Source organism: Chrysemys picta, chromosome 23 (assembly GCF_011386835.1).
Source record: "Chrysemys picta bellii isolate R12L10 chromosome 23, ASM1138683v2, whole genome shotgun sequence".
NCBI classification, from domain to species: Eukaryota; Metazoa; Chordata; order Testudines; family Emydidae; genus Chrysemys; species Chrysemys picta.
Window position 1 is genome coordinate 14,420,723 of NC_088813.1, and position 259,325 is coordinate 14,680,047.

General features: G+C 57.4%; 3 protein-coding genes, 1 long non-coding RNA gene and 1 pseudogene across 13 annotated transcripts; 2 read left to right on the forward strand and 3 right to left on the reverse strand.

Moving 5' to 3' along the window:
* Positions 1–5,775: 5,775 nt before the first annotated feature.
* On the forward strand, positions 5,776–169,528 carry COL16A1 (collagen type XVI alpha 1 chain). 9 transcript variants are annotated; one of them, XM_065577009.1, is made up of 72 exons: positions 5,776–5,836; positions 82,386–82,508; positions 91,195–91,269; positions 91,401–91,518; positions 102,030–102,153; positions 102,888–103,163; positions 103,975–104,055; positions 104,743–104,868; positions 111,027–111,077; positions 112,820–112,864; positions 118,965–119,000; positions 120,867–120,893; positions 121,176–121,238; positions 121,877–121,918; positions 122,051–122,095; positions 123,083–123,118; positions 123,534–123,596; positions 124,519–124,563; positions 124,661–124,756; positions 125,079–125,117; positions 127,259–127,303; positions 128,260–128,295; positions 128,861–128,977; positions 129,670–129,705; positions 130,720–130,755; positions 130,955–131,083; positions 132,066–132,110; positions 132,603–132,638; positions 133,075–133,128; positions 134,174–134,305; positions 134,768–134,803; positions 135,164–135,271; positions 135,963–136,085; positions 136,199–136,252; positions 136,340–136,381; positions 137,234–137,269; positions 138,628–138,681; positions 140,204–140,272; positions 141,116–141,169; positions 143,731–143,757; positions 144,339–144,404; positions 144,613–144,666; positions 144,785–144,838; positions 146,209–146,262; positions 146,514–146,558; positions 146,939–147,055; positions 147,807–147,842; positions 148,227–148,313; positions 148,889–148,933; positions 149,603–149,647; positions 151,985–152,038; positions 152,510–152,563; positions 154,309–154,362; positions 155,033–155,077; positions 155,304–155,357; positions 155,965–156,000; positions 156,937–156,999; positions 158,368–158,439; positions 159,833–159,886; positions 160,210–160,254; positions 160,848–160,892; positions 161,998–162,051; positions 162,610–162,663; positions 163,261–163,311; positions 163,907–163,996; positions 164,558–164,593; positions 165,801–165,845; positions 166,113–166,301; positions 166,530–166,596; positions 167,036–167,212; positions 167,531–167,608; positions 168,285–169,528. In XM_065577009.1, exons 1-72 carry the CDS (start codon positions 5,791–5,793, stop codon positions 168,485–168,487), a joined length of 5,049 nt encoding a protein of 1,682 aa, XP_065433081.1. In that variant the 5' UTR covers positions 5,776–5,790; the 3' UTR covers positions 168,488–169,528. The 9 variants fall into 9 exon arrangements, with proteins under 9 accessions (XP_065433081.1, XP_065433082.1, XP_065433083.1 ...); XM_024104257.3 differs by lacking the exon at positions 5,776–5,836 and adding an exon at positions 79,099–79,473; XM_065577010.1 differs by lacking the exon at positions 149,603–149,647.
* On the reverse strand, positions 21,270–33,777 carry LOC135977257 (uncharacterized). The gene is made up of 3 exons (XR_010594661.1): positions 33,475–33,777; positions 22,881–22,978; positions 21,270–22,350 (listed from the first exon to the last, which is right to left on the reverse strand). It is a non-coding gene; the product is annotated as an uncharacterized LOC135977257 (long non-coding RNA).
* Positions 92,051–92,329, reverse strand: LOC101941577 (small ribosomal subunit protein eS27-like; annotated as a pseudogene).
* Positions 169,529–171,863: 2,335 nt separating the features above from the next.
* On the forward strand, positions 171,864–180,740 carry PEF1 (penta-EF-hand domain containing 1). Its single transcript, XM_005298414.4, has 5 exons — positions 171,864–172,174; positions 175,427–175,727; positions 176,942–177,097; positions 178,345–178,488; positions 179,355–180,740. The coding sequence occupies exons 1-5, from the start codon at positions 172,151–172,153 to the stop codon at positions 179,582–179,584; spliced, it is 855 nt and encodes a 284-aa protein (XP_005298471.2). The 5' UTR covers positions 171,864–172,150; the 3' UTR covers positions 179,585–180,740.
* Positions 180,741–212,388: 31,648 nt separating this feature from the next.
* On the reverse strand, positions 212,389–243,353 carry TINAGL1 (tubulointerstitial nephritis antigen like 1). 2 transcript variants are annotated; one of them, XM_005298413.4, is made up of 12 exons: positions 243,142–243,353; positions 237,601–237,926; positions 234,649–234,712; positions 229,123–229,215; positions 227,984–228,098; positions 224,806–224,929; positions 224,344–224,494; positions 223,620–223,809; positions 223,342–223,387; positions 220,948–221,071; positions 216,468–216,513; positions 212,389–215,836 (listed from the first exon to the last, which is right to left on the reverse strand). In XM_005298413.4, the coding sequence occupies exons 2-12, from the start codon at positions 237,902–237,904 to the stop codon at positions 215,693–215,695; spliced, it is 1,401 nt and encodes a 466-aa protein (XP_005298470.1). In that variant the 5' UTR covers positions 237,905–237,926; positions 243,142–243,353; the 3' UTR covers positions 212,389–215,692. The 2 variants fall into 2 exon arrangements, with proteins under 2 accessions (XP_005298470.1, XP_042709968.1); XM_042854034.2 differs by having other exon boundaries at positions 243,153–243,282.
* Between the last annotated feature and the right edge of the window lie 15,972 nt (positions 243,354–259,325).

Below are 259,325 nucleotides of genomic sequence, written 5' to 3' on the forward strand. Positions count from 1 at the left end.
CGAGGAGATGCCCCCTGGTGCTCGTGTGAGAGGGCGGGGATGCTTTCTACAGCCCTAGGCTGGCAGGAAACAGCCCATGCCACGTGTCCCCTTGCCTCCATTCCCAGCGGCCTCTGCTGGGCCCAGTTCCAGGCTGCCCAGCAGCAGGTGGGCCCGGGCGCATCCAGCTCCACCCACGACTGGTGAGGGTGGGTGCAGGTATCGCGCTGGACACACCCCACCTGCCAGCGGAGCCGGACGGCATCTTGCCGAAGAGGCGAGCGAGGGAACCCCCAGCTTCTTGGGGCGTGGCGCTGTGATGGGTGGGAGACGGGGGAGATTGCGGCTGAGGCACGGGGGTGGGGGTGGAGGAAAGGGATGCTGTCAGCCCCCACCTAGTGGTGCTGCCACCCTGATAGTGCCCCACCTGAGCCCGATTGTGGCGACGGCACTAGTGAGCTGCCGGGCGTTCCACCAAAGCACTCAACGGGCGCTTTGCTTCCTTCGGAGACGTAGGCCATGCCCTTAGGACAGCCATGAGCGGGCAGGGCCTCCCGGGAAAGACGGCTCTTCTGGCAGGGTGGCATGTCCGATGCTATGCTGGGGCAGTGGGTCTGGTACCGACTTGGGGGAAGGCACCTCCTGCTGAATCATCAGTCACACCTGCGTCACAGTGCCAGCTAGCACTGCACTGGGGAATTGGGGTCAGCACTGACTGAGGGGAGAGCCCCTCCCCAGCACTGCACTGGGGAATTGGGGTCAGCACTGACTGAGGGGAGAGCCCCCCCCAGCACTGCACTGGGGAAATGGGGTCAGCACTGACTGAGGGGAGAGCCCCCCCCCACTCCAGCACTGCACTGGGGAATGGGGGTCAGCACTGACTGAGGGGAGAGGGCCCCCCCCAAGCACTCCAGCGCTGCACTGGGGAATTGGGGTCAGCACTGACTGAGGGGAGAGCCCCCCTCAGCACTCCAGCACTGCACTGCGGAATTAGGGTCAGTCCTGACCGTATGGGGGAAGAGCCCCCTGCACTGAGCCCCACCCTGCTCCACTCCCTGCAGCTCCGAGCCCTTGGGTTCAAGCCTGGGCAAAGGTACCTTGTCCCATGTCCGCACCACCTGCTCTGCACACTGCAGATGTGCATGTTGCGGGTGAATGCGCCCCCCCCCATCTGCTGCCGGCTCTCAGTGGGTCTGCAGGGGGGTGCAGCCCAGAGAAGATGTTCAAAGGCTGGAGGGCTGGCGTGTCGGGATTCTCATACGAGCAACGTCGCCATGCAGCGCTGGTGCCATGCGGGGACGGGATCAGGGGGCTGCACCTCCCCTACCCCGCTCCCTCCATCCCTCTGGTACCAGGAGGCTATGCACCATCCATACTCCCCTTTGCTGGTTTCCGGGTGGGGCGCAGCAGCTGAAGCGGGCAGGGCCGCTGGCAGAGGGAGTTGAGCCGGTGCCAATGGTGTATATGGTACAGGGGCAGGCAACATTCAGCACAGGCCCCTGGGCATCCCAAAAACTGTTCCTAAAACCCCACTGAGCTGCCTGTTTCTCTCCCTCCTGCTGTGAAGTGCCCCTGTGCATTGTGGGGGAGAGACAGAACATCATACAGCGGCTGAAAGCGGGGACCCATGGTCTGTCCTCGATCTAGGGCTGCAGATCCTCCCTGCCCCTGGGAGCTGGGGAATCAAGCCGGAGCACCTCACTGGTGTATTTCAGCTTCAAAGCCCCCTGGTCACGCGGGGAGCCAAGCTGCCGTTTTATAGGTGGGGAAACTGAGGCAGAGAGCGGTGACTTGCCTGGGGTCACATGGGGCCCTGCACCCTGACCTGTGCCTTAACCACGGGATTCCTCTTGGACTCCTGCTCCCTGGAGCTGGCGTGTGGGTTCCTCCGCCAGGGCCCAGCTCTGCTGCAAAGCCTCTGCTGTCCCCGGGCAGAGGAACGTGGCTGGAGGCGGCAGCGGCATCTCATTCATTTGCTTGCCTCAAGCCGCCGTCCCAGCCCAGAATGAGCCCTCTGTCACCGGGGCCGTGCGGCTCGCTGACCCGCTACCCACCCTGCGCTGCCTCTGCTGGTGGCACGTTCACCCCGCCGGGTGCATGCGTGTGCATCTGGTGACAGGGGCTGGGGGGGGGGTGTGAAATGGAAGGGGATGGGCTCAGGGCGAGGGATTTAGGGCGAAGGCCGAGGGGCTCAGCACTGCAGTGTAGGTACAGGTGAGGGGCACAAGCAGAGGAACACATAATTTGAGAGCAAGGGGAGGGTCATGGCCCGGGGTACATGTGGGCTGGCAGGGCTGGGTCATGGCCGGGGTACCTATGGGCTGGCAGGGCTGGGTCATGGCTGGGGTACCTAGGTCCTGGCAGGGTTGTGGCTGGGTCATGGCCCGGGGTACCTATGGGCTGGCAGGGCTGGGTCATGGCCGGGGTACCTAGGTCCTGGCAGGGTTGTGGCTGGGTCATGGCCCGGGGTACCTATGGGCTGGCAGGGCTGGGTCATGGCTGGGGTACCTAGGTCCTGGCAGGGTTGTGGCTGGGTCATGGCCCGGGGTACATGTGGGCTGGCAGGGCTGAGGCTGGGTGGTGGTACCTAGGTCCTGGCAGGGCTCGTTTGTGGCCAGCAGCAAGCCCCAAGCTGGGAGTTGATCACTTTGCTGCACGCCTCCAGCACCACCGCTGTCAGAAAGGGGCAAATCTGCAAGCCAAGCCCCGGACGACCCCTTAAAACAACTTGGTCCTCTCCGTGGTTCCCTGCAGCTGGTGGAATAGTTGCACTAGGACCCAGGAATTTATGTTCCTTGTGGTTCCACGTGTGATTGCTCCATTGCTACGCCCAGCCAGCACCCCCAGCTGGTGTCGCTGGGGGCACATGAGCAATGGCAAAGCAACGCACAACTCCGGGTGTGGGGTGAGCACAGGCCCGGGCACCAGGGATGTCTGGCACCAATTCCCTCGGTGGCCTCGGGCGAGTCCCGCCCCTCCTGCTGTGCCTCTCCCCACCAGTGCGATGGGGTAACGCCACTGCCCTGGCTCATCGGGGCCCTGTCTCGCCCCGTGCTATAAATCGCTGTGGGGAGGGAGCTTGGTAACGCACAGGCCTGTCCTGTGGACGTCAGACTGGAATGAGAGTTTGTGGCCACAGACGACTGCCCCTCCCTGCCCCTGCTCCACAGCTGGTTACAGGCCCAGTCACCGGTTTGAACAGGTGCCCGTTCGGCAGGCAATGCGAAGCCAGGCACTGCCCGTGTGACTGGGAATGCGCTGCCCTGACTCAACTTGTCCTCCTACCGCTAGCCCATAATGGACAGACAGGTAGCCTTGACAAATCTCCCCGAATGCACTGGAACAATACAACTTGTCCTCCCACTGCTGTCCTATAATGCACTGGTAGCCTTGCCGACTCTCCCAGAATGCACTGGAACAATTCAACTTGTCCTCCCACTGCTGTCCCATAATGCACTGATAGCCTTGACAAATCTCCCAGAATGCACTGGAACAATTCAACTTGTCCTCCCACTGCTGTCCCATAATGCAGTGGTAGCCTTGCAGACTCTCCCAGAATGCACTGCTCCCGGGAGCTGAGCTCGGAAGGGTGCGCTAGGTACCCCACGGGCAGTGCAGCTGGACTGGTTCAGGACAGTGTTGGTGTGGACGTGGGGTCACATGGAAATGATTCCCTCGGGCTCGTGGGGGTGGCACAAAAGCGACTGAGCTTTAACCGGCCCTGTTACAGCTGAGTCAGTTCACCAGGCTGCCCCCATCCAGCCCCAGTTTGGCGCAGCCGAGTTCAGTGCAAAGACCTTGCAGCTGGGCGGGAGACACTTTGAGATGTTTGTTCCCTGGCTGGGGCTCCCGCTACACCCCCCCTGCACCCCCACATACCCGCTTTTGTTGGGCAGCAGTGCTCCCTCCCCCCACCCTCTGCTGAGCATGCCAAGAGCCGGGCTTATGCACTGAGGACGTGGCGGGCTCAGAACTGGGGCGCCAGCAGCCCCACGCCATGGGCGCTATTTGGCAAGTGCTTCCCCAGCCGAGCACTTTGCAACCAAAGCCTCGTGTCGCCCGCCCCAATCCCTAGCAGAGCCGGGGGGTCTGCCAGCTCGCCGGGCACTCTGACCCCAAGGGGACTATCCCGTGCGTGCTCGCCAAACCCAGCCCATCCTTAGCTAGTGGTGGGGAGCTCTGCCCCGCTGAACACGGGGGTGGGGGGCCGATTCCAGCAGGGCCAAGCCCCCATATCCCCAACCGAAGGCAGCAGCACAGTGCTTGTGCCCGTGCTGGGTAGCCATGTTCTGTGGGTACAGCAGAGTACGGCATATGGGGCCCTGCAGACCTGCCAGTAGAGCCCCACAGGACGGAGAAATGGCTGGTTTGTGCACCCCGGTGAGGCAGCGCCGTCATGGAGCCGAGAGCTGCTCGGCAAGGGGCCGTGCTGCCCCCCGTTAAGCCGCAGCTTGTCTCAGCATTGCAGCCTGCAGGGCCGAGACAGCTGGGGGTCCCTGGCCCATCTGCTTGGAGACCCAGCGGGAGAGGCGGGGCTGAGGGAGGGGGGCTCCCTGCCCAGCCAGGCAGCCCCGTGTCTTATTTCTTCCCATTTAACTTGTTAAGGAGTCCGGCTCCTCTCCCACCCCACCCCATATCAGCTGAGAAGCTGCATGTGCCTTTTCCGATTTAACCAGCGTTCTGGCGCCGGTTCTGGCTTTGCTGCAGTGGGGCAGGGGGACGGGGTAGGAAGAGGCTGCTCGACATGGGGGGAGGAATGCAAATGCAAGAGCACTCAGCAAAGGGCTGGGGGCTAGCGTAAAAAATACATCCCTAGTTTGCCATCCGGGCCCCCCCGCCCCCAACGCAGAGTTTGAGTGGAGGAAGACTGGCCCAGTGGTTAGGGCTCTGGTTCAAGTCCCTACGCTGCCCCACATGTCCTGTGTGACCTTGGGCAAATCACGTCCCTGCTCCGTGCCTCGGTTTCCCCATCTGTACAGTGTGGCTAACAGCACTGCCCTGCCTCCCAGGGGCGCGGTGAGGGTACACGTGAGACGCTCAGAGCATGAAGGCTGTATACGCATCTCAGGCAGACAGATGCCTAAGTAATCAGCTCAAGTCAACGATATTCAATTGGCCTGACAAACTATACAGGCCTTGGGCTCATACCAGAGTGATGGGCACGCTACCACTACCTAGGCTGGACAGACAGACGCCTAGCAGTGGCACAGGGCAGAACAATAGTTTCAGGGGGGGAAATGGGAAACCCACTCCCTAAATGGAGATGAGACACCCCAAAATAGAACAGAGACCCCTAAATAACTAACTCCCCACCCTGGTCCCAGCAGTATTGATACTCCGCTGTCCCTTTAATGACTGTGGTCCTGATTCTGATCTTATTGGCACTGGTGTAAATCAGAACTAACTGCCTCAAAGCCAGCTGGGACACACGAGAGGAGACACAGGCCTTGGTGGGCAAGTGCTCTACGCAGCTGGGAACCTTGGGCCTAATTTTTCCAGCCATGCCGGCCTCCCACTGGCTTCCTATGACATCGCAGCTGGTCAATACCCCAGTCTCTCCCCACCTGTGTCTTTTAAATATGGTGGGTAGCCGTCCCTGCCTCTTCTAGCCAATAGGATCAAAGAATCCACCTGGTTTCGTTTTCTATTGGATGGACTGCTCCAAGCTCCACCCTAATAGGCGGAGCTTTTGCTAGGCAGCCTGTATAAAAGGAGAGAGGTTAAGACACCCCCTGTCTCCTTCAGAGTCCTGTCTGTGCTAATGTGCAGATTGTCTCTTGAAAGTGCCTTGACCTCCAAACTGTGGGAGAAATGCAGATGGTCCCGCAGAGCAGACAGCCCTGGGTGGAAGCTGCAGGTAAGCGAGAGGCTGGGCTGGAAAAGCAGGTGAACTGTCCCATGTGAGGTGTTACAAGGAGAGTAACTCCTGCCGTGGAGTGAGGCTTGAGGGCTGCAGGCTTTGTAGCTTCTGTTGTTCTGAGCTGGTTGAAGGTGCCTGGGCTCCTTGCACCCCTCTGTTCCTCAAATGAGCTCCCTGGGTACTACCCTCCTGGTTCCCTCTATTGTGGGGGCTCCCTGCAGCTCCCCCAGTCCCCCACATTGTCCTTTTCCACCATTTCTCCTGCTTTGGGGTTCTGTGTGCTGTGCCCCCATTCCAGGGTCCCCCCTGGCTGGGGCTTTGCTGCACCCCCATGCCTTGCTAGCCTCACACCTGTGTCCCCAAATCCCCCCACACCAGAGGTTCTATGTGCCCCCCCACCATAGCCCCCCTTCCTCTGTGATACCAAGGGCTCTGTGCACCTCCTTCCCCCTGCCAGAGGTTTTGAGTCCCCTCCATTCCCCCTTCTCCCCCCCATAGTAGGGTCCCCTTTTGCCAGCCCCACCCCAGTGCCTGTTTCCCCCCATGGTTATTTTTGCCTGGGAAATAAGTCATTCAGGGTGTCCACTCTTGAGACTAGCAGGGCTATTGTTATGTGTTCATGGGGCCACCAAGCGGTTTTTGGCTCTATAAACTGTTGCAGAGGTGCATGAAGCACCGGCTGTGCTAATCCGATGGCAGGGGACCTCGTGGCCTCCCCTTTGGTTTTCTGATTGCCCCCCAAATTAACATTGTTCGGCTCATCGATGCCCAGAGGGGCCCCTGGAATTTAGGAATTGGTCACATGCAGGGCTTCAAAGTGATCACATGCTAGACAAACCAAGAAACGCCGTCGAGTACAAGCTCTGGGAGCCAGGAACCCTCTGAGGGCTACTCCCTGGTCTGGTGTCGCCGTCTTCTGTGCCCTCGGGCAAGTCCCTGCCCCCTGCCTCGGTTTCCCCATCGGCAAAAAGTGAGCCAGGCTTCCCCAGCTCGTGAACAGGGGTGCGTGTCTGCGGAGAACCGATCCGTCAAGCTCCTCACAGATGGAAGGTTCTAGAAGAGCGCTGTGTTGCTGTCGGCAGCTGCAGCCGCCAGCCGATCTGATGGGAAATGGAGCGTTCGTAACAAGCCATTTGTTGTTCCCGTCTTGCCTTAACGTGGGAGGGAACAAGCTGCAGGGTACGCGTGACCTGCTGGAAGGGTGGGACAGAAACATGGCTCTGGCTGAGGGGTTGGACCCTCCCTTCCATCAACCTTCCCCCGTCCCCCGCACCTCCTGCGGCGCGTTCTTTACGCACAATTCCCTGAGGGCAGGGGGAGCGCCAGGGATTGCAGTACCTCTGTCCCAGAGAAACGCCTCGGTGCTAGCTCAGGATGGGTAGAGCAGGGGACTGGGAGTCAGGGCTCCTGGGTTCTATCCCAGTTCTCTGTGACCTCCTGGGTGACCCCGGCCAAGTCACTTCACCGGTCTGTGCCTCAGTTTCCCCATCATTAGTTGAAAGGTCGGTGTTTAAATAACCTTCCTTTGTCTCTAGTGCTTTGTATCCAAGGATCTCAATGCACCTGTCATAACTTAATTAGCATCATTTCCCTTCTCTGAATCCACTCATCCCCAACCGTGCCCTTGATCCCTAGCTCCCTGGCACAACAGCCAGCCCCAGCGAAATGAAGGCTCCCAAGAGGGCCAGCTTGGTGTCTCCACTCTGCTGTCCCGTGAAGCAGATGGCCACGGGAGCTCAAGGGTTAACCAAGCTGCAGATGACAGTACGAATGGCTCCTTGGCGCTCGCCCTTTGGACCCCGGCTAGGCCAAAGCCCCACAGTCTGTTTTCCTCTGGCTGGCTAGATCAGGAGGCGGCCGATGCCTGCAGCCCTGCTAAGCCATCCCTCGTGGGCCTGGCTGACAAACTGCAGGTCTTCCATCTGTCCACAGGTGGCTGCCTCCAGATGAGATGGTGTTTGGGGCCAGGGCCTCCTTACAAACGCTCCCCCGGCGCGATGAATTGCAGGTGCTCCTCTGCAGCAACATGCCACCAACTGCTGTAAGGTTCTCTCTTTGCACATGGGGAAACTGAGGCACAGAGGGCGGGTTTGGTGGCCCAACCAAGGCAAGTCAACTGGAAAGCTGGTGAGAGAACTCGAACTAGAGGAGATTCCCCCTCAGCTGCTAGCCATACTAACGCTTTTATCCTCCCCTATAGGGTGCCGTCATGCACACGTTGCAAGGTGACCCCCTGAAAGCACTGGCTGGTGCATGAAGTTACTTTCCGGGTGCAAGGGGGAGGGGAGCCTGGTTGCCAGGCACGATGTGAGCTGGTGGCCTGCTAAAGCCATGGGGTCCATGTGCTACCCACGCAGCCCTGGTGCAGCAGGGAAGGGTACAGAGATGGCGTTGCCTGCCACAGACCCACATCTCGGGGGCCCCAATTGCGCACACAGAACAGTCCCACTCCAGCCAGAGCCTGAGCCGAGTCTCTCTCTCCAGCAACCGCCGCAGGAGCAGGGGGTGCGGGCGGCTCGGCCCAGGCCTGGATGTGGATGGAGACGGGGTGATGGCAGCCCTGCCTACGCCCAGCCCAAGTGAACGCTCGCTCCTGAGTCTTGGGGACTCCAGCTGCTCACTGACTTCACCCCGGCTTCCCTTCTCTTCCCAAAACAGCTCTTGGTCACATAGGTGCAAAGGCCCCGTGGGGCTGCCTGGCTGTGCTGGGGAGCTGACCTGCCACCGGCCAGGGACTCTGGAAAGGTGGCTGTTGGGGTGGGGCTAGGATCTCGGTGATGGAGCAGGAGTGGATTATTTTTCCAAGGCTGTCTGTTTGCAGGGGGAGGGCGGGGGCCCTTTCGTGAGCTCTCCGGGCTCCGCTCTGGTGGCCCCGGTGTAAATCTGGTGCTTGATTCTGCTCGAGCTCAGAGCTCTGTGCGTGCGGCACAACCCCCTCGCCAATTCCCGGTGTCGCCAGCCAAATCGCGCTGCTTCTGAATGCAGGAGCTTCCCGCTGCCTCGCCGGCCCTGCCGCTACTCCTCTTTTCGGCTCATTTGCCCCCCCCCCAGTTCAACAGGAGCCTAATGAATATCCCTACCCCCACACAGGCAAAAATAGCATGACATGAAGAGCGGGGCCAGGGGTGGGCATGACTCCAACCCCAGTGCTGACAAGTTAATAAGCCTCGGTTTGCTAAACAGTGCCTTAAAGTGTTGACAAAAGCCTTTTTTTAGTTCCTGGCTGCCTGGAGCACCGGGAGATGTAACCCAGGCAGAGGAAGAACCGAGGAAGTGCTAATTGCCAAGGAAACACTAGGGCTTGTCAGAGGACATCATGTTTGCTACCAGCCTCGGTGCGCCTCCAACCAGCTCTTCCTCCAGCTACTCAGCAGAGGAGACGAGCTCAGCGGGCAGCTGGGTGAAGTTCAGGGGGTGACAAAACGCTTGGGGCTGCGTGCTGGAGCCAGCGGGCCGAGAGGGAGAGGTCCCAGCTCGGTAGGATGGCTCTGCATTAGTGACAGGGCCGTTAGCTGCCCCCGTTGCTTTCATACTAAGCTGGTCCTCGCTCGGTCCAGTTCCTGATAGATGATTTTCCCGCCGCTTGCCCCTGGATGGCAGTCCGAGCAGAGAAGTGAAAGACAGACCAGGCCAGATGCCCGCGAGACCCGAGCCTGGATTGCCTGGTTTCCTCTGCTCTGTGATGCTTTTTGAGAGCCCCGCTCCACAGAAAACAAGAACCCCCCCCACTTGGTCACACCTGCACGTATCCCCATGGGAGCGGAGAGCTTCAAAGCAGATGGCGCGCTCTCCCTCCACCACGCAGGGCTGACGTGGGCCATAAGCAGTGCCAAGGGCGATTTCCCCTTTGTTCGTATGGTGCTGTCCCTTGCTCCTCCCTGCGTGCTCAGTTACTTTCTCTTTTAACGCTGTACCCAAGGGGGGCTCTGTAGGGGACGGGATATGGAGCCCTGCCTCGTCCCTCTTCAGGTGGTCAGGGAGGCACTTTCAGTGGGTACACGGGTGCCAATCTGAGCACTGCAATGCAGAGCTGGTGTCTTCCCTTGTGCCCAGATTTCTGTCCCTGCTGTACAAGACCATCTACACACCAGGGAGGAGGGGGATGCGCATTGGCATCTGGACTTCGCATGACAGTGCCCATCCCCATTTGCCAGCTTGCACTGGGATCTACCCTGATCTGTGACTAGCCATTGCTGGATGTTTGATTTCACACACAGCAAATCTTTGCAGCGGCTTATGTTTGTCCAAACCCTTCAGTTCCATGAGCGAGCCAGGGTCCGGAGGAGTACGCCCTGGTACGGAGCACGGCATCCCACTGCAGTTACAGATGGGCCCCAAGTTCTGGCGCATTCCCAGCTGGGGTTTGGGCTTTGCTCATTCTAGAGAAAGCGCCCAGCACTTATTGCCCATTAGTGTCTGTCTTACTAGCTGTAGCTGCAGGGACAGGGATCAAGCTGCATCCCATCAAAGCCCAGCAGCTCCTCCTCCAAACCAGAGAGCCCACGCTCCTAATCCGATGGCACGCTCACCCCTGACTGTCGCACTGCTGTGTCAGTGGTGGGTGAAATTAAGGCAGGGGAGACATCAAGGTGTTTGAAACTCCCGGACCCAAAAGGTCCCAGTGCAGGTTCCAATTCAGCCATTACAATTCCCCAGCCTCTGTTGGGATGTCATCCTGCCCTGTTAGCCTTCCTTAGCTTGCAGGTGTTCAGGGAGGCTGCATGTCTCCAGCTGCCCTATTGCACCCATGGATCAGTGAGCTGTGAGAACAGAAGATCGGCCAGACTGAGTCAGACCAAAGGTCCATCTAGCCCAGTATCCTGTCTGCCGACAGTGGCCAATGCCAGGTGCTCCAGAGGGAATGAACAGAGCAGGTAATCGTCAAGTGATCCATCCCCATCACCCATTCCCAGTTTCTGGCAAACAGAGGTAGGGACACCATCCCTGCCTATCCTGGCTAATAGCCATTGATGGGCCTATCGTCCAGGAACATATCTAGTTCTTTTTTGAACCCTGTTATAGTCTTGGCCTTCGCAACATCCTCTGGCAAGGAGTTCCACAAGTTGACTGTGCATTGTATGGAAAAATACCTCCTTTTTGTTTTAAACCTGCCTATTAATTTCATGTGGTGACCCCTAGTTTTTGGGTTATGAGAAGGAGTGAATAACACTTCCTTATTTATTTTTTCTCCACACCAGTCATGATTTTATAGACTTCTATCATGTCCCCTGTTAGTCGTCTCTTTTCCAAGCTGAAAAGTCCTAGTCTTAATCTCTCCTCATACGGCAGCCGTTCTATCCCCCTAATAATTTTTGTTGCCCTTTTTCTGAACCTTTTCCAAGTCCAAAATATATTTTCTGAGATGGGGCGACCACATCTGCACGCAGTATTCAAGATGTGGGCGTACCATGGATTTATAGAGAGGCAGTATATTTTCTCTTATCTCTCCCTTTTCTAAGGATTTCTAGCATTCTGTTTGCATTTTTGACTGCCGCTGTACATTGAGTGGATGTTTTCAGAGAACTATCCACAATGACTCCAAGATCTCCTTCTTGAGTGGTAATGGCTAATTTTGACCCCATCATTTTATATGTATAGTGGGGATTGTTTTCCAATGTGCATTACTTTGCATTTATCAACATTGAATCTCATCTGCCATTTTGTTGCCCAGTCACCCAGTTTTGCGAGATTCTTTTGTAGCTCTTCGCAGTCTGCCTGGGACTTAACTATCTTGAGTAATTTTGTATCATCCCCAAATTTTGCCACCGCTTATCCAGGTGCAAAGCTCTCAGGAGGGTCCCCAGATCAATTGCAGTAGCTCCTATGCGGATTGGGCCAGCGACCTGCCCAGGGCGTAGCCCGGAGACAGTAGCAGAGACTGGGAAGGAGATCAAGCCAGCGTGCTCTGTGGTCGCAATACCTGTTGCACAGAGTCAGGCTAACATCTCCGCAGGGTCAGCCCCTCAGCAAGTTCCTCATGCCCCCCTCCATTTCTTTTCTCCTCCCCAGCACTTTAACGTTCCATCCCTGGCCCCCCGTCTCCCCTCGCCCCGGGGGCCCTTGCAGGGCTGGCGGGTCCCTGTCCAACCGCAGAGCCAGGCCGAGCGCTTGGCTGGGAAATGCAGTTGTGGGTCATTGCCCAGAGAAGGCGCTGACCCCTCTCAAATGGCAGAGGAGCGAGCAGCTCCATCTCGGCCGTAATGGATGGGTCGGCTCCGGGGGGGCTTGGCCTGGCTCTTTATCTAAAGAAACGTAAGTGCATTTTGCGCCTTGAGATACAATTTGCTTGGTGAATATTTCAGAGGGTTCCGGAATAGAAAGGGGTGAGCGGCCTGGAGCCGCGTTGCTTTTGTTGGGCTGTTTCTTTTAAAGAAAGGGAAGGGATTTTACTTCAGAGCTGGGGGGGGGAGGGAGCTGCCTACTGTAAGGCCCGCTCCAGCCTGGATAATGGCTGCATCTTGGGATGCTGGGCTAGGTGCAAGCCTCCTGGAGCTGCCTGCTCCTGGTGACGGCAGTGGGGCTTGGGCCAGGTGCAGGACAATGCCACGCTGAGTACCCGTCCGAGGGCCGCCTCACAAACTCACGCTATGGCAGCTGCCACTACTGCAGAGATGTCAGTAGCCAGCCCCCATCACACTAGTGTCTGAGCACCTCACCATGGGAATGGAGGCTAAGTGACTTGCCCAAGGTCACACAGGAAGTGGCGGAGCAAGGAATTGAACCCCTGTCTCCCAAGTCATAAACGGGTGCCCTTCCCTTGGAGCATGTCCTGACCTGCATGGAGCTGGCATACAGAATCCACAGCCTGCACGCACACACCTCCCACACACTTCTGGGCGGCTTATAGCTGTCACCTAACTGTACGCGACAGGCTGAAGATTTACGTGAGTACCTTGTGGGGACAGAGCTGCACCTCCCTGTATGGGTACAAAGCTGCTGCCCTGTTACGTGCTCTGTCCCGGCCTAGACTCAAATTGCTGTGGGAAATACCGAGCATTTCCAAAGCGCCCACGGTGGTTAGTGGGCAGTACAAGGCTGTGCACCAAGTTATTCCACACGGGTATCAGAGCTCCGAAACCAGCGAGGCCCGAGCTCTGTCTGGTCAGCTCCAGGCCCTTCCCTCCAGTCTGTTCTAGGGCTTTGTCCCATGCGGTGACGGAAGGTCCCTGGGATGGCCCCACAGGCCCGGCCGGTTCTCCCCTTTAAGGGCTGTCCCACAAGTCGCCCCAGTGCACTCTGCTTAGCTGCGGCCTGCAGGGGCGTGCAAATTCCACAACGTGAGCGCCCTCGCTACGCCGCTCCCAACCCCCGTGTCGAGGCAGCTGAATGCCTGTCACCGTGGCTACCGTCCTTGGAGAAGTGAAGTTCCTACAGGAAGGGGGACCCCCCCCTTCCATTCCCGTGCTGTAGGAAGCGTCTCTGCTCCAGCACAGCTGTGGCAACGGGGTGCCGAGAGTTTAGATGTGGCCTGAGGGCCCCCATCATGGGATTTCCCTTGACACTGAAGTGTAGGGGAAGAGCCTAGTTTAGTTTAATTAGGGCAGAGGTTCCCAACCCCCCGCCGCAGTCCCTAGTTACAAACTCCCTTGTATGTTGGGGTGCTAGGTGTGTGTATTGCAGTCATGGCTGGAGGCCCCAGCCAGAGAGGCCGCTCCCCCCCCCCCCCCCCCGCAAAGCGGTTACAGTCTAAAGCTGAAGGAAGGATCGTCCCAAGCTCACTGATGGGGAGCTGAGGCCCAGAGCCTCAGGAAATCCGTGGCCAAGCTGGCCCCAGAGCCTAGGTTGGCCTGAGTTCCTTCCAGTGCTTTGATCCCAAGTCCATCTTCTCACCCCCCCCCCACTAGATGTGTGGCCCCTGCAGACAGGAGTGAAGGTGGGTTGGTGCCCCCTGCGAATAGCTGCCCCTCACTGTCCCCGCAAGATGTGCTCAGACTTGGCCAATGGACGCTCTGCTGCAGCGGCCAGTTATTTCCCTTCCCCTCCCGTGGATCCCCCCCACACACTGCACGCTGCTCATCTGGCCTCTGCAGAGCTCTCTGCAAGTGGGGGCGGCTCAGAGCCCCAGACATTTCAGGACCCCCCCCCCCCCCCCCCCAAACGCACAGACTTGCCTCTGGCTTGCGGGAGCGACTGTCTCGCTCTTCCCTCCTGTACAGAGCAGAGCTGGAGCTCTCAGAAGACATGAACCCACCCCCAGCTCCCTTCTCCTGCATTCAAAACTCATCCCCGTTGCATTAAAGTTTCTTTGCCGAAGAGCAATTAGATTAGCATCGAGACTGAAAAAAAGGAGCCAATTTGCAGTCAGGTGGTGCAGCCGCGCTGGCTTTCAGCTCCGTAATGGGGCTGCAATGAATAAGCTGGCACTGAAGGAGAATAATGGGAAAAGCAGGGGGAGAGGATGCTGAGGCCAGAGCTGATGAGAGGGGAAGGCGGGTGGAACAGGGAGACTCAGGAGACAGGATCAAGGAGCTGTGGGGGCGGCTGGAACCGGATCCTCCCCCAGATGTTGGAGGGAGCGGAGGCTCGGCTGGGGGCAGGGTTCCTGGTGATGAGGGGGAGTTTGGGGTCCTGAGTTAGTGAGGGGAAGGGCGCAGGTCATTGATCTCTTGATGACATGGGAGGGGGGGAACAGCCCATTAGAGAACCTGGTCTGTCCCTCCAGGGCGTGACGGGTGGATTCCCAATGGGTCCTGGCTCCTGAGTTCTCCTGGCCTTGGAAGTCTTTGGAGACTCCCATTGGATTTGCGGGATGGGAAATCCCTGAGCTGGGTTGGGGTTTGGCTCTGGGTCCGACTGGAGTTCAGATAAGTCACAGGATCCACATCCATGCGCCATTATCCTTCTGCAGCCCAGGGTAATAACCCGGGAGCCTGCGACTTCCTGCTGGTGGAATGGGCACAGCTCCGCTGACTTCAACAGAGCAGTGCAAAGTGACCCCAGCAGGGAGTCTGGCCCCATCACTGTCTCAGCTGCATTTCAATTAACGCTGGCTGGGGTCTCAGCCCTCTCTGCAGGGCTCCCCTTCACGTCCCAGGCTGGGGCCAAGGGTCCCGGGGCCAAGGCTGTGCAAATGGCAAGGAGACACTGGTTGTTTCTGCCTTGTCACAGGAGCTAAACGCTGCAAATGGTAATTAATCTGAGCAAATTAGTGACATCAGATGCAGTTGCCGTATAATCTGCAGACACATGCAGGAGTACGGTGCCTGGCTTGGCAGCCCCTGGGGTATCTCTAGCTGCTGGCTGGGACACAGGCCGGCGATTCTTTCCTCTCCTCCCAGGGAATCGCAGGTCGTTTGGGGGGCAGCCAATGCCCCCTGCTCTTGGAGACCTGAGACCTGCCCATGGAAATATTCAGCCGTAGGGATCAGAAATTGAGTCGCAAGCGAGGTAAGGAAGAGGGGGCTTTGGAATGGGGCCGTTCCAGACGGCAGGAATTGCAGGGGAGAAGGTGCTCTCGCCACCAGGGGTCAGAGACACGAGCTGGGTCTGTGTGGTTGCCCGGAGCGAGTCCACAGAGGGTTGTTCAAACCATGGAGCATTTTGAAGGGATGTCGCCAGCTGAGACCAAGCCCTCTGTGCCCAGAGTTTGCACTAGCGAGGAGACGCCTGAGGAAAGCAGGCTGTGCCAGCGCTAGCCAGAGGCCTGAAGTCCTTGTGTGTCTGAGCCAGCCTGGCGGGCGCTCGAGGTCTGGGCCCAGTGGCTGCTGCAGAAACAGAACCTCCCACTTGCAGGGTGTTCTTTAATCCTCCGTGGGGCTGGGGATGGAGAAGCCTGATGGCTTGGGGGAGGAGGGAGGACAGAAATGGGCCAGGGGAAGCCAGGCCTTGCCACTGCCTGGCACTAAGGGAGCTCTGCCCCCTCCAATTCTGCCTTGATCCAGGGGCTGGCCGCAGCCTCCCTTCCATGATCTCCAGATGGCTCTGGCATCCTCCCCCCCCCCCCCCATGCTGCCAGCATCCTAGCTGTAGCTGTGGGATTCGCTTCCCCCAGCGTGTTCCTGTGGCTTCATGCTCCACCTGCCGTCGCTGTCCCATCCCAGAGCTGGGGAGAGTGACTGGAGCCCGTGGGGCACTCTGAATGCTCAGGGAGGGGCTGTGGGGATGGAATGAGGAGCAGGCAGGTCTCTGATGCAAGGACATTGTCATCTGGTGAGGACATAGCGCTGCAGGGGGAGTTTTTAGGGGGCTGGGAAACATGGCCTGCCCCTGCCCTCCAGGAGCCTCCCCTCCAGGGTGTGTGAGAACTTCCTGGGCTGTGATAAAGGGAGGGGAGTGAGGTCAAGCGGTCAGAGCAGGGGACTGAGAGTCAGGACTCTGGGGACCTATTCTTTGGGTACTGTAGGACCCATGGTGCAAGCCTCTCACTGTCTGTGCCTCAGTTTCCCCTTTTTGGTGATGGGGATTAGTGCCTCCCTCTCTCACAGCGGGGCAGGGAGGGCTTGTGCTCTCGGTTGGGCACTGAGACCCCGTACGAGAGGCATGCTAGGCTGCAGAGCGTGGCGCGATGCTCCATGTGCAGGGAGGGACGCGGCAGAATTGGGGACTGTGTGCGGCACAGGGAGAGTGTGACAGACACGTGCGTGAGGGCCCCTCCGTCTTCCGCAGGCTCATTACCCTCCTATTACCGCTTCTTCACATACCTCATTGGGCTGGCAGCCTGCCCGCTCCCCGAACACAATTGCTTCGATTGCAAGCTGGCCCAGGGCCCCTGCTCCCCCCCCCCCCCTCACCCTGCTGCCCCTCCCTCCCCTGCTGCTGGTCTGTGTAGCCAGGCTTCCACTCGGAGTGCCTGGGGGGTGGGACTTGTGCGAAGGCCCCTTGAGTTCTCTGGCTGCGGCAGATGCTCATCACAGCCCAACACCTGGCCCTTAGCACAAGCAACTCACATGCAAAGACCCTAAACCACCTGCGGCTCCCAATCCAGTGGGAGTTGGGCGCCTCCCTCCTGGATGCACCTCTGCCAGATCCCAGCCTCTGCCCTCACTTATCCGGGTGTAAACCTGGAGCCCCCTCACCGAAATAATGGGGTAGCTCTGGCTTTACACCCTCAGATCCAGCCCTGGCCTGGTGGGAGAATGATGCCTTCCCCCCCCCCCCGACATGCAGCCACTTCTGGGGTGGAGCTGGGAAGTCAATCCACACCTGCAGCTCCGTGCAGTGCTCTGGGAAGGGGTGGAGGCTGTGGGATGGGGAGGCAGAAGGCAGGGCCAGCTCCAGGCACCAGGTTGACAAGCAGGTGCTTGGGGCGGCCAAGGGAGAGGGGCGGCAATTCAGGGGCGGCAGGTCCCTCACTCCCTCTAGGAGTAAAGGACCTGCCGCTGAACTGCCACCGCCGATCGCAGCTTTTTTTTTTTTTTTTTTTTTGCTTGGGGCAGCAGAAATGCTGGAGCTGCCCCTGGCAGAAGGCAATGACCTGAGCTGGAGTTAGGCCAGGCCACGGGAGCTGTTCCCCGTCTTATGAAAAGGACCCCAGGATCTTTAATGATTGCGCTGAGGCCAGGGCCCCACAGGGTGTTAATTCTCTCCTGCCCAACGGTTCTTTGAAGCAGGGCCCACCCTGGGGGCGAGGAGCAGGGCAGCCCCATGTAGCCTGGTGATGGGGTGTATAACCCACGCTAGCTCCCCAAGGGTTAATGAGCTGCTCTGGGCTTGAGCAGGGGAGTCAGGCCTGGAGGGAAGATGTAAAAGGGAGAGCCCCAGCTCAGTTGGGGGCAGGCCTGGGAGAAAAGCAAACCTCAGTTCTCAACGGCTGAAGGCAGCAGTTGCCTGGGTGATCACTGCCTGCCGAGGCCCCTCTGAGAGAAAGGGGGGCCCAACACCAGACCATTGCTTTGGGGCTACTACCAGAGATGTGCCTGTGGGCACCACGCCGGGCTACAGCCCACCAGTGGCTCTCTGATGGAAGAGAACCCTGCCCCGATCAGTGTTGGTTCTCGGTTTGGTTTTGCTTTTGATGGCTGGTGGCCCCGGAAGGGGTGGATGCGCTGGGGAGGCCCCTATGAATCTTGTGTCTGTGGGGCACAGGGGGAAATGGATCTGCTGGAAGGCAGGGGGTGAGTCTCGAAGGGGATGCCAGCTCCCCCTGCTGGGAGAGGACCCTGGGGGTTCCCGGTGAGCCCGGACAAAGCCCAGGTGGGGGGCTGTATCCAGGGGGGATGGAAAGCCGCCGTACAGGGCAGTGCTTTAAAGCTAAATGTGGGCCCGTCTGTGCAGAGCCAGGACTGGGGACTTGTTTCATTGACACAGGTTGCAAGCAGCACGACCTCGTTGGCGGGGGGGGGGGGGGGTGACGCTTTTTTAATTCCTCAGGGGCCCTGTGTTCCCCTCAGCGTGGCCTCCAGCACCAGTGCGGAGCTGCAACGGCTCCAAGGCGCAGCCCGAAAGTGCTTTTTGGTGGAGCTTCCGGCTGGTGCCAGGACCCCCTGCCCAAGCGTTCTGCTCTCCAGAGGCCTCCCCAAAAGCGGGGGCAGATAAGGCATTCAGCCCAGGCTTGGAAGGACGGTGGGGGGGAGTTTTGGGGGCTTAAAGGGGAGACAGCCTGAAGGACGGATCTGTCAGCCTGGCTCACAGCAGCAATTCCAGTGGTTCAAAGGAATCTGTGCTGGACCCGCGAGGCTCTGCGGGAGGAGGAGAGCACAGCCTGGCCTGGCGCAGGCTGGGGAGCTCTGAAAAGCGAGGCGGTGCTGTTTCACAGGGGCAGGAAAGAGGATGCCACCCGTTCAAAACAGAGCAGGTAGTGCCTGGCTGGGCCTGCAGCTGGTCCCTTAGGGAACCAGTGGGGCAGGCTGGCTCCTTGGGCAGCTCGTGGGGTCAACGTGGAGGCTGCGCTGAAGAATGGGACGTTTTGTGGGTGGAAGGAGATTCCTAGATTCCAAGGCCAGAAGGGACCATTGTGATCATCTCGTCTGAGCTCCTGTATTACAGGCCAGAGAAACCCCTTGCCCCCAAATCCAAATGTACACCTTCTTTCCAGTCTGAATTTGTCTGGCTTCAACATCCAGCCACTAGATCGTGTTAGACCTTTATTGCATATCTGGTCTCCATGTGGCTATTTATAGACTGATCAAATGTCAGCCCTGACGCTTCTCTTTGCTGAGCCAAATATACGGCGACTGGAGGAGCTCCGTCTAAGGCCTATTTTCTAATCGTTCTTGTGGCTCTTCTCTGCCCCCCCTCCAGTGAACCGACGTCCTTGAATCACGGCACCAGGCCTAAACCCAGGATTCCTGCAGCGGTCGCACCCGTGCCAAACGCAGAGGTAAAATAACCTCTCTGCTCCGCCTGGAGATTCCCTGGCTCCGTATCCCTGCATCGCATTAGCTCTTTTGGCCACAGCGTGGCACCGGGAGCGCATGTTCCGCTGATTATCCACCATGGCCCCCAAATCTTTTCCAGCTACAACGCAGCAGCTTTTGGCCAAGTCCAGGCCTGAGCCCGCCCAGTGCCGGGCTGGGACTCCTGGAGGTTGGTGGCTTCCCTCCCTTTGCCTGGCTCAGCGAGGCGCTGAACAAGGACGTCCAGCTGGAAGCAGAATCCTCCTTAATCTTGGCCGCTCGCTGGCAAGCGCTGCCGAGACTGCTGCAAAAGTGGAAGCAGGAAAAGGGGGGGTCCCCGGAGGCTTTTAAAAGCATCCAAAAATAGCCCAAGGGCGAAGCCGGAGTTAACCCTTCCATTGCTGGTACACTCCTCGTCCGCCCCACCCCCCCTTTCCATGCTCCTAGCAAAAATGAATGGGGCAGCACTCTGGGGCCAGAGGGTTATGGCAGGCTGAATTGGCATGGTGGGAGGGGGAGGGTTTAATGAGTCTGCTTGTTAACTCCTTTTTAATTAGTACCTCGGTGGTCCCTAGGGAGCAGGATTGTGGGACAGGAAGGGAGGCCGGGCTGCTGGCTCCGGAGGGGTGACGTGGGCAGTCGGTCTCCTGTCCCCTGTAGTGCCTGGTTAACTTCAGTGTCCGTCTTAGGTCTGCGCTACTTGCTGTGCTGAGCGGAAGGGACAGAGCCTGGACTGGCACCTGGGGGAGGGATCAGATGGTCTGACAGGCCTTGCTTGACTTTCCTCTGAGCCCCAGTGGCTGCTTCTCTCCCCCTGGCTTCACACACACCCATAGGCCCTGACCCAGGGGAGAGGGCACCATCTCTATCCTGTCTGACACCGGCAGGCAGCTGAATCCCCTTGCTGCTTGCATCCCACTTGGAATGCTTTGTTATTAGGTGTATTACGGTAGCAGCTAGGGGACCCAGCTGAGATTATAGCCCCATGGTGCTGGGCACTGCACAGCCAGCTAGTGAGAGCTTATAAGCCCTCCTTCTCCCATCCCCTGCAGCCTTAAAGCAAGCTCCATCTCATGTGCTGGGACTGAGGCTCTCCTTTGTTACCACAGCCAGTTTCCTGGACTCCATCCAGCTCGGCCTTCTACTTTGGGGGGGACCATGCCCATGCCATCAGTGGGGCTGCGGGAGTTGCCATTGCAGATGGCTTCAGCGTGGAAAGGACTAAACAGGTGGCAAGGCCTGGGAATGAGGAGACCTGGGCAAGGCATGTCCCTGCTCTGTGCCTCAGTTTCCCCCCTCAGTCCAGTGGGCATGCTGCGACCGAGTGCCCTCGGTGACGCGCTTTGCTATCTCTGTGTAGAAGAAAGCTCTGTAAATGCTGCTATTACAGTTCCCGGGGTTAATCCTCTGTTTCTCCCTGTGGCTCTTTTTCTTTGTCCCATCTCCCAGCCTGTTCCCTTCTTGGCTCCTCCCTCCCCCTTCAGTGCCAGTCAGCGGAAGTGAAGAGAGTCGCTTCTAAGAAGTGAGGCTTGGAGAAGTGTAATCCCCTCTTCCCCCCCCCCCCCCCCCCCGCTCTTGTCCCCCGTCCTCTCTCGTCCCTCTGGCTCTCACATTGCCAGGTTTTCTCCTGATCCTGAAACAAATTCCCCACTTGGAAGAAGCAATGATCACGCTGACCTCGTTCCGCCATCGCTGTCACCTCTGCGCCATCAGCTGGCATTTCTGGAGCCGTGTGCTGGGGCACAGATGCCACTGTGATGGGTTGGATCACAGAAACGCCCTTGGGGCTGCCAACTGATGTGCCAAGACTACTTCTTCCCCTGCTTTCCCTGTGAATTTGGGACTTCAGCTCCCTTCCTGGTTTGAGCCAGACCCGCTAGCCTGCTGCAAACCCAGACCCGGGTCTGAACCATGTCCCTTAACAGGGGTAGGCTTAATTGAAAGCAGCTTAAGAAGTGGTCCTGTCTTTAACACTCAGATGCCCAATTCCCAATGAGGTCCAAACCCCAAATAAATCCGTTTTACCCTGTAGAAAGCTTATACAGGGTAAACTCCCAAATTGTTCACCTTCTAGAACACTGATAGAGACAGATGCACGGCTGTTTGCCCCCCCCCCCCAGGTATTAATACATAGTTGGGGTTAATTAATAAGTACAAAGTGATTTTATTAAATACAGAAAGTAGGATTTAAGTGGTTCCAAGTAGTAACAAACAGAACAAAGTGAATTACCAAGCAAAATAAAATAAAACATGCAAATCTTAACCTAATACAGTAAGAAAGGGATTACAGATAAAATCTCACCCTCAGAGATGTTTCAATAAGCTTCTATCACAGACTGGACACCTTCCTAGTCTGGGCACAATCCTTTTCCCTGGTACAGCCCTTGTTCCAGCTCAGGTGGTAGCTAGGGGATTTCTCATGACTGCAACCCCCTTTGTTCTGTTCCACCCCCTTTTATAGCTTTGGCACAAGGTGGGAATCTTTTGTCTCTCTGGGTTCCTCCTCCCCTCCTTCTAAATGGAAAAGCACCAGGTTAAAGGTGGATTCCCGTTCAGGTGACATGATCACATGTCACTGTAAGACTTCATTACTCACTTGCTAGCACACACCTATACAGGAAGACTCACAGGTAAAACAGAGCCATCTACAGACAATTGTCCATCAAGATTCCAAACCACCATTAGTGGCCCACACTTTGCATAATTATAATAGGCTCTCAGAGTTATACTTCATATTTCTAGTTTCAGATACAAGAGTGATACATTTATACAAACCGGATGATCACACTCAGTAGATTATAAGCTTTGTAATGATACTTTACAAGAGACCTTTTGCATGAAGCATATTCCAGTTGCATTATATTCACACTCATTAGCATATTTTCATAAAATCATATAGAGCCACCTGCCAGGAGTGCAGTGGATGATGGGTGGCAAGACGGCTACACTTTTCCTTAGAGATTATGGGTGCCTGCATTTTTGGGCACCCAACTGGAGATGCCTTAAAAGCAGCCTGCATCTCAGAGGCTGGGTATGCAGCCATCACCAGTAGCCAGGTCCCTTTAAGGTGTCTTAAATCAGATTCCCACAGTCACAAAGGACTCAAGAGTCCAGCTGGGCAGTTGGCCATCAGAATTCAGGAAGACCTGGCAAGTCTTGGTGGTGGATTTCCTGGGTCAGCGCCACGGAGCAACCTGTCTCTCACCAACGTGTGTTTAGAATTTCCTTGGGCTCTCCCTATGGAAAGAAGAAACTTAGAAAGAAAAGGGAAAAGCAACAATGCTTCTTTTTTCTCTCTGGCCCCTAAACTAGTCAAGGTGCATAAATATGTTTAATAAACAAGCACTTAGAGCTTAATGGAAAATTTCCTTTCTGTTCTGATTAATTCTGGGTCAGTAAAGTACCATTCACAGCTCCCAGGGACTGATTGGTCTTGACATAGTGGGGATTTTTGGGTTGAAGTTTGATTTATAAATAAGACTGGGAGGTAGAGCCCGGGGGATTGGGGAGCAGTTTGTGCGGAGCAGAAGAAGCTATTTACTAATGGAACAGAAAGTTTCCTAGCTCTGAGGGACGGCACGCTGGGGGGCTGTTTGTGATCCCAGGGCCCTGCCGTGTTGGGTTGTGTTAGCAGCACCTCTGCCCTTGCATGGCCCAGCGAGCCAGGACTCTGTTAGGGCTGACCCCAGCCTTCCCCCGAAATTCTGATTGACCCTTTTGAGGTACATGAGTCTGAGTGGACAGCTCGGTGTGTCTAAAGGAAATACCTTTTCTGCACAACGCCGAATGAGCCCGTGGGAATCCGCCTCTGTGGTATATTGTAGCAATCAGAGCTTTGCAGGGTTCCAAAGACGAATAGACATTTCTATGGATAAAAAGAATCTAGACAGTAAATATTGAGGGGGGAAAAATAACCAAGTGTTCGGGAAGAGATCAAAACCCTCCTGCTTCAGGGTTTGAGCCAACTTCCGGCAAATAAGGGGTCAGGAGCAAATGTAGCTCCCAAATGTAGCCAACTGGCTGGAGAATTTTCTGGGATTCTGTTGTTTCCAGACTCTCTGCGGGGGGGAACCGCTGTCGATGGAAATTGAATGGAACTGGGGAAGATGGGGATCTGTGTACTCGGCAGCAGGACTCGGTCCTGCCCTGGGAGAAGCGGCTGTGCTGCAAGGCGTCTCTCCATGAATGAGCCGTGGTGTTCCCGTGTGTCTGGGAGCTCATTTGTGTTGTGCAAATGAGCCCATTACAGGAAAGGAGCGGGTGTGATTTAACGTTGTGGGCCATTTATAACCAGGGAGCCAGGTGGCACACAGCCCCTGTCTTCATTACCCAGGTTTCGATGGGTTGTTTAAATAAATACATGTTAATGAAGACAGATGCCACCTGGGTGCCGACATACTGCAGAACCCTCTCTGCAGTACGTGCGGGGATGGGAGCTGAGCTGAGCCTTTCCAGTCTAAGCCAGGGAAGGGGAGCCCCTCTGCGCTCACCTCTGAAAGGCATCTCTCTCCAAGAGGATGCAGAGCTGTACATGGTTTAATTAATCTGGATGTGCCTGGTTCAGCAGCGGCTGCTATAGTGCGTCTGAGCAGCTCGTTATCTTCATTGTCTGGAAAGGCCTGATCCAGAGCCGGGGCCTTGAACCCCCACGTGGCTGGCTGGCTGCCGAGGCGCTAGCCGAAGGGTGATTCTTTAGCTGGGTTGGAGAGGCTGGGCCATTGCTGCTAGAGAGGAGGGTGCCTCTGAATGGTACATAGGGGTAGCACTGGGGAAATGCACGCACCTTTGAGTCTCTGCGCGGGATGGAAGCTTGCTCGGGAGGGCGGGGCTGGGTGCTTACCCAGGCCTCAGCCTGGGAAGCCGGGATGTACGTCTCTTCAGAAATGGGCTGGCCTGACATTGTCTTGTTCCTGATCCAGCTCAGAGCATCACGAGGACATCCCCGCTTGCGGTACATCCCCACCTGCATTGCCAGGCCTGCTCTGCGCCTTCTGACCAGCGGCCACAGCAGCAAAGATGGGGAAGGGATTTGGGTTGGCGGATTTATCCCTACCCAGCCTGGGCTGGGATGCAGTAATGGCTCTGTGGCATTGGCCATGGGGCTGTGCCCAGGACCCCGGCCAGTCCCTGCTGTCACTGTCCATGGTGCTGAATGCCCTGACATTCCCCAGGGCTAGTTACCCATCTCTGCCTATGGTGCTGAGCCTTTACCTACTAAATATCTCAACATCCGAGCTCTCCCCCAAACACTTGGCATTTGGGGTTAGGTCTCCCTGACCCAGTGCCCTCTGAATAGTGCCATCCTAGCTGAATTCCCTCAGCCAGTCTGCAGGGCTCCCTGGGACCCGGACTCCCTGGGACTCGTTCCTTAAACGTTCCTTGCAGCTCATGGGGCAGCGGCATGCTTGCAACGTGTTGATTAGCAGTACCCTGCTGCTGATGTCAGGATAACCCCCGGCCGCTTGGCTCTATCTGCTCCGTTACTGGATTCCTGCCAAGCAGCACAAAGTTCCCGTTATCCCCTAGCTAAGTCACCACCCGTCCTGGGTGGGAAGTGGCCTGGCCCCTGCCACGGTAATGGATCCAGCGCCTCTGAGGGGACCTGTTACGTACTAAGGAAGAGAGAAGCCCTGGAGAGGGAAAAGCTGCAGCTCCCTGTTAGCTAAGACGGGTTCTACCCCATCAGCTCTTCCCTTCACAACCTCTGGCAGGCAGCCGAAGCTATTCAGAAGGGGCTACCGAGTAACAGCACCCTACCCAGGAAGAGACGTCTCGGCAGGAAATGACTCTCCATCGCCCGCTTGCTCTGAGGCAAGGTGGGGTAGCAGCAAACGCCGAGGCCTGGACATCAGGACGCTCGGGTTCCAAGCCTCTGACCGAGGCTTCCTTTGTGGCTTTGGGCACGTCCAAGCTTTCCAGAAGGGATTTTGGGTGCCCCAGGCCTAAGCAACTTGAAATGGGATTAATGCCCCCAATGTGGGCACTTGGCACTTCCCGAAGATTGGGCTCGTTCACAGCTCAGGAGGGCCCCCTGAAATCGAGGCATCTAACAACACTCGTGACTAGGAACCTTAACCTCTCTGGGCCTTCATTTCCCCTTTTGAAAATGGCCTTGCGGCTGCTCCGCCAGTGTTGGGAGTGAGCTGGTGGGAATGGTGCACCACAGCCGCTGCCTCATCGCAGGGGCCGCACGGGGGGGAGTCCCATTCTCAGAGGACCATGCGGCTCAGCCGTCTACAAGGCGGCACATGAGGCTTTCAGAGGCCGTGGGGGTCAGCCTGGCACTCCTGCCCTGCCTGCCTCAGAGGGCTAGTGAAGTAACAGGCCCAGGCTTCTTCCCTTTCTGCCCAGCGCACACACAACTTGACGCACTATGGCCGGGCCATCCCAATGCAATGCCGGGACATCGCGCCAGTGTTGCCCGCTGGCTTGCCCCCCATCTGTTTGCTGACTGTTGTGCTCCAGCTCACTTTGTGCAAATGGAGGTGTGTACGTGCACACACGGAACTGAAATCTGTGCCCAGCCCGTGGGAGGTTTACGGTAATCTATTTTGCTCCTTGATCCTAGCATCCTTCTGGGGTGGATTGCCAGGTTTCCGCGCACACCGCCGGTAGCCTTCCTTTCCCATGTGGCTTTCTTCTAGTGGAACCCCCTTCTTTAACCTGGATTTGATGGCATAATGTGTTCCCATTGCCTGGCGTTTAACATCGAGATTGCTGCTAGAGGCAAGAAAGATGATGTCTGACAAGGTGCTGTGTGCTTGATAACACTTCCCTAAGGATTCAGGTGCAGTGAATTCAGAGAATTTCATTTCTTCACGGCTGCTGGAATATTACTTACCAAAATAACACTTGTGACACTTTTCTCTGATGGAACCTCCCAAACCCAGGGGAGGAGAGAAATGGAGCAGACTTTCCCCCTCCCCACAGCCATAATATTTTCAGGACTTAAACACCAAGGATTTCACCCCAGGGATGAGATCACACCTGTGCCATAGGGCAGTGCCTCGTGACCTCCACAGCCCCTTCTTCAAGGCCACAAATATTCCTGGCCCCCTTATATTTACTATAGCCGCTAGAGTCAGCAGTGGAGAGACGAGCGCACTGCTAAGTGGCTAGCATGTATTTGCGTGTGAGAGGTTGAAGGGCATTGTTGGAGCCTGCAGTGGAGGGGTGGGTGTGCGGGGAGGCGGGGGACTGAGATTTTCTTTGCTTTAGATTGTAATAACGTTCCCAATGCCTCAGGATCCCCTCACGCACCCAACCCAATCAATTAAGCGACTCTGTCCTAGCGAAAAGTCATGGGCCTGGTCTTAGCATCCGTCCTCGCTCGCGTTTCCCTTATGGGAGCTCAGCAGCCAACCCCGATGGCTCATCTGTGTCAAGCCCAGTCCCTTAACAAAGCGCAGAGAGAAGCCTTAACTTTGCTAGGATTCCTCACGTGCTTAAAGTGAGCTCCGTGCTTAAGTGCCTGGCTGAATGAACGGAGCACAGCGGTGAACCCAAGTGCATCCTTTCCCAGCTCCAGTCCCTTAATGGCTGCTGCGTATCAGCCCACATTAGCTAATTGAATCTATTCCCGCTCGTCCTCACCCTCATGCTGATCTGAGTCCGTCAGCATTTTCAAAAGTACTTCGCTATTCCCTCCCCGCTGTAACCTTTCCTCCGGGCCCTGTCGGAGTTTCCTTGAATGTTCTCAGGCAGGTGGCGAGATGCTCAGCCTTCCCCTCCCAGAACCACAACTCTCTAGAGCGCCTGCTGTTTGGCTCTCCCGAGAGCCTTATTAAATACATATTTAACAGTCAGCAAAACTGCTGCTTTCTTTGGGTATGCCAGGTCAGTTACAGGGTGTTAAATAAACGCTGTCGCTCTGGTATCTTGTGCGGAGGCATTCGGATCCAATCGGTATTAAAGTATGGGACGGCTACAAGCCAGGCCCTGTTCACGTTTTCTTCTCTTGTTCCGTTCTCCTTCCACCCGAGTGGAATATGGCCCCCCACTCCCGTCGCCGCCTCCAGGAAGCAGGGGGCCTCGTGCTTCTGTTTAGCAATTGCGCCTGCAGCATAAATGGATGAACAGTGTGCGTGTGATGTGAGGAGCAGGGGGGTCTCTCTCTAAATAGTGAGCCCTCTAGCGGCACTCCCTGTGCTCTGAGGAGCCATGTCTCTAGCCAGCCCTGGCATCTTTATGCAGAGTTTGGAAAGATGGTCATTTGGGACCTAACTGAGCCTGTGTTGGTTCTGCACAAAAGACGCACACGCAGAATGTGCTGCCGTTTCGTTTGTCTCCGTGTCGCGCTCTCACCTACTGTCACGGAGTATTGGGGGACTCAGGGCCCTGCATCCCCGGCTTCCTGCGATTCACCATGACTCTCAGCCAGCCAGTAAAGCAGAAGGTTTATTTGGATGACAGGAATACAGTCCAAGACAGGTCTTGCAGGCACAGACAGCAGGACCCCCTCAGTTAAGTCCAGCTTGGGGTCCCAGGGCATCCCAGCCCACCCCCCTTTGGGGGGGTCAGAGCCATCTCTGCCTCCCAGCCATCTCTCCAGCTCGCTTCCAGCACTCTGCCTTCAGCGACCCCTCCCACAGCCTTTTTTCAGTTTCCCGGGCTAAGGAGTCACCTGGCCTTCAACCCCTTCCTGGGTTCTCATGTTACACACTGAGGTATGCGCCCTCGGGCAGACTCCCATCCCCCAATGCAGACTATCCCAGCCACACTCCCCTGTCAGCATTCACAGACCACAGTGAGAACAGGCCCAGTTCGTCACATCTCCCCCCTTCGAGACCGAACTGAGCAGGGTCACTTTAGCCAGTGACCCGGGGAAGTTCGAACCTACCCCCGTTCCCATGGATGCCCCCGCATCCCTCCCATTCCTTGGTGAGAATTACACCAGGCCCCTCCAGTTTCACGCCCCCCCTTAGGTTGGGGGTGCTTGATGGCACTCGCAGTTCGCATGTGGGAAGGTTTATGCGGCCTGTGCCCTTTTCCCACCCCCATACCTCTGGGGCTCCAACTGGGCTGTGGTCTTCTCCCAGCGCTCCAGTCTGGAGGTCTGTGCTTTGGGCTCTCTTGGTTTAGAGCCGCCCTTTTAACCTTGGCCACCCTCCGGAAAGGCTCCTCTATGCTGGGCAAGGGTCCTAAAGCTGTTTTCCCCTTGTCCCAGGCCTTCCTCCCCCTCTGACAGGGGTCACAGGATCTGCAGTACTGTCGGACAGTAACAAAGACCCCAGGCCAGTAAAAGCTCCGTAGCAGCCTCTGCTGGGTACGCCAGGTTCCCTGGTGCCCTGCGAGGGGAATGTCATGGGCCCGGCACAGCAGCTGGCGGCGATACTTCTGGGGTACCACCAGCTGCCTCCTGATCCCCCCTGACTCCATTTTCCCTGGGGGAGCCCATTCTCGGTACAGGAACCCCTTCTCCCACAGGAACCTTTTCCGGCCACCTCGTCCCATGGTCTGTACCGCATTGAGGTCGGCCAGGTCCCTTATCTTCCGCAAGGAGGGATCTCTCTGTAACTCGGCCTGGAACTCAGCAGCTGGGACAGGGATGGCCACCTGCTCTTTCTCGCCCGCTGGGTCCGAAGCTGCAGCCTCCCTGAGCCGTGTCCCTGGGCGTTCCCTCCCCACCAGGTTAGGGTCCTGCGCCTCAGGCAAGGCACCCCCCCCAAGGCCAGGGCGCAGTGCCCCTCGCCGGCTCTGACTGCGGGTCACAACTAAGGCGGTCTGGGGGCTGCTTGGCCAGTCCTCTAGGTCCCCCCCCCATCAACACCTCAGTGGGCAAATGGTGGTGCACTCCCACGTCCTTGGGGCCCTCCTTGGCCCCCCATTTCAGGTGTACCCTCGCTACGGGAACCTTGAATGGGGTCCCGCCCACCCCGGTCAGGGTCAGGAAGGTGTTGGGCACCACCCGATCTGGGGCCACCACCTCGGGCCGGGCCAGTGTCACCTCTGCGCCCGTGTCCCAGTATCCATAAACTTTCTTCCCATCCACCTCCAGGGGAACGAGGCACTCGCTCCGCAGGGACAGCCCCGCGCCAACCCTGTAAACGGCGAACTTTGAGTCCGGAGCATCTGGCCCCCCAGAGAAGCTGGCCTGGGGCCCTTCTCTCTCTTGAGCCGTTGATAAGCTGCCAGCCCCTCTTGCGTGAGAAGCCTGCCCCTCGTCCGTCTGGGCCTCTACCAAGTTAACCCGGTGCGGGTTCGGTCTGCTCAGTCTGTCCTTGAGCTTGGGGCACTGGGCCCAAACGTGGCCTCTTCGGCCGCAGTAATAGCAGCTCATGTCCCGTGGGTCCCCTTGAGCCGGTCGGTTGTCCCTGACGCTGGGCATTCCCCGTGGGAGGGGATTCCCCATATTCCCCCTTTGGGAGGTCCCAGGGTGACTCTCTCTCTGCATCGCGGCGGGCCTGTTCCTTTGGGGCTCCTCCCTGCCACCCCCTGACTGGCTCTTTACAAACTCATCAGCCAGCTGCCCTGCGTGTCGCGGGTTCTCTGGCTTTCTGTCCACTAACCACAGCCTCAGGTCGGATGGGCACCGCTCATACAGTTGCTCCAGTACCAGTAGTTTAATCAGGTCCTCCTTCGTCTGGGCCTCACCAGCCCACTTGCTGGCGTATCTTTCCATGCGGACGGCTAGTTGCAGATATGAGATCTCAGGGGTTTTATCTTGACTCCGGAACCTTTCCCGGTACATCTCAGGAGTCAGCCCAAACTCCCGTAGCAGGGCCTTTTTGAATAGTTCGTAGTCCCCTTTCTCTGCCTCTCCCAGTTGGCGGTACAATGCCACGGCTTTGGGGTCCAGTAAGGGGGTAAGGACCCGGAGTCTGTCCGCGAGATCAACCCGGTGCAGCTCGCAGGCCGTCTCAAAGGCCTCCAGGAAGTCATCCATGTCCTCCCCCTCCTTGCGTGGGGCCAGGATGCACTTATCAAAGCTCTGTGCAGTCCTGGGTCCCCCCTCACTCGCCGCAGCCGGGGGTTCGCTGCCCTTCAGTCTCGCCAGTTCCAGTTCATGCTGATGCTGTCTCTCATTCTCCTCCCGTTCATGCTGATGCTGTCTCTCTTTCTCCTCCCGTTCACGCTGATGCTGTCTCTCTTTCTCCTCCCGTTCATGCTGACGCTGTCTCTCTTCATGCTGTCTCTGTCGTTCACGATCCTCCAGCTCTCTCAGTTTTAGCTCTTTCTCCCATTCCAGCCAATTCCGCTCCACGGATGCCGAACGTCGCCGGGAGGATCCTCTGCTGGCCGGCGAGCTTCGCCGGGAGGATCCCTTGCTGGCCGGGGGGGTCACGGCGCCTTCGGTATTTGCTGGGCTCCTCCCCACCCTTCCCCTAGGCATAGGAAGGAGGGGTCTCGGGAAGCCCTCAGCAGCCGGCTGACCACTCCCAGCTGGGACAGACACTGGTGCCTGCGCTGCATTTGCCAGGCTGCTTCCCTGAGACACAGGGATCAGTTCATTCGCGCGATCTTCCGCCTCCAGCCGGGCAATGAGCTGTTCTTTGGTGAGCCTCCCAATGCGCAGCCCCCTCTGCTTGCACAGATCCACCAGGTCGCTCTTAAGCCGCTTGGCATACATCTTCCTGCTGGCCACTCACCGGCCTGTGTGCTCACAGCTCCCCACAGTTCCCAGGGGGACCCCTAGTGTGCCAGCCCTTCTCGAGGTCACTACCTCTCTGCCAGGGTCGAGCTGCAGACTCCTCCGCCCCTGGGACCACTCGCTGCGATCCCCCCGGGGGACCCTGTTACTGCAAAAGTCCTTCTCGCTGGTCACACACTCCCAGGGGTAATAACCGTCTCTCTCTCACTCTTCAGCACGCCTGGTCCCCGTCAATCCCCCTTCGTTTTACTGCTCCCCAGTCACTTACTGCAGGAAGCGCCGTCCACGGGGTGCAGTAGATCCCGCCGCTGCCACCAGTTGTCACGGAGTATTGGGGGACTCAGGGCCCTGCACCCCCGGCTTCCTGCGATTCACCATGACTCTCAGCCAGCCAGTAAAGCAGAAGGTTTATTTGGATGACAGGAATACAGTCCAAGACAGGTCTTGCAGGCACAGACAGCAGGACCCCCTCAGTTAAGTCCAGCTTGGGGTCCCAGGGCATCCCAGCCCACCCCCCTTTGGGGGGGTCAGAGCCATCTCTGCCTCCCAGCCATCTCTCCAGCTCGCTTCCAGCACTCTGCCTTCAGCAACCCCTCCCACAGCCTTTTTTCAGTTTCCCGGGCTAAGGAGTCACCTGGCCTTCAACCCCTTCCTGGGTTCTCATGTTACACACTGAGGTATGCGCCCTCGGGCAGACTCCCATCCCCCAATGCAGACTATCCCAGCCACACTCCCCTGTCAGCATTCACAGACCACAGTGAGAACAGGCCCAGTTCGTCACACCTACGTCCTGAGAGAGACCCGCAGAGTCCACAAGATGGTGCTGTGATTCCTCTCTCCCCCCCCACACCCACCGAATCCAACCCCCTTTGCGCAAAACGAGCCCTAGACCTATGGGGAGCTGAGTCCATGGGCATTGCTGCCCCTTGCCTGCAGCTGCCCCCGGGTTGTGGTGCCTTTTAGTTATCACGGGGAGGCGCCTGTGGTGAGCTGTCTTGTCACCATAGCAACTGCATCCCAGTCCAGCCCGGCCTGGACTTGAGGGTGATGCTACAAACTGTCTGGTTCAGGCACCCCGGCCCTTCGGCCGTGCACGACTCTGCCGCTGGGCCGGCTCTGGGGAGTCTCTGGAACTTTAAATCCTGACTAGAGGATTTGGGGAACTTCTGCCAGCCCCAAAGCTTATCCCCTGGGAAGTAGCTAACAAGGCGCAGGCACAACATGGAGCCCAATGCCCTTGGGCCAGCCCGCCCTGGGACAGATGGCAATCCCCGGAGTGAGGCGGACACAGGGCGCCGTGCTCTTTCTCTCTGTCCTGACCTCACGGTGTGAGCACTAGGCGTGCCGATCAGGGCAGCACCCATGCTGACTCCCCCACCATGGGGTTCATCTTGGCATGCCCCATGCAACGGGAGCTGGTTAATGGTCCTGAAATCCCTGCCTGCAGTGGCGCTAGAGTCAGATACAGCCTGCCAGGGTGACCAAAGTCCTCCATCCATGCCCAGAGAGCTCTGGTCCTGCCAGGGGTGAAGCACCTCGATTTCCTATTGACTGCAGGATCCAGGTGAGAACAGACCCAGCTCTGACAGCAGCAGGGGCAGCTGCCCCGGCCCCCACAGGTGGCTCATCTCTGACCAGCAGGGATGAGTAAGCCTGAGCCCACCGGGCCCTCAGTGCCACTTCATGGATTCTCCTGGGACCCTTGGCTCATTCCTTATAAACCTCACAGCGGCCACTGTCCTGTTGATCCAGGCTAGATTCAAACAGGTGCCCTCCCCGCCAGGAAACTGTCTCCTCTTCCAGCATTGTCCCCTGTTATCCCTGGGGCAATGCCAGGAATTGGAGATTCCCTCCCCCCCCCCCATTCCCTCCCTTCCACCCTAGTGAAAACCTCCTGTCCTGCTTTCCTGGCGTCTTCTGGAGACCATCAATGCTTCTCACACACTGAGGGGGGCAATACCAATGGGGCCAGAGAGATTGCGTGCCCTGCTGCCTTAGCATCTGGGGCCGAAGAGAAGCCCCTGGCTTCCATCAGGAGCTGGGCGCCTGTTGTGAGGGAGAGGCCCTGGCACAAACTTTTCCCGCTTGTGTTAAAAATCTAGCCAAGAACTTAAAATGCTCTCCAGGCTCTGAGCTTCCCCACCGCGCAGGATTCGAACCCTTGAGGTGGTGTGAGCAGCCATGGAACATGGCAGTGTGTCTGAGCTGGTCAATATCCTTCAACATGTGCCTTTCAACACAAGTTTGTATTATTATTATTCATAATCATGTTTATTATGGTGCTGCTCAGGGACCTTCTGAGAACAGGGCCCTGTGGGGCTAGGTGGTGTACAAACCCGGAGTAGTAGATGGTCCCTGCCCTGAGAGTTTACAATCGAAATGCACGGGGAGGGGGAGGGAATATAACACACCCACAGAGTGAACAATGGGATGGTGGCCAATGCCAGTTTCATGGGGGAGGGGATTAGCTAAGTAACTGTGTCGATCAATAGCCTTTAATATGTGCCTCGCCGCATAAGCTTGTTTCTGTGCCAGTCAATATCCTTTAATATATGCCTGGCAGCATAGAGATGTGTCTGGCCACGTGGTCTGCACAGAATTCGACTTCCCTATAATTAACATCAAGAGCAACAACAATAACAGAGTGGCAGATTTAATTGACTCCTGGCAACTCTAAACCAGCAGAACACTAAAAAAAAATTGCAGTCATGATTCATTGGCCCGGCAAGTTGGCTCGATGGCCGCTCTCCGGATCCCTCCAGTAAACTAACCTTCATCTTCCTTCCCCTCCCGTGCGTCTGTGCATCTCTGCCGTTCGGTAGGGCACACGTGGTCCCGGCTCGAGCGCGGTTCCGCTCGAGGCAGTTCAGGTCTAGCCAAGCTGTGCCTGTGTGAACAGACCACCCCCCTTCTTCCTCTGAAAGCAGCGTTCTACTGATGCTACAGGGCTAGGATCTGCTGAATACTTGGAAATAAAACTAGCTCTCTGGAAGTGCCTGGCGGGAATAGTTATTCAGCTGGGAAGCGTGTAAGTGCGTTGTAAATGAAAGTCCAGCCCCGGTGACGTTAGCGGAGTTCAGGATTTCAATTTTCTGAGTGTCTCTTGTACAAATATTGACCAGTGCCTAGAATAATAGCACTGAGACACGCCTGTCAGTCAAACAGCTCCTTCCATTGTTTCATTGACTCCTCCTGGCAATGGTGCACAGCGTCAAACCGTTTTAACCTTCAGGCAATATTTTACTGGTGCTGCTCTCTGACGGTGTGACGTTCTTGACATAAACTGGGACCATATAGATCATTGTTGCAACCAAGGTCCTGTAGTGGCACCCAAATCTTGTATAAAGGGGGTCAAATGGGGTGTCTGTTATGACAAGGTTATGGTTTACTGGTTATGATTATGCTGTCTATATGTGTGTATCAGTTTTGTAGTTGAAGTTATGAAGTTGGCTCTATACTGTCTGTATGGCAAACTTATACTATGCTGCTGGGTTACATCCCAGACAAGCTGGGATTAGCTCTGCCTAGCCTGCTTGATGGCCCATTAAGGACCATCAACTATACAATGGACCCATTGAGAGAAGGCCAATATGCCTTCAGACTCAGCAAAGTATGCAGGAACTGCCCCATGTGACTCCAGGCTCCATTTTGCTGTAATTTTCCACAGTAAGAACAAGGAGGTGTTCTTACACCTGGAAAAGACTATATAAGGCTGATGCCTCATCTCCATTTTGTCTTCAATCCTGCTTCACACCTCTGGAGGAATTTTGCTACAAGCTGAAGCTCTGAACAAAGGACTGAGGACCCATCCCAGCGGGGGATGTACTCCAGAGACTTGATTCGAACCTGCAGTTTATTCCATCGCTGCTGCAAGCCTGAACCAAGAACTTTGCCATTACTGTATGTAATTGATTCCATTTAACCAATTCTAACTCTCATCTCTATCTTTTTCCTTTTATGAATAAACCTTTAGATTTTAGATTCTAAAGGATTGGCAACAGTGTGATTTGTGGGTAAGATCTGATTTGTATATTGACCTGGGTCTGGGGCTTGGTCCTTTGGGATCAGGAGAACCTTTTTCTTTTACTTGGGTATTGGTTTTCATAACCATTTGTCCCCATAACGAGTGGCACTGATGGTGATACTGGGAAACTGGAGTGTCTAGGAGATTGCTTGTGAGACTTGCAGTTAGCCAGTGGGGTGAGACCGAAGTCCTCTTAGTCTGGCTGTTTTGGTTTGCCTTAGAGGTGGAAAAACCCCGGCCTTGGGCTGTAACTGCCCTGTTTGAGCAATTTGTCCTGAGTTGGCACTCTCAGTTGGGTCCCGCCAGAACCGCATTGTCACAGACGGCCCGGGCAAAGTTTGGGTTGAGGATTGTTTGGTTTTCATGGCAGCTGGCTGAGTGCTTGAGAAATGCTGGGGCAGCTGTGGTGAAAGCCGGAGGCCTGAGCGTGGGACGTGGATTCTTTTAATATGAATAATAATGAGAACCGCTTTTAAAGATGGGGCCTGAGTGGGGCCGGATCTAACCTTGGAACTTAGCCTCATACCAACAGCAGAAAACCGTAAACAATCGTCCTTAACATTCAAACAAGTAAAACTAACCAATGGGGCAACAGCTCTCACCGCCTCCACTCCCCCCGCCCCCCAGCTGGATAATCTGTCACTAAACAGTAAACAGAACTGGGACATTACGGTGCTCCTGATTCACCATCTGTAAAATGGGGATAATTATATTGACCTGCCATGGGACAGTGTTTTGTGAGCTATGAACGAAAAGCTCTGAGGGTGAGAGGCATCATGAGAGCCTCAGAAAGAGGCTTACTAGAAGTGCAAAGCATTATTAAAAGCAACATTTAAAATCCACCCTTCTTAAAGCAGTAAAGGCCAGACTTTTAATATCTTTGATTAAAGTCTAGTCTTGTTTCCCACCTCCCACCCCCTCCTTATGTCAGTATAAATATTTATACTGTGTCTCTGTAGAGGAAGAGATCTCAAGATTCCCTGTCTCTGATAACTTTATCTGCAGGAGTCAAGAGTGAAAACGTGCAAAAAACCCCAGTTCTTAGACAGCTGCCCGGTGTCTCCTAGCAGCTGAAGCTAAAAGTCGCATCTCGCCTGGCCAATCAGGGGTTAGGGTCAAGCTCCTTGGCTGTACTTTTTCTTGCACTATTTCCTTTTGACTTTTTTTTTAAATTCACTTAATAGGAAATTAATTTTTTTCTCCTTTATTCTGTGTTACCCTCAGGCTGTTACTTCAGGGCCTGATCCCAAGTGCCCTGAAGCCAATAGACAGAATCCTGCTGACATAGGTGCCAACTTCCTCAGTTCCCGGGGGGGTTCGACCCCCACTCCGCCCCAAGACCCGCCCTCACTCCACCCCTTCCCCCAAGCCGCCCCCCTGTCCCCCGCCCTTCCCTCCAGCACCTCCTGCACATCGTTGAACAGCTGATCATGGTGGCTGGGAGGCGCTGATCGGCGGGGCTGCCGGTGGGTGCTGAGCACCCACTATTTTTTTTCAGTGGGTGCTCCAGCCCCTATGTCCGCTCATGTCAATAGGCAATGGGATTGTCAGAAGCACCTAACACCTATAGATTTCTAGGTTGCTTTCAGTATCCCATGAGGTGCCTATCTGCCTCTTGAGACCCCAAATGTCTTTGAAAACCTGGGTCTTGCTTCTGCCTGTGGGGGGCAGGAGAGTGAAATTGACGAGTCTGATATGCTTCTGCAGTGGAAGGAGTTGTTTCAGTGACCGCTTGATTTGATGGGTGGATTTCAGAAGTGGATGTGGCTTGCATCAATTGCAGGGGGTCCACTGTATAGGGAGCAGATAACCCCCCACACACACATAAGATGAGGGGAGAACCAGGCAGGTGGAAGCTCCCTGTGAATGGGGGGTGGAAGGAAGCAGCCGGCTCCAGGCTAGGAAGGAGGGTCGCAGGAATTCCAGCCTGTTCTCTGGCCCAGGGCCACCACAGCCGCTCCAGCCTTTCTGGCTCCCAACCTTGCCTCGGTTCCACTCCTCCACGAGCAGTGCTGGTGTAGGACACGTACACACAATGACGCTTGTTCATCTCCAAGCTCCACTCCAGTCTACCCGGTCACTGCGTTCACCTCTGAAATGCAGCCACCTCTGTTCAGCGGCACTGAGCAACTCTGCCAAACCCCTTGGGGCAGGGAGTGAGGAACCGTGTAATCCTCTGAGAGGAGAGTCATTTGTATCACTGTGGCACCTAGGACCAGGCCTCCATCGTGCTAGGTGCTGTACAGACACTGAACAAATAAGACTTTGCCGGCTGGTCTGACATGCAGGACGAAGAGGGGACAAATGGGATAAGAGCCCAAAGAACTCCTCTTCCGTGATACCTTCAGTACCGACCCACAAGGAGCATCCCAGCTGGGGGCTGTTTCTGAAAGCAAACGCTCGGTTTGCAGCAGTCGAAAGACCCATGGTGAGAGAAGAAAGGGGTGTGGGGAGAGGGGTAAGGGAAAGTCTTTCCTTTCCTACACTGACCAGCCCCGCTCCCCCTATCACAGAGGTCAGCCTAGCAAGGCTGCAGTGGGTGCTGAATTCTTGGGCTGTCATCCACACTAATCCTCCATTGGTCATAGATCGCTCATCGGACTGGTGCTAGGGCCCCTGGGCTCTAGTCTGGACTCTGGGAAGGAATGTGATCTCGTGGTTAGAGCAAGGTGCTGGGAGTCTGGATTCCTGGGTTCTGTTTCAGGGTCTGCTCAACCACATGTGAGTTATTTACCCTCCGTGAAACCAGCTCAAAGTCTGACAGAAAAGGGGCACCTATGGACCTGTCTAGATCCCACAGGTGTCCCCTGGGGGACAGAGGGTAGATAACTCATTTTAGTTGAACAAATCCTCGAGGAGAACACAGGAGTCAGGACTCCCAGCCCCCTGCTCAAACCAGTGGGCATTACTCTTCTTCTAGAGTCGAGAATAGAACCCAGGTGTCCTGTGTCATGGAGTTTGGGGGAGACAAGGCCCTGCACCCCCGGCTTCCTGCGATTCACCGTGACTCTCAGCCAGCCAGTAAAACAGAAGGTTTATTTAGACAACAGGAACACAGCCCAAGACAGGTCTTGTAGGTACAGACAACAGGACCCCCTCAGTTAGGTCCATCTTGGGGGGGCCCCAGGGAGGCCAGAGCCCTGTCTGGGCTCCCCTCCATTTTCCCAGCCAGCTCCAAACTGAGCCTTTCCAGCCCCTCCTCTCTGGCCTTTGATCTCTTTGTTCTCCAACACCTTCAGTTGGCGTCTTTTCAGGGGAGGGGCCCAGGCCATTAGTTGCCAGGAGACAGAGTGTCGGCCATTCTCTGTGCAGACAGTAACACAGGGGCCTTTTTAGGCTCTGCAACAATCTCACATCCTGATTTCCCTTCACCTAGATACCTAAGAAATGCATAGGGGAAACTGAGGCACCCACACAGTATTCAGAGAAAACATTAAGAACATTCCCACTTCCTCACATCCCGACACCCTATCTCCCTGCTCCAAGAACTGGACAAAACTCCCCTTCCAGAGCTGGGAACAGAACCCAGAGGACCGGATTTGTTCCCTGCCTCTTCCGCTTGACCCCTCTGCTCCTAGCAGTTTTCAGGGCCCGTCCCCACTCCTCCACCTTCCTGCAAAGGGAGGATTTTTCATGCCGGAGGTATAATTCCGCCTCGCCCGCCTTGCTGCTCTGTGACGGTGGGTGTTAAGAATGGCGGGGTCTCTGTGCATTTGCTTGCCTCTCTAATGAGCATGCCAGTAGCCTGCGTGACCCAGCCAGCTGCAACTCCTCCTGCCTTGGCGTTAATTAGTCCTACTCGGTGGGGAGCTGGCGCTGGGCCTGGGGACACGTACAAGGATTACAAGAATAGGCATGGAATGAGAAATGATAACGGAGCATTATTAACTTCCAGCTTCCCTAAGAGGGAGGGAGAGGCAGCCACTAAGGACGTTGGAGAGAAAAGCTCAGTGGGGCGGGGCTGGGGGATGTGCCTGGGGCCGTAGAGACAATGGAGTCGCCGGGATGAATGGGGTCTACCGTCTTTGCTTGGTTCCCGGGACATACTCTCGGGATGGGCTGGGGGTCTCTGACCTGTGGGTGCCCGGGGCGGAGCGGTGCCAGGCGCCCTGCAGGGCTCTGTGAGGGAAGGGGGATTGTAATGCAGAGGACACACATGGAAAAGCCCCTGCTGGGGCTGGTGGTGGGCTTTGAGCGCAGGCCCGTACAGAGCTAAAAGCCGGTGGGACGTGGCGAAGCCCATTAGCTGGCAGCAGTAGTAGACTGTGAATCAGCTCCTAGGAGCAGGGCGAAACCCCCACCCTGCAATACAGAGGGACAACAGGCTGCCTCTCGGGGGCCCTGGGCTGGGCAGAGTCGCCCTTCACAGCCAATGCAGCAGCATCTCAGCATGGCAGGGAACCCCCTTGCCCATCCCTCTGGGGAAGGCTCTGAAGCCGCCTGGTGGCAGGACAGGGCCAAGGCGCCCAGCATCGCAGCCTCCCTCAGGGCGTTGCAATATTCACTGCCATACACATTACAAGTCGTCCTACGCGCCCTCTGCATTGCAATCTCCCTAGGGTGACCAGACAGCAAGTGTGAAAAATCAGGACGGGGGTGGGGGGTAATAGGCGCCTATATAAGAAAAAGACCCAAAAATCAGGACTGTCCCTATAAAATCGGAACATCTGGTCACCCTAAATCTCTCTCCACTGCCAGAGCCTGCGGCTGAAGGCAGGGGGGAGCCACCCAGCCTGGGTCCTTCCTGCACTGCAGGAGCAGAGAAGCCAGGCGCTCTGTGGTCGCTGCAGGCAGGGGGTGGGAGTGGAAGGACGAGACTGGGGGGAGATGACGGAGCCCTAGTTGCTGTCAGTTTCCTTTAGCCCTGTGTGGGTCTTGCTACAGGCTGCAGGGCAGCTGCCCCTAGGCAGAGCTATGGCTGGCTTCATTCCACACCTGCCCCATGGCAGCCCTCTGCCGTATGTCTCTACCGGTGCCTGGCCTGCGGGCTGGTGATCGTTTGTGTCGTGGTCATGCCCAAAGCCCCAGTCAGCCGCCACATGCAGAGGGAGACGTGATCCCGCCCCCCAAGACACTCAGTGACTTGGCCCAGCTCACACAAGGAGGCAGGACTGAGTCTTGACCAGCTCCAGGGCCTGAGCCCAGAGCAGCAGCGCTGCCTGCCAGGGCCTCCGTCTTTCTCTGCTGCCAGTGGGTGGGGATGGGGGAGGCTGGGACTCAGGCCACCGTCTGGATCTCCGCGCCTCTTTTCACGCGCTGCTTTGCTGGCCGGGTGCTCTCGGGCCCTGTGATTCCTTCAAGGGTGCACCCAGCAACCTCCGCCCCTCTCGGCCCCCGCAGGCCTGAGTGGTTGCTATGGGGATCGATCTGCAAACCGTGAAACCCTTCCCCAACTAACCCAGACATGAACATCCCCTGGTAATTAGGGCCAGACTCGTGCCTGGCTAATTGGCGTTTCCTGCCTTAGTTGGAATGGGAACAAGAAATCCCAGTGGGCCACTCGTGCACCAGCCAAGTGGGCTCAGAAGGCGGCAGATTAACTCAGGCGGAGGTCAAGAGCGCTGGGCCGAGGGGTGTGATGATCTCGACAGGGGATGCGGGAGAGCCCTGCCCGCGGGACACAGCGTAGGCGGAGGAGCTAATCGCACATGCGAACGTTGCTCTGTGAAAGGCCACGGGAGATCACAGAGCCGAGCCGCGGCGTCGCACGCAGACCGTGTGGGGCCGAGATCAAGGGGTGACTCAGGCAGGAGGAGACAGCGTCGGCGGCGTCTGTTTGCACGCAGAGCAGCAGCCGCCTCCCTGGCCTGGCGCAGACGGGCCTTTGAAGATGAGACGCGCCCCCCCAGCTGACGTGCCCCCCGTTGCTCGTGTGGTTTTGCAGGGAGAAGCCAGCGGGAGCTGGGATGCCGATCCTGCCCTGTAACCCCCGCTGGGCCTCATTCTGCCAGCACCGTGCGGTTAACGCCCTCTCCTTCCCTCCGCCCCCGGCCCGTGTGGAGCTCGCTCTGGCTGAGAGGGGTGTGGGCCGTTCTCCCAGGCAGGCAGGAATCGCGGCTGGCTTGGTCCGATGAGCCGGGCCATGAGAGTTGTACAGAAAGGCAGGAAAAATTCGGGTGGGCAGGGGTGAAATTGTGCCAGCAGATGGAACATTAAACGCGATTAGATTGTACTGTGCAAAGGTGGAGTGGAGGAAGTGGAGCGTACAGACCTATGAAAGGTCTGCGGGGGCGGGGGAGGCAACTGCCTCCGGTACCCCATAGCAAATTCCCTCCTGTAGAAAGGGGGTAGAATGCAGCACTGGGTCCCCAGTCTTTGGGGTTATAGAGAAGGCCCCCCCCATGCCCATGCACCCCAATAGTCGCTTTCTCCATTGAGATCTGCTGGCCGGTGTGTAATAAACTCATCAGCCTCGTGCCAGTGCAGGCAAGGGGATGGCAGGCCAGGCCCTTAACACTTGTCCTTTCCAACTGGTAACAGCTGCCTTTTAGCAGCCCTGCCACTTCCAATCACGTCAGCGCGCTGCAGCTCCAGCTGCCTGGGTTGGGAGGCGTGGCGGGGCTCCTCGCCCGAGCCCTGCTGACGTTTCCTGCTGACTTGCGACCGGAGGGATGGGTTTGTGGAGGCAGCAAACAGCTCTGCCCTGAACCCCGATGGCTCGGTGTTCGCTCTGCCAACTCCAGAGCTGAGAGCCAGTCCCTTCTCTCTGCTCTGGGATCGTGCTTTCTCCTCCCCCCTGCCTCCACTCTTGTGATATTCGGCCGTTAGTGTAAGTCCCAGCTCCTGGAGTCATGGGATTATGGGAGACTCTCAGATTCCTTTGTTGTTTTTTTTAGGTAAGTTTCTTGATCTCACAGGTGCCGAGACAAGCTGGTAAATGTGACCCAAGATTCCCCCTCCCCATTGGGTCAAAAGCCAGCTGGAAAGAACAAGCCCCAAATCTCACCTTTTTTTTTTTAAAGTGACTCTCCTGATTGCGTGGGCCTGACTCATCCTTTGAAATGCCTGAATGTGGCAATCCTGGAGCAGCGATGGGCCCAGCCCAGGGAAGGGGGATCCAGAGGTCAAGCGCCCCATAGCCCAGCTCCTCGGCGGGCTGGGTTGAGCCTCAGCAATGGGGTCTGAGCCCAAGGAGGGTGTTTGCTCTGCTGACCCCTTGTCAGCTCTTCCAAGCTAAGCAGCCTCAGACCTGTTTGGTACTTTCATGGGAGACCGGTATGGCGCCTACTTGCTGGCGGAAGTGGTCCTGTGATGCAGCTGGTGCCACAAATCAAGGGAGGTGCCCAAAGTCTGGGGCCCTGCTGGTCTGGTCTACATCCTGGGCTCTTGTTGTAAGAGGCAATTGCCCCATTATTCTGGTGCAATCCCCTTTCCTTTCCAGTCTTGTTTGCGGCTGGCGATGGCTGAGGGGCTTGGTAAGGGGGTCGCGGGTCCCTTCAGCGCCAGTTAAAATCCAACTCAAGGTAACTGCAGCTAGAACAAATGGCTACTGGCTGGTCAATGGCCTATGTGAAATGAGCTGCTCCGGCCACTCTCCCACCTGCCATCATGCAGCCCTCGCTGGCTGTCCAGGCGGGCACGTCGGGGCGCTCTGAGCTGCTGGACTCGCCCTCGGTCGAACCAGAGCATGTTGCAGTCGCTGAGACACCCACGGCGCTTTCTGCAAGTCAGGTGTTGGGGGGGGAGGAGGGATGTTGACACATCCTGACCCATCTCCATCTGAGTGGTTACATTCAACCCTCCTAAAGTCCACCGCTTCCACTGGAGGCCCTGATCCTCTGCGGCTGCTGTGTTGCTGCAAGCTGGTAAATGGCTGCCGGGCTCCTCCCCAGAGCCAACCGGGTGAAGAGATCCCCATAGAAACCCAGCAGTTTATGAACAGAGCTGGAGGGCGGGGGGATTTTTTTAGGCTCAATGTTAGGTTGTTTTCTCAGGTGCAGGGTGGAATTTCTGGTCAAAACCAGACAGCGACTCCCCCAAAATAACTAACAGCCCCCTGGTTAGGGACACACCTGGCTGAACAGGTAGAGCAGGGCCTTGCACCTGCGTCTCCCACATCCCAGGTGAATGCCCTAACTCCGACAGGCTATTCTGGGGTGCTCCTCCATCTTCTAGTTTTTCATGAAAAATTCGGACCGGTCTCAGTTTTGTCCCACTGTGGAAAATACCCTGAGAAATGTTTGCAGGATGGGAAAACCATCTCCCCCCTCCAGCTCTCGTGCTGAGTCCGGGTGTCGGCATGCCAGGGGCAACACGCTGGTTCGTGGTCACTCATTATCCTGAGTGTGGGCAAGTCTCAGGGGAATTGTCACTGCCCCTCCTGTGTGCTCAGCACCGTGAGGCTGAGCCGGGAAGGTGGATACTGGGGGCGAGAGGCACGTGGTGTATTGAGACGCTAAGGTGCAGGTCAGCATGTCTGATCGGGGGGGGGGTGCAGTCTGAAGAAAGGGGTGCACCATGCAAATGGCCTGAGACATCTAGGTTTGGAGAGGAGACATGGGCAGGATGGGGAAGCAAGGATGGACCAAGGGCGCATGGGCAGGGATGGGCCAGGGCCTGTCTGCGTTTTCCTTTCCTAGAGGGGGCCCGAGCGGTGCAGCATGTCTTCCCTCCCACCCCAAGTTAGCGTGGGGCTCCTCCGTGGGCAGCCGGTGCTCCGCTCCCTGCAGACGCCGCCGGCGAGGGAAGCAGAGCTCCACGGCAGATCAATGCAAAGTTCAGCCCCAGCCCAACACAAAGCAAGTCAATATTTAATTTCTGCCAGCGCATTAAATAGCATCGATCCTGCCCGGCTCTGGCTGGCGTGTGATCTGACAGCGGGCAGGGACGTGGCGTTTGCTGGTGGAAGGATGGAGGGTGGGGGGCTGCGGGGGGTGGGGGGCGAGCAGAGGACACAGTGGTGGAGTTGTGTGCCCAGTGTGGGGTGGAGGGGGAGTCATCTTTGTGACACTAGGCTGTGCTTGCTAGTTCTCAGCTTGCCCTGCTCCCCTCCTGCCGAGGAAACCTTGAGGCATGAAAGGGTTAACCCGTCCGCACAGCGGGCTGCTAAAAGAAGAGGGGGTTCATGCAGCTAATGAGCTGGAGAGATGTAGCCGGGTCAGTGCAATCCTCAAGCAGCCGCTGTCAGAGCAGGCCACTGATCTCTCTGGAGCGCCTTTGTGCTGCTAATGATGGAGATGTCCTTCTGAAGGCAAGTTGGATTTACAGGCCCTTGCTGTTGGGCACAACCAGACGGGCTGGGGCCTGTCTAAAGAGGAGAGTGTCTGCCCGCCGCAGTGCCGGGGGGGGGCTACCCAGCCCGCCCTGACTGGGATTGGGGAGATGTACAGCTGGGAGATTTCAGTGCCAATCTCCAGATGTCAGGCTTGGGCTGGGGCCTTTCCCCCTTGCAGGATCTCCGAGCCCAGGCTCCAGTCTGAGCCTTTACGCTGCAATGGGAGAGCCCCGTGAGCCGGAGTCAGCTGACCCGAGCCAGCCATGGGTGTCTTACTGCAGTGCTAGACGTCCCCAGAACGTGCCAGACTCTGTCGGCGCTTAACAAGCCTCTGTTCCTGAGAGGGACCCCTGTGCAAAACCACAGCCATCACCATGGGCAACAGCTCCCCTTTTCTGTTCGCAAGCAGCAGTTTGCAGGCACACCAATGGCATGCCACCCGGGAACACGCCGGCCCAGCATCCTGCCTTCCCCGCACCTGCTGAGCGATATTTCCACACCGTTTTCACCCCCTCGGCCTGGGCTTGTTTCTTTTCCCACCTGTGGGGGAAAAAATCCCCTTTTTGTGGAAGGAGCCAAAACACAAGGGGAAACTCTGGGATACGTTCCATTTTTCTTGAAACTGTCAAACTGTGATTTCTTCCTCCGTGCCCTGCCTCCCCCAGCTGGCTTTGCTGGGGACACCAATATTTCACACAGCTCCCAGGAGGTGGCAGAGGAAAGCACAGATTCCTCTGCCGTTCTGGAGTGGGTTTTCTCCAACTAGCCTGGAGGGTGTTCTACAAATACAAATGAATGAAGATTTATTGGGGAGCAAATGGGAATGGACTGCTAAAATTCCCCAGTGGTAGCTGCAGCCGCTTCTCTTCTTAGCAGCCACCCAGGTCGTGCCTCATGCTAATCATGCGCCCGCTAGAGACATCAAGGCATGCTTAGCTGCAAGTCAGGGCTTTCTAGGACTCCCTAGCTGACCTTAGGAACCTTCCATATGCAGCTGCTGGGGGGAAGGTTCCAACCCAGAGACAGGTCCCAGCCCCTTTATGGTTCTGACCTTGACCCAGACACTGCAGGGATGGGAGAATGGCACAAATGTCAATGGCTCCATTGTGGCTCAGGCCTATCTCCAGATCTGCAGACTCTCACGGCCTGATCCCCAGTCCACTCCTGTCAAGGGGAGACTTTCCATTGGCCTCCCCCGGGCTTTGGATTGGAACCTGTGCTCAGAAAAGCGCGGCCGTGGCTGGGATCGGTATGTTCTGAGATGGATATAGACAGTCTCCAATGTCAGAAGAGTGCGCCGGGAGCGAGGAACCCTGCAGAAAGGGCCGAGGTGGCCAAGCTGCAGAGTGCGCAGCGTAGCCTCGCTGAGGATGTTGCCGCGGGAAGCGAGCCCACGTTGGGGCTGGGGGGCTCAAGCCCACCCGACCCCCTAGGCTTGATCACCTGAGCTGCAGTGGCCACGCTGGTTTTGGTGCACTAGGTTGAGCCCTGCTCGAGCGAGTCTGTCTTCACTGGCTGGGAGGCTCAGGCCCAGCTGCCATGCAAACATACCCTTAGGTTGCCCATGTGTCTGCTACCTGCTGTGGTGTTTAACTAGTGTTTGGAGCCAACGCAGAAGGGACCCCCCCCTCCCCGCCGTAAATTCCTGGGTTCTCCTCCGACTGGGCCACTAATACTCTGAGATTAGACAAGTCATTTTCCCCTCTCTGGGCCTCATTTCACAGCTGCTGATGGTTTTATTATTGCTCCATTTTAATGCTTAAAGTTTCCTGGCTTAAAGCTTCCTTGCCTTGTGGACCCCCTGCCTCCCCAGAATCCTGCCTCACCAGCCAAATAAACGAGCGCTCTGTGGCCACGAGAAACTGCCTCTCCCTTTGTTGTGCTGATTGGAGCTGGGCAAACAGAACCCAACTGGGGTTGTTTCCATCCTAGCTTTCTCAGCTGTCAGCCGTTCCTCTCATTAATTAGGCTCCTGTCAGCTTTAGTGAGAGGCTGTTGTGTTCTCCCATCCCAGTTTGATGTGCTTAAGAAAGGTGATGTGTCAAATCCGATCAATCCTCCTTTGGCCGCCGACAGCTCTTCCCTGGCGTGGTTGTCGGAGTGGAAAGGATGACTCCATCATGCTGCCGCCATGTTGGCACCCCAGGGCTCTGGAGGTGCCTGTTTTACCAGCAGCATCCTGTGGAGACCATAGAATCCGGTCTTCAACCCCCCATTGGGGCTGGTAGTTTGCAAACACCTGGAGCTCAGGAAAGTCCGGCTGATGAAGTTCTGGAAGATGCTGCACTTTGGGACATCGACACAACATGTTGCTCCACTCTGACCCTTCCAGTTGGGTGTCAGTAGGATCTGCCACGGGGACTAGATCATTGTGCCGGTGGCACTTCAAGCAGCTCTTGGGCAGGTCAGACCAAGATGTGTTCGTTAGTGCACCAGGCAGTCCCCCCGTTTGAATGAATCCCTTTGGACTCTCCCTTCTTCTAGGCAATTTCCCCCCTCCTGAGTAGGGTAAGGAGCTTGTCTTATGCTGCTCTGATGCCCCACAAGATGCCATGTTTTCATAAGTCTCTCCCAACAAAAGCAGCTCCCCGGAGAACTGCGAAATGCATGCTGGATTGTGACACCATGGCTCCAGGCATGGGCAGCAGGTGAACCCCCCATTCAGGGAGGCTAGCCCCACCCCTTCTGCCTGAAGCCCCACCTCTGACAGGTGGGGCTTCGGGATGGAGTGTGGGTGGGGCCACACCTGGCTTAACCTCCCCTTGCCTTCGCTACCTGCCGCCCATGGCTCCAGGTCAAGGTGCGAGGGCCTGAGATCTCGGCCCTTAAAATTCCAGCTCGGCAAAGTTCATTGAATCATGTGGAGATTTGAATGGGCCAGCGCGACTTTCCCCTATGGCTCAGCATTTAAACCAATCCCCTTTGGGATTATCGGGGAGCCGGAGGGAGGGTTGTGCCGTTCTCGGCTTCATCAAGGGCTTGACAAATGATGGAAGTGAATTAAAGCTACTAATGCTCGGGGACGTGTGTCCCTGGAGGTGACATGCTCGCTGGCTCTTTGCTCATTAGCTGCGCAGGCTCTGGTGCAAACATCCCTCGTCTCATCTCCTCCGCTCACCGACGAGCGCGGGGGAATCTTGAATGCCAACAAGTGGCATTTGCACTTGCCGCTCTCCGGCCCCTCCTTTTGCATTTGGCTGCAATTAGTGCAGCGTTCGCAGGCGCGCTGCCTTTCGCGTGACAGCTGGACCTTTCCTTCGGTGGTTTTTTTTTTTTTTTTTAATTACTTCTTGCCCCTTGGTGGGTGGCAGGAGTGGGCCTTGTCTCCCCCCCGCCGAACGGCTCCGAGCCAGGCGTGTCTTTGGTTAATGGTGGAAGCTCCCGGTTCTCCTTGCGCAGTAGGAGATGAAGGACGTTTTGCTGATAGATGTTGCTTTGGCCCATTTCTCTCCAGCCATGCAGGCCAGTAGCTGCTTTCTGCAGCAGGTGCATGGGGGTGAATTTGGTGGCTCGCGTTTCCCAGCGGAGAGAGCTGCCCATACCGTGGGCAAGTCCTGCAGAGATTTTTTTGTGTGCCCAGCTCGGCCGATGCACCTCAGTTCCAGCCTGCAGCCCCTCTGCTATCCCTGTCCTAGCCTGACGCGTGCACAGCTCTGAGGAGACCACTCAGTCCTCCCCCACAGCCCATCTGGGCTCCCTTCTCTGTATGCCTCTGGCCTCATCTGCAGCACCCTCTGCGACTCCAATGCACCACATCCAAACCAGCAGCTCCGGCTATACCAGCCCTGCCTTCCCATTCAGCTCCGGATCTGACTCCTTCCCCGTGGGCTCTCAGCCAGCACTGGAGCCCAGTGAGAAACGCCAGCGCCCTTGGCCTTAAACCTCTCCCGAGCTCCGCTTTCGCCCTCGGGCCTCTCTTGCGGGGCCAGGGGAGCGCGTGTGGGTGTGGGGGGGAGTCGATGGGATGCCTTTCAGCCTCCCCAGCTCCTTGCGTCTCATCCCCCGTTCTTCTTGTGCATGAGCTGCAGCCTGGAGGTGGCTGGTCTGACAGACCTGCACAGACCTGCACAGCCAGGAAGAGACTGCGCTGCCCTTGGGGCCTTAGCCTCCCGAGCCCAGTGCTTCCAGCAGGGGAATTACTCCCCACATCCTAGCTGGCATAAACTCTTTCCCGCTAGAGAGCAACAGACTGACACAGAGCAGCAAGGGGAGGGAGGGGTGGCGTCTGGGATCCAGCCGGGAGACCCGGAGGCCCTTCGGGGTTTGGCCCAGCCCAGGGTCAGCAGCAGGGTCACCTGGGGCCCAGCCCTTCACAGGATCAGGCCCTTGCAGTGAAAACGTGCCCGCTCCTCCATCCCTGCTCTCACGAGAGAGAGTCGCGTTGGGGTCCAGGGGCCAGATCCCCAGCTGCTCAAAACGGGGGTGGTTCTGTTCATGTCCCTGGAGCTGTATGGGTTTATGCCAGCTGGGATCTGTGCCGCTGGCTCCAATGAGCTACCCCAATTTACACCTGCTATGGCTCTGTCTCCCAGGGCTCTGGTGGAGCGACGCTGCGGGACACCAGCTGGGGATCTGGTCCAGCGGTCTTGGGCTGCTGCAGGGCTCCCGGTGGCCAGCCTGGATCTTTGTGGGGATCCCAAGCTCCCAAGGGGGGGAAGGACATTGGGGGTGATTTGCCTTTTCTCACAACTCCTGTCCTGGTGAGAGAAATCGAGCATTGCTGGCCTGGTAGGAGACGTGGGGCTCCCAAAAGAGCATGGCCTGGAGTAGCAGGGGGCGGGGGCAGTTAGGAGCAAGGGGCATCAGAAGGGATGTGAGTGAGGCCAGGACCTGGAATAAGTTTGGGGATAGGGAGGGAGGACTGCAGGTCAGGAGTAAGGGGCACCAGCAGAGCTGTGCGTGGAGAGTCTGTGCTGGAACTGGAGGGGGGCTGTGGGGCAGGAGCGAGGTGAGCTGGCAGAGCTGTGTGTGGAGAGTCTAGGGCGGGAACCGGAGGGCAGCTGTGGGGCAGGAGCGAGGTGAGCTGGCAGAGCTGTGTGCAGGGAAAGACGCCCAGCACTTGTCTGCGTTGCTCTTGGCTCTGGACCAGTGTAATTAGTCCATTACTTTCATGAACACTCAATCCATGAACAAACTGCATTAATAAACCAAGAATCAAACTAAAAGCCAGGATCCAGGTATGGGACGTAAAGGGCAACCGGGCAAAGGCAAGACATCGCCCATGGGGGCACCTGTCTCACTGATCACCTGAATGCCCAGTACTAGTTGCAGTCCAGGAGGTACTAAGCAGAAATCTCCAGTCATGCCCCTTCTCTTTTATACGGGGGTGTGGCGAGTGCAGACTACCTGCCTCCTCCCAGCATGCATTGTGGCAGTACCTCCAGCGTGCATTCTGGGAAACGCAGTCTCCACTGGCCGTGCTCTTGAGTTGAAGATGAGCGGAGCCAAAACTAGTTGGCTGCAATTAGGACAAAGGCTGGACACTGCTTCTGAGGTCTGATATTTAGGGACCCGCCCTTGTAGCCCGGCCTGGGCCCCTTTGAGATCAGTCCTTGTGGGGCAGAGGAGAGAGAGAGGGCATGGATTTGGTGGCGACGCTAGACATGGCAGCTCCACTGACGAATGCTTTATTAATATTTAAGGAATGATTATGAAATGCAGCCACTTTCTCTAATAACTTATTATAGTGCATCTTATAAAATGCATTGGCTGTAAATTATTCCCTGATGAGGCCTTGGCAGGCTGTTACAAAGCATATAATCAGATATTGACACTGTTTTAATAATTTATGGGGCGCGTGTGCTTAATAAGGGACGGCACATTCTTACGAGCAATGGCAGCCGACCTTCCCCCTCACCAGCACAGGGAGATGGAGAATCCAGCGGCTGGGTCAGTGAGTTATTGCCTCTGGGGATCTGGTTATTACAAAGCCCTCTCAGGTCAGACGAGCAATAGAGACTTGGTGGCCTTACTTTGAACCCTTCATTTGTGCGCAGTTTGGAGCTACGGCACGTGGCTGAGGGTGGCTGCTCGTGCTTAAGAGAGGATCAGGCTGGAAATGACGAATGGGTGTTGGAGGAGGAGTGGGTGGAGGTGCATTGGTAGAGTGGTAGGGGGAGCGCCGGCCTGGAGTAATGGAGGGCTGTGGGTCAGGCCTGAGGTGCATGGGCAGAGCCGTGGGCCCAGGGCTGTTGGCAGAGTGGAGGTTAGCTGGGAAGCGAGCTGCCTCCCCATGCTGCGACTCTCCCCAGCGCCAGTTGCTGCCTGAGCATGAAATTCGCTTACCCATGTAATGAGATGAGAGCCAAGCGTAGCACTTGCCATGTGCAAAGCCCTGCGCGGACACTGACGAGAGCTCAAGGAGGCTTATCCCAGCTTCCGGGGGAGCGGGGAGTCCTGTGCTTGGGGACGGCCCTGGCTGCGGGCAGCATGAATCCAGAGCTCTGGGGCAAACCCAGGCAGCACCTGCCTGATGCTGTTTAAAGGCTGGAGGTCCAGGGTCCCTCCGCGCCAGCCATCTCCTCTGCCAGGCAGAAGCCAGGGCATAACAGACCGTGCCCATTTCTGTTAACACTGTGCACCTGTAGCACTTTCCATCGGAGACTCTCGAGGGACTTTATAAACCAAGGATAAGGCTTGTTCTCTCCGTTTTATGGGGGAAACTGAGGCACACTGCAGGATCCTGTGTAGTCTCTCCCTTCCCTGCTCCCCGCAGCGTGTAACACTGGCCTCGTCCCGGTGCCTTCGCACCAGCTCGCTGCTTCACCACAGCTGTTTGAAGCCACCCTACACGGCTGCCCAGCTCCATTAAAACCTCCCCTGAAGGCCTCTTCTCTCGCTTGGCTCCACCGCCTTGTCCCTCTCCCCCTCGGCTCCTAGCCAGTCGCCGGCTCGCTGGACTTGCCCCCCAGGGCCTTTCGCTGGCCAGTCTGGCAGAGACACTGGGGGCCTGATGTGCATTCGGGCACCAACAGACGTGGCCCCAGTTTCAAAAGAGGCTCAGGCCCAGATACACAAAGGAATGTAGGTGTCTCAACCCCTGAGTTTGGTGCCTCTGTCCCCGACTTAGGCACAAGTGTGATCCACAAAACACTCGGCTGGTGCCGAACTCAGGTGTTCAGTTTGCACGTTGGGGTCTGAGCCCTTGGTTACCCTGCCCCAAGACCTACTAAAAATCTGGCCCCACACCAACCACTTGCATTACCATGTGTGCGCGTGTCTCTCTCTCTCGCATGCACCCCGTCAAACTGTTTTCCCTTGTCAAAAATATTTTTGCTTTGAGCTCTGAAAATACTTTTTGGGGTGACAATTTCTGCAGTTCCTGGTGCTGGAGAGGTGGGGACCCTCACGGAGCATCATCAACGCACCCCACAGGACCTGTTTTAGCTCATCCGTTTGACGGGCTTCTCCCGGCCCCCTCCCAACTAATTGTCGGTGGTTTACCTCTGCAGTAGTGGAGCATGCAACCCAGCGAACGGGGCTAGAACTAGTTCTGCTCCTGCCCAGACAGCAGGCTGAAACCGAATCAGTGCTTTCTGCTCTTTCAAATTTCCTCCTGTTTGCTTTGTTCCCTCGCTGCGCCATGTTGATGGGCTTTGGAGTGAATTTGCAGTCGGTCCCTCTGGGTCACACTCAGCAGCCCAGAAACAGCATCGTAGGGATTCGAGTTGGTGGGTGGATGCAGGACATGAGATGAACGGAAAACCTAGGTGACTGCAGCTTTGAATGAGGAGGACGTCTTAGTCTAACCCACTGCTCTGTGCTCCCTAGGGGATGGGAGCCCGTGACAGCCCCCGCTGCAGCGTCTACCGCTTGACCTGCAGACCCAGCTCGGTCCCGGGGGTTGGGGAAGAGGCCACGTCAGCAGGGTAAGATACAGTCTGGGAGATTTGGTGATGTGTCCTTCATGTAAGCTTCACTCCTTGCTCAGGTAAGAACCTTCTCATGAGGGGTCCCAGGGTGGCCCCCACCATCTAAATCTAGCTAGCTGGCCTGCCACGCCCATCCTGTTCACTCAGTGGGCATCACTCAGAGCTCGCCTTTAAAGCCTGCCCATCCAGTCTGGGGGGGTTAGTAGCCCCCCATTGTGCTGGGTGTTGTGAGATGGGCCCTGCGCCCAGGGGCTTACAATGGAAACGGGCGAGGCAGATGCAGGAAGGGGGGTCACTACGCTCCCCATTGCGCACGTGGGAACCGAGGCACAGAGGGACATGACCAGGGATGTGTGGGGCATCTGTGGCAGAACTGGGACGTGAGTCTGCTGAGGCCCAGCCCAGCCCTGTAACTGCTGGGCCACCCTTCCTCTCCGAAGGGAGGAGCCAGGGGCAGCGTCTCAGGTGCCTCCTCCCCATAATGAGAGCAGCCGTGCTGTCTCCATCCCTCAGCCCGGTGTGGTGCTCCTGCAAATAGGGTGGGGCTTGCTGGTGCCCTGAGGCCAGTTCTCTCCCCCATCCCTGCATGTGCCATCCTGCCTCTCCTCAAACCTGCTGCTCCTGGGAACGGGACACTGTGTGTGTGTGTGGGGGTGACGGACATCTCTTAACTCCCGTACTGTCTTCCTCTTGGTCTCTCTCCCACCGCCACTCTCCAGCAGTGGGTCCTGGCTTGTCAGTGCCCCCCCGCCCCATCCCATCCCTTCCCCCTCTTCTCCCCCCCCACCAGGATAGCAACAGCAAGCAACTAGGGCCCCCTAGTGGCTAATCGGGTGGGACGAGTCAGAACATCACAACCCCCCCCAGCCGTGTTTCCAAGGGAGGGTGATTTTTTTTCACGGGGTTCACGCGCATGGGGGCAGTGAGCGAAGGCCAGGCTCGGAGCTGGCGTCGGGGTGTTCTCTGTTTGGGCAGAGGCCTATCGTCAAGGCCATCGGTCACCCAAGCAGGGAGGACGCAGCCCCAGGAGACGGGGCCTGGCTGTGATGAACGTACAGGGGGTTCTCTGGGGAGGCTGCTGGACACACCCACCCGCCCTGGAGTTCTCCCTGGGCTCTAGGCCCCAGACTGACTGGCTCAGCCTGTGCTGCCTTGTGCATCCTCCCGGCTCACACCCTGATGGACGGGCTCGGCGCAGCTGGTGCGCTAATCCCTGGCTAATGGGGGTTTGCAGCAGCTCCGCGCCGAGTGCTTACGTGGGTGAAAATCCCCATCTGTTCGAGGGTGGGGTCACTAAAGAACGAGGGCTACATCTGCCCAGCAGACGCACAGCCCCCTGCCTGGCCCCAGGTGTAGGGGGCGGGGCACAGCTGCAGCCTGGCACGGTGGGCACTAGCCCTCCCTGGTGCCAACACAGGGATACTCATGCAATGGCTCAGTGAAGATCCTAGCTCAGATTTTGGGTGAACGTGCTGTGATGGGCAGGTCCCGGCTGGGGGCACGGGCTCCATCCAACCCCGCCGGACAGCAGGTGCAGCCTGCAGAGTGACAGTCACAACATGGGGCCTGTGTTAGACGTGAGCTAGGACAGGATGCCCGGGAACAGCAAGGAGGAGAGGGAGGCTGACTGGCTGAAGCAGCGGGGGCAGGTTTGGGGGCATCTGTCTCTGTCCCACTGGCTGGCAGGGGCTGTAGGGATCCCAGCCTGGTCCTGCATTTTACCCTTCAGCGCTTCCCCTTCTGGTGCAGCGACCGCCAACCCGAAGACAAGAGCCAAGGCTGTGGCGCTGCATGGTATACGTGGGCGTCGCTCCATTGAGCTGACACTGAAGCAAATGGAGCTGCCCCCGTTTACATCCGGAGGGGAACTGCCCCTTTTGGCCGTGGTGCCCCCCGGAAGATGAGAAGGGACAGCCGGGCCTTTCCTCCGAACCCGTGGTCACTGCCTCTCCGCCATGCTCTGTGGGCGCCGGAGAGGCAGGGTCTCCGCAGCCTGTGCCCAGGTGGCTCGGGGATATACACAGCCCCTTTGCATCTGATTTGTGGCTTGGAAGCAGGTTTGCACAGCCTGGCTTTGCTTCGTCCTTCTGCTGCGCGTGGGGTTTTTCCTGCAGCTTCCCCGCCCTGCAAGCAAGGAAGGGAGCGAAAGGGGCTGGATTTGGGCAGGGGCAGCTCCCAGGATGTTCCCCGTCATCCAGGCCCCAGCTGCGATGGGGTGCATGCAGCTTATGCGATGGAGGATTGGGGGGGGACAGAAACCCGTGCATTCCACCTGCAACCCAGGCAGCTACTTGGCCCCTTCTTGATGCACAGGAGACCCCTGTATTTGCCCAGGCGGGCACAGCCTGTCCTCTGGCTGAACTCACTGGGGTTACTGGGTAGGGAGGCGCAGGCCAGACTCAGCCCTGGGGCAAACAGCTGTCACCCCCCTGACATCAACGGAGCTGCACCCGCTGGCAGCCAGGGCTGTGCTTGGACCCCGCTCTGTCCTGCCTTCTGCCCGTGGGGCCTGTGACGTGGGTTGCAGATCTCCACTAGATGGTGCCACAAGAACTGGCTGCGTTAGATGAGCTCCAAAGCTCGCTGGCGGGTCTGTCCCGTGCCTTCTGGATAGCAAGGCGGGCGGCTCAGGCTAACAGCCCAGGCAGGCTGATGCGAGGACTGGAGGAATCAGCCCTTCGCGGAGGTTGAATTTACTCCCCCTTTGCCGGTGCTTGTGGCTTCCTGTCTGTGTTAGCAGCCCGGTAACATGTACCAGCAACGCACACAGGTGCAAACACGCCTGCCAGCCTCTGGCCGGTGCTGTCTCTCTCGCTGGGGAAGAGACCTGGCTTCCTGGCCATCTCCTGTTCCCACTTCCGCCATGAGGTGTTGGCAAGATGTGTCCTCCGAATGGCCCTCTCCCTGGGGGACACACTGTCCCGGACCAGCAGCTGTGTTACCCTCGCTGGAGCTCTGTTTGCGTCCGCCCTCCACGGGAGAGAACAGGGGACAAAGACTGCGCTGTCCTTGGAGGATCTCCGGAGTTCAGACCCTAATGAATTAAGTGCCCTCCTGCCTGAGGCCAGCAAGGATTTACTGTCACAGCTGGGGAAACTGAGGCACGCGGCAGTTGCCTAGTGAGCCAGTGGCAGAGCCAGGAGTGGAACCCAGGAGTCCTGACTCTGTTGTTTCTCTGCTTCTCTCCCGGCAGGCAGCTCTTGTGTGCGCAAGGTGGGCTATTTGGGGTGATATGGGAGGACACACTATTGGTGTGACGGGCCCGGGGGTCGGCCTGGGCTGGCTTTGATTTAAGACGGTCTCATTCGTGAGGTATTTGGCCTCACCGCTGGCGGCGCTGCTCCGTCCCTGCCCCCAGTTCTTCATGTTCCATGTTGTCACTTGCTTCACTTGTCTGCAGCTCATGCAGGGCTGGCGCCTTGTTCTCTCCTCTCGGAAGGCCCCACTCTTTGGGAGAGAGCGGTGACCCCCGTTGTCCCCCGTGCTGGGTTTCCCTAGTCAATCCTAGAGCTGGGAGGAGGTTGCTGCCTGCAGGGGGCGTTCTGGGGCGGGGGCAGCCCCACAAGCCAGCCAGGTGTGATTAGTTGGTTTCGTGCATAAGATTTTGTCTCCCTCTAGTGGCCAGTCCTGGTGACGATAACAACCTGCTACTCAGTCAAAGGGAGTCGCTCCCCAGCTTCAGACTGTGATGTCTGTGGGTGTATGAGCTGCTGTGGGGACCCTGGGTGTACGGGCGGCTGTGGCCTGCTGTGCGGGCGGGACACAGTGCACGACAGTTACCAGAGCGACTGGAAATTGCTCTCCTCCCACATCCCAGCCCCCAGGAGTGCTCGGTTGAGAACATGCCCCCATCACAACAGACAGTCCCGGCCGGTGTCCCAGAGTCCAGGGGTGACTGGCAGAGAATCCAGTTCTGCTGCTGCAGCCCCCAAAGCCTGTCATGCTAAGGAGGAGGCGGGGAGCTACTCCTAGGTACCGGGTGGCTAGGTGAAGCCAGGATGTCTGGCTACCGAGTCCCCCTCCTTCCTGTCCCTAGGCAGCTTTCTCCCCCTCCTCCACCGCCGTAGGGCTAGCAGCACTAGGCCGTCTCCATTTCCTTTCTCCCAGACAGGGTCCCCCACTGTACCCAGCAGCAGCGAACGGAGGCTGCCGGGATCAGCAGGGCTGCAAATAAGTTCTGGTGTGTGTTGCTTTTTTGGCCTCATTTTGTGGGCAACTCGGCCCTGTCCGTCAAGCTCTGGGGAAGGCAATGGGCGAGTCAGGGCAGCGCTGCCGGCCGGGGCACCAGAAAGCGGGAGAAGGGAAGTTTGCTTTAGCAGCCCGTGATTCGCCTTCTGGTCCAGGCGTGGGGCTGGGATGCAGGAGGCCAGGGTTCAAACCCCTACTCTGCCTAACCCTAACCCTAAGCCTGGGCCAATCACGTGCTCTCTCTCAGCCTCCTTTCTCCATTGCCTAATTGGCCATTGAAAGTCCTTGTTTTCCCCCTGTGACCGAGCAGGGGAGTTACATTGGGGAGGGGGGACTGCCCTTGCAGGAAGATACCTGAGCCAGGAGGGGGGTTGGGAGAAGTGACACTTTCTGGCCAGAGACTGGACAAAGGAGGGGAGGAGCTGGGGGGAGGGGAGAGAGCAGCTGGAGGAGGTTTTTAGTTTTAGTTTGGTGCTGGGTGGTGGAACGCAGGGAACCCCAAGTCTCTGGGGTCTAAGCTCCCTGCCCCACCCCACCCCCGCCCCGAAGGACTTGACTGAGGGGTCCTGGTTGTACCTACAAGCTCTGCTGTAGACTGCGTTCCTATTGTCCAATAAACCTTCCGTTTTACTGGCTAGCTGAGAGTCACGGTGAATCCCAGGAAGAGGGGTGCAGGGCCCTGACTCCCCCACACTCTGTGACCCACCCCACACACACACCTTGAACAGGGAGCAGCATTACGTTGATGAGCTGCCTGTGAGTTGATCAGCTGGGTGCTAATTTCTGCAGTGGGTCCTTGTTGTTTTCTGCCCCTCTCAGGCTGGGCTGGTTTTGGTCCCAGAAAGACGCTGCCACGGTGAGTGGAACGGGGCGTTTTGTGCATGAGAGAGAACGAGCCACGCGGTGTGGAGACGCTGCCTTGGAGAGCCGGCGGGATCTCAGCAGGGTGACCCAGCCGGGTGACGGGGAGCTGGGAACAAGGTGAACTGCACCTGGTGCTGATGTCAGCCGTCTTGTTGGGAGACTGGCTGGTTTGGCTTTTGTTTCTAGAAGTTGCCCCCATGCTCCTTGGCTGGTTGGGTTCATGGCTGGCTGGCCCCCTCCTGAAACCCCTGAGGGCTTTGGGACCCGGAGAGCCCCCGTGTTCGCCACAAAGCAGCATGACGCTGGAGCTTGGCACGGCTAAGGCTGGCCAGAGGATGCTTCAACTCCCAAAGAAGGGTGAGCGCTGCGGCAGCACCAGCCCATGCAGCTCCCCTGGAGGTTTGGGGTGCTCCTCAGGTGGGGAGACAAAATGGGTCTCTGGCCTCTCTCCCTAGATCACTGGTGAGGCGGGATGCAGCCTGAGGCCTGGCTGTCCCATCTCCCTTTGACCTGCATCTCTCTCGTGTGCCCCTAGCTGACGCTGCCTCCTCTGTGACCCCCCAGCAATTGGGGTTTGAGCACCCACTCTCGGCTCAGCCCCGGGCCCTTCTTGCTGCTTTGCTGCAATCAGTTGGGCTGTTTAGAGCCAGGGCTTTGGATGCTTGCGCCCCCTCCTCGGCGTCGATTTCCCTGGCTCCCCAGATCTGCTGTCCGGGGGCCGAGTGCCTGCACCCGCGTTGCATCCTGGCGTAGCCAGAGTGAGAGACAGACAGGGGGCAGATGCTGGGGATTCTCCCCTCTGCTCCCACAGGCTCAAGCCTTTCCAGGCAAAGCGAGCAGAGTGGTTTTCTCCGATTCCTTCCTGCTCATGTCTCTAGCGCCAAACCACCCGGCCACCGCTGGCACCGCCGACCACGGCTGACTGAGGAGCTGAATGATTCATGGAGGATTCAGCTCCCCCATCTCCTGATGGAAAGGACGCCTGGCAGAGTGGCTAGCGTGCCCTGTCCATGCAGTCCCGGTCTTGTGGGACTGGGCATATCTGAGCCGGGGGGCAGGGCCGGATTAGCAGATGTGCTCGCCCTGCAGTGAGGATAGGAGCAGGATTAAGGGGGCCTGATCTTGCAGTCCAGCCGATCCCCACCCATGGAGATGGGCAGGGTCAGTACGGAGGAGGAGGATGGGGCCTCACGGCTGGCAATGCATCCAGGCTGAAGTTACTCCTGAGTCGTCTCTTGCCCCTCTACGCTGCCCCTTTAAGACCCAAGTGCTAATTACATAATCCAACCGTTCCCAGCATCATCTGGTTTGGGTTTAGAGCAACTCCTGCAGCCGCTTGGCGAAGATAAATGGCTGGAACGGAGGCTTCAGTCCTCATAGTGGGATCATCCTGTGAGGAGGGTGGCTGGGTTGGACAAGGCCCTACGGAGCTGGTGGTGGGGAGGGACACTTACTCCTCTTCTTCAGCCAAAAGGAGGTTGGAGTTCAGTCCCTCTGCCCTCGACGCCAGCTCCAAGTGAAACCTGCTCGCCCGCGTGGGCTCCCCTGATCCCCGCACAAGGAGAGGAAAGGGGGAAGCCCCTGCCAGGAGAAGAACCCCATCCACGGAGCGGCTCCTCAGACAGCGCAGCTCTGGTGCCTTCCAGGCTGGGCTGAGCAGGGTCAGGAGTGGGCCTTGTCTCCACTCCAGCCAGCACGCGGGCAGCAGGACTATCGCTGGCCTCTTTGTCCCAGTCCCTGCCCCAGAATGGACCAGCATCTCACTGCCCCTTTTCCTGCGCTCCCCCTAGTGGCCTCAAGGGCATGGCACCTGCACCGTCCCCGGTGCCCTGTTCCACCACCTTCAGACACGTGCTCTGCCTGGCGCAGTCCCATCCTCTGCTGCTGGCCGGGGCCAGTACCCACCCAGCGCCGGCTCGGTTTGCGAGGAATCCCGCCAGCCCAGCGGGAAAGGAAAAGACAAGGGGAGAGAGGAAGCCAAGAACCGGGGCGGGGGGAGTCCTGGGAGCAGCCGTGCGTCAGTTCCCCTCGCCGCTGCTCGGTGGGGCTGGATGGGCTTTGCAGACCTGTCGCCTCCTCCCCCATCCCCGCCCACGCAGCCCGCGTCCTTCCCTCCCAGCCGACCGCGGCGTGGAGCCCTCCCGGCAGGCGGCTCGGCGGTTGGGGCCGCTGACAGCGCCCCACTGAAGCCTTGGCCACCCCCTTCTCTCTCTTCCCCCGCTAGCCGGGGCACCAGCGCAGGGAGTCCCCCTGCCCCCTGGCTCCGGCCGCGCCGCAAGTTTTTTGTTTTGCTTGGGGCGGCAAAAAAGCCAGAGCCGGCCCTGCCTATAACTTCCCACAGGGAGAGCGCCCCCTGCTGGTGGGTGCAACGCGGGGACCTTGCCGAGGGTCCTGCTGTCTGCTCCACATTCTCCTCTCCTCCTCCCCGGCTCGGGGCTATGGTTGCCACGTTTAGCTGCTTGCTGGGCAGGACAGACGTGTCAGAGCACCAGGGCAGTGAGGGCAGCGACCAGAAGCTGGAGGGGGCAGGGGAGCGAGGTGGAGCCTGCCCCTTTGGCTCAGCGCTGGGCCCAGACTGCAGGAAAGGGCAGACACCGCCGGGGGAAAAGGACGGTTCTCACAGTTGCGGGGGAGGCTTGACAGCGGTAGGGACCAGCTCAGTGCCAGCGGCTGAGTTAGGGCCTGCCGCAAATCAAGGCGAGTGTAAATAACCGGCTTGTTAAATGTCAAGCCTCGGAGCAGCGGGAGAATCGACTCATTCCTGACGCGAGTCTCCGGGGGCCTGCGGGGAGCCCAGACCCCCTCTGGGTTGGGATCTCGGCGCTGCCGGGGGCTGCAGCCAGAGCCGTTGGAGCGGTGCCGGTTTGGGCCAGCGGAGCGTCCGGCGCTGGCTCAGCAGTTGATACCTGCCGGCCTGGGGCCCCGGGTCCTGCTCACACGCTCAGGGTCAAAGTGACGGCCAGATTTGGGGCTTGTACCCCCTTCCTCTGCAGCATGGGGCAGGGATCGCCTGCTGGGACCCCCTGGGCGTGTTGCCCCCAGTCAGGTCCCTGCCATTGCAGGAAGCTCGGGCACTGGGGGCCCGTCAGCCCTGGGGCCCACAACAGGTTAGGCTCCTGAGGGCTGAAACACGCTGGTCTAACCCCACTCTTTGGGCTCAGTAGAGGGGTAACGGGGTGACCCTGTGACATGAACTCTGTGGGGAGCAGCACGCTGGGGATACAAACGCTGGGGCCCGAGCGCCGTCCCTAAGGGACCGAACCCGCTGGCGTACGTGGCATGGGCGGGGGAAAACCAGGCAGCAGCCATTAAAAGAATCTCACCCCCCGGCGCGTTCGTGGGTGAAGGGAGCACTGGGACATTGCGGGGTCTGGGCTGGGGGTGCCGAGAGCCCAGTTGGGGATCCCACATTCTGACAGAAGCAGGCACAGAGGTGGCTTTGGGGGGGGTGGGGGAAGGTGTCTGAGATGGGAGGGAGGCGGCTGAGAGGCGTCAGTGCAGGTGGGTGGGTGGCAGGGATGGTGGTATATATTCAGGGGGGTCTGGCAGGAGGCTTAGTGGGGACTGTGTGCATGTGGGTCCAGAGGGAGGCGGCAAAGCACTGTGGGGGCCAGAGGGACATGTGGGTGTTGAGGGTGGGGGGAAGCACTGTGGGGGCCAGAGGGAGGTGTGGGGCTCTCTGGGGGTGTTGGAGGTAGGGTGGTGCATGCTGGTTTCTGTATTGCAAAGTGAGGTGCGTGCAATGCTTAATTTGGGCCACCCCTGGGCCTGGCCGTTCAGGGCCCCAGCGCCCCTGGGTTTGCCATGTCAGTTGTGCTTGAGCCCGGCACCTCTTTCACTACAGAAATGAAGCCCTGGATGCGTGGGGCAGTCGCAGCAGCGCCCCATCCCAGTGCCGCGGCAAGCGGAGGCCGTCCGTGTCCCTGGCCAAGTGCTGCCTGTCTCGGGGAGCCCGCTGGAGCCCGGCTGCCGACGAGAGCGGCACTTGTCTGACAGGTCAGACCCCGGCCCAGCGTGGAGCCGGTCTTTCCCCAGCCCAAAAAGAAGCAGCCTTGGCCGGACCTGGCTATTCTGGGCCTGTTGCTGATTTTTCTAAGAACAGTCACTGCATTGTCTCGCTCCAGTTCGCGTCTCCTCTCTTTGATGTCCTGCGCGGGGGGCCGTGGCTTTGCCTTTCTGTCTGTCTGGCTGGCCTCTCTTGGCCCAGCCCGCGTTCCAGGGCTGCAGCCCCATTAGGATGGCCCCGTTTGGTTGGATGCATTCCTGGAGGTTTCACCACCTGACGTCATCTTTAATTGAAGATGGATTTTTAATTCCTGGAGACTCCAGTACGATCCTGGAGAGTTGGCAACCCTCACCCAGTACTGCCGGCAACACAGGGTGCTGGGGGGGGGAGTTCCCCGTCGTCTGGCCAGTGCCCTTCCCCTGCTCACACAGGCAGGTGGATCCTGTCGAGGTTAGTGGAGAGCAGTGGGGCCACTGGCTACTTACACCCCCTGAGGCCACCCCTTAATCGTGCTGCGTTTGGGGCCGGGGGCTTCCAGCTGTAGCTGAGAACAGGGAAGCCCCTTGCTGCCCTTCCCTGCCAGGCAGTCCTTGGCCATCATGTGTCCCCCCCCAGTCACCACCCCCAAGGCAGTGCCCCTGAACTTCCAGCCATTGAGCGCTGGGGGTCCCCTGGGACTCTGTGTCCCGGGGTGGCCATCGGCAGGCTGGGGTTCGCTGTCCCTGGGCCTCCACGCACACCCGGTCCCCTCGCTGCAGGCTCAGTGGAAAAGGAAGCCGCGGCTCGGAGATTTCCCAGGGCATCTGTTGGTAATTAACAGCCTTTATTCCCTCCCAGTGACTCCATATGTGGCGAGGCCGTGGCGCCCGCGGGGAGGAGGGATCCGGGGATTGATAGCGATTTCCCCAGGGCCGGAGAGGGGATGGAAACGCGGCGGGCGGTTTGGTGAGCCGCAGCGGGCCGGCGCCTGGCTGGGGGCTTGGGCTCGGTGGCTCCTAGCCTGGTTAGGGAAGAGAGATGGAGGCTGTTCTTGGACCGGGTGATAGGAGTGTGTGTGGGCGGGGGAGGACAATAACAGTGCCCCCGGGGGGTGAACAGAAGAGCTTTGTCCATCTACACAGGTTCTTCTACAGGCCCCTCCAGGCCCCAGCTACTCTGTGTTGCTTGGAACACCTTGGCCCATACAGCACCCCGTGTCCATCCCCCGCAGTCAGGCCAGGCGTCTGAGCAGCACTGGGGCTGGTGGTTGGTTGTGACGCCTGGGACAGGGCCTTTAGACCAGGCCTAGCTGAAATGGAGTAACCCAGGAGAGTTCTCCCCAGCAGGGATGTGAAGCAACCAGCTCCGCTGAGCTCTTCCATGTCCCACAGCGCAGTGGGGCAAGGATCCCAAATCCCTCGCTGCTGCCAGGAGGACCCGGCGGGCCAGCTGCACCGGTGCTGGGGAGGTGCGAGCCGTGTGCCTGGCACAAAGCGTTGTCATGCGGGCCCAGGGGGCTCTCCAGGACAGCCAGGCACCTGCCCGTGTCCTGCTGCTCCGGAGTCCTGTAGTGCTCCTCCCCAGTGCTACAGCAAAGGTTGGAGCAAACCCCGTATCAGATGGGACCTGGTGGCCGGCCAGTCAGCGCAAGATGCCTCTGCTCTGGGGCCCGACAGAAAGAAAGGCGGCTTGGCCAGGAGCTGAGCTCCACAGGCAGCCGGCAGAGCGAGCCTGGGCGTGAGCGGGTCTCTGGCACTGCGGTGGCACCATGTCCTGGAGGATCCCGAAGTACTTCGCGTGGGTGGGTGAATTCGTGAGCATAGGACAGGCCGTGGCTTCCTACATGGAGGGGATCAGTGAGCTGCGTGTGGATGGGGCTGTTTGCTGATGAGAAGGGGGGCGGGGTCTTGGTGTTTTAGCACACACGTGTGTCAGCGTTGGTGTGTGAGGGGCATGGGTGTGTGAGGGATCGTAGAGGGTGTGGCAGGGTGGCTGCTGACTGAGCGCCCCCTGGTGGCCAGAGGTTACTTTGGTGCCCCGCTACCAATTTCTCACCTCTTCTGGGCCCTTCGTAACTCACGCTCCCAGGTAATTAAAACATTCCCCGGCTGGGGTCCCACTTACTGAGGCCTCCCCTGCTGGCCCTCCACACCCCAGCCCCTCATTCACTCGCTACCTTTAGGGAGGGAGCCCACAACTGAGTCCCCATTCAAAGTCTCAGAGGGCTTGTCTACACTTAAAACGATCGCTCGTGCGGGTCAGTGTGGACGCTGTACGCCCGCGGGAGGGATGCGCCTCGCGGCGTAGGTAAGCTAGTTCCCGCAGAGGGGGTAGCTAGGTCAATGGAAGAATTCTGCCGCTGACCTCGCGCTGTCTACATGGGGACTTAAGTTGGCTTCACTGTGCCGCTCGGGAGTGGATGTTTCACCCCCGTGAGTGACGCCTCGGCCTGGACCTGCCTGGAGCTCAGCTCTCTGGCTTCCAGGCCCCCAAGCCCTTCTCCAAGTCGGGGTCTCTAGCAGGAGACTCCTCCTCTCTGTCATGCCTCCCTGGGGCTCGGGGGGTCCCTGCAGCCTGTCCCGCTCTCTGCAGTGTCCCCCCTTCATCGCAGCCTCCTGGTGCTCTTTCTAGGGCAGTCACCCTGATCTCGCCCAGGTGTGGCTCATCCTGTCACCCCAGTCCTCCGACCCCTAAGGGACAAGCAGCCGCTGGGTTAGAGTGTGTGAGAGCAAGTCAGGAAAGCTTTGATGGGCCCATTTTCCATGGGAAAATGCGGGTCTGTCAAAGCCTAAATGCTTCAGGAAACCACATTGCTTTTGCTGAAATTTTGTTTGGGAGAAGAAATGGGAAGGGGGAGGATGGGTTCTGGCAACGTTGAAGTGTGAACGTTTCGATTTTGAAAGGACTTTTCGTTTTTAAATTTGCGATTGTGTCGTATCATCCTAGATTTCTGAAAGGTGAAACTGACGGTTCAGTTTTGTCAAAACCATGCGTTGTGATGGGCCCCAAACGAGTGTCTTTTTCTGGAATTGTCTTACGCAGAGAACTTTGAAAAGCTTCGGTCTTGTTCCAAATTGGAACGAAGACCAACATCAAAATCTCAAAATCCTTCAGGAGATGGAATTTCTGTCCTCCCCACAGCTGCAGTATGTGGGCCTCAATTCATTTGAGGGTGTGTGCCAGTGGGGAGGGGTGTGTGTGTGTGTGTGTGTGTGTGTGTGTGTGTAGGCGTGTGCATGCAGGGGACAGTGATCATGGCATGTGTGTGTATGCATAAGTGTTTGTGTGCCTGTGAGGGATCTGTGTATGTGTGTGTGTGTGTGTGTGTAGGCAAGAGTGTGGGGGAGGGGAGTAAGGGTGTGTGTGTGTAGGCAAGGGGCTCTGTGTGTGTGTGGGTGGGTAAGGGGATCTGTCTGTGAGTATGTGGGGGAGTGTAAGGGTGTGTGTGTGTGTGTAGGCAAGAGTGTGGGGGAGGGGAGTAAGGGTGTGTGTGTGTGTGTGTAGGCAAGGGGCTCGGTGGGTGGGTGGGTAAGGGGATCTGTGTGTGAGTATGTGGGGGAGTGTAAGAGTGTGTGTGTAGGCAAGGGGCTCTGTGTGGGTGGGTGGGTGGGTAAGGGGATCTGTGTGTGAGTATGTTTGGGGGGTAAGGGTGTGTGTGTGTGGAGGGGTAAGTGTGTGTGTAGGCAAGGGGCTCTGTGTGTGTGTGTGGGTGGGTGGGTAAGGGGATCTGTGTGTGAGTATGTTTGGGGGGTAAGGGTGTGTGTGTGTGTGTGTGTGGAGGGGTAAGTGTGTGTGTGGGTAAGGGGATCTGTGTGTGAGTATGTGGGGGAATGTAAGGGGGTGTGTGTGTAGGCAGGGGGCTGTGTGTGTGTGGAGGGGTAAGTGTGTGTGTGTAAAAGCAGCTGGATGGAAGCAACAGGGTGCTCTCAGCCTCTAACCTGGGTTGTGCTTGTCTTTCTGGGCCTTGCTTTTGCTGCTCTCCATGACACCCTAGTTCTCTAACTCTCCTTGTGTCTTCTCTCCATCAGCATCTAATTATGTGTAAGCAAACGCAGTCTATTGGGAGCCCTTCCAGCAGGCACCAGATGGAACATTAACCCCCAAACCAGGCCTCTGCCTCTGTTCCAGTGAAATGAATTTAATTCTCTGCACAGAGCTTTTTGCGGGGGAAGCCGGGAGATAAATATCCCACCGCAAACTGCCTTTCAACGACATTTTGTCTCAGAACCTGAACGTCACAAGCCCAGCAATTGAAAGGCTCGGTTTTGATTTGTGGTTCTTGGCTGCTGGAGCTTCGGTTTCTTGGAAGATGAGCTTGCCTCTTAATTTCCATGTTAAATTGTTAGGTGCGGGGCAGGAGGGGTCATTTTCCTGTCCTTTTAATGTTCTGTTCTTTATTATTTGTATCACAGTTGTGCCTAGGCTTTTGTGAGGCGCTGTACAGCACAAAGTTGAAAGCCGTTCCTCCCCCAGAGAGCTTACACACTCAACAAGACAGGCAATGAGTGGGAGAAATCACCTAGAATTCCCATTTTACAGCTGGGGGGACTGAGGCCCAAAGAAATGAAGTAATTTGCCCAAGGTCACACAGGAAGCCTGTGCCAGAGCTGGGAATACAACTCCAGTCACCGGGGTCCCAATCCAGCACCCCAGTGGGATTAGAGGCTATCTCTGGCTCTCTGAGCCCAGGGGTTCCTGTTCCACGGTGCGTTTTGAGGGACCCGCGTCTCTTACCCACTCCCCCTGCTCCTGTCCCCACTCCACTCCCTCACATGCCAATGTTCATTCACACGCACTAATCCTGTGCATTTGAGCATCTCCCAGAGACTCACCACCCCTCCCTTGCCAGGGAAGCCGCTGCTGTTGTGCTCAGGCATGGAGGGAGGATGTGACTTCCCCGAGGGGTCCTAGCAAGCATTAGAACCCAGCTCTCCTGGCTGCTCGTCTTGTGCTTTAACCACAAGGCTGGTCTTGCCCATAGAACCCAACGTCCCAAAAGTTGGGGGGCCCCTCAGTGGCGTGGATGTGGGCTACCTTGTTTGGGCCGCAACCTCCAGGTTTCCATGAGTTTGGGAAAGCCCCAACGCTCGGCAGAAGCACCTTATCAAATCTTAGCTTCACATGGCCTGACGTAAGGGAAAACCAGCCACCACTACAACCAACCCAAACATACCTATGAGGAGCCGTCACTTTTCTGTGGGTCAGGGATGGTCTCTTTGTTCTGGACAGCACCTGGTCCATGACGGGGGGGCTCCTAGGTACTAGCACAATACAAATGATAGTAAATAAGAACCCATCTGTCAGCCCATGTTCACCTGAAACAAACCAGGCCCAAACCAGAACAGCCCAGCTCCCCTCTGATGTTCGGACAACCCCAATCCTGCATTTAACCTATCCCTGGTTTGGGGATTTGCACAGCTCCGCAATGTTCCAAGCCACTTCCATTTGAATCTGTCTTTACCCCCTGCGGGGTCCTCCCCGAAGTCTGCTTCGTGAGGCGTTTGTGGCAGTCCCGCATTGTGTCAATGGGAAAAACTTCATGCCTGTGTGCCCCTTCTCTGGCACGGAGAGAGGAGCATGTTGGAGCTTTCTGAACGCTTACCAATAATAATCCACCATCTCCCCAGCTTCGCTGCTCTAGCCCTGTGTTCAGTGGGTCCTGCTGGAATTAGCATGTGTAGAACACTGCGGGTGAGATCCTGGCCCCACTGAAAGGGTAAAATTTCCCCAGGGCCAGGATTTTTACCCCGGTGAGATGACAAGTGCTATCATTCAAATCTCGACATTAACCATTTCCTGCCATTGAAGCGACTCCGATCTGGCGTTCGCGTTGTCCCCCACGCTAGGTGTCGATGCAGCCCCCGGGATAAAGGGAAATGCCACAGGACAGCGAGAGTTTTACTGGCTCCCACTGTCCCTGCACGTTATTGGCACGTAGCACGTGTATATGCTTTGCTGCTGCGTCTGGTGGTATTTGCCCACTAGGACGTGGCCGTTCACCAGACAGCTGGAGACCCTCCAAAGCCACTGCATTGGAGCGTGTGACATCCACAACGAGAGGTGTGTTCGAAGCTGGGCGTCTCTCCCGGCTGGATCCCCCCACGGGTGCTTTCTTCCCCATCTGTAGGCTTTGAACTAACCCCGCTCGAAACATGTCTCTTACCGTGCGTGCAGCAGAACCCAGTGGTGCTGTTGGCTCCATGATTTGGCTGGGCTTCGTCCCGCCTCTCAAAGGAATAAAGGCTCTGGGGTTGTCGGAGCAAGGAATCGCTCGCCAGATCGTGGGTTGTTTCATTCAGAGCCTTTTGGGGTGGGTTACAGAGGTACCCAAAGAGCATCTTGGTCCGGCGGAGGGCCATGTACACGAAATCAGAGGGTTTTTTCTGTCTCTGATAATACAGGATTCTTTCCAGGGTGACAGCTGGGCTGTTCTACGTTTCCTCCTGAGAAATGTGAAGCTGATTATGGGCCTGCCACAAAGGGAGATTTATAATGGAAACGATTGCCAGCCCAGAGCCAGCGCGCTGTGAAGGTGCCCCTGGCAGGGAAGATAGAAGGGTTTTGTGCCCAGAACTGGCAGTGCCTGAACGTACATGTGAGGGCGCAGGAGGGCTCTGGGGGTGTTTGTGAGCAGGGCACTATAGTGAGCAGTATGGCCTATCGGCGAGAGCAACAGACTGGGACTCTGGAGGCCTGGGTTCTGTTTCTGCTACTGGGTTACCGTGGGCAAGTCACTGGCGCTCTGTGCCTCAGTTTCCCCATCTGCGAAAGGGGGAGAATGCTATTGACCCTCGTTTGTAAAGCGCTTTGAGCTCTATGGATGAAACGTGCTAGATATGAGCGAGGTAGTGTGGTCTAGTGAGTTGATGCTGCAGTGGTGGGCGGGTGCTTTGGGCTGGGAGTCATGAGACCTGGCTTCTCGTCCTGGCTTGGCCAATGCCCTGCTGTGTGCCTTGGTCATGTCCCTGCCCCACTCTGGGCCTGATTCCCCTACCAACATTGGTCTATATAGATTGTAAGTGGGCAGGGGGGAGGGGCGGACTGTCTCTCACGCTCTGGCACTGATCTCAGCTGGGCACTACTGTAGTACAAATAACCGTGCACTTGGGTGCAGCTGTCTGTGTGTGCTGGTGGCTGGAAGGAGCGTGCGTGGTGCCAGTGCCAAGCGTGTTGGTACGTGTGTCGGTGAGCCAGCGTGTGTGGAAAATTAGAAAGGGTGCTAAGCATCTCCCTACCCTGCCTCCGGGTGTTCAATGAAGCAGTGGAGCTGGATGAAGATCACCCTCTACTAGCCTTGCCCAAGGAAATGCTCCAGGATTCTTCACCAGCAGCCCCGTGCACGGCACTGCTAGCGTGTCAGGCCAGCGCTGTAGAATCCTGCGGTTCTATTTGCATTTTAACAAAGTCTTATGAACTCCTCCCGCTGCTGTGACACTCTCCGTAACCACGCCCTGCTTTGCCCCTGTGACAATGCGGTTCTGGCGGAACCCAACTGAGAGTGCCAACTCAGGACAAATTGCTCAAATAGGGCCGTTACAGCCCAAGGCTGGGGGTTTTTCCACCTCTAAGGCAAACCAAACCAGCCAGACTAAGAGGACTTCAGTCTCACCCCACTGGCTAACCGCAAGTCTCACAAGCAATCTCCTTAGACACTCCAGTTTCCCAGTATTACCACCAGTACCACTCGTTATGGGGACAAATGGTTATGAAAACCAATCCCCAGTAAAAGAAAAAGGTTCTCCTGATCCCAAAGGACCAAGCCCCAGACCCAGGTCAATATACAAATCAGATCTTACCCACAAATCACGCTGTTGCCAATCCTTTAGAATCTAAAATCTAAAGGTTTATTCATAAAAGGAAAAAGATAGAGATGAGAGTTAGAATTGGTTAAATGGAATCAATTACATACAGTAATGGCAAAGTTCTTGGTTCAGGCTTGCAGCAGCGATGGAATAAACTGCAGGTTCAAATCAAGTCTCTGGAATACATCCCCCGCTGGGATGGGTCCTCAGTCCTTTGTTCAAAGCTTCAGCTTGTAGCAAAGTTCCTCCAGAGGTAAGAAGCAGGATTGAAGACAAGATGGAGATGAGGCATCAGCCTTATATATCTTTTCCAGGTGTAAGAACACCTCTTTGTTCTTACCGTGGAAAATTACAGCAAAATGGAGTCTGGAGTCACATGGGCCAGTCCCTGCATACTTTGCTCAGTTACAAGGCGTATCTGCCTTCTCTCAATGGGTCCATTGTATAGCTGATGGTCCTTAATGGGCCATCAAGCAGGCTAGGCAGAGCTAACACCAGTTTGTCTGGGATGTCACCCAGCAGCATAGCATAAGTTTGAAATACAGACAGTATAGAGCCAATATTCATAACTTCAACTACAAAAGTGATACACACATATAGACAGCATAATCATAACCAGTAAACCATAACCTTGTCTTAGACACCCCATTTGACCCCCTTTATACAAGATTTGCGTGCCACTACAGGACCTTGGTTGCAACAATGATCTATATGGTCCCAGATTATATCAATAACGTCACAGCCCCGCCAAGCGCCAGGGATGGATGTTTGGGGCCTGATCTCCCTGCACCTCTGGGCAGTGGGTGTTGAACCGGCGTGCTGGAGCCAGGATTCTCCATTGCCTGGTGTATGCGACGGCCCAAGGAGCGAGACAGGAGAGAATCAATGTCTGAGTGACGGGTTTCCAGGGACCCTTTTTATCGGCGCTGGGGATTTGCGCTGATGTCATCCCTTGGTGGCCAGGCCCTTGGGTAACTGCAGGGGCGTAAACGGCCTAGGAAAGGTGTCCTAGTGGGTAGGGTGGTGCTAAGCAGGTTCAAACACTTGCTCTGCCACAGACTCTCTGTGTGACCTTGAGGAAGATACTCTCTGTGCCTCAGTTCCCCACCTGTACAAGAGGTGAATGCCTCACCGGGGTGTTCTAAGGCTGAATTTACAGAGGGTGAGTGCTGAGATTGATACAGAACGTGTCTCAGTCTAGAGAGGCTCGACGGGCACAGCTGCGATAAGTCACAGTTTGTCCTGGGGATATCCTGCCCGTCCACAGCGGGGGTGTGACGAAGTGGGACTGTTCTTAATGTTTCCTCTGAATACTGTGTGTGTGCCTCAGTTTCCCCTATGCATTTCTTAAGTCTCCAGTGTGCATAAATGGCCGACACTTTGTATCCTGGCAACAAATGGCCAGGGCCCTTCCCCCCTGCCAGGGAATAGCTAAAAGTGAACAAAGAGATCAGGTGACCTCCTGGCCCGGGAACGATACAAAGCCCAGAGAGGAGAGGCTGGAGGGGGTTTCAGTTTGGAGCTGGCTGGGGACGAGTAGTGAGTGCAGACGGGGTTGTCTGCCTCGCTGGGCCCCAGAATGGACCTGGCTGAGGGGTCCGGTTCTCTGTACCTACAAGCTCTGTTTTGGATCGTGTTCTTGTCATCTAATAAACCTGTTTCATTGGCTGGCTAAGAGTCACGGCGGACTGCGAAGCGAAGTGGGGGTGCGTGCAGGACCCTCTGGCTTCCCCAGGACCCCGCCTGGGCGGACTCGCTGTGGGAAGCGCACGGAGGGGCAGATGCTGAATGCTCCAAGGTCAGACCCAGGAAGGTGAAGCCGTGTGAGCTTCTTGTCCTGAAGACAGTCTGCTCCAAGGGAGAGGAGGCTCCCCAAAGTCCAGGCTTTGTGGGGAGCAGTTCCAAAGCATCGCCCGGGGACTCTGTGACAGGGGGCGACATCGGTGCAGCCCTACTGATGGCCGAGCCAGGGGCAAGTCCTCAGCACCAACAAGGCCTGAATTTCCACGTGCAGATGCTGAGCTTGTGGTTCTCCTAAATGCCAATAGCTGCACCTGGACAGACCATGTATCATTAGTTGCCCTTGCAGAAACGGCGCATTATCGGCCTTGTCCATTTGCTTTTCCTGAGGAGACGCCTCGAGCAAGCTCTCCCGGAAGTCATGTTGAATGGCCGATCAGTCGTCTTTCGGGCCCGGAGCGGCGACTGACAACGCTGCTCACGTGTGCCGGGGCCTTGTCACTTGCGTGCGGTGCTTTCTGTTTAATAATTCTGTGCAGGCGCGGACCAGCGGCCTTCTGGGAACTGCAAAGTGCTCTACGAACCCTGGGGGTTTATATATCTAGTATTCGTGTGTGGGCAAGACAAGCAAGAGTTCAGAAAGCAAACCCAAACTCAGCTAACTGGGCCGGAGCCAGCCAATGGCCTTGGAGCTAGCAGTGTACAGACCTCTGCGGAGCCCAATACTTCAGCAGCAACCATCCAGCATGTGGGCAGCATTGTGCACCGCACTGCAGATGCGTCGTGGGCTGTCCTGGATACCCCAGGCCTGGTGGATCGGGGGGCAGCAAACCACACCACACCTGAACCAGTCCAGCTGGCGCCAGAGATGGCGTGTGAGCCCACAATACGCATCAGGGAGGATGATGGAAGGGGAGCTCCTAGTTGTGGCCGAATCTCTCCCCCAGGGGGTGATGTTGTCAGCTGGATGGAGAGCGTGCGGTGCTGTCCAGACAGGATTTCTGCTGTGCAGTCAGTGGCCGGGTGCATCCCCAAATCTCTGAACAGGGGCACGTGTGGCATTTGCTGTACCTTGGTGACCCGTTTGTTAGCTGCTTGCTGACACCGGCTGTTAGGTGAAGGCGTATCGGCTTGGACTAGTAACCCTACACGTTTTGCTGGCTTTAATGTGCCTGTGATCATTCCCCTGGTAGGATTAAGCTGTGTGGTCACTCGTCTAGCGTGGACAGAGTTTAACCAAACTGGGGCACCGTATTTGCAAAGTGAGTAGCAGCGAGCGAGCCCTGAATGACGGAGTATTTGCACATTGGCTTGCCACGTGGATCCTGCCCAGTTTGTTCACGAGACAGTTTCTGCTCTTGATCTTTTGAGCTGCTTTACTGAGATGGTATTTGTACGGGAATGCGACCGTAGATACGCTGGCTTTGGCTTGCGTGCCAGCTGCTGACCGTTCAAAGTGATGTGACGCTCAGGCTGGGGAGCGGAGCACGGTGTCAGTGGAAGTACGTTGACTCGGCTTTTGATACGTTTGGTTTCAGGCTCCAGTTCTTGCAATAGTCACTTTTGGCAGCTGTGTCTGCAGGTTCTTTTCAGTCTTTCGGAAGTGCCAGTCCCTTTAGGCCAAGCAGACGTCGCTGGTGTACGTGAGCTGCCTGGCGATGGTGTTTGGCAGGTCATTGGTGAATACATTAAATAAAGTGGGTGCCAGGCTAATTAATTACCTTTGGCAAACCCAGTGATGGAAATACGTGGTGTTCCTGTTTTCTTGGTGGGGAAGTCAAGGCGGCCAGAGGCACAAGTGATCTGCCCCATTCCTCACAGCAAGTAGTGGCAGAGCTGGGTGATGAAAATGTTGAATTCATTAAGATGGACTATATGGGCCCAAAGAGTTAAAGATGTTTCCATCACTCCATCACCGTCCAACATTAAACCAGGCTCGGGGGTTGGTATACAGACCTCTGCCTGCTTAGTAAACACCCCATACAATTCCTGCCAAAGGGTAGAAACGTATTGAGTGACACACACAAAAGGAGAAGCATCCAAACAATATAAGCAGCACTGAAATGGAAATTGACGGGTTGTGCAAGACCAACTTAACCAAAAATCTATCAAAGTCCCTTTTTTTGGAGACAGTGAATATTGTTAAAGTCTCTTATTCAGTCAAACAGTCCTCTTGGCCGGCGCGGGGGGAGAAAGGGATTAGTTCTGTTCAATTCTGAGTTGGGAATGACTGTCATGTGCCTGCGTTAGCCCAACAGTCAGATGCGGGAGGGAGAGAAGAGATGTGGCAGGGAAGAAGGAGAAAATACGGCTCTTGGTGGTGGTCTCAGGATACAGGGTGGCTGGTCAGTCATGGACAGGTTCTTTGGGTTGACAGGTCATCCGCAACAGCTGTTGTTCTAGCCCCAGCTCATCTCCTTAGCCAGGGATATCAGGTCCCTCCCTACTGGCCCTTCTCAAGCCGGGCAGAGCTGGATGGGCCACCTCATCTCACTGTGCTTGTGCTCTGCAGTGCAGCGGATTTCCGGATCAGGTGAAAAGCCACGAGAGAGGGGAGAGGAGGAAGATGGGTGGGAGAAGGGCTGAATGGAGCACATGAGCGGGGAAGACAGAGCAGGATCTCACATGTATCGGGTTGGGATCCTCGCCAGTGCAGCAGTGACGGTCAGGTGTCCCCACCCAGGGCCGGCGCAACCCATTAGGCGACCTAGGCGGTCACCTAGGGTGCTAACATTTGGGGGCTGGCGACCGCGGCGGCTGGATCTTCGGCTGCCCCAGTCGTCGTCGGTATTTTGGGGGTGGGACCTTCCGCCGCCTCTGTCGGGGGCGGCATTTCGGGGGCGGGACCTTCTGCCGACTAGGGCGGCAAAAAAGCTGGCGGCGCTCCTGTCCCCACCAGAGCATCAAGGTCTGGGGTCACGGCAACCAATCCTCCTCTGCGGTTGTTTTCTTCCCCCCCCCTCCCCTAAAGTCTTTTTTAAGAGCCCCAAAACGGAGCTGGGTGGAACCATCCATCCACATAGTTCTGCCCACCAGTTAGGCCTAATTTCTGACACACCAATTTTCGTTCATTGATGTCCAGTCCTCTGCTCCTCTTGTTTACCAGTCGTCCTCTTAACTCAGCCTTTGAGTGGTACCAGTGGACCCTGTCTGTCTAAATTACATCAGCCTTTGTCTCCTCTCATCTTTCCTTAAACAGTTTTATATAACTGATCACGTGTAACAATTCATGAACTTTACCAGTGAGGCTAACCAGACCTGCTAGGGCTCAAATAACACCACAGAACCCAGGAGTCCTGGCTCCCAATTCCCACCTCTGCCCTGCGTTAACCACCGGATCCTAGTACAAGACAGCAAAATATACCTAAGTGGTTGGTGCGATGGCTTTCTATTTCCCTGGGTGTTGGTTACCTCTGTAACAAACCAGTTCAGCGGAGATCAGTACGCTAGCTGGGACCATCTCCCTCCTGCGCGTTTTTTACGTGGTAGACATTTGTGACGTTATCGTTCAGGCTCTTTAAAAAAAAACTCCTCAGCTCACGTAAACCTGTCTCCCCTCTGGTGACTTCAGCTCAGGAACTGGCTCTTAAACCCATCTAAGCAGAAAGTCCTCCACCTCTGCTTCAGCGTTACGTTGCTTTGTGCCTTGAATTAGGGCTGGCCATGCCAGTCCACCAGAGGGAGGGAGTGGCAGGGCTCCCACGCTTAGTGGTCCACACACCTGATGGTTGTCCAGATGGGATATTCTGTGACTAGAGCTCCAGGTGGCGTTTCCCTCTATGGTTCGACGTCCACCTCAGATGCTCCCTATTGGTGACCAGTGGGGGTTTAGGGAGGACCCCACAGGTCTTCTGGGTGCAGAGGCTGCATCCTGCCAGTTTGGCCCATCTCCACTGGGACGTGGGCAGGGCTACTGCATGTTTCCCCTGTGAGAAGGATGTTTGTGTGGTTCACAGCGGGGACTTTGCTGATGGTTGTTAGAGCAGGGAACTGGGAATCAGGACTCCTGGGTTCTATTCCTGATGGTGTCTGGGCCTTGCAGCTCCACGTGGAGGGAAAATCAGTGAGATCTGGGTACTTTCTTAGCGTAGCTTGTTTATTCTCCCTCAGGGCACCAGCCCAGGGACAGAGGTGGTCTCCAAGCAAACTCCACTTTCAGGAATCTCAGCCCAAGGCCGAGCCCTAGTTTTCAAGGAGCAACTCCGCTCCTCCCCAAGAATTGACCCCCCCTTAGCCAGATGGGCGCAGAGTCTTGCTGCTTGCAACAGCTCCCCCAGCAAGACACGGCCGCGTCAAACGAACAACAACACGGCAAGTCTTCAAAGACCGAACAGCGCTCACCCGCTCAGAAAAAGAACTTGTAAGACTAAGTGTAACAGCGCCCCCTGTTTGCACCTGCCATAACTGTATCTCCCACTGCACACAGGTGCCGTGGGGCTCAATTAATGCAAGTCAGAGGGAGCAGTGGGGCTAGCTAATAAGCACAGTTTATTATCTAATCCGTTCGTGCCTTATGTCTCACTTTGATGCGATACCAGATCAGTCTCTGCTGCTGCTGTTTCCCCGCTGCTGCGATAGAAGCCATTATGTTAGATGCACAAATCACCGTCATTTTTACACATTTATTCCTAAACTCAGTTATTTAATAGCCTTTGCTTGGTTTAAACAAAGAGCAGCTTTGGGAAAATAATTGTCCAATAAAAAGGAATGATAGAAGTTTGGTTATGTTTCATACCCAGTTGCTTTAATTACCCCTTAATTATCCCTGTGTGTAACTAGCTAAGGAATAAATACCCTGTCTTGGGGACTGTCGCCAGAATAAATGGGGAGGATTTGAACCGAGCGCTGATTGCACCGTTTGGTTCACTCATGACGGCTTATTTACTGTGGGCTGAATAAATACCAGTTGTTAACGAGGAGCATGTTTATTGAGATGCTTGCATCTCTAATGCTCATTTGTAAAGCCTCGGTGTAAATAGATTTGTCATCGTTAGGGAAGAAACCAGTTGAATGCAGTCAGTCCTCGCTATCCTCTCCTAGGGGAGGGGAGAGCCAGGTGGGGGGAAAGATGGAAAAGCGAGGGATGGGCTCAGCTAGGAGCTGAATTTCTCAGTCCCCAAAGTTTGTGGGCATCAGAGACCGGCACATCCGTACTTATTGGGTAGAATAAATACAAGGAAATTATTATTTGTATTTTGGTCGTGCTTGGAGATCCCAGCTGAGAGCAGGGCCCCACTGCGCCAAGCACTGTACGGACACAATGAGAGACAGCGCCTGCCCCCCAAAAGCCCGTGATCTAATAGATGAGAGGTGGAAGAAAAGGAAGAATTATTACTCCCATTTTACTGACGGGATAACTGAGGCACGGATTTTTTCGTATTGTAATAAACCCAAGGTCACACAGAGAATTGAATACAGATCTCCAGAATCCCATGTCAGTTCCCTAGCCACAAGACTATCCTTCCTTATAGACCAAGCTTTGCCTGGTGGAGGTCATTGCCACAGGAGATCAAAGAGTTAAGTACCATGGTGGGATTTTAAGAGGTTTGAACAAGTGTAGGACTGCTTATCGTTGCAGAGGTCATGAAACATCATTTTTTTTTCTTTTTATTAATGGAGATATCCCATCTCCTAGAACTGGAAGGGACCTTGAAAGGTCATCAAGTCCAGCCCCCTGCCTTCACTAGGCAGGACCAAGTACTGATTTTGCCCCAGATCCCCAAGTGGCCCCCTCAAGGATTGAACTCACAACCCTAGGTTTAGCAGGCCAATGCTCAAACCACTGAGCTATCCCTCATGCTTCAGAGCTGATCGCTGCAGGGGTCAGGAAGGGTTATTCCCACCTCCCCTGCAGCCTTGCACAGTTGGCAATGATAGAGTTTTCTGTCACCTTCTGAAGGTTCAGCTACCGGCTGTAGCAGGAGGCAGGACCGGCTCAGGCAATGGTCTGATCTGATGTGGCCCCTGTGGGCTGGATTCCCAATGACACTGGCTGAGGTTGAAAAGTGCTGCAGGCGAACAGACGCAGGGGACGCAAGCAGCTTTGTGGACTCCCCAGCCCCACATCTCAAAGGAGCAGCCTGATGTATCTGTCCGGTCAGTTTCCCATCTTGGGAAATTCCCTTTTAAGTGTTAATCCTCAATCAGGTATTTCTAGCAACCGTTTTCCACTGCCCAGGTGCGATGGCTGGGTACCCTCCTGCGGATGCCGCGTGCAGCTCCCCTCTCCGTAGCAGCTCCAAGCACCAATGGGGCGACCTGGGAGCGGAATCCTGCCGTCGCTGGTTCGGCGCGTGGAAAAGGTAGCGGGTGTGAACACGCGCCTGTGTGACACAACTGCCTCTACTACGCTGACGGCTCCCTTCCCTGTCTTGGCTCAGTGATTTCCCGTTCAGCCCAGCCAGGCATAATAGCGGCTGCTGGTGGAAAATCAATTCCTGCAAGTTCTAAGTGGCGGCCTTTGTTTCAAACGGGAATCCTTGTGGTTGGACGGAGGCTGCGATTTTTGCCTGACTCAGCGGGTCTTGCAGAACGTGGCGGGGGCTTGCTAAGCGCTTGCTGTCTGTGGTTTTGTCATTACCGTGGGGCTGGAGGCCTCTCTCTGCGCCTCGCACTTCTTTTCCATCCTTGGCGGGAAGCCCTGGGGGAGGCAGAGGGGGCGAGTGGCGGAGAGAGCTGGCTCTATCAGCGATGGGCGCTCAGTGTGGGGGAGGCAGCCCGTGGCAATGGGCAGCGAGAGGCGATCCAGAGGAGGATCTAGCGCCCGGGTCAGTGGTTGGGGAAGAACAGATGGAGGCTGAACTCTGCTGACCTCCGTGCCAGCCCCCTGCAGTGTGTGAGCTGTTTGCATTTCGCCATATTTACCCCCATCCCCCCACAACTGTTTTCTGCTTGTCGGCAGCTTCTTGTGTCCTTCAGGGGCCCGACGCTGGCCCGGATCCTGCAGGGGAGGGCTGGCTCATTCCATGTTCCTATTGCAGGGCTCTGCAGGGGCCTGCTTGGAACGTGGTGTCAGATAGAGCGGCCACAAGGCTGTTGTAACTCACACACTCACCTCCATGGACCCGTCTGGGCCAAGGGGGGCAGAGAATAGCTGTAATCCAGGGTGCTCCAGCCAAACCCCCAATCCACCCTCTGCACCGGGGACTGGGCGCAAGCATATACCTGAGCTGAGGGTCTGTTTCCTGCAGGGGACGTAATGTAACTCAGAATCAGGCCCCATGGATGCAGCTGTCCTGATTAGAACTACATTGCCAAGCGTCGTTTTACTCTGGCAATTGGAGCGTGAGGTTCTGTGTTTGTTCCCTTCCCAGCGCAGATGTCGGAGCTGCGCAATCCTGTTGGTGCCGGCACCGCAAAGCCCACCTGGGCCCTGGGAACCGAGCCGTGATCTTCCTGGCTGATGCATCCCGCCCCCTCGGAGTAGCGGCTGCATCTGGAAGCCATGCTGCTGATGTGTGAACCAGAATCAAACCAGGCTCCCTCTCCGGAGCCGTGTTGGCTCGGCGGGGCTGGCCGCACCAAGGAGTTTTAGAAAAGCTATTTTAGTCCTATTTTAGCAGCTCGGCCTCGCGGCACATGGAGAAGCGAATGCCAGGCTTGGACACAATTGCTCCGATGGGAGAAAAACTTCCAGCCATATAAACCCACAATGCTCTGCTCCGAGGGTCGACACGGTGCTGTGAACTCTGGCCCCGTGCACAGGCCCCATCCCCCCGCAGCCAAGCAAGGTGCCCCCCTCCGCCTCCACGTGGGCTGTCTAGAGAGGAGCAAAGGTAGCATTATGGTGCTGAAAGGAAGGCAGCCGTGTTCTGAATGTCACACCCCACACTGCAGCCGTCATGGCAGGCCGGTCACTGTGCCGGGGGAAATAGCCCAAGGAAACATCCCCTCTGGCCATTGTAGAAGAGACAGCGTGGTTCTGTGACTAAAGTCTGGGTGGCTAGTACTTATCTGCCCCCCCCTTTAGTGTAATATCTGAGGGGACCTCACAGTCTGTAATGTATCTGTCCTCACCATGCCTCTGGGAGGCAGGGCAGAGCCCTTATCCCCATTGTACAGATGGGAAAGTGAGGCACAGCGGGGCTAAGTGACTTGCCCAAGTCACAGCGAGTTTGTGGCAGAGCAGGGACTTCACTAGCCTGGGACTCAGACCTGAGTTCCCTGCCCGTTGGGCCATCCTTCCTCTGAGCTGTGGCCCTGACTCTGCCTCAGTTTCCCCTCTCTGTAAAACGGGGAGTCACACGTGTAAAGCACTGTGAGATGTGCCAGGTATTATTACAGTGCCCAGCATTTCAGATGCCCTGGGCTGGCTCCTGTGTCCAAGTGGGGGGGAACAGGGTGGAGCAAGGGGGCTAGGTGGGGAGAAGGCTAGAGCATATCTGTCCCACCCACGACTCTTAAAAGGGCCTGGCGATTTGTCCCCACCCATCAGCAAGGAGCCTCCAGGTGTCCCATTAAGCACACCAGGGCAGGATTGTTCTGATCCTCAGTCGCCGGGAGGTGGGGGTGTTGTTCTAGGGGATAACGGGAACGAGTAGCGTGTTCGAGTCCCGCCTCGGGGCAATGTGTCAGACGCTAGCTCCCGTGCGCTGCGAGAGGCTTTCCCTGCCTTGCGGCGCCGTGCCTGTCCCAGCTGGGCTTGATTAAGCTGCTCCAGCATTCCAACACGTTGAATGGCTTGTCGTTTCCAGCTCGGGGGCCTGGCAGAGCAGCAAGTTCTCTGCGCACAGTCAGCGCTCGCTCTCGGGAGGGAAAGGCAGAGCAGGAGAGAGGGCTGAGAGGAGGCCAGGGCCAGAAGATGTCAGTGGTGCTCTGAGGAGATCTGCTTCGTTCCCTCCGCCGCAAGGATTCGAAAGCTCCCCCCCCTCCGGAATAAATCTTCCCCGACCATCGAGAAGTTGGAGCGACCGACTGCCAGGAACAGCTCTGTGGGACCGCCGGCGTGTCCTGCTGACGCGTGCATCCTCTCGCTGCCTTTCCCGCCCGGGACCTCCCGCTCCCCGAATTGCAGACATGGTCTCAAAGCCGGCTCCCCGTCTGAACTGCATCTAACCCCACAAGCGCCTCGGTTCTTTGGCAGGTAAGTGGCTACTAACCTCTCGCTCAGGCTGGGGCCTGACTTAACAGCTGCTTGGAACCCCCAGGACTTTTTAACCCGCGTGAGTCCTTCTCCGGCAGGGAGGTTTGCTTGGGGGACAGGGACGGGGACGTATCTCCGTTCCCGACAGGCAGAGGCAGCGAGTCACCACGGCCAGAGGGCAGTGTGTAGCCGGGGCATGCTGCACAACACGGGTTGTGTTTCCCCTTTGTGGAGGCTGCTGTTTTCTTGATTACCTACTCCAGCATCCAGCAGTGCTTGTGATTCCCAGCCTGCACAGGGGGGCCTGGAAGCTGATCAGTCCAAGCCCTTGGCTTGCGTCGACCCAGCGCTCCGGAGTGGAAACTATCGGGAGATGGGAAACATTCACGGGAACAAAGATCTCGCTGTTTGGCGAGCAGCGACTCTCAATTCCCAACATGCACCTACATGTTTTATACACGGTGAATCCTGGCTCAGGGGCTACCAAAGGGACCATGAAGAATCAGCTGCTTCGTAGATGTTAGTTTTTACCGAAGGGTCAAACAAAATTGCTCTGGAACCGGGGAGATCTTTTAAAGTTCCTTGCGGGTGCTGGCTGGGGGTTGGTGGCTGTCCTGCACAGGAGGTCAGTTTGATGATTTGGGGCTTCCCCTGTCCCTGCCCCCCACCCCACCCCTGCATGGGGTGAGTAAAGGATGTTATGACATGTGGTTTATGGAGCAAGCTCTGATTTATTCCGGGTTTGCAGGCTGGTGAAGACTTCTTTACCGGCCCCTTTACCTTCCGCGTCAATCACGGGTTAATGCCACTATGTTAACACATCGCCTGGCTTAGGGTTAATGGCTGGTCTTCTTTTTATCAGTGCTCTGCCCCCTGGTGGGACCCTCTGGATGTGCGTGGGGTTCAAAGCCGGCCTTGGGGCAGTAAGACAGGCGGTTTTCACACCATGAAAGTCAAAGGGGATTCCATCCGGGATGAAGTTTAAAGCATAGGCTGCCAGATTTTAATCTTTGAAACGCGGCAGCAATAGGTGCTCTTGCATGACTTCAGAGGCAAGAGTCAGGCATGAGGTGCCTGGGAGAAAACTAGGAGACTAACACAAAACTTGGCAGTAACGTTTCTCCCCCCTCCTTCCCCTCCTGTTTTCATTTTGCAAATTGTTGGTAAGTTTCCACCGCGCTCTTTTACAGCATTTACTGCAGGAAAATTGTCATCGCGACAGCATTTCCCTTTCTTCTTGGAGAGGTTGAGCAACAAAAAAATCCTTTCCCACCCATCGGTTTCTTATTAGGGGCAAGATTTTTCTCCTTGCTAGGGCTTCGTGGCCAAAGCAAGCGATAGAGTACATTCAATGCAACTGTTCGAGGAGTTAAAAACAGCCCCAGAAAACCCCAGCAAAAAGCCACCCAGATGGTCGGTCTTTTCAGATGACGGTTTTAGTGCCATGATTGATCAGTTTCACTGGGGGAACGTAAAAAAAGTCTCGATGGGGTTATTTAGTGCATGTTAAAAACATTAGCCTACAAAATGTCCTGTTGGGATCAGCTGGTCAAAATCTGTTCCTGGTGGATTTAGCGACGTCTGATGAGGTTTCCAGAGAGAGAGGCTTAGAGGAACATCTCTCCGAAGCCTTGCATGATGACAGGTTTCAGTGGTAGCCGGGTTAGTCTGTCTCAGCAAAAAAACCCAAGGCGTCCTTGTGGCACCTTAGAGACTAACTGATTTATTTGGGCATAAGCTTTCGTGGGCTAGAACCCACTTCATCCGATGCATGGAGTGGAAAATACAGGAGCAGGTATAAATACATGAAAGGATGGGGGTTGCTTTACCAAGTGTGAGGTCAGTCTAACGAGGCTTCTCTCTTACCACTTGAAAAGTTATTTTTCCTCCCTTGATAGCCGGCTGTCAATTGAATTGTCTCGTTAGACTGACCTCCCACTTGGTAAGTCAACTCACATCCGATCTGATGAAGTGGGTTCTAGCCCACGCAAGCTTATGCCCCAATAAATTTGTTAGTCTCTAAGGTGCCACAAGGACTCCTCGGTTTTTTTTCTCTCTCCAAACGTTTCTCCAGGCTCGGGACCTTTGAGTTTTCTCCATCCCGTATCGTGCTCCTGGAGTGGTTTTGTGGGTGGCGGGACAGCTGTGGTTGCTTTGAGAGCACGCATGGACTAGTAAGGCTGCGTCAGGGTTGCGTTGGTGCAGTAGCTGCAGCAGAAGGCGACTGAATTCTCCTCTCCTGTGCGTTAGCTTTTCCCCGTGGTACTGTGATGTTTGCTGCCATCACATTGATCGCTCTGCGGGTGTGCCCTACCCCTTCCCCCACGCGGTGTCTGTCTCATCTCAGTGTTTCCTTGTAGCCCTGGCTGACTCCCCAGTCTCTCCCTAGCCGGCGCTTGTCTCTTGGCTTGCTCTTTGGGGCAGCCATCCGTAGACCCAAGTGCGAACGGCGACAGGCATGCTTGATCCCCCGGGTATGATACACACCCAGGTGTTTACAGCAGGGGTGGGTGAAAGAGCAGGTTCTGATGCTGAGCTTGGGCACAGACATCTCTGCCATTCCCTTCACTACGGGGCTGGCCGGGTCAGAGCAGCGAATCCTGGAGCTGGACGTCCCAGAGATCTGGGGTTTGGTTTGGGCCCATCCCTACTGAGCCGGGGCTTTGTGAATGGGCCTGTTAGCAAGTGACTGTTCCTGTGTGTTGTGCCTTGGGCCTGAACTTCCCATAGCACCAGCTCTGCAGACCATGCATGTGCCACGTACTGTGCCCTTTAAGTCCCCTGACGCCCCTGCCCACTGACCTGAATGGATCCTAGCGGGGACAGCAGGGCCAGGCTCACGGGCGCTAAGGAGAGGATTGTGCCCATCTGCACTGGGCATATTACTTATGACTGGTTTCTTCCACTTCTAGAGGCAGCAGCGTTGGCCCCTGACCCACCTGAGGGCACCATGTTGGGAGCCTGGGTCTCTGCTCTCTGCCTAGCTGGCCTCCTTGGCACCTGTACAGGAGGGAAGCTCCTTGCATCCAAAGCAGGTAAGAGTGGCACTCAGAATGGAATAGCTGGGTGCTACGTCTGCAGGGCACTGGCCCAGCTGTGTCTGGGGGACCTACGACTGGGATGGAGGGGGATTTAGGGGATTGGCAGGGAGTCTAGGGCGGGACTAGCAATGGGGGCTGGGATTGAGGGGCACCAGCTGAGCTGTGTTTGGGGATCCCAGGGCTGGGATAACATGGGGGGGTGTGGGTCAGGATTTAGGGGCATTGGCTGAGCTGTGTTTGGGGAGCCCAGGGCTGGACTAGCAGGGGGGCTGCAGGGCAGGAATGAGATGCACTGGCAGAGCCATGGGTAGGAAGGGAGGGGTCAGGTCTCTGTCTGTATGTGCCAGGGGGTGGTGGGTTCAAATCCCAGTGCCAGCGTGTTGCAGTGGGCAGCGCTGCGTGCGGGTGTGGGGAGGGGTCTGCTTTTCCCAGGCAGCTGCTCAGGTGGCTGTCAGAGACGCGGGGCGTTTCGTACTCGGAGCCGGTATCCCAGTCTGCAGAGCGCGGTAGCCGAGCACAGCCTGACGACTCGTTCCTGCAAGGGGTGCTGTCCTTGGCACATCAGCGCTGTTCCTGGGTATCAAATGCACACGTGCTGCACCTCCCAGCTGAGGCTCTCCGAGCTCTTCTCGCAGAGTAGGGAGCCAGTCCCCACCACCCCCATTCACACAGGGAGGGGCAGCCAGGGATGGAACCCAGGTGTCCTGGCTCCCAGCCCTGTGCATTAACCACTAGATTGTCCTCTTTCTCTAACATCCCCAGCCAGTGGGGAGTGGCTCTGGGAGCCCGAATAACCTCTGTTGTGGAGCTGCTGGGGTGCGCTGCCCTTTAACTAAGCCCCCCCTCCCCCCCCTCCGCAGGCCAGGGTCTCCCACCAGTGCCTGGCTCGCTTGTGCTCAGAGAAGGACAATGCTCCATCCCCAGCGTGCGTTGTTCACGCTTTCTGCGCAGCTATCACTGAGTCAGCGCCTGCTGCTCACGAGTGATCCCGGTGCGGGGCGGGCAAACCGGTCGCTGGCAGCAGGTGGCCCCCTGGAGCAGGGGTGGTGCCCGCGTTGAGCCAGCTGGAATGATGTTGTCTATAGTCAGGGGATGGTGCCCAGGGCTCTGGGGAGGTCAGTATGACTGGCATCTTCCCCCCGCGTCCCTCCCAAGCTCGAATGCTGCTCTGAGCTGAACCCCTGATGGGCAGCTCTCCAGGCGCCCGCTGCTCATGGCAGGTGAGCGCAGGTGCAGGGGTCCTGCTTTTCCCCATCTCCATGGGGCCGTCCGACAGCCGTCAGCCCATCCGAGTGCCCTGAGATGCCTTTGAGGGCGAGGCAGCGTGCTGATGGCACGGCGGTATGCACAGGCTGCCCTGCGGGATGGGTCTGCGATGTGACTGTCGTGGGGTTTGCCGCCCCTTTGTGGCGGGCGGCACAGGGAGGAAAGGTGGCCGAGCGGGCAAGGCACCGGGCTGGGAGCCAGGGGACGCGGGGTCAGTTCCCAGCTCTGTAGACCGAGGCTGGTGATCTCACTATTGAAGGTATTTTCCTGGTTCCCACCGGCAGAGTATCCGAGTGCCTCCTGGTGCTGCCCACATTTCCCCTTGCAATGCCCCGAAAGCCAGGGCAGGGCTATATCCCCATTGCACCAATGGGGAACTGGGGCCCAGAGAGACTCAAACTGATCTCAATGGGCGGTCGGTGCCGTCATGCCCTCTCTAGGCCTGACTCTCCCTGGCCTGCCCCAGCGCGCAGAGTGAGTGCAGAGCTGGAAGGGTGGGGGAGGGAGGCCAGGCGATGGAGATTCAGGCCCTCGGTCTCTACAAGGCAGATGCCAGGCAGGAGAGGTGGCAAGGTTCCTGCCTGCGAATCAGCAGAGCCAGGAGATTCGCATTCAGGATATAGGGGAGGGGGTCAAGCCGGGCTATATGGGAACCTTGGAATCAGTCATTTGGAGAGAGACGTGGGGGTTCTAGGGACTGGGATGAGCCGTGGAGGCCTGCAGGTTAAAGTGCTGTAGCCACCCTGCGTGGATTCCCTTCTCCTCTGGCCCCTAAGGGTCGGGGCGGCTCAGTCGAGCAGCCCATAAACTGCTGACCTGGCCCCAAGTCCTTGCTAGCATGGCCAGGCCGAGGATGCAGCCCCCCACCCCAGTAGGGCTCCCAACACTCCTCCCTGCTCCTTCCCCTTTCCCGGCCCGGAGCCCTGCTTGCTTCGGCGCTGGCTCTGCTGACGGATGCCATGAGACGTCGGAGCCGGGCAGGCAGCCGAGCGCCGGAGCATGCGCCCTCCGCAATCTTGCAGCCAGCGATGATCAGGAGCCTCGCTTGGCAGCCGGGGCCCTGCTTTCCCGTGGGGTGGGGACTCCTTGAATCATCCCAGGCAGAGAGGGCCGGGGAGTTTGCTGCCCCGCTGGGCGGGGCCGCAGCCTGCACTGAGGTCAGTAACAGGGCCTCCTGCTTGGCACAGACCCCTCTTGCTATTAGCGGGACTCTTGCTGCCAGCTGGACACCAGCAGGCTCCTTCGCCCGTGAGCACGTGCCGGAGCTCGGCTCTTAGGCTCATTAGATCATCGTGCGCCTGCCCCTGGCCAAGTCAGGCTGCTCCCCGCGGTGGGTGTGAGGACTTGGCGCCGGCTGGGTTCAGTTGTGTTCTCTGTTACTACAGGTCTCGGGCCTGGGATCAAAGGGAGACACGGGGAACTACAGTGGGGAGACCCCAGGGAAGAGCCCAGCATTTATCGCCGGCTAAGCACTCGGAGGATATCAGCTGATTCGGCCTTGGCACGCACCTGGGGGCCGGAGGAATCCATGCCCGCCTCTTGCAGATGGGGAGGCTAATGTGGAGAGGTGACTCCGCCCAGGCCATGGAGAGAGCTGCTGTCCCACTGGGGATCTGACCCCTGGACTTGCTGGGCTCCTTCGGCCGGGTCACACCTCTCCATCCGCCCCCGGCTTGCAGCGTGCATGTGCCGAGCTGGGCATGTGCACAAGCAAGCAACTCCATGCACGCAGAAGCAACCGAAACGCTTGCAGCAGCAGTGGGCTCTGCGCCTGGCCAGCCAAACGGGGCTTGCAGGAGTAAACTCGGACACTAGCTGGGAAGGCCAAGTGGCGTAACTTGGTCGGCGAGATGGGATCCGGGAGCTGCTCAGGGGGCTGGGATCTGAATACAGGAGCCCTGGTGCTCTGACCAGGCAGGCTCGCGTGCGATTAAACTGGCCGCTTTGTAGACGAGCTGGCTGGGAGGAGGCTTGTGCGGTGGCAAGTCACTTAGAATATACCCCGACTCCACGTCTCCTCCCCGGGGAAGCCAACCGGCAGGGCCCTGCCACCTGCTGCTGCTCATAGAGGGGCTCCATGAATAATAATACACCTGCGACCCCAGAGCAAAGAGAACTCACTCTGAAATCAAAGGAACGGGGAAAGCATTCCCCATGGGAACCTGCTGCTCACTGTCACAACGATCACGAGACTCCTTTCGGTTTACAGCCTGTCTTGTGTGCCCCTTTTCCCGCCCCGGGTTCTCCCCTTTTCTCCTCCCGTCGGTACCAGCACCCCACGGGAATGTGGGAACCCGAGATCGTCCCATTCGAAGCTTTTGTTCTATCCGTTGTTAGTGCGCAATCTGCAGCGTCCTTGGGAGGGGAATGGCATTTAGCAGATCAAAGGGTTTCACCCATGAATTTTCCCGTCCTCTCTTTGCCAACTGCCTGTGAGCTGGTGTGATTGTTGCTAGTTCGGTTGTAGAACAGCTTTTGCAACTAACTCCCGCGGGTGAGACTTCGTTCCCTGAAATCGGAGCTGCGTTGCTTGGACCCGTGTAGCCAGATTTGCAGAACCGCTCAGAGGCATCAAAGGGGCCCAGATTGGTACAGTGCCCTTCTGAGAATCCAGCCCAAGGGCCACGTGTTACTCACTGGATAATTATTTGCACTATGGTAGCAACTTGAGGTGCCCCGCCAACAAGCCCCCATCACACCACGGGGTGAGAGACAGGCCCTGCCTCAAAGAGCTCATGCTCTACACAGGATGGGCGAGGAAACCGAGGCACGGAGAGAGGCCCCCAGTTGCTTAGTGTCCGAGCTGGAATAGAACCCAGGTGTTCTGGGCACCACGTAAGTGGCCTAGCCCCTGGGCCATCCTGCCTCAAGTGCGCCTGTGGATACAAATTCCCAATCAGCCTCTGGGGAACACTCCCTGTTACCACAACCAATCCTGCCAAGTCAACGTGCTGGAGCCCCGAAGAGAGACAGACATGGGCAAAGCGGACTGAACTTTTCCAGGTTGTTTTCCATGGCTCTGCCTGCTCGTATAAAGGAGGATTCTTCTTTGGACAGACTCTCCATTCTGGACTAAGACAGGCCTGGCATATCCTCTCCCCCCACGCACACTTTTTCCTGGCTTAGGCTGATTCCACTGGAAGGATATTTTGGGATTCAACTCTGCTCTGGCATCTGAGAGCAGGCAAAGGAAAGCTGCCAGGAGGACGGCACCATTGCAGAAACTTCTCCTTCAACTTGCACAAGCAATTCCTCTGCAGCCTTCGCTCATGTGCAGCTACCCCCGGAAATCCCGGAAACAGACCCTGACAATGCCTGCCTCAGTTCCTTGCCCAAATCTGTGTTTTGTGATACCCTTCCCCCCCCCACACACACACACAGCCGATTCAGTTGGATGCAGTATTCTCCTTTTCCTCTCCTCAGCTGATGGCTGGTGTTGCTGTGAGCTGTTAAACAGCTGCCACCCCAGAAGAAGCTGCATTTCAGTGAGAGCGAAATTATCCCCTGTATGCATAGCTCTTCTTCACGCTACGGCCGCTCCACCCTGCTCTGGCACGGGGCCTTACAGGGACTGCAAACAGCAGCATGAGATGAGAATCAGGCTCCTGCACACCTTACCCAGGACTGCCCAGGAGTCCGTGACAGAATCCAGGAGCCCTGTGCTGTCACGCGCCCTCCACGGGGGAGTCTGGAGCTACCCGTTACCCCTCTGTCCTGGCCAGAGGGGGCACCGTGCCACCCCAGCCTTGGGGACAGACCCGTTCGCTCACAGCCAGCGCTCCTGTTACTTCTGCTTTTTTCTCTGGGGTTTGTGTGAATTTCTTCCCGCTGTGCTGGGGGATGTGCAGGAGGCAGCGGAGAAGCCAATGTTCTAGGTTGTGGCTTCGGGCAAAGCGCCGTTTGGCTCCAGCTAGTGCTGAGTCTTTCCTCCCGGCCAGCAGTTTTCCTCTTTTCTTCTGCCCCTCCTGGCTTCTGCTCAGTGCCTCTGCTGCCTTCTCCGTGCATCCCTGTCCTGGGGGCGCCGGCAGTGAGCTCTGTGCGGGGGCGTTCAGATGGGGGCTGCAGCATGGTATCCCCCGGGTGCACCTGGGTGCAGCCAGAGCTTCGGGAAACGTTTCCAGCAGAACCAGGCATTGGAAAGCAACAGAGCCTCACAGTGTCTGGGCTGGCTGGAGAGAGGAGTGGAGATGCTTGTCCCATCCCCCTTCGGGGGCCCTGCTACACCCCGGAGCTCTGAGTCTTCACAGGCCTGTCTGTGGTCTCCCTGCTGCAGGCGTCTCTTCCCCTCGGACTCCTCTTCCATAGAATCATAGAACCGGAGGGCTAGAAGGGTCGGGTCATCCAGTCTAACCCCTGCCAAGATGCAGGATTTGTTGTGTCTAAACCCTCCAAGACAGATGGCTCCAGCCCCCTTTGGAAAATCTCCAGTGAAGGAGCTTCCACCACCTCCCACTGTCCTATTGTTCTTACTGGGAGGAAGTTTTCCTGAGTTTTAATCTAAATCTGCTATGCTGTAGTTTGAACCCGTTGCCTCTTGTCCTGCCCTCTGTGGCAAGAGAGGACAACTTTTCTCCGTCTTTTTGACAGTGGCCTTTCGAGTATTTGAAGACTGCTGTCATCTCCCCCATTAATCTCCTCTTTTCCAGACGAAACATACCCAGTTCCTTCAGCCTTTGCTCGTATGGCTTGTGTTCCATCCCTCTGATCATCTTTGTCGCTCGCCTCTGGATCTTTTCTATACATTGGTGACCAAAGCGGGGCACAGTCCTCCAGCTGAGGCCCGACTGGTGCCGAGTAGCACCTGTGACTTTCCTGCCGTGCCTCCGTTAATGCAACCGAAAATTGCATTTGCTTCTTTTTGCCACAGCAGACTCATGTGGCGCTTGGCTCCAGCACAGTGCCCACCTGCTGCCAAGCCGCTTACCCCCCACGCTGGATTGGTGCATTTGGTTTTCCTTCCCTACGTGGAGCGCCTCGCATTTGTCGTCGCTGGATTTCATTTGGTCTCATGCTCTCCAATGGCCTTTCTCTGTCTCTCTCTGGCCCCGTTTGGCAGTGACTCTGTCCCTGCACTCAACTCGGGAACGGAGCAGGGCAGAAAGGTGCCTCTGAGCTGCCTTGCTGCCCCCGGTACTCCCTGGGTCTGCCTGGCCCCCAGTGAGCATTAGAACAGCCCGTGGGTGACTCTGATGTACACTCTGCTTCCCCCGGGTCCCCTATGGGCCCTGGGAAGCAAAGAATCCTAATGCCCAGCTGGTAGCACATGCGCCCGGCTGCCAACACTGACTGCAGGGGTAGAGCTCTGGTGCCAGCTCTGCCCATCCAGGGAGGCCCCTTGCCCAGCGGATTTTCAGGGGGCTGTTCCTCCCCCCACCCCACCCCCCGTTAAGGTCAGAGCAGCACCGAGGGGCCGTAGTGTAACTGAGACTCGGGCCATCTGGCTCTATCTCTCCCCCAGTCTGCTAGTTTGTAGCACTGTGACTCCGCCCACCTCTCATGGTGCCTGCCATGCTGCCCAGTTTGTGCCCTGGGCAGTAGGCTGGTATCTTCCCCCTTTCGCTGGGAGAGCTCCTGGGAGGCCCTCCCCTGCTCTGCCCCAGGAACTCTCCCTGGGGTTATGGTGCCGGTGGAGCCACTGGGATGGGGAGCAGTTCCGAACCCGCGAAGGAAGACGGTCCCCCATCAGAGCGGATCCCCCCGGAGCCCCAGGCACCGTGCTGCCCTGTCTCTGGCTATCTGTGCTCCTGCCTGCCGCCAATCAAGGGTCACATTCCATCGCCCTGACTAGGAGTTTGTTTTTCCCAGGAGTTGGCCCAGGCTGCCGTAAACAGCGGGCGACTCGCATTTCCCAGCTGCCTTGCTCCCCGTCCTCCCACTCGCCTCTCAGCTTCCTGGCAGCCGCCGTGGCCAGGTAGCAGAAAAGGGGGCGGGCGTTTGGGGGCAGACGCATGCTAGGACGTGACCTCGGGGACCAGGGGGAGGTGGGTTGGGGGGTGAGGGGTGTAATTAACCCAGGAGCCGTAAAGGAATGGGACTTTTGGGGGGTGTTTGAAATCCAGTATTGCAGCTCAGACCCATCTCTGGGTTCCTGCCGTCAAGTGGCTTAAAGGGGCAGAAGGGGTGTGTGAGAGAGAGATTTAGCCTCCCCAGGGCGTGATTTCCAGGAGCAGGGAAAACCTCTTTGCAAAGGCTTGCGACTGTGGCTGCCCTTAGCCAGCGGTTCGGTGGTTCTCCAGGCTGGGCAGCGGCTGTCCCCACGCGAGCGACCGGCGGCACCCGAGGGATGCGTTCTGCCCCTTGCAGCCCCACTGCTCGTGGCTTTCTTCAGCCACCCGAGTGGGTGTGGTCCATGTGCCGTGGGGCGGGATAGAGCATCGACTCCGAGAGCAGGAACGGGGCCGGGGAGACCCTGGGACAAAGGGATTTCCAGGGGAGCCGGGATCTGCCCTTCGCTGGATGGCCTGGCAGGCTGAGCATGTGAAAGTGAACGAGGCCCTTTGGCGTGGGATCGTTCCCATAGTGGGAAGGGGGAAATGATCTCAGCCCTGTCAGCCACCAGCGTGATTGATGGGGGGGATACGATCAGTCCCCAGACGCCAGTGGCCCTGCTGGACCCGAAGCAGAGAGGCTGAGGGAAGATGTGGTGGGGGCCTGCAATGCTATGGCATGATTCGGGGAGGGGGAGATCTCCCCCTACTCGGCGGAGGCTGGCGCAAATTAATCACTTGCCCAGCACGGCAGAGTAAGGGGAAAATATGAGTCAATAAATGGGTGCAAAGAGCCTGTCCAAAACATGCCAGCAAAAAGTGCCAGCTGAGGGGCCCTGGAGATTTGAGGTTCCTGGGTATCACCAGAACAGAGTCAGCACAGACAGTGCCCCCCCCCACTGCCCTGCCAATACACCTCCCCCCCGAGCAGAAGGGGCCCCTGCTAGGACAGGGGCTGCATCAGTGGCCCGTGGGTTGCTCGACCCTTAATGTCTCCGCTGGGATTGAAAACACAGCAACCAGCTAGGCTGCGGGAGCCTCTCCGCTCTGCCCTGCGCGGGGACCCTCCAGACTGGTTTTATCCAGGCTGCCCGGCAGCTGCCAGGCGGGGACAATATCGGGTCCCTTGGTACAAATCTGATCTGACACCCTAGCAGCGGATGGGGCTTCAGAGCCTGTCGCCCAGACCAAGCCACCTTCACGCGGCTCAGCCGGGGGTTGTTTTTATTAGTCATTCCTGGGACCCACACCTTGGGGGCGCTAGCACTCAGGTGCCTGCAGACTGGGGTCCGTGTGAGAGCACGCTGCCGGTGTGGGGGAAGCCCCGTGGCCACGCCCGACCCCTGGGTTCCCACTCGCCCTCTTGCGGCTCGCTGGCAGGCTGAGCGCTGCGTGCCTGTTGTCGCTGACGGCGGTTTCTCTTCCAGGCGAGCGATGTCCACGTTTGCAACAGGAGGGGCTGAAGCTAGACCAGGCCAGTGACAAGCATGTAAATATAACGGGTGAGTGTGCGCGCCAAAAGGCCCGGATGGGTTGGCCGCTCTCCTGGCTCGGCAGGGCCATCCATCCTGCAGCAAGCCGGGAGCTTTGCGGCCTGGGTCTCATCTGTGATTCTCCCCCCCGGCCCTTGCAGGTTTTAATCTTATTAAGCGGTTTGCTCTTCTGAAGACCTCGTCTGTAAAGAAAATCCGCAATCCCAAAGGGCCCCTGATCCTCCGGCTGGGCAGCACGCCCCTGGTCCAACCCACGCAGTAAGTACCCAGCTGGTCTGCCTGTCACAGTTGGGTGGTGAAGGGTTAACTGAGAGGCACAGGGGGCTGCTCTTGGCTGCCAGCCCCCCAGATTTGAAGCCACTGATTGCAGGAAGTGGCTGGACCCCCCAACTGAGAAAGTGGGCTCTTGGTGCTAGGCGCTGTACAGACACACAGTGCAAAACAGCCTGCCCTGAAGAGACCAGGCAGAACCTCCCACCCTGTGCTTCTGAGCCTGTTCCCGGGCTGCGCAGTGCGGACTAAGGGAGGGCTTCTATGGGCCATGTGCTGTCACCGCGGGCTAGGTGAGCCGTCCCGTTTGGACTGGAGCTGCTGGGGCCGCACTGTGGATTCTCCGGCCCGGTGCCCTCCTGCGTGCTGGTGTGTTGTGACTTGCCTCCTCTCACAACCAAGCTCTTTTTTTTTTTTCCATTTTATCCAAAATGTATTGACAGTCAGATGGGTGAGGCTACAGGGACAGTATGAAAGTCACATTCTCCCCTCACATTCTAGAGACGTGTCGGAACCCTTCTGTTCACCTCTTGCCCCTTAATGTTGCTGTGGCTGAATCCCTTGCTCTCGAACCGTCCGTGTTTGTCTGTGCAGCCAACTGCGCAGGTAGTCCCACCCATCTCAGACACACTTTCGTTTAGTGCTGCTTTCGTCTGAAGGCGCATCCTTCTGTACGCCTTGCCCTGCCTTGCCTCCAGTCAGCTGGCACAGCGCAATGGAGCAGCCAACACACAGAACTAGTCTGAGCACGGCTGAATACAGGTGTGATTTTGTAGCAACCTGGACACTTCACATCCATGAAATAGGAGTTCGGACTCTGGGCCAGATGCTGCTGCTTCTGTTTCCGCTTCTCTTCGGGGGAGGGATGCAGCAGGTCCTTCGCCAGAGGCAATTGATCTGTCCTGGAAATCCCAGGGCTGCCGCTGCTGACTGTCCCTCTCGGGAGCTGAAAGGCACTCTGCGCCTCTCCGGGATAGCTGGGCCGCACCCTCCTCTGCAGGGAGAGAAGCACTGATTCAACGGGGCGTGGTGCTCGAGGTCCCTGCGGGATGGATTGACCAGGGGCAGGGGCAGCAGCTGGGGAAGTCACCTGACTTCACTCCTCTCTCCCCGGTTGCTGAGGTGGGTAGAAAGAACAGGAGTACTTGTGGCACCTTAGAGACTAACAAATTTATTAGAGCATAAGCTTTCGTGGACTACAGCCACGAAAGCTTATGCTCTAATAAATTTGTTAGTCTCTAAGGTGCCACAAGTACTCCTGTTCTTTTTGCGGATACAGACTAACACGGCTTCTACTCTGAAACCTGAGGTGGGTAGCTTTCCCTGGAGGTGGATTTGGTGGTGCAGCTGCCAGCTGTCTGTGTTTCTGGTCACCTTTGCCTGGAAAAACAACTCTGGCAGGCCAGCACCCTAGCACCTGCTACAGCTCTCTCCTGCCGTCGTGGTCCAGACCATGGGCAGTCGCCCGGCTGCCGCTGTGGTATTTGAGAGCATGACTATACCGTGCTGTCTATTGGTAAGAGATGCGTTCCTCTGCTGTCTTGAATCCTTACTCTGGAATGCTGCGGTGTGTGTTTTGGGGTTACCAGGTGTCACTCCATTGTAGTGGGACCATTAATGCAGAGCCCTGCAGTATTATTGTGGGCCCAGAGCGTTATCCAGTGTGATGGCTCCATTACTGGAGAATACGGTCGCTTTGTGAAAACTCGGATGCAGCCTTCGCTGTGGCCTCCCGACCCGCTCCCCCAGCGTTGTTCTTTGCGTAGGGTGTTGCTCCGATGAGGGTGAGGGGCTGTGGCTCTAGAATACGGCTGTCGTTTTTTAGCCAGGGTTTCCCAGCTCACTGCCCCTCTTGCTCTAAGCCCCAAGCATTAGAGAGGAGAAAGCAACGTCTGGGTCTCTGAGGCCAGTAAGATGCAGCAGTTGGACTTGCTTCTCCACTCGCTTTGTTTAAAGGGGCAAGGTCAGACTCATTAGACCCCACAAATCACTTCTCTCAGCAGCAGCTCCTCCGTGCAGGTACGAAGGGTCACGCTCCTTGCTGCGCTCTGCTTTCAGCAACTGCTTGGCAAATGACGCTGGGCCGGGACCTTTGCTGGCCCCCCTCACAAATCAGCCACCCCCGTGTGGAGCAGGGAGCTGCTTATTCGGCCATAATCACAACTCCCATGCCCGGAGCCATGCATCTTCTGCCCAGAGCATCGCCTGGCACCTCGCAGATTACAGATCTCGCAGCTGCCTCTGGGGTGGAGGGTAGCAGCTGGCGGGTCCATAGCACAGGTGGTGAGGGGAAATTCTCGCCAGTAGCCCCAGGGCAAACGCCTGCCCTTATGAAAAGCGGCCTGGGGTCTTTTAGGTCATACAGGGCAGGGAAGGGACCTTACCCAGCGTTGAGCCTCTGTGTCTGTGGTGATTTCAGACCTGAATCATGTGGCTGCTGCAGCGCCGAAGGGCGTGTTTGAGAGGGGAGGGGAAATCTCGTCCTTGGGGCCTCCAGCTGCTGCATGGGGGGCCCTGCAGAGCCAGTGAGGAGACCCTCCTACCCCAGCACCTCGGGCGGCTGGTGCTCCGCTTCCAGCTTGTGCCTTGGCCGTGTGTCCTGTTACAGAGCTTGGGCTGCAGTCAGTCCAGCACTCAAATCGACTCCCCGCTTCCCTCCCCGTCTAATGGGCTTTTCACCATCTCCGGCTGCCCTCCCCGATGGTCAGACACGGAGCCCGCCTGCACCATGGCTCCCGTAGCTCCTTCTCCTGCCTGCCGCCCGCAGCCCCGGGGCAGGAGCCCTGATCCGAACCCAGAGAGGGGAAACTGTCACCTCTCCACCAGGATCCTGCCTTTGATCTCCCCCAGACCCCTCCTGGCAGCAGGTGCCCTCCTGCGGCTCTGTGCTGTGGAAAGCAGTGTCGGCAGAGAGCCGGGGCGAGGTTATGATCTCAGAGCCAGGCCCGGCACCCTCCAGGGGCTGGGTGGGATGTTTAGGATCGGGCTGGAGGGCCCCTCTCCAGTGTGGGAGCTGGGAGCTGCAGATCAGCTGGCAGCTGCACCCGTTGTGCGCACCGTGCTGGGGTGGCAGAGCAGGTCTGGCTGCTCACCCGGCACCGGTAGCTGGGTTGGAGGCTCCCCGGGCAGGGGGTGCGCGGGTGTCCCAGGTGCAGGCTGAGTGCGGCGAGGACCGTCTTAATCCTCGAAAGTAAATCATGTGGTGAAGCAATTCAGCCGGGACGCTGGCCAGGGCCTTATGCAATAGCCGCTCTGTGCGTGTGTTTTCTATCCCCATCTTGGCAAGCAGCGGGATGGGTCTAGACTGGCGGATTGAAATGCTTAGCTGTGACTAGCCACGCCGTTCCTTTCAGCAGGGGCTGGCCGCTTGGAGACTGCCCCGCTGGGCCCTCTCCCGTCATCCTGTGTAACCCGGGCTTCTTTCCCAGGCACTCTCCGCTCCCCCACGGCCCGTGTAAACGTGCACGGCGCCGGGGAAGGCCCGAGGGTGAGCGTAAGGATCGGGGCTGCAGCATCAGTTGCCCAGTGGGGAGCTCTGGATGGGACGGGCAAAGCTCTTTTCTCAGTGACTGGAAGCTGCCCCCGGCTGGACTAGTCCAGGTGCAGGTGTGCGTGGCGGGAGTCAGGAGCGAGTCCGTCTCCTTCCAGCTGCCCGTCGCCTTAGGAGCAGCGTGGGAAGTGGGTGCTAGGCCCTGTGCCCCAAAGGGCATGTGGTATAAGCAGCTCCCACCTCCAGCTGACTCACCCTGTCCCTGACCCAGCTCTAGCAAACTCCAGCTCCCAGTGCAGGGCAGCCCCAGGTTAGAGGGTACCTGGCCCGGTCCTTAGTGCCTCTGCTGGGGACTCGGGAGACCTGGGCTGAATTCCTGGCTTTGCCACTGACTCCCTGTGTGACCTTGGATGAGTTACTTAGTCACTTCCAGTTTCTCTCGCACCTCTCCATCCTGGCTCTATAAAGAACCCCACAAGAAAAACCAGTGGGGAAGAGCGGAGGGTCCTGGAGAGACACCAGTAACCACCTGCTCCTGCCCAGGGGAGAGCTTTGGGGTCCTGTCTGCACCCAGCAGGGCTTCCTCACAGCCTCAGCCCTGGCGGAGATCTGCCTGTCCACAGCGCTAATCCCACTCCCAAGCAGAAGCTGAGGAAAGCGTTGGCACAGCGGAGAGGCAGCCAAGAGCTGCCTGGATCCTGTTGGCGAGGTCGGCATCGCTCACTCTCGAGTGCGCTGGAGCTCAGCGTTCGGGAGGGGACGAGCAAACTGGGGGAGGTAAAATAGCAGTTTCCTGCCCTTGAACGTTTCCACCCTTCGCCCCGTTCAGGTGCTGGAACATCAGGACTGTTGTGTTGTCCATGGCTTGTGTTTGCCTGGCTTCCAGCCAGAAGTGGAGGTGCTGGGATGAGAGAGAAGCTAGCTTGTGGAAATGTCTCCGAGTGGGAAGTTCTGCTCCCAGGAGGTCCCAACCTGGACTCAGATTCAGAGAGCAGCAGCGGCCAGACCTGCTTCTCCAAGCTGAGCCCGGAACCCCTGGGCTTGTCCCCCATCACCTTGCTTGGTTGAAGCACTGGACTGGGGCTCAGGAGACCGGGGTTCTAGTCTGCCTGTATGACCCTGGGCCGGTCACTTAACCTCTCTGTGCCGCCATTCCGTAAAGTGAGGTCACACGTCTGCCTTGTCTGTCTTGTGAGCTCTTCAGAGCCGGGACCGTCTCTTACCGTGCGTATGAGCAGCGCCTAGCACTGCTACTGTCATACAAACCACACGGATCCCTGCCCCCCTCAGTCACAACACACGGGATGGCTCCCACGAAATCCTGGGCTCCTCGGGCCGCGGCCGAGCAGAGAAGCAATGCTCTGTCACGCAAGGAGGGATTGGATTCTGCCAGGCTGCGGCGGGTCAGTCCAGTTGTAATCGCTTTTAACTGGCCCTCGGGCAAACTGCTCGGGTCTCCTGCTGCAGCTGAGTTTCCTCCTGCCTTGTGCCTTCCCCAGGGCCGTGGAATGGGCCCCAGCACGGAGAGTGGCTGTGTACAATGGGATCCACATGGCGGTGAGCAAAACCCGCCTTCTCGGGGTAGACTCAGGGAACTCTGTCTATTTCGCTTCACAAAGGCGAGGTTCAGGGGTGACCAGGTTCCAGTCCAGTTGACATGGGGCACAAATATTTGCTGATATGCTCTAGCTAATAATCGAACATGATCTCATGGCCGGAAGCTGAAGCTAGACAAATTCAGACTGGCAGTACAGTGAGAGTACGGAACCGTTGGAACAGCTAACCAAGGCTCGTGGTGGAGTCTGTCACGGGCGATGTTTGTCTCAGGATTGGGTGATCTGAAAGCTCTGCTCTAGGGATTTTGGGGGGGATGTTCTCTGGCCTGGGCTGTACAGGAGGTCTGACTGGAAGATCACAATGGTCCCTTGGAATTTATGAATCTAAAATCAGATCCCCTGTCTGTTTCATCACGTCCTCTTCTCCTGGGTCTACCTGGGCTCCACCATGGTCCCCATCGCCGTCAGATCCAGGATTGCTGGTCAGGGATATCTGACCGTCTTTTTTTCATTGGAAAATGCCGATTTGTTGCGTCCGAAACAGCTAGCAGGAAAGAGGTGGTTTGGATGAACTTTCCCTTTTGAAAAAAAATGTGACCTCTCCCACCCCCCACCCAAGTTCTGAAATTGTCAAAACGTCCTAGCTGCCTGGTCTCTCTCCAGAGCCATGTGGGGCTGGATGGGACCTTGACTAAGTCACTCTTTAGGCTGGTGGAGTTTGCCTGGAACTCTCCAGCCTGTTAATAGGTGTCAGTCCTGCTGCGAAAGGGTTACGTAGGTTGGATGTAATGGATGTGGGAGAGGTTTTCTGGAGAGAAAGGACCTAGGGGATGGGCTGAGCTGTCCTGAGGGAGGAGCACTAGAGGCAGCCCAGCCTGGGGAGAAGGCTGGAGTGGATGTTTCTCTCTGTTAATGAAGCTGAGCCCTTGGAAGGGGGGTAGGTGACTTTCCTGTTTTGGCTGTGGGTTCCTACCAGCGGATCAGTGGTGCTACATGCTAGGCAGCCATGGCCCAGAGGCCTGTGTTGTGTGGAAGGCAGAGGTGTTGAGCCCACGCCCTCTGCCTGAGCTGCTGGAGGGTGATTGGCTCACAAAGCACTATTGCCATTTCCTCTTTCAGTGGCTGCTTTCAGTCCCCTTGGTTTCCCCTCCTCTCTCTTTTTCCATTCACGCCTTTAGCTGGCTGCTAAAGTGATCGCAGCTGGGGGGTGGGCCAGGGCCCGCAGTGGCTGTTTGGGGTGGGGGGCGTTGGGTTCGTCTGTATCTCGGGGTGCATGCACCATTGCCAGCCCCTCCTGTAGGTGCTCGCTTTCAGGGCTGAGTCATGCAGCAGGTATGCAGTGGGGAAGCAAATGAGGAGCCAGCCAGGACAGGCAAGTAACCTGGAGCTTGTCTCTGTGGCGAGGAAGGGAGCAGGCCAGTTAGTGGATGCCTAAGGAGCGATTGCACCATGCCAGAACTGTTAGCATGTCTCACTCCTAGGGTGGGAAACATCTCCCTTCACCTCAGGCTTTTGTACCCAGCTGAACAGGGATAGGCAAGGGAACCATCTGAACAGGGTTAGCACCTGCCCGGGCTCCTCTCCACAACCCCTTGCGTATCTGCTGCACCCTCTGTAATATGCAGATAGAAATCGTGTCACCCACCGTCAAAATGCAGTCCCCTCTGGGGTGGAACGTGGCAGCAGCTTAGGACAGCCAGTGAAGAATTCTGTGATCTAAAGTGAAACTGCAGGGGAACTTCAGAAGGCAGAAGGGACTGGCCAGGACTCTGGGGCTAACACCCTCCGGCCCCTTGCCAGGTGCTGTGCGTCGTGCCCTCTGTTCTCAGCAAGCTGGTTTCACTCACCGGCCCCAGTAACAGCAGCTGGCGCCCGCTGCTTTCTCCCCTCCCAGAGGAGCAGGGCAGGGATCCGTGGTTCGTCTTGCTGCCCTTCACCCAGCTCCTGCAGCGGACTGGATGGCGGAAGGGGGGTTATTCTCATCAGGCAGCATTTGAGGAGGGCAGCTGGGCCTTGTACCTTTCACTAACATGCCTCCCTAGGCGGGCTGAATGGGGCTTGGCTGCATTCAAGGTGCTGTTTCTCACTCCTCTGGCCTCCCCAGTGCCCACCCCAAACTGGCACTACCAGGGAGTGCTTTCTGGGCTCTGGGGGGCTCACTCTGCTCTGGATGATGTTCTCCTGATTGAAGTGACACAAAGAGAGACCAGAGGCAATGGCGGTGGGCGCTTTTATAAACGTGGGTGACAACCATCTGCCTTTCCCAGCTGCCCAGCGGAGGTGGCTGCATCTTTGTGGTTGGTAACGGGGAGGAGTAAAGGGGAAAATGTTGGGCTGAGGTCAGGCGCCAGTTGCAGAAAGAGGGGTCGTAGGGAGCTCTGAGAGAGGACACTGTGGGGAAGGTGCTGGACTGGGATTCGGGAGATCTGGGGTCAAGTCTCAGCACTGCCACTGACTCCCTCTGTGACCCTGGGCAAGTCCCTCCATCTTTCCGTGGCTCAGCTCCCGATCTGTCAAGTGGGGTTGAGAATCCATCCTTTGTCGGCCTTGCCTATTGAGGCGGGGACGGTATGTGCAGTGCCCAGTACGATGGGACCTTCCCCTAGGCCTTCTCCCCTGGATAGATGACAGGGACCATCCCATCCACACCTCTGAGAGAGCTACTGGCAGGATCCGCGCAGCATGGAACCAGAATAACCTAGGCGAGATCCTTTGTAAATACGTGACTCACTGCCGGGCAATGTTGTTGCGACAGTGGGAACAATTCGGCAGCTGGAACTGACCAGCGCTGGAGTTAATCCGTCCGGTGGAACCTCCACACATACGCACGCTGGCCGCTCTGACTCTGACAGATGTTGGCAGCTGCTGCAGTGAAAGAGGACGAGGTTTCGGATTTTGAACCTCTGCGCTCTCCGCTTTAGTTTTTGTTTGCTTAGGAAAAAGAGGGAACTTCTGGGCCATTTTTCTGTTGTTTTGGTTGGAGTTGGGACAAGGGGAGCGGAAAATGGGAAGTGCCTGGCCTTTTAGCCAGGGAAGGAATCCATGGGAAGGAGTGTGAATTCATTTATCATCCACCCTGGGTCAGGGCTGGCCTGGGTACGATGGGCTTCATCAGCTTTGGGCATTGCTTTAGAATTCGGCTTGAGGCCCTGAGGGTGTGTGTGTGTGTGTGTGTTGCGGGGGGGAGGGGGGGGAGGGTTGTGCTACTGGGTTGGGGGGTTGGTGGTGATGTGGATGTTTCCGTGTCTAGGAGTGTGTGTGTTGGGAGATGTTTGGGGGGGGGGGGGGTTGGATGCATGTGTTGGGGGTGTTTGTGCATCTGTTTGGGTGTGTGGGTGGGGGGTGAGTGTGGGGGTGTCTGGGGGGGGTGTCGGGGTATTTGGCTGCCTGTCTGGGAGGAGTGTGTGTGTGTGTGTGTGTGTGTGTGTTAGGAGATGTTTGGGGATGAGTGTGGGATGTATGTGTTGGGGGTATTTGTGCATCTGTTTGGGAGTGTGTGTGGGGATGAGTGTTGGGGTGTCTGGGGGATGTCAGGGTATTTGGCTGCCTGTCTGGGAGGAGTGTGTGTTGGGAGATGTTTGGGGATGAGTGTGGGATGCATGTGTTGGGGGTGTTTGTGCATCTGGTGGTGTGTGTGTCAGGGTGTCTGGGAGGAGGGGTGTTCTGGTGCACTGGGAATTGTTGTGTGGTTTTGGCTTGCATTAGCCAATACTGGCCCAAGCTTTGAGGACAGACAGATCCTTCCACACGATGTGAGGCTGGCTGGCAGGCCGGCTGCCTCTCATTGATCTCCTGTTTCATAAGCGCTGGCACCTCCAGTGCAGCCCAGAGCCCTGACATTTCCCTGCTGGAGACGCAAACAGCTCCCGCTCCCCCAGCACGCGGGCGCTTCCTGTTTTGATCTGAACTCTTCTGTTTGCGCTTCGTCCGGCTCTGCAGCCCCCGCCGCAGACGTAAACAGCAGCCACCAGGCTGCCTTCTCAAGGAGAGATCAGGTTCCCCCTCCTCCGCGCACACCCCGCTGCCCTGCAGAGGCTGTGTGCACCGCGTGGAGCTGGGTTCGGGAGGGATAGGGTTGGGCATTGCTTCCCTGGCCCCAGGAGTGCAGGGAGCTGCCATGGGATGGAGGAGGCACAGGGGCCTTTATCCCAAGTCTTGGACCCGCTTGACTTGGCTGTGACTTGACAAGGAGAGATGGGGACAGAGCTGGCACTGCCACCTGCCCTGCCTCTGTTTAAGTCTGCTCCCTTCATGGGAGGCACGCGCCAAGGACCTCTCTGCCCACTGGCAGAGGGCGCAGGGGGGAAAGAGGGTTGCAGGGATCCGTTCGCCATGTGAGGTCTGTGCTGAAAGCCTGCGTCGCACGGGCCAGGGTCCCCAGTGCGAGATGTGCCCAGAGTTGTGTATAACAGTTATTGTCACGGAGTGTGGGGGGACACAAGGCCCTGCACCCCCGGCTTCCTGCGATTCACCATGACTCTCAGCCAGCCAGTAAAGCAGAAGGTTTATTTAGACGACAGGAACACAGTCCAAGACAGGTCTTGCAGGCACAGACAACAGGATCCCCCGCAGTTAGGTCCATCTTGGGGTCCCAGGGCACCACAGCCCCATTGGGAGGTCAGAGGCCTGTCTGCCTCCCAGCCATTCCACCAGCCAGCTCCTGAAACTCTCCCTTCAGCGACCCCTCCCACAGCCTTTGTTCAGTTTCCCGGGCAAAGGTGTCACCTGGCCTCTAACCCCTTCCTGGGTTCTCACGTTACATGCTCAGGTATCTTCCCTCAAGGCCAGTCTCCCATCCCGCAATGCAGACCGTCCTAGCCAACCTCCCCTGCCTTCCCAGCCAACACTCCCCCCTCAGCATTCAAAGACCACATTAAGAACAGTCACAGTGATGTTCTCGAGGTCTGGGAATTAAGGCAGGTCACTGGAAGGGGATGGACACAACCAGTCAGCTGGGGTGCACTGTTCCTTTGGGAGTGTCCAATGGATCTGGGACTGGGCGTCCCGGAGGGCTCGAGGGTGTCTGTGAGTCTGTCCGTTGCTGCCGAGGAACAGCAGTGCCCGCGGGGGCTGGGAGGGGAGTACCTGTGGCCAGGCGTATCAGGGAGCTGCCCCTGGCAGGTACCAACAGGGGGTGCTCATGCCAAGAGCAGGGGCTAGCGAGATACCCCACAACCCTGGGCACCCCCGGGGAGCATCATAGGGGGAAACAACATGTCTGTGTCTGTCTGTCTCATTTGCACAGAGCCACGTGCATTCACACACACACGGATACCTGTGCGGGGCCTCACACTCAGACCTGTGCAATCTGTGTCAGTCTCTCTCTCTCACACACACACACACATCCCTGTATTGGGGCCTCGCACTCAGACCCGCTCCCCAGCGATTCCCTGGGGCCCCCAGGGCTGCATCTCTACCTCCTCTGATGTCACTTTCCCTCCCCCGCCCCCCAGACAGGTGTTCCCCCACGGCTTGCCTGATGAGTTCACCCTGGTGTTCACTTTGCTCCTGAAGAAACAGAGCAGCAAGGAGAACTGGTACCTTTTCCAGGTCACCGACCGTCTGGGCTACCCCCAGGTACCTCTGCCTCCCCTGCTTCCCTTCTCTCCTTTCTCCCTCCTGCTGCCTTGGTTTTCCCCACCACGGTTGCTACGCCCCAGGAACAAGAGACCCCTGGAGCAGCCCGACACACAGGGTAGTAAAGCGCCGTGTGGTCCAGGGCCTACACCAGCCAGGGTGTCCCCTAGGAGCTGCTAACACGTGTTGCTGGAAGTCATTGCTGGCTCATAGAGCGCCGGGGTCCCACCAGGCCACTTTAGTCCTGGAGGCTACAGATGAAAGAGGCTTGGGTCACCCCATCCACCCTGCTGCCTCTGGGGCTTCGCCGCTGGCAGATGAAGCCAATTGCCCATGCTCTAGCATTGCTGGGGGTGGGGCGCACGCCCCCTCTCCCACCCGCGGCAGCCTCCTGCTGCTGCTGTCGGCCTCCGCGGCATCCTTGGAGGCTTCCGCCACACTGATAGTGCCAGAAGACGTGTCCCCAAGGAGGAGGTATGGCCCTGCCCCCATTGCCCCAGGCGAGGGTGGGGTTAGCGGAGCTGATAGCAATGGGGGTGTGAGGGCTGCCCAGACCCCTCATTGGCAGGACAGGTCTCTCCAAACCCAACGGGCAAGGAGCCCCCCTCTGCCTGGAGGCCACAGCGGCTGGCGTTAGCTCGGCCCAGTCCCCGCGCCCGCCGGTGCGTCTGTCTGTCTCCTCCTTCACTCGCCGCTGAAAGCGTCCTAAGTCAGAGCGTCTCCTTTGTGCCTAGCTCTCGCTGGGGGTCAACGGCCAAGAGCGGAGCCTGGAGTTCCAGGCCCGGGCCCAGGAGAAGGAGTTTGTGAGCAGCGTCTTCACCGGGAAGGGGGTTTCCTCCCTCTTTGACCAGAAGTGGCACAAGGTGGCCCTGAGCATCCAGCGCCGGCTGGTGTCCGTCCATGTGGACTGCAGCTACATCTCCTCCAAGCCCCTGGAGCCCCGGCGGGGCGTGGCGAGCGAGGGCAACACCTTCATCGGCCTGGATGCCGTGCGCGGCGCGCCTGTCCCGGTGAGCCGCCCCGGGCCTCTCTGTGCACACATCCCCCATGTGGCGCTCGCAGACCCGGGCCTGTTCGCAGCGGGGGCGCCGTTTGCCTCCTTCAGCACGGGGAGGGAGGGAGGTGCTGAGAGCTGGCCCAGCGGCTGAAGGGCCCGGGGAGGAATTCTGGGTCACGGGCGCCTGGCAGGTGGGTGGAGCTGCCACCTGGCATTGCTCAGCAGCGACCTCTCCTGGTCAGTTGAGGAGTAGCATCGAGGACTGAATGGGATTGGTTGCCCAGGTGTGTGTGTGTGTTATAAATGCTCCCACCTTGAGGGGCTCTTGGGACAAGTGCGGCTCTAGGAGGGGGCTGGACGAGGAGAGGGCAGGTGGGATCTCTGGGAACTGGCTCAGGGAGGACAGTATTAAGGTGGGTCAGCATGGCAAGGGAAGGGCGGAGTGGCAGAGGGAGAGGGAAAGCCTCTGTGTGAGTGTGTGTCTGTGTGCACATGCGTGTGTGCGCACGGGCAGGTGAGGCCACCTCTGCCCCTTCGTTGCTCCTCCCTGAGCCAGTGCTCAGGGAAAACTCAGACTCCTCCCTCGCTGGTGGCAGGAGCCCCTGGGGGCTGGGCCGTCCTGGCCGAGAAGAGGGACTCCACAGCCTGTCCTACCCCCACTGTCTGTATAGGCCCGGGGGCTAGGTTCGCTGCACCTTCAAGGTGATTGTTTCCCAAGGCCCTGGGGGCCTGGTGCTGTGCTAGCAGGCTGCCCCCCGCTAGCAGGGTCAGGGTGCCCCTTTGTGTTCTGACTGTGTCTGCCTGTCTGCCTCCCCCCGCTGCAGTTTGACATCCAGCAGGCCCACATCTACTGCGACCCGGAGATGGTGATGCAGGAAGGCTGCTGCGAGATCTCGGCCGGCGGGGTGAGTTATGCATGTGCTCTCCGCAGTGGTGTGGGGGGGTTAACGCCCCTCCCGTCCAGCAGCTCCTGGAGCCGGCAGGTCTCTGTTCATGCCTTTGGGGCTCGCGGAGCTCACGTGCTGTCCATCCGGGTACGTCGCCGGCCCCCGTCGCCGTGTGTCTGGATTCCATCCTCGCATCACCCTGTGGGATTCTGCCCATTGTACAGGTGGGAACAGAGGCACAGAGAAACTCCGTGACTTGCCCGGGGTCCCGAGCCCGTCCTTCTACCCTAGAAATGCTGAAGCTGCTCAGGGAGGCCGGCTCCTCGAGTGCCCACCAGCCAGCTCTACCCAGCTGATCCATGGAGCAGGGACAGGGCCACCTCGCTCGCCTTCTGGCCCCATTATTGCTCCTGGGGGGAATTGCCACAAAAGATGCAGCACAGGAGAGGGCATCCATTGGCCGGAGATCGGCTGTCAGACTAGGTGGACCGTGGGTTTGATGGGCCAGTAGCACCAAGATCTGGAGGGGGGCAGAGCCAGCAGGTGGCCTGAATCGGCCATGCTGCCAGAAATGCACTGAACACTTTGTCTGGCGCTAGCTGGGAGCTGGGACTGTGCCTGTGACAGTCTTCAGCTCCCTGCCTCGGAGGGATGGTGTCTGCCCAGGCCCTGGGGTGTAACCAGCCCCTGCTTTCCTTCGAGCAGTGCCTTTCCGAAGCCTCTAAAACCCGGCGGCAGGCAGAGGGCACGCAGACCAGCAACCTGATTGAGATCAACCCACAGACGGAGGGCAAGGTGTACACCCGCTGCTTCTGCCTGGAGGAGACTCAGGTGAGAGACCAGGGGCATTGCCGAGGGGGGCACATCCTGGACAGGACAGGTCAATGCCCCAGCATGCCTGATCCTCTCTGCAGAGGAGGACGCTAGGAAGCAGAGGCACTGGGCGCTGGTAGCCAGCTAGACAGGAGTGTGCTACGCCGCATGGCAGCAGGGAAAGCCAGTGCTGCTTGGGGCAGCCGGTGCAGAGCAGGCAGGTAGTGGGAGGTGATGGTCCCTCTCTCTGGGGTGCCCCTACCTGGAATATTGCATTGATTTCTGGGCACTGTAGGGTGACGATATTTCCCAAAGGGAAAATGGGACATCACGTGGGGCTGGCCCAAACCCCCCTCCCCGCACGTGGCTGGCCCAAGCTGCTCGCCTGAGCCCTACCCCCCCGTCCCTGCGTAGGGTTGGTGTCACAGCTTGCTCAAGCCCTGCCTGCCCCCCACCCAAGCCCTGCCTCCCCCCCTGCATGAGTCTGGTATCGCCACTCTCCCCCCCCGGCCGCACATTCCTCCGCACCGCACTTTTTTGGACAAAAGTGGGCATTTGTCCCGTTTGCTTTTGCCAGCTCAAATTGCAAGAACAAATGGGACAAATGCCCACTTTTGCCCCCCCCCCCCAAAAAAAAGTCAGGACGGCCGGGACAGGACTTAAAAAAGGGACTGCCCCGGCCAAAACAGGACTCGTGGTCACCCTTGGGCACCGGCTCTTGGCCAACTGGACGCAGTTTGGAGAAGAGCCGGGGAAGGGATCAGGGTGCAGGTGGGGCTGATAGGGGTGGGTTGAACTAACTGCGTGAAGTGTGTGAAGCCAGGCTCAGTGGTGACTAAGGATGGTGTATGTGTAGATGAGATTAGGGAACCGGCGCGGGTGTCTTTGGCTTCTGTTACTGGGGAATGCGAGCGGGTCAAACCGGTTTCTGCCTGCAGGAGACATGGGGACGTGAGCTGAGCGTCCCAAGTAGGGATGTGCTGGGGTTGTGGGGCAGATGCAGACGTTTTAGGGGAGCAAGCAGGGCTGGCCAATTGGGGGTGCACTGGGTGCGGAGGGGTGTGGTCAGTTACCCCCTGCAGTGGAGCCTAGATTTCTTTCTTTCTGTGAATCTCTTTGATTTTCTCTCCTTCCTTTCTTCGGCCCGTCTCTCCCCGCCAAATGCAATAATGCTCTTAACAGCTCGATTCTGGCACATAATGTTGTCTGATCCATTATCCCACTGGTTTCCATCCTCCCTCTAATCCCCCGGAGCACGACAGGTGCAGCCGGAGAGACACAGCAGGGTGCGAGTAAAAAGCCTCTGTGAAACAATGCAGCTCTGCTGGTTGCTTTCACTAATGCTGCCCTGATAGACAGTGCGGTGTGCGGGGACACATGCTCACCGGCCCTGCTACCTCCCCGGCAGAGCACCAGGGCTGCGCTCATAACATCTCAATGGCAACTGGACAGGCTCCAAGAAAGGGCCAGTTTCCTTTGTCTTTTGTCACTTTTTGCCCCATCTCTTTCCTGGTCTCCCTTCTGTCTCCTCGACCCTGAAAACCACCCCCACCCCCTACGCCCTGGCAAGCTGACCCCGGCTGTGTGTCTCTCTCCGCTCTGTGCTCTGGAACCTCAGAGATTGCGCCCAGCCATTTATTTTTCATCTTCCCTAGGCCAGCTGGGGGCTGTGAGATCAGGGAGCCCGTGCCTCCCATCCTCCTTTGCAGACAGGCCTGCCTGGGTCTCTGGGCCTTTAAACATGACCAGCTGGGACCGGGCATGTGGCAAAGCAGCTCGGCCTCCCCACGCCAGAGGGGCCTCCCCTGACCTGGAGGGTGGAGGTCCGTCCTTCCTGCCCTGTAGCATTCATTGTGTCATTCGGGGACATGAGTCTGCCCAGCCCCAGCTGGCCCCAAGTCTCTCTGCACTTGTAGAGGTGGAGACAGAAGTGACATTAAGAAATGGGCCCATTTGGGGGCCAGTTCAGCCCCCTCAGTGTCAATTAGAGCCACCTCAGGGCTGCTCTAACTCGTTCTCTGGGCCTGGGAAGTGGAAACTAGCTGTAGAGCAGTGTGCTGCAGACCCTGGCGCTCCCTAGCCTGGCCTCACCTGCTCCCTTCCATCACAGCCCCCCAACACGCTCCCTCTGCCAGCCAGCTCTAGACAGGCTCGAGGGACCCTCCCATGCTGCAGGGTGTTCTGAGGGTCTTTCTCAGGGCCACATGCCAGAGCGGCACAAAAAGGCCTCGGTATAATGAAGAATCGGGCCCAGGATCTTGGTTTGCTAATTGCTCCCAGCCTCCTGCTGCTCCGAGCCTTGCCAGGGACACGGCAGAGAGAAACGAGGGATGGTTTCGAGATTGAAATCAAGGGGAGCATCGCAAGATTGGGGCTGATGTAAACCACAACACGGACTGAAGTTTTCCCTGGTCCGGCAGTAGAAGGGGGGAGATGGGACAGGCCCAGCGGCTTGTGCGGGTTGGGCTCCTCCAGTGTTCGCGCATCTACCAAAGGGGTCTGGCTCGGATTAGGGGCCTTTTGATGTACGTCACTTCTCAATAGGAGCTGTTGGCAGAAACAATCCCTAAATTGGTAGCAAATGTGTTGGGAACATTGGCAGGCGGGGGACGTGCCCTTGGCGCTCACCGTCCTGGCCTCCTGACCCACTTACGGAGCTGCAGCCACGGTGCCAATAGAAAATCTGACCTTGTCAGTGGAGCTGTAATCATCTCAGCCCCTCCCAGCAGGGGGCGCTGTAGGGCGCGAGGCTGGAGCCTTGGCTGTGAATGGAGCCCCACGCTGCTCTGGTCCCAGCCTCTCCCAGCAGGGGGCGCTGTGGTGCGCAAGGCTGGAGCCTTGGCTGTGAATGGAGCCCCACACTGCTCCGGTCCCAGCCTCTCCCAGCAGGGGGCACTGTAGGGAATAGGGCAGGAATCTTGGCTGTGGGGTAACATACATGTATTCCCGGGAGGGGGTGCTGTAGGGAGCAGGGCAGGAGCACTGGCTGTGTGAGGAGCTCAGAGCTACTCCATTCCCAGCGTCTCCCAGCAGGGGTCAGTGGAGGAAACAGGGGTAAGAGTACTGGGGTGGGGAGTCACCTTATTTCTTTGTCTTGCAGTAGCACTAGGAGCCCTCCCCACAGCCCAGCCCCCATGGCGCCAGGAACTGTGCAAAAACAGAACAAAGAGACAGTCCCTGCCAAGGGCAATAAGAAACTGCACTGCAGCCACCATGTAAGATGGGTGCAGAGCCCAGCTCACACAGCCAGGAGCGTGAGCTCTGGCCCCAGGGGCATGTGGCCAGCCGTGGGGTCCGTATCCTTCCGTGGCGCCAGCGCTGTACGGCGCGGGCCGGGGAGTAGGCGCTCACGGGGCTTGAAGCACTCAGAACCCGCGCAGGAGCCTTTTGTGTAGGTCACCGTGTAACACCACCAGCCCCCGATCGTCAGCGGGTGGGATTGAACCGGGGACCTCTGGAGCTTAGTGCATGAGCCTCTATCGCATAAGCTAAAGCTTGGGTTTAGCGAAGGCTGTAGAGCAGAGTCATGTAACTCTCTCTAAGGGGTCTCGGTGCCACTAGATGGGCCAGAACACGCCACCCAGCCGGTGTGCGGGTTACAGCCGCTCGCTGGGCAGGCAGCGGTGCTGCAGGACTTGGCTCCGGTCGCCTGCTCTCTAACCGGGTGCCTTTTTCCAGCATTTGGCTTTTCCTGTCCTTGCCCCGGCCCAGCTCTGTATGCCTGGATCTGAGTGCAACACACCTGCCCTGCCCCCTGCCTCGCCTTGGGAAGGGAGAAGCAGGCCTGGTCCTGCCTTGTTCCACCCAGAATCCGGAGCGGCACCCGTGCAAGGCAGTGTCGGAGGGAGTTAGGACTGGGTGCTGCTTGGAGTTGGGGTGGTTCAGCGCTGCAGAGACTGAAAATGAAAACAAAATGAGACCCCCGGGTCCCAGCCTTGCCCCCCACCATCACCCCATCGCACTGGTATGGGCTGGGAGTCAGAGGGACGAATAGGCCACAGCTGACGTGCTTTGTGGAAGGGTGTGTGCGCGTTGCAGGGGAAATTCCCCCTGTTCGAACCTGCGACCCCAGCAGTGCTGGAGGAAGGACATCGTCCTGGGTGGACCAATGGTCTGATCCAGCACTGCGACTCCTGCAAGTCTAACGGGCCAAATCCCCAGCTGGTGCAAAGCGGCAGAGCTTCCTTGCAGTCCCTGGAGCTGGGCTGGTTTACACCAGGTGAGGGGCCGGCCCTGAGTTTCAGCCCATGCGTCAGTATGTGGGTCAGGAACAAACCTGTCCCTGAACCTGGAGCCTCCCGCAGTCCCTTGAATCACTTCTGAGTGCCAGTCTGTCCATGGCTCTGCTAGGGTCATAGGCCACGGCTCTCAGCCGCCTCCGATGCTCCCAGTGTCTGGGAAGGCGCCCTGCCCCACCCGTTAGGTGGAGGAAGGACGGAGGTCGGTGTCTGACTTGCTGCTTTTTGTAACGCTGGCTTCAAGGCCTGACCTACTGAGACGGCTGGCACATGGTATTTCCCCCCCATAACCCAGCTCAGGGAAGTAATTATGGAATTAGCGCCAGGAGGTTGAGCAGACGGGCAAGCAGCAGGGAGGATATGCAAATGGACAAGTCTGGGCCTGGGAACGTTCCCAGACAGGGCACCTCCGTCCCACGGCTGAGCGGCACGCAGTGCAGGGAGCGCCAGGCCCTGGCTGGGTCGCTGCCAACGAGGGTTGAACCTGAGAACTCTGGGCCTTAAAGCACGAGCCCCTGTTGCGTGAGCTTAAAGGGCGCCGTGTTGCTAGCCACAGCTGGAGCAGGGTCCTGGGAACGAAGGGCTGGACGGGGCCTCGAAAAGTCCCCTGCGCTGAGGGAGGACCAACCTCCATGTGTGGCCCTGCCTCCACTGGGGGGTGCCAGAGTGCCACATACACCTGCTCTGGGTGGGAGCAGGTGTTGTGGGGCGGAGATTTGGCTATAGGGCATGAATCCCTGAGCCCGGGGCATTTGGGTGTGAAGCAGGAATGGGCACAGAGTGGGGAAAAGGGCTGGCGGAGTGACTGGCCCGTTCAGGTGTGGGGCATATTGCACCCCTCAGCCGTTAATTCCCTGACACAGAACCCATTGCGGCCTGCTGTGGGCTCTGAAATGCAAACGGCCCGAGCAGTAAATTCCAGCCCTGCCGTCCCTATCGCTTCAGACACGCCTCTCCCTGCGCCGGGGCCTCCCTGACGATCCGCAGACGGCGCCCACGCTCCCGCTGAACAGAACACAGCCGCATTGATTCACCCCCCGAAAACCCCGCATCACATTTTCCACCGTCCAGACGAGTTAGCAGTGGGGGGGCCACCAGGTTCGGGGAGGGTGACGAGGGAAGAGGAGGGGGCTGGGGCAGCTCCTCCAGGCGGAGAAGTGTAACTGCTGGCAGGGTGAGCAGTGGCCGAAGCCAGGGAGGGAGCGGTGACAAGGAAGTGGGGGGAAAACATCCCTCTGCAGACAAGTGCGGCGTCTGTTCCTGCCGAGCAGCATGTTCTGGGCCTTGGCCGTTTCCTGCAGAGCCGGTGGAGAGAGACGGACTGGCAGGGAAACAAAGGGGGGGTCTGCCCACGCGAGGGTCTGTCCAAGCGTCTGGCCCGGCTTTCTCCAGCCAGTCATGGGGATGGCTGAATTCTGGTGGCAAAGCCCAGCGTGAGGGGAGGAGAAGAGGCTGGCGTAGGGGTCTGGATGGAGCTGACAGTAACCTGCACTCAGTACAAAGAAGCCAGTGAAATAAATCCCAGGTCCATCCGGCACTGCCCCCACTTGGCCCCGGTGCCCAGTGGCTGCTGTGCCATGTTGCCTGGCATCCGTTTCCAGGAAGCAGGGCTCAGGGCTTGTCCCCAGACCAGTAGGCTGGGGCCAGGTTTTGTTAGCATCCTCCTCCGAGATTTGAGCAAGGAGCCCCCCGCCCGCCCCGTTCTCCTTCCACCTCTGCAGGAGCAGCAGGAGGTTGAGTTACCTGGCAAGGTGGCCATTTCCTTTGTGCCAGACGGTGCCTCGCTCTTGTGCCAGGCGGGATGCTGACGAATCCCAGCAGCTGCCCTTAAATGGGGGCCTTGAAAGGAGCTTGATTCTGGCTTCCCAGCAGCGGGAGGCAGGGAGCGTGGGAGGAAGGAGGCTCTATAACGCGCCCATTGCTTTGCTCTCTCCCCAGGAGGCGAAGGCAGCCGGGCAGGTCGGCGTGGAGGGCCAGCCAGGAGGAAAGGTGAGGTGCTGGGGTCGGGGCTGGGCGGGTCCTGCTGCCTGGCCGGGGCAGGCTGAGGTGAAATCCTGCGGGGATCCATCCAGTTTTGCAGCCCCCGGGCAGCTGCTCCCAGATTGACCCCCACCGGCTCCCTAATAATCACCCTCCCAGTTGCCCCGAGATGGTCTCATCTCATGCACAGCAAACACCTTGATCTCCAGGGCTAGCCAGGTGGTTGCCAGCCCCACAGTGCGGCTCTGCATCACTGCCAAGCAGGGCTCCTCCTAGCCACGAGGCCTGGACCACAGCCCTGCATCGGGAGCTGCCTCGCCGGCCTGCCTTTTCTTGGCACCCAAGGGTGCATTTCCTCCTGCTGGATTCCTCAGCCAGGCCTGGACGGAGGGAAGCCCTGAGTGCTCTGGACAGGGGGTGGAAGTGTCTTGCTCCATTGCCCTCCCGCTGCCCTCTGGCCTCATCTCTCGCTGCCAAGGCTACAGGCTGAATCAACCCCCGGTTTGTCCGGATTCACCGCGCTTAGTCTAAGCTCCTCTTGGAGGGAGCCCAGCAGCATCTCAGCACCTCCTTGTTCCAGCATCCCCTGAGCATTGGCTGGAAGTAGCAAGCACATCCGAAACGGCAGGCAAGAGGGGCTCCTGGCACCTCCGGCCAGGGCCGTCCTTAGGCATACGCAGCATATGCGGCTGTGTAGGGCGCCCCAACATAGGCACTGACTTCTCATCTTGCCAGGGGGTGCTCAACACCCCCCCTCTGCTCCAGGCCCCGCCCCCACTCCATCCCTTCCCCCAAGCCCCCGCCTCCCTGCCTCTTCCTGCCCCCCGCTCCACTCCCACCCCGCCTCTTCCCCACCGACTCCCCCTCCCTCCCGGCTCTGGGAGGGACGGGGAGGAGTTGGTAAGCGGGGGACCACCGACGAGCGAAAGGCGTGGGGGGAGGGGGCAGAGGGGAGGAGCGTGGTGCTACATTTTCCCTGCGGGTGCGGAGCACCCACCCACGGAGTCCACACCTATGACTGGGACAGCAGGTCAGAGTGGGTCGGCTGCCGCACATCCAGCACGCACTGCAGTCTCCTTACTATGCAGAAGGCAGGGGCCATATTCCCAGAGCCGAATGCACCAGTGTCAGGGCACCAGTATAGGGGCAGTAGAGGAGCACCAATATTCACTGAGCCAAATGCGCCGGGGTTAGGGCACCCATTTAATAATACTGCGTAGGGCCCCATAAATCCTCAGGCTGGCCCTGTCTCCGGGGTCCGACGCGCCCTGCCCCTCTGTGCCAGCACAACTCCTTGTCTCGCCGTTCCTGCTGCTGGGGCCAATGGCTGGGAGCCCCAGGCAGGTGGTCCCAGGGGCCACCCCTCGCTTGGCATTCCCAGTTGAGCGTTAGTAACGGGAGAGCATGGCCTGGTCTCCTTGGGGCTGATTGCAGGGGGCCAATTCTCCTCTCACTTACGCCAGCTCAGGAGTAACTGCACTGGGGTCACACCGAGGTGAGCGGGAGGAGAATGGGGGCCCCGGGAGCGGGCCCCAGGCTGTGGTACTTCAGCCCCTTAGGCCTTGGAAACGCTGGTGGAGAAGCAGCACCAATACATCTGTGTTAGAGACATGGCTGCAGCCACTAGAACTGGTGCATCTTCCCCCCACTCTCCCCCCTACCCCGGCATTAGCCCCCCAGCTGGAGAGAAGGGGAACGGGCAGCCTGGTTTATTTTCACACCTCTTTCCTCTCTGGGTTGCTCCCCTGCAGAGCTACCAAGACCCCCGCGGCCAGCCACGCAGGCCAGCCAATGAGGTAAGTCGAGGCTTTTCAGAGCTGTGCAATGCTCCAGCTAGGTGCAGGCCCCAGGGGACGTCTGTGGTGAGCTCTGACCCGTTCTCGCGGCCTGCCCACCGGCGCCCGTCCGAGTGAGAACTGAGCAGGAGATGCCGGCTGGGCCCAGCAAGGGGCCGGGCTCTGAGCGGGCTGGGACCAGGGACCTCCGCTGCCAGTGTCTGCCTGGCTCAGAACCAGCTGCTTCCCGGCAGGAGCTGGCCAGCCCAGAGGGAGCATTTCGCAGCCACTGGTTTGGCTGAAGGAACATGTGGGGAGCCACAAACCCACACGTACAACCCGCTTGTGAGGCCTGGGCTGGCAGCTCCCGGAACCTCGCCAGCTGGGAGAGGAGATAGGAGAGTCTCTCTATCCCCACGGTGCTGTTTTTCCTGAGTCCCTCTGGCTGGCAACAGTGGCAGATCCCAGCGCCACGTTCGGGGAGTGGGAGCGGTCATGTTTCCTGGAAAAGCGGGGGGGGGGGGGGGGGGGGCGGGGGGAGGAGAGCGGCAAACAGTGCTTTTACCAGGGAAGCAGAGCGCGCGTTTCTGCCAGCCCCAGCCCTTCGTCTTAACTCATCCCCTTCAAAAATTAACCAGCAGCGGGGCGGGGGCAAAGGCTCAGGAAATTTGATGTTTGTACGTCTGTGCCATGCAGGGGGCGTGTGCCTGGGAAGGCGTGTTAACATACATGGCGCTGTCACACCAGCACAAGCCGGCAGGTATACAAACCTGATACTGCCCGACTGGTAGGGGCAGGTACATGGGCATCTGTGGCACAGTCACACAGGCAGGGGTGGACACGCATGGCGTCCGTGGGGGTGGGTACGTTCACACTGAGTTGCTCAGCTTAGCGCAGGGCAGAATTCGGCCTCCAGAATCTTTCCTAGTGGGTCCTGTGTAGGAGGCAGGAATAACCCAGCTTGACTCTCAGATCCCCAGCTGGGTTTGGGGCCTTTCCTTTGCAAGCTGCTCACATCTGACACAAGAGCTGCAGAGACACAGGACATGCGCAGCCTGGCTCTGAGTCCCTTCTTGGAGCAGCCCTGCACATTGAGGATAAATCCTGCCCCATAATGCTTGGTGCGAGCAGTTACCCTGGCGTCCCTGGTTTCCTCTTGCCCTGCTGGCTTGGCGCACCCTGCTACATGCTGAGTGTTACCTGCTGTGACTCCTTGGGCTGGCCCCAACTGAGGCCTGCTGATTGCTATGGTAACGCCTTACGTGCCGGGTGTCACGGAGTATTGGGGAACTCAGGGCCCTGCACCCCCGGCTTCCTGCGATTCACCATGACTCTCAGCCAGCCAGTAAAGCAGAAGGTTTATTTGGATGACAGGAACACAGTCCAAGACAGGTCTTGCAGGCACAGACAACAGGGCCCCCCTCAGTTAGGTCCAGCTTGGGGTCCCAGGGCATCCCAGCCCCCCCCTTTGGGGGGTCAGAGCCATCTCTGCCTCCCAGCCATCTCTCCAGCCTCCTTCCAGCCTGCTTCCAGCACTCTGCCTCCAGCGACCCCTCCCACAGCCTTTGTTCAGTTTCCCGGGCCCCGGAGTCATCTGACCTCCAACCCCCTCCTGGGTTCTCATGTTACAAGCTCAGGTATGTTCCCTTGGGCCGGCTCCCATCCCCCGATGCAGACCATCCTAGTCACACTCCCCTGTCAGCATTCACACACCCCAGCAAGAACAGTCCCAGTTCGTCACATCTCTCCCCCCTTCGAGACCGAACTGAGCAGGGTCACTTTAGCCAGTGACCCGGGGAAGTTCGAACCTACCCCCGTTCCCATGGATGCCCCCGCATCCCTCCAGTTCCTTGGTGAGAATTACACCAGGCCCCTTCCGTTCCACGCCCCCCCTTAGGTTGGGGGTGCTTGATGGCACTCGCAGTTCGCATGTGGGAAGGTTTATGCGGCCTGTGCCCTTTTCCCACCCCCATACCTCTGGGGTTCCAACTGGGCTGTGGTCTTCTCCCAGCGCTCCAGTCTGGAGGTCTGTGCTTTGGGCTCTCTTGGTTTAGAGCCGCCCTTTTAACCTTGGCCACCCTCTGGAAAGGATCCTTTATGCTGGGCAAGGGTCCTAAAGCTCTTTTCCCCTTGTCCCAGGCCTTCCTCCCCCTCTGACAGGGGTCACAGGATCCGCAGTACTGTCGGACAGTAACAAAGACCCCAGGCCAGTAAAAGCTCCGTAGCAGCCTCTGCTGGGTACGCCAGGTTCCCTGGTGCCCTGAGAGGGGAATGTCATGGGCCCGGCACAGCAGCTGGCGGCGATACTTCTGGGGTACCACCAGCTGCCTCCTGATCCCCCCTGACTCCATTTTCCCTGGGGGAGCCCATTCTCGGTACAGGAACCCCTTCTCCCACAGGAACCTTTTCCGGCCACCTCGTTCCATGGTCTGTACCGCATTGAGGTCGGCCAGGTCCCTTATCTTCCGCAAGGAGGGGTCTCTCTGTAACTCGGCCTGGAACTCAGCAGCTGGGACAGGGATGGCCACCTGCTCTTTCTCGCCCGCTGGGTCCGAAGCTGCAGCCTCCCTGAGCCGCGTCCCTGGGCGTTCCCTCCCCACCAGGTTAGGGTCCTGCGCCTCAGGCAAGGCACCCCCCCCAAGGCCAGGGCGCAGGGCCCCTCGCCGGCTCTGACTGCGGGTCACAACCAGTGCCTTTTGGGGGTTGCTTGGCCAGTTCTCCAGGTCCCCCCCCATCAATACCTCAGTGGGCAGATACGGGTGTACCCCCACATCCTTGGGGCCCTCCTTGGCCCCCCACTTCAGGTGTACCCTTGCCACGGGCACTTTGACTGGTGTTCCGCCCACCCCCGTCAGGGTCAGGTAGGAGTTGGGCACCACCTGATCTGGGGCCACCACCTCGGGCCGGGCCAGCGTCACCTCTGCGCCCGTATCCCAGTATCCATTGACCTTCCTCCCATCCACCTCCAGGGGAACAAGGTACTCTCTCCGGAGGGACAGCCCCGCGCCCACCGTATAAACCAAAAACCCTGAGTCTGGGGCATCCAGCCCCCTAGAGGAGCTGGCCTGGGGCCCTTCTCTCTCTTGAGCAGTTGATAAGCTGCCAGCCCCTCTTGCGTGAGAAGCCTGCCCCTCGTCCGTCTGGGCCTCTACCAAGTTAACCCTATGCGGGTTCGGTCTGCTCAGTCTGTCCTTGAGCTTGGGGCACTGGGCCCGAACGTGGCCTCTTCGGCCGCAGTAATAGCAGCTCATGTCCTGTGGGTCCCCTCGAGCCGGTCGGTTGTCCCTGACGCTGGGCATTCCCCGTGGGAGGGGATTCCCCATATTCCCTCTTTGGGAGGTCCCAGGGTGACTCTCTCTCTGCATCACGGCGGGCCTGTTCCTTTGGGGCTCCTCCCTGCCACCCCCTGACCGGCTCTTTACAAACTCATCAGCCAGCTGCCCGGCGTGTCGCGGGTTCTCTGGCTTTCTGTCCACCAACCACAGCCTCAGGTCGGATGGGCACCGCTCATACAGTTGCTCCAGTACCAGCAGTTTAATCAGGTCCTCCTTCGTCTGGGCCCCACCAGCCCACTTGCTGGCGTATCTTTCCATGCGGACGGCTAGTTGCAGATATGAGATCTCAGGGGTTTTATCTTGACTCCGGAACCTTCCCCGGTACATCTCAGGAGTCAGCCCAAACTCACGTAGCAGGGCCTTTTTGAATAGTTCGTAGTCCCCTTTCTCTGCCTCTCCCAGTTGGCGGTACAATGCCACGGATTTGGGGTCCAGTAAGGGGGTAAGGACCCGGAGTCTGTCCGCGGGATCCACCCGGTGCAGCTCGCAGGCCGTCTCAAAGGCCTCCAGGAAGTCATCCATGTCCTCCCCCTCCTTGTATGGGGCCATGATGCACTTATCAAAGCCCCGTGCAGTCCTGGGTCCCCCCTCACTCACCGCAGCCGGGGGTTCGCTGCCCTTCAATCTCGCCAGTTCCAGTTCATGCTGACGCTGTCTCTCTTTCTCCTGTCTCTGTCTCTCATTCTCCTCCCGTTCACGCTGATGCTGTCTCTCATTCTCCTCCCGTTCATGCTGTCTCTGTCTCTCTTCACGCTGATGCTGTCTCTCTTTCTCCTCCCGTTCACGCTGATGCTGTCTCTCTTTCTCCTCCCGTTCATGCTGTCTCTGTCGTTCACGATCCTCCAGCTCTCTCAGTTTTAGCTCTTTCTCCCATTCCAGCCAATTCCGCTCCCCGGATGCCGAACGTCGCCGGGAGGATCCTCTGCTGGCCGGCGGGCTTCGCCGGGGGGACCCCCTGCTGGCCGGGGGGGTCACGGCGCCTTCGGTATTTGCTGGGCTCCTCCCCACCCTTCCCCTAGGCATAGGAAGGAGGGGTCTCGGGAAGCCCTCAGCAGCCGGCTGACCACTCCCAGCTGGGACAGACACTGGTGCCTGCGCTGCATTTGCCAGGCTGCTTCCCTGAGACACAGGGATCAGTTCATTCGCGCGATCTTCCGCCTCCAGCTGGGCGATGAGCTGTTCTTTGGTGAGCCTCCCAATGCGCAGCTGCCTCTGCTTGCACAGCTCCACCAGGTCGCTCTTACGCCGCTTGGCATACATCTTCCTGCTGGCCACTCACCGGCCTGTGTGCTCACAGCTCCCCACAGTTCCCAGGGGGACCCCTAGTGTGCCAGCCCTTCTCGAGGTCACCACCTCTCTGCCAGGGTCGAGCTGCAGACTCCTCCGCCCCTGGGACCACTCGCTGCGATCCCCCCGGGGGACCCTGTTACTGCAAAAGTCCTTCTCGCTGGTCACACACTCCCAGGGGTAATAACCGTCTCTCTCTCACTCTTCAGTACGCCTGGTCCCCGTCAATCCCCCTTCGTTTTACTGCTCCCCAGTCACTTACTGCAGGAAGCGCCGTCCACGGGGTGCAGTAGATCCCACCTCTGCCACCAGTTGTCACGGAGTATTGGGGAACTCAGGGCCCTGCACCCCCGGCTTCCTGCGATTCACCATGACTCTCAGCCAGCCAGTAAAGCAGAAGGTTTATTTGGATGACAGGAACACAGTCCAAGACAGGTCTTGCAGGCACAGACAACAGGGCCCCCCTCAGTTAGGTCCAGCTTGGGGTCCCAGGGCATCCCAGCCCCCCCCTTTGGGGGGTCAGAGCCATCTCTGCCTCCCAGCCATCTCTCCAGCCTCCTTCCAGCCTGCTTCCAGCACTCTGCCTCCAGCGACCCCTCCCACAGCCTTTGTTCAGTTTCCCGGGCCCCGGAGTCATCTGACCTCCAACCCCCTCCTGGGTTCTCATGTTACAAGCTCAGGTATGTTCCCTTGGGCCGGCTCCCATCCCCCGATGCAGACCATCCTAGTCACACTCCCCTGTCAGCATTCACACACCCCAGCAAGAACAGTCCCAGTTCGTCACACCGGGCCACTGTTAACCTGTCAGCCCTCTACCTGTGGGAACCACTGACTGGTTAATTCCACCATCCTGAGCATGGAGCAGGCAGCGGGCGCTTCCCGGATGGGTGCCAGAAGGTGGCTGAGGGTGGGGTGGGGGGCGCAGCATGTAGCACCTGCCTGGAGATTTGCAGGGTCGGTGCCATGCCATTCGAAAGCAAATTGCTGCCAATTTCTGCCTACTAAGCCACAGGGCAGATCACCTGGGACTTACTTTTGGGGGCCCAGTGTCCAGCGGAGCCTGCAGGATTTTCAGGGCCTCAGTTTTGCACATGCACCAGCCTGTCTTACTGGTATGGGGTCAGCCATGCAGAGGACTCAGTCCTGGAGGCGCTGGGCCCCACTGATGGCACTTGCTCAGCCTCGCGTGGGATCGGGGCTGGGGGCCTGTTTGGCCTGGATGCCCACAACAGCCCTGTGGGGAGTGGTCTGGGTGCAGGTCTCCAAACAGATCCAGGGCAGGCAGGTTTTAGACCCGCTGATGCCACGGAGAGCACAGCTAAGTGCGGCAAGGGGGCGGGATGTGAGCCCTTGCTGAGAGGCGGTATTTGCAGGACGCCTTCCCAGGTTGCTAGCGGGGTCGGCTCACCTCAACCCCCCTCTGGTAAAAATCCCTGTCGCGGTTCGGAACGGTTTCTCCTGATTCCTGACTGCCAGTGTCATCTCTTCTTCTCTTGCAGTGCCCACCCTGCCCCCAGAGAGCCCCGCACGCCAACGTAAGTCAAGGGGCTGCTACTTCTTGGAGCTTTCCGGTGGGCTTGGGTGGCGGGGGCGTTGCAGTGGCAGCTGTCTCACAGCAGTGTCTAGTGGCAAGAGGAGCGCTCTCTCTCTCTCTCTCACCCACACTATAGTTTTGGAGACAGGAAGCATGGCCCAGGGTACTAGCCTAGGACTTAAGAGACCCCGGTTCAGTTCCCTGTTCTGCCACAGACTTCCTGTATGGCCTTGGGCAAGTCATTTAGCCTCTCCATGGCTCAGGTGCCCATCTGCATATTGCAGCTGTCCCGCCCTGTGGAAGCCACTAGAGCTACCCTGAGCAGAGTCGGCCTTGAGGGCTGGGTCTGTCCCGGTGCCAGGTGCTCCTCTCGGGGGAGAGCACAGAGCTGTGACTCTGATGGCATTTTGCCGCTCTAGGGACAGGTAAGACGGCAGCACGCTGGCCGCTGGATTCTGTACATCTCCGAGTAACACAGAAAATCTGCCCCAGCCAAGGCCGAGCTGCCCTGAATGCTGAGAGCCGACGGACGGACACCCCCCTACAGCGCTGCTCTGGGCTGAGTTACTGCTCAGTGTGAGAGCCCTGGTGCCACACACCCAGAATCCAGCAGAATTAGTGTGTGTGCAAAGCTCCTTCTACGGGACACCCCAGCCTGCTGGGCCTCCGCAGCAGAGAAAATCAGCCCATGCATTGTAACCGATCCACCTCCACCCAGACCCCCTCGGCGTGGAAAGGAACGCCCATCCCCAGCCGCTCAGCCCCAGGCGAGTAGCTGCAGGACTGGTGTTGCTTCCTTCCAAGGGGGTTACATCTCTAGGACAGCGGCCGGAGAACAGGGCCCAGGAAGGACCCTCCGAGGCGTGACCTGAGTTTTGCACAGAGGCAGGGCTTGGAGCAGGCCCGTCTCGTTCATAGTGCTGCAGGCCGGCCTGCTGGAGGAGCGTGGGTGGGGATGGAGGGTTACTGATCCTGGCTCTGGCCTGTCTCCCACCAGCGGGGCTGTGACGGGGCAGGGCTGTCTCCTCAGATCCCTCGCTCCCCATTGGCTCCCAGCCCCTGCCGAGTCACAGCTTCGCTTTGGAAGATGCAGCCCCAAAACCGGACTGAATTTCACTCTTCCCGGCAGCATCTGGCTCTGTTGGAACCCAGCCTGCCACGCACCCCCCAAAAGCTCCCCCGGGGCCTGACCTTACCTTCCTCAGGTGGCTGGAGCTTCAGCTCGCTCTGGCCCCTTTGCCTTCTCCAAAGAACCCACCCACCTCCTCTTCTCTCTGGCCAACATCCCCTGGAACAGCTGGACAGCCGGGGGAGAGTGCTGATGGCTTCCAGATGTCTGCAAGGTTCCTGTAGCAGCCGTGTGGGCACAGGGGGCTCTGATGAGGAAAAGAAGAAGGGATGAGAGCTCACAGCTGTTTGATATTCACCCTCCATGCCTGTATGACAGGCCAGCGTGGCCAGCTGTAGGAATTTATGGAGGAGGACACGGGGCTGATGATAAAACCCAGAGCAGTTTTGTGTCTTTCCTTAGTCCCCTTTATCTGCTGCCCCCAGCACGGCAGCCGGAGTCCAGTGGAGTGGGGATTTGAACTGGGGCAGAAGGGGGGCATGCAATAGATACCACACGCCTTTCTGTGTGCTGGCAGGGTGGCCTGGGACACCTTGGGGTCACCTGTGCTTTGGGGACAGGAGGTTGGAGCTAGAGCTCCATCTGAACTGTCGCCCTGAATGATTTTAAAAGGACACAGGACTTGTCCCGCTCCTTCCACCCATCCCTTGCTCCCACCCCTCTGCTCCTCCTCACTGGGGTGGCTCAGCTGCAGAGCCGACTAGGTTGCACTGATGAGTTTCATTTTGGTTTGTGCAGGTCACGCTTGGTCCCTCCGGCCCCAAGGTAAGTTTGTCCTCGCCCTGACTGACAAACAGAGCCCAGCTCCGTCCTGCTCGTGCAAGGGCACACGGCGGGACCCGCTTGCAGTTGGTAGTGAGTGCACGAGCATGCAGAAGTATTCACGTGTGTTCATCCACGTGCGTCTGCGTGTGTGTCCGTATGTGTCCATACATTCTGCGGTGAGGGTTCGTCCGTGTGCGTCTGGGGCCGTGTGCACTTGCAGGGGGCGTGTATTCCTCTGTGCAACACGGGTGCCTCTCATGGGACTCCCCCTCTCTCCTGCAGGGGGGCAAAGGAGAACGCGGACTCCCTGGGACATCCGGCTCGAAGGGGGAGCGAGGCGAGCGCGTGAGTGGTGTCGATGTGCCCAGCGCGAGGAGACGCAGCCGCCCAGCTTGGGGGCAATGGGCCCATCTGGGGAGATGGATGCCACGTGCACACTGGGAATCCCCTCCATGAGCCCCTGCATCATGACCACACTGGGAACTTCCCTGGGCAGCTGCCGGCACCTCCTGTGCAGGCTGGCGGGGCCCGGTGCCTTGGTGACGCTCTCCTGTGCAGGATGGTGGGATGGGATGGCTCTGGGTCCCCCCCCCCTCCCTCCAGCCCTTACTCCCATGGCCTCCCGTTCCCATCTCTCTACCCATTAATCCCTCTGGGTGGCCCAGGGGTCTGGTGACATGAGCAGCATGAGGCTGGTCTGTATCTGACTCCAACGTGGGGCTTGGGCCTGCTCCAGAGATTGGGGGTCTCTCCCGGTGCAGGGCAGGGAAAGCCCAGCCTCCAGCCACGACCGACCGAGAAGGGCTGCAGCCAGGGGTGGGTCTAGGCCACGAAGCCTGGGAGCTTGGCCCGTTATCATACCGGTGGCGAAGGGACTTCCTGGCCGTGCAGGGCCCATTTCTGCCTTCTGCACCCCCTACCAAGCCCGGCCCCAGGCAGCCCCGTCTTCTTCCTCCCTCTGAGCGTCTCCCTTCCTCCCGCAGGGTGCGGACTGCGTCCGGAGCTCCCCCGACGGCCCCTTGCAGGTGAGGCACCTCTCTCCTTTCTGGGCAGGCCCCTGGGGGAGGCGTCCCCTGTGGGGCTTGGCCACCCTGGCACCTCATGCTGCCTTGCGCCACTCTCCTCTAACCCGCCCCTTGTTCCTTTTCTCTCCAAAGTGCACAGAGGGGCCGAAGGGAGAGAAGGGGGAGCGAGGAGACCTGGTGAGTAAAACTCGTCTGCACAGTCGGTCCCTTAAACTCCCCCCCGCTACCCTCCCCCCCCCCCCGTGCCATCTCTCCTCCTTCTTGGTGACAGAGGGTCAGCATTGTGCCCGTCAGCCTCTCTCTGCCGCGCTGCCCATGGGCTTCCCGCAGCACCACTGCACACAGCGCCCACCGCTCGGCCCTACCAGGGACGCAGCGCCTCCGGCTTGGCCACCGTTTGGGGGAGCCTGCTTCCCCAAGGGGCTTGACTGGGGCCACCTAGGCCTAGATGAGGTCTTGAAAGCCAGTGGTAGACCCTGCGGGTGTAAATGGGCAAAGTGTCAATGGAGTGACACCAATTTACGCCAGCCGAGGATCTGGCCCTGCTCCCATAAATGGCACTGGGCCAAATGCTGCTTGCAACTTCATTGGAGTCAATAAACCAACGCCAGCCAGCACCACTCCCATTGACCTGTGCAGAGCTGTGCCATTAGCCCCAGCTCAGGATCTGACCCTGAACATCACAACCAGCTTGTCTGGCACCCCCTTTACCTCCTCCAGTTCCTTGGGACTCTCCCTTGCTTTGCAGCAGGAGAGATCCCCCCGCTCCCTTCGGCTCTCAGCCCTGCCAAGGCTTAATATCCTCCCGTATCCCAGTGAATGCCGCTCAGATGTTGCGCTCTGCGGTGGCCAGGTTTATCTTGTGGGAGATAAATATTTATTAGCCAGGTCCTGTGCGGGGGGCCCTAGTGAAACTCTCTGTGCATCCAGGGGGTGCATCGCTGAGTGCGCTGCTGTTGCGCTCTGCGGTGGCCAGGTTTATCTTGTGGGAGATAAATATTTATTAGCCAGGTCCTGTGCGGGGGGCCGTAGTGAAACTCTCTGTGCATCCAGGGGGCGCATCGCTGAGTGCGCTGCTGCATAGTGAATCCTGCACGGAGCTGGGCGTTCATGGCCAAGCGGCGGCAGAGGCCCGGTTAACCCCCTTGTTTCTATTCCAAACAGGGCCTAGCAGGAGCGACCGGTGCTGATGGGCAGAAGGTAACTCGCTCGCCCAGTCTGCAGGGCAAGAGCCCAGGAGGGGAAGGTCCCGGTGGAGGCTTCTCCCCGCTTTGCAGGGGGTAGCTCTTCTGCAGGAAGGCATCTCCTCCTGCTTGGGAGAGGAGCCCCGGAGGCAAAAAGGGGTTGGGAAAAGCAAGGTCTGGAACTGGGGGAGCGGGGCAGGGAGGGCGCCGTGCGGGAGGGAACAGGGATGCTCCATGTGTTAGCGGTGCTTTCCATGAGCTTTGCCCTGAGCGGCCTGGAGGCTGCCATCTCCCAATGCGGGTGAGAAGAGGCTGGAGGCATTACAGGCAAGGCGGTGGTGGGGCAGAGGCAGCTCTGGGGTCTGAGGAGTGGGGACAGTCAGGGCACTGGATTCTCCTCTGATGTGCGGTTTTCTGGATTGCTTCTCAAGGGGCAGAAAGGCGAGAAGGGAGATGGAGGCGTCCAAGGGAATCCCGGGATGCCGGGGCGCGACGTAAGTGGTTCATTGCAACGTGTGTCCCCTCTCCCCTTTTATTCAGTCTGCCCTGGGGCTGCAGGATCCAGCACACGCTGGCGCTTTCCCACGAGCTTCCTCGTGGTTTCCCAGTTCCCTGTTAGCCTTGGAGAGACGTTCAGATTCCTACCGTCTCCGCTGCATCCGCTCCCTGTTCTAGCTGGTGACGATGTCCCAACCCAGCAATGCCGCAGGGCTCAAAGAACACCCAGCGGCTCTAATGGGTCGCTGAGTCATTACTGAGCTCAGGCACAAAAGGGCGCTCCCTGCAGAGGAGATGTAAATCTGCAGCCCTGAGTGCCTGTGTTCAATCAAAATTCCACAAAGTCCCAGCTGCCTAATCATATTCCACCGCCCTAAATTCCCCCTTGTCTCAGCTGGAGGAGGGATTCTTCGTGTCCCGTGCCACAGTGCTGAGCGGTGTTGCTGGGTGCTGCGAAACAGCTACCACAGTCCACCCCAGAGGTGGCTGCATTCCACGAGAGGCCAAGTGATCCTTACGAGATATGGCAAAGAGATTTGAGATCCCTCAGGATAGCGGGCGCTGTGTAAATGGGAGCGGATACAATGGCTCCTTCTTCCTTTTAGGATCAGCTTGACGCATTTCTCTGGGATCCGCTGACGCCCTAGAAAACGGATCAACCTGTATTTTTTAAACGGCAAAGGACCAAGGCAGCTGCAGGCTATGATCTGTGCCAGGGGCTGTGCACTGCTCAGTGCCCGTGGGAAACCTTTCGGGAGCCCGTTGTTGTGATTATTGATGAGGTGTATTATGGTAGCACCTAGGAGTCCCAGGCACGGCCCATGGCCCCATTGTGCAAGGTGCTGTACAAACACAGCAGAGAAAGATAGTGCCCAAAGAGCTTACAATGTTCTAACCCTGCTTTCCTTCTCCTGCTAGGGCCGGCCTGGAGAGATCTGTGTGGTGGGGCCGAAGGGACAGAAGGTACCGTGTTGCAGGCTCAGGGTGGGGGAATTGTGAGTAGGGATTTGAAGGCTGTGCCCATGGAGAGGCCAGGCTCACAGCTATGTCTGTGTTTTAGGGTGATCCAGGGCTCGTTGGACCCGAGGGGCTAGCCGGTGAGCCAGGCCCCCCGGGGTCACCAGGTCCTCCAGGGATAGGACTTCCAGGGAAAACGGTAAGGATTTGGTTCCATTGCTTCTCCTTGCTTCCTAGCACCCTCCTTGGGCATGCATGTCTGCCGTTCACGGCTGTTGGCCTCTTGGAAGAGCGAGCTGGGCCTCGGCAATCCTGTCGGTCGATGGGCTGCGTGGAATTTCAGGCCGTTCTCTCGCCGTATGGGCGAGCTGTTCGGATTGGGTAGCTGAGGGCGTCTCACTGCCTTGTGGATGCCCTGCTCAGCGGGTCGTGGGGAGGCCAGGCCGCTCCTGTGGGGTGTGCTAGCTCCATCTGGGAGGCAACGCGCTGATCTCTCTCTCTCTCCCTCTCGTTAATTTCAGGGTGACCCCGGTGGCCCTCCAGGTCCTAAAGGAGAAAAAGTAAGTGCGGCCGCATCTAGTGACCCAGCCTGCCCGTGGGGTCAGGTCTGACATGGGCGTGAGCTTGAACTCCAGACAGCCACAGCTGCTAAGTCTGGAGCCACCTCTGATCTTCTCCCAGCTCAGGAGAGTCAGCCTGAGCGGGGCCCGTCTCTAGTTTAAAACGTCGACCTTGCTGCCTGTTCCCCCCGCCCCCCATGTCCCTGCAGAGACTGGTCGGATGTGTTTTCTTCCCTCACCTTGCGGTGGCCAGACTCGTACTGGCCGAGATTGGAGCCGTCCCGTGTCAGGGTGGCCGTGAGCACAAGGGACCCGTGAGGACGCCCCGGTGGTCACTTTGCTTCCCTTGCTCTCCGGCCTGCGCCCCAAGCGTCTCCTCTACTGCGCGCTGCCCCCTCGCACCCCGGAGGGAAATAAGGAATAATCCAGGAGGCGTTATTGGGACTCAGATGCATCGGCAGAGCAGGGAGAGGAGCCCAGGGTTGGAATGGCAGGGGCAGGGCAGGGTTAAGATGCACTGACATCAGTCTATCTTAGGTCATTCTAGGAGCATCTCACCATCGTGCACATGGGCTGCACTGGCCCCTTCTGTCCAGTGTGCAAACTGTGCGTGGGCTGTCGTGTGCCTGGGCCCAGGACCTGGGAAGAGCTTGCCGGGCTCTGGGCCTGACTCTCTCCCCTGACTTCCGTGGGCTCTAAGCTCCCTCCCCTGCTCCTGCCCCGGGGGCTGGGAACTCGCAGAGGTTAGACACCCAGCAGCCCCCGCCTGGCAGGAGCAGCATCCCACGCTCTCGGCTGGAGAGAGCCTCGTACGTGCTGATGTGGCACCACGCTCTTCCCTTCCCTGGCATGCGGGGCAGTGAGCTGGAGCAGGCACCAGGCTCCAATTGCTCCAGCCGGTGCAATATCACAGCGACTCTGGGTCCCTCCCTGCGGGGCGGTGCAGCGAGCACCATTGGGCGTTACTAATCTTGGCCAGGCGGCACAGCAAAGGGACATTTGAATGCCGGGCGGCTGGAGGGCCAAGCGCTGCCCCGTGCTGCTCCGCCAGGGCACCGGGAGCCTGAACCGCGGCGGAAGGGGACTGGGTATTTGCACTGGCGGTTGCTTCCCCTGCTTGAGTGATGAAAGGGTTCCCAGCTGCCGGGCGATGTTTGGGCTAAAGGTGCGGGAGGCCGGAGCAGGGAGCCCAGAGGGGCAATGGGGGGATGGTGGACTGCTGTTTCTTACAGAGATTTTTGTCTGTCCGAGAGGCCCAGTGGAGGCAGGTTTATCGCTCGGGCCGCGCCTCTTCTCGCTGTCCCAGTGCATGGGACTGGCTGAGCAGGACGTTCCCCACCAGAGGCTTGGTGGCTCAGACCTTTGCCTGCATTAGGTCGGGGGGGGGGGGGAGGGGAGGGGGTCTCCTGGCAGTGCATGTGATGCTGCGCATTGGATCCATCCCCATCCTGCCACGGAGGAAAGGGCCGTTTCTGGAGTAACTGGACAGCTGGTTTGGCCGATGCTCTGGGGTGCCCCCTCGGGGTTAGGCAGGGCTTCTAGGGTCCCGGCGTGATTGCTGATGGGGTGGAAATTGGATTCTGGCTCCTCTCCAGGGAACCTTGCTGCCCATCGCTGCTCCCTGTCCCCAAATGAGCCTGAGGCCCCTGCTCCATCGCCAGGCTGTGATTGGCACGTCTCCATGGTGACGCCAGAAGGCGTGCGGGGGGCTTGGTGATTTATGTAGTGTAATGAGCTCGTTCTTCACTTTGATCAACACCCGGGCATGTCTAGTGTGCACAGGGCAGGGGGCCCGGGGCAGGCCTGAGGGCCATCAGCGGGGCTGTGGGTAGGGGGTCTGGGACATGGGTAGGGAGTCTGGGGCATGGCAGGGCTGTGGGTAGGGGGTCTGGGGCATGGCAGGGCTGTGGGTAGGGGGTCTGGGGCATGGTAGGGCTGTGGGTAGAGGGACTGGGGCTGGACTATCAGGGGATAGGGTAGGAGCCAGGGGAATCGATTCCTCTATTGGGCAGAGCCCAGGACCCTGGTCCCGCTCCTGCCGTCCAACCCATCGGAGAAAGCCCATTTCTCCCGTGCTCACTGGTGTCAGACACGTCCTGGGCTCAGCTTGTTTGTGTTTCTCTGGTGGCCTCTGTTTCTAGGGTAACTCCGGATCTCCTGGACCGGGAGGTTCAACCGGGAAGCCCGTAAGTAGCAGCCTTCTCTCCGTGGAGGCGGGGCGGGCATTGGGGGACTGGGGGGGCGGCGTGTGGCTGCCTGACGAAGCTGGGTGGGGAAAGCAGAAATGGGCTCTGAGCCCAGCCCTAGGGCGGGGGTTGAGAGAGCCTGTGTCAGTGCGAAGGCCCCACGGCTGTGACCTTCCCTGGCTGTGAGACACATGGCTGGTGACGCCCTGGCGGAAGCCTTGTTGCTCACACCCTGGCCTCTCCTCTGGAGAGCTGGGTTCAAGTTTAGCTGTTAGGCCTGGAAGGCCAGAACGTCTGACCCCAGCCCGCTCCCCGCTGGGGGTCACCTGTTCCGCACACGTTCCTGCGTGGGGCAAGGAGAGGGGGTGCAGGTCAGGAGTGAGGGGCATCCGCAGAGCCGTGTGGAGAGGATGCAGGTTTGCACCATAGGAGGGAAGTGCATTGGGGGTGGGTTGAGGGGCTCAGGGCGAAACAACGGAGTGCTGCCGGTCAGGAGCTAGGGGCACTGGCAAAGCTGGGTGCGGGGAGCCCAGGGCTGCGTGTCAGGACTGAGGGGCACTGGCTGAGGAGGGGGTGGGGTGAGCCCAGGGCTGGGATAGCAGGGGGCTGTGGGTCAGGACTGAGGGGCACTGGCTGAGGAGGGGGTGGGGTAAGCCCAGGGCTGGGATAGCAGGGGGCTGTGGGTCAGGACTGAGGGGCACTGGCTGAGGAGGGGGTGGGGTGAGCCCAGGGCTGGGATAGCAGGGGGCTGTGGGTCAGGACTGAGGGGCACTGGCTGAGGAGGGGGTGGGGTGAGCCCAGGGCTGGGATAGCAGGGGGCTGTGGGTCAGGATTGCTGGGCTGATCCGGGGCAGGGTCTGGCTGCTGCCCTCTATCCCATTGCAGCCCAGGCCTTGGGACTGGGTTTGCTCAGCAGCTCGGCCTAAACTAACCAGCATCTTCCCTCGCCCCCACAGGGCAAGCCAGGGGTCCCAGGCCTGAAGGGAGACAAGGTGGGTACCACATGGGAGCCTGGCGTTGGGCGTGCTCTGTCCTGGTTTCTGTTCTGTGCACCATGGGCCTCCGCAGACGAGGCAGGCCTCTGGGGTCAAGGTGGGGCCTCCCACAGCTGCCTGCTAGGGGAAGCTGAGAAGCAGGAGGGCGAGATGAAGTGGATTCAGGCAGCAGCAAGGAACTCAAGAGCCAGCTTCTCTGAGCCCTTCCTGGGTTCTCCGTCCCATTCAGCCCTGAGTGTTTGGGTGCTGCCCAGAAAGACCCCTCAGAGCCTGAATCTCTGGCCAGAAGCTGCCCCATCCTCCAACCCTGCTCTGGCCTACGTTCGGTTATCCCCCACCCCGGGGCTATTGCGGGAGCCTGATTGGCTCTCCTGCTGCTGGTCCAAGGTCGGGATCTGGCTCTAAAGCTCAGGGTGGTTTGGGCCAGGTCCATTGTCACGTCAGTTGCGCTGTGGGATCGCAGGGTCAGCACCCCACACGGACCGAATGGCGGCTCCCAAAGACAAAAGTCGAGGGACCCTGGGGTCGCGGCCCACGTCTCACCATCTCCTCTCTCCCACAGGGGGATCCCTGCGAAGTTTGCCCCAGCATCCCCGAGGGGATGACCCATGCTGTCGGCCTCCCGGGAAAGCCAGGACCCAAAGGAGAGCCCGGAGTGCCGGGGAAAGCGGGGCTCTCGGTGAGTCTGAACACAATGCGTTGCCGTGCCCCTGAGAAGAGAACCCATGCACCCTCTCTGCGGGGAGCCGGGCGTCCGTCCCCGCCTCCATGTCTGGGGAGCGGAGGGTTGAAACGAGGGAGGGGCAAAGTGAAGGTGGTGGGAGGAGGGATGTTTGCACCTGCACTGAATTGCAGGGGACGCTACCTCGCCCTGTTTGGCTGCCTAACTAGAGCATGGCCTCATGCAAAACAGGGCCCCCTGCACCCCCCCTACCGCCCTCCCCCCAGATGGCCCCAGGCACACCCGTCTCTCTGCCCCACACTGTCACCTAGGACTACGGGTAGGCCTTGCACCCAGCCATCCCCCGCCCTTGCTCTCCCTGGCAATGGGGTCGAGGCGAGGAGGTTGTGCTTGGGTCTGGGTTAGAGGCAGGATCGGGCCCGAACCTTCCTGCCTGTTCTCAGCTCTTGGGCCCCCAAGTCAGCAGGACCCAGGGAATCCGCCCTCCTGGCTTGCGACCCAGCCCAGAGCTGATACCACAAAGGCAGAGTCAGACTCAGGGGGGCGGGGGCTGGGATCCACTTCTTAATCTTCCCATCCCCCAACTCAAGCCATCCCATTATCCATTCAGGAGCGAGGGGCAAGTGCTGGCCGAGGTGCAGCCGCGGGGTGTTTCTGTTGGTCTCACCTGTTTGTTTTTCCCCCTGCAGGACAAGGCAGGGCCCTCCGGACCCAAAGGCGACAGGGTGGGTGCCTCAGAGAGTTGACGCCTTGGTTCTAGCCGTGCTGTGGCAGCATTCCCTGTCTGCCCGTGGAGAGCAGCGAGGGGTGTGCTAGGGGCCCCTCTGGGCTAGCAGAGCTCTGACCTCCCGGGCGGTGGCTGCCGCTCAGAGACTTTAAGGCCAGAAGGGACCCTCGCGATGCACGTGGCAGGCCGCAGAACCTCCTCCACCCACTCCTGTAACAGACCCAGACCCTCTGGCTGAGTCACTGACATGCTCCAATCAGGATTTAAAGACATCAAGTTAGAGAATCCGCCCCTGTGAGTCACCCGTGCCCCATGCTGCAGAGGAAGGCGAAACCCCCCCCAGGGTCTGCAGGAAAATTCCTTCCCGACACCAAATCTGATGGTCAGCGGGACCCTGAGCATTTCGTCCCTCTGGCTCTATTCTCAGAAGGATGGGAGCGGGGGCACTGCCGGGTTTCCCCCAAGAGGAGGGCAATGGATGGCGGGGGATTCAGAATGGTCTTTCTCCACCCCTCCCACAGTGAAAGGGAGGGTCCGAAACTAAGGTTCCCTCTATACTGGAGGGGTTTTGCACTGATGCAGCTCCACCAATGCACCCCCAGGGTGAGTCCACAGCCGTGCTGGCCTGGGAGAAGGGCAGCATGCTGTTACACTGGGACTGACCCAGGCTCCCCCACCAGCTGCAGGACAGCAGTCAAGTCAGCAGCTGCTGCCCTGCTGTCGTTGGCTAAGGCAGATCTTCCTGCTTCCCTACCGTGTGAGCTACAGGAGAATCGCCTACGTCTGTTAGCACTATAGGGGCTATGACACACACACAGCTGAACGCTTCGTATTCTGTCCAGTAGAGGGGAGCAGTGTGTGCACATCCCAACCCCCCATTTGCTGTCACGCCCTCCAGCTTCCTCTGCCCCAGTGTCCCGCTGGGAACGCTGGCTGAGGAATGTTCTGAAGGCTGCAAGTGTCGGGCTTTGCATCCTGCCTCTGACACCCTGTGTGTGTCTGTTTCTTTCAGGGAGACCCTGGCATCAATGGAATAAAAGGAGAGAAGGTGAGTGCCCGGTTCCCTCAAATCTCCTGCCCATCCTTAGTGTCCTCGGCCCCCTTCTCCTCTCGGCTTGCAGGCCCCGTCGATGGTCGCCACCCCTCCGAAGAGGAGCCCCGAGTCTGGCCTGCAGCCGTTACCCTGTTATGGCTCGCAGAGGCATTGGGAGCCTGTCTGACCCTGCGCCGTTTGGTTCCTTCCCTAGGGTGCCCCCTGCGTGTCGTGCAGTCCCGCCGCTCTCGCCTCCATGCTGCAGAGCTCCGACCAGCTCCCGGGGAAGGAGGGGTCCAAAGGGGAGCCGGGGTCCCCAGGGATCGGGCTGCCCGGGCTGCCGGTGAGTATGTGCCCTGCTCCTTGGGTCTGGAGCGTGAGGATGGGCAGGCTAGAGGCTGTGCCGGGCAGAGTCCCCGGGGCGTGGGCATGTCCCCCCGCAGGCCTGATTGCAGCCAAGGAGGGGCAGAGGCACTGCGCTGGGGACAGTCTGAGTGGGGCGTGGAAGGCGGATCTGTTCCCCACCCTGGTGTGCAGTGAGGGATGGGAGATGGTAAAAGCTGCCAGGCCCCACCTGCCGGGAGAGAGGGAACGGGCCCAGCGCCCCAGCATTCAAACAGCCAGAGGGGCCCTGCCCACACTGCTCCGCAGAGCTCAGCCCAGATCGCCCGTCCTCCCCAGGGACATACTAGGCCAAGAGCTTCCCCAGCTCTCCCTACCTGCACTAACCCACTGGAGCCGAGCCCCTCGGGGTCCGTGTGTAGCCAACCTCCTGGCTGGCCTCCCAGTGGGGTCAGATCCCACCAACCATCTGTGCTCAGATCTTGGGCCTCTGACTGCAGGAGCCAAAGGAGGGAGTCCCCGGCAAGCAGCCGTAGAAAACATGGAGCAGCCCCTAGAGCGGGACGCAGGCCGATTCTCCAGGGCGGGTCATGCCCATGGTGGGCTCTGAGCTCAGGGGAAAGTTCGAGTTTCCTCCCTTGCAAAGATGGGCCTAAATCCAACCCCAGAGAGCCTCGTATCCAAACCTGGCTGCTACCCACATCTCTGCTCCAGCCCCCTAGGGCCTGTGCCCCCCTCCCCTTAGCCTCTTGTCCTTTCTTCTTCTCCCGGCTGCCTTAAGAAGCCTGGCACCTGATGCCCCTTTTCTCCCCTCCCCTCCCCTCCCTGTTGCCTTGGCCCAGCTGGTGCCGGGATGAACGCCTTGCTCCCTCCCCGGTTCGTTCCCAGGGGCTCTCCACTCTCCAGGTTTGCCTAAGGCTCTGCTGGGCTCCTCGGGATCCTCCTGCTGGATGGGTAATTTGGCTCCTTTGCTTGTCTTGCAGGGTAAAGCCGGGACCCCTGGGCTGGCCGGAGCCAAGGGGCAGCAGGTGAGTCCCCTCGTCCTTCTGCCTGCAGCTCCCCCTGGGGGCGGAGGGTTTCTGAACGTGACGGGTTAAATCTTGGAGGTGGGAGGTTGGATCTGTTGCAGCAAACCCTGCCTTGCCCTTCCCCGTAGCTCTCACCAGAGCCTCTCTGCACTGGGGTAACAACGTTCCCTTCACTGCTGCCCCCAAACTTCTCGGGCACGACCCTGGCCCCTGCCCTGCTCCCTTTGCCCCACGCTGGCAGCACCGCGGGGCCCCATCTCCCTGCTGGGGGAGAGGACTCTGACGGCTGGGCCTCCCCTACCTGGCTTTGGCAATCTGCGGCTTTCCGATGACGCCCTGAGCCAGGCTGAGGATGCACCGAAGCTAAACTCATGGCATTGTGAACCTCTTGGCCCTGCGCTCATTTGCGGGGCTGGGTCCGTGTGGTCACGGTCTTCCTCCCTCTTCCATCCTCTGGGCCTGACCCCCTGTGCTCTCTGCTTTGCTTCCTAGGGAGAGGTCGGAATGACGGGACCAGCTGGCAAACCTGTGAGTAGGGGAGCTGGATGCCCTGGGGCTGGGTGGGGCGCCCTTTTGTGGGGAACTGGGCGTTGCCCCACTGGCAACAACAGCAGAGGCTCCCGAGGCAATGGAGTGCAGTGTCAGTAACGTGGTGGGAATCAGCAAATCAGGGCAGGGCGAGGGGTAACAGAGACATGGATCGGATCCCAGGGAGGTCCCGTGGGCATGCATAGAGAATGTGTGCGTCTGGGATTGCAGGGGCCTGTTGCGTGCGCGTGTAGGCCTGTGTGTACATGTGTGGGTTTGCAGGGGTCTGTTGTGTATGTATGTAGGGGTGTGTGTGTGTGTACACGTGTGGGTTTGCAGGGGCCGTGTGTGTGTGTGTGTGTGTGTGTGTGTGTGTGTAGGGGGGTGTGTACATGTGTGAGCAGAGCTTTACAGGCGCCTGTCTTCACCTGTGCAGGGAATTCCAGGCGACAGAGGAAACGCTGGGCCTACAGGACTGAAAGGAGAGAAGGTGAGATCCTGGTAACCCTTGTTCCAGAAGGAGAAGGGGTGGGGTGGCCAGAGATGCTCCCCCATCCAGTGCTCACCCCTAGAGCTGTGCCCTTGTTGAACCTCTTATGGAAACTCCCTCCCGGCAGCTCTTTTGGGGTGGGAAGGTGTCTCCTGAGAGTCCCCTCCCTCATCCAAGTGCCCCCCCCCCAGCTCCTCCATGATGGTGCATCCGCAGCGCAGGTGTTGCAGCCACTTGACGTGGCTCGAAAACCTCCCAGCTGGTGCGTGAGACGGGCTCCTTGGCCAGAACATAAAGCCAGGCTGGCCTGGCTCACCTTCCCCACCAGCAAAACCAGGGGCCTCCCGGGGGCCAGGGCCCCATCTCCACCTGTGCACAGTGCGTGTGACCCGTGGTGACCGGTGTGAGTGGACAGCTCTGCTTGGGTGGCCAGGCGCCCACCGCCCAGGCGTGGACAGTCCCATTTTGTATAAGGTGGGGTGGGATCTCCAGCACTCAGGCTGGCCCAGCTCCTGGGTGACAGCAGTAAAGCTAGGATGAAATTCCTCTACCCTGCGAGCTCCGTGGCGCTCCGAGCCAGCTGGTACCTCCTGGACTCTCTCCAGCCACAGAGCAGGGCCCACAGGGACGCGTGTCTCCCACGACCCCGTAGCTGGAGGGCTGAGCAAGGAGCTCTGGTTCCAGGGCACTGCTCCGGAGGCAGCCACTTACCACGGTGGCTCTTGCGAGCTGTGGGCACGTGTCCCACTAGGAACCGGCCTGAGACCCTCTAAATGCGTCTCACTGAAGAGCCATCGCATGGGAACCGCCTCCGCTCCCTGCTGATCTGGGTCCGAAGCAGCGTTCCCTGCTGGGCTGACGGGTGCCACACTCCGTTCCCCTCCCCAGGGGCTGTACAAGGACCCACAGGGCTGAAATGGCCCATACGGAGTTTGCTGCAGTGCCCACTGTCAGTAAGGAGCCTGGGGACTTAGCTAACGGACCAAGGAGCTCGTGATGGGCCCAGCCCCTGCCCCGCTCTGACTCCGGTGCTTGTCCCTCGCAGGGAGAGCCATGCGGCCAGTGCCTTGCCCCTCCAGAGGCGCTCGAAGGGGAGGCAATCGGGGTGTCCGTGCCTGGTGCTCCGGGGGAGAAGGGTGAGCCAGGCCTGCCTGGCATTGGGGCGCCCGGCAGAGCGGTGAGTCAGCGGGGCGTATCCGGGGGGCAGGGAGGGCTGAGGAAGGGGTGCAGGTAAGAGAGAGGAGGAGGGATAGGAAGGGGAGGGAATGGCATGGGGGGAGGGGATTATAATACTGCCTGATGTGCCAGGGGGCTGTGAGGGGCAGTGAAGGTGCTGAATGAACCAGCAATGAAATGGTTAATCCAAACTGGCAGGCCCTGCCGAGCACCAGCATCTGTCCACCTGGCCCTTTGCTCCTTCCGCTGGTGCACGGGGGCAGGGGCTGGGTGTGGGGCTGGGGGTTGTGGGCATGTTCCCACCACTGACTCCGTCCTGGTAGGCATCCTTGGGGCCTCTCTGTTAAGGGGTGCTGTCATTGCCCTGGGAATGGCTTGGGGGGCCTTTGGGGGAGGAGTTGGCTCCATTCCCTCCCGTCTGATTGGCTTGTTTCTTCCTCCCTTGTGTGTTTTGTTCCCCCAGGGCAAACCTGGGGAGCCCGGACTGAAAGGACAGAAGGTGAGAGGGTGGGAAGGGGTGTCGCTGAACAGCTCCCTGCCCCTCCTGCTTCCCTGGTCACTAGCTGTGGGAATCTCCCAGCCCTGCCCCCATAGCGTGGGGGCTTCCCTTTGCACGGGCTGGGAAGCGTGCGGCTGCTTGGGGAATCGGAGTCACCGGGGCTGCTGGGTCTGGCCGATGAGCGCTGTTGCCCTGTCCCAACTTATCACATGAGTGGCGCTGCCAGGCCGTTAGCACTCGCTCTGATGCTGCTGGCACCCAGCTCTCCAAGGAGAGTGGGGCAGAGACCCAGGGGAGGCAGGGGGCCGGGATTCCTGGGATCCTCTGGGTCACATCCTCTTTGTCTGCTCTCCTGTCCAGGGCGATGCAGGAAATCCAGGGGACCCTGGCATACCGGGCTCAGTGGGGCTGCCGGGGCTTTCAGGTGACCCTGGCATCAGGGGTCCGACAGGGCCCAAAGGTGAAAAGGTGAGTGCCCCCCTCCCGCAGAGCTAGCTCTGCCGGTAGGGGCAGACCTGGGATGAAGCTATGGGTGAGTACTGGCCCCCACTATCAAGAGACAGCCGCCCCCCTGCACCCTCCGCCCAATTTGTGCCTTCTCGGGGGCTGGCACTGCCGCATGGAGCCAGTGTCTTTGCTCCCGGCGGTGCCCGTTGTGAGCTGGTCAAGTAGCCTTCTGTTCTGGGGCACCCCCAAGCAGGGAGACCCTCCCGTGCTGGGAGCAGCTTTCCTGCTCCCCATGTTCCTACCCCCGCCACACACACACACACACACACTCCTCGTGTCCTTTCCATAAAGGGGAATCTTCATTCTCCGCAAGTCGTCCACTGTGCGGCACAAACAGCTGGTCGCCGTCATCCCCCCAGCCACGCGCCTCCGTAGCGCGGTGGCTCTCCTCAGTCAGTGCCGGGGGTGCTGCATGCCTCTCTCTAGTGGCCCCTGGCAGTCCTGCCCCTGCGGAGCCATTGCCTCTCTCCCAGTTAGCAAGGCATGTGCTTTCTGAAGCCGAGGGTGGCAAGTTCAAACCCCCCTCCAGCCCAACCTGGATGTGACTCTCTGGGGCGAGGAGGGGCTGTCTCTGCCTCCGCCTCCCTCGGTCCCCAGCTGCCGCACTGGTTTCCATTTCCTGTGTACTGACCCAGGCTCCTTTCTCACGCAGGGAGACGCCTGTGACGCCTGCCCCACTCTCCAGGGGGAGTTCTTGGATGTGGTCGGGGTGCCAGGAAAACCCGGAGCCAAAGGGGACCGTGGCCCGCCGGGTGTTGGCCAGCCTGGGAAACCCGTGAGTGCCCCTCGCTCACCCCCCCACACCGGCGATGTCCCTGATCAAAGAGACGTCCGCTGCCTGCTGAACGACCTGAGCTAACCTTTCTATGGGGGGGGTGTGTTTTTTAGGGTAAATCTGGACTCCCTGGGATTCAGGGGCCCCCCGGTCTGAAGGGGCTGCAGGTGAGTGTGGGCAGAAGTGGGGTTTGTCATATGGGGATTGCCGAAAGCTGGGGCTGTTCCATTCACCGGTGTCTGTGGTCTCTCTAGGGCGAGCCAGGCCCCCCCGGGATCGGCGCCCAGGGTCCACAGGTGAGTCTCAGCACCAAGCCGGTAGCCCAGGGTCTGCTCCATTGGCACCAGCCCCCAAGGAGCAGCGTGTCGCCACCCCTTTCCCTCCCGCCCTGCCTTTCGCCTCGTCTCTGGCATTGCCCGGCGGTGCCACTGCTTCCATGCCACCTCCCACCCTGGCTGCCGCAGCCTCCCTGAGTCCCGGGGCTCCGGCATCCCCCGAGCGAGCGTGGCTGCCCACCTCCCGTGGCCCAGCAGAGCTCGGCCGGTATTACTTTCCTCCTTGGACAGTGCCAGGGTCTCCCTATGCATGGCAGGATCCACTTCTAATCTGCCTGCTTGGATCGAAACCCACCCACCTCCCTGCGGCTCACGCTGGCCGGGCTCCTCTGTGTCTCTCTCCTCCTGGAGCGCTCTATGCAGGCAGCGCAGGTCCCTGCTCGCCTGCCCCCTCTCGATCTGTGGGCACAAGACCCTTCTCTGCAGCCCCTCTCCCCCCCCCCGCCCTTGCAGAAGAGCCTCATCCCGTCCCAGGCGTTTGGTGGGAAGGTCGCCTGGAGCTCTGGGTTTCCCTCTGCTTCTGCTGCTGCACCGCATCATTGAACCTGGGGAAGCATTTGGGGGTGAGGTGGGCAGAGGAGATGCCAACACAGCTGAGGCCAGTGGCCCGAATCCGGGATAACCCTGAGTGGAAAGACAAGAGTTGAGAGTCAAGTATCAGGCTCGAATAACGTCTGCCCTGTGAAGGGAGCGGGGAGGGTGGCATCTTGCCATCCCCCCCCATTTTCTGATGGGCACCTCCACTGGCGCCTCCATCTTCGTGCTGGAACCAACTGCTAGAGTGAGATTCAACCAATTCTCCCTGTCTTTTAGGGGGAGCCTGGGGAGACAGGCCTGCCCGGGACTACTGTGAGTATGCCTTCATTCCTCCCCATCCAACATCGTGACAAGACAAATAGGCCCCTGCCCGTCCCTCCATGGGTGGGGGGCACGGAGGGTGCAGACTTCTCCTCCATCCAGTATCCCTTTCAAAGGACCAACCTCCCTTGCAAAGGGAGAGGAGTCCAGGGCCGGTTGGGTGGCTGGGAAGAAGATTTGTTACGTGCAGCATAAACCGTATTGTGCAGACACTTAAAAATATGACCAAGGCTGAGAGTTTTGCTGCCGTTTCAGCTCCCTGGAGTGGCCCCGTATATCCTGCCTGGCATGTCATATAATTGAGATATGCTTTGTCACCGCTGAGCGTTTATACAGCCTGAAAAGGGGCCAATTTCCCAATCTGACCCATATATTATCGAACCTTCTCCCTGCCACGCTGGGGCGCGGCGTGCCAATGAGTGGTGAGGCTGTGCGGTGTCGCACAACATCGGTATGCAGCGTTACGCCGAGCATGGTTCCACAAGGCCAGACACAGCCCTGCATTGCATAGTGTCACACCGCGCTGTGTTACCTGTTGTTGGATAGGACGTTGTGGTCGCCAAGGTTACACAACACTACTCTGTGTAACGTCACAGCGCTGCTACAGGTTACACTGTGCAGCACGGGCAGTGGTCTGGAAGCGTCACACGGTGCTGTGTTACTCTGCATGCCACTCCACTGCACAATGCCAGTCTGGACCACTCGTGCGACGCACAATAGTGTCTCCCAGCATTGTGGTGCACATGGTACCACACAACTCGCTACCCAATGTGATGTTCTCAGCGTCATGCTCGCTTGGAGACATGCTGGGTCGCTGGAGGAACCCGGAGCTGGGGCCCGGCCATTCCAGGAACATGCTGCCCCTCCAGAGGGGAGGGGGCCTGAGGGTCCCATGTGCTGGGCCGAGTCCTGAGCTCTTCCCTCAGCCCCGACTGACGTCTGCCTGAGGAAGCTCAAACACACCCTGCTTGGGCCATTTGCAGGGTTTGAACCAGGCCCCTTCACATCTAAGAGCGTGAGCCTCTCCTGCATGAGGTAAGACCCGAGGCTGGGCCATGTACTAGGTCAACGAGTCTACTACTGCTCCAGCTAACGGGCTCGCCTGAGATGATGCCCTTGGGAGCCCATGTCACATCAAATTCCAGTGGGAGACGGCAGCTGAACTCTTGTCGTCTTTGCAAGTCCCTGTTAGCGGGCAGCAGTAGTAGACTCCTTAACCTATGACCCGGACCAGCCACTAGAGGCAGCCAACGACTCTCCTCCTAAAGCGGGTGGCGTCAGGCGCTCTGGAGCGTGGCTCAAGCAGGGAAAGCGAAGGGAGTTGCTGATTGTCGTCTTTCGCCCCCCAGGGACACCCTGGACCTCGAGGGCCGGTGGGCGCCGTGGGAGAGAAAGGCGCCAAGGTGAGCGCCCCCAGCCTGGCACTGAGGCCCCCCCCCGGCACCCGTGGGTGACTGCGGGATTTGTTTTACAGTCTGGCAGTAACAGATCCCCGGCTGGGAGCTGTTGTCTGTTGGGCAAGGTGACGGGGCTCCAGCCAGGGGTTCCCTGCCTGTGGAGCCCATCCTGCCGGCAGTGCAGCCTGACGGTGATCTGGCCCCCAGCCAGCCCCGCTCCGGCTGTTAACCGTGCAGGCTGCAGCCGTTAACACCAATATCCTCCATGCGTGGCTGCTGAATGGCGCCGGGCAAAGCCACGGGGCAGGAGGCTCCAGCGGGTGGCAGCGTGGCCAGACACAATGGTGTAGCTGGGGTTTAGCGTGCAGGATAAGCCAGGACTTGCCCGGGGATCCTGCCGGACGGCTGCAGCACTGCTGGAGTCCAGCTCCAGGCCCTGTTGGGAACGGGCCGGGGGAGTTTCGGGGCTGGGGCTGTGTCCGTATTATTTGCCCCCTGCTGCCCCCAGCCTGGAGGCCCTGGTACTGCAACTCTGCTGCGGCCCCATGCCTCGGAGAGGGCTTTTGTGTACACATTAGGGGGAAGGTCACGCTCCCTACCTGGGGTGGCTGGGGACCAGCGGGGGACGTGTGTGCTGGCTGCCTCCAGTCCGAGGAGCCGCCGGCGAGGCTGGGCATTGGGCTCCTGCTGCTCCTGCTTTTCCAGCCTTGCCACCCCCCTACCAGCTCTGCCAAGGCTCTGCAGCCCAGCCCTGCTGCACCACCCTGCTGGGCTAGCCCCGGGCCTGCGCAGGACACAGGACATGATGCATCTCACTGGCTAGTGCTGGCCGGTCATCGTTGCCCTGCAGGGCCAGCCGTGCTGCCTGCGGATTCCCCCGGGGGTCGTAGGCACTCAGGAACACAATGATCTCAGAGCAAGGGAATGAGGCTCCTTCCCAGCGGGGAGCCCGCGTGGCTGCTCTATGGATGGAAGTGGGAGGGCAACGGTGACACAGAAGCAGGGGGACAATCTAACTCCTACTGGGGTGAGAGCATCCGCTGGGGAGCTCCTGGCACGATGCCTCCCCCAGAGCTCTGTGCATGGCACGCTCAGACCCCAGAGCCGGGCACTTGGGATCTGGCCCTGGCGTCCTGCGGCACCGTGGGCCATCTCCGGCCCCGAGGGTTGTTGCTGGCGGCTGTCCAGGCCAGCTTGTGCCTTTATGGCCCCATGCTCTGTTCCAGGAAGGACCCCTCCTCTCACCGTGGGCCGGAAAGTTTAATGGCTGCACCTGGTGCCGAGTCAGCTGCGGCGGCTGGGTGCTTCCCCCGCAGGGGAGACTGCCCTGGGAGATGCAGGGAAAGGGCAGGGGGCTGTGTGGCTTAGTGGTCAAAGCCAGGAGACCCCAGGGGGCTGAGCCACACCTTCACTCTGTGGTCTTGAGCCACGGACCCATGAGGACTCCACCCCGTACCTGTAGTAGGAGCAGATTCCCCCCCCCCCCATCCCTGGGGCTGGCCCAGATGTGACTTTTCTTTTCCTGCAGGGATCCCCTGGCCTTAAAGGGGTGGAGGGTCCTCCCGGACCTCCGGGGATGAGCATCACTGGGCCACCAGTAAGTACTTTGTACCTGCCTCAGCGCTGGACCCCGTTAGCTCTGCGGCTTCAGCGATGTTACAGTCGCTTCCTGGGGGTGCCAGGACCTCGCCCTCCTCAGCGTGTTACCCGGAGCAATCGCCCCCTTGCGCACAGCCCTCCGCCTAGCCCCTGCTGCTGGGCTGCCAGCCAGCGAGCCTCAGGTGTCGTGGTGCCTGCGGACCACAGAGTCTGGCTGCTTGGGTGGAGGGTGGGAGAGGAAAGGGAGCAGCCCATCATAATCCTCTCCAGGCTCCTAGCTCAGTGCGGGGCTTAGATCCTCCCGCTGAACAGTGCTACCACCCGAGGCCTCTCGGTGCCGGGCGAGAAGACACCAGACCTGGCTGTAAGCATTAGAAAGGGGATCCACTCTCGGGGCTGCTGGACACAGACAGATGCCGTGGTTGTCCCCGGGTCTCCAGACCAACTGGCCCAGCCTGAGCTGGCTGGTGTCACGGCCCGGGGGCTCCCTAAGTCCTAGCCTGGATGGAAGAGTCACAGCCAGGGCGGCTACTGACCCTACAACAGAGCCCAGGTGCACGCAGTCCGTGCAGTGCCAGGACACAGGCAGGATCGATGCCACTCGTAGTCCTGCACCTGGTTATGGACCCTCAGTGCCTTGTATTAAGGAGCTTCCTTAACCAGAATGCATCTGCTAGTCAGAGCAGGGGCGGGGGAGGCAGGACTCCTGGGTTCTGTTCCCTGATCTGTCGGGCAATACTAGGAAGGTGGCCAAGTTGCTCCGTGCCTCGGTTTCCCCATCTGTAAAGCCGGGGTGATGCTTCGCCTGCCTCACATCTCTGCTGTTTTGCTCTCCCCCTAGGGCCGCGAAGGGCAGCGGGGAATGCCAGGGGTGCCTGGATCCAACGGGCTGACGGTACGTAAGATGCGGCCCTGCGTCTGCTGGAGGGTGTTCTCGAAACCATCAGGCTAGAATCGGGCTGCTCGATCCCTTGAGACCCCAGTGCAGCAGCAACAGCAGACTGTCTGTGCTCCCGCTCCCCCGCTGACAGGCCTCACCCCACGCGACCTTCCCTGGCGACGCTGCCACACGGCATCCCCCGGGCACCGGTGCTGTCGTGGCGCGACGGTGCCGCCTCGGAACGTCGGGCCTGGTGACGCCGCTAGAGCCGCCGGGCCAGCTCCTGGGCCGGCGCGAATGGGCCAGGCTCCGCTGGCCGTGCTGGAGAGGCGCCGATTCACGCTGGCCGAGGATCCGGCCCGTTGGGAAGGGCCGCGTCTTTGACAGTGTTTTGCGCTTTGATGCAGGCGGCCTCCATGTCGGGAGAGGCGGGGGCAAGCTCCTCCCCTCGCCCTGAGGGCTCCCTGTCTCTGATTCGACCCCGGTGACAGAGAAGTGGACGGATACCTTGTTAAACGAGGTAATGGCGTTAGCCCATTCTCTCTCCATGTCACCTCCATCACCTTGGTGTCCATCACCCTCACCCATCACGTCGCCCGCAGCCCACCGGGGCCTTATTTGCTGAAAGAGAAGGATTTTTTGATGGGGGGAGGGATGGGTCCATCCATGTGTTTCCCCACTGGACCAGCTTTCCTCCCCGGGAACTGGTGCTCTGGCAATCCTGCTCCGGCTACTGGCTCTGTGCCTCAGTTTCCCATCTCTGCAGAGGGGATAACAGGGCTGTTGTGAGGGTAAATATGGTAAAGATGGTGAGGCGCTCAGATGCTGTGCTTCGGGGGGCAGATAAGGACCTAAGCCATATAGAAAGAAGATTGGTCCGGAGAACCTCCCTTCAGCAACCCGCCCCCACCCTCCGGGGGAAGTGACAAAAGAGGGGTCCCCAGGAAAGCTCAACCCCCGCGCCAGGCATCTCTGGATTTCCCTGGGAACTGATCCAGCATGCCTTGGGGGCTGTGAAAGGGACACTGCCAATGTATTCTCGTTAGGCTCCCAAAATCTAGATTTAAGTAGAAGGGGAGAAAAATAACCTTTGGATATGAACAGAAATGTTCATTCATTTGGTGAAACCAGGTATTTTCCCTCTTGTTTTACCCCTCCTCCCCCGTGGGGCTGGAATCCCCCCCAGAGCAGAACCAGGAAGGGAAACTGACCAGGAGAAAGTGAGGCAGAATGCCCTATCTTTGCTGCTTGGGATTAGCCCATTGAGGGGGCAGGGGACACGGGTCTGGGAGGCAGGGGACCGGGGTTCTGTTCTCCACTTCTCCACGGGAACCTTTCCATTGATGTCCATGAGCTTCGGCTCAGGCCCAGGGTATGTGATCCTTGCCTCCCTGCCTATAGGACGGGGATGATACTAGTACGTTACTGTCCCTTGTAAAGCGGGTTGAGATACTTGGCTGGCAGGTGCCCTAGACAGGTTGAAGCCCAGAAGGAGACAAGCTGGAAGTAGCGATGAGGGGGTATGAGGGTTAGAGACTTTCCCTCTGAGTCCTCTCTGGCGTGGGTAGTAACAGAGGTGGAATTTTCCGGAGATGATTCCTGTCTTGGCTGTGATCCTTTCAGCTATTGAAGTCCAACAGCTGTTACGCTCATTCCCTCCAGCTGTCCGGGTTCTGCTCCGAGCCGGGGGAGCTATCCATTGGGAGTAATCTAGGAGATGAATGGAGCCCTTTCTCCGGCCCGCAAGCAGAGCTGGACTGGAACAAAGGCTATTCCCAGTTGTTAAAGAAACAACAAGGAGTCCGATGGCACCTTAAAGACTAACAGATTTATTTGGGCATAAGCTTTCATGGGTAAAACATCCACTTCAAATGTATTCCCAGTTGTTGGTTCCTTTGTCACTGGCTCATGCCCAGGGGCGGCTCTAGCTTTTTTGCCGCCCCAAGCACGGCAGGCAGGCTGCCTTCGGTGGCGTGCCTGCAGGAGGTCCCCGGTCCCGCGGCTTCGGCGTACCCGCCGCCGAATTGCCGCCAAATCCGCAGGACCAGTGGACCTCCCGCAGGCACGCCGCCGAAGGCAGCCTGCCTGCCGCCCTCGCAGGGACCGGCAGGGCGCCCCCCGGCGGTTTGCCGCCCCAGGCACGCGCTTGCTGCTCTGGTGCCTGGAGCCGCCACTGCTCATGCCACCTGTTCACGGCAGGTTAGTGCTGGTGTGTGAATGGTCGCCTAAGCCACATGGTATTGTTTCTGATTGGAGGACTGGAAGTTTTGGAACAGGAGACAGGCCAAAAGCAGATGCTTTTGTAAATTTGGGTACTTGTGCGAAGAGCAGGCGTTCCCCAGCTGCTCATACCAACACAGACTTGTTTGCACGACGGTTGGTGAACAGAGGATGTAGGGGCACGAGCATGGCAGAAGTGAAGAGCTGTTCCCAGGCTGAATGGGCGTATGCAGACCCTGCCCAGCACGTCTCCGGTTCTGGTTCCGGGACCCAGACAGAACCTGCGACACAATCTCTTGCTCTTGACCCATTTGACGTTGGCCTCTAACACGTTTCTCTCGGCTTCTTCCCTGCAGGGAGAAAAGGGGGCGCGGGGTGAGAAGGTGAGCTGGTTTCCTCTCCATCCCTGATTGCTGTCTGGGCCCCGTCACCTCCCTTGTGGCTGAGCCTGTGCCCACAGCCTGTGGCAGAGGCTGCAGCCGATTGGCACCCGCGTCCCCGCCTGCAGCGTCCACTCGCTGCTGGGCGCTTGGTCTTGCAGCTAAGCTATGGATGAGGGGTTCCTCCTGCCCCCGGCACTCTTCCCCTTGCTCTTCGGGGTAGGGATGTCCCCTCCCTGCCATGCCGACTATGCAGAGACCAAGCAGTAAGGTGTCACTGCGTGCCCACAGCCCAGTCCCTTGTGACTCAACCAGGGGGCTCCCAGCTCTGACCGCCCTGCCCCCACTGGCCCCCAGCCAGGGGGCTCCCAGCTCTGACCGCCCTGCCCCCTGCTGGCCCCCAGCCAGGGGGCTCCCAGCTCTGACCGCCCTGCCCCCCGCTGGCCTCCAGCCAGGGGGCTCTCAGCTCTGACCGCCCTGCCCCCCGCTGGCCCCCAGCCAGGGGGCTCTCAGCTCTGACCGCCCTGCCCCCCGCTGGCCCCCAGCCAGGGGGCTCCCAGTTCTGATTGTTCTTGTGTTTTCAGGGGGACCCCGGCGAATGCACCTGCCAGCCTGGCCCCCGCGTGGACCCCAACTACTCGGGGATGCCGGTAAGCCCTGAGTCTGCCTATTCCTGGCCTCCTTCTCCAGCTGGGTGATGGTCTAGGGCAGGCCACATGCCCCCACATCCTGCGCTGCCCTTCCCCGCCGCCCAGCTGCTTTCCTGCCTCGGTGGCTGGGCAGGTGGAGCTGTGACACCTGCGCCCTGGGCTCTGCTTCGCCTTCGCTAAACGCTCTCCCCTTCTCTTGGACTCGCAGGGAGCCCCAGGACTGTGGATCGGGACGTCCTGGCAGCCTCAGCCTGGCCCGCAGGTGTGTGCGCTTTCCTCTCTGTCCGCGCGGCAGCCTGGGTCCGCCTGCGCCCACTCCCAGCCACTCACCCCGCCCTGTCCTAATGGCCCCTCTCTCTGTTTGTTTTGGGATGTTGCAGGGTCCCCCAGGTGTCCCAGGACCGCCAGGCCCCCCAGGAGCTCCGGGGAGACAGGTGAGTGAGGGAGACGGGAGTGGGGTGGGCTCTCTATTGCAGGACACGGCTGGGAGCAAGTTGAGGCCCCGATCCTGCTCCCTTGGGGGCCGATGGTGAAGCTTGAGTTGCCTGCGGCGGGAGCAGGCCTGGCCGCGTGTGCGTGATCTCCAGGCACCCCCAGACTCTCGGGGAGCCCAGCTGCTCTGATCAGGGCATGAGCAGCCAGCAGGGCGTCCCGTAACCCTCCCGCCAGCCCCTTTGGGCTATTCCTAACCCCCTCGTCTCTCTCCGGGACCCCTGCCTTGGCGGGCGCCAGGGAACACTAACGGCCCCCTCCCCACACCGAGGCTTGTTAGCCAATCTGGCCGAGCGCTCTCCAGCTAGAGCTGCTCGCCGCGCCTTTACAGGACATTTCATTGTCAGTGATTAAAAGTAATGCCCGTGTGCGGGGCCGATGGCTGGCCTGCCCGGCTGAGCCAACCCAGAGAGGCCCAAGGTAACCTCCACCCAACTCAGAGGAGAGCTGAGTCCCTGTAACCATCTGGCGACTGGTATTTCGCAGCCTCCCAGCCTAAGGGAGACCTGGCCGTCTTCAGCGTTAGAGACGATTCCCTGTCCCTTGGACTGGCGCTGCGATCGACGAGGGATCCCCAGCCGTTCACGTAGCACCGTTGTCTTGCCTAAACGTCTGTGTCGGTGCTACCGGCATGAGTCCAGCTCAGGGAACAGCATTTTAGTGCAGTTCTGCGGCCTAGCCAGCAGGGGGGGGGAAGCACCAAACAATTCTGTAGGTCCCACCAAAAAAGAGTATTATTTCTTGCCCGTGAAATGGTACATTTAAAAACCGACCCCAGTGCCGCAGCTTTCAGTCCCTACTCAGGCACCAATCCCACTACAGTCAGTGAGGGTTTTGCCTCAGCGGGGCCCTGAGGCTTCAGTGATGGGCACTTTAGAACTGTCTGTAATAATAATAAAACCCTTTTGCCCCAGAATTGTTAGTTCCTGAAAAACTCCCCCCCTCCGCAGTGAGTCTAGAGCCCTGGGCGGGGACTTAGGAGACCTGGGTTCTATTCCCAGCCCTGCTGCTGGGCCACATCACTTTCTCTTTTCTGTGCCTCAGTTTCCCCATCGGTAAAAACAAGGTGAATGACACCACCCTTCCTTGGTAAAGCTCTTTGAGATCTACAAATGCAAAGAGCTGAGTGTTAGTGGTATCGGATCAGAGCACCTTTAAGGCAGAACCAAGTTTGGGCCCCAGAACCTTACAAGAGCAGCGCTAGGTGGAGGGGAAAGAAGAGAGAGAATGCGAGCGTGGGAGAAGGCAGCAGGGTGTCAGGAGAAGGCTGTGCAGAAGGATTTGAATATTCAAGCTCTCTCCTTGGCTTTAGGGCATCCCAGGACACAATGGTTTGCCAGGACTGCCTGGGCCAGCAGGAGATGTGGTAGGTATAGGAGCTGATGTGTCCGTGTCTCCGTCTGCCCCAGGTGTGTGCTTAGCGCTCTTCCGCCGGTAGCTCTTGCCGAGTTATTTCCCAAGCGCCTAAGTCCTCCCAGGCAAATCACATGTTAACGTACAGCCTGTTACCCATCATGCTTTTCACTGCTTTGGCGGTCGCCCTGAGCAAGATGAGCCTCCGGCGATAAGGACCGTTTTCCAGGGGGCTGCCCTCTCTTTCTGTGTGTGTCTTTGCAGGGGCCGCTCGCTGTCGTAGCCGAGAGGAACATCGAGGTGCTCAAGGTAAGCGCGCCAAGGAGCAGAGGCAGCTGTAGCCGCAGGGGCTAGGCAGCAGGTTACCCTCCTGTAGCATCTGGCGCTGGGCCCTGTCAGAGCCCGAGGGAGCCTGCTCTGATCCAGAGACTGCATCTGCTCAGTAGGAGGCTGTTGTAGTCACATGGGCTGGCCACTAGAGGGAGACACAATCCCATCTTCATAAGCTGCCTGGGGCGGGGCTGTTGTATCCCTCTGCCTGTGCAGCGCCTAGCAGCGTGGGGACCCGATCTCCGGCTGGGCCCTGTTGGCCCCATTGTGGTGCAAACAATGACAATGCACTGAGCCAGCGTGTCCCAGCTGGGCAGATCCCACCTCGTGTAATCCCTGCTCTCCCCCTCTCTCGCTAGAACATCTGCGGGGATTGTGCCCAGGTACAGACTGGCTCCCACACGCCCAGCGGAGTCAAAGGGGAGAAGGGCGAACAGGGCATGCCTGGTGCCCCCGGCATAGACAACTGCGCACGGGTGAGTACCCAACCATCACCTCCTGCGGCGGGTACTTGGCAATTAGCCACCGTCCGGGGGGACTCAAACCCAGGGGAAGCTCCACGCCCCCATGGCAGCGCTGTCCCGGAGTGCATTACACCCCCGAGCACTCTCACATCCACTGGCACAACGGCCCCACCCCGTGGACGCACAGCTCCGCACGCCCAGCGGCACGGCCCCACGCACACGTGTGCACACGCATCTCCTGTCCACAGCGGCACGTTGTTCTTAAGCTCCCCCTTGCACAGATAAACACCTGCCCAATGCAGGGACATGCCTAGGTGCATAGTCCCCACCTGCACCCAGTCCCCCCTCGCCTACGCCTGGCCTTGTGCAGCTCCTGGTTCATGCCCCTTGCACACCCCGTTCTCCCTGGTACTGCCCATTGTGCCACCAGTGCAACGTGGGCACGAAAGCCAAACGGTGCTCGCCGATGCCGACCCTTGGCTCGCTTGGCACTAGATCGCTGGGGGCACAAAGTCTCTGAAGGAATGGGAGTGTTGGGGGAGGGGGTTACCCTGCATGGTGGGAACTGGGTCTGTGCTGTATGGGCCCAATCCTCCACGGTTGGGCAGGGCCCCCCTTCTAGGTGATCAGAAGATGTCGATCCCTTTTCTCCATGCCTCCACCGGGGACACTGCCAGCCCCACAGTGCCGCTTCCCCAGGCAAGGCGGGAACGTGGAGCAAACCCCAGCAGGAATAAACTCTCTGCGTCTCTTCCTCTTTCAGTGCTTCGCTCAGTTCCCGAGAGCGGAGGAGCCCCGGGTGAGTAGAGCCCCGCGAACTCGGAGCTGCTCATGGGACAGGTGAGGGGGCCTGGGGAGGAGGCTCTGCTCTGCTCCCCGGTGACCCGAAAACCCTGCTGGATGACAGGGCGTTGGGACTGGCGGGGGCGCAGCATGGGGGACTCGCCTGCCCAGAGCACATGAAGGGCAGCCACGGTCCTCGGACAGCGGTTCCCCGAGCACGGCGGGGCTCCGGGGCAGTTTTACAGCCCACTGGGGCAGACAGGGTTTTCCAGGGGCCAACCTCCACTCGGCCAGGAACACGTTGGCTTGGTTCAGCTGGGTGGCTTGCTGAGTTTCATGGCCTGGGAAGGGGGGATTGATCAGATACGTCTCCTAAAATGGGTCTTGTCTTCCCGCCCAGGGTGACCAAGCGGAAAGCGACGGTGACTGTGTTGGAGGGCCTGGGCTGCCAGGGATGCCGGGCTTACCTGGAGAGAGGGGGGAACAGGTACGTCCAGCATTTGGGCCAGCTCCACCGGATGGCGGGTTTCCGACTCCCCGGCTTTGGCCCCCGGAGAGCTGCGGTTCATGGGTGACATTTCTAGCGATTGATTGAGATTTCCGTCCCCACGGCATGGCCCTGAGATATCCTCCCCCACCAGCATCACCGCATCCCCCCAGGGAGAGCCTGGGGCACAGGGCAAGTCTTGCAGCATGGCCTGAAAACCCCAGCCCACTGACCTCCAGGTCCCGGAGGTGCACTCTGCTGCTCTGAATCAGTGGGAACTGGCTCCGTTCAGTCTCCCTCTTTGCTCTGCTCTGTATTTCCCGTCTCGCGTGACGGCCGTTGCTGGGGTCTCCACCCGACGGGAATTGAACTGGGGAAGCTCCTGACCTACAAGCGTGAGCTGGCGGCTGTAGCAGACTCACAATCTCTGTGGCTCAGGCACAGAGGGGAGCTGTAATACACGCTCCTCACTGGGCTACGTCTTGACCTCACACACCCATTGCAATGGCCAGGCGTGATGCTCTGCTTTACGGCTCCTGTCTCAAGCATCTAACTCTGGGCCGGTCTCTTTGCAGGGCCCACCAGGGATGAGAGGATCTCCAGGGCCCCCTGGACCGACTGTAAGTAACCCTTGTAGAGAGCATACTCTGTAGACTTGGTTCTCCTGCTCTTTGTATGTAGGGCAGGGTGCTGCCCCTTCCTGGCCCCGTCCTGCTCTGTATGGGACAGCTGTGCGCTGAACAGGCTGTGAGCACTCTTCAGAGACGAGTTATCTGTCGCTCCCTCGGAGTTGCCATCGCCTGTGTTGGGGTGGTGAGCCCTGGGATGACAGATCGCTGTGCGATGGGGACTCACTACTGCTCTACGGTCCCTCTGAAAATCCCAGGCTGAAATCCTGACCCCACTGACTTTAGCAAGCCTGGATTTCCCCCCCCCCAGAGCCTGGGCTGGGAATGGCTGAGCCATGCGTTCTGCCAACCCAGCAGCGAATCCCAGGCCAGCCCTAAGGCCACGGTGAGGGGTGGCGGGGGGTAAGCGCTTCTGGACAGAGCTGCCTTCTCTAGATGGGGGCGAAGGTGTCATTGATGGTGAAGGATGGGTGAGTCTGCAGAGCTGTTCCGGAGACCAGAAGAGGAGAGATCCCGCTCGGAACAAGAGTCTGAAACAAGCCGGTGTCGGAAAACCCAGCCCCTTGGCTTCCCTGCCCCGTCTCCACCAGCCCCAGGCCCAACCCCGTCAGCCTCCTGAATGTGATTTCCAAGGTGTGATCTCACTGTTTCTTCCCTTAGGGCCCTCCAGGTTTTCCTGGAACGCCTGGCGCACCCGGATTGCCTGTAAGAATCCAGCACTGCACGTGCTCTGTGCGGTCCTTTGTCGCTGACGCTTGTTTGGCTTTGTCCCCCTCCATTCCTCTCCTCCGGGCTCTGCGCCTGATCACCCAGCCAGGCCCCATGCACACCGGTTCCCCGAGCTAGAGACTTCTCCAGGCCCCAGGAGGAAGAGCCTCACTCTGGTTAATCTCCTGCCCTGTCCCCTCTTTATCCCTCCTGTCTTCATCTCTCCTTTCCTTGCCACTCATCTCCCTCTCAGTGGTGATTCTCCTCCCATTTACATGGGAGTAAATCAGGAGTCACTCCGCTGAACTCAGTGGGGGCAGCTTTTCAGCCAGTGTAAATCTGGCCTTGTGACTAAAGCAACTGGCTTGGGACTTGGGAGCCCTGCGTTCATTTCCTGGCTCTGCCCCAGACCCCCTGGGTGACCTTGGAATCTCTCTGGGCCTCAGTTCCCCATCTGTAAAATGGACGTGATTCTTCCTTTCTCCTCCCCTTTGGCTGCTTCGATTGTGAGCTCCTTGGGGCTGGGACTGTCTCTTGCTGTGTGTCTGTGCAGCACCCGGCACAATGGGGCCTTTGATCTCTGCTGGGGCTTGGAGCTGCTTCTGCAATCCACATGAAAACCTGGTGTCACTCCAACGGAGCTGCTCTGACCCAGGGCCGGTGCGCGGCAAGCCAGGGTGTGAATGTGGCTGGCTGGAGCCTGCTGCCACACACTAGACGTTCTGGTCCAGGGCCCCATTGTGCTAAAATCAGACTCAGTCAAGAAAAAAAGTGAATCGATTCCACTTTTTTCCCCCTTTCTCTTCATTCTCTCTCTCGTCTCCTCTTCCTCCCGCCTCAGCGCCCAGCTGAGCGCGCAGGATCTCTCTCAGCAAAGCCCCAATCCACTCCCCAAACCCCTGCTGAGTCTCAGTTGCCAGGCCTGGGAGATGGCGCCTGGATTGTGGTTTTTCTCACAGGACTCATCCCCCCTCCCGTCATTCATGTCCTAATCTCATATCTGGCATCTTCCACTAATGTCACAGTAACCCCACGGTCTGTCTGTGTGATTGCTACGCAGTGTTCACGTCCTCACCAGTGTGTCCTATGAAACAGCATCACTTTCCACCACGTAGGCGCCATGTAACCGAAACTAACCCCCATCCTAGTCGCTCCTTGTTGCTATGCCGATCCCCGCCCAGGTTCACGTGGAAACTGTAGGGACCAGGGGCGGGGCCTCCTTAGCCCCTCCCACTCTGTAGCTTCACCTGTCAGTCATGCCTTGGAACACCCAGTGAGAACTCATGTGCGTTTCTCGTCTGTTTCCCGCGCGCTGGGGGTGGCGCGTCCTGTCCTGTGGGCACGCTTGTGTGCTTCACTTGGGGACGCGGCGGGAGGGGAAAGGCGACTGGGAGCCCTTGGGTGGGAACAAGGTCCCAGGGAGCGGGCAGCTGTAGCTTCTGCTCATGGGTTACAGGCAGCGATGAGCCATCTGTGGGGTAAGACTTTCCCTGCCCAGATTAGTGCCCCCTGCTAGCCCCATGTCCCCGCCTACTGAAGGGATCTGCAGCACCCGTCCATCATGGTCCAAAGAACCCGCTTCAGAAAGCAGGGCTGCCGAGGATCTGCCTTCCAACGCGTCGGCCAGTCGGCGCCGGCCTGTGCTGGGAGGTCATGTCTGGGAGGAGCGTTTGGAGTGAGGGGGCAGGGGGAGGGGGAGGTTCAGGAATCGCAGCATCCGAGACGGTTGCCTCTGTTCCTTTGGAGATGGGACAGGTAAGCCCCTGTCTCCCAGCCAGGGTGTGTCTACCCAGCCATGTGCGCGGACGTCCCTAGGGCCAGGTCCCCAGTTGCTGCAAATCGACAGGGTTCTACTGAAGGCGACGGAGCTGGGCTGATCCCCCCCCCAGCTGGGGATCCGACCCATTGAGCCCCCCGGGACGAGATGTCTGCTGAGGTGCAGGGCGGGGCTCATCTTCAACCCGGCTTTCTCTAGGCTCCTCCGGCCTTTGTGCCGTCAGACAAACGCAGGCGCGGCCCCTCGGCCTATGAAGTGCCGGAGCCAGCTAGCGGGGTGGCAGTATTCCCTGACTCCCTGGAGGAGGGGCCGGCTCTGGAAAAGCCAGCTCTGCGGCTATGTGGCAGGACAAGTTTTCACAGTGCCGATACCCCTTAGAGCCTCCAGTGGCAATGGAGGGAGTGTGAACTGAAGCGCCCGGCTCCGGGAGTGGGAGCTGTGTTTGTGTATGGCGCCATCCCACCGTCTTCGGCCCTGCCGTGCTGCGTGCAGCTGGTCGTGCCACTGGGGCTCAGGGTGGAAATGCCCCGGCAGAACCTCATGTTTTCTCTCCAAAGGGTCTCCAGGGCGAGCGCGGACCACCTGGGCTCACCGGCGCGAAAGGGGAACTGGTGAGTGATAGACCTGGCTGCAGACTCCCTGAGCGCCAGTGGGTTTTGCTGCCCCATGGGGGAGAGGGGCTAGCAGGATGCCGGTTTCCTGCTGGAGAAGCCCCGCGGTCACTGTATGAGGGGGAGACGACACCTCGGTTCAGAGGGGCTGCGACATGGACAGAGCTGGAAGCTGAGGTCCTGCAGCCGCAGGTTCTGGGCATACTGCTGCCAGGCTGACCAATGATCCCAGCTCTGCCCCAGAGGGACCTGCCTTGGCTGGCTGTCCCCAGCTTGGTGGCAGCAGGGGCCGGGCACATTTACTTGCCAGACCAACCCATTAGCGGGTGGTTTACATCCGTGCACCCCAGGCTGGCCCCGCAGAAAGAGGTGCGTAGCACGGGGTGCAGGAGCCCAGCAGCTGGGAGAAGCCATCAGCACAGGTGCTTAAACCTTGAGCCTGCCATGTCTGATCCCCAACGTTCTCTTCAGGGCCCTCCCGGTCAACCCGGATACCCTGGTGCAATGGGCCCCCCCGGGCTGCACGTGAGTACTGATGCATTTCGATGGAATATTTGGGACCTGGGGTTAAACACGGCGCGGGGGTTGGTACACAGAGTCCTCAGCCTGCCAGCACCTTGCCTTAAGGATACAGCAAAGGAGGAAGGCGAGTTACGTGTTCCCTTTAGCTGGAGCGAGTGTTTAGAAGAACCCCCCACTCCTGTCTCTCAGATAGCATCAGAGCTATGAACTCTGTTCTGGGGGGAAGAGAAGCTGGAGCACTTGGCCTTGCTGCTGCTATTAAAGCCGGAGCCCGTTTCCTAGACGACAAAACAGAACACACACACGAGGGGAGAGAGAAAAGCACCGATAGAAAATCCAGCTTACGGCGCCGGTGTTGACTCTCGCTTGCAACCTCCCTGCTGGAAATCACAGGCACGTGACACGGTCTATCAGCCACGCCGAGCCTGGCGAGCGTGTCCCAGCATCGGGCTGTCTAGGGCATTGCTTTGAGCTGCCTCTTCCTGGTTGCAGGCTTACAGCAGTGTTGCAAAATGTACAGTCTTGGCCAGCTCAGCCAGACACTGATTAGACAGAAGGCAAGAGGAGAGGGATAGGAAAGAGAAGGCGGGATTTAGGTTGGGAAGGCAAAGGACACCTGGGTGGTGGGGGACTTAGCACAGGGCTACGCTACAGAATGACTTCGGTCGCTCAGGGTGTGAATAATCCGAACCCCCGAGCAACATAGTTCTCCCGACCCGATCGCTGGTGCAGACAGAGCTATGTCGGTGGGAGGGCATCTCTCGTCAGCTGGGAGCATCTTCAGAAACACTGCATTGGCACAACTTTGCTGATGCAAGTTTCCACTGTAGATAAGCCCAAAGTCTCACACCCCCGGCTGGGTCTCTCTCAGCCCAGTCTGGTCAGGACATCTCTCAGGATTGGAGTGAAAAAAGTCCAGGGTTCCAGGAGAGGGTTGGGGGGGGGGGGGCAGCTGTGATGGTAATGCTTGCTCCCAGATCCAATTTTTCTTCCCAAAGTCTCTCTTTAAGGACCCAGGAGAGGGGGCTGGACTAGCCTGTCCCCTTGTTATTTTGTCCAGCAGTTAGACCTCACTTTTGACACCAATTATAGTCCATTGATTTCCGGCCCCACGCTCGTCTTGTTTACCAGGCATGATTCTAACACAGCCCTTGAGTTCTCTTTGTTCGGACCAGTTCAGTCTGTCTCGCTGTTGCACCTTTTTCCTATCAGCATTTGTTGTTATCGGGGATTGTGACATTTGATGCACTTTCACTGGCTTCCTCCAGCTGAGCTCACCAACAGGGTAAATTCATAGGCCCAACGATCCCAACAGTGCTGAGAGCGGGGGGGCCTGGGCGGTACATGCTGCTGGGAGTGGAGACCCCTGGCGGAGTGGTGAGACAGCCGAGCGGGGCCTGCCAGGACAAGCCGGGCTGCCGTGTTGGGAAGGAGGGTACGATCAACCAGTGCAGAGGGGAGGAACTCCGCTGTGCTGATCTGGAGGGTGAGCCTGGGGGTCACGGGCCCTGGGGGTCACTAGAACTTGCCACACCCCTGCCAAGAAAGAGGCACTGGTGAGGTGCAGATTAGCAGAGGAAGGTCCCACAGGCCCACACGTTAGCCACCACCAAGATGGTTCCCCTCTCCCACCGTCAGCTACCTCCCCACCAGTTACCAGCCCCAACTCCCTGCCGAGCTCAGTGGGTTTCCCCTGCCCCTGCAGCTGCTGTGCAAAGCTCATCTCATTCCCCCACCTTCTTACCCAGGGCATCAAAGGAGAACGAGGCTACTTGGGACCCCCCGGAGAGAAAGGGGAATCGGTGAGTGCCACGGACCTGACCCTGTGCCAGCTCGATGCCTCTGGGCCATTTGCCGCTCGCCATTCGATGGGGGTGAAGGGAATCCATCCCCCAAGCTAGGAGAGGAGCCTGGTGTCTGGGCTTGGGGGTGCTGCTGGGTTGTATTTGCTTCCATGGGGCATCTAACCCCACCACCACAAGGCTACATCTGAGAACATGCACCAGGGAGACTGGGCAGACGCAGCCTCTTGGATTGGGGTGGGTGGGCAGCCTGCAGCCCAAGACACAATGGACGATGTGGCCCTGTCGAGCCACAAGCCTGCACTACGTACGTTCATCGCTCACCTCCAGCAAATACCTCCCGGGATGTGTCCCCGGCTTTCCCTGGGGGAAGCAAGGCAGCGGCAGGGGGTGGGAGCACTGGGGCATCTGGGTGCTACCCCGAGCGAAACAATCCAGGTTAATGGCGCCGACGCCACGTCTCACCAGGCAGCCTCATGGCTGCACCTGCAGGAGCTCACGGGATTCAGGGTCACTGAGAACCGCCGAAGGGGCCAGAGCTGAGCTGAGCCGCCCCCCAGGGCCTCCGCTAAACCCAGGGCTGCTGCCGGCAGGCTCGCCCGTGATGCGGTAAGTATCCCTCCCTCCCCGGGCAGCACAGCTGATTCCTGTTCCCTTGGTGTCTCCCCAGGGCCCCCCTGGTTCCGATGGCGTCCCAGGTCCTACGGGGCCAGCGGTAAGTTCACAGCTAAGATCTGTCTGTTGAAACTGCTTTAAAGGCCCCCGTCCTGCCCCCACTGGTGCCTCTGGATCGGCACTTGGCTGACAGGCCGGGAGGGAAGAGGGTGCTCGGGCGAGGCGCTGGATGTCTGGTGGGGCTGGCCCCGGCTCTCCTGTGTGTCTCAGGAGTGCCAGCGGCACAGAAATTACAGCCCTTCTGCTTTGTTCTGTCTCTGCACCAGGGTCCGAGAGGAGAGCGCGGAACTCAGGGCAACTCTGGGGAGAAAGGAGATCAGGTGAGACCTTCCTGCTTCCTCTGCCCCTTCCCCTCCCTGCAGGGAGGAATTGTTGGCACTGTCCGCTCCAAAGCTTCAGGGCGGGAGATGGTGGCACGGCTGCCCCTGCTTTGTGGGCACTGCCCCTTGGAATAGACTGGGGCTCCCCATTCCCCACCCCTCCTCAGCCCTGTGACCAGGATGTGGCTGAAGAAGCCCTGCCCCAAAGCACGCAGAGGAACCCCATGAGATGACCCCAAGGTGCCCAAATGGTGGCTAGGTTCCTAGGCCTGCAGCCTTGCTAAGCCACCAGGGACTTTGCGATCTTGCTGCCGCATGGAGCCTTGTCCTCAGGGCTCCCTGCGCTAGCAGATCTCTGCTTTGGGGGAAGGCTGCAACGCAGCAGCTTGGCTGCCCACAGCATGCACGGTGCCGCGGGCTCTGCTGTGAAGTTAGACGGATGCTGCAAACGCTGCCCTGTGGACCCCAGATCCCACTGGGAACCAACCCCCCTACTCTGGAGGCTCTCACCCGAAAGAGCTGCCTCTGCTAGGCGGGCTGACTTTGGCTAGCCCCTTGAGCAAGGGTGCGCTGTAAACCAATGACTGATCTTTTACTGTATTCACAGGGATTTCAGGGGCAACCAGGCTTCCCAGGGCCAGCCGTAAGTACATCCTGAGGGAAGTTTCAAGCACTGGGGGACTCAGCTCATCCGCGTTTAGCCTGGCAGAGAAGATGGAGGAGAGGAGAGGTCATGGTGTTCCCTTAACCGGGGTGCACTTGTCGCCCACCTGGCCAGAGGCGCTCGTGTAGACTATGACGAGCTCAGGGAGCCGGAGTGGAGCATTATGGGGGAGCGATATGCAATTCGTCAGGGTTGGAAAGCGATGGCTGAGCAGTGCTGGCTTTGCAGAGGCAGAGTGAGCGAGTGGGGGGATCAATGGGGATTATTTCCTGGGCATGTTTTCTGAGACAATAAAGGCACCAAACCACCTTTGTGTGATTATCGGGGGATTGACCGAGTGCAGGCATTTGCAGCCAGGAATCGAGCGGGGGCGGGGAGCTTTGTCTGTACATTTGTTATGGGATGGAGCCTTGTTATCAGAGCTGAGGACAAGCCAGGAGGTTTTGGGGGGAAGGCAGGGCGGAAGCCCAGGGACAGAGGCTCTTGGGCCAAAGGAGTTTTCTTCTGGCTTAAATTTCAATCGTCACTAGCCCCGTCCACAGCAGGAGCAGAACTACGCGAGCTACCAGCGTGTTCAGTGACAGCTGCCAAGCAGAGTGAGCACAGACCACGCCCGGGGCGAGCCGGGCTCAGCGCGGCCGCCAGAGACCGCGCCCGGGGAGCGGGCTGGTGGCTGGCATCAGTAGGCTGCACTTGCAGAAATGGTGCGATCTGCCTTGTCTGGGCCCGACTGATGTTCCTACAATAGCCCCCTGTGGCCCCCACACTGGGGCTCTGGGAGCTGAGTCTGTAACAGCCAGCTGGGGCTGGAGGCTGTTTCTGAGTCAGCGTCCCGCCTGGCTCATTTCATTACAGACCCCGATGCAGGGCGACTTGATTAGCCCTTCAAAGACTGCAAAACTCTTGTCATTTTAGGGCCCTCCTGGTTTCCCAGGGAAAGCCGGACCGACTGGGCCGCCAGGCCCCGCAGCCGAGAAGGTGAGTGCTGCAAGGCGGGCAGGCAGTGGTGCTGGAAGTCCCAAGAGAGAGGGGCTTCTCTTTGCCTGGTGACTGCAGGGGATCCTTGCCTGTGGAGGCCTCTGAGCATCGCAGGCCTGGAGAGAGGTGCCTGCTGCTGGCGGGGTTCGGGGCTCCGGCCTCCGCTCAGGGCCAAACAGGCTGTGCTCCCGCGGCTGGGCTGGTCCTGCAGGGCCTATACCGAGTGGATCGGATCCAGGGCCAGCGCTGGGCACTCACCGGGGGCCTGTTTCTAGATCCCTTTAATGAGCCCCCCACTTCCAGAGGCACAAGCAGCTTCCCAAGGTGCTCTCGCAAGCGCCCACCCCCTCCCCGCAGCCTAGGCTGGGGGGGGAGAGCCCCTTTGTCATTCTCAGGGCTCTGTTGACACCTGCTGGCCACTGTGAGGAAGGGAGGCTCTCAAGGAGCTCAGGATGGAGGGGGGACTAGGTCAGTGAGCCGCTTGGTTTCGGATACACAGTTTGGATCCAGGTGGCTGAGGTCATGGGATTGTGATTTTTGGCACAGCCTTAGGGACAGCTCGGCGAGAAGCTCGTGGGAACTGCAAACCCCTCCAGGGCTGGGGGGCTCGGAATGGGGACGGACGGTGTTTGGGGCAAACAGATCCTGGGCCGAGCACTGCGCGGCAGCCGGGCATGTGCTGGGAGGAGACGGGGGCCCTGCACTGTGTGATCTGGGCCACGGACTCTTGCCAAAGGGCCGCCTGGCAACTACTCCCTGCGGTGCTGACCAGAAGCAGTGCTTGGCCGCACGGGGCCCCCTGCGAATGGTAGCTCTGCTCTCCATACACAATCTACCCCCTTTCCGGCTGATTTCCAGTGGTGGATCCATCATGGAAACATCCCCTGGGGCCTGGGTGATGACTGAGTGTCCCGTGAGTGCCGACAGGTCCCAGCTACCCGGGGTTTGGGACCCGCCTGCCCAGCAGCACTGCTCCTTCCCCTATAGGGCCCAGGGAGGGGAGGAAGGAGAAACTGCAGCTTTTTAGCAATACATGGAGCGTGCAAAGCTGGGGTGCACCTGGTGCCCTGCTGGCACACTCCAGGCACAGCTGGCACCTGCACCCGTTCCTTAGCAAGGGGGAAGTGTTCCTCCTCGTGGGAACTGGCCTCGCCCAGCCGGCTAGTGCCACTCCCGGGAGATTTGCCACTCAGCCTCCTTCACCCCTTGGATCACAGGGGGGCAGGAATGTATGGAGAAGCTGAGAGCGAAGGGAAGTCTCTGGAGTAGCCCGGCGGAGACTATGGGCATCCTCTCCCATGGCTCTGTACCGGTGTGTTAGCATGGCAGAGGGCAGCGGGTTCATTGCTTCCCATATGACTTTTGCAGGGCAGTGAAGGGATGCGCGGCCCTACGGGGATGCCAGGGCCAATGGGGCCCCCAGGGCCTCCTGGAATACAGGTGAGTGTTTCTTTTTCCCAGCTCAATTCCTGACTGCATGGAAGGAGTGGGGGGGTCTCTAGGTAGGGGGAAGGGCTCAGGGGGTGGGGACATGGACTGCACGGGAAAGGAGGCCCCAGGATCATGGTGGCAGGAACTGTGAGGGACACTGGACAGCAGCTGGGTGTGCGTGTGGACAAGGAGCTCAGTACAGAACAAAGTCCCGGCAGGTTGATGGGTATCAGCAGATGGGATTTGCTCCTCCTCCCCCCGCTCCATGAGAGATGAGAATCCAAGACTGACCCCACTAAGCTACGATGCCATCCCTGGGCCCAAGGCGAGGGCTTCTCGCCTCTCTGCATTTGTGCCTCGGCCCAGAGGGATCCTGCCCTGACGCCGCGACGCAGCATCACCGACGCTACGTCACGGCACACACAGGTGACGCCGCATGGCTGCTTGAATGTCTCGTTCCGAATGATCATCGGGGAAAGTCTCTGCAACACGTTTCATTTCATCCCATGGGTGGCTGCATCGTCCTGGGCCACAGATTGGGAGAGGCGCCAGCAGCTTTCTGTTGAAGCCAAAAGCGTGGGACCAGAATCTTGGTGCTGGTTCTGAATAAGGAACGGGAGCCTCGGGGCCTATATTTCAAACACAGGGATGCGGGCTCACCCAGGCAGAAGTTACTGGGTTAGATGCAGGACCGTTGGGTGAAATCCTCTGCCTTGTGCTATGCAGGCGAGCCGATGAGATGGGCATAATAGTCTCTTCTAGCCTTCAAATCTGCAAATCTGAAAATGGATTGGCCTTGATTGGAACCAGGGAGATAAGTGCCTGGGTGGGGGTGGAATAGATATTGGATCACCGCTGTCCACCCAATGGTCCCTCTTCCTGTTTACTGGCCATCCTGTTTCCACACTTGCTGTGCGTAATGCACCGATGAGCAGGCCCATGTGCTGGGCTGTCCAGCCTACCCCAGATGTGGCTGTGCTGCTGTCTTGCATCTGGATATAAGCACTAACGCAACTGCAGCTCCTGGAGGTTCTCCGTTGGCTCCGGTGGTGGAAATCCGGTTAGGGCTCCGACAGTCGTGAGTTCCATCCCTGCCCATGTGGTCGTGGTGGGTGGAACAGCTAGTGACTGAAGTCCTGGGTGCTCCTGGGACGGTTACAGCTGAAAAGTCATTGCTTGGATGTTCCAGGGTTACAATCCAGATGGCGAGGGAGGGATACAGCTGCCATACTGAGCACCAGTTCCCAGCCCCTTGGGGAGCTGACGTGTTCCCATATAGCAGCATTGTCTATCTAGTGTCCCACACCTGAGATCAAGCAGGCCATTGAGCAGAGTGGTGTGAATGAACAGGCCTCTCATGAGTTCTCTTGTTCTCGGTCTTGCTTTCCCCGTGATGTCCCAGGGCCCAGTCGGCTTGGAAGGACTGGATGGGAAGGACGGGAAGCCAGGGATGCGGGTAAGAAAACGGGATGGGGCTTTGTACCTATTTTCTCAGTTCTGCTCAGAACTGGGCCCCGGCTGGCGTGAAGGATTCGCCGACCTTCTGCTGAGCCTGGGCCGAGGCTCATACCAGAAGCCCAAACAGGGTGAGCTTGGCCTTCATCCCAAGCTGTGGGCCAGCTCGGAGGGGGAGCAGAGGTAGAGGCTATTCTCCCCCTCCTCAGAAAGCAGGGAGCTGGGTCCCACTCCTGGGGTTCCTCTCCCAGGTGGGACGTCAAACACACCTGAAACTTCCTGCCACAGCGACCCTAATTCTGTGACCGTTGCCTTTTTCCTTAGGGCGACCCGGGTCCTGCAGGGCCGCCAGGGATGATGGGGATTCCGGTAAGTCATGGCTGGATTCCTGAATAGCTTCCTGGTGCATGGCACCAGGCGTCCCCAATCAGGGGGTGTTCAGGTCATTCCTTGCCAGACGCTCACCTTACCCCATGCCCCTTCCCCACCACCACCTCCCGTGCTGCTGACTGCTAGAGTCCTGACAAGATTCAGATGGCGAGAGCTTAACGTGGTAGCTGGGCTTTCCTTGAGTTCCCCCCAAAATGCAGCTCTGGCCCTCTCCCTGGGAGACAGCACCACCACTGCCTTGTAAAGTGGGGGTTGCCTTGAATTTCAGAGGGAGGGGAGATAGATGATTGTTGAAGAGGAAGGAGAAGCGCTGGACTCCAGAGCTGGCAAAAGTGGCCCCATCTCCACCAGAGGCCAGAGGTAATTCGTCAGGAGCTAGAGAGCGGCCTGCCCTTGGCCCGCGCCGGGGGCTCCCGGTGGGTTTGTTATGGCATGGAGAGCTCCTTGGCGGCTGGCGTGGGTGGGTGTCTCCGTGCCTGAGGGAGGGAGGCAGGGGGACTGCACAGAACCTGCCGGGAAGGCCCTGCTCACCTGATGCTAGAGAGTAATTCTTCTCTTCTTTCCCCCACCAGGGCTTCAAGGGGAAACCCGGCCACCCAGGTCTCCCAGGCCAGAAGGTGAGCTGGTTTGCTGCTATTGTTACAGCCTCAGGGAATCCACAGCAGGCCCCTGGCTGCAGCTGCTTTGTGAAACGTCGCTGATGGTGGGGGCTCGCTGGAAGTGACATTCACCAGGCCCAGGCCCTGCGTAAACCCTTAGGCGGGAATTCTAGCCCCACTGGAGCCAGTTGCCAACTCTCACTGAGTTCAGTAGGGCCAGCTTGCACTGGCACATCGCCTCGTGCTGGGCCCGCCGCATGGGGTGAATGTCACCCTGGGTAGAGCAAAGGGCTTTATCTGCCTGGTTAGGGTCTGGGGGGACTTGAGGCGCTCTGGGAGGGTCGTGGAGTGTTTTTGCTGTTTGAAACTTCCTGCTCTGGTCGGCTGTCATGGCCTCACCCCAGGGCCCCTCGGCGTATTCAGCACCCCAGCATTCCCCGACACCGTCATTCAGAGCTCGTGCACCCCAGGAATCTCACACCCACCCCGAGTGGTGCAGAGAGCAGGCCACAGCGTCCACCAGCACTCAGCATTCATCCGCTGCAAGCCCCCTCCAAAGGGACCGAGCCAACCTAAGGGCAGCCTGGCGGCTTCCAGGGACGGAGATGAACCAGCCTGGCTTGTAGCGGTGCCGGGGCTGGGCAGTGATGGACTTGTGACATACAGGCGTGGCAGTGGCTTCCTCTTCTAGTCAAGCCAGGCCATTCCCGCCCAGGGTGGGACCTTTTCATCGCTGGGTGTCGACATGGGATTGCTTGGTCAGATGGCGGCAGAGGCTGGGTACCTCCGGGGCTGCCTGATTTTAAAGGGCTGGATAATTTTATGATCCCAATGGGGCCATGTCCCCAGCTGGAATAAGCTGGTGTAGATCCATTGAAGCTGGCAGCGACGCAAGCTAAGAGGATGTGGTGGTCATTGACCATGGCACTGCCCATGTGGCTGGTATGTGTAACTGGAGGCTGTCACGTTCCTCAGCACGGTGAGAGGCAAGATGCCAGCTTGGCTGGCCCAGTGACCGGATCCGGTGTGACAAACCCCATGCAGCCCAGACTCCCCGCTCCCTCGCTCTCTGTCTACACGCGGTGCATGCATGATGCTCCATGCTGTGTGTTCTTCTTTCCAGGGTGACTGTGGCAAACCCGGCCCCCCCGGAAGCACGGGCCGGACAGGGGCAGAGGTGAGTCAGTGCAGCGCGGAAGGACAGGGTGTTTAATGCTCAGGGCGCCGTGTGCGGCTCCCGGCAGTGACCCACCACCAGTGACACTGGATGTGAGGGCCGGCCACGATTGTGCTTCTGCTCCCTGACCGCTCGTCCCAAGCCCCTTGCCCCTCGCGGGGTCCCAGAGCTCAAGCTCCAGCCCTAGCCCAATTCAGCAGCCCCATAGCCCGAGTTAGCTGACACGAGCCAGCCGCGGGTGTTTAACTGCAGTGTAGACACACCCTGAGCGACTCACAGGAGAACTTCAGCAGCCCTGTTGCCATAGGGCCAGGCTCTCCGTGGGGCAAATGAGTGCTGCTGCTCTGGTGAAGTCAATGGAGCTACCACGGGTTACAGTCGCTGAGGATCTGGCCTGGGACGCTGAAGTACAGCGTATGCAAACACCCGCCCAGATTCTCGGGGAAGGGGCCCGGTTCCCACCGGCGGTTCTCATGCTCTTGCGTACAGGTCAGCTGGGTGAGGGGGGGTGTGTACTGTACGAGCTGCGACTGTATATAATCGCTCTGTCTTTTGCAGGGGGAACCTGGTCCGATGGGACCCCAAGGCAGACAGGGGCCTCCGGGCCATTTAGTAAGTTGGATTTTTGCCGTGGTTGAGAAGAAGTGACAACATCCCAAATGCACTGATTTAATCCGGCACCGATGGGGGAAAACAGGGCTGTGTGAGCGCACGCCAGCCCCAGCCTCGCCCAGCAGGAGGCGCTGTAGGGGATGATGCAGGGGCACTGGCTCTAGGAGAACTCTCACCAATGCCAGTCCCAGCAGCAAGCACTTCAAGGGGGTTGGTTGGTTGGTTGGGGGAACGCTCAGCTACTGCAGTCCCAGCCTCTCCCAGCAGGAGGCGCTGTAAGGGATGATATTTTACGTGCCCCTAAATAAAATGACACGGCCTGTGCAAGCGGGCAAGGCTGCTCGGCAGGACAGCGTCTGGTGGGAGGTGCTCTGGCTGTTCTAGCCACGGCGCTGCTGTTCAATCACTCACTGGTTCCTCCAGTTTAAAGAAGCGAGCTGAGGGGTGTAGTAGACACTGCACGGTCTGCACGGTGCCCTGCCCCTGGCTCCCTGGGCGGGCAGGAGCCGATCGGCCTTTTCCTAGGGCTGGCTTCGGCTCCTGCTCTCAGGTTAATTGTTACTCTGTTAAAATGTCCTAATTTCTTCTCACTCGTAGGGTCCCCCAGGAAGCCCAGGCCAGCCGGGCCCAGCCGGAATCACAGGAATGGTAAGTGCTGTCCCTGCCCCAGGGGCCTCCCCATTGGCACAGATCCGTAGGAGCATGTTTAGTCTCTTGCAGCCTCGTTCTTCCCAGAGTGGGTTTCAGCGTGGGTCAGACGGGGCGAGCGGACCTCACCCTGGGGGTCTCACCCCAGCCTTGTTACCAGCTTTGCTCTGCCAGCATCACAAGAAATGTTCCCAGATGCCACCATCCCCCAGGCAGAGGCAGTGCATGTCCAGCCTTGCAGCACCAGCTGACGGGCTGGTGGCACACGAAGCCGTGCCGTGCCGTGCCAGGGCCATGCTCAGGAGCGAATGTGGCCGATGGGACTCGGGAGGTTGGCTAGGATCTGATTCGGGATCCAGTTCTCCAGCCTCAGTTGGATCAGGGGCCAGGCGAGGTGGTGTAGGGCCCGGTTTCCAATGAGGGCATCCACATTGGAGAACTGGCTCAGCAGTCGAGTTCCCGTACCTTGCCTGTTCTTATCACGACTGCATGTTCGAGTGCCCGGGTCCACACCTGGGCACCTATTGATGGCTTCGTTCTCACTTTCGAAATAACGTCTGAAACCAGCGCTCTCTCCTTTTTCCCCATTCTCCAGGGATTGAAGGGCGAGAGGGGATCTCCAGGGGAAAGAGGTCTCGCAGGGATGCCCGGGCAACCCGGGCCCCCAGGCCACCCTGGACCACCCGTGAGTGCTGCATGTTGATGGAGACGTGACACGGACCAGGGCGATGCCAGAGCCTGGAGCGCACAATGTCAGTGGGGGTGGGGGAGAGGCTTAGACATCAAACACTGAGCCCCTTGGAACTGCACCGTGGGAGGGACGGAGAACAAAGCACGCCGGCGGGCTCTGAGGTTGCCAAGTTCCTCTCTATGGTGCCAGGTTTGCCAATTATGGCATGCCGGTCTGGGCTCTGCCAGGCGCAGCCCATCCATCCTTCGCTCGGTGCGGTGTGGATTCGGCAATATCCATCCGTACGACAGCACGTGCGCTGCTGGGTGCTTGGCGCACGCTGGGAACTGCCTCTGCAGGGGCTGCCCTGGTGACCTCCCCGTTGGGTGCTGGGAATTCTTTACTCCCGATGCATGGTGCGAACCCTCAGAGAGTGCTGACGGGGTCTGAGCCCGAGATGCGTTCTCAGCCACAGCATCCCAGGCGGGTTTGGGCTCCAGGTCCCTTTCCTTGGGAGCATGGGGTGGAGAAAGGAGGGCTCTGGAATGTTTCATGTTTCTGTCTTTGATTTCCCAGGGCGAGATGGGCGCGGACGGAGCAGCAGGGAAAGAGGTATTGTGATGCTGGCCATGATGGCTCCCCCCCTCGCATGCTCTCTGTCCCACGGCAGTGAGTGCGGCAGGTCCACGCTGCGCTCTCTGCCCCCTACTTCTCCCGGCCCGTTATTGCAATAGGATTGTGTTTGCCGTCGGTGCCACTGCTGAGCCTAGACCCACAGCCCTTACTCAGGCAAAACTCCCCTGAGCGTCAGCGATGTCTCGCCCAGCAGTGCTGAGTGCGCCATAGATGCCCAGTTGAGGATAAATAACTACAGCCGAGGGGGCAATGCTCAGGCCTGGTTTGCCCTCGACCCCAGACTGCACCATCCTGACGTCTCGAGCTGCTTTTGTGATCTAGAGCTGCACCCCTAGCAGGAGGTGGCTCCCTACCCCACAAAGATTCCTGCAGTGCCCGCTCCTTGCCACCAGGGGCAGCATCCCATCCCAGGCTTCCTGGAAGGTGGGACTTCCTGGTTTGCCATCAGAGTGGAGGAAGTGACAGTTCCCTAGTGTCACCGTGTGTGGCGGTACCTTAGAAAGGGTGTGCCAGTGACATGGGTAAGCGGGGCCTTAGCATGCCTGTCTTACTCCGTGAGCTCTGGCAGAATCGCCAGAATAGAGGCCAGTGCCTGGAGGATAAAAGGCCAGGTACCAACAAGCACATGTTCATATCCCACAAGGAGTTGGCAGGGGCTAACCTCCCTGCTTCCACATTCCTGCCTCCTGCCCCCAGGCAGGGTTGGTCTAACGAGGCAGGGATCCAGACAGGGCATCAGCCAGTGGCATAAAGGAGGCGCTTTGGCATGAGAGGAGGAGAGAGCTGAAAGCTGAGCACAAGCTCAACCACAAGATATGGGCTTGACGCTGGGGTGACTGGGTGGGATCTGTGGCCTGTGTAACGCAGGAGGTCAGAAGAGCGGATCATCACGGTCACTTCTGGCCCTAACAACTCGGACTCAGACGTGAGATCCAGCTGCCCAAGAGGCGGCAAAGCTCCCAACCCGAACGGCTGGGCCAGAGCGGCTGCAGCCATTCGAAAACCTCTTGGTTTAGCTTTAAGCTTCCTGATCCTCAGAGCCCGAGAGAGAGAGAGCCCTCCCCAGCCACTGTGGCTCTCCGGTATGCCGCCTTCACACAGGCTTAGACCCTGCCACCAAGGTCTAGAAACCGTTTCAGAGCAGAACTTCCCGTGACCACTGCTCCCTTCTGCCTCCTTCTAGGGCCCACCGGGGAAGCCTGGACTGTTAGGACCAGCTGGCCAGAAGGTAAGAGCAGGTCGGCTTTGCTCCATGACGCTTAGTAGAATGCTCTGGACAGCTGCTACGCTGGGGCTCTGGGCTGCCCAGGGGACTGTTTCCCCAGCTGCAGTCCTGCTGCCTGGGCTCCCTGGAGGGGCAGCCCGTGCTCAGGTTGCCCTGAGAGCTGCTGTACTGTAGAGAGATGCCCGTCTCTTGTCCGGCTGGGGAAAGGTGATGAGGAACTGGAGAGATTTCTGCCTCTGACTGTATCTGGCTTCTTCTTGTGTATTCCAGGGTGAAGCTGGCCCTGCAGGGGAGAGAGGGCACCCTGGAGAGAAAGGGAGAGCTGGCATGCCTGGAGGACCAGGGAAAAGTGGCTCCATGGGCCCCGTGGGACCACGTGGCTCTCCGGGAGAGAGAGGCCACCCGGGCTCCCCAGGACCTGCTGGCAGCCCGGGGACGCCAGGACTCCCAGGCACAATGGTAAGGGGGGAGAAGGGGTCAGTGCCTGCTGCTGGGGGGCGGGGGGTTCTCGCAGAATGAAGCAGCCTGAACAAGGGTTCACAACCTGGCTCTGAGCATCAGGACTCCTGGGTTCTATTCCTAGCTCTGCTACCGACTCACTGTGTGGCCACAGGTGAAGCATGTCTTCCTGCTGCCTTTTCCCGGGTTGAGTTTTGCTTTGTGGTTTTTCCCGTCCCCTCTCTCTAGGGAGACATGGTGAATTATGACGAAATCAAGCGGCTCATCCGGCAAGAGCTGAACAAAATGTTTGACGGTAAGCGGTGCGGTGGGAACGGGAGGCTGGAGGGCTGGACTGAGCTGCAAGGGACGGCTTAGTGCTTGGCGCATCCAGGCTGAAAGAGCTACCCCAGTCTCTACATCCACGTGTCCAAATCCTGGAAGGGTTAGGGCTGCCCTTCATCCTTCCCAACGTCCCACTACCTAGTGTAGGGTGTGCCGAGAATCTGTGTGCGCATTACATCTCAGAGCCCTTTGAATAAGCGCATGGTGTTTGGCTTCCTTCCAGCAACGTGCCGTGTTCTTTGAGCCAGTTGTTACTTCCTGAGCTGGCGTTTCCTGTGCACTTCTAGACCCCGCAGGGTCTTCAGATAAGCCCCCACCATTATGGGCTTCCTACACTCCTGATAGCAAGAGTTTGGGGTTAATAACCCCTGGCTGGCACAGTCATTGGCTCCCTGTGTCTCTCTCTGCAGAGAGGATGGCGTACTATGCCTCCAGGATGCAGTTCCCGGTGGAGATGGCTGCCTCCCCAGGACGACCAGGTCACCCTGGTAAAGATGGAGCACCAGGGCGGCCAGGGCCTCCTGGCTCCCCTGGGTTACCGGGACAGATCGGGAGAGAAGGGCGGCAAGGTGTGCCGGGCATGAGAGGTAGGTCGTTCATCTGAAAGCCCTTTATTTGCATCTCCTCTTCCCTGACGTTTCTGCGGAGTTTCAGAAATGGCCTCCAGAGTCGGGAGATTTTTAATGGCGTGGTGGCAGCAGCTGGAATTCACCGCTGCGGGATTGCAAAGCAGGTTAAGGGAACTCCAGCCCATGTGTGTGGTTCACGCCTTCTCTTTCCACGGGTGGCCTTGTACGTGCTCGCTTTCTTGCTCAGCCCCATGGAATCGTCCTTTCCTCCTTCTCTGTCGCTCACGCGCATTACGCTCTGCGGGTGGGGTTTCTTACTGCGCTCTTGCATTCCAGGTGAGCCCGGCGCCAAAGGAGAAAAGGGAGAGAAGGGCATTGGCCTTGTGGGAGAAAGCGGCCCGCCAGGGGCGCCCGGTAAGACCCGTGCACACATCACAACAGGGACCCAATTGGTTCAGCATTTTTAAGGCCAACTCGTTAGCCCTTCCTGCTGCAGGGACACGGACGGCGATAGACGCCCGGTGCTTCAGGGGGAAATCTCCTGATTCAGCTTCTCCCAACAATGGGAGACAGACTGAGGGTCTCAGACCAAAGCCTTTCCATCCAAACCATCTGAACTGCGGTGGGTCAGCTTTAACGGAGTCAGAGAGTTTAAGGCCAGACAGGATCACCAGATCCTCTGGTCTGACCCGGATCTCACAGGCCACCAGCACGGAACCAACAACTGAAATGAGACCAATGCGTCACCACCCATGGGAGACGTAGCTGTTATGTGCCACAGGCAGAGAACGGGAGGGACCGAGGTGCCCCGGTGCCCGAGGCCGCCACAATGGCAGGGAAATGAGCAAGTGAGATAGACCCAGATAATCCTGGCCAGTGACCCGCACCCACACGCTGCAGAGGAGGGGGGAAAAAAACCCAAAGCTCACTGCCAGGCTGACCTGGAGAAAATTCCTTCCTGACCTCGCATATAGCGATCAGTTAGACCCTGAGCACGTGTGCAAGAACCAGCCAGTCAAGCATCTGGGTTTGGTTTTGCACAAACAGCCTTTTCAGCTCCTCTCTTCCCTTTCTTGTTTCTCCTCTTCAGGTCCCCAAGGGCCACCAGGATATGGCAAGCTGGGTCCGCCTGGGCCTATGGGACAGCAAGGCATCCCAGGCGTTCCTGGACCACCAGGAGCTACAGGGCAGCCTGGAAAGACCGGGCATTGTAACCCTTCCGATTGCTTCAGCATGATGCCCCTTGAGCAGCCTATGTACGAGCCCAAAAGTATGAAAGGACCCCTAGGCTGAGCGGATCTGAAGGGCATTTTCACAAAGGACTCCATTGGGAATGACCAAAGCTCGGGCCTCGCGACTGGTCGTGAATGATTTTTTTATTGCTGTTAATATTTTTTTCTTTTGATTTCCAGTGGGGTTAAGTCTCTCATGACTCTGTGTGCGTGCGTGTGTGTGTGTGTGTGTGCGCGCGCGCATCTCTTGTGTTTGTAAAGGGAATTGGACACTGCCATCTGTGGTCAGCCAAAATCCATTTCATGATGGTGTCTTTGCTTATCATTGCCCTAGCCAAGCCTGCACCTTCCTGTGTCTTCTCTAGCTTCTTCTGTCGTTTTAATTAATTATTAGTCTTTCAACACCTGCTCATCACCAGCACTTTGGGCACTGAGGCAGAAAAAGAGGGGAGGGCGAGGGAAGGAAGGGTATTTTTAACTGTCACGCCTCTGAGTAGCCTCAGCTGTTACGGGGAGGGAACTTCAGGCAAGATTCCAGATCCCACCTCCATCGTTTGTGAAATGACATATCCCCGTTCACATGACTGAGACAACTCTCCTTCTGCCCCGTGTGCCTTTCGTTTGTGTTGCAGTGCATGCTCTGCTGCTCTTTTCATTTGTAATGTGCCAGCATCATATGTGTCGTCAGCCATCTCCTTGTCCTGGTGCCAATATCGCTCTTGCGTTAGAGAGAGCTCCTGCACAAAGTCTTGGCCCTCAGCATAGAATCATTCTAGGGAAAAATAAGAGCAAGCAAGCTGGATCACCGAGCCATTTTTCAAGGCTTCTGTGCATCTTCTCATAGCCATGAAGCGGAGCAATCGTGCTGGCCTTTAACTTAAAGCCCAACATTTTCGTTTGGTGGAAAAACAAGCGTCTAACCTAAAAATCATGACTGGGTTGCTAAGTGCTAGACCGGTTTCCAACTATTAAAATACAATGTCTGAGCAGTCAGTTACCACTTTTCAGCTCAGTGTGCGAAAGGGAGGGCTGCTTTCCTCACTGAAGCAGGTTGAATCTGGTGAGCAAACAAACAGAAACTAATAAAACATTCCTGCCCAAACTTTGTCCGCATTTTTAAAGCAACTCTCTATATATAAATCTTGAGCACTTTTGTCTATCGCCCTGGGGACAGTAAGAGCTGACATTCTACCGGTTTGTCCTTCCCCCAACCATAGATAAAACTAGCCCCAGAGTATGTACTAGAAGTGGATGGAGCTCAAAAGGTTGGAAGACACCCCGACAGTTTGTATTCTCAATGGAATATCTGGCATCTGGACCAGGAACTCATGTACTGATATATTCCCTTCCTGTTAGTATTTGTCGTCATCTCTTAAGGATGTAAGAAAATCATTTGTACCATCCATCAACAGTTCTGTCTGTCATGAAGCAGAAGTCAGGCCCAGATCCTCAAAAGTATGTAGGCTCCTACTGGCCATTGATTTCACCAACAGAACTAAACGCTGTTTCATATAGCAACGTACCATGGTTTTAAGTAGCAATGACTTTTTCCTAAGAACCGGGCCATAACCTAACCCTAGCAGAGTTGTCGAGGATAGTTTTATAAACTGGTAACAATGGGGAACACGAGAGTCCCAGGACCCCCTGGGTAAGAAGACTGGGGGAGCCAAACTGGCCCCAGCAACAGCTGTGTGTATAGGTTTGCAACCATAGTGTGCACAAGACCGTAAGGGGAAGTTTCTCCAACTTTGCATAAAGGATACATGGTTACAGTTGGTCCTTGCTGTCTGTTGTTAGCATCCATCCCCCAGAACAGCCCAAACGTCTGCCCAGCAGCATCCATTGAGCTAAGCCAGAATACAAATAGGTAACAAGCACATAGGAAGAGTGGGTCTTAGGAACTCCATTAGCCAGTGAAAAGAGCCCAGAGTCTGCATATTTACTGTTCCATAAGGTGGGGTGAACAAAATCAGGTTGTTAAGTATTGATGTGCTTGAGTAAACGAGCAGCCCCGGAGCCCAGCAGAATTCCCATTCCTCTCGTTAGCGGTAACAGGAGCAATTTCCTGAGGCACCGTATTTAAAATTGAACCCAGCGTGTGTCTCTCAGCCGCTGCCTTCCAAATGTCAACTGCTCATTTCTCACATGTCTGGGAGACAGTGTCTTCGTGTCACTAATGGTCTTGATAAACAGCGCGTAAATTGGCTCCTCGCACCACTTCAAATAGGGAAGGCCAGCGCTGCAACAGAACTGTCTCTTTGTGTTTCCTTTAGTTAAAGCTGCAGCCTGCGCTCAGCTCCCCAACTCAAATGTAGACTTCTGGATTTGATCTAGTTCTAACAGGCGTTCATCAGCTTGGAAGCAACCAGCTTGGAAGCAGTGGTGCCCTTTGGCATGGGTCAGCGGGCATGGCTAGAGCAGGGAAGGGGGTTACTATGGAAGCTTACACATCTCTCTGGGTATCTCAGAGCAGTGACTGACAGCCCGTGGGGTATCACTCCATCACTGAGCTAGGAGTGAGTGCCAGCAACTTATTTCATCAACACATTATCCATTGCAATCTGGCGAGGGCTGGCAGCCTGCTGAAACCAGCGCTGATATTGCAGCACGGTACCAAGGACTAAACATGCTCATCCTTCACCTCGGGAGGGGGCGAACGGCTTTAAGGCCAAGCCTAAGAATCACTGCTGTTAGAAATGGAGGTGACCCCTCAGATCCTCCAGTCTCTCTGCTTGGGGCTAACAGAGAATGGTTTGTTCCCTGCAGTACACTGGCTCTCGGGCCTTAGCCCTCTCCCCAGCTTGCGATTGGGATTATTTAGCACCCCACTAAGGAGCTCTGCCCAGCCACAGGCCAGTCCCAGAATGAGGATGAGAAGCTGGGATCGGATGCTGCCAGAGGGAGCGAGGGTGTAAGCGCAGCAGAGCCAGGCGTGGGGCGGGGTGAGCAGGAGAGGAGGGAACACACTGAATGGAGACGCCCTCCCAGCTGGAGCCATCCTTGCCCCCCACCCTTCCGGCCCAGCACTAGGTCTCTTGCCACCCAGCTCCTCCATTAACTCAGAGAGGAGGGAGGATCCCTTCAATAACCCATTGATTTGGGGGCAAGGGCCTGGGCCAGGCAGGACAGAGCATGGGGCAAACACTAAGGGGCAGGGGGTGGGGCAGAGGAGGCAGGGCCATGGGGCCAGAGACAGGGGGTGGGACACAGGCGCAGGGCCCTGGGGCCAGAGATGGGGCAGGGCTATGGGGCCAGAGACAGGGGATGGGGCAGAGGGGGTGAGGCCATGGGGCCAGAGACAGGGGACAAGGCAGAGGGGCAGGGCCATGGGGCCAGAGATGGGGCAGGGCACAGGGGCAGGGCCATGGGGGCGGGGCTATGGGACCAGAGATGGGGGCGGGGCACAGGTGCAGGGCTATGGGGCCAGAGACGGGGGCGGGGCCAATGGCAGGCAGCTCAGCGGTGGGGAGGGGAGCCACACTCTCTCTCTTGCTAGGCCTAAGGACGCACTCTCTGCTGGCCCTTTAAGAGCCCCTCCCACGCTCCCCAGTCACATGATCTCACTCTGGGCGGAGCTACCTGACTGACATGCAGTAGAAGCCAGTCGACGCTCTCCTAAGAGACCGGCAACCAATCAGCGAATCCGGAGGGCGGGGAGGGAAGCTGCGCTCACAGCGCGGGCGGGGCGGAGGCAGCGAGCGAGCTCCCCCGGTCCGAGGACGCCATGGCCGGTTACCAGTACGGGCAGGTGAGCGCGCGCGGGGCTGCGGCCTGCTCGGGGCTCTGCGGCTAGGCCCGGCCCTGGGGGAGCTTCTGGCAGCTCGGCCCCTGCGAGCCCCCGCCCGGGAGCCTCTGGGAGAGCTGGGGGGCGGGGCGGGAGGGGGGTTGTGATGGAGGTGCCATTGGTGGGGCTGGAGGGCAGTGCGGGAGGGGGGTGGGGGATGGGGTTGTGGTGGAGGTGCCATTGGTGGGGCTGGGGGGGGCAGTGCGGGGGGCTGGGAGGGCTGGGGGGCAGTGCAGGAGGGGTGGGGTTGTGGTGGAGGTGCCATTGGTGGGGCTAGGGGGTGGTGATGGCCCGTGAGGTTGGTGCTGGCGGGTGGCATTGGGGCAGTCGTGGATGCCCGTGCAGAATGGGGGCTGGTGCTGGGGGGTTAGCCTGGGGTACAGTGGAGCCCCAATAGCAGGGGGTCACCCAGATGGCATGGCAGGTGGCTCGAGGCTGGTGTCAAGGGGGGTGTTATCACCAGAGTGGGGACTGATAGAGTGGCTCTGGGGGCAACACAGGGCGTGTTGGCACCAAGGTGCTTGGGAAAGTGGGTGGAAGTGGAGGGGGTGATGATTCAGATGTCAGCACCATTTAACATGTCCGCTCCCCTGCCTCTTCCCCACCCCCCAACCAGATCTGTCCCAAAACTCAACAGGCCCCCAAGTGGCTCTGTCAGAATGTCACAACACAGCGCTACAATGTTGTTTCACAGGCCCCCAAGCTGACTGGGCTTCCCCGTTAAAGGTCCTCTCGGTGTAAATGTTGTGACAGCTGGCAGCCCTGGCGCCTTCCACTGAAATTTTCAATTGCTGTTTGCCCCAAAAGATCCCAAGGGCTTTACACACTCCAGCAGTGCCAGTAAAATGCAACCGCCTTTGGCATGGACAACAGCACCTAGTTGGTGCCTGGTGTGGTAGCAGGAGGGAACAGAGTATAAAAGGGCAAGATTTTCAAAAGCGACGAGTGATTTTGGCTGCCTCCATTTTGGGGGGGCTCAGGTTGAGACACGTTAAAGGGACCTGCCTTTCAGAAAGGGACCTGCCCTCTGGAATCAGGCTCCTTCCATGATTTTCAGAAGACATGAAACTGTGCGGTGCTAAAGTGTACGACGTTTCCTGTAATCTCAGTTGTGAGTTGCCTTTTCTGACGTCAGCCGTTTACAGCCCTACACAGTGAATTTATAAGGATGTGGGTGGGGTGGGGATAAAGCTTGGCTGTGAAGGGGAGGGGCTCTGTTGAGTCTTGTTCCTCTTCCCTTACTGGCTGGGGTTGCTTCTCTTGGGAATAGGCTGAACGCCCCCACCTCAGGCTGCCTAGGGTTTGTATCCTTCGGCTGTCTCGGCTGCCCCTCATTGGGGAGGCAGTGCGATCCAAGGAATAATGCTCTGAACAGGGAGTCAGGCGACTGTATTTGACTTACAGGTATATCTTCACTGGAGACTAGCCTGGCTGTGAGCATCCACACTTGGGTCATACCCACGTAGCTGCGTCCATACTGGCATAGCTCTAAGTCAGGTGAAGTGCTTGGGCTTCAGGGGGCATAGCCTATGTTGTTTGGGCAGCACTGTTGTGTGAGCCCGTGGCCGGCTAATAGCGCATTGAGATGAGGCTCTCCAGGATGGCACCTCTCTTCAAGTGCCATGTAGAAATGCAGCAGGATGTGGATGATGTGGGGTTTAAATGTGAACTGGTGTATTTAAAAGCTCAGATGGCTTCTGATGCAGGAGGGAGTAGGTAGAAGGGCAGGAAAATATGGTCCTAAGGGAATTCTGGGAGGGCATTGGAGAACCGTAGAGGGTGGGTTACAGCCTGAGTTAAAGCAGAACCTGGGCTCTAACCTATGCCCCCAGCCGGGTAAGCTAGTCCACATTCAAAGCACCTCCAAGCCCGGGTCAAGGGCTTTTGTGTGTGGACAAACCTAGGTAAGAGTCTGGTTTAATGAAGGCTCATTGCTGAAAGGAAGGGGGTTTACTTCTGGCTGCTTTAAAAGGATTCACCTTTCCCATGAAGGTGCAAGGTCCTTGTTGTTCACATGGTGAGTCTTTCTCAGCTAGGATTACAGGTACAAACCCTTCTGTTGTGGTCTCTGCCTGGTGCCTGATGGGCAGGTGGCTGCATCACAAAAACAGCACTGATTGGCTCCCCAGGTGGCCGAGAAACCAAAGACTGAATTAGACTCTGGAGACTAAATTCTGCTCTTCTCCCTAGAGGAGACTCCTGCAGGTCGCAGCTACAGCGCATGAGTGGAAGAGCAGGGTATTTGTACCAGGTCTGTGGGTTCGGGGTCCATGGCTGTCAGGCCACCAACTGTCACAAACATGAAAACTGGGATTTTCAAAGGTGCTGAAGGGAGTTGGGAACATCAGTGGGAGCGAGGCATCTCGCTGTCTTAGGAGCTTCTGAAAATCCAAACGTAAACTCTCTCATGCTGGGCAGTACTCTTACCAACTGGCCTCCGGCGTGTTCTAGTCTGACCCGCTGTGTGGTGTTCTTAACACTACTGCACGGCTGTTGGTGTAGCATGAAGGATTTGTCAGATGATGCTCTGAGAAGGCCAATTTACAGTCCTGGTAGCTACCTGTATCGGGTTGTGCAGGGAACCTAGGATGGCAGGACTCCTGGGGAGCTGGTTTCCCAGGATTGCAGTGCCCTGGTCTGAATGGGACAGCAGCTACGGTTTGTTACAGAGAACGTCATGCCCATGCAGAACATTACATCTGGTATTTCTGGGGGAAAACCCAGAGCAGGAAAAGCTGCTGGGCTGGTTCGCTCTATGCTTTACACTCCCCAAATGCCCTAAAATAATGCCCAGTGGGAGTGTAGGCCTCAGATAATCCAGTTTAACCTTAAATTACCATATCGGGGTCTTCAAGGTCCCTTCAGCTTACTTAGCTGATTGCTTAGTGTTTGCCCTGCGCTCTCTCCCCCTCCCTACCCTGCTGAACAGGGTTTGTTTCAAAAACTTCCCTTTGGGCTCAACTGAAGCTGGGTAGGGGGAGTCCGTGTCTTGGAGGATTTTAGTTATAAACTCTGGTAATCCAGAGTTGCTGGCACGCTGTATAGCCAAGAGGCGGGGGTGCTGCGAGCAGTCTGGAGGATTGCTGGTTGTATGTGCAGCTGTACTGGGAGTTCTGGGGGGTTGGCCCCTTGCAGCGGCTGTTTGTGCTTTCTAGTGTGTTCTGCTCTCTCTGGGCTGTCAACCTGTCCTTTATTTTCCCCCTTCTCCTCCCACAGGGTTACCCCGGATCAGCAGGGCCAGCCCCAGGCGCCCCGCAGGGCGGTTACTATTCCGGAGGCCAGTATGGAGGTGGGGTGCCGCCTGGTGGTTCCTATGGCGGCCCAGCACCTGGAGGCCCCTATGGGCCACCATCTGGCGGAGGAGCTTATGGGCATCCCACCCCGGGCGGGGCACCATCTGGAGCTCCTGGGGGACCTTATGCAGGAGGCCCAGCCCCAGGAGGGCCTTATGGGCAGCCATCTACCAATCCCTATGGTGCCCCTCAGCCAGGACCCTATGGAGCCGGGGCTCCTGCTGGTGAGTAGAAAAGTGTGTGATGGAATGATCCCGCCTCCCTGCACGTGTTCTCCATTGTGCTGGTGGAGCAGTTTGTTCCTTCGCACAAACTTGCTTATGGAGCGTCTCACAATGCTAGTTGGCTGCCTTCAGTGACGGAGGAAGGCCGTGTGCATGTGGGGGTGCAGTCGTAACTAGCAAGCTGCCGTCCTTTGGGTTCTTGAGAGGTTTCCAAGATGGGTATTCCTTTCCCCTTGGCCAGGCAGCCGTCTGCTGCCAGGATTCCCCAGTGCTAGCTGCCGTGCTGTTATCTTTAAGCAAACTCTTGAGGCTGTTTTTAAATGAAGATGTTGGTTCTGGTGCTAACATGGCACTTTCCTTTAGCTGAGAGTTATGATCTGAGCACAGGACAGGGATCCAGAGACTCCTGACTCCAAACACCAGCTCAGACCCTGACACCCAGTTGGCCAAGGGAATAGCCTTCCACCGCTTTGTACCTCAGTTTCCCCAGCTGTAAAATGAGGGTAATGACCAAACTCCCAGGGTGGTTGTTTATTGTTTGTAAAGAACCTTTCAGGTGACAAGGCCTAGACATGTGCCAGCTGTCATTCAAAGGTCTGGGGCATATGTCCAGGGGCCACTTGAACAATATGCCTTGCCCAGCAGAATGGGAGCTGTGGCATTTAACTGAATCGTTCATTTCAATTAAACTGCTGTTCAGAAAAATATTCGCGTTCATTATTTAAGGCTCCAACATGGAGGAAAAATGCTGAAGAAGCTGCATCCCCAAACGGTAGAAATAAAACTTGATAGTCGCACATCTGTCTCCCCTGAAACTGGTTGGGTTTATCCTGCTGAAAGGCCCCAGCTTCCATTTGTTTGTGCTCCATTTACAAACCAGCTGAAGAGATCTAATTTGCTTCTCTCTATTTTGACAAGACCTTGCATGCCAACTTCCGGCCATTATGAACCTGCTTCCACAGGCTAGATCACGTGGCCATAAAAACGCATTTAGACTGGAAAAGCTGACTCAGCCTCTCCTTGTGGCCGATCAGCTGTAACCAGTCCCTCCGCACTTGCTGTCTGGCTGTTTGCAGCGTTCCTGTGCTGACTCCCAGCTGTTAGTGGTGAAGAGGGTCTAGCTAGGTCCAGACAAACGCTGCTTTGCTTAGTGACTACCAAGCTGTCATTTCTCTAGTGGATTGCGTGAGCCTTTATCCTGTTCCTCCTGACAGGTAACATGCCACCCGGCGTGGACCCAGAGGCCTTTTCTTGGTTCCAGACAGTGGATGCTGATCACAGTGGCTACATCTCCATCAAAGAACTCAAGCAGGCCCTGGTCAACTCCAACTGGTCTGCATTTAATGATGAGACCTGCCTTATGATGATAAGTGAGTCCAGATGTTTTTTTTCCCCTTTAAATTGCTCATGAGCTGCTATCTGTACTAGAACAGATAATGCATATTGCGCTGAACTCTGCGGGGGTTGCTTTGTAATGTTGGAAAAAATCCAGCTCTTTGTGCGTTGAATTTGGATCTAATAGGGTGAATCCTAGGTCAAGTGTACAGCAGCCGTGTATTTCCCCCCTTGGCAAAACATTTACTTCGCAAAAGGGATGTGAATGGCAGGCGGGCTGATTGTTTCAGATTAGGGATGGCAGCTGGGAGGGACTGGGCAAACCTTCATGCCCCACTTGGTAGAGACTGGAAGAGGAGGAAGACGCTGGAGCCGAAGCTCACAGTGCAACAACTTATGCTGTCTTGGAAGCTGGAACTTCCCCAGCAGTTTTTTGTAATGCCCTAAGCTAGCTCATTGTTTAGCACTTCGACAAGCTGAGTGCTGCATGGCAGCTGAGGATAGTCCCCGCCCATTGTCCTGTGTGTCTAGCTCCTCTTTCTAAGGATGGTTTGACTGTTAAGGAGGGCAGCAAACAAAGGCTAGACAGAAAAATCCAAACCGCTTGCTATGGCAAACTGAATTCCTCACAGTTTCCACACTTGCTGCGATACCCTGAGGGTAAAGGTTTTGATGCCATTGCCTGAAGGCCCCGTAACATAAATGCCAACATTTTGATCAGTATAGTGCTTTCCCGTTATGAATTCTGTTCCTGTGATTAGATTTGCTCCATAGCTCCTAATGGGGAGAGCTCTGGGAGGTGGCAGTGTGGTCTCATGGCATGTCTACACTTACCGGGGATCTATGCTGCAACAGTTGATTCACAGGCAGTCGATTTAGCGGGTCTAGTGAAGACCCACTAAATCGACCGCAGATCGCTCTCCCATCAAATGAGTACCTCATCGAAATGAGAAGCGTAAGGTAAGTTGACGGGAGAGTTTCTCCTGTCGACCCAGTGTGGTGTAGACACCACAAAAGGTTGACCTAAGCTACATTAACTCCAGCTTCGTTATTCACGTAGCTGGAGTTGCGTAAATTAGGTCGATTAAGTCCCGTAACATAGACTTGCCTTTAGGCAAGTTCCCAAACCCCATCTGAGCAGTGCGGAATGACAAACTTCCCTGGGATGTGGCATGTTTGTAAAGTTCTTTGAGAGCTTCTGATGGGAGGCGCTGTAGATGTGCATGGCGCTCTTTCTGGATCATCCCTCACGGCCCTGCTCTTGCTGTTGGTTCCTTGGCAGACATGTTTGATAAAACGAAGTCGGGACGGATCGATATCTTTGCGTTCTCGGCCTTGTGGCGCTTCATCCAGCAATGGAAGAACCTCTTTCAGCAGTACGACAGAGACCGGTCCGGTTCCATCAACTTCAGTGAGCTGCAGCAAGGTGAGACGAGAGGGAATGTGGCAGATTGTGGAGAGCAAGCGGGTGGCAGCGTCCTCAGACATGACCGCACAGTACCCATTGTGGTTCCTGTCCCTACTAGCTGCTCTCTGAAACCATATGGTGTCTGTCAGGGGGCTGGGTCCAAACCTGTATGACAACTGCTTCAGTTGCGTCAGTTCAAGGCAATGGTGGACAAATCAACAGGTCGGTCCTGGCTTGGTTGTCTCCCACTTAAATAATTCCAGCCGTCCCCTCCTGCAGTGTGACAGCTACATTCGCTGTGTTATGAATGCACTGTGCTTGTTTAGCTTTAAGTGGGCTCCATGGAAGTGGTGCAGTTACACCTTCTGTGGCTAACGCTTCCCCGTGCTTGGAAAGCAGGAGTTGTTCCAGCAGATCCCTGTGCTCCTGCCTCTGATACGTGGAGAGGCTCCCACTCGGAAGTCGTGGCTGCAGAGGCTGTGCAGCCAGTCCCCTTTTGCTGTGACTTACCTGTCAGGTGTGTGCATTAGTCCGAAGGCTGTAGGTGTCAGAGCAAACTAGCTGCTTTTTTTCCAGGAAACGCTCTGCCCCCTTCTGCCTCCCCAAAATAACTCTGCCTGGATGGCACCTCGCTAAAGGCCCACTTTATCTGATGAGCTGCTGAGATTTAACTGTCTGTGGGAGGCAAGGGGACCTCAGTTTATATTGCTAGTACTCAGAAAGCACTGCCTGTGTTGTGATCAGCTGTGCTTTTAAATAGCACTCTGGCATCAGAGAGGGGAAAGGCCTCTGCATATTCTGAGAGGGGAGGATGGATTGATCTCCCCAGGGGAAGGGGTCCGTCGCCCGAGGGGTTTATTTTATCTTGGTTTCTTTACTCCCAGCTCTGTCCCAGATGGGATACAACCTGAGCCCCCAGTTCACCCAGCTGCTGCTGGCCCGTTACTCTCAGAGGGCTTCCAACTCCACCATCCAGCTGGATAGCTTCATTCAGCTCTGCTCCCAGCTCCAGAGCATCACCGACGCTTTCCAGGAGAAGGATACCGGCAGGGTAGGCAGCGTGCGGCTCAGCTATGAAGACTTCCTCACGATGGCTGCGACTCGCATGTTGTGACACCTTGGGACGGTTCTTTGCCTGAGGGTAGCGAGGGAAGGCTGGAAACAAGTCACCGGGAGCGATCAATCAGCCCCTCTCGCCTGGATATGTAGGTCCTCTGACAGGATAAACCCATTCCATTTCGTCTCCCCGCTGTGTAACCAATGTGAAGTGCCTGAGAACGAGGGAGCAACATGGACAGGTGGAATCGGGCTGTGAACACGTATGGCAGAAGCCCTGCTGTCAGTCGCTTTGATTGCAATCTCCAGTCCACAAAACAATTTAGATGTCCCTGCCAAAAACATTGGTTACATTATATTGCCACCAGGGGGCACATCACATAAAAGGAAGGCCAGCATTGTAAATTACACTGTATGGTAACTCTTTTTCAGGAGAACAAGTGTCCTCTGCCCCTCATCTCCTGCCAGGGTCAGGGCCAGTTCTAGGGGTGGGTGACAAGGGCAGTTACCCTAGGCACCAACTTTTGTGGGGGGCTGCCCTGCTGTGCTGTTCAGCTTTGATTGGCTACCGTTTTTCCCTCTGTCACTCAGGAGGCACCAAAAATGTTTTCTGCCCTTGCCAGCCAAACAGCTATGGCTGCTCTGTCTCCGGTTGATAAAACTGTACTTCAGTCCCCAAACTGTGCTCTCCTGCCACCCTGGGAGGATGCTGTCCTAGTTGTCAGGCATCTGAAAACGTTTATTCCTCCTCAGCCGGCCTTATGGGGCTTGCTTCCTTGTTTCCCCCACAGTAGCTTAGTGACATCTTACCTCGTACACCCCTTAGTCTCCAAAGCGGCAAGTGATGCAGCATTTGTATTGACAGCTGTTCCGATTCCTGTGCCCGAGTGCTGGCATTTCAAACCTGACTCCCTTGCCAAAGATTAAGCATTTAACAGAACCATTGCCCACACTTCCTTTCTCTCACTGTGGGGTCCTGTTCTTTTGTGATGCGTAGCTTGATGTCTGAGTCCTATCCAGTGCACGGTTCCTACGCAGTGTGAAATTGGGCTGCTTGACTTAAGTGACAAACAGGATAATTCGCTCCCTTTTCTTGCCAATGTGTATTTGAGTTTTTGTTTTCATTTGTAGGGGCCAAAATCATGAAGGGCTTTAAGCTTCAGTAAACAGTTTATACTTAGAAAAATCACTGCAATAAAATGCCATGTGCATTATCGTTGTTGTTGTTTGTTGCAGTAGTGCCTAGGGGCCAGGACCAGTTGTGCCAGGCGCTGTACAAACACAGACCAAAGAGCTTTTCAACGCCGCTCCTGCCATTTATTGTCTGTGGTGGCTCCTGTGGCCCGGAACTACCCCCAAAGCAGTCAACACTTTCAAAGGTAGGGCCTTCAGCTGTGGGAGGTGATGGTATTCAGACCTTCAAAGATGTCAAGAGAACTTGCAGAATTGGGACTCTCTTTTCCTGTAGGAGAGCCTGCTCTACACAATTTGCGTACTGGTCTTACTAGGTCTCCTAGGGGTGTGATTTTTTTTTTTTTTTTTTAAACAGATAGTTTTACCAGGACAACCCCTCCTGTGGATGCAGTTATACTGGTGGAAAGGTTCCTTATACCAGTGTCATTTATTCTCCTTCCCGAGTCCTGTGAAGCTTCTTAGGGTACGTCTTCACTTATCGGAGGGTCCGGCGGCAGGCAATCGATGTTCTGGGATCGATTTATCGCGTCTGGTTAAGACGCGATAAATCGATCCCGGATCGATCCCGGAAGTGCTCGCCGTCGACGCCGGTACTCCAGCTCGCCGAAAGGAGTACGCGGCATCGACGGGGGAGCCTCCGTGCCGCGTCTGGACCCGCGGTAAGTTCGGACTAAGGTACTTCGAATTCAGCTACGTTATTAACATAGCTGAATTTGCGTACCTTAGTCCGAAGTTGGGGCTTAGTGGGGACCAGGCCCTACACTGGTATAGCTTGCACCAGTATGACTGTCTCTTACTATAACTGCAACCACACTAGTGGGGCTGTACTGCGTTAACTATACCAGTACAGTTAGTGGTCCAACTTGTGTGTGTAGACTAGGCCCCAGACTAAGGGCTTATCTATGCATGGAATTGTTCCCGATTCACTGTTCTGATTAACTCCACATCTGGCCGCTCTCACATAGTGAGCTGTTCACAGGGAGTTACTGCGCTTTACACCCTACCTTAATCCAGCTTAACTTTCAAGTGTAGACAGACCTCAAGAGATCTGTGTGGTGGCAGGGTTCAAATTGATGGGAATTGGGGTGTGCAGTTTATTCTCCTCTGGATGCTGTTACTGCCTCTGGCTCGCCTGCCTCTTAGTCCTGGAACATAAAAATACTTCTGAGGAGCCATAATTTGTCCTTAGGAATGCCCCAAATTGCACAAATTATAGGGAGGAGGGGGAAAATCTGGCTGGGACAAGATACCATTAGATTTTGTAGAGACTTTCTAGACCTCTGCTACTCCCTGCCCAAAACCCCCTGCTTCTCCCTGCTGAAGGAATGGCCTCCTTGCAGTCCAGCACAATTCTCTCCCACTGCGCTACTTAAAATGCTCTCCCAGCATTGATTTAAAATGAAACTGACGAGAGTTGGTAATACCCCTTCTGATCTCACAAGGGGTTGTCTGTCTGCAAAGGGAGCTTTTTTCCATGCCACGCAGATGCTAGATGTCTGATCGCTTTTATATGGTGCTATAAAAGTGTGCTGTAGGGGAGCTGAGCCAAACACATAACACAGTCCCTGCCTTAATGGGCCAATGAACTGAAAGACACCGAGAATGGCTGTGTCTGCTTTATTTCCTGCACTGAGGGAAGGACTGCCAGGCAGAGGGTAAAAACACTTGCTATTTATATAGTGTTTTTCATCTTCAATGAAGAAATGAGTCCTAACAATCATGTGAGGTGGGTATTATCCCTGTTTCACAGACAGGTAAACCGAGGCACCGGCTGGCTCCACTGCACTGTAGAACATTGCAGCAGGGGTACCCATTGCCTGAGTCCCCCTCCATTTGAGCGTCCTTCAGCTGGGACCTTCTGCCAGCCACGCGTCCACGTTGGTAGCTGCTGATGTGCATGGAGGGTTTTATGCACAGCTGCCTTGCACGGGAGTGGCAGAGGGCCCAGCCTGCGGTGGTGGATCTGGATTGAGCCACCATCATGTGTTTGACATCGCTGCTATAGCAACATATCCTAGCTATAGGAGAATACTCAATATCTGTTCATACCACTGCCCCTCTGCCGACTGGGCCAGCAGACCCTGATCAAGTGTGGGATGATGGCACCCTCTAGTGGCTGTAGCCTATGTATGATGCCAGCTCCGACCATTTCAGGAGCAGCCATGCTGTGGTTGGTTAGCAGTCACCTGAGGTTTAGAGATGGGGGTGAGTCCCACGAGCCCAGCAGCGTTGCAATGGAGGAAGGGAGGGGGTTACAAAGACAAATAGGGCCAGCAGATAAGCTAACGTTGAGAAATAGCACAGATGAGTTCCTATTGCCAATGCCGGGGAGGGAGGCTCTTGTTAGAATAGCTGACGGTCAGTTCAAGAGACGTGCTCTGAAACCTGCTTGGGATTTACAAGACACATGTGGTGTGTGAAGGAGCTGCCGAAGTACCCTAAGGAGAGTGGATGGGAAAAGCATCTCTCGCTTCCTGGGGATAGCTAGTCTGCTGTGGGGCAGAGAGGAACGTTAACTCTTGAAGAGGTGGGGAAGAGGGAAATTGCACTTGGATCTTTGAGCCGCTGCCCACGGAGCCGGGAGCTCCTTACCATCCCCTGTTGGTTGAAAGATCAAATCATCTATCTGAAAGAGACAGTTTCGTTGCCCAGGTCACTTCCTGTGGGTAGCATTTTAAACAGCGGCCCTGGCTTAGACACACCTGTGAGATGGCATCAAGCAGATCCGTGCGCCTGCAGGAGCAGACAGCACTCTGCTCTGAAGGTCCCAGGCACGCTTAGTCCTAGTTGTAAGCTGCAATTTGACTCAAGCCAACAAGGCTTGGGCATGGATATGACTTCCCTGCATTCTGTTCAAAGAAAGCTAGTTTGCGAGTGGCCAATGGCTTGCCTCTAACACGGAGCCTGTGGGGGGCTGTAAGACTGCTCCGTTGATCCTGCTTTAGGCCCAGAACTCTGAGATGTCTGCACAAGCCCTGTTGGTGTTCAGCGGTAGGTGAGGAGTTTGTGGAAGTCGCTCCCAGTTACCATTGTCTTTGTTCCCTCGGCCTTGACGTCTAAGCGAGATAAAGAGCCTCTGATGGTTTAGCCAGTATTGGAGGAGGATGGAGACTAGCATATGGTCTGAATTTAGATTCTCCACCCTTCCCCCACCAGTCTCTAACACAAATGTTGCTTTTTTTTTATGGCCACCAGCAGGAAACTTAGAATCTTGATGAAGCTCTTTAGTGCCAGCTGGTGGGTCTGGTGCAGGCCATGAAGTGCTTCCTCGGCACAGCACCTGAAGGATGCCAAGCGGAATGCCCCCAGCGCTCTTTCAGCTGCAGGAGTGAGTGTGGGTCAGGGCATCGGGGCTTCTTAGCCTTTGAAACCTGAATGCTCGTGGAGTCTTCTAGCAGAAACGCCCAGCCACATCCTGAAAACTCTGCTGTCTTCCACCTCAGAGAAGAGGGGTTGTCTTCTCCAACTGGCCAGTGTTCAAGGGTTTGCAGCAGAGAGGTGGTTGACCACCTCAGTCCGAGGGCAGGGGCCACCCCTTTTAAAAAGGGAGTCTTCTCCTCCCCTCTGGTATTCACAGCAAGGCTGTGGTGACCCTGGGTCTCACCGCCTGCTATGAGATCTTTGGATGCATTGCCATTGCTCTGCAGGGTTGCAGACTTTTGACTGGGGGTTCTTGCTGTGCCCGAAGGGAGGGTTTCCCAGGCTCTGAACCCGTGGAAGCAGCAGGAGAAAGTGGCCTTAGACCGTGCCTGGAATTTATCTTCCGAAAGCAGGGGCTGGGGGCGGGGAAGCCACACAAATTATGAGATTAACTTTTAGCTTTGGAAGAAACTGAGCTGCTAATTACCCTCATTGCTCCTGGCAGAGTGCTGCTCCAGATGAACTGCTTCCCCATTAGACATGGAGCATGACTCCAGCAGCAAAAGTCAGGCTGGTGGGGTTGCTGGCTCTTGATTTTCCTCTCGTTCCAGAGAGCGCTTTTAGCATCGAATCAGCGCCTTAGCGGAGGAGTAAATCCCCCTCACCAGCCCCTCTCGGAGAACGTGTAGGTATTTACATTTGGTTTGGCCAGCTGGGGCTTGTTTATCTCCACTTTCCCTTGCAACATACTGGAGATGCTCTTGTCGCCTGTGCCGCTGCCTCGTTCCCTCCCCGCCTCTTCCTTGGCAAACCATCTGTACCAGGAGCCGGAGAACTAACAATTCCTCTCATGTAGCACTCGAGTCCCATGGGGGAAACTGACGCATGAGGAGGTGAAGCGTGTCTCTCGCTGTGGGAATTTGGTAGCAGATGTGGGAATAGAACCCAGGAGTCCTGATTCCCAGTCCCTGGGATTCTGTCCTCCTGAAATCTCCAGCTGCTGAGTCCCTGAAACGCTTTTTGATTCCCCAGTTCCTGTAACTAAAGACGGGAGTAAACTCCAGTGCAGTGTAGTTTCAGTCCGGTGCTAATGGGAAGCAGTTCAACTGCAAGTCTTTAATGGTGTCTGCTCAGCTTAGTAGCCTCTGCCGGAGCGAGAGGCGAGAGCAGAAGAGGACCGAGGTGTGTGCGGATCCCAGCAGGACTGAGGAGCATTGGCAGAGGGTGGAGGAAGGTACTGCTGGTAGGAATTGAGGTGCTGTGGCAGGATCCTGTATAGGCTTGGGACCGGCAGCACCTTGGCTACTGCAAGCCAGGTTTGTTGGCAGAGCCGTGTGGCAGGCCAGGGCGAGAGCTCCCTGGGGAGCTGTGGGTCAGGACTGAGCTGCCTTGGCACAACTGCAGGGGGTTTCCCGGCCTGGAGTAGGGGGTGAAGTGGCTGCAGGTCGAGATGGGTGTTTAGCCAGAGCCCGCCTGATGCCTGGCTCACTGCTCAGAGCGACGACTCTTCAGTCAGGCTCCGCCCCGTTTCTTTCCCCCCTTCTACCATCTGCATTCATTTTGGAGAACTTTTTTTCCCATGATTAGCTTTAAATTGCTGAGTCCCAGGTGGCACCCGTGCAGGGTGCCCTGTCCCATCGCCCCGATGCTGGCCCTCACCTGTCTGTGCCAGGCCACGACCAGCAGGCAGGTAGGTGATGACAAGGAAGCAGCGCTGATGTATTTGGGGTGAGCGTCATCTGAAAGCACGAGACCGCACGCTGTTCAGCAAGGGAGGAGAGATCAACTAGGCTTCTGAAGTTAGCGGTGGTGGCAGGAGCCCCCTGAACCTTCAGCCTGGAGGTCTGCTGAGGCTCTATAAAGACTGGAACGAATTTGGGGGTAGTTGGGGGCAGAGATCTGTGAACACTCGGCTCTTGTAGCTTCTGTTCTGGACGGCAGGGGGAAGAAGGGTGGTCTTGTGGTTAAGGCAGTGGACTGTCACTCTGAAGACCTGGGTTTGGTTCCCGGCTCTGCAAACCGACTGTGCCTTTGCGCAAGTCGCTTTGGGGGTTTCTACGCTGCAATGTAAACACAGCGGGTATAGACAGACCTGAGCTAGCATCGATCTAGCTGGCTTGGGGAACAAGAGCAGAAAGCCTCAGGTGATCAAAGCTGGCTTGGGTACATCTACACCCACACCTCTGATTGCAGTGTAGACACCCTGTTAGCCCCCGTGTGCTTCAATTCCCCATCTGTGCAACGGGGATGTTCCCCAACCTCACCTGCAAGTTGGGGGGGAAAAACCCATTGCCTGCTCCCCCTGGAGAGTGTGAGGCACTCAGCTATTGCAGGGATGTGGACCATAGAGGTGCCTATGTGCAATGAAGCATTGCTCCGTCTTGCTGGATGTGCACCCAGCTCAGGGTGCTACATCTGCCCATGGTTGCTGCTGAATGGTTTTGCTAACATGGCTGGGAGCGAAAGCCCCTTGGCCCTTCTAGTTGTGCGTATAAGGAAGGTAGCTTGTCTGGCAGGGCCCTAGCCAGGGAATTGTCCTCTGCATCACCCCAAATCCTGCACTGAATCCCACAGGGATAGAGCCCTGCCCATCCACCGCTCGTCACAGATGGAGAAGAGTGGTGTCCCGTTGGCCAGCTCCATCACCACGGCCTGCAGCACCATCATAAGGAGGGGTGGGGAGCCAGGGGGCCCGCTCAGTGGTGGTCTTGAACATCAGTGGGCGACGGGCGTACCAATGGTTCAGCACGGTGGCGATCGGAATCAGCACCGATACTGACACCAAGTGGAAGAGATGCAGGATGTAGCGGCTGGAACCAAGCGAGTGCTGCAGGAGGGATGGAGGGCATGAACAGCACCCTCGGCAGTGTTGTTGGTTAGAGCAGGGGAATAGGAGTCCGCACTTGTAGGAGTCGATGTCCTCTTGGGCTGAGAGCAGTGTGTGTGTGTTTCGAGTGGTGGTCTGCAGGTCAGGACCCTGGGTCCCATTCCCAGCTCTGCCACTCCTTTGCTGTGTGGCCTTAGCCAAAACACTCAACCATTAGATGATATGGTGAGCAAAATGTTGGTGACTGCTGATGCTCTGTCTACACTAGGGTTCCCAGTGACGTGCTAGTGGAAGAGTGGGAAACTTGACCCAAAAAACCCCCCTAGTATAAAGTTCCCTGTTTAATGTTGCTCTTGCTAGGAGAGAGTGTGGGGTGGAGACACCAGTGGCTGTGGTATGTTGCACTAGGAGTGGGCGTATTGCTGCAGAGAGTGGGCTCCTGCAGAGTGAACCAACCCAGCAAGTTCCCAATGAGCACAAGGGCATGGCCAGCTATAATCACTCATTGGTAGAGCTTGGGGTACAAGGAGCCTGTTCAGAGGTAACTGAGGAGTGTGCCCAGGGGCGCTGGAACAATTTTTATAGTGAGCCATTGAACCAAACTGTAAATCTTGTCTATAATGGAAACCACTTCAAGCCAGGGGGTGCGGAAGCACCCTCTGCCCCCATAGCTCTGGCACCTGTGGGTGTGCCATCATAATCCCTGGACGGAGCCGGCTGTCTCATCAGATCTGGGGTGCTGGCATTAGGAATAGCTCTCTGCCACTGAGCGGGTGCTGTTTGACCCAGAGAGATCCACTGAAACGTCACCTCTATCCCAGATCCTCCTGTGCATCTCAGAGAGCTGGACTCCGAGACTGAGGTCACCGGAAACAAAGGAAGGGTTAACCCTGTAAACTTCCAAGTCCAGGTAAGTACTTTACATTTGGGCTTAGATCTAAGTGTGGCTGGTGATGGGCTATGGAGCTGTCTGACTCAAGTCCGGTTACTAGAACATTAAAGAATCAAATTTATTTTTAGTCTCTAAGGTGCCACAAGTACTCCTGTTCTTTTTGCTGATCCAGACTAACACGGCTGCTACTCTGAAAGCTGTCATTAAAGAATCAGTTCATCTCTCCTTGGATGTGGAGCAGGTACAGGTTTGAATGAATTTTAATGGGGTTCAGAGCCTGGATTCAGGAATCCCAGAATCATTCTCAAGGCTTAATGGAGGCGCTGATAGAGAATGTCCTTGATATATTTTTTTTTTAACCTTTAATAAGGTGGCTTTCTGTGAGCAAAGGAGAAAGGCCCTTGGTACTGATTAACTCTCATACCTCCTGCTAGTCAGAGGGCTTTTATATCTGGGTGGGGAGGGGGAGACGGTTCAGTAAAAAGGCATTAGCTGCTTCTGCCAGCGGGCTTTCAGATTCCCCTCCCCGTCCCCCTCCCCAGCCTTGGCCTTCATGGCAAAGCAAGCCAGGAAGCCAAAGGGTCTCTAACTAATCATTCCTTTACATCCTTCGTGCCCAGTGGATTGACAGCAGCACCAGGTCATCGATGGAGATTTATCGACATTTCTGTCACACGCACACGGCTTTTGACTCGGGCTGTTTAATAATGGATAGAAAAGTAGTTTGGACGTCTCTGGCAGGGGACGGTTCTGACATTCCTCCCGCAGGGAAAGAGTCATTCCCGATCAAGCGTGCCGGACGGCTGTCACCTGGAGACCATTTTGGGGGGAAAAAAGTCTCCCTAGGGAAGGGGGGGGGAAATTAACTCCTGGTTCCAAATCTGTAAAGTTAGGAGCACTTAAAACCACTGAGCCGAATGCTCCTCTCCCTGGCACCCGTGTGACTTCAGTTTTACATGCCGCAAAAGCATGTGCCCCTGCAATGACTCCTTGGCTGTCTTGAGCTCTGTTGCTTCCTCATTCTTCTAGAGTCCTTGATGGCGGACACTAACCTCCCACCATTTGATTGAATCCCTGGGCCAGGTTTAAAGGGGAGACTGGGGAGATACGTAGCCTCACCGAGTACCCTTTAAGCTAGGGGAAGGTGCAGTGTGCTGGAAGTCAGGTTATCGGGGTTCTGGTCTTATTATTTCTACTGGGTGTTGGTGATACCTCTGCGCAGTTCCCGGCGCTTGGAGGAAGAATGGTCTTGTGGGTCAGTGGCTGTCCAGAAGAGTGGATGCTAGCATGTGTGGAAAGCCTGACTGATTGAGGGGAGGAATAGCTCAGTGGCTTGCGCATTGGTCTGCTAAACCCAGGGTTGTGAGTTCAATCCTTGAGGGGGCCACTTAAGGATCTGGGGCAAAATTAGTACTTGGTCCTGCTAGTGAAGGCAGGGGGCTGGGCTCAGCTCAATGACCTTTCAGGGTCCTTCCAGTTCTATGAGATAGGTATATCTAGGGTTACTATACATCTGGATTTTCCCGGACATGTTCGGCTTTTTGGTCCTCAAATCCCCATCCGGGGGGAATTGCCAGAAAGCCGAACATGTCCGGGAAAATACTAGTCCCCTGCTTACCTTAGAGCGGCTCCGGCAGGCTGTGAGCTGCAGGCGGATTCCCCCGCGATGGCGGCGGCTGCTGCTGCTCCCCCCCAGACACCTCAGCTCTGTGTAGCTGAAGAGCCAAGCTGCCCGAGCGCTATCGGCTTCACGGTTTGCCGGGCAGCCCCCAGACCTCCAGACTCTGTGACCCTAGCCAGGCGCTTCCCCTGCTGGGCTCCGGGGCCGCAGGGTCTGGAGGTCTGGGGGCTGCCCGGCAAACCGTGAAAACGGTAGCGCTCGGGCAGCTGTTTCACATGGCTGGGAGGGAGGAGGGGAATGCGGGGTGCTCAGGGGAGGGGGCGGAGTTGGGGCGGGGACTTTGGGGAAGGGGTGGAGTTGGGGCGGGGGCGGGAAGGGGCGGGGCCAGGGCCCACGGAGTGTCCTCTTTTTTTTTTTTTTTTTTTTAAATTTTTAAATATGGTAACCCTCGTATATCTCCATATATTTGAAGCAAAGAAGAAAGCGAATGTGGATTCTCACTAAAGAATTGTAGCTGCTGCGGAATGGGATGTAGCAGACACCTCATGGTTACTGAATCAAAACACTTCTTAGGCAGCCTCCTCCTTGCAAAGTGATGTGCTCTGACGCCCCAGACTGCCTGTGCTCAGACCTGCTCCAGCAGAAGCTGCCCTGTCTTAAGGGACCACTCTAAATTATTCCCAAGTATTTGAGTACAACATTGTGTGATCCTTTGGCCCGGCCAGCCCAGCCTCTGCTGCAAGAATCACTTTTTCCAAAAGCAGGGTGAGGGGTCGAGTTAAGAACCAGGCTGGAATTGTTGCTCTTGGAGGAGCTGGGAGGTCAGGCCTCGTTTACATGAGGAAAGGTTTGCTGGGAGAGCTAAGCCAGGGGTATTGGACTGCAGCTGTCCTAGTGGAGGAAAGAGCTGTGCAGAAAACACTCTTCCCGGCCCAGGACAATTTTTGAGATATTGGTGGGGCGGGGGAGGAACACCGTTTTCCCTGTTCTAAATTGGGATGAAAAGATGAAATCTCCAGAACTGTCCACAAACCAAAAATTCCCCCCCCCCCAAAAAATTCCATTCAGGTCCATTAAAAAGGTGGCGTTTTCATTTTGACCATTTTTATTTAAAATTTCAAAATGCAAAGCTGTTTTTGAAACCGAAAAACTGGATTTTTTCCTGATTCCAAAACATGGAAACGTCTTGCCAATGTCCAGACTTGTTTTCAAAAAAAATGTCGAGTTTTGTTTTCGACGAATGGGCATTTTCTAGTGAAAAAACAGGTGGTTGAAAAATTCTGCACTAGGTCTAATGGGGACGTTGCATATGTTGATGAGAGCGTTTGCCATTCTAGCTCCTGCCGCTTTCCCCGCACACACTGAGCTGGGTTCCATCTGTTCTAGAGCTTTTGCCAGTAGAAAAATGTCATTTAAAAAAAATCACACCCTCCCGCAAACTGGCATTACTACACTGGCTACAGATTCTTGTGCAGACCTGGCCTCAGCCTACCACCCTGATTGGGAGTGGAGTCAATTCCTGCTGCTGACAACCTACCCAGGGTGTCCTGTTACATAGACGCAACCACATAGAGTCGAATTCAACCTCGGTCTAGGGTTGGTAGCTCTCATCTACTGCTTTTCATCCCTAGATCTCAAAGCGCTTTACAAAGGAGGGTCAGTATCATTATCCCCATTGTACAGATGGGGAAACCGAGGCAGAGGGAGCCCAAGGGCCCCCAGCAGGGGGGTCTGATTAGGGGTCTGGAGCACATGACTTATGAGGAGAGGCTGAGAGAACTGGGATTGTTTAGTCTCCAGAAGAGAAGAATGAGGGGGGATTTGATAGCAGCCTTCAACTACCTGAAGGGGGGTTCCAAAGAGGATGGAGCTCGGCTGTTCTCAGTGGTGGCAGATGACAGAACAAGGAGCAATGGTCTCAAGTTGCGGTGGGGGAGGTCCAGGTTGGATATCAGGAAAAACTATTTCACTAGGAGGGTGGTGAAACACTGGAATGCGTTACCTAGGGAGGTGGTGGAGTCTCCTTCCTTGGAGGTTTTTAAGGCCCGGCTTGACAAAGCCCTGGCTGGGATGATTTAGCTGGGAATTGGTCCTGCTTTGAGCAGGGGGTTGGACTAGATGACCTCTTGAGGTCCCTTCCAACCCTGATATTCTATGATTCAGGCCAGTGGCAAAGCCAGGAATGAACCCAGTCCTCCCATGTCCCAGTCCACTGCCTTACCCAGTTGGGTCCATAGAGTTCCAGTTTAGCTGAAAGAAGCAAATGACTTTCCCTGCTTACACCATGGTTGAATTTGGCCTACCATTAGGTGGGGATGTAGCTCAGTGGTAGTGTGCATTCTTTGCATGTATGAGGTCCTGGGTTCAATCCTCAGCATCTCCAGGTTCTTTTAGGGGGGAGGGATAGCTCAGTGGTTTGAGCATTAGCCTGCTAAACCCAGGGTTGTGTGAGTTTAATTCTTGAGGGGGCCATTTAGGGAAGTGGGATAAAAATCTGTCTGGGGATTGGTCCTGCTTTGAGCAGGGGGTTAGACTAGATGACCTCCTGAGGTCCCTTCCCACAATGATATTCTAAGATGCCTTTCTCCTGTATAGTAGTAAATATCTTCCCAGTTACAGACACAGCTCCATTATGACTTTAAATGAGGCTACCCTTTCTGACCCCCCTGAGCAGAGTCCTTGCTGAGTCAATGGGCGGCTGATTCAATCACCTTATCGATACGAATGCAGCACGGAAGACTCAATGCAATAGATTTTTGTTTCGGATTCGCGGTCGTGTCCTGTTTAACCAGGCTGCACTGAGGCGCCGTGCTTTCCCCAGCACGGGGCACTCTGCCAAAAGTTGCATCAGAGAGAAGGGAACGGCTTTGCTTATCTCCTGTTTCAGGTAGGATGCTAACAGCGGGCGGCTGACTTTGATGCAATCTGTTGCAATTAATTTCATGCCCAAATTCCATTTCCAGCGTTGGCCGAAATTGCATATTTATCGAGGGGCTCGTGCTTTGAGATTGTGCAAATGTACAGAGCGCCGTCCTAGCAGAGTATAAAATATTCAGGTGACATCTGTAGGACATGTTGCACAATGGAGGGATTTAGGCTAGATATGATTTTAATTTAAACCTAGCCTAATAGTCTCTCTAATTGATTTAATCTTTCAAAAATAGCTGTTCTTGGTTATGAAAACAGCCGGTCCTGGACATAAAATATTTAGCTCCTAAGCTGGGTAAATCACCTCGCCTGGATTTGACGCTATAAAGCTGAAGGACTAATGTTTTGCTGGGGCTCTGATCCAGCGCTCTGTTTTAGACGCATTGTGTATGGTCCAAAGACAGATGAAATTAATGGCAGGCTTTTCATGGACTTCCGTGGGCAGAGGGTCAGTCCCAACTGTGGTCCCATTGACTTCACTTGAAGCATGTGCTTTGCTGGCTCGAGGTCTTAGATACTATGGTGATGGTTAGACACACGACACTAATACGTAACAGTGGCTGTCCCAAGCTGCTTTCAGCCACCTGATCTTTGTCACCTTTGCTGCGTCTTGGGAACTGATGTCTCCATTCGTCACTTTCTCCAACCCAACTTCCTCACGCTCACAACTCCCCCGCCCCCCCTTAGCATGGTGTTAAAGGGCTGTGATGCTGGATGGTCTGACTGGAGTGTACAGAGGTCTGGACTCCTTGTGGTTACTAAGATCTTGATCCAAAGTGCTGAGCGCCCTTGTTTCCAGCAGCTGAGGAGGCAATTTGCACCTGTCAGGACTGGGCCCTCAGTACCTGAGCTCCCTGTCAGTATGGAGAATGATGCTAACCCCAATGCCCTAGGCAAGTTCCATCCTAGGTCATTGCACTCTGCCTACCTGTATTCTGCCATGTTCTTCAGCTCTTGCAGACTGTTCCATGGTGCTGCTGTAGCTGATGTGTTCCACCAAGAGGTGGCTGCATTTAAGTGGCAGGTAAGGTGAGCATCCCGGATATGCTCTATTGCTATATTGCTTTCTACCTGACGGGGCTTAATTACTTAGGGCCTGGTTGAGCACTGCCAGGGTGTGTGTGTGTGTGTGGGGGGGGGGGTGCTGAATATCCTTAGCTCCCTTTGAAGTCAGTGTGAGTTGAGGAAGCTCTATCCCAAGACTGGGTCCCTAAAGCGCACAGAGATCCAGCGATGAAAGGGGGTCTAGAAATACAAACGACTGATTGTTCGTATGCCAGTGTCACCAACGGGCCCCAAATGAGATTGCAGCGCGATTGTATCAGGCGCGGTACATACATAGGAAATACCAGAGTCGAGGTCCATCTAATCCAGTATCCTGTCTCGGACACTAGCTAGCACCAGATGGGTGAGAGGCGAACGCAAGAACCCTGCAGTAGCAGATGGAGGATAAAACCTGAGCCATTCTTTTGAGGTGACAAATCTCAGAACTATCCCCTACTGAGGTGTCAGCAGATGAAGTTTTGGAACAAATTGATCAATTAAACAGTCATAAATCGCCAGGACCAGATGGGATTCACTGAAGAGCTCTGAAGGAACTCCAATATGAAATTGCAGAACTACTAACTGTGGTATGTAACCTACCACTGAAATCAGATGCTGCACCAGATGACTGGAGGATAGCTAACATGATGCAGTTTTTTTAAAAAGGCACCAGAGGTGATCCTGGCAGTTACAGGCCAGTAAGCCTAACTTCAGTACCAGGCAAATTGGTTGAATGTATAGTAAAGAACAGAATTACCAGACCTATCAAGGAACATGATTTGCTGGGGAAGAGTTGACATGGTGGTTGAGGCATGATTTCCCTTTACAAAAATCGACTAGAATTCTTTGAGGGAATCAACAAACATGTGGACAAGGGTGATACGTGTACTTGGACTTTCAGAAAGCCTTTGACAGTATCTCTCGTCAAAGGCTCTTAAGCAAAGTAAGTTGTCATGGGATAAGTGGGAAGGCTCTCTCATTGATCAGTCACTGGTTTAAAGATAGGAAACAAAGGGTAGGCATGAATGGTCACTTTTCAGAATGGAGAGAGGTAAATAGTGGTGTTCCCCAAGGGTCTGTACTGGGCCCAGTCCTATTCAACATAGTCATAAATGATCTGGAAAAAGGGGTAAACAGTGAGGTGGCAAAATTTGTAGACCATACAAAATTGCTCTAGACAATTAAGTCCAAAGCAGACTGCGAAGAGTTACAAAGGGATCTCACAAACCTGGGCAACAAAATGGCAGATGAAATTCAATGTTGATAAATGCAAAGTGATGCACATTGGAAAACATAATCCCAACTATGCATACAAAATAATGGGGTCTAAATTAGCTGTTACCACTCAAGAAAGAGATCTTGGAGTCCTTGTGGATAGTTCTCTGAAGACATCCACTCAATGTGCAATGGCGGTCAAAAAAAGCTAACAATGTTAGGAACCATTAGAAAAGGGGTAGATAGTAAGACAGAAAATATCATAATGCCACTACATAAATCCATGATACACCCACACCTTGAATACTGTGTGCAGTTCTGGTCACCCCATTTCAAAAATGATATATTGGAATTGGAAAAGATACAGAAAAGAGTAACAAAAATGATTAGGGGTGTGGAACGGCTTCTATGTGAGACGAGATTAAAGAGACAGTTTGGCTTGGAAAAGAGACGACTAAGGGGGGATGTGATAGAGGTCTATAAAATCATGACTGGTTTGGAGAAAGTAAATAAGGAAGTGTTATTTACTCCTTCTCGTAACACAAGAACTAGGGGTCACTAAAAGAAATTAATAGGTAGCCGGTTTAAAACAAGCAAAAAGATGTATTTCTTTATACAATGCAGAGTCAATCTGTGGAACACCTTGTCAGAAGATGATGTGAAGGCCAAGACTATAACAGGGATCAAAAAAGAACTAGATCAGTTCCTGGAGGATAGGTCCATCAATGGCTATTAGCCAGGATGGGCAGGGATGGTGTCCCTAGCCTCTGTTTGCCAGAAGCTGGGAATGGGCGACAGGGGATGGATCACTTGATGATTACCTGTTCTGTTCATTGCCTCTGGGGCACCAGGCACTGGCCATGCAGGAAGACAGGATACTGGGCTAGATGAACCTTTGGTCTGACCCAGTATGGCCGTTCTTATGTTCTATTTCTCCCCTCTCCCCCCTTCCCACAGCTCTCATCTTGGCCTAAGTTAGCAATCCGCTTAAGCTCTGAAGCATGAGGTTTAATATCCCATCCAAAATTATTGTTAGCATCAGTTATTCCAGCTCTGGATATTCTTGCTAACTGTAGAAATGTCGACACCTTTCCTGAATCTTTGCAAGAGCTTACGATGAAAATAGACCAGACCCCAGTAATAATGAAGGCAAAGGGACTGCTCTATCTGCCCACTCCCCGAGCAGGGAGAGTTTGCAATGGAAGCCCCTTCTGCGCCTGTTGAAACTGTTAGAGCAAGACGTTTGTAAAGCCCCAGGGTGTGACTGACTGTTCTCGGTTGGGTGCAGTGTTGTTGGTCCCCAGGTATTAGAGAGAAGGTGGATGATTTTGTAGCCATTTCCTTCCAAGGGGCACAGATGGTTCTGGCTCTCTGTAAAATGAAGCAATGGGATTTCTGCCATTGACTACAAAGGGGGCCTCAGGCTGTCAAACACGACAATAGAGGCTTTTTAAGTCTATCCAGAACACCACGTTTGTAACCAGCCATCAAATGGGTCTCTTGTCCCAGCCAGCACTGTTGCTGTGGGCCTGCCCATCCATCCCAACAGCCTGGGTCGTCTTATTACGGAGCATAATTTTTTTTTTAAAAGTCTTTGGGGGAGAGTTTATTCATCTAATGTTTTGTCTCTGCCTGGAGATTGAAATCATACTGTTTTATTGTTAGCAGTGATGCTAAAGAGATGTCACGGTTAGTCAGGATTCCTGGATGCTAGTTTTTGCTTTGTGACCTTGGATGCAAAGCAGTTTATTGAGTGCAAAATGATACTGGTCACCATTTAGAGTGAAATTGCATTTCTAAGGGGTTAACAAATGATTGACAGATGTCTTCATGCATAGCTAGTCAACTGCTGGAGTCCAACAGGTTGCTTATAACCATCCAGAACAACATCTGCTGATGTTCTAATAGCCATCTGTGCCACGTTTAACTCCTGAATGTCATATTCTTATGGAATCTATTAACATTTATAAGTAGATTATAAAAAGTTCCCTTTAATATAAAGTATATCCATGATGTTAACATTTTATAGTCTCCAGAGAACTAGTGGAGGTGATGCAAGGTCAAAAAAAAAAACCCTTTATTTTCATCAGAAGCATTTTGTAAGATCAATTCATTGCTCTAAGCCATGGAAAGCATCTAGTAAGGAGGTGAACCATGGTCAGGAAGACAGACCCCGAACCGTGTCAGGCTCCTTCTCTTAATGGTTTAAATTAAAATCCAATTGCTTAACACCTTTTTTTATTTACCAGAAGGACTAATAAACTCTCTGCTTCAGTCAGGTAAACTACCTGAAAGGGTATTGGGCCTAACTCCACTTTCACACCGGTGTGACTCTAGTCACGCCTGATTCACACTGTTGTGTGATCGGAGTGGAGCACGCTCTGTATCACTCTAAGGCCAGGCCTACGCTCCAGACCTATGTCAGTATAACTGTGTCACTCGGGGTGTGAAAGATACACACCCCTGAGTGACTTATGCCAACCCCTGTGTAGACAGAACTAAGTCTATGGGAGAGCATCTCAGGGGCGCTGATGGGAGAAGCTCCTGTCCGCTTAATATCGTCTTCACTGAAGCACTACAGGGGTGCTGCACTTTAGGGGAAGACAAGCCCTTAGATTCGAAGAACATTTCCCAGCTAATGCTGGGTACGAAAGGATCTCAGGTTCTGGTTCTAATCTCAGTTACGTCTGCTCAAGTCATGGGAGTCCCTCCAAATTTAAATAGGTGTGACCAATCGGAATATACCGCAGGGTGCTTGTGCCTGTTTGTTACCTTTGTAACTGGTGTAGTCTCTCCCGTCGCTGCATTTGCCATAGTTCGAAGGTGAATTCGGATATCACTCTTGTGTCCCAAGCATGTCGGGCAGACGGGGAAAAGGTTAACACGACTTTGGAAATGTAAAGCATGAGCCGTAGACTCCGACATGTGGCAAAGCTGTTCTCAAAGCGCCCTCGTCTTCCTGCCTCCCCCACTGGGCATGTCCTGAATTGGCTTGTACTCTCTAGATGGATTGAATCCGCTTGAGTCCTGTATGTATTCTGCTGCAACTGTTCCTGACAGGGTTGTATCCCTGAGGAGGCTTCTGGGGACATTATTTTGGCTTCCGGAGTGGAAGCAGTTCTGGTTGGATGACCTGTGTATTTCAGCCAAAGAGCACCCGTTCTTCATTTTAACCAAACACCTCCGGCCAAGGTACTGAAGAAGGCTTGCTGCGGCCTTGGCATTCTCCCCAGTTCGTCTGCTGTTAACCTCGGAGTGCAGCCTGCCCAGTTTTGTGAACATACGTTCAAAGAGAGTCAGGAAGTTAGTGGATAGAAAGGATCCTACCTGCAATAGTTTCATACTCTGGCAAAATTAGTGTCTGGCTGCTGTTCCGTAGCATCCTTCCTTCCTTCCTTCCTTTTCCTCCCAAATGTTCAGAGCCTCACAGAACTTTAATGTCGCCCTTGTGCCCTTGAGTTAATTATAGCGTTTGCAAACCTCTCTGCGTGCCTTGTTAAACCGGCTGCTGAGGTCTAGTGCTGGCAGGATTCATGTTGCTGTGTTGCTACCTGTTGTGTCTAGCCGTGGCTCTTCCCAGCTCCCGTGCTGTGTTGATCGCAGCTGGATTTCAAGTGTCGGAGTGGGAGTGGGAGGGTCCTGCAGGTGGATGTTGAATGAAGCAAGGAAACGACCTTCTACACACACGCAGCTGAGGGAGGAGACTTCTTCAGTCACATTTTGTTTCCCTCACTGTGGCATTAAGAATGAAGCTTATTTATATACCACTGATGGCTAATCAGCGGAACATGAGCGCCCAGCGTGATGCTGTGGCCAAAAGAGCTAATGCAATCCTGGGATGCATACACAGGGGACTCTCAAGCAGGAGTAGAGAGGTTATTTTACATCTCTAGTTGATGCTGTTTTAGCACTGCTGAAATATTGTATCTGGTTCTGATGCCCACGGAAGGATGCTGATTCATTGAGGAGGGTTCAGAGAAGAGCCCTAAGAATGATTAAAGGATTAGAAAACCTGCCCTATAGTGAGAGACTCGGTCTATTTAGTTTAACAAAGAGAAGGTTGAGAGGTGACTTGATCACAGTCCATAAGCACCTACAGGGCGAACAGATATTTAATAATGGGCTTTTCAATCTAGCAGAGGAAAATATAACACCATCCACTGGCTGGACATTGAGGCTAGACAAATTCAGATTGGCAATAAGGTGTACATTTTTAATGCTGAACATAATTAATCATTGGAACAATTTACCAACGGTCACGGTGGATTCTCCATCAGTAGGGCCTTACCAAATTCCTGGTCCATTTTGGTCAATTTCAGTCATAGGATTTTAAAAATCATAAATTGTATGATTTCAGCTGTTTAAATGATGTCAGTCTATAGGAATTGCCCTACCAGATCAAACCAGGGCTCCCCTCTAGACTGGTAGCCTGTCTTTGGCAGTTACTAGAACCAGCTGCAGAGGAAGGGGCAAAAAATCCTGCAGTGGTAGTTCTGGGACAACCTGTTCCCAGGGGGAATTTCTTCCTGACCCGTGTTCGTGAAAGGTTGACTTGCGCCCTGGAGCATGTGGGTTTAAGCTCTTGTTTGTTTTAACATTTACTGTGGTAACTCCAGTACAAACTTGTGCTTAAAAGGCGCTGCTCCAGCAAAGTGAGTGAGGAACATTGAGCAGGTGAGCCGTCTCGTTGCAGTCAGCGGACCGGATGTCAGCCCAGCTCATGTGAAGCTGGGGAAGCTACATGGATTTCAATTGGTTGATGATCTGGTGCACGGAACTGCTCACGTGCTTAGAGATGGGCATGTGTACAAATGCTTTTCTTAATAGGGGTCTTAGCGACCATTCCTGCCGGCTGATCCATTTGCTAGAACGTCTGGGGAGAGCCCACTTGAAAACACAGTGGAAACGCATCTGTTTAAAAACCCCAGCAAATATTTGCAGCATCCACAGAGCTCCAGGACCTGTTCTAGGGTTTGCATCATTTATCACTCCTGTCCTGTGCTCAGTTAGGTTCTGTTTGAAGTAGCAGCGAAAGAAGCCCTAATTCTCACAGCGAGAATGGTTTCAGGTGCCATTAGTCTCTCCTTTATCGCTCTGTGCCTGGCTGGAGCTGAGCTAAAGGTTGTCATTGATGTATAAGTTGATAAAATAACAGAAGCCAACCCCAGGTCATTAGCCGGGGTTTGAAAAGATTCTGCCTCTCAGCTGCAAGGGCAGCTCGTCCAGTCAGGTGTGTACGGGGAGCGGCGGGGCCTTGGCCCTGTCACAGGCAGGCTAATAATGTCAGTGTCCCATTTTTGCAACTGTTTAATGGGTACGTCCCAAACCAGACCCAGGCTAGCAAGGTAACGAGCCCCCTAATGCACCCCTGACCGCTGTGGCAGAGCCCACACTCGATAAGCTCGGATACTCCGCGGTTCGGTGTGTGGGGCAGAAAGTTTCCCCAGCATTTGTCCTCCCCTACGTCCACACGGCGAGCCCACCCGATATCTTCCTGGCAATGCATGAGCCAAACCGCTTCATAGGTTCCTGCGGCCAGATCTTCAGCTGGGGTCAACGGTGTTGCTCCATCCCAATATCGCTAGGCGGATTTTCCAGCAGCTCGGGGTCTGCCCCCTCTAAGGCCAGACTGGACCGTTCTGCTCATGCCACTTGCCCTGCACAGCACAGCCCAGAGAACATCGTCCAGCTGTACCTGGGAGCGACAGACCTGCCGTCTCACTGGGTCTTGCTGTGGGATGTGGCTTCTCTCCTGCTGTAAGATCTGCCTCTCGCAGCGGGATGAGAATAAACCAGCATACTGGAGAATTCAGCATCTTCACAATCTCTCTGCAGTCCTGGGCCCCTCTGCGGATTCTGTTGTTTGCATCTGACTTTAACACAAGGCAATTCATCCCCCCTCCGCCCCCCCCTCCCCCCGCTGACCAGGGAGCCTGGAGCGAAGTCAGATTCTGAAGGCAAAGCCTGGGGCAATCCATCAAAACTGTCCAGCTGGCAGAGAACTCTTCAGAAGTCATTTTCTTCTTCTTCCATTTTATTGCCTTTAACGTTCTCTGCCAGCTGCATGTAGGTCACCCTGAGCAATCCCCAGGGGCTCTGGCTTAGCCAGCATGCTGCCCCACAAAGTGGCCTGGGCAAGCCAGCCTCAGCATGAGGGCACTTCACTCCCGCGTAGGGGGCGAGGTCTCACCTGCTGGTGAGTGTGGGTCACGGGTCTGGCTCTGTGCCCGATCCCCAGAGGCTGTCACAGCTCTAGTCCGGGAGCCTGGCTGTTACATCTTTGCTCTATGTAACATTACGAATATGAGGAAACCCACCAGGCGCAGCTGGGTTCCAAATAACCATGTTTAGTATCTACATACAAGCAAGCAAGGCCTAGCTCCATAGACACACCGGCACGTCTCTGCTGGGATAAAAGAACCGCAGCATGGCTGTGGCTGGCCTGGGCAGCTGATGGGCTCAGGGCTAAAGAATTGGGCTCAGGCTGAAGTCCAGGCTCTGGGACCCTCCCACCCTGCAATTTTATCACCCCACAATCCGAGCCCCGGTGTTCTGGGCTAGGACCTAGGCAGTGGAGCGGGTTTGTGCTGCTTGCCCTTGGCAGGGGTGAAGTGCACTCCAAGGGAAGATCCTACACCGATTTCCAAAATGTCTAAGGAAACATTGGGACAGTGACATGGGATGGAAAAAACTCTGGCAGTTCTGGTCCGAGTCATCGCCAGCATGACACCATCCGGTGCTTCTAGGCTGTTTGTCAGACTGCAAGGGGGACCGCTGGGGAATCGCTTCCCTCTGATAGGAAACAGCGGTGACGTCAGGCAGTGGAACAGCAGTAACCTAGATCTGTTGAGTGGCTGCATAAAGCCAGGCCCTGGCCTTGCTGGAGTATTCTAGCACCAATGTAGTTGCACTGACACGTAGGGGTGCAGAGCGGGGGTAAGATGGGCCTTGCCCTGATGCATATCAGGGCAAGTCACCCTCTCGTGCAAGCCCCATTTGGCACCTGTGCAGTATCTGAATCCGAGTTGCACGAGTGTCGCTCCATTGATGTCATTACACTGGGACAAACTTCTCCAGTCCAGCCAAGCCCTCCGAAAGCGCCGCGTTCTACATCGTCACTTTTCTCTCCAGCACTGACTAGCACTTATGGAAGAGCCTGGAAGGGCTGCTGTGGTGTTTTACAAATCGATTTTTGGCCAGTGTGTCGAATTCATTTTGGATTGTAACTGGCCCGTGGTTGCTGTTCTTTACGTGAGGTTGGATGGTTTATTTGTGCTTCGTTAGCACTATGCTGAGACGATCAGTTGCTGTCTGGAGAAGAGACTGCCGCTCAGGATGAAGTGCCGTTGCGTTTTTACAGTGGTAATTGGCCCTTATTTTTGGTCAGACGCTCCCCTGACATTTACCTCCCTCCATTCACATGCCAGAGCACATCAGTTAGCGAGTTCCAGATCTCAGCACTTTATATAGAAGCATCCGGCTTGCTGGAAAAATAGAAACTGACGCTTTATTCCTCTGTTGCTGCAAAATGGAGTTGGAGGTGGAAATGTAGCTGCGATTTTGTTGTATTGTTTGCTAAGCTCCCTGCTGGGGGGGCTCTGCCTGTTACCCCACAAACAGCAGAGAGGTCACACACAGGCAGCTGCCCCAGAGAGAGACCACAGCCGCAGAGGGCGAGATACAGTCCTATCCTGCAGCAGTGTCTGTATTGTAAAGAAGGCGGAGGGTGGTCCATGCTGTTATGAATGCTTCCTGCAGCGTGATTGGCAGGGAATATTGTGCCTGAGGATACAGAATAGCTCCCTTTCAGCAGGGGAGTTAGTTCTTTGTTGATGATAACATTGCCTTGCATCAGAGTAGCCCAAAGTACTTTTACACCTCATGCTGTCCCTGCCCGGTGACAATTCCCATTTTAGAGGAACAAACTGAGACACCAAATGACTTGGTCACACAGTGAGTCAGTGGCAGGACTTGGACTAGAACCCATGACTGTGGATTCCCTAGTCCTCTGGGCTAACAGAAAAGCAACATTGCTTCTCTTCGTGCGCGTTCCTGTGCTGTTTCTGAGGTTGGATTAGGTACCAGCGCTGTAGGACCATGGCCCCGTGTCTGGGTAGTGTAAAGGGAACCTGTGGGATGGCCCTCAGATACCAGAGTGATGGGCACAGTATAAAAACCAAGCTGAATATGGCTGGCTGCTGGAGGGATAGTCCCAGAGCAGGCGTGTGCAGGGGAGAGTTGGATGGGTCCTCGGCCTCCACCTGACACCCCCCTCCGCACGTCGCCCCCCCCCACCATGAGCTCCCCCCTCCCTTGCCTGCTTGTACTGCCAGAGCCAGCAGCAACTGCTGTCTGCTGCCCCCGGGTCCTAGTGTCCCCCATCTACTAATGAGAAGACAGGCTGCCCTTACCCTGCCCTTCCACCCTAGCCCTGAGCCTCTCCAACACCCCAAACCCCTCAGCCCCAGGCCTCATCCCCCCGCACCCTAATCCTCTGCTCCATCCCTGAGCCCCCTCCTGCATCATGAACCCCTCATCCCCAGCCCCAGCCAGATCCCTCATCCCCCCACACCCTAATCCTCTGCCCCAGCCCTGAGCCCCCTCCTGCATCATGAACCCCTCATCCTCAGACCCACAGCCCTCACCCCCGCATCCCCTCCTATCCCCACACCCCCTCCCAAACCCCCTCCCCCTTCCCACACACCTCCTCCTGCCCTCAAACTCCCTCCCAAAGCCTGCACCCCCTCCCTTTGCACCGCCTCCCACCCCCAAACTCCCTCCCAAAGCCTGCACCCCTCACCCCCTCCTGCACACCCAGCACCCAAACTCTATCCCAGAACCTGCACCCCTCCTGCACCCTAATCCCCAGCCCAGGACCTGCACCCCAGACCTCCTCCCCCACCCAACCGCCCTCCCAGAGCCTTAGGCAGGTGGAGGGGGGGTTCTGGGCACCACCAAAATTTCTACAACCCTGCCACCCATGTGAGTGGATAAGGGTTGGGGCAGTCAGGGGACAGGTAGGGTCCTAGGGGGGGCAGTTAGGGTGGGGGGTTCTCAGCAGGGGGCAGTCAGGGGACAAGAAGCCGGGGGGGTTGGGGTTCTGAGGGGGGCAGTCAGGGGGTGGGAAGTGGGAGGGAATGGATGGGGTGGGGGCGGGGCTAGGGCGGGGCTTCCCCCTCTCCCCCCTCAGTGTCCTCTTTTTTGATTGTGGAAATATGGTAACCCTAGCTTTGCTCATCACACGCTCCCCCTGCCAGCAGGCAGACGGCTGCCCTGGCTTTCCCACGGAGTTCTGTCAGCTCTGATGGGCCCCTGCCTGGCTACCGCAGCCCCGCCCGGCTATCTCCAGCTCCCCAGATTGCCCTGTAGCTTCTCTCTCGGGGAGACATTGGAACTGACCTACTGCCCCCCACCCACCCTGCTAGTCCATTATCACAAGTCTGGAGATGATGGTGGTCTGGAACTTCCCAGCCACAGGAGGCTGTAGAAATCTGATCCTCCAGCTCCAGAAAGCGTAAGACCCTACTATGTGGGCTGCAGGAGACTCTCCACTAGGTGTGCCTGTATAGGGTCTGTGACACACAGCTGAGTAGCGCTGATTACACCACTACCTTCTAGTGGATACAGACACCCTCCCCTCCCAGTTCATCATCACTTGCGGACAGTCATTCATATTTTCCCAAATCTAGTACAGGGCACCCTGCAGTAGAAGCAACTGACAACCATTCTTCTGGGGATCCCCTGCAAGTGGTGATTGGCTTTTACCTGATCTTTGCTTTTTCTTTTACAGGTACAGTAGCTAGGTCGCCACCAACTTTCTTGCCCAAGTGGTAAGAATTTCTTCTTTGAAACCATCTGCCTGCTAATCACAGTGGAACCTGTCTCTGGGAATTAAAGCTCCTCGGGGAGGATTTTTCAGTGGCTTCTTTGGGTTAATATTTTACTCCCCTCTCCCAGTTAATGAAAGGGGACTGTTGCTAGGTTTCCTTGCAGCATATTAGTCAGCCAGTAGGTGTTGCTGTGTGCTCAATGGCATTCCAGACGTGGTAAACACAGGAGACAGAGCTGGAGATTAATCTGTGTGGGAGCTTGTATCTGGGTCTCGCCTTGTCATCTTTAATAACTGCTTCCTTTCCAGCAGATCTTTGATTCCGTATGTCATGTCAGCGCAAGACGTCAACCTGGACAGGGCCCAGGCTGAGTTGCCAGTGCTTAACATGGGGGGTTGCTGTAACTCTTTGTTAAAAAGTGTGTGCTTAATTTTTTTTTTTTTTTACAGTAGGAAAAGTGTATTTCCACCCCCACCTCCACCCTCACACACTTTCTCATCATTGGAAAGCAGCTAGAGGAATTTAGCTCAGCCTGTGGGCAGAGACCAAGCAGGGCAAATGTCAGCCCCCAAAGAGGTCGGCTTTGCAGCGTGCTGAGCATGAGAAAACAAAGAGCTAAAAGGGAAACTCTGTTGTGTGTATTGCAGGAGCGCCTAGAGGCTCCGGCTGAGATCAGGCCTCGTTTATTCGGGGGGGCTGTGGGCCAGATTGTCACCTCACATGCCATAAGGGTAGCGCTGGGGAATCTAGCTCTTAACTGGGTGCCTAAATGAGCAGAACTCTTCTGAAAATCTGTCCCTACGTGTACACGGAGCAAGAGCCAGTTCCTGTCCCGAAAGGCATCCCATCTAAGCAGCCAAAGGATGGCTTACGATCTCAATGCTACAGCCTGCACTCTAGGGGCTTTTGCCAGCTGCTCAGGTGAATGCACAGACACCGGCATCTCTTGTCTCCTTGCTGGGTTAGTTCTCGAACAGCCTCGGCCTAGCCGGGATTGTTTTTTGTTACTGCGACTAGCAAATAAAAAGCAATTTATCTCTGCCGAAGTCAGGCCACGGCCAGGGCTCAGGGAAGCGTTTGCTCTGAAGAGGAGCAATGAAAGACCCAAGCTTGGTCATCCATCAGCAGCGGCAATCCTTCAAAGTCGGGGGGGGGTCGTCTTTCATGGATTGGCCCTTTCAAGTTATGAGGCCTGTTCTAGAGGCCCAGGCTCTGCCAAATTCACGTGCAAACAATTCATTGTCAAGGCCCGTCCCCATATGAGATAGATCAGTGCTATCAGCCCTATTTTACAGATGGGGAAACTGAGGCACGAGATTGCTCAGGCACATTGTTTCAAGTAATTCCTCATGTCAGGCATAGGACCCAGAAATCCGGGTTGCCAGACCCTTCTGTGACCACTCATCAGCTCAGCCGCACCCGTTGGGTGCTTGCTCTGGCCTGCGACCTAGCAGGACTGTGCGCTTAGCTCAACAGAGGCAGGTGCAGCCCTGCAACCAGGTGCCTGCCTCCGTCCCGTAGTCTGAGCTCCTTGCTGGAGCTGCAGGGCCGTTCCAGCCCTGGGCCCCACGCATCTGTTCGCGGGAACGCCGGGGGCAGTGTCTGCTGCCTGGGATTGCTACAGCGACTGAGCCTGTTACTCCATTTCTCTGCCAGCCCGGCCTTGTGTGCAGGACCCTTTCTCCAGCCCCCATTTCCAGCTTGCCCTGCGCCCCTGATCTGGCAGAGCCCGGTACGTGCTTTGCTTTGTCGTGCCTCTCGCTAACCGCCTGGGCCGAGCAGCCAGCCACACACAAACCCCGAGGATCGTAATTAACACAAAGAGCTGCAAAGGCTGCACTTAGGGGCTGCAGGGAGCTGGCGGCCACGTCCCGGGAGCTGCGGTAAGCGCCGTCAGGACCTCGCACCCCGAACCCTCTCCTGTACCCCAACCCCCTGCCGCAGCCCAGAGTCCTCTCCCGAACCCAAACTCCCTCCCAGAGCCTGCACCCCACTTCCCTGCCCTAGCCAGGAACCCCCCTCCTTCACCCAAACCCCTCATCCCTGGCCCCACCCCAGAGCTTGCACCCCCAGCCGGAGCCCTCACCCCCTCGCATCCCAGTCCCCTGCCCCAGCCCGGTGAAAGTGATGGGAGTGGGGGAGAGTGAACGACGGAAGGATGGGGGATAGAGGGAGCCGGGCGGGGGGCAGGGCAGTGGATGTTCTGGTTTGTGTGATCAGAAAGTTGGAAACCTTAGTGCTGGTATGTATGGAGTCTGTCACACATGGCGAGTGTGCTCACGGAGGGGTGTGTCTAGGGGCATGAGTATGGGCGACACAGCCTGTGTATGGGTACCCCAGGCCCCCATGGCCAGACACCGGCAGAAGCAGGACCAACATGTGCTGGGACATCAGCCGAGACGGCTATAACATGAAATATATGGCAGAATGCAGGTAAAACGGAGCAGGAGACATACAATTCTCCCCCAAGGAGTTCAGTCACGAATTAACGTTTATTTTTTTAACGAGCGTCGTCAGCATGGAAGCATGTCCTCTGGAATGGTGGCTGAAGCATGGAAGGGGCATACAAACATTTAGCATATCTGGCACATAAATACCTCGCAATATCGGCTACAAAAGTGCCATGCAAATACCTGTTTACATTTACAGGAGATAATGCTGCCTGCTTCTTATTCACAATGTCATCTGAAAATGAGAACAGACTTGTTTGTCTTTGCGATTGGCTGAACGAGAAATAGGACTGAGTGGACTTGTAGGCTCTAACGTTTCACACTGTTTTGTTTTTGAGTGCAGCTATGTAACAAAAACCAACAACACTTTCACGCTAAAGAGCTTACACTACCGTACTTGTATGAGGTGCATTGACAAATACCATTTCTTTTGTGCATCAGTTTTATAGGGCAAATATTTGTAATCAAAAATAAATATAATGTGAGCACTGGACACGTTGTATTCCGTGTTGTAATTGAAATCAATATATTGGAAAAGGTAGAAAAACCATCCAAAAATATTTCATACATGTCAGCTGATTTTCTATTGTTTAACAGTGCGATTAAAATGGCAATTAACCGTGATCGATTTTTTTTTAATCGTGATTAATTTTTTGTGAGTTAATCGCGTGCGTTAACTGCGCCAGCCCTAGCCAAACCCCATCGCTGGAAAGCCGCTCGAGACACCCAAGGACAGTGCCTCAGGCCCTAAGCCATTTTTATGCCTGTAGCGCCACCTGGTGGACGCCGCTCTAGGCCGTGCCCGCTGGCCTTCACACCCGGCTTTTCAGCTGCTGCGGTGAAGACAGGAAGGCGCTGGTTAGTGGCAGGTGCTGTGCAACCCCCCCAGTGCACCTCAGACTGAACTACAGCACTCCCTGGTATTCAAGTGGGGGTTACATCAGGCCTTCCCCACAGCACCCCGTGTCCTGCTAGCTAAGCCCCTCCGCTGGCCCCCCACTTACTGCAGTAGGCGGGCCCCTCGCCGTCTGACAACTTTCACCTCACCCCCGGCCTCAGGCCTTGCAATGGCAGTGAGGGGCCTAAACACCTGTCAGGCTCTGAGCTCAGGGGTTTGCCCAGAGCTGCACATGGAATCGGTGGGGCCACCGGGACTTAAAGCCAGGGCTCCAGAGTGCCAGTGAACCCCTCCCCACTGGGCCCTCCAGCAGCTGTTGTGAGCCCAGCCATTCCCCAGTGCGTCTGTGCCCTCAGCCAGGGCTTTAACCCGACACCCACCAGGGGACAGGCCAGCACTGACCCCCTCGGTCCATCTAAGGTGGCACCCCACATTCCCCATGTGATGCACTGCACAGCACCGCCGGGGGGGGCGTCCTGCTCGTGGCAGGTCATGCGGGCTGGGGCAGCAAGGGTGGGGCACACCGGCTCCTCGGTTATGGCAGGAGCTTGGGAAGCCTGGCAGATGTTCAGGCCATTAGCTCCTCCTCCCCCGTGCTTTGCAGGGGGACCTGCCGCCTTTGGGCCATGGCGCCATGATGTAGGGTGCTCTGTGGCGTGAGACCAGCCCACGCCGCCCGACCACAGCCACCACATCACCCACATGCTCCTCCCTTGGGCTGCTGATGCGGCTTGGGCCCATGCGCATGCAGAGTGCAGCCACCAGGTGGCACTCTCCTCTTGCTTCCTTTCTGCTGCAGAAGTGTGGACGGGGGGGGCGGCAGGGCAGGGGGGGGGGGCACGACAGCTAAACCACTGGCTGCTCCATGGGGCTGGGGCCAGCCTGTTCCCACCATGGCCTTTCTGCTGAGTGCCCCACCCCCTGCAGGCCTCTCCCGGCATTGCTCATTGTTGGGGGTGGGCAGGGGGGAGGGGAGGGGGTGACAATCTGCCAGGTCAGGTTTGTCTTTGGGAATTACTAACCAGGCCCCTGCATGAAGAATAACGAGGTTCCCTGGGCGTCCTGGTGCCAGCGCGGCGCATTGCGCCCCACAGTATCACTGCAGACACAGCATGAATGCTGACAACACCCTCCCCCCGCCACACACACTGCACAGCTCCAGCAGTGCATCTGTAACACTCCCCCGCCCCACACAAATACCTGCACCGCCAGCAGATCTACAGCACTATTGCATATAAATGTGTAACACACACACACACACACACACACACACACATACACACACACCCCTACCTCCCTGATGTGCCACCTACAAACCGCCAGGCCCAGCCTAGGTGTGTAACCCCACGTCAGCTGACATGTGGCCGCCACCTTTAGTCCTAGTGTTGCTAACGCCTATAGGGGGGTAGGGCCATGGAGGCGGGGTGGGCGGGGGGGGGGGGGGGGGGCTGCTGCAGCAGTCCCATACCCACAGCACTAGTAACAAGGCTGGACCTGTCCATCAATGGGGTGCCGGGCACCTGCCCCAGGTGCGGCTGGCCAGGTCTGCACCGGCCCATGGAGAAGGCTGGTGCAGCGTGCGGCTCATCTGCATAGTGTGGCCAGGGCATGTGAGTGTCCAGGCTGTGGTACTAGGTGTGCGCAGATGTCTCGCCTGTGGGGGCTGGTTGGGGCTGGCGGGGTGTCGGCACACCTAGCGTCGCGTGGCTGTGTGTTGACACCGTCTAACCACTGGAGCCAGCATGGAGACGCTCCCCTCTCCCCCCCCCCGCTAGCATAGCTGGCCGCACGTTCCTGGCACGGGCGCCGCGTTTGCGCCAGACCAGGGTTTTCCAGCGGTCACTGTGTCCTGGCAAAACAGGAAGCAAGACAATGATGGGCCCTTTATCTCGCCAGCACATTTGTTCTGGGTGCTGACCTCATGTGGGGAGTGGAGGGACTGAGGGGCAAGGTGGGGACAACAGGGCCCTCCCCTTTGCCCGCTTGTGTTGGGAGGGAGAATGACAGGCAAGGTTGTGGGGGGGGGGGCGGCAGGGTGTGTGAATGTGGGGGCGGGGGCATGTCACCTGTTAAGCTGCTTCCTTGGAGAGCCCCTGCCCTGTGGTCCTGCCGCACACCCCTCCTTGGCAGAGCAGCCACGTCCCTGCACCCACGTGGAGCAAACAGTGTCTCATGCATTGCGTGTGCCCCCCCCGAGCTAGGGTGGTGGTTTTCTGGAGGGGGTGGGTTGTTTTTTTTCCTGGGCCCACCGGGGTTCCTTCCCTCTCTGCAGGTGGTAGTAGGTCCCGCCCCTTGGTAGCGGGGCCAGGACACGAGGGTGAGGACGTGAAATGTGTGGAGCACGAGCATGTAAAGTTGTTCCCTTGGCGTGGTTCGGAAACGAACCGGCTGGGGGGCACACAGCCGGCTTGGGTTATGGAAGGGGAAGGTTGCGGCGGGGGGGGCGGGGGGGAGACTCGCAGGGCAGGGGCCCGATGACAAAGTCTGGAGGGCGTTGGTTGGGGAGCAGCCTCTCGCAGGACCCGCTCAAGAAAAACCTGAGAGATGGGCGATAAGGCTGCCCCCATCGCCTGGAGCATGCGCGGGGGTGGGGGTGGGGGCGCTGAAGGGTGGAGAGCCCCATGTGCTGACCGAGCGCTCAGGGCTCCACCCAGTCCCCCGCCGTAGTCCAGGAGGTCTCCGATTCTGGTGGCTTCAGCCAGGCCCAGCCTCTGGCGCACCCAGGGGGACTCCGCCACCTGCAGGGGGGTTAATGAGGCAGGAAGCCGGCAGCTTTGCCTTCGTAGCTGCAGCCACGCAGCCGTGTGAAGAATTCCCTGCGTCAGGCCTGGGGCACTTGCCAGGCCGCGGAGAACAATCGCGGCCAGGAACCAGGGGAGAGGGGAGCGGAAAATCCACGGACAGAGTTGGAGCTGCAAAAGGAAACGCTGCTCATTGGTGCGGCAGGGCGGCGCGAGGCCCCGGTGAGGGGCTGCGCTGTGCCGCTGGGTACTGAGGGCTCGGGTGCTGGGGAGAGGTCTCCCGCATGGCTGCCCAGGGGGCAGACCCCTGTGCCTGCCCGAGCCTGGGCCGGAGCGCCTGCAGCTTGGCCCACAGGGAAAGCACGCGGTGCCACGTCACGGGACGGGTGGAGCCAGACGTGCCTTCACCCCAGGGATAAGGGGCGCAGGGGAGAAAAGGCTCCAGTCTCCCCCTGGCACCTTTGAGCTCCCCACGGGGCTGTCCTAATACCAGGCTTCCCACGAGCCACGGCCACTGATGGTTAAACAAGGCTCTTCCCTCCTCCTCCTCGCCCGCATGCAGCGCCCCCCTGCAGGGTAGGCCAAGGCCACTGTCTGCTGAGCAGCCACGTCTCGCCGCCTACAGCCCTGCAGCTGTTCAGAGCACCAGCAAGAGGCGAGCCCCGAGAGCAGCGCCCAGCAAAACCATGGGCTGTTTCCTTGAGCCAAGAATGCCCATGTCCCAGCTAAGCGAGGGACACCAGCCTTGTCAGACTGGCGGGCGGGGGGCAACCGAGCTGGTATCGCGTTGCTAATAATAACCAGCACCAGCTGGGTCAGAGGAAGGCGCAAGGAACCTTCCCGAGGGATAATTATGGACCGATCTGGCTTTAGGGGCACTGACAGTTGCCCGTTCGAGGTAGGCTTGTGCCCTCTAGTGCAGCAGACAGAGGTAGAACGAGATGCACCGACTGGAAGATGAAGCCAGACACGTTCAGGCACTAATTTTTAACACCAAAGGTGATTAACCGATGGAATGTACCAGGGGGCGGAGGGGAGGCTCCATCGCTTGTAGGCTGTAAATCAAACGGGGGAGCAGGGGGGTGTCTTTCTAAAACGTGCTCTAGCTCAGGTGTGAGATATGGCCTTGAGTCAGCTGTCATCAGGTGAGCTCTATGGGAGGGGCTACACAGAAGGTCAGTGTGACAAAGTGGGACGGTTCTTAATGTTTTCTCTGAGTGCTGTGTGGGTGCCTCAGTTTCCCCAATGCATTTCTCGAGTGTCTAGGGGTGTGTGATTGTTGCAGAGCCCTAGGGGGCCAGTGTGATGGTGTCTGCACAGAGAACGGCTGACACCCTGTCTCCTGGCAAATGACGGCCTGGGCCCCGCCTCTGCAAAGGTGCCAATTAAAGGTGTTGGAGAACAAAAAGATCAGGTGGCCTCCTGGCCCCGGAAGAAGACAAAGGGAGAGGAGGGGCTGAAGAGTTTTCAGTGTGGAGCTGGCTGGGAAAATGGAGGGGAGCCCAGACGGGGCTCTGGCCTCCCTGGGCTCCCCGCTCAAGATGGACCTGACTGAGGGGGTCCTGTTGTCTGTACCTGCAAGACCTGTCTTGGACTGTGTTCCTGTCGTCTAAATAAACCTTCTGTTTTACTGGCTGGCTGAGAGTCATGGTAAATCACAGAAAGCCGGGGGTGCAGGGCCTTGTCTCCCCCAAACTCCGTAACAGTCAGACTAGCTGCTCATAACGGTCCCTTCTGGCTTTACCACCTCTGAATCGATGGCTCAGCCAGGATGGAGCTGGCTAATGACCCCCAGGGATAGCCAGCGGTAACCAATGGAAAACAGGCCCTTTGTGGGCAAGAAAGACACAGTTGTGCTGGTGAAAGGCTTCAATAAATTTATGTACAAATAATAAAAAGCACAATAAATACAAAAGACTCTTACAATACAACCCCTCCGGACAGCCCGACCGCTAGCTAGGCAGGTAGATTGCGGGCTTGTTTTGTCTTTGGCTACAGACTCACTGTTCAGCCTGGCCAGTGCAGCCTCAGGACCCAGATTGTCCTGACAAAGCCTCTGCCACATCTCGGACACCAGCTCTCCTCGCTGACGCATGGACAGGGACGTTGGTCTGAGAGCAATTACCTTGTGGATCAGGAGAGAGAGACACACAGAGTGCCTCCCTCCCCTGCTCCCGGACAAAGCTGTGAGTACATCAGCAAACATTGCAACGTGTAACATTATCTACCCGTGGCCCTGATCCAGCTCCCACTGAAGTCAAAGGGTGGGGGGGGGAAGGGGTGCTTTGCCACTGACATCAACGGAAGGATAAATTCCCCAAATCAAGGCCCTCGGTAATGGACATTTTCCTGCGCTGGGCCCGTTAGCACCACAGGGAAAAGGCAGATCCGGTGCCTGTCCTGGAAAGCGACAGGCTGGGGAGAAGTTTAGATTACGCTCCGGAGTCGTGCGGCTTTACGCTGAGACATCTCCCAGCCGGGCGCAGCACCGAGCTGCCCCTGGCGGCGAATCCTGGCCTGAAGCCAGCTGCGCGGCAGGTGGAAGAACACCAGTCCTTTGGGGCCCTGTGTTATCTGGATCCATAACTAAGACACAGGCGTTAAAGGCACAAATGCCCCTTGTGTGACATTCACCCCAGGCCAGCACAAGGCTCAAGTGATCAGAGGCTGTGCGCTACCAAGTCTGCACAAGAGCAAATTCCATCCCCTAGTGAGCAACGCCCGCTTGTGCAAAACACAAAGAGGTGATTGGCTGTGCAAAGGAGGAGGGGGTGTTGCACGTGCTCTCACACGGCGCTCTTTAAAGGCTCAAGGCTTTTGAGAGACAAGCTGGCTCTGCCCTTAACTTCAATGCTGCTTCTTGAACAAGGAGAAACAGATATCCCAGCGCAGCCAGGAAGCTGGAGGGATGGGCACGGAGCAGGGGAAGGATTTCACAGTTTTTGATGTTTTTTGCAGCTAAGTTCTGAGCTGGACAATGGGGATTTGCTGAAAGGGGGCAGCAGCTGGGCCGGGAGGGCAAAATAAATCCAAGTGGGTAAGGAGGCCGAGGCAGGACAAGCCGTCCAGCCTGGGTAGCATCACGGAGGGGAGAGGAAACGCGCACCAGGGCCTGGGAGAGAGTTTGCCACAGCAATGCCGTGTGTCAGACACTGGGTTTCTGCCCTGGGTCGAGCCAGGGGTCCCATTTGGTTTTGCTCCTTCTCCGCCCCGGAGCCAATCACCCCTGACGCTGATGGGCGTCTGCTGCCCTGCATCAGCGCAGAGAGCTGCCTGTTCATTGGGTCTCACAGAGCCCTTTGGAGCCAAACAGCAATTCCAGGGCTGCCCAGCCGGGGCAGAGAGCGGCCCGCGGGGAACTGGAGCGGCAGTGGGGGGACGTATGGCAGCAGGCAGGGAGCGGGGGAAGGTTTCCTAGCTGGTTACTCTGCTGGTAGCGCATCCACCCCAGGGAGGAACCAGAATCCAAGCCAGACTCCCCTCCCCGCAGGCCTGCCCCAGAGACCAGTGCAGGAGGGTGCTGCGTCCCCCCTCCATCCTAACCCCGCCCGCCCCAGCGCAACTCTCTCTCCACCCCAGCCTTTGCTTTGATCTCTCTGCCCCTGCGGCCAGTCCGGTGCCTGGCCCCCCAGGTTCCCACTCTTGGAGCGGTGCCTGACTTCTCTGCTGGTGCAGGCAGTTCTAAGCCCCCCTCCCCGTCCCGCCGCTCCGGTCAGGCGGAAGCACAGGGCTGTTTTAACAATCCTCTGCCTCTTTGACATGAAAGGCTGCAGCTTACTGTCACGACTCGGGCCGCGCCGCTGACAGCGCCAGCGAGGGCATCGAGCGCAAACATCCGAGCGACCTCCGGCACCCAACAATGGCCTGTTTAGCCAGGCCGGGATTAGGCACTAAGACCCTGCCGGCCGGTACAAAGCGTGGGGCCGTGGTGAAAAGCCAGGGGGCTGGGGACACACTTTCAAGTGCTCAGCACATATAAGCTACGGGCCAGTGCACCGCGGCCTCGGTGTCAGCAGAAAGCCAGCCTTGCCCGGGTCCCAACAGGGCTCCACGCGAGACGGGGGTCGTTTGGAGGCGAGACACTGAGGCTCAGAGCAGGGGGCTGTGGAAGGGCGGGGGGGACGGGGTGTGTGGGAAATTAGGAAGTTGGTCGGAGATCCTGTGGGGACTGCAGTGGGACTGGGTGGGAGACCAGAGTGGGCTCCCAGGGGCGCAGGGGAGGGGACCTCTAGGATGATGGGAAAGCTAGAGATGACCAGGGTGAAGAACAGCAGCGTGTCCGTTACTCTCCTGCCCCGGCCCAGCTCCATCCAGGCCGCATGGCTGGTGGTAACCCCTGGAGACCCAGCTCCCTGCTAACGCGGGAGGCTCTCCGGAAAGGCTGGGGTTCCTCGTGCTGGCTGTGCCATCTCCTCGCCCGCTGGCAGGGGGGAAAGGGGCAAACACCCTGCCACTGGGGTGACAAAGGCGTGGCTCAGTGGCACCCTGTGCGCTCTGCACAAGGGCCAGGCAGCTTGCCCCCGGGGAGATGAAAGGGTTAACTACAGGTTGGTCTCTGGAGAGCTGGGGGTCCAGGAAGCCCTAGGGCCCCCTCCGTATCTCTGGGGTAAAGCCCAGCGATGGGTGGCGGGGCTGGGACAATGGGGGCCCCGAAGGCGGTGGCAGGGATCCCAAAAGGGTGGGGTGACAGACCAATCTGATTTCCACACGGCGGGGCCCAAGACACCCCAACCCCACAGCAGAAGCCGCAGCCCAAAACCCCACCCGAGTAGTGTAAACAGGGCCCTGTCCTCACTAAAGCGCATCCCAGAGGGGACCAGGCCTGGGGTCCCAGCACGTCTCCAGCTAGGGACTGGTCAGGGCCGAGGGTCCGTTACCAGGAGAGGGTGAGGCCCATGCTATGAAGGCATTCCTTGGTGGCAGTTCCATGAGTCCTCAGGGATCCTCCCAGGCCCCCGGGGTGCCAGGCCTCCCAGAGCCCTACGTAGTCCTGGGAGAGGACGGTGGCCAGCTGGGGATCCTTCGGGGTCCCTTGGGGGTAGCGACGGAGCCAGAGTCTGCTGCAGGTGCCTGTGGCTGGGTCCAGATCACACTTGGGCTTCATGGAGCACGTCGGGGCTGTGGGAGGAACGGCCTCCCTGTGCCATGCGGGGCCACCCGGCTGGCTCACTTCCGGCGCCGCATGTCCTCCATGCTGACGCGGCCCCAGACGCCCACCACGAAGGTCTCGATCTCGCACTCGTTGGCGCCCCGGGCGATGCGGAAGTAGCCGCCCTCTCCCCAGTGCTTGCCCCAGGAGTTCGCAGCCACCTGCAGGGAGGCCAGAAAAAGACGTTAAAAGACGTTAGCAGCCGAGTCTGTGTGTAGCACGTGTGTACAAGGACACAGCCAGCCAGACGCACGCATACAGCCAGCCAGACAGACGCGTGCACACACAGACAGACAGACGCACACAGCCAGCCAGCCGCACACGCACGCACGCAGCAGTGCCCTGGAAAGCACCCCTTCCCTTCCCTGATTCTGACCCAAAGTTTGGAACAACGGAAGAGGCTGCCCCGCCCATGCCAGCTGGGCCTCGCCGGTCTGTCCTGGGGAGACCCGCAGCCCAGTCACACGCTGAATCGAGCTGCTGGCTCCTGAACTCAATCCTGAGCCTTAGCGTGCCCATGTCTGGCTTCTAGTGCCCCGGGACACAACAAACCCCCCTGCCCCCGGGTGAGAACTGCAGCCAGCCTCAGGACGGTAGCTTGAGGACTGGCCCCACGCTGAGGGCACAAGGCCTGGGGGGTTGATGGCACCTCTGCAGCGTCACCGGGACTCAGGAAGCCGCGCAGCACCGGTGGGACGCTAACCCTCCCACCGCTCTCCACCCTACCCACGTAGCCCCCAGTGCAGCAGGGCTGCGATTACAGGGGTGTTTCATTGCCAGCGCAACACTCACCCAGTACTTCTGAGTCTGCCCCTGGGGCGTCCTCTCTTCTCCCCACCTGCGGCAGGATCGAAAGGAACCGATGGTTAGAGGCGGGGGTCTGGTTCTGGGTCAGGCTTGGAGCCTCCCAGCCCCAGCGGATCCAGCTCATATGAGTCCTGCCTTTTCATGTGCTCCACCCTTGAGCAAACCCAAGGGGGGGAGATGAAGACTTGGCCCAGTCCCCTGGAGCCGTCCAACCCTTGCCTTGTGTCCCAGGGCGAGCCAGAGGCGACCCCACTCAGGAGCTCCCCGCTCCCATCACGCGCTCGGTCGTGGTTCCGAACTGCGTGGAAACCTGGCGCCGCTCCACTCCGCTCCCTGGGGCTGGGCTCAGGACCTGGCCGGCTGGTTCGGTTCCGCGACTCTCCCGTGAGCAGATGGAGAGAACACCACGGAGAAGGAGCCGCCTGCTCCTCACTTGCCTGCCCGGGGCTTGCTCAGGGCATCAGGTTTTTCCTTCAGTCCCCAGCCCGGCTGTTGCCTGGGGGACTGTTTTGCTCCTGGTGTTGGAACTGGTAACCATGGTGACACTCGGTTTACTGTCACTTCACCGATTTGGGTCTCAGGCTGGAGGGGTCCCGGGGCCAGGGGTTTGTTTAGCTTTGCTGGTTTCCTGGCTCGCGGAGATGGCATGGAGCCCTGAGGTCACGGCTCCCGCCCAAGGGCCAAGCTCGCTCCTGGAGTCCGGCCAGGCAGAGTTAGCAGTGGGGAGGGGGAGTCAAGTGCTAAGGGATGTGAGAACCAGGAACAGAGGGGGCAAGTGCTGGGCAACCTTCCCCTACACAGCTCGGCCGGTGCCCCTCACTCCCAGCCCCCTGTCCGTCCAGTCCTGAGCCCCGCACAGCTCTGCCGGTGCCCCTCACTCCCAGCCCCCTGCCCCTGCTGCTCCAGTCCTGGGCCCCGCACAGCTCTGCCGGTGCCCCTCACTCCCAGCCCCCTGCCCGTCCAGTCCTGGGCCCCACACAGCTCTGCCGGTGCCCCTCACTCCCAGCCCCCTGTCCGTCCAGTCCTGAGCCCCGCACAGCTCTGCCGGTGCCCCTCACTCCCAGCCCCCTGCCCGTCCAGTCCTGAGCCCCACACAGCTCTGCCAGTGCCGCTCACTCCCAGCCCCCTGCCCCTGCTGCTCCAGTCCTGGGCCCCACACAGCTCTGCCGGTGCCCTCACTCCCAGCCCCCTTCCCCTGCTGCTCCAGTCCTGGGCCCCGCACAGCTCTGCCGGTGCCCCTCACTCCCATCCCCCTTCCCCTGCTGCTCCAGTCCTGGGCCCCACACAGCTCTGCCAGTGCCGCTCACTCCCAGCCCCCTACCCCTGCTGCTCCAGTCCTGGGCCCCACACAGCTCGGCCGGTGCCCCTCACTCGCAGCCCCCTGCCCATCCAGTCCTGGGCCCCGCACAGCTCGGCCGGTGCCCCTCACTCCCAGCCCCCTTCCCCTGCTGCTCCAGTCCTGCAGCCAAGTGTGCCAATGCACCTCAACTCTTATCTGCAGCCCCCATTGCTGGCCCTGGCCTAGCTGATACAGGTACTAGAGACGCTGTTCATTTACACGTCATGCTGTCCACTCCAAAGAGGAAAGGTGGCTGCATTAACCCTCTCCACCTTGGGTCTCTCATGCCCCCTTGGCACTGCAGCTGGGCCAGAATATACAGATGCAGCTGCCTTTATCCCACTCAGGCAGGAGCTGAGTTCCAGGGTGCTGAAGGAGCTGCAGGAACCAGATTTGCTTTGGTTGAGGGGTCTGACTTTGGCTGTAGGGGCGCGGCTATCGGCCCACACCCTGCAACCGTTTGGCCCCGCTGCCTGGCCTACCTGCAAGAAACCAGCCAGATACGGGCAGACCCGGCTGGAAAGGGACCTGGAACATTTCCAAGAGCTCATTCCAAGCTCCCCGGTGCCTGGGGCCAAGTCACCCCGGGGCAGCAGCACGTCAGCCCAAACCTGAGCCAAGCGGCTTGCGGGCCCAGGAAGCCAGCAAGCCGGGGCAGCTACCCAGAGGTGGAAACACAGCAGGCTTGTGTCCTTCGTGTCTGCCTGGCAGCGCCCCGAGCGGGTGGCGGAGGCTGACATGCTATTCTTGGTTCTACCTGCTGAACTGGATCAAACCCTCTAGAAACAGGACATTCCACTGTCCCCAGGGCTCAGCCCAGTCTTGTTCTGCATGTCCCTGGGGCGCCTGTTGCACAGCTTAACAATCCTCCCTGGAAGGTCTGTGGCTAAGGGTTTGATGCCACAGACTCCCTGTGCGACCTTGGACACGTCCCTTAGTCTCGCAGAGCCTCGGTTCCCCACCTGTGAAATGGGGGCATAATCCTTCCTTCGTCTGCTTGGACCAGCTCCCCCTCCGGCTGCGCCTGGCACAACGGGGCTCAGATCTCACCTAGGGCAGCTCAGTGCTCCTGCAGCATAAACTTTAAATACCGCCCTCTCTTGACCCCCATGCTACCCTCCTTCATGCCAGCCCCTCACCCCTGCTCCAACCCCTCCGCCCCCACTGCTCACCCCGCCTGGTATCGGACAGTCTGAGCCGGCTGCATCCCCGCCTCCCGGCCATGCTGGGCTGCTGTCCTCTCCCCAGCCCGCTCTCCAGCCCGAACCCATCCCATTTGCCGCTGCTTTCCCCAGAAGGAGGTGCCTGACCAGGAGGCAGTAGCCCAGCAGGGCTGCAGGGGAGCTCAGCTAGCTAGCGGCAGTAGTAGGTGTCCCAGTGTGAGCCCCATCAGTAGGGGGCGCTGTAGACCACACCGCCCTCCTCCGGAGGGCACAGCCGGCCTCCAGTGTGGTTCGTCTGATCTCTGCGTCCCCGGCGGCTCGATCGGTGCAAACCTGGGGTTCAACCCACGCCTCTCTGAGCGACGCAAAGCGCCGGAGCGTGACTCACCGCAGGCTGGGCCCAAAGCACGGGACCCGCTTCCCCCTCCTTTCATCTCTCCCCACACATACGCTTCCTCTCCAGCCCAAGGAAGGGGAACTCCCTTCCTCCACCGCAGGGAAAATGTCTTCGCAGACTGAGGGAGCTTTTCCCACGAGCAGCGCCTAGAACTGACTCAGTGAAGGGCTCAGGCAGGACCAGGAGTCAGGGCGGGACGTGCTCCCAGCTGGGCCGTCTGTGCCATCCTGGGGACACGGGCGGATGGTGCCAATGGGGGGGACAGTCATTCGGGGTAATAGTGAGAACAAGGCAGGTGAAAACAGGGCTGTCAGGGCATACAGCACCCACCACACAGGTCCCGGCGTCCGTACAGCCCAGGATGCTTCCCCGGGCGCAGGACGTGCTGGAGTTACGCCATATCCCTCACCCCTCTGACCATTGCTCCAGCCCCGATCCTGCACCACGAGGGGCCAAGGGGCCTTTTGCCATTAACTGCCATAGGGGCAGGATCCCGGTCTCAGCCTCCCAGGCGGCACCAGCTTTTCACAGCTGCTTCTAAGCACAAACCCAACGCCCGGCCTGCAACCGAGCCCCGCAGCCTGGCGCGCTGCACTCAGCGCAGAAGCTCAGGGGTGGAAGAGCAGCGGGGCTGCGGATCGGGGTTGAGGGGCACCAGCAGAGCTGCACGCGGGGCCCCAGGACTGGAAGAGCAAAGGGCAGGGCAGGCTGGTACAACTATTCCAGCCTGTGCCAGGCTTTGGCAGCCTCCTGCACTCACGAGAACGAAACCCAGCCTGGGTTTTTCTTAAAGCAAAGGAAACGTATTTGTTTCTCCTCTTGGCTTGAACTGGCCCAGAGGGCACCGGGGGGGCCACCAGGGCCGGACCAGGCTGCTGGAAACGCTGGGCTGCAATTTGTCCTGCGACAACAAGCGCTGGCCCACACTGGGGCTGGTTCTTTGGCCCTGTCTCTCCTGTAGGCCTGCGGGGAGGGAGGGGCGCTGGGCAGGCTGGCTCAGGCAGGGGGTCTCTTGGGAGACTGTTCTGCCATGCAGCCCCCATCCCACAGAGTCCAGTGGCTCCCAGAGATGAGCTGCCCACCCCCGGGACACCTCCAGAGGAAAAACTCTCAACCTCCTCCCTCCAGAGGGGAGTGGCCCTGTCTGGCTGCCATCCTTCCTCCGGCCTCTGCTCTCCCCACAGGGCCCCCCAATGTACTTTGGGATTCCAGGAAGGGCGCCGGCTTGGCACATGTTCAATGCCACTCACCATGGCCCCCCACTCCAAATACACAGCGCCCTGCCCCTTCAGCAAACAGCCTAGTGTCTCGGTGTGACACCTCCCCCGATACACCCAGCCAGCCAACAGCCTCCCACCAACACCCCCTCGTTCTGGCCTCAGTGCGCATGCCCGCACACCGCCCCGACAGCCCTTGCAAACGCCTGACCCGTCCTCGACACCCCACTCATTCCACGCCCCCATCTCCCTCCCCGACACCTTCTCAAACACCCACATAACCCTGCCCGACACCTCTGGCACGCGGGCGCAGACACAAAATTGCTACGGCACGAGAGGCCCTCCTTACCCTGTGATTTTCACTGAGTGGGTGCCGTGTCTCCGGTGGTGCTCCGGCTTCCCAGCCATCACCGGCGTGTGCCGATAGACTCCACTCTTGTACACGAAGAAATCCTCGTGAACCTCCATGATGGCTGCAGACAGGGAGGAAAGAGCAGTGTCACCATGGGGTGAGGGGACAGCTACACATCATCTGGGTGAGCAGGGCCCATGGTGCCCCCTTCAAGCCAGATTTCTTTCCCGGGTGATGCCCCTCTATCCTCTGCCCCTCTGGTGTTGGTAATTAGGTGACCTTGGTGGAGGGAGGTTGTGTGTACTGCACCTTTAAATTTCCTGAGCCATTTTGTGAGAGGTGGAGTTAATGCAGCATGCTTGGACAGAGACGCACACACTGTGCTCTCTTTCCCCCAAGCAGACTTGACTTTTGTTCTTTGTTGTTTGGTTTAAATGGAAAGTCAGCCAGGCTGAACATATAGGGAAGTCTAGTGCAGATGGGGTGAACACAGCTGGGTTTTCGAGCTGGATTTCTCCCTCCCCTTTGGACTACTCCTGCCGAGGGAGTGTTTACAAAATTTATTATCACGCCGATTAAAAATCAAACCAATGGGAATTTGAGATCAGCTCCCTGCAGTTAATAACTGAACACAGTCCTAGCGACGCGCAGCCCCCATTTGTGACAAGAGAGCAGGATGGGTGCCCCAGTACCAGAGACCATTAATCAGCTTAACTGCGGCTTTACCAATCACACAGCTTGTTAAACATTAACCAGCCTCGCCCTGCCTGCCAAAGGGAGCGTGTAGCGTGTGGGTATCCTGTGGTGCTGAGATGGGGAGGGGAGGCCACTAGCTAGCTGCGCGGGACACGTGAGGCCCTTGGTTTTCACTTTTTACTGATTTTTACTGAAAATGTCCCGGGTTTTACAAAAGCTCGTATTGGGTTTTTAGTGAGTTTCACCCGAATTTTGGACCACTCAAGTACAGGAAAAAAACAATGATGTTAAGAAAATCCAGTCCAGCAGAGCTGTGTTTAGGTTGTAATAAGTTAGACAAAGTGTACCCGGGAGGCTGTTAAAGTAAGACCGCGGAGTGCGTGTGAACCATTAATGTGCAATTCATGAACTAAACCACAGTACGCAGCAGCTTTTACTTTCCGTACTCTTACTTTTCTCAATTTGCTGCTGTTTCTGTCCTCCAACCCAATCTGGCTTCCAATATTAATCCCGGTATTTACCCAGAAAACTGTGAAGTTAATTTTTTGGCACTGATTTTTGATCCTTTTTTAAAATGTTTGTAATAAACACTAGTACAGTCCTGGGAAATTGTAAAGAAAAATAAAAACTGAAAACAAAGGGCCTTTGGTATATTCCATGAAACCGACTCACCACAGATTGAAATGCTGACGGACCATTTTTTGGTAAATGTTGAAATGTTGCAAAGACAAAATGACGCAAGTCTGCTGCTTTGTGTCTGTACGCTGCCTGGAATAATGGGATTTTGGCTAGCCTTTAATGAACATGATTACTAATAGGTCGCTCAGGCCCATAACCTAGGCATCATCTTGTATTTGGCCTTCTCTATTGTTATTTATTATAATTTGTATTGTGGGACAATTGTGGGGCCCTGAGTCACAGACCAGGACCGCGCTAGGAGCTGTACAAACACAGTACAAAGAGATGGTCCTTGCCCTAGATCCACACCCAGGCTGCATCTAATTCTTGCCCCCTCTTTCTCCATGATGGGATCCTGCTCCCTGAATCAGGAACGGGCCCCGTTTGCTGTCCCATTGGGAAGCACACAGTATTAAGTGTGGCCTCTGGCAGGTAACACTCAGGACACTAGCCCATGCCGAAAGGGCCAGTCTATTCTATTCCACACAGGTTCTCACACCACGCTCCCCACCACAGCACCCGAGGGCTGGATTCACAAAGCACCTATGCCCAACATTTAGACATCAAAACCCTGCTGAGCGGCTGCCTAACCCACATTTCCACTAGGAAAGTCCCCTATTTTTCAGCCATCCGGCACGCACAGCCCCCTGGCGTCACTGAGCTGCTCTGTGCCTAAGCCCTGATGGGATCCTCGAAGCCCAGCACTTGAGGCTAATGTCTCCCCTGCCAGCTCCACCCCGAGGTCCTGGAGACGGGCGCCGGATGCGGCCAGGGATAGCAACAGAGGGGCATGCCCCCTTTACCCCACTCCCGGGGGGAGGAAGGAGCAGCCCAAATGGAAGCCAACCCCCTAGCCCCCCTCCTCTGCACTAGCCAGGGACTAGTAACAGGGTCTGCGGGAGAGGGAAGGGGCTCCCTGGGGCTGGACGGGTAGCAGGGTCTGTGCCGGAGTCGGATGGGGAGGGGATTCCCTGCGGCAGGTGGTGGGTAGGTCCAGTCCAGTGGCGCATCCCTTACCTTGCACGGGCCCATTCTCCATCAGCTCCTTCATGATCTCCTTCTCCTGCAAACACAGAGCAGGGCTGGGTCACACCCGGGCCGGGAGGTGGTGGCAGCTGGGAGACCCTGGGCTTTAATCTCGGCACGGCCCTCACCCCACCCCTCCAATGTCCTCCCGATTGGAGCCTGCTGTCCCTGAGCGAGTGGGACTGGGCCAGCCCAGGTCCAGCCAGCGTTAACCCCTCGGGGGCTGGCCTCCGCCCGCAGAGGGCTCCGGGCAGGGCAGCGGCACTTACGCTGGAGGAGAGGCGGTAGGCGGGGGTCGACTGGTAGATCTCGTTGGAGTGGGTCTGGGGGTTAGGGCACTGCTGGGTGGCTTGTCTCTTCCCTCTGCCCGTGGAGCGACTTTGCATCATGCAGGGCCGGCCTGCGGGGGCGCTGTCCTTCTCCCGGCTGGTGAAGGGGTAGCAGCTGTCAGTCACCACCCTGGGAGGCAAGAGTGGGGGGTAAGAGAGGGCTGCACAGCGGCAGGTGGGACAAAGCGCCAGCCCCCGGCACAGGGACGATGGGCCGGGGAGGGCTGGGACACCCAGTGCAGCTCCAGGATGGCTTGACCAATGCTGGCTCCGTCTCAGATTGGCGGCGACCGTGCCAGGGGATGGATCATTCTCTGGGCAATGCCAGCCTGTTCCTGGGCACAGTGCAAATAGTCCTGCCCTCTCTCCCCCCCCCCGGTTTTGCCAATGCCCCTCGATCCCAACCCATCGCTCTTCTGCTGTTCCAGCCCTGGGCTTCCCTCTCCACCTGCAGCTTTGCCAGTGCCCCACAACCCCCCTGCTATATTCCTACCCCCCGCCATACACACAGCCCCCCACTCTCTGAGCCCTGAACTCCCAGACACAGCTCGGCTGATTCATTCCACCTCTGCCCTGCAGCCCCCTCCCCCGCTGCTCCACTCCGGGGCTCCCTCCCCTGCCCAAAGCTCTGCTGACGCCCTTCCACCCTTTGTACCACACTCACCCTCTCCTGCGCAGATACCACCAGGCCCGGTCGATCCGGCCCCCGCTGCAGCCCTGCTGATTCCGAGTGTCGCACGAGATCAGGTTCTGGGGGGACAGGGCGGGCGTCATGTGCCCCATGGAATGGATGGAGATCCTGTCCGATGCCACCGCTTGGAGGAAACTCACACGGTTAGGAGGTTCCTAACGTAGCAGATACAACTCTTCTCCCTTCCCCCAGCCAATCAGCCTCAGCCCCAGGGGCCCAAGCCCCAGGGGCCCGAGCCGGGACAGGGAGCAGCTGGCACTTGGCACGACGGACGGGCCCATTCTATGCACCACGCCAATGGGCAGAGCCATGGCAGCAAGGGGAGGGAGTGGCAGGGGTCTTCCAGTGAGCGGGTACGGAGGGCTCCTTCTCTCTGCACCGGCCACCTCCTGCCGGGGCACGCTGCCCGGCACTGCTGCCCGACGGGCGCCTTACCTGCCGTGGAGAAAGCCCAGGAGCCGGCACAATTGCCCTGGTCCAGGGGCTCGAGGACCAACCCGGGCCACTTGTCAGCTGCGTTGAAATGGCTGGGGAGCCGCTCGTTGGTGTCCATGCTCATCTGCAGAGGCAGAGACAGGGAGCCTCAGCGGGCCACAGGGGCTCAGTGCCAGAGCACCAGGGACACCACGGCCGAGGGCGGCTGGAGTTCCAGGCTGCATTCAAGAGAGGAGCCCTTCTAGAGACAATACCCCAGGGCCAGCTGAGAGCCTGGCCTCTTCCCCTTTCCCCAGGAGCCTTTGCTTCCCCTCCGCTCCCCGCCAAAAGCCTCCTGCAGGATCCAAACCTCCCCCAAGCAAGCAATCAACCCCGACCCACTTGGTGGGTGTTAAACTGGATATGGGCTTGTGGTAAAGGCACTGGGCTAGGGCTTGGGAGCTCTGGGCCAGTTCCTGGCTTTGCCACTGACTCTGCGCCAGTCACTTAAGCTCAGAGGTATGTAGGTGCCTAACTCCCATTGGCTTGCGTAAGTTTTCAAAGTGCCTAAGTCCCTTCTTCAAAAGGGACAGGCATGTAAGAGCCTCTTTGGAAGTCAATGGGCTTTGGGCTCCTAATTGACTTGGGTTCTTTGGAAATTTTCACCCTCTGCAGCTCTGTTCCCCAACTGCAAACCGGGGATACGAATCCTTCCTCTGTCTTGTCTAGTGACACTGCCAGCGCCTTGGGCAGGGCTGTCTTCCCCTGGGTGTGCGCACCAGGGGGCCCTGAGCTCAGGTGCCGGCTTCTTGGGCTACTGGAACCACAACAGGCTTTCTTTAAACCTGGCTGAATTGCAACCCTCCAATTGCAGAACAAATGGCTGCCTTTCGTTTTGGAGTGAATTCAGGGAGTCCTTCCTGGGCAACGCTGCCCAGCCCCCGGCCGGCCGCCAGCCATGCACCGGGGCGGATGCAATTCAAATGCGGAGCATTTATGTGTGATCAGGAAACGTCTCTAAAAATACACATGGTCAGGGAGTGAAGGACACTGCAGCCTCGGACCGTGGTCCGCCCTTGCCCCCGAGCTCAGAGGGGAAGGCGCGTTGATGTTTGCGCTATGTTCTCTCCTGAGCGATCGCGCGCCAATGATAGTGGCACTCCAAGAAAAACAAAGCCAGGCCATAACAACAGGGACCCTTCTTTCCATCCTCCGCACCTTGATGATTTCAAAGTTCCCAGCAGGAGGAGGGATAAATATGAACTGCTGGGACTGGGGTCAGCACAAGACTATTTCAGGGCTCTGGTCTGGCCTTCCTTCCTTGGGGGAAAGAGGCCGCCAGCCGGCAAGGTGTGGAGGTGAAGGAGAATGGTGTAAACGCCTCGACCGTACAGACTTGCCCCGTCCCTGCAATGCAGCGAGAGAGTTCCCAGCCAGGATCGCACCCAAGGTCTCTGACCCCAAAGTACAGGCCTCTAAAGCACTAGCTCTGTTCAGCGAGAGCAGGGTAGGGTGCGGATCGACCGCCTAGCACACTTGGCCAGGGTGCTACCCTCAGCCTGGCCTGGCATGGGGTTGCTGCACTGCTGCCTGCCGTCACCACCAGGAGGCGCTGTTGGGGCTGCTGCCCCGAGGTCGTTAATGGAATCTGAGCATGCTACCGCCTGACCGCCCCGATCTTTGCCACCCCCACGTCATGGCAACATGTGTCGGGCAGGAACAGCCCCCACCCGATCGGACGCAGCCCCCGCGCCTGGCTCAGATGAGTACAGGGAATCCCCAAAAACGGGAAAGCAAAATGAAAACTGGCCTTTTCCCCCATTCACACCTCTTCCTGCCCTGGCTTAGACCACCCCCGAGTCCCGGGTCAAGCAGAAGCGCCAAGAGACAAAAAAAGAAAAGCAGCAGGCGAACAATAGCGCAAGCTGGACTAACGACCTGTCCCATCCGCTGACAGCCTGGGTTTCCTGCCCGGCCGAGCCAGCTGACTTCCCCCCCGGCCCCCACTGGAAAAACAGCGTCTTGCTCTCCAAGAACGTGCTTGGAACAGAATGAGTCTGAGCAGTGCCCCGTCGCTTTTCCACACGCACCGGCAGGGGCCACCTTCCACGGGAAACTGGACGGGAGCGGAGCCCGGGCGACGTCAGGGTCGTGCCCTGGCAGCCCCTGCCCGCGTGTTTGTTCTGGCAGGAGCCTGGAGGGACAGACCGCGTCCGGGGTAATGCACCGTGCAGCAGGCTGGCTTTGCAGACTCAGCAGCGGCACAGCAGGGGCCCGGGGGGCCGGCGCGGGCCTCGCTTTCCGATGGGAAACAAACAGGGGAAGGAAAGGAAAAGAATCCAGGGATCGCAAGGCTGAAGCTACTGAGCTGGGGTTTCCAGAGGAACAGGTCCAATGAGACCCCCACGGAACCTCCACTACAGGCCTGGGAGTATCGGCCCACTTCAGTCTTCCAAAAAATCCGACGTGGCTTTGTACCCCTGGACTGCAGCCTGCAGCCTCCTCCAGAGAACACGCCCCTTTCCCCTGCCCGCAGCCTGAGCCGGCTGTCAAAGGAGGCCGCCGTAACTGGGCAGTGACTGGCCCATAGCCGGCGGCTGCCCTGCCTCCTGGGGTTCCGGACAGAAGCACACGACCCCAGTCCCTGATCCCACGTGTGTGCTAGCATCACTGCCTGCAGGCGAGCAGCACGCTTCTGGGCACGTCCGCACGCCGGTGAGCATTGTGGGCAGGCAGGCCCTGATAGTGCTCCCCGCCACGTGGATCCTCACGGGCGTGAGCCCCAGCTCAGGAACTTGCCCGGGAAGGCTGTGCGGTGAAAGGCTGCCGGTGTGTGAAATCGAATCGGGACAGCCCGGAGCTTCCGCAGCTCGGCAATAATCAACGGCAGAGAGCAGCAGCCCTGAGCCAAAGCATGGAGCCATTTCCAGCACAAGGGGGAAGGCCCTGCCAGGATAGGAAGGAAGGTCAGTGCTGGACTGGGCCAATTCCCAGCTCAGGCACAGACACCCAGTATGACCTTGGTCTGGTCACTTAATCTGCCCCGGGCCTCAGTGCTCATCTGTAGAATGGGGATAATGCCCCCCACAGGGATCAAATCCCAGCTGCAGGCTGGGACGGGAGAGTTAGTCTCAAGTGGGCAGGAACTAAACCCAATCCCCACGCTATTCAAGGCCTGGGCCAGGCAAGACAGACTCACCTGCAGCTCGTTCATGTGCATGACCGTGGGGGGTGGTTTGATGGTCCCCAGCCGGTAGTGGATCCCTTCGTCCAGCGTCATCCCCCAGAAATGGCTGTAGTTGGCGGCTCTCCAGCTGGCGAGGGACAGGCGCAGGTCCGATTAGAGAGCAAAGCACCCCCGACACGCTCACGACCCCAGGCGTGGACGGCTCAGCCTGAAGCTGTAGGGTGTTGACCAGCTCCACCCCCTGGAAGTGCTAGTTGGGGGCATGCGGGTGTTTAACACAGAGATGGGCCTGGGCTGCAGGGCCCATGTCTGGCCACCTCAGGGCTTGAGAAGGGTCAGCGCCGGATTCCTCCCCGCCAAGGTCAGTGTGGCCCGTTCCAGAGACGGTCACATTGAGCCCAGGGCTTTGGTTTGGTCCCTGACACGGAGAGGGGACTTAGCCACACCGTCCTAGGCCCTTATCTGGGCCCCGTTACTGTGGCATCAGCATTTTAATACATTCACTCTCTCACTCCCGGGGAGGCAGGGGAGGGCGGTGCTAGTATCCCCAATGTACAGATGGGGAATGGAGCCACAGACAGGCTAAGGGACTTGCCCAAGGTCACCCTAGTGGTCTACAGCAGTGGTTGGTACGGAACCCAGGTGTCCGGCCAGTGCCTTAACCGCAAATCCAGCCGTGCTCTCTAGGTGCTAAGGGGCGTCTAACAGCATTTTAAGGGAAGGGTTTGGCTACCAGACGCTCACACGTCTCAGGAGAGGTTCCATCCCCCACCCTGGCCCTGATGTGCCAAGGCAATGGGGCACAGGGGCTGTACCCTAGAGCGGGACGACATTTTGCTAACCAGAAAGGGCCCTTTTTTCTAAACTGAAAATTTTCATTCAAAATTGGTCGGTGGGTGGAATTTTTCTTTTTTCGCAAACCCCCCCCCCCAACGTGCTGCCTTTTTGGGGGGCCACTGGTACTGAAAACGTTCTCAGAACGGTTGTCAGGACTTTTCATTTACTAAAAGCAGACTTGGAGGCACAGGGCAGAATGTTAACCCTCGCTTGCCCAGCGTTTCTCCCTCTGTAATGAACTCTTCCTCCAACCTTCAGGCTTTCGAAGGCCATGGCAAACCGTTCTCCCCGCCCACCCGGCAAAGGGCTCTTACCCATAATTCCCTCTGTTGATGGCATCAATCATCTCGCCATCGATGAGGCAGGCATGCTGCTCACAGTCCCACTTCCCGTTCCCGCTGCAGGTGCTGGGAAGAGAAGGAGATAAGGGAAGGGTCAGCCAGGGAAGCAGGTCCAGCTGGGGAACTGTGGGACAAGGCCTTGCCAACGGCGCGGGACGGAGCCGCTACGTGTCTGCCTGCGCTAGAGATCCGTCGTGTGAGGCCAGGACCAGTCGTTCCCTCTCACTCGCTCCCCGGCTGCACCCAAAGTCACCTCAGCCACACATTGCCCATAGCACAAGTTGGGAGAGCTACCCCAGGTGGCAGCCGATAGTGGATCTCGAGGGAAGCTGCATCCATTGTTGCTCCAGAGTTGTGATTCAGCTATCGGCCTCAGCTCCTGTGCCTTCCCACAACCCACCCCCAGCAGCCCATCTGCCTACGCTCTGCTCCCTTTGCAAGCCAGCACTCAGGGCCGGCTGCAGGCACCAGCATTCCAAGCAGGTGCTCGGGGCGGCAATCTGCAAGGGGCGGCACTCCGTGTGTTTTTGCCGCCCCGAGTAGCGCGCCGAATTGCCACCGTGGACGGCGGGGGCAGTCCGTGTGCCGTTAGGGCAGCACGGGCGTTTCCGCGGCGGCGGCAATTCGGCGACAGCTTCTATGTTCAGCTGCCCGCGGCAGCAATTCGGCGGCTTCCGTCTTCCGGCTGAAGACAGAAGCTGCCACCGAATTGCGGCTACCGCGGAAACACGCGTGCTGCCCTAACGGCACATGGACAGCCCCCGCCGTCCACGGCGGCAATTCGGCGCGCTGCTTGGGGCGGCAAAAACAGTAGAGCTCGCCCTGCCAGCACTTAAAGGGTTGGATGCTGCCTTCAGAGAAGCAACTAAACTCACTTCTCTGCACCTTTGGAGACACGTGGGTCTACAAAACTGAGCCAGAAAGTCTTTGGCATGAGACTGTGACCCGTTCCCCTGCTGGTCCCTGCTGGAGCTTGGAAGGGCAAAGGAGCATGGGATGAAAACTAATGAGGCTGAAAGTTAGCCAGGCTTTTGCAAACATCAACAAACTCTGGAGCTGGGGGAAGGTTCAGAGCAGCTATTGCTGCCTTTCCATTAGTTCAGCAGCCCGTGTTAAAACCAGGGAACACGAGAGAGTCTGTACTAAACCTTCGGGGAAACCTAGCCAGCCCACGTCTGCGTTACGGGTTCGGCAGCGACATAACGCTGTATCCCCACGGCGCAGACGGCAGCGACAGAAGGGGTTTCTCCATCCCGCCTTCCCCATCAAAGGCACCATTCTTCCGCCACCCTGGCTGCATCTACGGAGCGCCAGGGTGTGGGTTTTTCACACCCCTCCCTGACAGAGTCACCCTGATATCACGTCTCTGTGGAGACCAGGCCTGGGATGCATTGGAAGAGCTGGGGAGGAAAGGAAGAGCAGGCCCTGCTCAGAGACTTTCAGGCCCGAAGGAACCATCCTGATCATCTCTGACCTCCTGCACGGCACAGGCTGCAGAACCGAGTCGCCCACCGGCTCCTGCAGCAGGCCCAGCGCCTCTGGCTGAGTCACTGAAATCCTCAGATTTGACTGCAAGACTCCAAGTTACAGAGCAGCCACCGCTGGCTCTAGTTCAGTCCAGCAAGTGTCCTGTGCCCCACGCGGCAGGGGATCCGCGGGGCTGTGTGTGTGTGTGGGGGGGGGGGCCTGCAGCGCTGGATCAGGGTGCAGCAGCAGAGCTGTGGAGAGCTGGGGGGTGGGGAGCATGAAGCAGGCCCCTGAGCTCCCTCACTCTCATAGGCACCGAATGAAACCCATCCCCTCCCCCCCCCCCCCCCACCATTCCAGCACCTCCAGTCCCCTGGCGCCCACGGGGAGCTCACACAAGCCTTCTCCAGCATTAACCAAGCTCCAAGCAATGCTCGGTATTTTCTCCAAGAGCCCCGCTGGTTTTTGCTCCTTTTCCAGCCCAGAGAGGCTGCGCTTCCTTTTAAGGCGAAGGAGCTGCCGTCAGGACTCTCCGAGGATAGACAGAGCTGAGCCGGCAGACCCGGGCCCAGCCTTAACACTTCCCTCCCCGGGACGCTGAGTGGGAGATCTCGCCTGCCTTCCGCTCAGCAGGGGACGACTGCCCCTCTGGGGGGCATTGGATGTCCGGTGCCCCTGCAACCCTGCTTCCAGGCAACCCACTGGGTGCACGGGGCTGCCTGGCTAGTCTGGGCGGGCGCCGCTGGGAAGATGGAGGCAGGTGTTCCACTGGGGTGTGGATAGCGACACCCTCGCCGCCACCCCACAGAGGAAAGAGGGTGGGAACGCAGCCAGGGTGGGGGAGAGGAGATATCCCCCCTGCCCCCCCACAGCCAGCTTCCCAGGACCAATGAAGAGCTGTGTGCCTCTCATCCTGTTCCCCGGCTCAATGGAGCTCTCAGCAACCAGGTGGAGGGAGGGGACAGTTTATAACCGGCTAGAAACCATCAGCGGTTTGAAGAGTAACCGGCCATCCCTCCCCAGGGATCACAGGAGACGCCCCTCCCTGCCCCGAGGCCCCAGGCAGCGGAGCTGTGAGGGCTGAGAAGCATTTCTGCTCCTGGAAGGGCTGCCGGGAGGGTGGCAGCCTCTGTGCCGGGCGCCAGGGGCACAGGGCTGAATGTGACTGCCCACGCCCCGGGCCGCTCCTCTCCCCTGGTCCTGGGGTCCATGAATTCGCCCCACCCCAACTCATCAGCAACTGGCTTCTCCGCTGCACTCGCTAGCACTGAAAGACTCCGGGGTTCCATTCCTGGCTCTGACAAGCTGCCCTCCCGGAGCCTCAGTTTCCCGTCTGACATGGAGATAAGACTCTGGGGAGGAGGGGATCACTTCACTGATGACCCTTTCATTAAGCGATTTCAGATCCTTGCACGGATGGGACTATAGAAAAGCAAGACAGTCACATCCAATTAACCCTTCCCACCCCACTCCCGCCGAACGCCCCAGCCACGTCCCGACAGTCCACGTGGGTCTAGGTGGGCCCACAGCCCAGCCGGGAGGGAAGCACATCACTGTTCAGGGGGGAAAGGGCTGACCCGAAACAGGAACAACCATGATAGCCTCCCCTGGGGCCGGGGGTCGCAGGCTCCTCTCTCAGGCCCAACATTCCTGTGTGTGTTATAACCCCGGGGGATCTTCCCTCCCCTCTGCCTGGCGATCGCGCCGCTGCCTTGCGCCCATGAGGCAATGGAAAAAGCTAGAGTTCAAATTCCACGGCCTCCCAGATGCTTTCCAAGCCCTCCGCTCCCCCTCCTTGCTGTTTGGTCTCCGCACACACGGTGGTGCCCGGGTTGCTAGAGCATCTTGTTATTAACCCCTGGGGAGAGGATCTCGCCCCGCTGCAATCCACAGGGCGGAGCCCAGCCCGGGGAACTGCCCCGGGTGCAGACACTGCATCGCTCTCAAGAACTAAATCAAGGAGCAGAGCAGGCCCTGTTAAAAATGGGGGGGAGGAGGGGTTGTCTGTAAGGTGCCCAGTAGTCCCGTGGCAGGAAGTAAACAGAGGTTTCACAGACGTTCACACCACCTCTGCCTCCTAGACTCTAGGCCGCTCTGGGGGCTGGAGCGGCCCCTGGGGTAAGTTAGAGCAGCCCCTTACGGCAACCATACCAGGTCACCAGTGGCCCTTCCTACCTGCCCTAGCATGATGCTGTGCTGGAGGCTGGGAGGGGGAGCAGCAGGGCACTCCTTATGGCTGGAGAGAGACCTAATGGCCTCTAACTCTGGGCCAGAGCAGGGCTGGGTCTGCCTGGGGGGTCTAGTAGGACAGGGGAGAGATAACTGAGTGGGAGTAGCTATGGGTCACACAAGATGCAGATGCATCTGGAGTAAGAGCGGAAAGGGGAATTGCTTATTAAGTCCGACGTGGGGTCAGGACTGGGAATATTTTGGCAGGAGGAGCGTTCAGCCCCCAAAGGCCCAGCCCTGCTGGAAGACACTTCCCCTTCTGCAGGAAAGGCGGCTGGTTAATCTTGGGAACCTTGAGCCCTTACTGAAGCCCCCGCCCCGGGCAGGGTCTGACCCCTGCGGCCCCAGGAGCTTGGGAACTGGTCAGGGAAGAGTTTGCTTCAACACTGAGTGCATCCCACCCCCGCTTTCCTGCTGATAAAACACCAGCGAGAGTTGGCTCCTGAGACAGCCAGGCTGGGGAGCGGGGGGATTTCCAGAGATGCTCTGCTGTGATTGTCCTACACTCTGTATCCTCCCAACTCAATGCTGGGCTGCATGGGCTCGCGGGTGAGCTTCCTACCAGCAGATACACGGTGCTGCACTAACATCCGTATAAATCAGTGGAGTCACTCCGGATTCACACCAGTGTAACGGAGACAAGCATCCGGCCCATTATGAGCATGCAGGGATATCCCTGATCTACAGTAAGGCTCAGTTGGTATATTTAGCTCTGATGCTTTTATGCCTTCGTTTTCTGTATCCTGCACCTTTAAATCTATAGGGCTCCTGCTCTCTGTAGAGGTGGGCAGCCATTTTGTGCTCAGTTCAGTACAGACTGTTAGGCGACCCAGGCGCTCGCACACTGCGCTCTCGCATAGAGACGTCTTTTGTTCTCCGTTGTTCTCCTCATCTAAAATAAATGCCATTCGCACCTAAATCATCTGTTTGCTCTTTGCACCTGGAGAGGCATAACAGCCCAGTCTGTCTTTCCCATCTCGATTTCTAGGATTCCAGAGATACTTTGGAAAGGGCTGTAAAGACTGGAATCAGCTCTCAGCATGCCGCTGAGAAAGGAGGTTCATTCGTGATACAACCATAGCCAGTTTTCATAAAGGGAGGCCAACCATTGCCTGTGCTGGGGCTGCAGCCTGGGGGGTTTGACTAGATCACCTCTTGAGGTCCCTTCCAGACCTACATTTCTAAGCCACAGCGGGGTTATCAGGGCAGAATTTGGTCTCGGTGCCACCTCTGCAGGAAACAGTGATGAACCCGAAACTGACCCAACCTGGGATTTCATCACCAATTTAACACTGGGCAAGTCGAAGGATTCGCTGTGGGTCATTAAACATGCTGGCCCAGTTTCCAGAAACCCCACGGCTGCGTTATGGCTCTGCCGTGGAAATTCTGGGCAGCCCGTGCCAGGGAAAAGCTGGCAGTTCCCAAGGAGACTGGCACCCAAATCTCAGCGCCAGCCAAACCCCCGTGGATTGGCATCAGAGAACGCTGGAGTCTGTGACAGATCATGCCTCTGGCCCTACTCTCCTGCCAGTGCAGATGGCCCCTACAACACATTTTCTGATGCTCTGTGCAGTCTCATTTTACAAGCGATGGGTCTCCCGCTGAGCACACTGGGAGCCTTGTGAGATCTCTCTGTCTGGGGACGAGGCGGAAATCTTGGGGACGGGGTTCCGCTAAGGAAAAATACATTTTGAATGGTTTAAAGAGACACCTGAGTCATCGGACTTAGCTGATGGCAAACAGCTCATTAGCAGCTCGGGAAATAATTAGCAACGACCCGTGCTCAGAAGCCAATGCACTCACCAGAGGTTGCAGTTTTCTCTGTAGGTGGCTCCGGTTGGGTACTTGTGTCCACCACGATCACAACCTGGACAGGAGAGAGGTGAAGAACAGACCACGGTGAGGAACTGTTCTACAGGGGTACACGTGAGACTAGTTAGATCACTGCTACCACAAAGCAACTCCCCATACCGTCCGAGGGAATCTTTCCATTGACTTCAAAGGAGCAGCACCAGGACCATAAGCCATACCACCAGCCCACGCAGAATAAGGAGCCGTGGTCACAGCGAGACTAAGTGAGTCGCCCAGGGTCACACAGGGAGTCTGTGGCAGAGCAGGGAACGGATCCCAAGTGAGCGCCCGAACCCCTGGCCCACCCTTCCAAACTAATCCCCCTGCCCATTTAGAATGGTTTGGGGTCTGCCTTGGAAATATTCTGCACCCCTCTGTATCACAGCCAATCTCAGACAGGTTTTCCAGGCCTACCTGAGCTGTACCAGAGGGCACCGCTCTTGTGTCTCAGGACATGAAAGGGTTTAATTCTGACTCATGGGAGGAGGAGCCGGGTACTTCCAACTATTCCGGGGGCCAGTAGGTTGTGCAGTTATGCAGCTGCTGCTGGAACTGAACCGCCCTGCCGGCCTTTAACCCACTCCTCCCCTTGCTGGTTCCCAGCCAGGAGGTGTGCCAAGGCAGCTGGACAAAGTGCAATTGGAGACAGGGGGGTGGGGGTGACTTATCACCCTCTGATTTATTGCTTCGTGGTGCAGGGGAGGCTGTTTGTGCGGTTTTGGGTTCGGTGCCAGACAAGCGAAGCGTGTCCCAGGTGTGATTCATGCCCTGCACCCTCTGATGTAAACACGCCCAGGCTTTCCTCTTTGCACCCCACAGCTCAGTCACTGGGCGGGGGGGGGGGGAGGGCGCAGGCTTTGCTCTCAGCTGCACGGATGTAAATCCAGAATAGTTCCGGATTCCCACCGGTGTAACAGATCAGAACCTGCCTCCTGGCTTAGGGGCCGGCTCCCCACACTCCCAGCATGGAACCCTCATGTCCCAGCATGGCCGCCGCAGAGCCCCCTCTCGGGCCAACCCCTCCGCGACTCCGAAAAGGGTGCACACCGGCCCCCTGATTGGGATGGAGTAAAGAGCGCCCGGTGGTTTGTGCCACAACCGTGGGACCCTGCGGTGGGGAGGGCAGGAGTCATTCCCAGAGAGCGGCGTTCACAGGGTGAGATCATGCGACAGACTCGCCCACGCCCCTGTGGATTGGAAACATTTCCGATAAAGGCCCCAGTTACAAACGCTTTATTCATCTTTGTACGCCGTTCCTCAATGGCTTCTTAGAAAGAGTTTTGTGACACGCATCAGAGGGAGGGACACACAGCCCAGCAGATGCAGTCTCCCCAGCAAGGTACGTCAGGGTTAACATGACAGTGAAACATACATGGCTCTGAGGACCATGATCTTGACTGATCAGGTTCTGATCTCAGTGACAGCAGCATCAATGCAAGGCCCTGAGCACCGGACAATGAAAGGTCCCATTTTCAAGCGTAGGGATGTTACGCATGGAACTGGCCAAATTCCAGCCCAGCTCCTTATCCTGGAATTCCCCTGACAGGGTCAAAGCAGACACCATCGTCTTGTTCACTCCCCCATCCCAGCTGGCCGGGCAGCGTTGCTAGGCGATAGCTGCCACATTTCAACCCCGGGCAAAGGGACTCATTTATCTACCTAGGGTCAGATTCTGTGTCCAGTTGCACCAGGCGATGTTCTGGAGTGAGTCCGCTGAAGGCAAAAGCGTTATCTGGATTTACTCTGGTGTAACGGCACACAGAATACAGCCCACAGGCTGTCCTGCGCTGCAGGGCCTTCAGACGAAGGGTGCTAAGGAACGGTCAATAACTAATGTGGGCCAGATTCTCCATTGGTGGAAGTCACCAGGGCGCCAGTGCATTTACATTGATTTACACCAGCTGAGGCTCTATGTTCCTAGAAATGGAACTGGAATGTACTGGGCCAAATTCTGCTCTCAGTTACCCCCCAGGGCAAAGTCAGACAGGGCATTAGGAAGCCAAACCTCCATTGTCTCCAGTGGCATTTACATCTCTTACGCCAGGACTGGGTTTGCCCAGGAGCAGGATCCGAGGTCTCCCTGCCCGGCCCATGAGTTTTCCAGCGCCTGGCACCTCTGGGGTTACGACTCTTCGTTCAAGAGGCGGGCAGAGCTCTAGGAAAGGCTGCTGGCAGCCCCCCCCCCTCCCCGCAGCCCGGGGCCAGAGAAAAGCCGCTATGACGCGTGTGAAGTGCACACATTCCCAGCCGCTGTTGGGCTGAGTTCTTGCAGCTGCCAAGGAAATGATCACATCTTAAGTAGGATCTGCGATAAGGGAGAGACCGATGACTGGCAACGTCCTCTGGGAAGGCTCCAAAGGCAGCCCGGTGCCGAGCAGACCGGCAGGGGGCGCAGGGAGACGCCTCCCCATGTCTGGGGGTTTGACCCTGGGGTGGTCCCCTTATGGATGGGGACAGGGGGATGGCTGCTGGACAGCAGCTAAGTGGGCAGGAGAGGGAACAGAGGCCCTGTTGAGTGGAATTGCTGTTGACTCCACAGGAGAATAGAGGGGTGGGGGTCATTGAGAGCCAGGAAACACTGAGATTGCAGGTTCAAATCCTGCAGCAGGTGGGACCACACGTTATCCCCGTTCGATAGATGTCTGGGTGGCGAGGGTGGGTCCCAGCCTAGTTTGACCTACACAAACTCCACCAGAACGATTGGTCTGTCATTGGCAGCCTCAGAAGCCAAGCGCTGAACAGGACCTGGGGACTGAGCTATGGGGGTCGCTCTGGGGCAGGCAGACAGATGGGAGCTGTGTGGATGTGAGGGATGGTGCTTGCATTGCTGCTGACCCCATGGGGATACCCAGAGGCCCTGGGCCATGCCAGAGCGAGCTGCTGGAGGGGGTCTGCCCTACCTACCTTTGTGCACAGGCACGGGGGGTGGGATGCCCAGGCAGTACTCCCAGAAATCAGGGCAGCAGTCGGAGATGGTGCGGTTGCAGAAGAGGTCGCAGTAGCAGATGGTATCCAGGTAGGGCACGGTGCAGGCGTCGTCCCTGCCGGCACAGCAGGCATCGCTCCTCTCACAGTACGAGCCGCCGGCGTCACGGATCCCCCGCTCGTGCAAGCCCGGTGCCAGCTCTCTGCGGGTCCGGGCCCCGTGGGCAGAGAGATCCTCTGCTGCCAACAGCCAGAGGGTCGGGAGAGTCCACAGCAGCCTCATCTCTGGGCCGACGTCCCCGGAGCTGCAGGGGCCAGGCAGGGAGAGAGAAGGACGGGACGTGAGGAAGGCAGGATCCGGAGTGGACACAGGCACCTCCTGGCCCACAGCCTCGTTCCTAGGGCTGGGCTAAGAGCTCAGAGGGGGACATGAACCCTGAGGGACACTAGCGTCGCCATGATCTCACCTCGGGCCCCAGGCCACTGGCAGGTGCGTGGCAGCAGGGCTTCCGAACACAGGCAAGTGGGACTTGCCATGGGGGCTAGTGAATTGGTGGCTGCCAGGAGACTCTGGAACGGAGCTTTCCCAGCTTTGCCCAGAACCAGCCCGAGGACACCCAGGCCACACTGCCACCCGCACCAGTGCTTGCTTCAGGTCATCAGCATGGCATGGGCCACAGTGCCGCCATGAGACATCCTCCTTTAGGGCAGCCACTCAGGTGGCCAGCAGAGGCTCTCCAGATAAGCCCCACTGCAGCCTCATAAAATGCGACATGTGGCTAGCACCAGTGGATGCACAAGTACGGGGGACAAGGAGCTAAGGCAGCGAGCGACCTACCCTCCAGGGGAGCTGTCAGCTAGTTCCACTCTCCAGGAACGATCCCCCATAATCCCTCGCCAGACTTGCATGCACGGCCCTGCAGGAGACACCATGCATCCTCTGCGCCCCTGTGCAGGACAGCGTGAAACACCGGCCAGCCGGTCGCCCAGCTAGCAAAAGGGACTCTGCTCTGGAAACTCACGAGCAAGGGCATCGCCCAGAGGGAGAGGGGGAAATTTAACGAATGGCTCTGTCCTAAGTGCTGTGGGCAGAGGACAGATTCCCTTCCCTTTTGTGTTTCTTGCCATGGAAGCCACCCCAGAAGGTGGTTGATTCATCAGAGCTACTGATGCAGAGCTTGGGAGCTATCACTCAGAGCCGCAAAGGTATTTGGGCACCATCTGGGAGTTAAGTACCCAAACACCTTTCAGGGTCTGGCCCTAAGAGACCAGAGGGAGATGCAAGTCGGGGGTGTTCCCTTCCCAAGCAGATTGACAGCTGTCAGTCACATAGCATCACACCTGGCTGGGAAAAGGCGGGAGCTGGGGTGCTGGTTGTTTGCAAGGTGTGGGAAGAAATGATCTGTTTGTTGCTTCCCAAATCTTTAGCAGGATAAAGGTACAAAATACCTGGGTTCCCTGCACATCAGATAACCAAGGTGAGGGCTCCCAGCGGGTTAGATAGGATCAAGGCTGCAGGTTATGTAGGACCAAAGCCCAGGCTAGCAGGGAGCTTGATAAAATTGGGCCCCAAGCTCCCAGCAGCTCAGACAGCAGAAGCCAGCTGTAAGCTCTGTGCACGCTTAATATAAGACCAGGCTTTGGCTGCTAGTGTTGCCATCTCTCCTGATTCTGTTGCAAGCCTCGGGATCTTTGCTATTTTACCTTAAAGCCCCAGCTCCCGGAGTCAGGTGATTCCCCGAGAACCTCAGCTTCCATTTAAAAAACTAAGTAAGTTTCTAGCCCTGCTGGTTGCAGAGAGAAACTGGAAAACGGGACCCCAGAGTGCTCCCCCACCAGGAGAAGCAGCTGATCTTTATTCTTCCTTAAATCCCATGATTGCGCAGGGCCTGGCTTATGAGGAGGTGATACCAGCTTTGCCTTCACCATCAGGTCAGCCGCGGTGCAATGCTGCTCCCAGACTAGCCCGGGCAGCAAGAAGCTGCCAGGAACGTATCGGAGCATGTTCCTGTTTAATCCCCTCAGACTGGAGAAAGAAAGCAAGAACAGGCCAGTGCAGCCAGCACGGCCTTCGTCTCCAGCGCCGGGCAGCCAAGGGCAGCCTTTGAAAGGGGGTGGGAGCAGCATGGCGGGCCACAGCCTATGAGGCACTCCATGGCTGGGCCATGCCACGTGTCTGGACCGCACACGCTGCCTCAGCATTGCTGTTACCAGGGCATAGCGTGGGGCGGGGAGGGGCCCCGTCTGATCGCAGCTTGGTGAGCTCCATGCAGCAGCTCAAATGCACTCGGGGGTTTCAGTTCTAAAGGGAGGGGGCTGCCGGACATGCGGCTGTGCATGTCCTCCCCTGACCCCACCCCCATCATGCACTGGCCTGCGGTACATGGACCAAGGCTTTCTCGCACGCTCCTCTGCAGCGACACAGGCTCAGAGCAGAATCAGGCCCTACATGCCAACGCCAGGGGGAGTCTGGTCCGCTGTGTGGCATTCATGTGGAGCCGGAGGGGCCCAATCCTGCATCTGGAATCCCCCCTCCCCGGGAATCATCCAGCACTCCTGCTCTGGTAGCCTGCTTGCACTGGGGCGTTTTACACCAATGTAACCTCGGGGCCCGATCCTCCCACGCACAGCACCTAGTGCAGGCACGTTCACCAGTGCAGAGTGGGTGGGAATCAACACCCCCGTGAGGGGCAGCATCTCACGCTCACTCCGCACTGCTGTAAGTGACAGCACAAGGGACTGGGCGATGGGGACACAGGTCTCCAGCTGCTGCACTGGGGTAAAGGCTGAGACGTGCCCAGCGCAAGCCTCTTTTCACGCGGCAGTACCCCATCTACACTAGGGCTTTGCATGGGCCTCGCTGCACCATTGCAGCCCCTGCCCGCAGTGACCCAGGTATAACTGCATGAACCCAGGCGTCGACACAAGAATTGGCACTGGTTTAGTTACATGGGTGCGAGCCCCTGGGGGGGATGTCTGAATCTGGTGTAAGAGCAGCTTATTCCTGTCCATCTCTGGGACTTAGCTGGCCCCCATCACTCTCGTCTCTGAGCTCCTCACAATCTTTAATGGATTTAGCCCAACTCCCTGTGAGGCAGGGCAGTGGGGAAACTGAGGCACAAAGCGACTAAGTGATTCGCCCAAGGACACCTACGGGGTCTGTGGCAGAGCAGGGACTTGAACCCAGGTCTCTTACAGCCTAGCCTCTTGCCCTAACCACTGGACCTTCCGACCTCTTAACCCTGTGGCTCAGCTCAAAAAGCCTGGTTGTAACCGAAATCACTGTCCACATGCTCATGCACCAGGTCAGTTAAACCAGTTTAAAATCGCCCCTTTTGTTAAACCAGTGCAGCGAGCCCTGGAGACAAGCCCTGAGCCTACCGACATCTCTGCAATCGCGGGCTAGGCTACGCCAAAAACAGAGTCCGTTATTTCAGTGGGAGTCTGTGCCTGAAACATGCTGGGTTCGCATTCAGAGTGTCCCGTTTTGCTGTAGCTTGAGTCTTTTTTTTTTTAAACTTAAACCATTAAAAACTAAATAACTCAGGATCAATCGGATTTAGGCTCCGAAGTCACTTGGGCACTTTTGAAACTGTTACCCTTCAACTCACTCAAATGGTGATGCTTTTAATCTGAAACCAGAGCGTCCAGCCTCCGTTTGCACCAGCGTCGCCAAAGCGGGGGATTAAACCGATTTTGTTCTTTCGGTGGCCGCTTGAGGGTGGATCCGGCCCGAGAGCGGGATCCACCCGCCCACCAAGAGTGAAAATAACTGGAAGTGTGTGTGACTTTTTGCCCTGCAATGCAACACCTCAGGGATGTTTCCTGCAGCTCTTCCCCTCACGCCAATCCCTGCCCAGAGGTTTTATTCGCCTTCCTCTCAGTATTGTTCGGGGACATGTCAGAACGGAGCTTTCCTCTCTCCGTCTCTTTGATCTGCAAGGGCCAGTGTAGTATCCCAGACTGCAGGCCTGAGCTCACTGCAGGGCAGAATTGAGGGGCACTGGCTGAGCTGTGGGTAAGGTGACCAGATATCCCGATTTTATAGGGACAGTCCCGCTTTTGGGGTCTTTTTCTTATATAGGCTCCTATTACCCCCCACCCACTGTCCCAGTTTTTCACACTTGCTGTCTGGTCACCCTAGCTGTGGGTGGGGAGGCCTGAGCTGGGGCAGCAGAGGGTTGTGGGAATAGCAGAGCATTGCAGGACAGGACTGAGGGGAAATTAGTCCAGTACCTGCTCACACTGTTCCTGGCTCCAGCCTGCGTTCAATCCTTCCCTCCCTTTCATAGTCACTTGGGTGATAGCAGCCTTGCCTGTAACTCCCTGGCCAGTCCTCCTGATAGGGGGCTTGAAAGTGCATCTGAATGTACAGTGCTGGGATCTAGGACTTAGACAATGTGATGAGTTTCCAGAGCTCAGCAGCTAACTTAGGCAGGAAAGGGGAGGGGGACGAAGGTCAAAAGGCAGGGAAGGAATTTCAATCTGTTTTTGCCAGCGCCTGTGCTTACTGCAAGGTAAGCAAGATGCCTTCATTTTGTTAGCTTAACCCTCTGACCTAGGTCTGGGACAAGCAACACAGGGTATAAATCCCAGAGCTGCAAAGCTAAAGTGGCTCAGGAAAATGCTTGGAATCTGGCGGCCGGTGGTAATTAAACTTCCGCATACAGTAGCATTGCTGGGCGACTGTACAACACCCAGAGGTGGCTGCATTTCACTGCTGGGCGAGCGTTCCCCGGGCAGCATTGCTGGGTGACTGTAAAACAGCAGTTAGGTCCCACCCCAGAGGACGCTGCATTTCAGTGTTGGGTGAAGTCATCCCTGCAAATGCAGGGTCAAATCTGGATCCTATTCCCCTTCTTGCAACCCTGCTGAAGTCAAGTAGGGGGGCGTAACGTGAGGGCAGATCTTGCCCCCGGTCTGTAAAGCGTGGTGTGTATCCCCTGGTGGGAAAGGAAGCCGGCAAAAAGGGGAAATCAGCTCCCCCCGGAAAGGCTGTTTTGCAGCCCCAGCCCAAACACACCCTGCCTTCAGATCTTAGCAGCTGGCTGTTCGGGGCTGTGTTCTTTCCTCCCGGCTACACCTCTGTTACACACACCAGGGATAAGGAATCTAGGAGCTGTCCCAGTCCCTCCCAGTAACCCCCCCCCCCAAACCTTCCCACTCCACACAACCCCCATCGATAGTGCATCTACCCAGGAAGGTATGAAATATTTGCAAAGCCTTCCAACATTCACCCCAGCTCAGCCAGCCCTTCTGGGCTGGGACCGGCTGGCAGCTGATCCTCCTGGACTGCAACCAGCTCTGAACCTAAAGCTGAATCCAGGTCTTCAAGAAACAAAATCATGTCTCTCCCGTTCCCCTAAAGCAGTGAGAAATCCATGAAGCGGATTCCTTCCCCTTCCTCCTCCCCGGCTGCTCCCTGCAGAAATCAGTCGCCCACAGCTCCAGCAAAACCCACAGGGAGGAGGCAAAGCCCACTAGAGCCCAGCTCCCTGCCAGGAAAGAAGAGGATTTTACCTGAAACTTGCCTGTCCCAGCACAGCCGCAGTCTGGGCTCGCCAGCAAAAGCCCTGTCGTCCCCCTGCAGGACAGACTCCTAACGCAGGCAGAGCAGCGGAGCCACTCCTCTGGGCCTGGCTCTCTCGCACACACTGGTGCAAAGGGGCCCGGGCACTCCTTATGTAGCACCCGCCTTCCCACCTCCACTCATCCGCTGTCAGCCAGCCTCTCCTGGCTCCAGGGGGAAAGGCTGCAGCGTTCACATGCACAGCCCAGAGCAGAGCTCCACATTCCCAGACAAAGGATGGGGTTTCGGGGAGCTTCGGCTTGGCTTAGGGGACGGTAGCTGGGCAGGGAGATTTATGTCCCAATCCCAGCACTCTTTCTTCCCCTCGCCAGCACGGACACAGAGCAAACACCAGGCCAGATCAGAACCACGCTCCATCTAGCCCAGCCCCAGCCGCATGAGAACCAACCCCATACGGTGTACCCGCTCTGTACCAGGCACATTCCCCGAAAGCTACACTGCCCTACCTTATCGCAATCCCCTGGCACCCGAAATAACGCCCCAGGGTGCCACTGTCCTGCAGCTTGTTCCTAGAGAATACGTAGGGTTGGCAGAATTTCAATGGCTAATGTAGGTGTTTATTTTTAAGCATTTTTTCCTCTTTTTATTGATTTAAATTCCCACAGTCATGGGAAATCATGGAGGGGCTCAGACAATTGGTGAACGGCTCCGAATGAGAAAGCTTTAGAAAACCGCTCAGACACAAAGGGTCAGCATCACACCTCAAAATACACCCAGCAAATACCCCTAAAGCGACAAATCCGCCCTGGTTTTACTGTTCAGTCGCTGGTCCTTTTGTAACAAGCCTAGGTCAGACGTCTACATGGCGGGATTGGGACTCTAAATTCTCCAGCAGCATTTCTCTGACTGTGCCAGTCTGTCGATTTTGATATTATTTGTCAGTTTGGGTGTGGGCAGTGAAATCAACGTTTATCGACATTTACCAGGAAAAATCGAATCCTGCCAAGTCTAAGGATCCTGCAGTGGTCCCAGGGCACATGGGCGCTCCGGGCGCTACCAGGGAACAGCTGCAGATACGCTGCTGTAACCCCCAGAGCGTAGACACTTCCTATATTGACGGAAGGGATTTTTCAGTCAATGTAAATAATCCACACCCCTCCTGAGCCGTGGTAGCAAGTATACACGAGGGGTTCACATGTTTTACACCCCGAGCGATGCAGATAGGTCGATCAAGATTGTAAAGTGTAGACCGGGGCCTGGTTAAGGAAGAAGCCCCTTGTGAGAAGGAGCAAGTCGCCTTCTACCAGTGTAAATCCATTGACTGCACTGGGGTTACTGCTCATTTATACCAGTGTATGTGAGCCAGCCCAGGAGGGCTGGATGGTAGTTCATGTCCAGACTGCTTGGGGCAGAGCAGAGGGAGCAGCCTCCATCTGCCCAGCTACATCCCAGTCTCCCAAATGTACCAACAACCGAACGGGGTGTCCCCACTTGTTTAGGGCCCCTGCAAAGATGGGGGTAGCCCAGTCCCCAAGCGGGGACACAGCCAAGTTTAGTTGCTAGAGCAGGGGACTGGAAGTCCAGATGCCTAGGTTCTACGTCTCTGCCACTGACTCACTGCGTCACCTTGGGAAAGTCCCTTCCTTGCTCTGTGGCTCAGTTTCCCCCCCCTTTGTGAAACAGGGATATCGCATTTATTGACCCACCTTGGTAAAACACTCGAGACCCCCCAGATGAAACAGACAGGCAAGCAGGCCAGCTGGCCCCGAAGAGATGTCAGGGCATGCGAGCGACAAAGCGACTTGCCTTAACGAGACACCACTCATGATTACAGCGAGGCGCGCCTATAGCTCTTGTCAGGCTGAGGGGCGTGAGCTGAGCGTGGGCGCTCAGGTCAGAGGGGATGGGGAAGGGAGGGCTCATACGTTTTAACTTCTTCCAGCTGCTCATTGTAAATTACATGGACTGATTTTCAGAGTAGCTCAGATCCTACTGAGGCTCCACGTGAGGGGACAGATTTTCAAGAACACTCAGGACATTGGGCACTAAGAACCTTTGAAAATCTGGCTCCTAGCGTCCCTTAGGCTCAGGTATCAGCAGGTAACTTCCTCCCTTATATGTGCCTTCGGCATCTTTCACTAGACCACCCTTACGGACTGTTAATCCATGCCACCGGCTAAGCAGCAGGCGATCACCAAGTAGGGTGACCAGATGTCCCGATTTTATAGGGACAGTCCCGATTTTTGGGTCTGTCATAACTATAAAGGGAAGGGTAACAGCCCTTCTGTGTACAATACTATAAAATCCCTCCCGGCCAGAGACTCCAAAATCCTTTTACCTGTAAAGGGTTAAGAAGCTCAGGTAACCTGGCTGACACCTTACGCAAAGGACCAATAAGGGGACAAGATACTTTCAAATCTTGGTGGGGGGAAGGCTTTTGTTTGTGCTCTTTGTTTTTGGGGAGAGTTCGCTCTTGGGACTGAGAGGGACCAGACATCAATCCATGCTCTCCAAATCTTTCTGAACAAGTCTCTCATATTTCAAACTTGTAAGAAAATAGCCAGGCAAGGCGTGTTAGTTTTATCTTTGTTTTCTCAACTTGTAAATGTACCTTTTACTAGGGTGTTTACCTCTGTTTGCTGTAACTTTGAACCCAAGGCTGGGGGGGGGGGTCCTCTGGGCTCTTTAAGTTTGATTACCCTGTAAAGTTATTTTCCATCCTGATTTTACAGAGATGATTTTTACCTTTTTCTTTAATTAAAAGCCTTCTTTTTAAGAACCTGATTGATTTTTCCTTGTTTTTAGATCCAAGGGGGTTGGATCTTGATCCACCAGGAGTTGGTGGGAGAAAGGAGGGGGGACGGTTAATTTCTCCTTGTTTTAAGATCCAAGGGGTTTGGATCTGTATTCACCAGGGAATTGGTGAAGAGTCTCTCAAGGCTACCCAGGGAAGGGAATTAACACATTGGGAGTGGTGGCAGCGGACCAGATCTAAGCTGGTAGTTAAGCTTAGAAGTTTTCATGCAGGCCCCCACATCTATACCCTAAAGTTCAGAGTGGGGAAGGAGCCTTGACAGGGTCTTTTTCTTATACAGGATCCTATTACCCCCCACCCCTGTCCTGATTTTTCACACTTGCTGTTTGGTCACCCTATCAACAAGGCAGCTGTGAATGGGATTGGTGTGGATAACACTGGTCCCCATTCGCACCCAGCCTTTTAGCCTGTGTCCAGGGTGTTGTGGAAAATTAACCACGCGTTGTGTTTGGATCAGAACCGCCTGAGGTTCCTTTATTACAAGCATGCAGGGAGAGGCAGCGAGCCCAGCTGCTCTGTTTAACAAAGGAATACAGAAGCTTATATAACTAAAAACCACATCTAGTTCAACACGCTTCCCCATTAATATTTTTCCCCAATACAGAAAAACACCACCTTATTAGGAATATAGAAGCACAAGCTTTTCCTGTATGATTAACAGGTTGCACTTGTGCGGTTAACACAGAAGCTTATATTTCTCAAGATTTGCTGTTGCAATTGTGTCAAAGTTGTAATTTTCCTCACTCTCTCCTCCTGCCTTTTGACCACATACACCGTTATTTTGACCAGAGTTTTAGGCCTACTCAAATTTTTCTCTTACAAGGGATAAAAGGTGTGATGGCAGCAGGTGTTAACTAACATGCTAGAACAGGCCAGTGTAGACAAGGCTTTCTCATGGTTAAGTTATAGTTTCGGGGCAGCCTAGGGTTTTCCTCAACTAGCTAATGTGTTGAAACTACGACCTAGGATCTTGGGACACAGGAGACATGGGTTCCAGTCCCAGCTCTGCCACCAGCCTGCAGGTGACCTTGGGCAAGTCACTTCCCCCCCTCTGTGCCTCAGTTACCCCATCTGTAAAATGGGGATAATGATATTGACCACCTTGATCAAGGGCTTAGAGATCTATGGAGGAAAAGCACTATATGACAGTTAGGTGTTGTTATCACCACGTGTTAAAGTCACTCCTGCATCCCCACTGGCTTGCTCCCTTGTAACACATTGCCCTGAGGGGTATGGAGCAGGGGACTGCTCGATCCAATAACAGACCACCCCCCAATTCCTCTCGACCCCAGCTCGCCCACCTGCCTGCTGCAGCCACTTTGCCACCCTCCCCCTACCTGGCTGCTTGCGGTGCCAGTCTTGGGTTGCAAAGTTCAGGGGAGTGCGTGCGTAATGAGAGGGCGCTGCTTGTTTGAATCAGATTCCGTCGTAAGAGAATTAACTGCAGCGAGAGGGAACTTGACCTTAGAAATAAACGCCGTCCTTGAGGCAGGGATGGAATGCGGCTGGCTCTGAAAGTGAGGGACTGAAAGAACTAGTTGGAACTAGGCACAGTGCGGGCAGGACCCATGCTGGCTTCCAGAAGATAATGCTGCCAATGCACCAATCCTGACCTGCACCCCACTGCTATTCCAACCCTGGACTCCTCACACGCAGCTCAGCCGATGTACCCCAACCCTGACCTGCAGCAGCCCCGGCTAGTTCAGTCCCAGCATATCATGGGCATACCCTGCCCCTTGTGCTAGGAAAGGAACTCATATCTGCTGGTGCGGGGCCAATATCGGGAAGCTCATCCCAGTGGCAAGGTGGCCCGGCCCCTTTGCAACCCCGCCTCTAGATGCCAAAGGCTCGTGCATTAAATCCCCCGGTTTAGCAACCCCTTGGCATGGGTGGAACGTCACAGAAGGGAGGTGTGCTGCTATCTCAGCCTTCCGTGGCCACGGCTGCTGGGTTTCACTTTCGGCGATAACTGCTGAAGGCAAGGAAGCCAGCGGGTTTGGTCTGGCTGAGTCTGGCCTGGAGGTGAGGCAAGCTACAGAGCTGTGCAGATTAGTTCTATTTGTGTCCTTATGTAACCCTTCTGCCAGGTGCAGCCAGCAGCAGCAGGGGCCGGGTTTAGTATCTACGGGTTCCTTTTCAACAATACAACACAAAACCAACTGGAGCCCCCACCCAGTGACCTGGGACAATTCCACACCACCCGTGGGCACCTCTAAGAGGCAATACTTCCCCTCTCGCAAGCACAGAGTCTGAGTGTAGCAAAACCTTTTAGTAAAAGGAGGGAAGTAACTCAGCACTACTTTGGGAAAACACCACAACTAGGGTTCATAAACACAAACCATGAGCAAAAGACCCACCCCCACATAAGTTGAGCAGTGTCCTTTTCCCCTCAGGGTCCAGCAACCCAAAAGTCCCTTTAACATGCCCATCCCTTCTCTGTACCCCACTCACAGTTGCTGTCCTTGGCCAGGGCAGCCCCAGAGTTCAGAGGCTCATCTGCAGAGTTCACCTCCCAACCTGCATGGAAGGTGTGTGGGGGAGGGCAAGGAGGCACCTTACACACTGCACTGCTTGGGCACTTGCTTTTCACCCCCAATGGCCCATTGCTACTCCTCTGCAAGGCTCTGCTCTGGCCCTCTCCACCAGCCCCCCTGCTAGCCACTCACCACAATGCCTTCAAGACCTCCCCCACTTATTGGGCTTTGGAACCCATGTCCCCTGCCTAGTGAGTGCCATTCAGTTGAGGGTGAGTCCCTCCGTCAGGATAGGCCAGGTACAGTTCTGCTGCCCTCGGTTCACACAACAAAGATAACAACCCTTTATTACTCCTGCCCCAATAACAAGGAGACTGGGGATCCAACACCAGCCACACGTGATCATTTGAGCAAGCAATCCCATCATGCTGAGCACCTAGGCAGGGTGGGCGTGTCCATGCAAACGAGATCAGCTTCTGAACTCTTTTTCCACAGCTCACTACTAGATGTCAGGGGAGAGCTCACCCAGACTCTGCTTACACTTACATCACACCCGTCATCACCACGGTAACTGAACCCCTAATGAAACCTTAGTAGAACCCTATTGGACCGCTGTTGTCAGCCTATGAACTTCGCAGCCACAGGGGACTCTGGAGTATGGACTCATACAAGTAACCTGGCATATGCCTCCCTAGACACATCTCTCCCACAGGGCACCATCATGCCATCACCCACGATGCATTGCTGTTTGCGCTCCGTGCTGCGTTTGCATTTTGGACATTCAGACCTGGAGCTATTTGGGATTTGGAATCCCTGTCAGTTTCGGGAGGTGGGGGGTATCTCTACAAAATCCCAGGGGGCTCCCCCACTTCCCAGTGGTGATGTAATAGCAAAGGCAGTATGGAGTTCACTGAGCTGCACCCAGCAGGTACTGGGGCTGCAGGGTAAAGTCAGAGTAGAACAGAAGACTGTTCCCCTCACAAAACCTGCTGGGGTCTCTTGATGGCGCACCCTGACAGGAAAGCTAACCCGCCCTTGACAATGAAAAAAGCCGGACGCAAGAGCCCCCAGGTCATGCATCGGGACAGCCTCGCTGCCAGGTCACAACCCTGAGCGACACACACCGGATCTCGTGTGCACCGCGATTGCAACTTCGTTTTGCTGGGCGTGTAGCAGCTGCATCGCCGCAGGGCGCTTTAGGGAATAAAATGCAACAAGAGAGGGGCTGGGGGTGGGCATCAGCTTCTGAAACCAGCGATGCTGAGAGATTATGCTGGGATGAGTGGAGGTGACACACGGGCGGAAGTGACACATGCACTACTGAGGAGCGAGACTCCCTTATTCCCAAATAAATGCCGCGTCTAAAAGGGGCGGGGACATGGGATTCAGCCCCCTCCTCCACCTGCTAAGGGGGTGCTGAGCTACCCCCCTCGCCATGACAGCACTCGCTGGAGGCCTCCTGCAGAGGGCTGGTCTCCGATGAGCTCCGAAAGGAGATGGGGGGTTGAGGGTGTGGCTGGAGGGGTGCAGGGAGCCCACACCGGCCTGGGCGACAATCAGCTGTGCTGGGTTTCTTGGTACAGAGACCAGATCCCCCTGCAGCCCTGTCTCTCATCCGCTCAGGACCCCACCTGCCTGCCCTGCAATTGGGCTGACCCCCTCCCGCCCCCTGCGAGCCATCACACAACCGCCAAGTCACTGGAGCGGCTGCCCCGGCCTGCATCACGAGAGGCGTTGCTGTGGAATAAAGAAGGTGACGTGAAACGGAGACCACAGAGGCCCTCTGTAAAGATCAGGGGTGACCCGAGGGGCCCTGAGACGGCAAAAGAAGCAAAAGGACGAGGCTGAATCATCCCGTGCCAACGTCTCCTCCGCCCAGTGAGTTTGCAAAATGCAGAATGGGCCACGCTGAGTCACACCGGCATGCGGGGGGCACAATTCCCCGTCAGCTGGCGTGTGGGTCAGCCAAGGCCCGTAGGCTGGGTGAGAACAAGCTGCACTCAGTACCCCAGTGTGTCACTTCCGGGGGACACTGTCAGCCCTCCAGCGCAAGGCCAGCCGGGTCAGACGCCCAGTGGCGCCAGTGAGGTGGGTGGACGGGGTCTGGATTTGGAGCTGGTGACGGACTGGCCGGGTAGCGTGGGGTCTGGGGGAGCTGAGCAGCAGGGTGACTACGGCCATTTCCAGACATTGCTCTCTGCTGCGACTGGGAGGAGCCTGGGATAAGAGGGAGAATGAATGAATGAATGAATGAATAAATGAATGAATGGCAGACAAGCCTACAGGATGCCTCAGACCAAAATAATAACAATAATAATATTACCAGCTTCTCCATTTTCTGACCCTCCTGCCCTGCTGAGCCCTGTAACGAACACACAGCTGTCCACACGTCATGTCTGCTGCGTGCGACAGCAGCGCGCGATGGCTTGGCCTCAGAGCCACGACCCTACAGGCCCCTCCCAAGCATGGGAGCTGAAGGAGACAGAGACATGGGAGCCTTGGAGCGCCAAGATCCCCTCACACCCGCAGCCAGGGAACAGCTGGAATGAGCAGCATCCACAGGGGAAGAGGAAACAGGGTGTGCGTGGGGGTCGGGGCAGGCAGGAGTGAGCGTTGCACCCAGCTGAGAGGGTCACCCGGCTGATGGGAGGAACAAATCCAGAGCCTCACTGGGGGTCCCAACCTGTGACTAAAGCACTGGGCTGGGACTCAGGACATCTGGGTTCAACCTTGTCTCTGCCACTGACTCTCTGCGTAACCTTGGCCAACTCGCTGTTGGCCAGATTTTCAAAAGCAGCTCCCACTCTTCCCTGGCCACCTCATTTAGATGCCAACTTGGCAACGGTTGGGCGTGGAGCCCTTTAGAAACTCTGGCCCTTAAATGTCTCCGTTTCCCCTTGTGTGTAAAAGGGGGATAATAACCCTTCCCTGCCTCATGGGGATACGGGGGAAGGGGCCAGAGGGGGAATGCTTGGGAGGTGCTCACGTACTACAGTGGTGGGGGCCCTTGGTGGGCTAAGCAGCTGACAGACAGGCTGCTGGGCTTGTGGGGCATGCATAGGCCAGTTCGGACCTGAGAGGCCCACTCCCGTGCCCTGAGCTAAAGACAGCTGGCTCCTCGGAGGAGCTGCTGTTAGACAACGTGTAATTAACCTGCACAGTGCACTGCTACGGGAGGCTATAAAGGCAAAGGCTCCAGAAAGGACCAGGGCTTTCTCTGACTAACGGAGGTGTTGACAACAGGGGGCGCGACTACCCCTGAAATGGATTTTTTACTTGCGCCCAGTGGAGCAGATTATTGTTATACCAGTGAAAAAGGTTCATAGGAATTATCTTCAGTACACAGCCGTTTATTGAGAAGGAATTACACAAGCAGTAAAGGGTTATATTAAGCACATAACTTCTACGTTAGACATTAGGAGCTATACATTAAGAGCTATAAATATTTTTTTTTACAAACATACACAAACAGGGCCCTGCGCTAGCCTCACGCAGTTTCTGCTTGGCAAACACAGAAGGTGGTGACCAGTTTTATAGACGGCTTCTTCTCTCCTTGTTTTTTTTAGCCCTCTGGTCTGTTTTGGATTCCCCCAAAGTAAGGCCTTGGTCGCCTTGTGACCCCTCTCGTTTACAATCCTCCTTGAGCCCACGGAGCAGAGTTTGGGTTATTTGTAGCAGTGTTGCTTGTTTAAGCGTTAATTAAGGAATTCCAACCACAGTAATTTACTTTGCTTGATTTTTATACTTTTTTTAAAGGAGTTACATGTCTTAAAAGCATGCCCAGTGGGCGTGTGGTTACTAATTTTTACTTGATTAGTGTTTTAGAAGGGGCTGGGGTGATGTGGGGGTGTGGTATCGAATGAAGATCATCTTACGTTTACTCACTTAATTATTCACTCTATCTCTCTGCATGACATCCTTGCTGTAGGGTCACTATAACCAGGTCGACCTGTGCTCCATGCTGGAACTGTATACACGTGATATTTACTTTTGCATGGGCCCCTATTTGCTGACCAATAGGTCCAATATCAATCGTACACACAGACTTTGCCGGTTCTTTATCGAATTTGCTTCTGCTTAAGGAGAACCTGCTCCTAGGATCCTCTGCAGCCCTTCAGCCATGTTTAAGGTATGTCAGGTTATGCTCACACCCTTCATTCAGTATGGCGACACTAATATGGCACTATCCCAACAGGAGGTACCTGCAATGACGCCAGCGCTGGGAAAACGTACGTGAAAGACCACACCATGGGCATGCTTCAGGGCAGAAGCAGATCGCCCGATGCGGGCAGGAGGAAACGGCCTGCTCCTGGGACAGTATTGCACAATGAGGTGCCTCGCGGGAATGTCCGCCCTTTCTCTGCAGTATCCAGCTGCGGTTGCATCCCAGGTACCAGGTTAGATGGGCCTGTAGTCTGTTCATGCCTTCCTGAGCTGGCGCCTCGGTGCGCTTTTGGGTTGTGCGTATAAAGGCGTCTCCACCCTGGGAGGAAGTTGCATGCTTCGTGTCAGGAGCACAAGGTCAACAGCTCTGTGGCGTTCGCTTGCTCGGTCCTTGACACTGCTTTTATGTGACAGCACACAGGCCCAGATCCGCAAAGATATTTAGACGCTTAATTCCCGCTGATTTCAGGATCTGGGCCTTAGCTCTTATAAAGGCATGTCTCAGCCACAGATCTCAAAGTGCTTTACAAAGAAGAGGACAGTGGCATGAGGGAAACTGAGGTACAGAGCAGCGACGTGACTGCTCTGAGGTCGCACGGTCAGTCAGTCACACAGCCAGGAGCAGGCCACTGGAATTGCCACCTGGATCAGACCAGTGGGTCCACCTAGCCCTGATGAGAATCTCCTGGAGTTAGGGGATATCGTGCCCTCCAGGGAAGTTTCCTCCTGACCTTCTGAATTAGAGATTAGCTCATGCCCTGAAGCATGAAGGTTTAGATCCCTTCCCAAACTCCTGGTTTGTTTTTTTTAACCCTCACTCTTGTGACTCTCATTAGCCACATAACTGGCCAGTCCCGCTGGGGAATCCTGCTAAACACTTGGCCCCAAATAAGTCCTGATTCGCAGCCCTGGGCTCATCCCACTCCCAGATTTAGGCACAGAGCTGCCGGCCTGAGACAGCCACCCAGGCAGAATGCCCCCTGCAGGAGCTGGTCCGGGTTGAGTCCCTGCGTTTGAGAGGGGACCTGCTCAGCCACGGGCCAGACGGGGCCCAGTGGGGTGCAGCACAACAGTCCAGGGCTGACCTTGGCCCACCGTGCTTTCCTGCACCACAGCAGCTCCTTGAAATGACTTCCTGTGCCGAGCGCTTCCCGGTCCCTCCCTGCTGCACCGGCGGCCGAGGACACAGCTCAGGGAAGGGACAGGGTGATACCAATGGGATGTGCCGCAGGAAGGCATGGCAGGCTAGGCCGAGACCTGCAGACTCCACTGCGCATACTTTCTCCATGACAAGGAAGGGATGGGAATCCATGGTGAGTCATGTCTTTCCAAGCGCCCCTGGGGAGCCAGAGCAGTCCCTGACTCCAAAGAAACCCCTGGCTTTGCTTTATTTTAACCCCTTCACTGCTGCTGGGCTGACCCCCATGGCGGTTCCCTGTCTGACATCGGTTGGGGGGAGGAAGGCGCGTGTGGGAGACCATCCAGCACACAGGGGGTTAAACAGTTTTAAGAAGGAATTTTCCTTGGTCGGCCAAGTCGGATTTATAGTCCCCAGACCCAGGACGTTCCCAAAGCCTGTTACCAGAATAGCTTTAGGGTCAGCGCCTTCCCCCAATGACCGAGGCGTCCCTTCCAGAATTCCCCATTTCCCCCTGAGAGCCGCAATCTGGAGCTCCCTGTCCGGTTCTCAACAGGAGCGATTTGATCCAACTCCTGCTCAGCGCGAACCCACGCGCACACATCCCATAGCAATAACAGCCTGGCCTTCATAAAGCCACGGCCATCCACTGGCTCATTGGATCGGCTCATTTCACCCACCACCAAAAGGCAGCCGCCTCTGGTAACACAGCGCCGCCACACTGGGGTATTGCAGCAATACCGACTCCGAGGGCAGAGTGCCCCCCGCTGAATCACCCATACCACTGCCTCCGTCTGTGGGTTTCGCAGCCAGTCCAGCTCCCAGCTCAAGCAGCCCCCGCTGCGGAAAGCGTTACCCGGCGTTTATAGCAAACGCCCGCTGGGACGCGATTCGGCCCCTGTGCGTGCTGGGGGTGGACAGGTTAACGACGCCCGCAGAAGAGGCCGGGTGATGGGGTTTCTGCTGAAGAAAGTTGAGGCATCGCCGAAGTATTTTGGCTCTTTCCCCCCAGCCTCTTCCTGTGCTTGTGCCCAGTGCAGAGATCAGATACCACCGTCCCTGGAGGGGTGTGAGTGGGGGTGACAGCTGGGCAGGGCGCAGTGCTCTGGGCAGGGGCAGGGTGAGTAACGCTTCCTGGCGTTTTCCGGACTGTCAGCCAGATCCGTGCTGCTGGGGATCCCTGGGTGCCCCGGAGCCTCGGCCTCAGATCTAGACCCCCCCTCACCTACTTCCCCACACAGCCTATCAGCGGGGTGCAGCTCTGATACTCGGTGCCTGGTCCCAACCTCTCACTCCCCCGGCCAGCACAGAGGAGGGAATCTCAGCAGCGACCTCTCCTGGCTGACACAGACACACTGAATGGCCTCAGTGGAAGATCTAGTCTCCCTGTCCCAAGAGTCGGCAAAGAGGGGAACAGTTGGAGGGAAACTGAGGCGAGGGAGCCTCAGCCAAAGGAGAAGGACCCCAGGAGACCGACGCACCCCCTGGAGGGAAGCTGGCTGATCCAGGGTGACTCCAGGCTAACAAAGGGCCTTTACGAGTCGCTTCTATCCTGCCAGATTTTCTGGGGAGGCCCTGAGAGTGCGACGGGGAGTACATGATGGGCACGTGGCGGGTACGAGAGAGCGCGTGAGCGAGGGACGGAGGGGTGGGCCGAAAGACAGCGATGATCTTCTAGCCTGGCCTCCTAGGTGAGGCCAGAGAACACAGGACAGCGCTTCCTGCACCAAGCCCTTCGATGGTGGGTGGATGGCGGAGTACAGCTGGGGACAGACAGACAAACGTACATGGGGAGAGAGAGAGCGTGTGTGTGTGGGGGTGCTATGCATGCTGGTAGGTGGAGATCTCCTCTCTGCCCCCCATGCGCCCTGTCCCAGACACACCATCTATATCCCAGCCAAACACTGCCGTCCTGTCTCTCTCCCCCCGCAAGCAGACTCACCGCGCGCAGGTGAGCAAAGGACACTCCCTGCCATGCGCCAGGTGCTGCCTGTGGTGCAATGCGGCAGCCTTTTCTCCCCACCCACGGGCGAGATAGGGATCGTAATCTCTGCACGCACCGAGCACCTGGGCGGGCGGGCGGTGCGGGGACTCGCTGCTTTGGGGAGGGGCTCTCGGAAATGGCTTGAGACAGTGGCCTGCAAAGCTCTCATGGGGAGGAGGGCAGGGGGAAAGGCTTTGTCCTCTTCCAAAATCACCCGGACTTGCCTCTCCAATGCGCCGTCTCCTGTGCACTGCTTGCCATCGGACGGACCCCACTCTGCTTCCACCTCATCCTTTTGCAGCCTTGTGCGGGGTCGGCTCCCCTGGCGTGGTCCAGAAGCCCCAGGATGGGAGCTGAGCCAGACCATCTCGGATTCCCAGCACTCCACAAGCTCCAGACCCCAGGCCAGCCACTGTGTGTGAGGGCAGCATGGCCACTCGCTCTGGTGGGGAAGCAACTCGCCACCTACCTTGGGAGGGGTCTAAAAAATGCCCAGCGGGGCGCCGGCCGGGTCCTCAGCCTGGGTGTGTCGTTTGGGCCTGGGGCATGTCAGATACGGTCCCCTTCAAGCAAGGCACGGAGAGGAGACAGGGCCACATGGAGGGAGGCGCTTTATTGATCACACCTGCACAGCACGGCTCTGACCAGCCCTGGCTAAACTCCCATCCCAGCATGCCCTGCGCTTCCTATCAAATCTGGGGTGGAGCGTCTCAGGCAGCCCCCCCCCGGCTGGCTGCTCCAAAGTTCTGGTCCCGGATCTAGAGGGAATATTACAGGTCGTGCCCCTAGGAGTTTATCCCTTAGGGACAATTTACCTGCCCAGTCTCTCCCCACCTCCCCCCAGAGGGCGGCCACATGCAGGTGAGCTCCACGACAAGGTGACTCGGCTCGCGGGAGCATCTAGCACCCCAGCTCTCTGGCCATATTCAGCAGGTTGGGTGCAACACCACACCGCGTCCTCCTGGGGGCGCTGTGGGGGAAAGAGCCTGAACTGCCCTGCTCCTGTAGTTGAATTCAGCCTCTTGACTCCGTTATTTTTCAGACTGGGCCGCTTACAATGAGCAGAAAAGCGACCGATCGGCAGGGTTTAGTACTTGATTGCCCCTGGCTCCACCTTCAAAGCTCTGGCTCCGCAGCGGGCTTGGCTCCAGCCAAGTGGGCCGGAGGGGTGCGTCTCTCGCTCTGGCCCCTGTGGTCCTGGCTGGGGTGCGGCAGGAGGGCGTCCCCAAAGGCCCAGGCACCTAGTGCTCATGCCCAGCTGTTCCAGCAGCACTGGGGGCATCCCGCAGATTTGCTGAGCGCTGCCGGAAAACAACCCCGGCCTCTTCCCGGAGCCCCAGCAAAAGTTCACGGCCCCAGCGGGCTCGTCAAAGGCGGCTCTTGTCCCTGCCAGGCAGATCCGTGGACTGTGGGGGATGGAGGCGGAATAGTTTAGCAAGTGCAGGAAAGAACATTGTTGGAATGTGAAGGACTTGGCATGTGGCAGACTCGTTCCTAAACAAGCGGGGAACATATTAGCTGGCTAGACACACGGCCAAGGACAGGGCGGGCAGGGTATTGACCTGGACTGGTTCCCCTTTGCGAGCCAAGCAGGGGCTTTGGATGAACCAAAGGAAAAGGATGTCTACCCCCAGAGCGTCCGCCTGCCCTTGGGTTTGACAGGCGGTGGTGCAAGCTAGGAGGAGGCTGGGAGAGGGAGCGGGGCGGGGTAAGAAATTTGCAGTACCTCTGGCCCAGATGCTCAAAGGTATTTCAGTGCCTAACTCCCATGGGGGTGAGGGGGGGGATCTGGGCCTCTGTGCAGCTGTCCAAGCAAAGCGCCTGGTTGGCAGGACCTGGTGGCTCGGCCCTCTACGACAGTCCTGGGGGTGTGCACCTGGGACGGGGGCTGTGAGGGAGGCCTGTGCGGTGCGAGAAGCAGGTGTCTCTCCCACGCAACCGATGGGGCAAACAATTCATGCAGGCCCTGATCAGGCGTGCGGAGCCTTCTGCCCTGCGTTAAGCTCTGGGCTGGTTGTCCAGACCTGCGGGTGGAGCCCCCACCCCCCATCACACCCATCCCTGCATGCGTCCGGCTCCATTCCTGTGCAGCATTGTTTGGTGGGGGGATTCCACCTCCACCTGCCTGAATGAGCCTAGTAACGGGAGCCCCTTGGGAAGGCAGGAGGGAGGGGATGAGCTGGGAGCCTGAGCACACCTGGAAAGGAGCTTCCAAGCCTCCATGCTAAGAACAACGGCCCCTACCCCGGCTGATTGATCCTGGCTGGTCCGGGGCCCTGTGGTGGGGCCATGCTGCAGGTCGCCAGTCTGGACATGCAGCAGAGCCACTCAGCTTGTCTGCCCACCCCTTTGCCCCGGGCGCTATCCCCCTCGCCAGCAGCCGGCTCTGGGAGTGCTGGGCACCATGCAGGAGGGAGGGAGAGACACAAGCGGGAGGTACGTCCTGTTTGTAAAGCTGTACCAGGATCGCACCATTTTGCTGCATGGTGCCAATGGTCTGTGCACTGCACCATGCACGCTGCGTCACACACAGTTACACTGTGTCACATGGCGTTGCTCAGTGCGGTGTTGCTGGGTGTTACATTGCGTAGCATTGAGTCACGCAGTGAGGTGTTGCTGGGTGTTATATTGTGAAGCATTGAGTTGCACAGTGGGGTGTTGCTGGGTATTACATTGCGTAGCATTGTGTTGCTCAGTGAGGTGTTGCATTGTGTAGCATTGCGTTGCTCAGTGCAGTGTTGCTGGGTGTTGCATTGCGTAGCATTGAGTCGCACAGTGGGGTGTTGCATTGCGTAGCATTGTGTTGCTCAGTGAGGTGTTGCATTGTGTAGCATTGCGTTGCTCAGTGCAGTGTTGCTGGGTGTTGCATTGAGTCGCACAGTGGGGTGTTGCATTGCGTAATATTGCATTGCTCGGTGCGGTGTTGCTGAGTCATGCATGGCCCAACAGGGAGCTGCGGGATTCCACCTCACTGTGGTGTGCACTGCTCAGTCGCATGGCGGAGCGTTGCACACGGGACGTTGTGCAGGGCCCTGATGCTGGGTCCGTCGTGCGGTGTTGTGCTCAGGGGGAAGCAGGTTGTGCAGTTTCCTGCTGCTTCCCTGACCCCAGCTCCCAAGGATCCTCCACTCCCTCTCTGAACACGAGCCAGCGATTCGGCCCCAGCCTGCACCAGGCCCACACTCTCCTCAGCCTGCCCTGCTCGTGGGCTCGCTCTCCCAGTGGGCACGGACCCCAAGCGTTCGCTGGCTGCTCCCCAAAGACCTGATGAGCCAATCGAACTCGCCAGCAGCCCGAGGAAAGGCAGCCCCCGGGGGCTGAACACGCTGTGCGTGACACAGGCCAGCCTAGTACTTGCGACAGACCCTCTCTGGCGGGATGCGTGTCCGTGACCCCCGCTGAGCAGCGCTAGGCAAGCCGGGGCATTGCTCCCAGGGGCTCTCCTTACCTGCCAGGGCAAGCCAGAGAGGAGGTGGCGCGCGGGCAAGCCGCGTACTTGAGACACAGTGCGCTCCTGCTGGGACCAGACGGCGCCCTCGGGCAGCTGGGGAATGCCAAGTGCCCAGTGACTGTAGCAGGAGAGGCTGGGAAGCTGCTGA

What these genes read in the sequence shown, in the direction of transcription:
- COL16A1 (XM_065577009.1), top strand. Translation starts at nt 5,791, where the DNA reads ATGCAGATGGTCCCGCAGAGCAGACAGCCCTGGGTGGAAGCTGCAG. An exon ending in GAGGTTCAACCGGGAAGCCC is followed by an intron (nt 127,304 to 128,259) that starts GTAAGTAGCAGC and finishes TCGCCCCCACAG; the next exon opens with GGCAAGCCAGGGGTCCCAGG. An exon ending in CAGGCCCCGCAGCCGAGAAG is followed by an intron (nt 157,000 to 158,367) that starts GTGAGTGCTGCA and finishes TGACTTTTGCAG; the next exon opens with GGCAGTGAAGGGATGCGCGG.
- TINAGL1 (XM_005298413.4), bottom strand. Translation starts at nt 237,904, where the DNA reads ATGAGGCTGCTGTGGACTCTCCCGACCCTCTGGCTGTTGGCAGCAGAG. An exon ending in CACTCAGTGAAAATCACAGG is followed by an intron (nt 216,514 to 220,947) that starts GTAAGGAGGGCC and finishes ATCCTGCCGCAG; the next exon opens with GTGGGGAGAAGAGAGGACGC. An exon ending in GGCAGACTCAGAAGTACTGG is followed by an intron (nt 215,837 to 216,467) that starts GTGAGTGTTGCG and finishes GCCTCCCTGCAG; the next exon opens with GTGGCTGCGAACTCCTGGGG.
- PEF1 (XM_005298414.4), top strand. Translation starts at nt 172,151, where the DNA reads ATGGCCGGTTACCAGTACGGGCAG. An exon ending in CCGGTTACCAGTACGGGCAG is followed by an intron (nt 172,175 to 175,426) that starts GTGAGCGCGCGC and finishes CTCCTCCCACAG; the next exon opens with GGTTACCCCGGATCAGCAGG. An exon ending in GACCTGCCTTATGATGATAA is followed by an intron (nt 177,098 to 178,344) that starts GTGAGTCCAGAT and finishes GTTCCTTGGCAG; the next exon opens with ACATGTTTGATAAAACGAAG.